The 288,358-nt window shown below is 38.9% G+C and overlaps 5 protein-coding genes and 1 long non-coding RNA gene across 11 annotated transcripts; 4 read left to right on the top strand and 2 right to left on the bottom strand.

Moving 5' to 3' along the window:
• The first annotated feature begins 39,590 nt into the window (after window positions 1–39,590).
• On the top strand, window positions 39,591–44,908 carry AQP10 (aquaporin 10). Its single transcript, XM_074220944.1, is given in 6 exon segments — window positions 39,591–39,695; window positions 40,187–40,313; window positions 41,567–41,704; window positions 42,050–42,168; window positions 42,453–42,670; window positions 44,749–44,908. Coding segments are annotated over 6 exon segments (867 nt in total).
• Window positions 44,909–45,147: 239 nt separating this feature from the next.
• Window positions 45,148–48,265, bottom strand: LOC141513509 (uncharacterized). The gene is made up of 3 exons (XR_012475814.1): window positions 48,204–48,265; window positions 47,896–47,961; window positions 45,148–47,583 (listed from the first exon to the last, which is right to left on the bottom strand). It is a non-coding gene; the product is annotated as an uncharacterized LOC141513509 (long non-coding RNA).
• Window positions 47,628–77,417, top strand: ATP8B2 (ATPase phospholipid transporting 8B2). Of its 4 annotated transcripts, XM_074223388.1 has the most exons (29): window positions 47,628–47,774; window positions 47,876–48,047; window positions 52,445–52,512; window positions 56,191–56,249; window positions 56,493–56,606; window positions 56,724–56,822; window positions 57,058–57,119; window positions 57,224–57,296; window positions 60,018–60,088; window positions 60,290–60,369; window positions 60,662–60,820; window positions 61,017–61,105; window positions 61,823–62,019; window positions 65,053–65,261; window positions 66,033–66,076; window positions 66,423–66,588; window positions 66,730–66,918; window positions 67,103–67,218; window positions 67,314–67,478; window positions 67,567–67,678; window positions 67,918–68,023; window positions 68,214–68,358; window positions 68,587–68,770; window positions 68,918–69,141; window positions 69,307–69,390; window positions 69,661–69,906; window positions 70,105–70,243; window positions 71,249–71,379; window positions 71,701–77,417. In XM_074223388.1, exons 3-29 carry the CDS (start codon window positions 52,482–52,484, stop codon window positions 71,977–71,979), a joined length of 3,573 nt encoding a protein of 1,190 aa, XP_074079489.1. In that variant the 5' UTR covers window positions 47,628–47,774; window positions 47,876–48,047; window positions 52,445–52,481; the 3' UTR covers window positions 71,980–77,417. The 4 variants fall into 4 exon arrangements, with proteins under 4 accessions (XP_074079489.1, XP_074079488.1, XP_074079490.1 ...); XM_074223387.1 differs by having other exon boundaries at window positions 47,628–48,047; XM_074223389.1 differs by lacking the exons at window positions 47,628–47,774; window positions 47,876–48,047 and adding an exon at window positions 48,449–48,528.
• Window positions 77,418–96,510: 19,093 nt separating this feature from the next.
• IL6R (interleukin 6 receptor) lies at window positions 96,511–202,264 on the top strand. Its single transcript, XM_074223390.1, has 11 exons — window positions 96,511–96,609; window positions 138,894–139,374; window positions 164,016–164,264; window positions 166,827–166,950; window positions 170,182–170,357; window positions 170,981–171,147; window positions 172,098–172,236; window positions 185,346–185,392; window positions 187,477–187,552; window positions 192,576–192,666; window positions 195,557–202,264. Exons 2-11 carry the CDS (start codon window positions 139,299–139,301, stop codon window positions 195,789–195,791), a joined length of 1,380 nt encoding a protein of 459 aa, XP_074079491.1. The 5' UTR covers window positions 96,511–96,609; window positions 138,894–139,298; the 3' UTR covers window positions 195,792–202,264.
• A 16,747-nt stretch (window positions 202,265–219,011) lies between these two features.
• SHE (Src homology 2 domain containing E) lies at window positions 219,012–243,733 on the bottom strand. The gene is made up of 6 exons (XM_074223385.1): window positions 242,834–243,733; window positions 240,318–240,444; window positions 232,794–233,123; window positions 229,151–229,307; window positions 228,088–228,207; window positions 219,012–226,051 (listed from the first exon to the last, which is right to left on the bottom strand). The coding sequence occupies exons 1-6, from the start codon at window positions 243,464–243,466 to the stop codon at window positions 225,865–225,867; spliced, it is 1,554 nt and encodes a 517-aa protein (XP_074079486.1). The 5' UTR covers window positions 243,467–243,733; the 3' UTR covers window positions 219,012–225,864.
• A 131-nt stretch (window positions 243,734–243,864) lies between these two features.
• Window positions 243,865–287,171, top strand: TDRD10 (tudor domain containing 10). 3 transcript variants are annotated; one of them, XM_074223384.1, is made up of 13 exons: window positions 243,865–244,228; window positions 248,406–248,442; window positions 258,065–258,144; window positions 263,777–263,835; window positions 271,866–271,936; window positions 274,540–274,696; window positions 278,722–278,794; window positions 279,152–279,242; window positions 280,047–280,194; window positions 281,319–281,467; window positions 282,200–282,354; window positions 284,078–284,148; window positions 284,419–287,171. In XM_074223384.1, coding segments are annotated over exons 2-13 (1,089 nt in total). In that variant the 5' UTR covers window positions 243,865–244,228; window positions 248,406–248,440; the 3' UTR covers window positions 284,452–287,171. The 3 variants fall into 3 exon arrangements, with proteins under 3 accessions (XP_074079485.1, XP_074079483.1, XP_074079484.1); XM_074223382.1 differs by lacking the exons at window positions 284,078–284,148; window positions 284,419–287,171 and adding an exon at window positions 283,320–284,065; XM_074223383.1 differs by lacking the exons at window positions 243,865–244,228; window positions 284,078–284,148; window positions 284,419–287,171 and adding exons at window positions 244,239–244,363; window positions 283,320–284,065.
• The last annotated feature ends 1,187 nt before the right edge of the window (window positions 287,172–288,358 follow it).

The following is a 288,358-nucleotide window of genomic DNA, read 5'->3' as shown; positions in this document are numbered from 1 at the left end:
TGTTTACTCTTGTTTATTTGTTTGTTTGTTTTATAGGTTTTTGCAAGGCAAATGGGGTTAAGTGGCTTGCCCAAGGCCACACAGCTAGGTAATTATTAAGTGTCTGAGACCAGATTTGAACTCAGGTACTCCTGACTCCAGGGCTGGTGCTTTACCCACTATGCCACCTAGCTGCCCCTATGTTTACTCTTAAACAAGAATATTTTAGTAATGTATAAAAAAAATTTGTACAAAATAAGAATAAATAAATAAATTTTTTAAAAAAGAAAGTAAACCTCTAGCTGACCTTGGAGGCCAGGAGAGAAATTGGTGTTCCTGGAGCTCAGGAACTCTCCTGGCAAATGGGGTTGAGTGGCTTGCCCAAGTCCACACAGCTAGGTAATTATTAAGTGTCTAAGGTCAGATTTGAACCCGGGTACTCCTGACTCCGGGACCTGTTCTCTATCCACTGCCACCTAACCACCCCCAAGGGTTTTCTTAATGATGATATTAATAGGACTTTCATAATGAATATTCAACCATGGACAACATCTTTATCATCATATAATTTACTAAAAGATGTAGGGAATACAAGATTTGGTTGTGTTTGTATGGAAGAGCAAAATGTTACCTTAAAGGGTCTTTTCCACAAAGGTATTTCTCATCCTTACATCAAAGTCATTCAATATTATTTGAATGATAAGATAATGATACTTGGGTTATTAACATCAAATAAGGCATAAAGCAAAATGTTTGCTACTCTCATGAACAGTAATAAAAGCTAGTATTCGTAGAGTGTTTTAAAATCTGCAAACTGATCTACAAATGTTATCTCTTTTGATCCTCCCTCACAACAACCCTGGGTGATAATAGATGCTATTATTTTCTCCATTTTACAGATGAGGAAACTGAAGCAGAAGGTTAACTATTTGCCTAGTCATACAACTGAGTGTTTTAGGCCAGATTTGAACTCTGATCTTTTGACTCCAGGATTAGTGCTAATGGAGGAAATCTAATACAGAGTCCAACTTAACCTTTTATGAATCGTTCACTTCTCCAAATGCTCTTATTCATGGATATTCATGGATGATGTGTAATTGCATAAAACTCTGAAACATTGCAGAACCTTCTGGAAGAGAATTGTATACAAAAGCATAGGAGAATATTGAAGGACCTGTAGGGCTTGGAGTGAGTAGGAAAAGATCAATCAAAAGACCTTTCACTATCAAGGGAAGACAAGTATCTGTGCTAACCAGTTGAGGTCCTGAACTGTAGCTGCAGGGGAGAAAGAGATGGCTCTAGTGTCTGATGGGTGTAGACGCAGAGAAATGGGGATCCTTCTGGGTACTTGCAGGAGAGCATGGTCCCTGGTTTAGCAGAGAGAAGAGTTGAAGTTTGCAGCCACTGGAGGGCCAACAAGGGAGCAAGAATGTTTGCAGGAAAGTATGGCTGGTCAACTGGGGTGGGGGATGGGAGAGGTGACGTCTTAGCCAAGGTCTAGGGGTGAAGAGAAATGCTCAAGGTTGGGCCCTGGACAGAATTCAGACAAAACAGTAAGAAGGACCTAAGACTTGAGGCACACCTCTGGATCAGAACCCAATTATAATAATAACTGCTAAAAACAAAATAAAAATAAAAATGAGTAAGCAAAGAAGAAAGAACCCAACCATAGATTGGTGTTTTGGTTCTTGCCCTGCATATCTAAGAAGACCAAAATGACATCACTATGTTTGAGACAAATTACAGTGTGTTCAATTGTGGCTGATCAGAACAATACAAGCTTGGAATGTTCTATCATGGGTTGAGCATAAATAGTCCATGTGAACACCTGGGGTACTTATTCTAAACTTATGTCTGTCATGTTTTCTTTGAGCTGCTTCAATTCTGTCTTCCTCTTAGAGTACAGCACCCTCACTGATGAGGTCACACTATACTGTGTGATCTTGTGCCTGTATTTTCTATGCTGTACTATCAATTCTAAAATTCTTTCTTTCTTTGAAAGATTTTATTTTGAGTTTTATAATTTTCCCCCAATCTTGCTTCCCTCCCCCATCCCCCACAGAAGGCAGTTTGCTAGTCTTTACATCATTCCCATAGTATACATTGATCTAAGTTGAATGTGATGAGAGAGAAATCATATCCTTAAGGAAGAAACATATAGTATGATAAATTCTAAAATTCTTAAGAGAGAACTTCAGGATGTCCTGACCTACTTGTGAGCACTTGCCCTGTGTGAGTTCTCCATAAAGTAGTCTTTTTGGCAAACATACTTCTGGCATTCTAACATCGTGCCCAGACCATCGTAGTTTCATTTTCTGTAGGAATGTTGGAATGCAGCAGTTTAGCTCAGGAAAGGACCTCAGTGTCTGTTATCTTCTCCTACCAAGTAATCTTCAGAGTCTTCCTAAGACAATTTAAGGTTTTTTTTGTTTTTGTTTTTTGCAAGGCAAATGGAGTTAAGTGGCTTGCCCAAGGCCACACAGCTAGGTAATTATTAAGTATCTGAGGCCAGATTTGAATTCAGGTACTCCTGACTCCAGGGCAGGTGCTCTATCCACTGCACCACCTAGCCACCCCCTTCCTAAGACAATTTAAATGGAAGCAATTCAGTTTCCTGACATGGCACTGATAGACTGTTCAGGTTTCAGAGGCATATAGCAATGAGGTCAGCACAGAGACTCTGTAAACATTCAGTTTGATAATTAGTCTAATACTTATCTCTCATAATTTCTTTCAAATACTGAGTTAGTTCCAGAAATGTGTGTGCTAATCTCATTATTAATGTGTACCTTCCTGGAAAAGACACTGCCAAGGTGAGTAAACTTGTCCACAGTACTCAAAACTTCTTCATTTGTTGTAATTGATAGTTCCACATATGAATAGTGTGGTGCTGGCTAATGTAGCACCTGTGTTTTCTTAGTATTAATTGTTAGACTAAAATTAGGACAAGCAGCAGAGAATCAATCCATACTTTGTTGCATCTCAGCTTCAGAGGCTGCATTGAATGCACAATCATCTGCAAATAGATCATGCACTGACACTCCCACCACTTGGTCTTGGCTTATAAGCTTTTCAAGTTGAAGAATTTGTCATCAGTATGACAGCTGACCTTGAAGGCCATGTTCATCCTCAGTGAAGGCTTTTGATAACATGACTGAAAACATCAAGCTAAAAAGCATTGGCATAAGGACACATCTTTATTTTACTCCATTGGTGACTGGGAAATCTCAAGAACTTTGTCTACTTTCCAGAACTCAGGCAAGTATGTAATCATGGAAATGACATACAATACTGATGAACTTTGCTGAGCAACTAAATTTTGACATAATTTTCCATAAACCCTCATATCTGACAGTATCAAAGACCTTGATTAGATCTACAAATGTTGTATTATGGACCTCTCTTCTGTTCCTAGCATTTTTCCTGAAGTTGTTGAACAGTAAACACCCTATTGACTGTTCCTTGACCCTTACTCTGACTTCAGGGAGGTGGCTGTCTTCCAGGTGAAGGATCAACCTACTGAGAAGGATTCTTTTTTTTTTTAGTTTTTTTTTTTTGCAAGGCAATGGGGTTAAGTGACTTGCTCAAGGTCACATAGCTAGGTAATTAGTAAGTGTCTGAGTCCAGATTTGAAGTCAGGTCCTCATGACTCCAGGGCCGGTGCTCTATTCACTGCACCACCTAGCTGGCCCTCTGGCAAGAATCTTACCAGGAATGACTATTTCCTTTAACTTTTTTAAATTAATTTTTATTAAAGATATTATTTGAGTTTTACAATTTTCCCCCCAATCTTACTCCCCCCCCCCCATGGAAAACAATCTGTCAGTCTTTACTTTGTTTCCATGTTGTACCTTGATCCAAATTGGGTGTGATGAGAGAGAAATCATATCCTTAAAGAAGAGACAAGAAGTCTAAGGGGTAACAAGATCAGACAATAAGATATCTGTTTTTTTTCCTAAATTAAAGGGAATAGTCCTTGAACTTTGTTCAAACTCCACAGCTCCTTATCTGGGTACAGCCCAAAATTGTTTCCGATTGTTGCACTGATGGAATGAGCAAGCCCTTCAAGGTTGATCATCACTCCCATGTTGCTGTTAGGGTATACAGTGTTTTTCTGGTTCTGCTCATCTTACTCAGCATCAGTTCATGCAAATCCCTCCAGGCTTCCCTGAAATCCCATCCCTCCTGGTTTCTAATAGAACAATATTGTTCCATGACATACATATACCACAGTTTGCTAAGCCATTCCCCAATTGAGGGACATTTACTTGATTTCCAATTCTTTGCCACGACAAACAGGGCTGCTATAAATATTTTTGTACAACTGATGTTTTTACCCTTTTTCATCATCTCTTCAGGGTATAGACCCAGTAGTGGTATTGCTGGGTCAAAGGGTATGCACATTTTTGTTGCCCTTTGGGAGTAGTTCCAAATAGCTCTCCAGAAAGGTTGGATGAGTTCACAGCTCCACCAACAGTGTAATAGTGTCCCAGATTACCCACAACCCTTCCAACAATGATCATTATCCTTTCTGGTCATATTGGCCAATCTGAGAGGTGTGAGGTGGTACCTCAGAGAAGCTTTAATTTGCATTTCTCTAATAATTAATGAAGAGCAATTTTTCATATGGCTATGGATTGCTTTGATCTCCTCATCTGTAAATTGCCTTTGCATATCCTTTGACCATTTGTCAATTGGGGAATGGCTTTTTGTTTTAAAAATATGACTCAGTTCTCTGTATATTTTAGAAATGAGTCCTTTGTCAGAATCATTAGTTGTAAAGATTGTTTCCCAATTTACTACATTTCTTTTGATCTTGGTTACAGTGGTTTTATCTGTGCAAAAGCTTTTTAATTTAATGTAATCAAAAACATCTAATTGGTTTTTGATGATGTTCTCCAACTCCTTAGTCATAAACTGCTCCCCTTTCCATAGATCTCACAGGCAGACTAGTCCTTGATCTTCTAATTTGCTTATAGTATTGTTTTTCATGTCTAAGTCCTGTAACCATTTGGATCTTATCTTGGTAAAGGGTGTTAGGTGTTGGTCTAATCTAAGTTTCTTTCATATTAACTTCCAATTATCCCAGCAGTTTTTATCAAAGAGGTAGTTTTTATCCCAATGGCTGGACTCTTTGGGTTTATCAAACAGCAGATTACTATAATCATCTCCTGCTTTTACACCTAGTCTATTCCACTGGTCCACTACTCTATTTCTTAGTCAATACCAAACAGTTTTGATGACTGATGCTTTATAATATAATTTTAGATCAGGTAGGGCTAAGCCACCTTCTTTTGCACTTTTTTTCATTAAGCTCCTGGCAATTCTTGACTTTTTATTTCTCCATATGAATTTACTTACAATTTTTTCTAACTCATTAAAGTAATTTTTTGGAATTTTGATTGGTAGGGCACTAAACAGATAGTTTAGTTTTAGTAAAATTGTCATTTTTATTATATTAGCTCTACTTATCCATAAGCAGTTGATATTTGCCCAGTTATTTAAATCTGATTTAATTTGTGTGAGAAGTGTTTTATAATTGTTTTCAAAAAGATTCTGAGTCTGTCTTGACAAATAGACTCCCAAGTATTTTATATTGTCTGAGGTTACTTTGAATGGGATTTCTTTTTCTAGCTCTTCCTGCTGTATCTTGCTAGACATATATAGAAAAGTTGAGGAATTATAAGGGTTTATTTTATAACCTGCAACTTTGCTGAAATTGCTAATTGTTTCCAGTAATTTTTGGATGATTTCTTGGGATTCTCTAGGTAGACCATCCTGTCGTCTGCAAAGAGTGAGAGTTTTGTCTCCTCCTTCCCAATTCTAATTCCTTCCATTTCTTTTTCTTCTCTAATTGCTGATGTTAACATTTCTAGTACAATATTGAATAGTAGTGGTGATAATGGGCACCCTTGTTTCACCCCTGATCTTATTGGGAATGCCTCTAACCTCTCCCCATTGAGTATGATGCTTGTTGATGGTTTCAGATAAATACTGCTAATTATTTTAAGGAGCCGTCCATTTATTCCTACACTCTCTAGTGTTTTTAACAGGAATGGATGCTGTATTTTGTCAAAAGCTTTTTCAGCATCTATTGATATGATCATATGATTTCTGATAGATTTGTTGTTGATATAATTGAGTATACTAACAGTTTTCCTAATATTGAACCAACCCTGCATTCCTGGAATAAATCCTACTTGATCATAATTTATTATCTTAGTGATAACTTGTAATCATTTTGCTAAGATTTTATTTAAGATTTTTTGCATCTATATTCATCAGGGAGATAGGTCTATAATTTTCTTTCTCTGTTTTAACTCTTCCTGGTTTAGGTAACAGCACCATATTGGTTACATAGAAAGAGTTAGGCAGAGCTCCATGTTTCCCTATTTTTCCAAAGAGTTTATATAGAATTGGAACCAATTGTTCCTTAAATGTTTGGTAGAATTCATTTGTGAATACATCAGGCCCTGGAGATTTTTTTTAGGGAGTTCAATGATGGCTTGTTGAATTTCTTTTTCTGAGATAGGGTTGTTTAGGTATTTAATCTCTTCTTCATTTAAACTGGGCAACTTATATTTTTGTAAATATTCATCCATTTCACTTAGATTATCAAATTTATTGGCATAGAGTTGGGCAAAATAATTTTGAATTATTACTTTAATTTCCTCCTCATTGGTGGTGAGTTCACCTTTTTCATTTATGATACTAGCAATTTGGTACTCTTCTTTCTTTTTTTAAATCAAACTGACCAGAGATTTATCAATTTTATTGTTTTTTTCATAATACCAACTTTTGGTTTTATTTATTAATTCAATAGTTTTTGCTTTCAATTTTATTAATTTCTGCTTTAATTTTTAGAATTTCTAATTTGGTATTTAACTGGGGATTTTTGATTTGTTCTTTCTCAAATTTTTTTAGTTGTATGTTTAGTTCATTGATTTCGTCTTTCTCCAACTTATTCATGTAAGCATTTAGAACTATAATATATCCTCTGAGAGTTGCTTTGAATGTATCCCATAGGTTTTGGTATGTTGTTTCATTATTATCATTATCTAGGATAAAATGGTTAATTCTTTCTATTATTTGTTTTTTTGTCCACTCATTTTTTAAATGAGGTTATTCAGTTTCCAATTTGTTCTGGGTCTATATCTCCTTGGCCCAGTATTGCATATGACTTTTATTGCATTGGGATCCGAGAAAGATGTATTCACTATTTCTGCCCTTCTGCAGTTGATCATTAGGTTTTTCTGTCCTAGTACATGGTCAATTTTTGTATAAGTTCCATGTACTGCAGAGAAAAAGGTATATTCCTTTCTATCCCCGTTCAGTTTCCTCCATAAGTCCACCATATCTAATTTTTCTAACAATCTATTTACCTCTTAACTTCTTTCTTGTTTATTTTATGATTTGATTTATCTAGATCTGAGAGTGGGAGGTTGAGGTCTCCCACTAATAGAGTTTTGCTGTCTATGTCTTCCTGTAGTTCTTTCAGCTCCTCCTCTGAGAATTTGGGTGCTGTCCCACTGGGTGCATACATATTCAGTATTGAAATGACTTTATTGTCTATGGTACCTTTTAGGAGGATAAAATTTCCTTCCTTATCTCTTTTAACACTATCTATTTTTGCTGCTGCTTTGTCTGAGATAAGGATTGCTACCCCTGCTTTTTTTACTTCAGCTGAAGCAAAATATATTTTGCTCCAACCTTTTACCTTTACTCTATATGTATCTCTCTACTTCAGATGAGTTTCTTGTAAGCAGCATATTGTAGGATTCTGGTTTTTAATGCACTCTGCTATTTGCTTACGTTTTAGGGGTTTTTGTTGTTGGTTTTTTTTTTTTGCAAGGCAATGGGGTTAACTGGCTTGCCCAAGGCCACACAGCTAGGTAATTATTAAGTGTCTGGGGCTGGATTTGAACTCAGGTTCTCCTGACTCCAGGGCTGGTGCTCTAACCACTGCGCCACCTAGCTGCCCTATTTGCTTATGTTTTAAGGGAGAGTTCATCCCATTCACATTCAAGGTTATGATTACTAATTCTTTATTGCCTTCCATGCTATCTTCCTGCTGTTTGTATTTTCCCCCCTTTCCTCACCATTTATCCATATTCCCCAGTATTTTGTTTCTGAATACCACACCCTTCAGTGTGTTTGCCCTCCTATATCACCCCCTCCCCTTTCTTTCCCCTTTCCCTTTTTCCCTTTTCCCTTCCCTTCCTTTTGTTATTTCCCCCCTTTCCCCCCTCCCCTTCCCTTTCTCCATCCCCCCTCCCATTTTCCCTTTTTAAATCTTGAAAGGTTAGATGTTTTATAAGTTAACTGAGTATGTGTACATTGACTTTAAGCCAAGTCTGATGAGAAGGTTCAGGTGTTTCTCATCTGCTCCCTTCTTCCCCTCTATTACCATAGGTTTTTTGTACCTCTTAGTGTAATGAGATTTACCCCATTCAATCCCCTCCCTCCTCTTGTCTCTTTCCTGTCCCCCTTTTTAAGGAGGTAGTGTTTTTTAGATCATTCTATCTAAGTCATAGAAAATTCTGAATGTCTATCCCTTCTATTTCAGTATATTCTATTTAATAAAGTCAAAATTCCTGAGAGTTATTAGAGTCTTTCTCCCAAGTGGGGTTAAAGCCAGTTGCATCCCATTAGATAGCAGTCTTATGGATACGTCATGAATATCCTTCATTTCTAGCTAGGTATATTCTCTCTGTTAGAGTTAAAATTTTCAAGATTTATGAGACTCTTTTTACCCCATGCTGGGATATAGCTAGTTTCAACTTACTGGATAGCATTTTTTTTCTTTTTACTGCCCCCCCTTTTTTTACCTTTTCATGTGTCTCTTGAACCTCCTGTTTTATGTCCAAATTTTCTGTTTAGCTTTCGTCTTTTCATCAGAAATTTTTGGAATTCTTCCATTTCGTTAAATGTCCATCTTTTTCCCTGCAAGAGAAGGCTCAGCTTTGCAGGATAGTGGATTCTTGGCTGTATTCCAAGCTCCCTTGCTCTTTGAAATATCTTGTTCCAGGTCCTTCGATCCCTTAATGTTGATGCAGCCAGGTCCTGCGTGATCCTTACTGTGGCTCCTTGATATTTAAATTGTTTCTTTATGGCTGCTTGCAGGATTTTATCTTTTATCTGATAGTTCTGGAGTTTGGCTACAACATTCTTTGGTGTTTTCATTTTAGGATTTTTTCTGGTGGGGATCAATGTACTCTTTTTTTTTTTTTTTTTTTAGGTTTTTGCAAGGCAAATGGGGTTAAGTGGCTTGCCCAAGGCCACACAACTAGGTAATTATTAAGTGTCTGAGACCAGATTTGAACCCAGGTACTCCTGACTCCAAGGCCAGTGCTTTATCCACTACACCACCTAGCTGCCCCTCCACTACACCTCCTAGTCGCCCCCAATGTACTCTTTCAATAACTACTTTGCCCTCCGATTCCATGACATCAGAGCAATTTTCCATCACTAGATCCTGTAATATTAAGTCCAGGCTTTTTTTCTCTTCAATGTTTTCAGGAAGTCCTATAATTTTCAGGTTGCCCCTCCTCGATCTATTCTCAAGGTCAGTGGTTATGTTGATGAGGTATTTTACATTTTCTTCTATTTTTTTCTATTTTTTGATTTTGTTTAACTGACTCTTGCTGTCTCATGGAGTCATTAGTTTCTGTAGACTCCATTCTTTTTGGGGGGGAGGAGTTTTCTTCATTAACCTTTTGCAACACCTTTTCCATTTGGTCAATTCTACTTTTGAAAAAGCTTTCCATTTGACCAATTGAGGTTTTGAGAGAATTATTTTCTTTTTGCATTTGCCCAATTGAGGATCTGAGAGAATTATTCTCAATTTTGTATTTGTCCAATTGAGGATCTGAGAGATTTATTCTCCTTTTGAATTTGTCCAATTGTACTTTCTAAGGTTTTGTTTTCTTGTAAGGTATTAATTCTCTCTCCCAAATTTTTAAGCTCCTTCCTTATTTCTTCAAGGAAGCCTTTCTGTGCTGAACACCAGATCATATTCTCCTCAGAGGTTCCAGGTCTTCCTGAGTTAGGGTCTTTCCCTTCCAAGAATTTTTCTATGGATCCACCTTTCTGCTGACCCTTCTTCATTTTGCTAAGACCTAAGTTGGGGAGGGGCTGGTTCACAGGGGCTTGGGATCACTAAAGGCTTTACTCACTGAGTGCAGTTTCTCTCACTGGCCAGTAGGAGGTGTTGGTTGCTTTCTCTGGAGTGTCTGTGACCTTGATTGAGGCCTTCTCCCTTTGCTTGAAGGGAGGAGTTGGAGCTTTTGAAATCTTCTGCCTTCAATCAATGGTGGGCTTTACCCTGGCCTGAGGTCATTCCTCAGCTGGGCTGGTTCTTCTGCTCAAACATCTGGGTCTGCCGGAATTCGACCAAAGCTGCTCCCAGAGACAAATCCTGAGGTAGATGTACTTTCTCCTGGCTTTTTCTTTCTGGGTTTTGTGGGTTGGTTTTCTTTTAAGAGGTTTGTTTCATGTGATAGATGGGGAAGAGACTAGGAGACTTTAAAACTGTGCATGTCTTCTCTCCACCATCTTGGGCAGAAGTCTTCCCTTTACATTTATAGAGATGGACAGCAGAGGTATCCTTGAATTTGGGGGGGATAACCTCTTCATGCTATATAACCTGGAAAATTTCAGTCAGCTTGAGATCAATGGACCCCACCTTGTAGATCTGAGCTGAAATATAATCAGCAATAAATCAACTAGAATTTTAGCTAGGGACTGATTTGACTTCAACTTGAAGTAAATGTTGAAAGGCTTCTGCATTGATTGATGATGGTCTATTAAGAACAGTATGGAAGTGTTAAGCCCATCTCTCTAGAATCATGCCCTTATCATTGATCAGTATGGATTCATCAGCACTGAACAGGGGCAGGTAGGTGCTGCTTTGGATAGAGCCCGGAGTCAGGAGTACCTTGGTTCAAATCCAGTCTCAGACACTTAATAATTACCTAGCTGTGTGGCCTTAGGCAAGTCATTTAACTCCATTTGCCTTGCAAAAATCCTAAAACAAAACAAAATAAAACATCAGCACTGAACAGTTGAGATATCCCATAGGTCTTTGACTCATAGCCTTCTGGGCATTATAAAAGCATTTGGTTTGTTACTATCTGCACAAAACTGAATTTCATCTGCCTTCTTACTGAATCAAGTGACCTGCATCTCTTTAAACTTCACTTATATTTTAATTTTGATGTAATTAAATGTTGTCTTCTTAGGAATGGCAGAACTATTATGCTGGTAAATCTTGTGCAGTTCTCACTTTTCATTTAACAGCTTCTGTATTTCCCCATCATTTTCATCTATCCAGTCTTTATGTTTGTGAGTGTTTTGACCCAGATGTGCAAATACAGTCTTGTACACCAGATCTCTGAAAGCTACCCACTTTTTTTCTTCTCCATTATTGCCAGCTGTGTGTTGGTTCAATTTTGCCTCCAAGTTAGCAACAAACTGTTCCAGCTCAGAGAGGAAACTCTAATCTTTGGCATCAGTTCTTCTAGTATTCATTTTGCCTTGGGGCTGCTGCTTTGGTTGAATGTGAATATTTAGCTTAGAGAGGATGAGTCTGTGATCAGTCCAGCACTCTGTACCACACATTGCCTTTGTCACTCTCACTTTCTGTCTCTCTCTTCTTCTTACAATTACATAGTCTATTAGATACCAATATTTGCTAAAAGGGAGTATCCAAGAAGTCTTATTTAGTTAAGATAAATAGAAGACAGTGTTTGTGACGAGAAGGTCATGAGATGTGCATTTCTTCAATAGAAGGTGACCAGCTGTTTGATTGACACAAACAGCTGTTGCTGTTTCCAATTCCATGCTTCCCAAGGACTCCCTGCCATGTCTGGTGATTTGAGCCTACTCTAACATTAAAGTCACACAGAAATATAAGCTTATCCTCTTTGGGTACATTGATGATAAGGATCTACAGGTCTTCATAAAATTTTTCTTTGACTTCATCAGGGTTCATCATGGTGGGAGTATAGGCATTAATAATGGTAACATGGTGTTTTCCTGGAAGTGGCAATCTTATTGCCAATAAACCTGTTGTTCACTCCTTTTGGTTGGTATTCAAGAATGTTGACTAGGGGCGGCTAGGTGGCATAGTGGATAAAGCACTGGCCTTGGAGTCAGGAGTACCTGAGTTCAAATCTGATCTCAGACACTTAATAATTACCTAGCTGTGGGGCCTTGGGCAAGCCACTTAACCCCATTTGCCTTGCAAAAAAAAAAACTAGAAAAAAAAAGAAAAAAAAAAGAATGTTGACTAGACTTCTGGCCAAGATGGCGGAGAAAAGACAGGCACAGTTCTAAAGTCTCCTGATCTTTCCCTATCTATCATATGAAGAAACCTTTTAACAGAAATCCGACCCACAAAACCGAGAAAGAAAAGCCAGGAGAAAGAACATCTACCTCAGGATTTGTCTCCAGAAGCAGCATTGGCCTAATTTGGGTGGGTGAGTCTGGGCTCAGAGGGTGGTTCAGCCCCTATCAGCCAGATTAGGAGCTGAAGTGGAGCTGGAACTCTGAGAGCCGGACCTGCTGGATTGTGGTGGGGTTAGATGGCAGGGGCTTGAGTCAACTAGGGAGCAGAGGCACTGGTGTTGGTGCTGTCCCTCTGGAACTTGCCAACAGAGCAGGGCGGGGAGGGGGTGAGAGTTCCAGTGCAGGAGATCTGTGGACACCATCCCTGGGCTCCTCTGGTCTGAGGAATTCTGAGTCCACGCCTCCATTACAGCTGAGGCCTCTTCCCAGAACAAACTTTTGCAGACAATTTCTGCCTCAGGCTCAGGTGTATGAGCAGAAGAATCAGCCCAGTTGACAATCTAGAGAGGAATGACCTCAGGCTAGAGTAAAGCCCAACATTGGTTGAAGGCAAAAGAATTCAATAGCTGCCACTCCTCCCTTCAAGAAAAGGGAGAAGGCCTCAATCAAGGTCACAGACACTCCAGAGAAAGCAACCAACACCTCCTACTGGCCAGTGAGAGAAACTGCACTCAGTGAGTAAAGCCTTTAGTGATCCCAAGCCCCTGTGAACCAGCCCCTCCCCATCTCAAGGTCTTAGCAATATGAAGAAGGGTCAGCAGAAAGGTGGATCCATAGAAAAAAATCTTGGAAGGGAAAGACCCTAACTCAGGAAGACCTAGAACCTCTGAGGAGAATACGATCTGGTCTTCAGCACAGAAAGACTTCCTTTAAGAAAGGAGCTTAAAAATCAACTGGAAAATTTGGGAGAGACAATTAATACCTTGCAACAAGAAAACAAATACTTAGAAAATACAATTGGACAAATACAAAAAGAGACTAAATCTCTCAGATCCTCAATTGGATAATTACAAATGAGAATAAATCTCTCACATCATCAATTGGACAAATACAAAATGAGAATAATTCTCTCAGATCTTCAATTGGGCAAATGCAAAAAGAAAATAATTCTCTCAAAACCACAATTGGTCAAATGGAAAGTTCTTTCAATAGTAGAATTGACCAATTGGAAAAGAAGTTGCAAAAGGTTAATGAAGGAAAATCCTCCCTAAAAAAAAGAATGGTGTCTGCAGAAACTAATGACTCCATGAGACAACAAGAGCCAGTTAAACAAAATCAAAAAATAGAAAAAATAGAAGAAAATGTAAAATACCTCATCAACAAAACCACTGACCTTGAGAATAGATCGAGGAGGGGCAACCTGAAAATTATAGGACTTCCTGAAAAAATTGAAGAGAAAAAAAGCCTGGACTTAATACTACAGGATCTAGTGATGGAAAATTGCTCTGATATCATTGAACCGGAGGGCAAAGTAGCTATTGAAAGAATACATTGATCGCCTCCAGAAAAAGCTCCTAAAATGAAAACACCAAGGAATGTTGTGGCCAGATTCCAGAACTATCAGATAAAAGAGAAAATCTTGTAAGCAGCCAGAAAGAAACAATTTAAATATCAAGGAACTACAGTAAGGATCACACAGGACCTGGCTGCATCAACATTAAGGGATCGAAGGGCCTGGAACAAGATATTTCAAAGAGCAAGGGAGCTTGGAATGCAGCCAAGAATCAACTATCCCGCAAAACTGAGCCTTCTCTTCCAGGAAAAAAGATGGACATTTAACGAAATGGAAGATTTCAAAAAATTCCTGATGAAAAGACCAGAGCTAAATAGAAAATTTAGACATCAAACAGGAGGTTCAAGAGACACATGAAAAGATAAAATAAAGGGGGGGTGGTAAAAGGAAAAAAAAACTTCTGTCCAGTAAATTGAAACTGGCTATATCCCAGCATGGGGGAAAAGATTCTCATAAATCTTGAGAATTATAACTCTAACAGAGAGAATATACCTAGCCAGAAGTGATGGACATTCATGATCTATCCATGAGACTGCTATCCAATGGGATGTAACTGGCTTTAACACTACTTGGGAGAAAGACTCTAATAACTCTCAAGAATTTTAACTTTATTAGATAGAATATACTTAACTAGAAGTGACAGATACTCAGAATGATCTATGACTCAGAATGATCAAAAAAATGCTACCTCCTTAAAAAGGGGGACAGGAAAGAGATGGGAAGAGATTGAATGAGGTAAAGCTCATTACACTAACAGGTACAGAATACCTATGGTAATAGAGGGGAAGAAGAGAGCAGATGAGAAACACCTGAATCTTCTTCTCATCAGACTTGGCTTAAAGTCAACCTATACATACTCAGTTAACTTACAAAACATCTAACCTTTCAAGTATTAAAAGGTGAAAAGGGGAGGGCGGATAGAGAAAGGGAAGGGGAGTGGGGGAAAAAAGGGAACCAATAAAAGAAGGGGAGGGAAAAGGGGAAAAGGGAAAGGGGAAAGAAAGGGGAGGGGGTGATATAGGAGGGAAAATACACTGAAGGGGTGGTATTCAGAAACAAAAAACTGGGGAATATGGATAAAGGGAGGGAAGGGGGAAAATACAAACAAAGGGAAGATAGCACAGAGGGCAATAAAGAATTAGTAATCATAACTCTGAATGTCAATGGGATGAACTCTCCCTTAAAATATAAGTGAATAGCAGAGTGGATTAAAAAACAGAATCCTACAATATGCTGCTTACAAGAAACTCATTTGAAGCAGAGAGATACATATGGAGTAAAGGTAAAAGTTTGGAGCAAAATATATTTTGCTTCAGCTGAAGTAAAAAAAGCAGTGGTAGCAATCCTTATCTCAGACAAGGCAGCAGCAAAAATAGATAGTGTTAAAAGAGATAAGGAAGGAAACTTTATCCTCCTAAAAGGTACCATAGACAATAAAGTCATTTCAATACTGAATATGTATACACCCAGTGGGACAGCACCCATATTCTCAGAGGAGAAGCTGAAAGAACTACGGGAAGACATAGACAGCAAAACTCTACTAGTGGGAGACCTCAACCTCCCACTCTCAGATCTAGATAAATCAAATCATAAAATAAACAAGAAAGAAGTTAAGAGGTAAATAGATTGTTAGAAAAATTAGATATGGTAGACTTATGGAGGAAACTGAATGGGGATAGAAAGGAATATACCTTTTTCTCTGCAGTACATGGAACTTATACAAAAATTGACCATGTACTAGGACAGAAAAACCTAATGATCAACTGCAGAAGGGCAGAAATAGTGAATACATCTTTCTCAGATCCCAATGCAATAAAAGTCATATGCAATACTGGGCCAAGGAGATATAGACCCAGAACAAATTGGAAATTGAATAACCTCATTTTAAAAAATGAGTGGACCAAAAAACAAATTATAGAAAAATTAACCATTTTATCCTAGATAATGATAATAATGAAACAACATACCAAAACCTATGGGATTCATTCAAAGTGACTCTCAGGGGATATATTATAGCTTTAAATGCTTACATGAATAAGCTTTAAATGCTTACATGAACTAAAAAAATTTGAGAAAGAACAAATCAAAAATCCCCAGTTAAATACCAAATTAGAAATTCTAAAAATTAAAGGAGAAATTAATAAAATTGAAAGCAAAAACTATTGAATTAATAATTTTGGGCTATATCCAGATAAGGAGATGTGGAATTTGAACAAAGTTCAAGGACTATTCCCTTTAATTTAGAAAAAAACCCAGATATCTTATTGTCTGATCTTGTTACCCCTTAGACTTCTTGTCTCTTCTTTAAGGATATGATTTCTCTCTCATCACACTCAATTTGGATCAAGGTACAACATGGAAACAAAGTAAAGACTGACAGATTGCTTTCCGTGGGGTGTTGGGGGAGGGAAGTAAGATTGGGGGAAAAATTGTAAAACTCAAATAATGTCTTTAATAAAAATAAATTTAAAAAAAGCATGTTGACTAGATTAGTTTTGATTGCAAAACCTACCCCAGCTTCACATCACTCCCCTTCACTGTGGCCCCTCCAGAAAAATGTATATTGAGCTCCAACTTCAGTCAGCTGGCCTTCATTTGCCAGCCTTGTTTCACTCAGGGCTGCTATTTGGATATGATACCTGCTGAGTTATCTTGCAACAAGAGCTGTTTGTCTTTCAGGTCTGTTGGTTCTTGTGTTGTCTATGAGTGTGCGCACATTCCAAATACCAATAGTGAATGGAATCTTCTTTGAAGAAGTTTTGGCATTTTTTTTGTGTCTCTACCACACTGTAGGATCTCTGCCTGCCAAAGTAATCAGGCCAGGGTTAGGTAAGCAGACAAATTTTAGGGCCCCTTTTCTAGGCCCTTCCTCACATTGGAGGTGATCAGAGCAATCCTTAAAAGGGCTGCTTAGTCGAAGCCAAATCTCACTGCTGCTATTAATGGGGAAATGACCCCATGGCCTGTGCTGCCTGTGTGCAGAGTTGTCACTACAGCTCCCAGTGTATCCACACCTGCTCACTTGTCTATTACCATAGGACTTTGAGAAATGGTAAAGTATGGGTGATGTCTTTTAATGCCTGCATAAATTGGATTTAAGTGAGGTAGAGTTGCACACAGTCATCTACCTCACCCTTTCTTCCAAAGTCATCATGATCCAGTATGGGACAACAGGGTCAAGACAACTGGCAATGGCACTAGATGCAATGAATAACCTTGGCATCTTCGATGTCTTTGTTTTTTGTTGGGCAGTGGGGTTAAGTGACTTGTCTAAGGTCACACAACTAGGTAATTATTAAGTGTCTGAGGTCACATTTGAACTCAGGTCCTCCTGACTCCAGGGCTGGTGCTCTATCCACTGCACCACCTAGCTGCCCCTGGCATGTCTAACCAAGCTCTAAGTGCTCCACAGCACATGTCTCAACTGTCTTCTTAGCTATCTTCTTGGTTCCTGGAACAAAGTGTTCTCATTCGCCCATGCCCCCAATGAAGACTTCACATGTTTGAGGTAGACATCCCCCACAACTCACTGATGAGTTTGAGACTCCCTCTGTTACCCTCAACCTGGTTTAGCCCTCCTGCTGAAACAGTTTACCAGGATATGGCTGCTGTGCATTCCTCACTTTTTAGGTGCCACAGGTGAGAGTTAAGTGGTTCAGGTGAACTTTAAAGGTGTAAAGCAGCCCTGAAAAGGACTCGGCAGCCCTCTCACCAGAGGTATTAGTCTTCTTTGAACATACCCTATACTCCCCAACCATAGATAGGTACTACAGAGACAGAGAAGATCTGGATTCATGGTCAGAGGAAGATAGCTAAAAAAGCCACTTCTTTTTCAATGAGAAACTTTAAAGTCAAAATTAATTCATGACCTAAATATAAAGGGAGATATTACAAGAAAATTAGAAGAATATGGAACATATTCCCTATCAGACTCATGGAGGAGAATAATATGTAAAGAAAAAAAAAGATAGAGAGCATTGTTGAAGTATAAAATGGATAATTTTTATTTTAAATTAAAAAGTTGTTATATAAATAAAACCAATGTTTGTTAAAATGAGTAATATCTTACATGTTTAGAAATTTTAATCTAATAACTAATGGTAATCATAAATCTATCCTTCAGTCTCATAATAGCCAATATTATCATGCTTTCACAGGTCATTTTCTGATCACTGAGTTTATTATATAACAATCAGTTTATACTTGAAGGTTCTAAGATCAGCAAGAATGAAAATGAGTTGGAACTCATTGGATTATTTAAATTTTTGCAATGAACCCTTAGTTATTTGGAATATTTTGAGAGAGGTTATAGGAATTTGGGAATATTTTCCAAGAAAGGCAATTGAATTGTATTCTGATAACTATAACTTGAACACAAGATGCTGTCTCCACACAAAACTTATTAACATGTTAAAAGGCTAATTTCTTTTCAGAATCCACATATTCAGTTTCATCCTCAATAAAACCCATTTTCACATTAAAAAAATAAATAAAACCAGTGTAGCCAAGATTAGAAGGTAAGCAGAAAATTAGGAAAAAACCTTCATAGATAATCTCTCAGACAGGGTTCTCATTTCTCAAATATATGGAGAACTTTGTCAAACATAAAAATACAAGTCATATTCCAATTGACAAGTGGTCTAACAGAATAGGTAGTTTCCTTTTTTTAAAGAAAGATTTTATTTATTTTGAATTTTACAAATTTTCCCCTAATCTTGTTTCCCTCCCCCCACCCCCCACAGAAGGCAGTCTTTTAGTCTTTACATTGTTTCCATGATATACATTGATCTAAATTGAATGTGATGAGAGAGAAATCATATCCTTAAGGAAGAAACAAAGTATAAGAGATAGCAAAATTACATAATAAGATAACTTTTTTTTTTTAATTAAAGGCAATAGTCTTTGGTCTTTGTTCAAACTCTACAATTCTCTCTCTGGATACAGATGGTATTCTCCATGGCAGATACCCCCAAATTGTGTCTGATTGTTGCATTGATGGAATGAGCAAATCCATCAAGGTTGATCATCACCCCCATGTTGCTGTTAGAGTGTACAATGTTCTTTCTGGTTCTGCTCGTCTTGCTCAGCAAATCCTTCCAGGCTTCCCTGAATTCCCATCCCTCCTTATTTCTAATAGAACAATAGTGTTCCATGACATACATACCACAGTTTGTTAAGCCATTCCCCAATTGAAGGACATTCACTTAATTTCCAATTCTCTGCCACCACAAAAAGGGCTGCTATGAATATTTTTGTACAAGTGATATTTTTACCCTTTGTCATAATCTCTTCATGATGTAGACCCAGTAGTGGTATTGCTGAATAAAAGGGTATGCACATTTTTGTTGCCTTTTGGGCATAATTCCGAATTGCTCTCCAGAAAGGTTGGATGAGTTCAAAGCTCTACCAACAATGTATTAGTGTCCAGATTTCCCACAACCCCTTTCTGATCATATTGGCCAGTCTGAGAGGTGTGAGCTGGTAACCTCAGAGAGGCTTTAGTTTTCATTTCTCTAATAATTAGTGATTTAGAGCAATTTTTCATATGACTATGAATCGCTTTGATTTCCTCATCTGTAAATTGACTTTGCATATTCTTTGATTGTTTGTCAACTGGGGAATGGCTTGTTGTTGGGAGCCAGGGTCTCTAAGCTGTTTGACACAGTCGCAGTAAGAAGACTCAAGGCAGTCACACTGTGGATGGAACAACATTTCCTTCTTCAATATATATAGGGATTCCATGCCTACCAATATTTATAGGTCTATTATTGGTTGCAATATTTACTCACCCTAATAGTGGAATGACTATAAAGGAAGAATTTCAGAAAAATTCCTTGAATAAAACAGATTGTAAACTCTGTCCAGATCTAACAGGACTGCCTCTCCCTGAGGCATACAAAAAGGCTTCAACATTATGAAATCTCTGGAAAATCCAACATTGGGAATTCCAAGGAGATGTCAGACTATATACAGGGAAAACAGATACAAGATGGGTCAGATAGAATTCCAGGGAAATTAATAGTTTTGCCCCCCCTTACTATACACAGGAATATATGAAAAAGATGGTGAGAAAATAGTTAGTACAGGTGACTGATATGTGAACTCTAGCAGCCTTAGTTTCATGGGAAAGAATAAAAAAGTCACAGAAACTGTGGTTTCTACCAACAAGGCCTGAAAGAAAAATTGGTTATTGTAAGAGTAATGGATGGGTGGACAAGCATAAAGACGCTCACTATAGATTGTTAAGGAAGTGTATCGAAAAACATTACTTACACAGAGAATATAAAAATTTCCATTAAAAGAATTGCTTAATTAAAAACTTTAAATGAATTAACAATTATATAATGTAGTAATAAATAAGTTAACAGATAGGTTGAGGTCATCATGGTCTGAGTAGGGATAAGAAATCAATTAACTATATGATTATTAATTAAACTTGTAATCACATGATTAAAATTTATAACCACATGAATTATATGATTGATGATGAAAATTGTACACTTTTGTAACCAAGGAAATGATCTTAGCTTGCTTGCTTGAAACATACATGATTCTGAGACTATAAAAATAAATCCAAGCAGCTGACAGTCGGTCAACCTGCTCCTGCCTATACCCGCTTTTTGACTCAACTCATTTCACTGACTCTATCCCTCCTGTCAGGTTCCAAGGACCTCGCAGAGGCTGGACCCCTGCAGCTTGTCTTTTTAAAAATTTGACTCAGTTCTCTGTATATTTTAGAAATGAGGCCTTTGTCAGAAATACTAGTTGTAAAAATTGTTTCCCAATTTATTACATTTCGTTTAATCTTGGTTACAGTGGTTTTGTCTGTGCAAGAGCTTTTTTAATTTAATGATGTTCTCCATCTCTTCCTTGGTCATGAACTACTTCTCTTTCCATAGATTTGACAGGTAAACTATTCCTTGATCTGCTAGTTTACTTATAATATTGTTGTTTGTGCCTAAATCCTATATCCATTTTGATTTTATCTTTGTATAGGGTGTGAGATGTTGGTCTAATCCAAGTTTCTTCCATACTAACTTCCAATTTTCTCAACAGATTTTATTGAAGAGAGAATTTTTATCCCAATAGCTGGACTCTTTGGGTTTATCAAACAGCAGATTATTATAACCATTTCCTGCTATTGCACCTAGTCTATTCCACTGGTCCATCACTCTATTTCTTAACCATTACCAGACAGTTTTGATGACTGATGCTTCACAATATAATTTTAGATCTGATAGGGCTAAGCCACTTTCTTTTGCACTTTTTTTTCCCATTAAATCCCTGGAGATTCTCAACTTTTTATTTCTCCATATGAATTTACTTACATTTTCTTCTAATTCATTAAAGTATTTTTATGGAATTTTGATTGGTAGGGCACTAAACAAGTAGTTTAATTTTGGTAGACTTGCCATTTTTTTATATTATCTTGGCCTATCCATGAACAGTTGATATTTGCCCAGTTATTTAAATCTGATTTTATTTGTGTGAGAAGTGTTCTGTAATTGTTTTCAAAAAGTTTCTGAGTCTGCCTTGGCAAATAGACTCCCAGGTATTTTATATTATCTGAAGTTACTTTGATTGGGATTTCTTTTTCTAGCTCTTTCTGCTGCACCTCGATAGTGAGATATAGAAGTGTTGAGGATTTATGAGAGTTTATTTTATATCCTGTAACTTTGCTAAAGTTGCTAATTATTTCTAGTAGTTTTTTTTAGTCTTTTTTTTTTGCAAGGCAGTGGGGGTTAAGTGCCCAGGGCTACACAGCTAGGTAATTATTAAGTGTCTGAGTCTGGATTTGAACTCAGGTATTCCTGACTCCAGGGCTGGTGCTCTATCCACTGTGCCACCTAACCACCCCATTTCTAGTAGTTTTTTAGATTTTTTTTGGAATTCTCTAGGTATACCATCATATCATCTGCAAAGAGTGAGATTTTTGTCTCTTCCTTTTGTCATTCCTTCCTTCTTCCTATTCTAATTCCTTCAATTTCTTTTTCTTCTCGTATTGTTGAAGCTAACATTTCTAATACAATATTGAATAGTAGCAGTAATAATGGGCATCCTTGTTTCACCCCTGATCTTATTGGGAATGCCTCTAGCCTGTCCCCATTGCATATGATGCTTGTTGATGGTTTCAGATAGATACTGCTTATTATTCTAAGGAACAATCAATTTATTCCTATATTCTCTAGTGTTTTTAGTAGGAATGGGTGCTGTATTTTGTCAAAAGCTTTTCCAGAGAAGTGGCTAGGTGTTGCAGTGGATAGATCACTGGCCCTGGAATCAGGAGGACCCAAGTTCAAATCCACTTCAGACACTTAGTAACTACCTAGTTGTGTGGTCTCGGGCAAGCCACTTAATCCCATTTGCCTTGCAAAAAAAACCCAAACCTATAAAAAAAGCTTTTTCAGCATCTGTTGTATAATCATATCTGATAGATTTGTTATTGATATAATTAATTATATTAACAGTTTTCCTACTACAGAACCAACCCTGCATTCCTACTTGGTCATAATGTATTATTTTAGTGATAACTTGTAATTGTTTTGTTAAGATTTTATTTAAGATTTTTGCATCTATATTCATCAGGGAGATGGGTCTATAATTTTGTTTCTCTGTTTTAGTTCTTCCTGGTTTAGTTATCAGCACCATATTGGTGTCATAGAAAGAGTTAGGCAGAGTTCCATCTTCATCTATTTTTCCAAAAAGTTTATATAGAATTGGAACCAGTTGTTCCTTAAATGTTTGATAGAATTCACTTGTGAATCCATCTGGCCCTGGAGATTTTTTCTTAGGGAGTTCAATAATGGCTTGTTGAATTTCTTTTTCTGAGATAGGGTTGTTTAGGTTTAATTTCCTTTTCATTTAACCTGGGCAACTTATATTTTTGTAAATATTCGTCCATTTCACTTAGATTATAAAATTTATTGGCATGCAGTTGGGCAAAACTATTACAGAACAGGTAGTTTCTTTTTTTTTTAAGATTTTTCAAGGCAATGGAGGTTAAGTGGCTTGCCCAAGGCCACACAGCTAGGTAATTATTAAGTGTCTGAGACCGGATTTGAACCCAGGTACTCCTGACTCCAGGGCCGGTGCTTTATCCACTACGCCACCTAGCTGCCTCAATTATTTTAAATAATTATAAGAGAAAACACTCCAAAGACTAACAGACTGCCTTCTGTAGGGGGTGGGGTGGGGGGTGGGAAGCAAGAATAGGGGGAAAAAAATTGTCTCCAAATCAATAAAATCTTTCTTAAATAAAGGAGAAAACACTCCAAATCATTATTGATAAGAGAAATGCAAATTAAAATAAAATGAAATCAGAAAGATGATGGTATGAGATGCAAGTGAGGGAGGACTATGCAAAGTCATTTCTGGAGCTATCATGGTCTAGTGGCAAGATATAGATAAGAACAACTGGAAATGGCTCTGATGTGATTTAAGAAATGATGAGCTAGTCGATTTAGAAAGACAAGGAAAAGGGGTGGCTAGGTGACGCAGTGGATAAAGCACCGGCCCTGGAGTCAGGAGTACCTGGGTTCAGGTCCGGTCTCAGACACTTGATAATTATCTAGCTGTGTGGCTTTGGGCAAGCCACTTAACCCGTTTGCCTTGCAAAAAAAAAACAAAACCTAAAAAAAAAAAAAGAAAGACAAGGAAAGACTTGGACCTATGAAGGAGTATACTATCCACTTCCAGATAAAGAACTGACTAATAGAAATATGTGTAATATAGTCTTACATATGTGGATATAAATACTTTTTTGTATTTATACATATTTGTATTGATTATAGCCTTCTCTAGGGTGGGGATGGAGGGAGGGAGGGAGCAAAAACAAAAAGTGCACAATAGAGAATTAAAAAAACTTAGAAGGAAGCACAGAAAGACTGGCCGCTTTGAAAACAATGTGTAGAATTTATTGCATAGATTTTTATGAAATGGCTACTTACTGTTTTGTATTGAATCCTCTCATTTTCCGCTATATACATGGAACTGTTGTTCTTTTTTCTTTCTTTTTTGTTTTGTATTTAAGTTTTAAATGAATAAAATTTTTATTAAAGGAAAAAAAGATGATTTGTGTGACTCAGTAAAAAGTTAGACTACTGCTGACATCTAGTCAAGAATTATTATACTGAGTCATATGATTGTCAGTCAGTTTTCCATTTCCACTGCTTCTTTACCAGATTTCCATATAGGAGACTAATCTTGGTTGATCCCCTAACTACTTGATTATGGCCCTTTTCTTTATTAAATATTTTTATTTTTTCAAATTACATATAAAAACAATTTTAACGTTCAGTTTTTAAAAAAGTTTTGAGTTCCAAATCCTATCTTTTCTATCTCCCCATTCCCCTTCTTCTCCTTTTATTTTTCTTTCCTTTCTAATAATTCATTTATCTATGGTTGTTCAAGGTAATAATCCAGACATGCAATTTAATTTGATTAGTACATTCTAAAATATGATTTTCTCATATAAGGATTTGTGCTTATGAAGATACAAACAGGAAAACTCTGTTTGAAGAAATATAGTTGTGAGACAATCTGAGGGGAAAAAGCAACCCCTCTAATAAAGAAATTTGAAGAAAGATACAGACTTCTGTGAGCACTGGATCGAAAACATAACTCTCATGGAGAAGACTGAACTGAGCAGCACCTAGAGGATTAATTTATACAATAACAGCAATTTTGTAAAGATAATCAGCTCTAAAGACTTAAAAAACTGATTAACACAATGATCAACTACCATTCCAAAGGACACCTGACGAGACATGCCAACTACAGAAAGAGAATCAATTGGCTCAAAGGGTTGATTGAAGCATGTTTTCCTCTTTTTTGTTGCAATATAGCTAATGTGAAAAAAATGTTTTGCATGAAATTAGCACATTTCTACTGGTTTTTATTTTTCCTGACTTTTCTTTTGTTTGTTTGTTTTTTTGCAAGGCAATGGGATTGACTTGCCCAAGTTCACACAGCTAGGTAAATTGTTAAATATGTGAGGCTGGATTTGAAATAGGGTCCTCCTGACTCCAGGGCCTGTGCTCTATCCACTGCACCACCTAGCTGCCCCTTTCCTGATTTCTCAATGGGTGGGAGAGGGGAAAAGATGAGGGAGAGAATTGAAAAATAAATAGAATTGAAGCTTAAAAATAATGAAAAAAATAAAAGAATAAAAATGAATGGAACACAGTAATTCAAATGTTTTCTGAGAGTGCAGAATATAGCAAACCTATCACCTCTCTAGTCCTGGACACCTAATGCAGCTTAAAGTCCTAGTAACTTTTTTTTTTGATTTGCCTTACCAAAATACTGGAGCATATTGTGCTCACAATCTACTGAAATCTCCAACACTAGTTTCTTTATTTTTTTCCCATACAACTGGTTTTCAGTCATGTCTTCTTCAGTTTGTCAGTTGGTTAAAAATTGTTTGCCTGGAGAAGTTATCAGTATTGTACATCAAATTCATGACAGTATGCTTATCCAGGTTCTGGAAAATGGATGATGCTCTCTCACTTTCCTAGTCACCAATGGAGTGAAACAAGGCTGTATGATTGTTCCTGTGTTTTTTAGCATGATGTTTAACCATGTGGTCAAATGCCTTCAACGAGTGCAAATGTGGCTTCAAGGTCAGCTACTACCTTGATGTTAAATTCTTTAACTTGAAAGGCTGCAAGCCAAGACTGAAGTGGGGGTAGTGTTGGTGCATGATTTTTGGTTTACAAATGATTGTGCACTCAGTGAACCCTCTGAAACTGAGATCCACTAAAGTATGGATCAGTTCTCTGCTGCTTATACTCATTTTGGTCTAACAATTAACACCAAGAAAATGCAGTTGCTCCATTGGTAAGCACTTCAATATCCATATGTGGAACCATCAGTTATAGTAATTGGAGAAGTTTTGATTACTGTAGATAAGTTCATTTACCTTGGCAATATATTTTTCAGAGATGTATATATTGATAATAAGTTTGACACATGCATTACCAGAGCTAACTCAGTGTTTGGGAGGCTCTGCAAGCATGAGAGAAGAGAGGTATTAGACTACCAGACGAAAGGTCTATAGCTCCATTGTCCTGATATCATTGTAATATATCTGTGAAACCTGGACATTTCAGAAACAGAATCACTTCCATTTGAATTGTCTTAGGAAGATTTTGAAGATCATTTGGCAGAATTTTCTCATTTTCTCATTTCACATTGTGTCAAGGTCTTTTCTTAATCTAAACTGCCAAGCCTTCAGACTACTATAGAGTACTCAATTCCAGTGGCCTGACCATATGCCAAATGTACCTTTGCCTAAAAGACTATTTTATGGAGAAGTCACTTTGGTGACTCTCCTTATATGGTGGTTAAAAAAAGCAATAGAAGGACACTTTCAAGGTCTCCCTTAACTTTGGAATTAGGGGCGGCTAGGTGGCATAGTGGATAAAGCACCGGCCCTGGAGTCAGGAGTACCTGGGTTCAAATCTGGTCTCAGACACTTAGTAATTGCCTAGCTGTGTGGCCTTGGGCAAGCCACTTAACCCTGTTTGCCTTGCAAAAAAAAAACCTAAAAAAAAAAAGAACTTTGGAATTGATTGTACAACATGGGCAAAACTGGCACAAGATCATCCAATATGGTGTGCCCTTGGAATACTGTGCTCTATGAGCAAAACAGAATTGTAGTAGCTTAAAAAAACATAAGATATAAAAATTTAGAGAATCTACCCCAAATGTTCACATATCAGTGGTATAGTATTTTTGATCAATCACAGTTGTACACATTGTAACTTGATTTTGGTCCTCATTTAGGTCCTTTTTGGGAACAAAGGACCTAATCAAGTAACCAACTTGTAAAGTTGTTATTTTGTCTTTTTATTTTGGAAGAGGACTATTACTATAAGGCTTTATCTCTATTAACTTTCTTCTTGTTAAATCTGGCCCAGTGTTCTAACCAATCAATTTGTTATTGTTTAGTTGTTTTTCAGTGTGCCTGACCGACTCTTTGTGACCCCATTTGGGATTTTCTTGGCAAAGATACTGGACTGGTTTACCATTTCTTTCTTTAGCTCATTTGACAGATGAGAAAACTGAGGCAAACAGGAATAAGTGAGTTGCCTAGGTTCATGCAATTAATAGGTGTCTGAGATCAAATTGGAACTCATGAAGGTGAGTCTTCCTGACTTCAGGCCACTGTTCCACCTAGCTGATCTACTTTATAACAGCTCTAAATTTGAGATAGCTAAAAAACAGTTGGTAACATAAGTCTGAAGCTCATGAGAGAGGTGAGGACTGGATTTATAAATCTGGGAATCATCTCCATAAAGGTTATAATAGATCCCAGGGGGGCTGATGAAATCATTGTACTAGACAATGTGGAAAAAAAAAGAAGAGATCCCAGAATGGTCTTGATTATGATAATAGCTACCATTATTTAGTACTTTTAAGATTTGCAAAATGCTTTACAACTATTATTTTATTTTTATCCTCACAACTCTGGGAGGTAGGTACTATTATTACCTTCATTTTACAGAAGGGGAAACTGAGGTAGATAGAGGTTGAGTGACTTGCTCAGAGTTATATACTTTACAAAAGTCTGGGGCTAGATTTGAACCAAGTTTTTCCTGACTTCAGGTCCAGGGCTCCATCTATTATTGTACTACCTAGTGACCTCATTAGAAGTTGTTCTGATTCTTCTCACTTCCCTATATCATTTCATATATGCCTTATCAGGTTTCTCTGAAATGGTCTTTTTTTAATTATTCCATATGGCACAATAATATTCCATTATATTCACCATAACTTGTTTAGTCATTCCCCAGTTAATGAACACCCTTTTTGGTTTCCTGTTTTTACTCCAACAAAAAACCTGATAAAATTATTTTTGTATATATATATATGTCCTTTTCTTTATTCTTTGATGTTTGGGGAAAGGAATATAATACTTTGTGATATCACTACTAGATCAAAGAATTTTTTACATAGTTCATTGATTTTTTTTTAGTATAGTTCCAAATTGCTTGCTAGAATGTTTGGGCCAATTCACAACTCCACCAACATTACATTAGTAAGCCTATTTTTCTATAACCTGTCTAACATTTGTCATTTTTTCCAAACTAACGAGCGTGGGAGGAACCTCATATATGCTTTAATTTGCAGTTTTTGGGACTGCTTCATGCTGAAGTAGAAAAAACACTGGGTCTGTAGTTAGGGAAACTCCTCTTCCTGAATTCTAATCTGGCCTCAGACATTTACTAGCTATTTGACTTTGGACAAGTTACTTAACTCTATTTGCCTCAGTTCTTCATTTATAAAATGAGCTACAGAAGGAAATGGCAAAACATTTTTTTCTGTCAGAAAAACTCCAAATGGGGTCATGAAGAGTTGGACTGAACAACAGCAAAAATTATTAGTGATTTGAAGCATTTTTATGTATGGTTGTTGATAGTTTAGATTTCTTCCTTTGAGATATGCATGTTCATGTATTCTTTGAACGTTTATTTATTGGGGAATAGTTCTTGTTCTTATATATTTGAACAAATTCCTTATATATTTCAATTATCAAAGAAATTTGTTTCTCCCCAGTTGTTTCCCTTCTAATTTTAACGGTATTGGTTTAGTTTGTTCAAAGACTTTTAAATCTTACATAATGGGAATTGTTTATGTTCTCTTATGCCAAAACATCTTATTAATCACTTGATATACATGTAAAAACAGTAGCTGATATTGGTGAGAAAGATACAGAGAGCTGCTAGTTGTCTAATGTGGGGAAACTCCTTTCCTCCTTCTTTAATAGAGATGTGACTTTCTTTTAATTCACTCCTTTCTCAGACACAGAGGTTTCTTATAAAATGTGTTCAATAATTTGAAAATGAAAGCAAAAGTTACCTGCATATTGCTCCTTAGCAATCCTAGGCTGCTCATTGAACAGCTCATGTCTCAAGAGGAATCTGGCCTCAAGGTACTAACTTCTCAAATTTGCAGCTTGACCTTTGATCCAGTCCACATTAATATATCTGAATTTGGTTTCTAAAATTCCAGTCTAGTGCTTTAAATTTGTTTTCTTCTGGTTGTTTTGACTCTATTCCTAATCTCCTAATCAGCAGTTATCACTGGATTGAATGACTGTATGTTTTTTAAAAATCTTATTTGTTTAAGGCAATGGGGTTAAGTGACTTGCCCAAGATCACACAGCTAGGCAATTAGTAAGTGTCTGAGGTGGGATTTGGACTCAGGTACTCCTGACTTCAGGGCTGGTGCAATGCCACCTAGCTACCCCCTACTATCTCTATTTTAATACATGATCACATTACTGAGAAACAGCTTAAAACAGTTATCATTTGCAAAGATAATCAGTCATAGTCTGACATTAGAAGGGGAATAAACAGGGTACATAATTTGGAGAGTAGATCTCAGACATCTCCTTCAATCTCCCTGAGAACAAATGAGAAAGTTTCAGGGCTTATTAAAAGCCCCATACCTATCTTGAATGGTTGCTGTCAGCTCTAGAATTTCATTCCCAATTTCTACAACTTGCCCCTGAAACAATTATTTTACTTGTCTTTCCCAAAAGATAATAAATGATTGTCATTTTATGTTTAAAAAACTTTTTTCAAACATTTATTTTTTTAAAATTTGAATTCCAAATTCTTTCCCTCCCTTGAATCCCTTCTCCACCCATTAAGAAGGCAACATTGTGAAGTTATACAAAACATTTCCTCATTAGGCACTTTGAAAAAACATAACCAGAAAAAATAAATTTCATTCTATACCTAGAGTTCATCAGTTCTCTCTCTGAATGTGGACAGCATTTTTTTTTTATTGTCAATCCCTTGGAATTGGCTAGAGTCACCAAGCCTTTTACAGATGATTGTCATTATCATGTTTGGTTATGATAATACATAACAGAAGTGCCTTGGCTCAGAGACCTGAGCATGCATAGAGGTTCTATATCTTTCCAATCTACTAACCATGTAGTTAAGAGAAACTTTTTTTCTGGTGGTCTGCATAATTTGGGTTTCAAAAGACCTTAGGTAGCCTTAACCATTGTTTTTTTCTGATTGATCTTGCTGGATCTCTTTGACTTTTACTGATGGAGTCCTTGGGGTCCCCACAATGAGGTCAATATATTGCCTGTGAACTATAGACCTCAGTTCTTTGCCTGCTTAGGTGTTTTTTCTTTCATTTTAGGTAAAGGGATTGGAAACTGTGAGTTTCAGAGTTTTTAGGTTCAAGAGAAAAGTCATATACCAACATTCCAGTGTGTGGGTTTTGCAGCCAGCTCAGTATTAATGAGGTGCCAGGACTGACAGTTGGCAGAGATGTTAACTGAGTGAAGGATTCATCTGGCAGAGATGCCACACTGAGATGTGAACTTGGTGGGATCAATGCTATGTAGGAAATATGTCAATAGAGAACCCACTCTTCCTGGATACTTCAAGGTGGAATAGACAAAATTTTGCATCTGAGATACTGAGAGAAATATTTATACATTTGTTCTTGCTCTATCTTTGAAGTAAATGTCCCTTTGTAAGAGCTAATTGATATTAAGTAGTTAAATGGAATTGAGATCTACCCAATTAATGGCATCTAATAGTGGAAGAATTGGTCAGGTTTGAGCGCAAGTATTAGAGAAAGAAAATCTGACCCTGTCCCCCAAGATCCCTCTAGAATCTTGAGGTATTGCTGACCTAGCTCTGTGATATTGAGCCAGAGACTACTTAACATAATAATTTGTGCTGGCAGTTGGGAGTCATTTGAAAAAAGTTTGCTGTGAAAGGCTTCTCCTATTAACTTAGAGAGTATGTATTTTATTTTTTAGTTATGAGGCCCTAGGAAGAATCTAAGAAAAATATAGGGAGAAAGAAGATAAAAAGAAATTTATCAGAACTGTCTTAATAGTTGTTATAAAGAAAAATTATAAACACATTTCTATGAAGCTCTGGTAAGTATAGTGTATTCTGGAAAGACTTTTCTTTGATGATTGAAGAGATGAGAAAGAAAAAGGACTAAACCATCTCAAACCTATCTCATTTCCTGAGATATAGAATTTAATTCTTATCTTAAGAAATATAAGAAAGATTTATAAGAGACTTTAATTAGTATCTGGAGTAAACTGAATGGTGAAATTTTGTTTCTGGAAGTGAAATCATGTCTTTTTATATGATATATAAAATTGAGACAATTCTGGCTATGATTTTTCTCATAGCCAAAGTATTGTAATTATCTTTGATTTTGTTTTATTATAATTTATATTTGTTAATGAATTATAAATAAATAACTACTATTAGAAAATGAATTTATTTAATAAATAGTACTTAATGAATTGACATGGAAGTTAAAGATAGCTGATTGACTAATTAGTGAGAAAGAGGTCATAATTATATTAATTAGAAAGTAGATATTCAACATACCAAACATACCCTAGAACATTCTAGATTATGGGATGATAAAATTAAATATGAGAAAACATCAAGTAGAAGGTTAATGTACAAATGAATGTAGATGACACTGTCTTCCTTGCTTGATCCTGGTAAATAGGGAACCTGATGGTGCATGTCTTAATCCACAATGGCAGAGTATAGCATATAAATTCCTGCTGAGACATCATTCTGGCACCTTGACTTTGCTCTTCCCTATTGTGTGCCAAGGTCAATGTGCTTATTTCTCCACATTTTGTTAGCTTGTTTTGATTTCTGTCTGTCTTATCCACTCATCCTATCAAAGGTCAAAGACACTCTGGGAAGTTTACCCTTAGGTCAGATCTGAAATGACCTCAGAGTTTAGAAAATGCTGAAAGGGGGATTGACATTCAACAAGGAGCCTTGCCCTTGTCTCTTCTTGCTTCATGTACGTCTTTTGGTGGAGCTTTAAAGAAATGGGTTGGGGGTGGCTAGGTGGCATAGTGGATAAGGCACCGGCCTTGGAGTCAGGAGTACCTGGGTTCAAATCTGGTCTCAGACACTTAATAATTACTTAGCCGTGTGGCCTTAAGAAATGGGTTACTAGGAGATAACATCAAGATATATAATTTTGCAGAAAAACATTAAATAGCTTTTCCATCTCATAGAATCTTTCTCCAGTAATAATGAATATTATTTGGACTTGGTAGTGAACAATTCTTAATATTAAGGAAAGAGGCTTTGAATATGAATCCAGAGGTTCATTTGAGCCTACTGGATGAATACTTTGGTTTTCTTCAGATGACATATTAAGTATTTAACTTCCAAGGGAAAAGCTGCGGATATATATGACAATGAAAACAATGAAATCAAAGCTCATTGGGAAGAACATGTTTAAAGTAATTGATGCTTATGCCATTCTATGAAAGTTAACATAGACTTGCAGAACTATAAAATGACAGAACAGATATGGAAAGCATCGTAACAAAAACCTATACATATTTGTACATATTAATGAAACACTTATCTACTGAAAGCAACTATGAAAAAATGAAAAAAAGACATTCTCCGAGTACATGATTAGATAGGTTAAAATTTATAGAAATAAGTTTGGAATAAACAGTTATCATTTTACCAAGTTATAGGAAAGACTGCCAGTAGACTTACTGAGAGTTGGAGCCTCTGAAATGACTAATCCAGCAAGTGATTAATCATTCAATCTTTTTTTTTTTAGATTTTGCAAGGCAATGGGGTTAAGTGGCTTGCCCAAGGCCACAGGGCTAGGTAATTACTAAATGTCTGAGGTTGGATTTGAACCCAGGTACTCCTGACTCCAAGGCCGGTGCTCTATCCACTGCACCACCTAGCCGCCCCCATTCAATCTTTTTTTAAAAATTTTTTTATATATTTAAGGCAATGGGGTTAAGTGACTTTCCCAAGGTCACATAACTAGGTAATTAGTAAGTGTCTGAGGCTGGATTTGAACTCAGGTCTTCCTCACTCTAGGGCCAGTACTCTATCCACTGGGCCACCTAGCTGCCCTTAATTGTTCAGTCTTCAAAGAGTCAAACAGTAGATGAAAAAATCCTTCATGGTTGACATCCATATTAACTGGACTAACCATATGTTGATAAAGAAATATTAAATACATGGTTTTTATGTGTATTTATTTATAGCAACAGAGGAATTTATGATGGCCATTCAGGATCAGGTCATTACCACCAGAAATAACGTATGACTTATCCTTAAACATCCTGGACTTATTGGTCATTGCAGTTAAAGTAAGGAAATTGAAGAAACTATGCAACACTACTGAAAGCTGTGAAAATTTAGCACCCACAAAATACCTTGCTGACGAGAATCACTCATCAGAAACTTTCTATCTTACATAATAGATAACAAATCCCCATACAAAAAAAATATAGATTTCAAAAGATCCTTGAGAATTCACCAAATAAATGGTAGTGGACCCAGGTTATTATCACAGAAAAAGATATTGTCCCCAATTGCCTGGATATAATATTGATTTAAAACTTATAATGACCAAACTCCAATGGAAAAGCTTCCAGAATGTAGAGACCCAGCAGAACATCCCAGCATCCTGTCAGTTACTGAAATTATCCCCAAAATATTTTCAGTGAGCTTATAGAAGATGAGCTTCTATTTTAATTATTTCATTCAATTATGGAGGAATAGATGTTATCCACTTATACAATGGCTTCAAACAATTATTAACTATATGATCCTGGGCAAATCACTTTACCCTGTTTGCCTCAGTTTCCTCATCTGTGGAATGAGATGGAGAAGAAAATGACAAACTACTTCAACAACTTTGCCCTAGAAAATACCAAATGGGATCATGAAGATGAAATGACTTTTATATAGTTCTTATCTCCATTTTACAACTGATGAAACTGATTTCAGAAAATTAATAGAAAGTAAATAGGGATGCTCTGTCTCAGACCTAGTTCTGTTATCACCAAGCGCTCGTTCCACTTATCTGATGCTGCTGCCCCATAGTAACCTTCCTCTATTTTCTGAAGGCTGAGGGTCTAAAGATCAGTCCAGGCATGTAGTCCTTGTAGGCACTACGAAAATTTTTCCTTAACCTGATCCACTATTGAGAGCAATGCCTGCACAGTGGCTAATTGATCTTAAAAGTCTATTATTTTTTGACTATTTGTGTAGCTTAGTAGTAATCCCAAAGATATTTTTAGTGAACTTAGAGAAGGTGAGCTTTTCTCTTTATTGTTTCATTTAATTACAGAAGAACAGATATTTTATCCACTTATGAAATAGTCTATAGAACACTAAAAGTAAGATATGACAGGATGGGGATGCTAGGTGATGTGATGCAGACCACAATGGGCCCAAAGTCAAGAAGATTCATCTTCATGAGTTCAAATCTGGCCACAGACATTAATTGTGTGACCTGTTTGTTTCAGTTTCCTCATCTGTAAAATGAGCTGGAGAAGGAAATGGCAAACCATTCCAGTATCTTTGCCAAGAAAATCCCAAATGGGTTAAGGAAATGTCTGGCTGAATTGAACAAATAGAATAGTTCCTTGCCTCAGGACTACTTATATCTGAGCTCCACTGAAAAAGATAAGAACAAGATAAATAACAATAATAATCGAATTTCACATATATGGCAATTGGGGTGGGTTTTAAACCATAGAATCTGAATGACTGCTATGATCACTTTTTAAAATTTTCTGTTATGTTTTTCCTTCCTATTTTATGGTTTTCTTTCTTTTCCTTTAATCCTAATTCTTCATAAAGAAAATGACTAATCTGTAAACATGTTAAACATGTTCACCATACTGTTCACCAATAAGGGGAGAGGGGGGTAGGAAGGGAGGATGGAAGGAAATTATGTAACTTATAAATATACATATGTGTGTGGATGAATGTTGAAAAACTTTCATAACTTGTAATTGGAAAAAATACATAAATATCAATTAGAAAAAATTGGGGTGGGTTTTGTGGGACTGCAATAGCAATAGCAGTCACAGTTGATTCATTTCCTTTCTTTACAGAGAAGGCTGTCACATTATTATTTAATTAAATGCTGAGCAAAGACATATAATATATAATTTGACCACAAATTGATACTACTTTCATTCATCAGCCAAGGGGCAGAATCAAAGGGCATTTAATTTGGGCCACTAGCTTTCCAATAGGCAGTGGTATTATAGAATTCTCCATTGCTAACTTAAGGGTGGGTCAAATAAGTGGTGAAGTGGAAAGAGTGCTGGGTTTGGAAGATGGAAGCAGGAAGACTCATCTTCTTAAATACAAATCTCACCGAGGCATATACTAATAACTATGTGAGTCTAGGCAAGTCACTTAACATCTGTATATTCTGGAGAAGAAAATGGCAAATCATTCCAGTATCTTTGCCAAGAAAACCCCAATGAGGTCATGAGGAATCAGATGTGGCTCAACAAAAACAAATTTAAAAGTACTCAACTTAAACTCTAACATTACTATCCTTTCCATTGCCCCAATTGGGCAAGGACTCATGAATGTGTTGATTAGATTCAGTTTAGTCTAAAGAAAAAAATAGAATATTACTCTGATATATATGAGACAAAAAAATCTCAATATAGGTAGATCTCTTTGTGGTTCCATCTCCACCCAGAATTTGGGAAATCTGCTCTCTATCCATCAACTTTATTCATAAAATCTACACAAAAATGACTTAGACATAGCAGCTCTTTTTGTAGTGGCAAAGAATTGGAAATTGAAGGGATGCCCATCATTTGGGGATTGGATGAACAAATGGTGATATATGAATGTGACAGAGTATTATTTTTCTGTAAGAAGCATGAGCAGGTAGACTTCAGAATAGCCTAGAAAGACTTTCGTGAACTGATGCTGAGTGAAGCAGGCAGAACAAGGAGACCATTGTACACATTAACAGCAACAATGTGTGAGGATTAACTATTGTTGGACTTAACTCTCCTCAATAATTCAATGATTAAGGACAGTTCTAAAAAAATGGAATGGAAAATACTATAGTCTGAATGCAGACCAAAGCATAAAACTTAATTTTTTGAATGGCTAGGTGGCACAGGGGATAGTACCGGCCCTGGAGTCAGGAGTACCTGAGTTCAAATCCCATCTCAGACACTTAATAATTACCTGGGCAAGCCACTTAACTCCATTGCTTTGCAAAAACCTGAAAAAAAACCAACTTAATTTTTTTTCTTTCTCATTTTTTTTCTCCTTTAGGTCTGATTCTTCTTTCACAACTTGACCGCTATGGAAATATGTTAAAAGTGAATGAATATGTATAATCCATATCAGATTACTTATTGCCATGGGGAGGAAAGAGGGAAGAGAGGATGGCAGAAAAAATGTGGAACTCAAAAGCTCACAAAAAGATGAATGTGGAAAATTAATTTTGCAAGTAATTGGAAAAATGAAATAAAATAACATTCAAAAAGATAAAAGGCAAATCTTTGCAAAAATCTTCCCCCCAAAAAACCAAAATGACTTAGATTGATGACTTTTTTTTAGTGTCATTCTGATTTATGGCTATATGTTAAAGTAATGATAAAAGAGTAACGATAAAGTACCTAATTGTTTCCTTCCCCAAACCTCTTCCAACAAATGGGTGGGAGAAAGAATAAGGAAGTAATGGCATATTGTTTGGAACTTGATGAAATTGACTCTGAAGACATTCCAGTCTCCCTGGTGGCTGAAGTTTCAGGGCATCTACTATGCTGATCTCTCCTGGACCCATGTCTACTTCACTACTATAATGTCCAATGTTGCCCTCTTGGCCCCATGTTGTCCCCAGTTCATTACAAAGCCTTGATCTGGATTTTGTTTCATGTCTACATGTTTCCCTGCTCAAACTTCAGGATCCCCAGCTCAGACTACAGTGGTTGTGGCTCCATTAGCCATGATCAGTAGAAAGTGGCTAGTAGTAGGAAGTTAGGAGACCTCCTACCCTGCAAATAATATGGAAAAGTGAGACCTGAAATGCAGACAATAATTTTTTCCAGGAATAATATTGGCTAGAATTTACATAGTGCTTTAAGATTGCCAAATATTAACTCATTTTAACTCATTTTACAAATATTAACTCATTTTACCTCCCAATGCTGGGAGAAAAGTGCTTAGATCATTCCCTTTTTACAGATGATGAAACTGAAGAATAGAAATTAAGTGACATATCTAGGGTCATACAGCTAGTCTCTAAGTCTGGATTTGAACTGAGGTCTTCTTGACTCTGGGTCCAGCAAAGAGAAGTAAAGTGATGATTTGGAGAAATATTCCTGTATATAATTTCTACCTACCCCATGTTTTTTCACTGATCCATTTTTCCTTTCTATCATTAGAAATGTCTGTTACTCTTAGATTTTTTTTAAATTTGAATCTTATAATAATGCTATAAGGTTGGTACTTCAGATATCATTACCCCCATTTTTTCACATATAAGGAAAACTGAGGCTCAATGAGTTTAAGTGACCAGTAGCTATTAAGTTTCAGAGGGTGAAATTTGAACCCATTTCTTCTGGGCTGAATGTCCAGGGTTCTATACACTAGGCTATTCTAACTTGAATGTCAAGCTAAAAAGTTTGAACTTTATTACTGGGCATTAGGAGGTTTTTTTAGAGATTTGGTTAGGCATTTGACATGATATGATCTGTACATTCGAAAAATTAGGGAAGCTAAGTGGCACACCAACCCTGGAGTCAAGAGGACCTGAGTTCAAATCCGACCTCAGACACTTGATAATTACCTAGCTGTGTGGCCTTGGGCAAGCCACTTAACCCCATTGCCTTGCAAAAAAATCTAAAAAGAAAAAAAAGAAAAAGAAAAATTAAGCTGCCAATGGAATGGATGGATAGAAGAATGGAGAGAAACCAGAAAAGACCTATTTATTACTTAGTTACTAAGTTGTTATGCTAAACTCTGCTATACACTGTGCTAGATGAGTGATACAAAGACAAAAATGAAATAATTCCTTTCCCCAGGGAGTTTACCTTCTATCAAGTAAGACAATGTGAACACAAGTAAGTGAATACAAAATATACATAAAGTAGATACAAAGTCATACTGTGAGGTAAGGAGGAAGGCTATGCTAACTGTAGGGGATGGTCTTTGAAAATTGAGACCAGAAGGCAGCCAGAGATTCTAAAATGCTCAGGTGAGGAGGGAATATATTTCAAGGAAGAGGAAATAGTGCATTTAAAGACATAGATGAGATCGTAAATACAACGTACCATTACATTAGAAGGGTCTGGCATGACAATAGACCAGAAAGAGGGGTCAAAAGCAAGAATGATATGGAGATATTTATAACACTATTTAACAACTAAATGTGAGAATGAAGAAGAGGGTGACTGGTGCTGGCAGTGACAGAATACTTACAGAAATAAGAACTCAGAAGGTAAGAATCAGGAATAAGGCTCAAAGAGAATGAATCTGGTTTCAGTTGAATTGAGTTTTTGAGGTATCATTTGAAACTGCCTTCAGAGAAGGAATATTGGTGGGCAGGAGATACTCACTTCCTATTATCAGATAAGAAACTAGATTAAAGATCTCAGTCAATGGTTAGTCCTGTGCCAGGTACTCTGATAAGCGGGGAGGGGGGGGTACAAAAAAGTCAAAAAGCAATCCCTGTTCATGAGGAGCTCACAATCTAATGGGGATGACAACATATAAATAAGGATAGACAAGCAAACTATAGTCAGGATAAATGGAAGTAATCAACTTAGAAAGAAGGCACTAGAATTAAGAGGGATCAGGAAATGCTTCTTGTGGAGTAGGAAGTAAGGGTTTTAACTGTGACTTGAAGAAAGTCAGGAAAGCCAGGTATAGGTAAGAAGGGAGGGTATTTCAAACATGGATTCTAAGAAAAATTCCCTGGATAACCTCAGAGCCAACAATGAATCTGAGAGTTATCCAGGAATTGGAGAGAGTCTGAGTCCCAAAATATTTGGGACCTGAGATAAGTTGCATGGTTTCTCAGGGCCTCCAACAAAGTGTGTGTGTGTGTGTGTGTGTGTGTGTGTGTGTGTGTGTGTGTGTTTGTATTATACATATACAGGTATGTAGAATCGAAGATTCAGCAGCTATCTCCATTCTTTCCATTTATATGGAAAAATAGTACAGTGAATAGTGCTGGGTCTGGAGTTTATATTAATTATTTATATTATATCACATATATATCATATCATATAAATATATTATATCACATATTATATCATATTATATATAATAATTATAATTATTTATATTATATCACATATTAACTCAAGCACATATTAATTGTATGACCCTGAGGAAATCACCTCACCCTCCTTGCTTCAGTTTCCTTATCTGTTGAATGAGATGAAGAAGGAAATGGTACACCACCTTAGCATTTCTGCCAAGAAAACACCAAATAGAGTCACAAAGAGTCAGACACAACTGAAATGACTGAATTACACTTTACTCACAACAAACCCATGAGATAAGTTGAACATTCTTATCTCCATTTTACAAATGAGGAACTGGCTACGAAAAGCTTAATAGAAAGTAAGTAGGGATGCTGAGACTTAAACCCAGATCTGTTGTCACTAAGTGTTCACTTCACTAAGAGATGTTGCTGCCTTATGTAGTAACTTTCCTCTAATCTGCAAGGGCTAAAGATGAGGAAACCTAGAGTATTCAAGAACAAGTTCATGTGGGTGACATGAAAATTTTTCCTTAACCTTGCTCAGTATGAAGAATGATGACTGCACAGCAGTTAATTGGTCTTAAAGTCTCTTTGTTATCTTTGTTGTCTAGAAGCCTAGAAGCCTGAACAAATATAGTTGGTTGATCAGTGGCCTTAGAGAGGTTGTCCCTTTCTGCTCCCACTAACATCTTTCATCATGGCTCAGTTCCTGTTCCTTACCCAGATCAGGGCCTGGATCTGAATCCGAAGCCTCCTAGTCTGACAGTGCTTGGCTGAATTTCTGGGTGTCTTTGTACTTATGGTAGGTGGCGTTGAATGGGGGTAATCAGGAGAAGGGAAAGTGGGAAAGAAAATGATTTTTTCTCTGACCTGAAACCCCATCTCCACATCTTTTCTGTTCCTTTTCTCTTCTTTATTTGTTCTGATCTCCTTTTATATACTGTTCATTGGTCATCTTCTATTCTATCTCTTCTTTCCTCTTCCCCTCTCTCACAAACCTCCTCTCCCTATCCTTTCTCTATTTTTCTTTGACTTTTTCTTTCATTTCTCTTCCTATCCCTGTCTCTTTCTCCCCCCCCATTTCTCTTGAGGTTTTCCTTGATTTCCCCTGTTTCTCCCCCAATCTTTTCTTTCTATTCTCTCTTCTCACTTCCTTTTCTTTTGCTGCCCTCTCTTCACCAATTCTACTTTTCTCCTTCCTTCTCTGTAATTCTCCTCTACCCTTATTCTCTCTTTTTTTCCTTTTTCCTCTTCTTTACTATCTCTCTTTCTCTCCTCACTTTTATCCATTAGCTCATCACAGAGTCGGCAGTGGCTCAGGCTGTTACTAGTGAGGAAACCAAAGGCAACTTCTTCACCATGTACCTGGCAGGCTCCCTGGCTGTGGTGGTGGCCATCTATGTGGGAGGCAATATCTCAGGTGAGTGAGGATGTCCCAGGTTGGAGGAGTGGCAGGAAGTGGACAGTATCCAGGTCATTGACTCATGGATATTATCTATTGGAAACTTTACATGACTCTGGCATGTCCTTGGGTCTCTCCAACCTTTCTCCCCAATTTTACTACTCTGCCTGCCTTCCCTACTTCACCTTATGAGGTCTTCCTTGTTTTGTCTCTAGGTCTAGCTTCCATATTTCTTTCCTCATTCTGAATTCTTGTTCCTCCTAGCAAAGAAGAGACCCTCAATGAGTTAAGGTATTTCAAGAGGATGTGGCTTACTCCCTGTCTCTATCACCTTCCCAACACATTCAGGACCTCTTTTTTTTAAATTTATTTTTATTAAAGATATTATCTGAGTTTTACAATCCCCCCCATCTTGCTTCCCTCCCCCCACCCCCCCACGGAAAGCACTCTGTCAGTCTTTACTTTGTTTCTATGTTGTACATTGATCCAAATTGGGTGTGATGAGAGAGAAATCATATCCTTAAAGAAGAGAAGTCTAAGAGGTAACAAGATCAGACAATAAGATATCTTTTTTCCCCCCTAAATTAAAGGGAATAGTCCTTGCACTTTGTTCAAACTCCACAGCTCCTTATCTGGATACAGATGGCACTCTCCTCTGCAGACCGCCCAAAATTGTTCCCAATTGTTGCACTGATGGAATGAGCAAGTCCTTCAAGGTTGAACATCACTCCCATGTTGCTGTTAGGGTGTACAGTGTTTTTCTGGTTCTGCTCATCTCACTCAGCATCAGTTCATGCAAATCCCTCCAGGCTTCCCTGAAATCCCATCCCTCCTGGTTTCTAATAGAACAATAGTGTTCCATGACATACATATACCACAGTTTGCTAAGCCATTCCCCAATTGAAGGACATTTACTTAGTTTCCAATTCTTTGCCACCACAAACAAGGCTGCTATGAATATTTTTGTACAAGTAATGTTTTTACCCTTTTTCTTCATCTCTTCAGGGTATAGACCCAGTAGTGGTATTGCTGGGTCAAAGGGCATGCACATTTTTGTTGCCCTTTGGGCATAGTTCCAAATAGCTCTCCAGAAGGGTTGGATGAGTTCACAGCTCCACCAACAGTGTAATAGTGTCCCAGATTTCCCACAACCCTTCCAACAATGATCATTATCCTTCCTGGTCATATTGGCCAGTCTGAGAGGTGTGAGGTGGTACCAGGACCTCTTTTTACTCCTCTATTTCTTCCTGACACAATCTCTGTTCCCTCAGGGGCCCACCTGAATCCTGCCTTCTCTTTGTCCATGTGCCTCATGGGTCGCCTACCTTGGGTCAAACTTCCCATCTATTCACTGGTACAGCTGTTTTCTGCCTTCTCTGCCTCAGGAGTAACCTATGTCCTCTACTATGGTATGCAATAGTCTTTTCAAAGATTCAGGGTTGGGGTGGCTAGGTGGCATAGTGGATAAAGCACTAGCCTTGGAGTCAGGAGTACCTGGGTTCAAATCCGGTCTCAAACACAATAATTACCTAGTTGTGTGGCCTTGGGCAAGCCACTTTAACCCTGTTTGCCTTGCAAAAACCTAAAAAAAAAAATTCAGGGTTCATAAAGAGAGAAACCTAGGCTATGGGGAAAGTAGCCTAGGGATGGAGATGGGGAAAATCAATTCACAGGTGGGAATGGAGAAACTCCTTCTATACATGGATAGAGAGGAAATCAAGCTGAATGCCCATTGCCTCTACTTCCTGAACCAGATGCTCTGCAGAACTATACTGGTGGAAATCTGACAGTGACTGGACCCAAGGAGACAGCCTCTGTCTTTGCCACCTATCCAGCCCCTTATTTGTCCCTAGAAAATGGCTTCCTAGACCAGGTAAGAGTAGAAGTGGAGGACCACACCAAATTATCCAAGGTTCTTCAACCCTCTCTCTTCCAGCATCCCCCTCAGTCTATCCTAACATAAAGTGGTTACATGAATTTCTATCTTGATATACCTCTCAGCAACCAAAGATGAAATCAAAGGATGTAGGAAGTGAGATTATGGGATGTATAAAGAAAGTTAGGGATGTGGAGTATGGGTGAAATCTGAAAGGTATGGATGCAAGGGGAGCCCAAGGGGAACCTTGGAGCATCTAACAGAGTGACCTTTTCCCCAAGGTTTTAGGCACTGCTATGCTGATTGTGGGCATCTTTGCCATCACAGACACCAAGAATAAAGGGGTGCCTGCAGGATTGGAACCAGTGGCAGTTGGGCTGCTGATTCTGGCCATTGGCCTTTCCATGGCTGCCAACTGTGGTTACCCACTCAATCCAGCTCAAGACCTCGGCCCTCGACTCTTCACCTATGTGGCAGGCTGGGGACCTGAAGTTTTTAGGTCAGTGTTCCTTGGCCCAGCATTTCCCTTTTTTAAATTATTTATTTAAATTTATATAGTACTTTATTCCTTACCAAGTGGGTTTTTTGTTCTATTTCAGTGTTTTCCTATAGGTGATTTAATATGATTCTCAAAACTTTGAAAATAGTATATAGAATACCTCCATTTTACAGTTGATGAAATCAAGTTTCAGAGAAGTTAAAGACAGTTAGCAAATGGGAGAAATCAGACTTAAACCTATGGCTATGTTAAGGCATGTTCTCTTCTGGTTCTCCTCTCATCTATCTAACTACTCCTCAGCCTCTTTTGCTAGATCTTATCCATATCCATTAATCATGACTATTCTCAAGGCTATCTTGATAAACTATCTTGTACACAACCTCTCTGGGTGAACACATCAGCTACCGTAGACTTAATTATCACCTCCCATCTCTCTTCTGAACTTGGATCTTTTATGTCCTGGAGGAATTTCAAACTCAACATATCCAAAATATAGAACTCACCATTCCCTCCAAACTCTTTTCTCTTACAAACTTCTTTCTTTTTCTTTCTTTCTTTCTTTCTTTCTTTCTTTCTTTCTTTCTTTCTTTCTTTCTTTCTTTCTTTCTTTCTTTCTTTCTTTTCTTCCTTCCTTTTTCTTTTCTTTTCTTTTTTTCTTTTCTTTTCTTTTCTTTTTTTGGCTTTTGCAAGGCAATAGGGTTAAGTGAATTGCCCAAGGTCACATAGCTAGGTAATTATTTAAACTCAGGTCCTCCTGATTCTAGGACTGGTACTGTATCCACTGTGCCAGCTAGCCACCCCTTCTTCCAAATTTCTTTATTATTGGTCAAGGTACCACTATCTTCTCAATTATTTCAACTCACAACATTGATACCATTCTTTACTCCTTCTTCTCATATACTCCACAAATCTTGCTATTTAATTTATGTTCCTTTCTTTGGTCCTCATGAGCAATTTCTTCCTCCTCCTTCTCCCCATCCTATGATACCTCTGATTTTTTAAAAGCATGTCTGACCATATCATCTTCCTACTCTACAAACTCTATCTATGGATATCTATTATCTCTAAGGTTAAATATGAAGGTTTCTGGTGTTTTAAGTTCTTCGTAACTTGGCTCTTTCCTACCTTTCCAGTCTTAAATAATAGTCCTGCAACCTATATAAACTCTGCAATACAGCTACATGGACTCACTTGCTGCTTCCTCACACATAACATTCCATCTCCTTTCTCTATGTTTTTGCAATGGCTGTTCCTTATAGTTGGAATACTTTCTGTCCTCTCCTTTGCATCCTGTCTTCCCTGAAGACTCAATTCATATCTGACCTGTAGACCTTTTCTGGTTCCCCTAGCTGCTAATGCCTCCCTTTCAATCTTAGAAAGGTAATCTCAATCTCTCTCTCTCTCTCTCTCTCTCTCTCTCTCTCTCTCTCTCTCTCTCTCTCTCTCTCCCTCCCTCCCCCCCAATCTCTGTCTCTGTCTCTGAAATTAGATAAATATATATGAAGACTTTGTAAATTTTAAAGAGTTGGAATAGTGTGAGTTATTAATAGCTCTCTGTAAAATAGTAAAATAATGCTTTTTTTGTCAAGGTAAAGGGTTGGGCTGTTCTCAGAATTTGGATTCTACAACTTAGACCATACCCCATACATTTGTGACCCAGACAAATAAGATCCAAATTATCTTTTCCCCACAACTTCTGTCTTTTCAGGGGCATAGTCATACACTTTCTTTCTCCTTTCTCTCCTCTTCCTCCTTCCCCTACTCATCCTTTGTTGTTGTGGTGGTCATTCAGTCATTTCCTATTCTTCATGATCCCAGATGGAATTTTCTTGGCAAAGACACTGGAGTGACTTGTCATTTCCTTCTCCAGTTCATTGTGAGGAAACCAAAGCAAATAGGTTTAAGTAACTTGCCCAGGGCACATAGCTAGTGTCTAAGATCAGATCTGAACTCATAAAGATATCTTTCTGACTTTAGGCCTGGCGTCACTTCAACACCTAACTTGCCCTCATTCCACCTATCTACAAAAAAGGGAATGGGGGAGCTGTTTCCTGACCTCCTTCTTTGTCCCTCTATAGTGCTGGCAGTGGTTGGTGGTGGGTGCCTGTGGTGGCTCCCATGGTAGGCGCTGTGTTGGTAACTGCCACATACCAGTTGCTGGTGGGTCTGCATCATCCTGAGGATCTGGAGTCTGCCCAGGAGAAACCCTCAGAATTGAGACCCATGTCTTACTTCTAATTCCCAAAGAAAGCAGTGATATCCTTTCTTCTTCCAACTTTACTGGAGACATTTAAAAATAACAACAGACAAAATTATATTTGATGATATTTGTCCTTTATTCTCTCTCTCTCTCTCTCTTTGGTTTTTGGTTTTTGCAAGGCATTGGGGTTAAGTGATTTGCCCAAAGTCATACAGGAAATTTTTTTATGTGTCTGAGGCTGGATTTAACTCAGACCCTCCTGACTCCAGGACCAGTGCTCTATCCACTGCACCACCTAGCTGCCCCTGTCCTTCATTCTCTAAGAAGACCATGACATCAGGGAGGTGATGCCATGACAAGCATGTGAATTGGATTTGAGTAAGGAGGGGCTGTGCTAAGTCACCAGCCTCACTTTCTCCTCCAGAATCATCTGGGTCCAGAGGCCAGATATGAGTCAGAATGACTGAGATGACCCTGGATGCGATGCACACTGGGTTAAATGACTTTCCCAAGGTCACACAGCTAGTAAGCATCAAGTGTTTGAGTCTGGATAGTATTTGAGAATATATTTGATAGTATTTACAGTAAATACTATATTTAAACAACTAGACAACAGCTAAAACTATTTAACTTGTTTATCTTTTCTGCTATTTATGATTTTACAAATTTGGTTTGGTTAAATTGAACTAGCTTACTTGCACTTATAATATTCCATTTCCCATCTCTTAAGTTTTGCATTGACTGTTTCCTATGCCTAAAATACATTCCATCCTCACCTCCATATCTTGGAATCCTTACTTTCATTCAAAATTCAGCTCAAGTACCATGAAGCCTTCTCTGAATTCCCCCACTATTTCTCTCCCCAAATTATCTTTTATGTATTTGAATTTTTTTAATATACTTATACATGTACATGTCTTCCCTGATAGAATGTAAACTCTTTGAGAGCAGGGATAGTACCCAGATGATGATGATGATGATGGTGATGCTTGTCCTTAATTTTCAAAGAAGACCATAACATCAGGGAGGTGATGCTGTGATATACACATGAATTGGATTTCACTGAGGGGATATCATCTAAGTCAACAGTCTCACTTTCTTCTCTGGAGTCATCTAGTCCAGTGACCAAATATGGATAAGGTTGACTGGAGATGGCCCCAGATTGGAGGCAACCAGGGTTAAAGTGACTTGCCCAAGGTCATCACAGCTAGTAAATGTCAATGTCTAAGGTCAAATTTGAACTCAGATCCTCCTGACTCCAGGGTTGGTGCTCTATCCACAGTACCAATTGCCCTTTGCATATAGAAAGTTTTTAATGAATGCTTGTTGACTGGACTGCATGCAAGAGGACATCCCTGCCAACTCTGAAATTCTGTGATTTTTTTTTTGGCAAGGCAGTGGGGTTAAGTGACTTGCCCAAGGTCACATAGCAAGATATTTATTAAGTGTCTGAGGTTGGATTTGAACTCAGTCTTCTTGACTCTAGAGTTGGTACTCTATCCACTGTGCCACCTAGCTGCCTGCCCTGTGATTTTTTTGTTGAAACATTACCAATAATTATCATTACTGCCTACTATGTGCCAGGATTTCATAAATACTAGGTATTTGGAGTATAAAGGTGAAAGCTACACAATCTCTACTAAGGAACCTCCAATAGGACAAAGGGCAGGATTCATGTACAAATAAGCATGATAGAATGTTATAGGAAACAAGGACAGAGACCCAACATGGTACTTTGTGAAAATTTAAGAAAGGAATGATGAATTTCAACTTGGAGGCTGGGGGAGAGGGTTTGGTGAAGGAAGGGGCACTTGAACAAGCTGGACCTTGAAGGAATATGATTTCAACAGGTAGAGTTAAGAAGGGGGTACATTTTAGGCATGGGGGATAGTCTCTGGGAATGTATGCAAGCAGGAGAGGCTAAAGTCAAAGTCTGGTATAATTAGAAGTTCGGATAAGCTGGAAGCTCATTAGTATGAAATAAGGCAAAGAAGGAAGATTTGGTGATGGACTGTGGAAAGCCTAAGATGTCAAGCTAAACAGATTGTATTTTATCCTACTGCTTAATAGGGAACCCTTGAAGATTAGTAAGCAGAGAACTGATAGGTTCAAATGTGTGCATTAGAGAAAATTATTTTGGCAACTATGTGACTAGGGTTGGGGAGAGTAGAGACTGAAGGGATGCCATTAGAAGACTCTTTAAAGGGGTGGCTAGGTGGTGTAGTGGATAAAGCACCAGCCTTGGAGTCAGGAGTACGTGGGTTCAAATCTGGTCTCAGACACTTAATAATTGCCTAGCTGTGTGGCCTTGGGCAAGCCACTTAACCCCATTTGCCTTGCAAAAATCTAAAAAAAAAAACCCAAAACCAAAAAAACAAGACTCTTTAAGAAATACAGGTGAGATGAAAGAATCTGAATAAGAAAAGTGCAATGGTGGTGAAGGAAGTTCCTATTGAACAGCTGAACTAGTACTAACTAGTACTCCTTTGGGGGCTGGTCAGGGTATATGTGAAATGGGAAAGACTACCTGGAAGCTGTGTGGTTTTAAGGCTTCTACTAATGTACTCATCACACTTCTCAAGAAAGGCTTGGAGGTGTGTATGTATGTGTGGGAGGGAGGGGGGCTTCCCTGGGAGGGTCAGTACTTCAAAGTGGCCGCCAGAGGACGATAAGCAGATAGCTGGATGCCAGGATACCAGGGAGCCAATCCATCCTGGAAAACAAACGTGGGACACTGTATCCTTGACGTTCCCAGGAAGTTTCGCTGGTCTTTGCCATTCCCTTTCCCCTCTCCTGATCCCCAGAAATATCCCCATTTCTTCCAACCGTGGCTAAATTCTAGCCACCCGGGTATCATTTCTTACCACCACTGGGTCCCTCCCCTTGACTCAGACACCTTCAAAGGTTAATTAGGGGTGGGGGGGGATCAGTTCCCGACAGGCGAAAAGGGAATGAGTGAGCCAGCTAAAGAGCGGTCTTAATGCCGCCTCTGCTGCTAATTATAGGGTTCCTCCCTTCCCAGTACCTGAGGCCCGGAGATGGGGGAAACTGAGGCACGGGAGGTCCAACATAGACTTCTTGGAGCTTCTCCCTGGAGAGGAAGGAATGCATTGAGATGAGAGTAAGGCGAGAAGAATGCAGGACACGGGGCAACTCTAAATGACATGGGCAGAAGGGGTAAGTTGGAGAAGCAGACTCTAGGGAGACCCTCATCCACCACTTCCTCAGCTTCGCCTCCTAAAAAACCCAAACCCAACCAACCCAGGATGGACTGGGAGTGGGAGGGGAAGGGAGGAGAGGGGTGACCAGGGATGGTGGAAGGGGTTGTATTACACAAAGCTCAGGGGCTGAAGGGTTAAGACCTTAGCCTTGCCCCGCACAAAGATGGCGGCGCCCACCTTTCCCGCCCCCCCATCTCCAACTCCCCGAATCCCCTCTCTCCCGCCCCCCGCCCTCCACAGATGTCTCCGTCACTTCCGCCCCGCCGTGGCCGAAACTGACACAAAGTAGCGGTCGGAGGCCCGGGGGGAGCCGGGGCTGTAGCTGGGGTGGGGGGGGCGGGAGCCCGCGGGGAGCCGAGTGCTCCCCGCCCCAGCCCCCGGCATGGGCAGGACAGGGCCGCCGGGGCCGGGCGCAGGGCGCTGAGAGCCGCGGAGAGGTGAGGGGGCAGTGAAGCCCCGGGGGTGTGTAAAGGGGGGCGCTGAAGAAGGGTAAATCGGGGGGACAGCGGGACAGGGCAGACCACGGACGGGTCGGGGATGAGCAGGAGAAGGGATAGAGGAGGGGAAGAGTGAGGGGGAAATGGGGAGTAGGGGTGAAGCTAGAAGAGAAGACTGGGGATCCCGGAGATCAGATGGAGAGAACAAACCAGGGAGGAAAGGGAATTGGGGGGGGGGGGCGGAGAATGAGAGAAAGTGAGGAAATCTGGAGCTGGGGTGGGGAACTGATGACTAGATTGAATCAGGATTGTTTAGGACACTTGGGGAATAAGAGTTATTCTGGAAGCTAGGGAGGGCTTGGAGGGGTGGCATTATTGGGAGCTAGGAAATTCGAATTTTGTAGTGACGAGAAGCTCAAGGAGGGGAGGGGCATGGGAAATCAGATTAACGTGAGGAGAGATTTGAGGCTGAGAGTATTAGGAAGTGATTTTGAAGAAAAAGACTTGGGAAAGAGCAGGAGACTTTGAGTGCTGGTTAAAAAAAAGGTGGGGAGAGAATTTTGGGGAAATCTGGGACTCTGGGTGATTTTTATCTTTGAGTGTGAGATGGTTAGAAAAACTGAAAATGGAGGGAAAATAGGATGCATATTGAGGGCCAATTCCTTTGTATGAGAGCCTTGCTCCCCTCTGGAAAACTGGGGAGAAGTAGATATTTATCAGTGGAAGGAAACCGGGTGCTATGGACTTCCAGGGTTCAGTTCTTGACTTTGAGGAGTGAATTGGTGGGCAAAGCAGTATGCTACTTGGATTCCATTTTCTGTTCTATTTATACTTACACACAATCCCTACGTGGCTGTTTAAAGATCCACTGTAAAGAACGGAAGAAACATTTGGGAGAAGGGCTCTGGAGAAGGGTAATTAATTTCTTGGCTTAGGGAGAGGAGTTATCACAACTAATCTCCCTCTCTTGGGGCTCTCTTGAGCCCCAAAGCAGCTCAGCTTCTTTCCCATTGGTAGCTATTTATACACGGTGGGTGTCTCTAGAAGGGACTGGGGGAGTGGGGGTGGAATCTGGTAGTCAAACCCTGAGCAATCTCAGAGTCTAGGCTTGGGAGGAAGGTAAGGTCTGGAATCTCCCTCCCATAAACTCTCCCACTCCTCTTTCAGGTATAGAGACCCTGAAATTGGATAGAATTGGGGTGAGAGGACTCTCAAGGGTTGAGAGTTTAATTTTCCAGTCTGAATCTCCCCAGAGTCTGAGAAATTGAGATAATTTACTGATCAGGGTTGGGAGGGATCCAAAGCTCCTGAGAGTTTGTCTCTTTCATTAACCACCTCCTTTAGGATTCAATCCCCAGTGTTAGATAGTGGTCTTCAAATTACTTTCAAAATTTGGGGTGGAGCTGGGATTAGCGATGGAGTCTCAGGAACCTCGTGATGTCCTGTCCTCACTTCCATTCTCTCTCCTCACCCCCTTCACCCCACCCACCCATGAGTCATTCCCCAGACTGGGTGGGGTTGGTATCTCCAAAATGTGGATAAGGCTCTATCTTACAATTTCTGAGCTAGACAACCCAGGTTCTGAGGTTAGGAAGTGGGGCAGGGCAAAACTTCTGGCCAGCTTGACCCCTGATTTGGTATTTGAGGTGGGACTTTTGAGCCAGTTTAAGGAGAACATGTTATGTGTGTGACTGGGCTCCATCCAGAGTCTGTAATTACATAGGTTCAGTAGACAGACAATTAGTATCTCTTGGGGCTGACAGGCTGTGGGGTGTGTCATAGACAGAAGGAAAGACTCCACCCCTGGTTTAAAGGAAAAAGGAGGTGGTAAAAGGGGAAGGTACCAGGTTGTCTACTTTCTTTGGACTAGGTTTATAAGGGAGGAGATAACTTCCAACAGCTCCTTGGTGGGCAAGACATTTTAAACTCTTTGGGATATATGAGGAGAGTAGAGAGGGAAAAGGAAAAAGTTAAGCATAACAGAAAGGTCCCAATATCTGCCCTGGTCCTATGTTCTCTAGGTAGGAAAAGAGTAATCTCATGGTCACAAACTAAGTGTTGTTGTAGCTCCCTGCAAGACTTTTGGAGACTTCTCCGTGAACCAGAGGAAAGAGAACTAGTTAGCCAGCCCCACTGTGAGAGGAAGAGATTTTAAGGCTATTTGTACAGGAAGTGAGGGCCACACCTCTGATGTGAGAGTTTTTAGAGGAGCTCTCTGAATGAGGGGGAAAGGAAGCAGGGACTTGAAGGGTGGGACCTACCCTCTTCCAGATACTCTGGCAGGTGCTTCCTGGCATACCCTACAAGCTCTCTTAACTTTTTTTCCTTGGGGGACTCCTTTTCTAGAAAATACTCCCCTCAGATTTCTCTGCCACAGTTACAGGCATTTGTCTCTCCTTGAGAACTTTAGAGGTTCCCTAAAGACAAAGCCCAATTCGCTTTCTATTCCCGGCTCTTCTTAGAAGTAAGGATACCTTGCTTTCAGCAGCAGTCATCAAAATGAACACAGAGAGGGGATGACATATCATTGTCGGAGATCTTTGAGCATTAATGGTAGGACTAATTGTTGAAAGGTTGGAGCTGGGGAATCCAGGATTTGGTGAACCTATTTGAATTGGTGCCAGGGATACCAATTTTGAAAATAAAAAAGGAGTCTCTGTTCTTAGAGAACAGATAGTTTAATGGGGAGAAGAATATACACAGTAACTACAAGGCAGAATATAATTAAAAGCTGTTTTTTATTAAGTGCAGAGAAGATGCTTAAGTTTTGTTCAACTAACTGAATTAAAGGTTCATAAAGAAGACAGTAGGAAAGATTTGAGAGAAAGAAGTAGCATTTGAGTTTTTTTCCTTATAGGACTAAAGAAAAACCATGACTTAGATTTTAAAATGGTTATTTTGGAGGGAAGTCTATAAGGTGTCAGACAGTCCATAAATGTTGAATTAAATCCCTACTATGAATCAGACATAAAGATCTTTTGAAACCAAAGAAAGGTCAGAGACAATCCTTATCCTCAAGAAGGTGAGGTAACTATTTATGCAAACAACTATGTACAAACTACATCCAAGATAAATAGAAAATAATTCACTGAGGGAAGGTCCTTTAATTTAGAGAGATTGGGAAAGGTTTCCTGGAGAAAGTAGAATTTTAGTTGGAATTTGAAGGAATCTGGGAGACAGAAATGAGGAGGGAGAACATTCCATGGATGGGGGACAGCCAGTGAAAATACCCAGAGTCAGGAAATGGAGTGTCTTCTTTGAGAACAACAAGGAGGCCAGTGTCAGTGGATTGAAGAGTATGTTTTATATTTCATCCTGGGTGTGATGAGAACCACTGGGGTTTGTCGAGGTAGAGGTGTATGTGTATTTGTGTGTGTGTGTGTTTGTGTATCTGTGGTTTAGACCTTTAGAAAAATCACTTGTAGTTGAGTAGAGCATATACTAACTAGAGCAGAGGAAAGACTTGTGGGAAGCAGATTAGCAGGTTGCCACAATAGACCAGAAATGAGATAAAGGTCTATGCAGAACCAGGGTGGTGGTAGTATCAGAAGAGAGAAGGGAGTGTATTGTAAAGATATTACAAAGGTAACAGATTGGACATCCAGAGTGATAGTGAGGAATCAAGGATGATACTTAGGTTTCAAGTCTAGGGGACTTGGAGAATCGTTGTACAGTAGTTGCTGTTTGTCTTTCATTCTCAAAGAGGACCATGACATCAGGAAGGTGACACCATGGTATGCAAATGAATTGGATTTAAGGGCTGTGCAAAGTCACTAAGAAGTTTGGAAGCAGAAGCTGGGGGTGGGGTGGGAAGTGTGAGTTCAGTTTTGATCATGGACCAACTAACTCTAGGACATTCAATTCTAGATGTCATTGTCTTGATGTAGCTCCCCCCCCCCACTTTTTCTCTTTGCAGGATCTCCCATGGGCTTGCCAGGACCTCTGTGGGTGAGATGGCATTGTGTGCAAAAAAGCGCCCCCCAGGTAAGGAAGATAGGGTGGGATGGCTTTTGCTAATCACTGTAGGAGTGTTGCCATTGCTTAATACTACTGGACTTGAACTCTTCTCACCCTAGGATAGAAAAATTGAAATAAAATGAATACCATTGCACATAGCAGATGCATAAGTTTTGATTGTATGAATTTTTGTCAAGATGCAATATCTTTAAGCCTCGATTGCATCAAAAGTAGAATGAGGGCAATGGATTATGATCTCTAAGATCCCTTTCCATTTGGAATCTTATGTTCCTTTGTTCTGAAGGGTCCTAAGTGTATTGAAGATGCTTAAGGGTCCTAATAGTATTGAAGATATTGAAGACAGGGATCCCGGAGCTCATTTTCTGTATCTTGGGGAGTACTTCCCGCTACCGGTAGTAGAGTAGGACCAGCTGTAGAGAGGAGGGATTGGAGGTAGGTAGAGTGGTGTGGCGGGAAGAACGCTGGATCTGGAATCAGAACTTTGGATTGGAATCCCAGGTCCAAGTCAGTATGGCATATCCTTCCCTCTTTGAACCCCAGCTTGATCATCTCTGAAATGAGGTGACTGTGCTAGATGAACCGTAAGATCTCTTTAAGCTCTATGACTAATAATGGATCGCTCATATACTGCTAAGTTAACTCTACATGTGCATTTGATGTTTCCGTCAACCGCGTAAAATAGGCGTTATTGTCTGAAGGGTCTCGCCAGGGTCACGGAGCAGCACTCTTTGAATAGGCTGTAGTCAGGCCAGTGCCAGGCCAGTGCCAGGCCAGTCACCCGTTTCTTTTCCTCTTATTCTTCCTCACTTTTTCCATTCTCTGGCGTAACGACGAGGTCTCCCTGGGTCCTCCTTTTCCCTTTCTCCGAACCCCATCCTTTACTTCTAGCACCCCCACCCCAGCTCCCTCTCCTCCTACATCCCTCCCCGCCCCCGCCCCGCCCCCCAGGAGGGAGCTTCCCCGCTGCGGGAGCTGGTTGGAAGCGGTTGCCCCGGGAGACGCCGGCGATCCCGGAGCCGGACTGGCTGATCCCCGCGAAGTGGGAGGCGGAGGGGCGGGGCTGGCGCCTCCTCTCGGGGCTACGCGGCGCTCGGGCTCGTGGGCTCTGCCTGCTCGTGGGAGGGGGCGGGACTCTGGCCGCGCACGCCTGCGCGCGCCGGCCCCTCCTCGCGCGCCGTTGGGGGCGGTTGGGGGCGGGGCTGGCCGGGGAGCCGAGGGGAGGGGGTGTGCTGGGGGCGGCGGCGGCTGAAGGCGCGGCGGCCGCGAGGATGGCCGGGGAGGCTGGGGCGGCGCGCTCCCGGCGGCCGGGGCTCCCCTCAGAGCGACCGCTGCTCCCTCTTCTCCCCGGGGGGCCGCCCGCCCGCCTCTTCCTTCTCCGTTGAGGAGACAAGAGAGGGACCCCGAGAACAGTCTGCGCCCCTCACAGCAGCCGGGATCATGACGGTCCCCAAGGAGATGCCCGAGAAGTGGTCCCGGGCAGGGGTGCCCCCCTCCTGGAGTCGAAAGAAGCCTGCCTGGGGGACAGGTAACGGGAGGGAGCTCTCCTCGTGCACCCACCCCATCTCTCTTCTGACTGCTCTGCCCCATGACCCCTCCTTCCTTCCTCTGTCCCCCACCCATCCTCATCCCATCTCTGCGACTTCCCTATCGCAACCCATTTGTGTGTCCCCATCCCTTGTCTCTGCCCCTCCATCCCATCTCTGGGGTTCTCCATCCCGTCTTTGTGCCCCTCCCCCCAGTCTTTCTCGGTGACCTCCCCATCCCATCTCGGTGACCTCCCCATCCCAATTCTGTGGCCTCCTCCACCTCGTCTCTGGCTCCCTCCATCTCATCTCTTTGATCTCCCCATCCCATCGCTATGGCCCCCTCCCGTATCTGTGACCATAGATCTCTTATCTGCAATCCCTTCTATCTCTGTCACCTTTCCATCTTCCAACTCTTTCTGTGATATCCTATTTTCTATGTCCCCCTTTATTTTTCTGATCCTCATCCCATTTCTGTGACTCTGCCACTACTTATATATTTCTTTATAATCCATTTGCTGCTCTCTATGACCCCTAACCTATCAGTTCTTTCCTTCTCCCCCTACCCCACAAACCTCCACATCTTTAATGCCAGTCCTCTTGATGTCTCCCCTCAGATTCTGCCTCCTCATGACCTTTCATTCCCTTCCATTCTCATGACCTTCCCAGTCACCTCATTCTCTATGGTCTCTTCCCCTTTCCACCCCCCCCTTTCTTCTTCCTTGTTATTTTGGGGAGTCTGGGGGGAGGGGCAGTGATGCAGAACCAGCAGAGTTTCAGGATGGGGATGTGTATGGTTCAAGGGAACTGAAAAAGGGGAAAGCCCTGTTGGGAAGTTGTTGAGAGAAAGTGATTGAGCAGGGAAAGAAACCCCTGGGATTGGGATTGAGAAGGTGAGATATTTAGTTGATGTTTAGCACTGCAGTGTGTTCTGCAGGTGGTGTCCCAGTACACCTCCCCCTTCTTTTCCTACCTTCTGCTTAGGTCTTTCTTGGGTTTAAAACAGTTCAGAACTGCTGACTAAGGCAAGCAGGAAAAATCCTTATAATCCCTCCCTTTCTTAGTCTGAGGGTCATGGTAACCCCTTGGTATAAAATGAAGTGAACATTCATGGCTTAATCCTACAATTCAATGGGACTGGGGTTTTGAGAACTGATCTGTCCCTTTTGACACATAAACTCTATTTAGGAATTGTAGAAGGGGGTTAGGATCATTAGATGTTGGACATATTCTTGGTAAACATCATTTAGGGTATATGGGGATGGGAAGAGAACATGGAGTATAGAGAATTATAGGTAGAGAACTGGCGTATAACTGCTCTGACAGCATTCCCTTCTTCCTTTCCCCCTCATCTTCACTGTCTCCCTCCCCTGAAGTCTATGTCTGAGTCTGCATGACCCATATCCCTGACCTCTCCCCCCCACCCCCTTGACTTGAAGATGAGCTTTGAAATAAGCTGATGTCATCGTGGGCCAGTAAGGAGCCAGCCTTGGTGACATGTGACAGTCAGTGGCTCCTGTTGGGGAGAGTGCACGTGGGGCTGGGACACTGCAGCAGCCACGTAGTTTCTTGGGGCACTGTGACTCTTCTGTTCATCTAGTGCCTCCCCCGTCCCTACTCTTTATCCCCTTCATTTCGTGAGGGTTAGTCCTTCCCACCTTAACTATAGTAGGAAAAGTAGATAAAGGGAAAGAGAACTGACTTTTTCTTCACCTTCCATTCCTTCTTGAATAAGGTAACTTAAAAATCAAAGAAACCAAGGGTTCTGGGGAATTCCCCAACAACATTCTTTTAAGCTGACTGAGCCCTGCAAAGGCAATAGGAGTTAAAGAAATTGAGTGCCAGCAGTCGAAATGCAATTTAAAGAAAAGAGAAAGCTGTGTTATCTATGGCATTTTGTCTAGTTTGGGTAATATCTGCATAGCTTTGTGTTGGTAATTTATTTATTGCTCTGATTCTTTATTGATTCATATTGATTTTTATTTTATTGAAATTTAATATGGCTCTTACCCCAAGGAATGGGAGCTATTTCTGAATTAACCCTCTTGTTATAACTATAATAAACAAAAGGAGCCAAGTTCTAAGAGGAAATGGAGTAGGGGTAATATTATAGGAGGTTGGGCTTCAAGTTGTCTCACTGACACTCATTTTTGTGTTGTAGAGGAAGAGAGGCGGGCACGGGCCAATGACAGAGAATACAATGAAAAGTTCCAGTATGCGGTGAGTGACCTTGTCCCAGTCTCTACCATGCATTTGTTCTACTGAAAGTAAAGATGTCATAATGACACTCAGGTGAAAGTACTTTACTTTCAGTAATTTCTATCTGTATTCTGGGACTGTATGGGGACAGTTTCCTAGGCCACTTCACATCTGTTGCTGCTTATGAATTTTTCATTTAGTTATATGTTGGTGGAGTAAGATGTAGGCACCTCATGCTCATCTATCATCCCCCCCTTGCCACAGAGTAACTGCATCAAGACCTCCAAGTACAACATTGTCACCTTCCTGCCTGTCAACCTCTTTGAACAGTTCCAGGAGGTTGCCAATACCTACTTCTTGTTCCTCCTCATTCTGCAGGTGAGTGACCCTATACTGTATGCTGCACTAGTCTCAGAAAAGCAGAGGAAAATAGAGAACAAAATGAGAGGAGTGAGGCAAGGCAACTGAAGAGAAATACTTTTTTTTCCTTTCTAGTTGATCCCACAGATCTCTTCCTTGTCATGGTTCACCACCATTGTGCCTTTGGTTCTTGTCCTTACCATCACAGCTGTAAAAGATGCCACTGATGATTATGTGAGTTGTTTTCCATCCTCAATGCTTTACACTCTCCTCCCAACAAAAGTTAATATCTTTGCATGTCTAACTTGACTCTTTTGGGAGTATATCTACCTGTTACCAAATGGTATTATCTTGGGAGGTCTTTGCTCTAGTCATCACCTAAAACCATCTTAATCCCATAACTGGCAGGCAAGAAATACCTGGGGGGTACAGTGTCTTTCACATTCTCATATCTTTCTTTTCTCTTCAGTTCCGCCACAAGAGTGATAACCAGGTGAATAATCGGCAGTCTCAGGTGCTGATTAGTGGGATGTAAGTACCTACGTAAGGAAAGAGGTTTTGGGCTTGGTTGGTGCCTCTTCCAGAACTAGACTAGTCTCTAATGCTGCTTTCCTTTGTCTCTTTGTCTTCTGTAGCCTGCAGCAAGAACAATGGATGAATGTCCGTGTTGGGGATATTATAAAATTAGAAAATAACCAGTTTGTGGCGGTAAGAAACAGGGTAATATTCTGGGTATGTCAGATTCTTTCTAACCTTTGGCAGAAGAGGAGGTTACTCTTTATTTAGCTATGTCTGCACTGCCTAGGGTACTCCCCTTCCTTCCCAGTAAGGTGGCCCAGTGAGAAGAGCATTGAAGGCAGTAGACTTGATTTCAAATTCAACCTCAGACACTTATTAGCTATGTAATTGTCACTGTCTTCTTTGTCTGCTTCATTTTCTTCTCTCTAAATTGGGGGCATCTACCTTCCAGGGCTATTATGACTATAAAATGAAATAGTTATAAAGTGCTTTGCAAACCTTAAAGTTCTATTTAAATGCTAGCTTTTATTATCTTGGTGAACCAAATCATCTTTACACTAACTTCTACTCTTGGATTTCTTTCCTCTGTTTTATTACTGACCATACCTTACCAAATCTCAATTCCGAACTACTCCCACCATCCATCTTCTTTGCTTCTATCCATGTGCTGCTGAACAGACCTGGAGGAAATCATGCAACTGGGTATATCATACAAATATATTATCTAATCTGAACTGAGTCTTTATTACAGCAAGGCAATCATTCTACTCTTCCCTGATTGATTACTATCCTTTCTTCACAGTGGTTATTCCAACCACTCTCTCATGCCACCCCCTCTTCAATTGAAGACCTTACCTTATACTTGACTGAAAAAATTAAGGCTGTCAAGTGTTTCTTCTTAATATCGTTCTTTACTGTGTTCTTGCATGAGAAATAACACTTCTTGCCAAGTCCTAAATGCACCCTTGGTCCCTTCTTCAGAAAATTGCCCCCCCCTTCATGCTCCCTCTTTTTAATTCAATTTCTCCTTATCAACTGGATTTTTCTGGCATTTTCATGCCTATGTCTTCTTCTATCCTTAAAAAAAAAACCCTTTTACTTGATCCTACTATATCTCCTATTTGTAATCCTGTATTATATCCTCTTCTTGGACAAGCTATTAACTACATGAGGAAGGTTTCTACTTGGTGATTCTTATTCCTCTCCTTTTACTTGCTTCTAAATCCTTTACAGTTTAGCTTCCTCCAACTGAAACTACCTTCATCAGAATTACTATTGATCTCTGAACTAATGAATCTAATGACTTTTTCTCAAATTTCATTGTCATCTCTACCTTTCTGTAGCATTTGATACATTTGATCACTTTTTGTTCATGGATAACCCAGTGTTTTGGAATCTGCTCTCTTGATTTTCATGTACTTTGCTGGTTCTTCATCCATGTCAAACCTTTTAACTATAGGTATCCCTCATGACTCTCTCCTGGATCCTTTTTCTTCTCCCTCTAGATCTTCTCACTTGGTGATCTTATCAACTTCCATGGATTCAATTATCATCTCTGTGAAAATGATTCTCAGATCTATATTTTAATCCCTAATCTCTATTTTATCCTCCATTCCTGTATTAACAACTACTTTCAAGACATCTTGAACTTGGTGTTCCATAGGCATCTGAGAACTCAACATTCCAAAACTGAATTCTACTCTCCTCCAGATACTCTCCTTTTCCATACTTTCCTGTGATGGGTACCACTGTCCTCTTAGTCATCCAGACTTACCACCTCAGGGTCATGATTTACTCTCATCCCTCGTATATCTAATTTGCTGTCAAATTTGATTATGTCTTCTTTCACATCATCAATAATTTGTCCTCTCACAGAGTTACCACTGTAGTTGAAGCCCTCATCAACCTGCCAACTGGACTTTTGCAGTAGCCTTCTAATTGGCTTTTCTGCTTTCAAGTCCCTCCCTTCTCCAATTCATTCTCCCCTAAACTGACAAGGTCATCCCCCTCCCTCAGTAGGTTAAAGTGCTAACTCCAGGATTAAATACAGAATCTTTTTGACTTCTTCCTACCTTTTAAATCTTAGTCTTCTACTCCCTTCCCCAACCCCTAAAGAGATCTAGCTGCATTAACTTATACTCTTTTCCCCCAGCTCTACCTTTATACTGCTTGACTTCCACATTTGAGATGCTAAGATCCTCACCTCCATCTTTTACTTTCCTTCCCAATTTTCCTTCCAGACTCACCTCATATCATATCTGAGGTACCACCTCACACTTATCAGATTGGCTAAAATGGCAAAAAAAAGGAAAAATGTTCAATGCTGGAGAGGATGTGGGAAAACTGGGACCTGCTGGTAGAGTTGTGAACTGATCCAACCATTCTGGAGGGTCATTTGGAAATTATGCCCAAAGGGCACTAAAACTGCAGACTCACCTCATGACCCCTTCTGTAGGAAGTTTTTCTTAGTACACCTAGCTATTAGTGGCTTCCTTTTTGAGATAACCTTCCATCTACTCTGGATGTATCTTGTACATACATCTAATTATCGGAATGTTTATCTCTCCCATTAAAATGTGATATCCTTTAAGATGGTGGTCTGTTTTTAAGTTGTTGGTTTTGTTTTGTTTTTACCTTTTTTTTGTGTCTCAGAGCTTAGCTCACAGCTTGGAACATATTAAATGATAATTGTTGACTAACTGACCACTTTCTTCCTTTAAAAAAAATAAGAAATTTTTGCTGAGTGGGACCTCTATTGTTTTTTTCCCATGAGATTTGGGCCACATTCTACTTCTCTATTCAAATATATAGGCAGAACCAGAACTTTTTGCAATAGGAGCTAATTGGGGGAAGAGAATAATACCATTGTAGTTGTAGAGTTACTATTAACTTCTGAAATTCTCTCTTTAGGCAGATCTTCTTCTCCTCTCTAGCAGTGAACCCCATGGATTATGCTACATAGAGACAGCAGAATTAGATGGGTAAGTAACAAATCTCCTTTCTTACATGATTAAAAAAAATGATTTGGTAAAATGTTCTTAGTTCTAGAGTCTATGCTTCCTTGTAAATTGAGGGATGAGAGGGGTTTTGGAAGCAGGGTTGAGCATTCAGAACCCTCTGTGGTGTCCATGGGTAGAATGTAGGGATAAGGAAATAAGAATCCTGAGAAACTATCATTCCAGGGAGACCAACATGAAAGTACGACAGGCGATTCCTGTGACCTCAGAACTGGGGGACATCAATAAGCTAGCCAAATTTGATGGTGAGTAGAACTAGGAGAGCTCATCTTTGGCCAGGATTGGGTGGTTTGGTGGGAATATGCTTCAGTCATTTATTTCTTTTTTTCCTTTTTAAAAGCTTTTGGCTATATCTGTCGAGATCTATAACTTGAAGGTTTTTTCTGAAAAACATCATGGGTTATAGATTCCTACTGTTGTTCTGGGCACTGGGAGAACCTTGAAGTTTTAAGACTAGGCTACTTCCTTCTTCCAATTTGGCTGCTTCTTGGAATGTCAGCCATGGCTTGACCAGTAACACTGTTGTCCTCCCTTCAGGTGAAGTTATTTGTGAACCCCCCAACAACAAGCTGGATAAATTCAGCGGCACCCTTTACTGGAAGGAGAACAAGTTCCCTCTGAGCAACCAGAATATGCTTCTTCGAGGCTGTGTGCTCCGCAACACTGAGTGGTGCTTTGGGCTGGTCATCTTTGCAGGTGAGACTCTTAAGCACCAAGAAATTGAATAAGAGGCAGCTTGAGATGTATGACTGAAAGAATGTGTAAGGGAAAGGATCCCAGCCTCAAAAGTGAGCAGTGTAACTTGAATTTTCCTGAATTTTTGGTGAGGTTCTATATATTAGAAACGAGAGCAGAATCCTTGAGGAGAGTTTCTCATTACCATTTCCTTCAGGTCCTGACACGAAGTTGATGCAAAACAGTGGGAGGACAAAGTTCAAAAGGACAAGCATTGACCGTCTGATGAATACGCTGGTGCTCTGGGTAAGGCTGGACCCTTTGGGGTATGCTTTTGTCTCTTTTCCATGTTCAGCATTCTAGATTTGAGTTTTACATGTCACTAGTGAGATATCCTGTCAAAGCCTGGGTTTATGTCAGGATCCTTTAGAGCCAGATTGTAACATCCACAAATCCACAACAGATACAGTTCTGGGGTCCAGACCCTCCCAGACACAGCTTTTCAATCAGTGCCGGGAGGGCCGTCCTCTTGGCCATTAAAGTGCCTGCCTTGGAATGGAGAAGGGATTAGAGAGAAAGCAGTTGTGACTTTAGAGGGGAATAATGGAGTTTTTTTCTTTTACCTCTTCTCAGAAGGAAAATTTCCAATTTAATTCTGGTGCTTTCTAAAATTCTCTATTGCTTTGTTAGGAGTTTGAGCACTACTCCCCCTTTCTGTGCCCCTCTGCCCACCTGACACACTCTAGGAAGCCTGACGCCGACTTCTGTGGGGAAGGAGCTTCCGCCTTGGTCCTGCAGTCTCTTGGCAGACTTGACCTGAGTTCTTACAGCAGAAGTTGGCGCTTAGTGGGTTTGGATCGCCCCCTGGTGGCCCTCGATCAGGCTAACATGTTGAGTTTTGTGAAGTGCTGCGTCTGAGGGGCCTCAGGACCCAAGCAGAGCCACCTCTCCCCCTGTGTCAGGGTAGTCAGATGCCTTTCCTCTGTTACAACAGAGCTGAGCCCTCCCACCTTTTCCCAACAGATCTTTGGCTTCTTAGTCTGTATGGGGGTGATCCTGGCTATTGGTAATGCCATCTGGGAGTATGAGGTCGGAGCACGCTTCCAGGTCTACCTGCCATGGGATGAGGCGGTGGACAGTGCCTTCTTCTCCGGCTTCCTCTCCTTCTGGTCCTATATCATCATCCTCAACACTGTGGTGCCCATTTCCCTCTATGTCAGGTATGTGTTTCCTCTGTCCCCAAAGTTGCAGGAGCTCCCTTAGCAATTCTCCCCATTTATGAGTCGGTCATAATTCCAAAGAAAGTACCTTGGAGCCTTTATAGGATAAAAAGGTGTTACCTTTTATCTTTATATCAGACCTCTCACTGCAGTCTCTAGATATTTTGTGATATATGAAAACCAAATTAGCTAAACATAATTGACATATACCGTCTACTATGGTCAAATCATAAACTGCCAAGTTTATGCGGTTTAAAGATCAGTGTCCCTGCCCTTCAGGAGCTTTATAACCTACCAAATATGTGCAAAAATAGCTTTGGTGTGTGGCATTAAGGAATGAAAGATGTGAAGGAAATGCTATGGAAATTCAAAGAAGGAAGAAATGGCTTTGGATGGGGTGAGTTTGTAGGAGAAGGTGCCATTGAAGGCTAAAGAGAATTGTGACAGAAATGAGGGTGGAAAGTCTTCTAAGGAAAGGGAGTCATGAATAGAATCAGGAAGGGGCAAGGTTTCTTCAAATACCTATTCTGATTTGGCTAGAAGAAGGGAGATATATATATATATATATATATATATATATATATAATTAGTTGAGACAGATGAGCTTGGATAGACAGGTGAGATCCAAGTTATAGAGATACTTGCTTATGAAGCTCTGAAGAATTTTTCTTTATTCAGTAGGTCTTGAGAAGATATTGAATGTTTATAAGCAGTGAAGTCATTTGTGATAGTGGTTTTTTTAAAGGAAAAATCAGTCATGTGAAAAGAGGTTGGAGTGAGAATCATTGGAGAAAGATAGAGATTTATGTGGTACGTTGGCAAGAACACTGGACTTGGAGCCTAGAAGCCTGGGTTCCCATATTGGCTCAACCATTGCCTCGCACTGTGACCTTGAACAGGTCTCTTCACTCATTTGAACCCCCTTCCTTTGAGGGGACTTGGACCAAATGATCTCCAAGATCCCTTCTAACCTTGAAAATTTTTGATTCTGTACCTTTCCTTGCTTTTTAAATGCCTTGGACTTGAGGATTTGTCTGGAAGCAATTTTGCAGATATTTCTTAAAAATTCTCAGACCTGCTGCCTCATTAAAACAATATTAAGTCTTCCCTTTTTTAGTGTTCTGGAAGTGGTCTAGTATATGATGAGTTGAAAAGGAAGAGTCTTTCCTTTGAGAAATGAACCTATAGGGCGGCTAGGTGGCATAGTGGATAAAGCACTGGCCTTGGAGTCAGGAGTACCTGGGTTCAAATCTGGTCTCAGACACTTAATAATTACCTAGCCATGTGGCCTTGAGCAAGCCACTTAACCCCATTTGCCTTGCAAAAACCTAAAAAAAAAAAAAAAAGAAATGAACCTATAGATGAGTGGAGCTCTGGATTCTAGTTCTCACTGTGCCACTCATTAGCCAAATGGTCACAGAAGAGTCATTTATACTATCCCAATGGATTATTTTTCTCACATGAAAGGTGAGATTGATAATAACTTTTCAGCTTACTTAACAGGAGTGCCAAAAAAAGGTAAAAGAGCCCATAGATTGAAAAGCACTTAAAAATCAGATTACAGTACAGATAGTAAGGAGAGACATGATTATCCTTATTACTCAAATGTTTGCTCAACCAGAGCCTGCATTCTTTCAGACTCATGCTTACTTCCATGGCTACTAACAAGTAATAACTCCTACATCTTCTTTCTAAGCTCTCTCTGTGACATTGGTGGCTGCCCAAGACAGGTTCCTTCTTGGTGAGATTAGGGAAACGGAATGAAGCTTCTTTGTGAGAGAGCTGATTTTTTAAAAAGTAACTCAAATCAGTAATGGTGTTTGTTAGTGTATATTGCAGAGCTTTAAACTTTTTTTTGTTGTTGTTGTTGAATATTACTTTCCCTTCTGAATGGGCTACCTAGAAGAAACCTTCCTTGTAACAAAGTACATTTAAGTAAAAAAAAAAAATGGAAAAATTGACCAAGTAGGACACTATATACCTCATTTTCAACCTGTAGACAACCACCTTTACTGAAAGGAAGGACATATATTTCATCATGAAGATCTCTGGATTTAAGATTAGTCATTGCATTGATCTCAGTCAAGAAATTTCCTCTTCTTAAGTCTCATCAGCTTGAAATGGGATGGAAGGGAATGTTTGGTAAATTGAGTAGAGTATTTGTTTTTAGGTGTTTCATCAATACCCATATTTTTCCTTTTTAAATTGAATTTTGATTTGGGAATAGGGTATCAGTATGATATGAACTCAATGTCAATTTAGCTTTCTATTTTCTGTTAGAAATAGGATTTTTTTTCCAAAATGCCTATAATTCCCCATGTAGTGGAGATAAAAGATAAAAACATTTTGAAAAGTTAAAGAAATCTGCCCCCCCAAAACAACCTATGTACAGTGGTATTGACCTCTAAGTTTCCCTGTTCCCTACCTCTTCATTTCAGAGTGCTTCAGAATAAGTGTGGGTTCAAAAACCAGTTTATAAATCTCATTCCTGCTTTGCATTTGAGAGGTCAAGAAATTCTGGCTAAAATCTTCTTTTTGGTTCTTTCCACAATGCAATTTGCCCTGGCATGCTCAACAACCTCACTATTTTTCTCTTTTTTTTTTCTTCCCTCTCATACTTTCTCTTGTTTTTTTCTCTGCATGGTTTCTGTCATTATTAGCCCTGAGGTAAGATCGAAGTTCCCTTCTAGTTAGCAGCCCTTCCTCTCCCTTTACCTGTGGTCCTCCTGCCTGCTCTGGTCTTTTCCACTTTTCTGTCTGGAGAGAGACTCGAGGGCAGGGGTTGGGGTGGTTCCTTTGCCATGTATAAGTGGCCAGCCTCATCCAATACTCTTCCCACCCCCCCTCCTCCCAGGTTCCCGCATCATTCTTGTTTTTCCCTGGCAGATGTCCTTGGTAGAAGTCTGAAGCTAATGATTGCCCTGTAGTTCATGTGGGTGGTGTTCCTTTTCCCCAGTGTTCTTAGAGATTGTGGTCTCCAGGGATGGCCCCGAGTCTTCTCTTCTCCTCCATCCCCTCCCCCTCCCCATGCAGTGTGGAAGTGATCCGCCTGGGCCATAGCTACTTCATCAACTGGGACAAGAAGATGTACTGTGTAAAGAAGCGGACGCCCGCAGAGGCACGTACCACTACTCTTAATGAGGAGCTGGGTCAAGTGGAGTACATCTTCTCTGACAAGACAGGCACCCTCACGCAGAACATCATGATCTTCAATAAGTGTTCCATCTATGGGCGAAGCTATGGTGAGGCCTGAGCTGGAGTTTGAATTCAGAGGGTGGGAGAGGATTAGGGGTCTAGATGGGAGGGTTTTTTTTCATTATTTGGGGAATTTGCTCCTCTGGATGTGAACTGCAATAAATACCTATGTGAGGGTCAATTTTAAGTATCATTTGGGGCAGGTGAGATGAGTATTTCTTCCCTTATCCTCTGTTTGTATTGTTGCCCTGGTCCTAGCTCCAGGGTGCAGGAGGCTTGAGAAACTGGCCACTGATTGGCACTTCTAGGCTGAACGTGCCAGCTGCATAGGGGTCTTGTGAGTCTCTGGGCATGGTCTTGGGTTTTCTTCTGTGCCCTATAGATTGGCTACCATGCTATAGCAGCCCTTAGAACTGTCCTGCTGGCACAGCATGGAAAGGAGCTGATGTCTTTGCTGTAGTACCTGCTTCTTGCACTAACCTTGATGTAATGACCATCATTTAGATTTGTTTGGTTTTTTTTTTTAAGTGTGGATCTGGTAGAGTGAGAGACATTTTGGGAAGCATGGATGAGTATTAGAATGAGAGTTGTCTATGGGGAGATTGCTGTGGGTTGGGTGGAGTATGGGATGACTCCTCCAAAGTCAGTAGGAGTTATAGCCCCAAGTTGGCATTAAAATTAGCTTTGTGATGTAATTCTTTTTGAAAATTTGGATTCTAGACTCCATGTGCCTGATGGAAAGCTTCCCTTTGTCCCCCACCCCCTTCTTCCTCTGAAATATCAACTCTTATGCTCTCTCTTTATCTGTCTCTTGGTAGGTGATGTCTTCGATGTCCTGGGACACAAGGCTGAATTAGGAGAGGTAGGGCCCAGTCTCATTTATTATTTTAATATACTCATTAAAAACAGATATCATTCAAATGTATGAACTGTTACAGCTGGGAGTAATCTAGGGGCAATTATTGTTGGGAAGAACTATAGGAATACTGACTTTTAACCTGATGACTAAAACTGCTCTGTACCTCATTATTGACCTGTCTTCAGGCCTGAAGGGGAAGCAACCAGCCCTGCTTGGAAGCATGTTAGGTCTCAGGGTATGCACTGACTAGGTATAGGATAGGGGTAATACTCTCATTGGAACTCAGCTGAGCAACCTCCTGATTGTGGTCCATGTGGCCACTCTCACACTCAGCTTATGTCTTTTCTAGAGACCTGAGCCCATTGACTTCTCTTTCAACCCTCTGGCTGACAAGAAATTCTTATTCTGGGACCCAAGCCTACTGGAAGCAGTGAAGGTGGGAGATCCCCACACTCATGAGTTCTTTCGACTCCTGTCACTGTGTCACACAGTCATGTCTGAAGAAAAAAATGAAGGTGAGGAGAGGAGTTGGATGTAGCCATTCATGTTGGCTCATTAGTTTTTGTTCTACTATTAGTTCAGGCTCAGGCTTCCTGGATATGGCAGGACCCTCAAGTGAGTGATTATTCAGAGTGAGTTTGCTTTGTCCTCACCAGGAGAACTGTACTACAAAGCTCAGTCTCCAGATGAGGGGGCACTGGTCACTGCAGCAAGGAACTTTGGCTTCGTGTTCCGTTCACGCACTCCAAAGACAATCACTGTTCATGAGATGGGCAAAGCCATTACTTACCAGCTCCTGGCCATTCTGGACTTCAACAATATTCGCAAACGCATGTCAGTCATAGGTGAGCAGGGCCTGGGGCAGTGTTGGGGGTTATTTCCATCCTGGAGTGGGTGAAGTCCTACATTCTGAGGAGGATCCCACCTCTGGGCCAAGGAGTACTAGAAATCTGGGATCAGAATATAGAAGAGGACATTATTGAAGTCTGCCTGCCTGAATATTTCTGGGAACTTCTCTTGCAATTACAGTACGAAATCCAGAGGGCAAGATCCGACTATACTGTAAAGGAGCTGACACTATCCTGTTGGAAAGACTCCACCCATCCAACCAAGAACTGCTCAATACCACCACTGATCATCTGAATGTGAGTGTGGAGAGAGTAAGGGGGGTTCTAACTCCCTGCCACCTCTGAGCACTATTCTGGGACCTAAGGTTTTTACTCCTGCTTTCATCTCCCAGGAATATGCAGGAGATGGGCTACGGACTTTGGTTCTGGCCTACAAGGATCTAGAAGAAGAATACTATGAGGAATGGGCTGAAAGACGACTCAGAGCCAGCTTGGCCCAGGACAGCAGGGAGGATAGACTGGCTAGTGTCTATGAAGAAGTGGAAAATGACATGATGGTATGAAGCATAAGGACCTGGGTTCTATGGGTTGTGGATGAAAAACATTGATGAGACCTCAACTCCCTTCAATTGTGGTCTTTTTCAGCTACTGGGTGCAACAGCCATTGAGGACAAGCTACAACAGGGAGTCCCAGAAACGATTGCTCTTCTGACCCTGGCCAATATTAAGATTTGGGTGCTCACTGGGGATAAACAAGGTGAGACCACCTGTGTGAAGCAGGCTTGAATATTTATTGAACTCAAGGTTTTTTGTTTATGTTTTTCTCCTCTCTGAATCCACTCTAGTGAAAAAGCCTTGAGTCTGTAGCTCTTAACAACTGGTCTATTGGGTCTGAATTTCCTGACTATCCCCTTCCCATTGCCCAGGACAGAGGAGAGTATTCTGCTCATCCCCAGGATTTTCTGTCTGTTAAATCTTGAGTTTCTCCCCCACTAGAGACTGCAGTAAATATTGGCTACTCCTGCAAGATGCTGACGGATGACATGACAGAAGTGTTTATTGTCACTGGACACACTGTTCTGGAGGTGCGGGAGGAACTCAGGTGAGAAGCTTGAAGTGGTGACAGGGATGGCCCTGTCTGCTCCACAGTGGTGAGGTAGTGGGTACAAGGCCAGCAGGGTCAAAGCTGGGAAATTTCCTTCCCTGTTTAAACTGAGTTTCAATTTTTTATTCCCTTGGGAAATGCCAGCATTCTGTCTGCTCAGCCTAACCTGTTCTTTTTCTCTGTCTAGGAAAGCCCGGGAGAAGATGATGGAGTCATCTCGCACAGTTGGCAATGGCTTCTCTTACCAGGAGAAGCTTTCTTCTTCCAAGCTCACCTCTGTCCTGGAGGCTATTGCTGGAGAGTATGCCCTGGTCATCAATGGTCATAGTCTGGTAAGGGAATACCATCCTGTCTCAGAGCTGAGGTCTTCCCTCTGTGGGGTTTGGATAGTTAGAAAGACAAGATATCCCTCTCCAGTTTCCTGAGATCTTTCCATATGGATTTCATCTATCAATCTGTTCTCATTCTGCTTGTCTTTGGAGGAAATTGGTGATGGTTGGGGGGGGGTGAGTTTCCAGGTGGGAACTAGGGGAGTCTCAGGCACTTCCTTTATCTCCCAGGCCCATGCCCTGGAGGCAGATATGGAGCTGGAGTTCCTGGAGACAGCCTGTGCTTGTAAAGCAGTCATTTGCTGCCGGGTGACCCCCTTGCAGAAGGCTCAGGTGGTGGAACTGGTGAAGAAGTATAAGAAGGCTGTGACTCTTGCCATTGGGGATGGAGCCAATGATGTCAGCATGATCAAGAGTGAGTCCTTGATGCTTGTGTTGGGGGGACAGCCTGGGATCTTTATGGCCCACCTGATTCTGGCTCTTGGGAACAAGGTTAAGAGAGTAAGGGAGCCTAGAACTGTGTTTGGGAATTGCTTGACTTTCCCACATTTTCTCTCTGCAGCTGCTCACATTGGAGTGGGGATCAGTGGACAAGAAGGGATACAGGCAGTGTTGGCATCAGATTACTCCTTTTCTCAGTTCAAGTTCCTGCAGCGCCTTCTGCTGGTGCATGGGCGTTGGTCCTACCTACGCATGTGCAAGTTCCTTTGTTATTTCTTCTATAAGAATTTTGCTTTCACCATGGTCCACTTCTGGTTTGGCTTCTTCTGCGGCTTCTCAGCTCAGGTATTGAGTGCTTCAAGTCCTTCGGAGTGGTTGGCTCTAAGAGAGGGAACTGAAAAAGTGCCTCTTCCTTACTTGAAATGGTATCTTCCCATCAGCTGTCCTCCTCTCAGCCCTCTGTGTCCCCGAGCAGTTACAATGCCTCTTTCTATCTCTCCCTTTCTCTAGACCGTCTATGATCAATATTTCATCACACTCTATAACATTGTATACACCTCGCTCCCAGTCCTGGCCATGGGGGTTTTTGATCAGGTATGGGATTGTTCTTGACTAAAAAGGGCTTTACTGAATAATTCTGACATTATATCAACAATTGCTTGCTTATGTGGGGGAGTAAGTTCACCATCAGTGGGGAGTGGTGTGCACCACTGTGACCTGCAGCTGAGACCACATCTCCTTGTCATTGGCTATATACTGCTGGTTTGAGATGAGAAAGGAGGCCAGTGAATGGACACCAGCTGAATTTAGAATGAACCCTCAACTATGATTACCCCGATGCCAGCCTGAGTTGCTTTCTTACAGGATGTCCCTGAACAGCGGAGCATGGAGTACCCCAAACTCTATGAACCAGGCCAGCTCAACCTGCTTTTTAACAAACGGGAGTTCTTTATCTGCATAGCCCAAGGCATCTACACTTCAGTTCTCATGTTCTTCATCCCTTATGGGGTGTTTGTGGAGGCCACTCGGGATGATGGCACCCAGTTGGCTGACTACCAGTCCTTTGCTGTCACTGTGGCTACCTCCTTGGTCATTGTAGTCAGTGTGCAGGTATGGAGCATCCTGAAGTGCTCTGCATCCCCTTCCCCACCCTGTCCCCTGGGTAAGGTTGACCTTGCTTGGTCCTTATCTGGGCTCTTTCATGATGGTGCTCCCTTGGCCTATGCTCCTCTGGGCATCATGTTTCATCCCCCTGGTTTATGGCTTCTGGTGGCCCTTTCTGCTTTTGATCCCTTTTCTCCTTCCCAGATTGGGCTGGATACAGGTTACTGGACAGCCATCAACCATTTCTTCATCTGGGGAAGCTTGGCTGTTTACTTTGCCATCCTCTTTGCCATGCACAGCAAGGGGCTTTTTGAGATGTTTCCCAACCAATTCCGATTTGTGGGTGAGTTCCTCAAACCCCATTTTAACTAAACACAGTCTACGGCCATGGGGGTTTTTGATCAGGTATGGGATTGTTCTTGACTAAAAGGGCTTTACTGAATAATTCTGACATTATATCAGCTATTGCTTGCTTATGTGGGGAGTAAGCTGAGGACCCCAGAGTGTCTCCATTCTATTACTTTGATAAATTCAGTCAAATATTTATCATGTGCTAGCATTGTGTTGCCAGCAGTATGTTAGGCACTCTGGAATACACACAGAGAATTAAGACATCATCTTTATCTTCAAGGATCAAACAGTATGACGGAAAGAAGATTCACACAAGTGTATTAGAGTAGAGCCTGTAAAAAGGTAGTAGCAGAATAAACAATATTCTAAGAATTCATAAGAGATAGAATATTTCTGGCTGGAGAAATCAAAAAAGTCTTCTTGGAGGAGTTGACATTTTAAGTGGCCTTTGAAGCTTACAAAAGATTATCAAAGATAAGTAGGGATTGTGGTTGAGTAGAGGTTCATAGGTAGGATCAAGCAAAGGATGGATAGGGAATGGTGAGCAGTCCAGGTAGTTTTATAAATGGGCTTATATGTAGGAGAATAGAGGGAAGGAAAATAGAAAAGGTAAGTTAGGGGCCAAAGTTATTGAATGCCAATCTAGAGAAATTGAATGTTATTCAGTACATAGAGGAAAGTCCTTAAAAGTTTTTGATTTGGAGACTGATAGGATCAGAGTACTACTTTATAAAGATGAATGCTACCAGATGGATTACAGGGGAAAGAACAAACAAATAGGAAAGGCTCTTGTAAATGGAGTGGTGACAGTGGGAATGGAAAGGAAAGGATGGATGCAAAAGTTTTCAAAGGAAAATGAACAAGACTTGGTGACTTATGGGGAGTAATGGAACTACACCAGGATTTTGAATCTAGATAATAGGAAGAGATCATCCCTTTTTCTTTACCTAACTTCCCTATTCCCTTGGGTTGATAGATTTTTTTTTTTCTTGCATAGGTAATGCTCAGAACACATTGGCCCAGCCCACAGTCTGGTTCACCATTGTGCTCACCACAGTGGTCTGCATCATGCCTGTGGTAGCCTTCCGTTTCCTAAAATTGGACCTGAAACCTGAGCTTTCGGACACGGTGAGAAGCCAGTCTTGTTTGTGTGGGAAAGGTCAGGGATAGCCAAGTTGTTTGTGTGGTGGTGGGCTTCAAAGGGAGGTGTGTTGGGGGCGTCCTCCTGACTCTCTAGTTTTTAGACTGCCCAGGATCTAGGATGGATTGATGGTGGTCAGTTGCCCCTTACTCCAGATACTTTGAATTGTTTGTCCTCCTTCGGGACAGTCAAGGACTTTGACAATAGATGTTGTACCATCTCTGCTCTTTTCCATCTTTTGTGTTACTCTTCACTTAATTACTTAATAGAGGATTCCTGACCCTCTCTCCTTTTTTTGTCATCCTTAGGTCCGCTACACGCAGCTGGTGAGAAAGAAGCAGAAGGCCCAGCATCGATGCATGCGTAGGGTGGGCCGCACAGGCTCTCGACGCTCAGGCTACGCCTTCTCCCACCAAGAGGGCTTTGGAGAGCTCATCATGTCTGGGAAAAATATGCGGCTCAGTTCTCTTGCACTCTCTAGCTTCACCACACGCTCCAGTTCCAGCTGGATTGAGACTCTACGCAGGAAGAAGAGTGACAGTGCCAGCAGCCCTAGTGCTGGGGCCGAGAAGCCCCTCAAAGGGTGATGGGCCGTGACCTGGGATACCCCTGTGGTGGTGACCAGGGATGTGCCAAGACTCTTCCCTTACTTGGGCGCTAGACCTAGCCCCCAGGTCCCGGCCTGGCCTAGAGGAACCAGAGGCCCTGAGAAGCTGTTTCTGGTTTCCCTTTTGCTAGGTGGTAATTCCCCCTTGGTCTCTCCACCACCATTTTTTTCCCTTCCTTTTTGATGTTCCCACCAAGAATGGCTGAGAATGTCCTCAGCTGAGGGGACTCAGAGGTAGACCAGTGGAGGGGGACAGAGGTTGAGAACAGAACTGGGGGTCAAAGAAGACCAATTTCAGTGGGGGAACTGATATGGAACCAAAAACAAAAAAACAAAAAAACAAAAAAAAAAAGAGAAGGATCTATTGCAGAAAGAGAGCCGTGCCCATTCTACCTGGGAGTCCACAGGTTGAGTGGATGAAAGGGGAAAGTGGGACTCACTAAATCTCCTTATTTTTTTACTCCTAATCCTTGGAGGGGACCACAAGGTTCCTTGTTCCTAATTACACAAGAATGTATTATTATGCTGGGAAGCCCGGAAGCTGTTGGGGCCTGGGGCCCTCACACCCTGTCATGTGTCATGTGTCTTGTGTAGGTTAATGTTTGTGTTTGGTTTGGTTACTTTCTTATTTGATAAGTCGAGGAGGCCTTTATAGTGATGTCTGTGTTCTGGTTGGTGTCCTGACTCAGATTGTGCCCTCTCAGAACCTCTGCCCCGTGTGGGTGTGGGTGAGGATGTTTGGTTTAGTCCATTTAGCAGTTGTGGAGGAATAGTTTACTTTCCAGTACCTTCCTGTTCTAGCCCCAGGTCTTGGGGCTCTTTGCCTACACCCCTGGACCATGTGAGTGTTGTCTGGGGTCCAGGTGATTGTAGGGAACAGAGTCAAGTCCTCATTCAGCTGCACACAAGAAGAATTTTGTCCCACAAGAAAAAGGTATGGGGGGAGTTCTCTTTATTTTAATTTTAGATCCAAAGCATTTTGTAGTTAAACTCCCTCCCACAGTTCCCTAAATCTGGCTCTTTCCCAGTCTATTTGTAGAGGGCCTTGGTCATAGAAGAAAGAGGAACTTGACCCTGCTACTACTCCTTTCTTCCCTTTTCTTCCCCTGAATATGAATTAGGTGATCCCAGATCCCTCAATAACCCTGAGAGGAGCATGGCTGGATCATGCCCTGGTACTGAATCATGCCCTGTCCCCTCCTAGCAACCTCCGAAGGAACTACTTTCTTGGGTCTAAGCAATAGGTTGTTTCTTGTCCCCATCCCTCATCATGGGCTTGATAAAAAGAGGTACAATGCCTAGAGCCTTCAGGAGAGGACTCCCAGGACCTGGCCCTGGCCCTGCGGCCACATGGACAGAACCCAGGTTTGGAAGGACAGTCTGGCTTTGTTCCTCATGCTGTGCCCTTATCACCCACAATGGTAGTCGTCCTCCATTCTAAGTCAATCTTGGGCAAGTCCCCTTCTCTTTTTTTGAGGGATGGGGTGGATTTCAATGGTCTGATTTGGGATCCTGTGAGCAGAAGTTTTTACTGAGACCACAGGAAATGGGAATGGATGGAGTCTGGAGAAGAATGGCCCTGTCAGTCATGCAGTCTACAAACTGTACATCATGTCTGTCTTTGTGTGTCTCTCAAGGCGAGAGTCTGATTTTTATACCAAAGAGGAAATGATTTCTTTTCATGTTTGGTTTGTCAAATATATATACATATATGTGTGTATATATATACATTTGTGTGTGTCTGTGTGTGTGTGTCTGTGTGTGTACACACATACAGTTATATATTATTTTTGGTTCTCTCTCTTGTTTTTTAGGGAGGGGGAAGTGCTAAGTTGCATTGAGCTGTAATTAAGGAACATTCCATATAATTTATGACACATTTCTATACTTGCAAAATTGTATCATTTTATGGGTATAAAGAGAAAGCCTTTTATAAAATTACTGTTTCTGAGAAGTGTGTCAAACGTCTTTTTTTTCTGATTTTTAACAAGATGAATCATGAAAGGATTATTTCATCATGGACAGAAAAGAACTTTTTAATGAGATAGATCTAAACAAGGTTTGAGGAGATTAAATTTAATAACAGTGGACAAGGTAATCTGTTTTCTTCCCTCTGTGGGGTCTGGACTCTTATTTGGTATTTTAAGTGTGAGTAATATTCATGGCAGGTTACAGACACTGTGTTAAGCTGATCTGAGAGACCCCAGTACCTTGACTTTCCCAAAATCTAGTTAACTCATCCCTCACCCTGGGGGTGGGGGGTTGTGACTTCCTTTTCCCCTGGCCCTGTTCTTTTGCTGATCTCTATACACCAGATTCATACTTCTGCCCTTCCTAGGAGTAAGCATCAAAAAAGTGCAATAGATCAAGGATTAATGTGATTGTAGGAACTTGGCAAATGTTAGTGAAGTCCCATGAGTTTCTGTTGTTAGAGGAATGGGTTCAGCAAGAATTGTACTTAAGACATGAGGAGAATGGGATGGAGATTTGTGGTGAGGCCACATAGAGAAGCTAGAGAATGAGAAGCAAACTATTCTGATGGCCAAGCATTTCAGTTCTCCCTCAAATCCCATCTCCAAATATTGTTTTCTCTTTTCCTTAATTTACCTATCTTTTCTGTTCTTCCTTTCACCCTCACATTCCAAATACCAAATTGGTTCTCTCATCTCATCTTTCTCCAAAAAGACACAAAAAATCTTGATGAATTGAGACTAAAAGAATGCATTATTTCAGTATTTAAAGGAGCCATAATTTGTTACTGATCCATTGAAACAGATTGAAACTTCTCTATAAGTCTTTAAGAATTGTGGTTGGAAAAATTTCAACATCCTGCTTCCAACTCATGGGACTTTAGTAAAAAGTACAACATTTACATAGTGTTTTTTAGAGTTGATAAAACATTCTGCTATATTCTCATTTGATCTTCACAACAGATCAGAGATAGAGGTGGTATTTTCTTCATTTTATAGTTCATGAGATTGAGCCTTAAAGAAATTAAGCAATTTGCCCATGTGCATGTGATAACTTGTATAAAAGGCAAGATTTGAATAAGGTCTCAGCTGCCAAGTCCACTACAAGCACATTGCATTAATTTTTAGCCCTAGAAATACCATATATTGGATCCATTGAGACCATTTAGTCTATGTTATGTCCCTGATAGGGTAGTAAGGGACTCTGGACTTTTCCACCATAATGTCTTTTTCAAAGGTTGAGGTTGTCCACTGAATTTTTCTAATTTCCCATTGTAGGTCTCTCATCTAGCCCTTCATTGAAATCTTTATTTACATGAAGCTTCTGTGAGCCTATTCTTTAGGCTGTATTCTTGTGATTAATAAAATGCCATCTGATTATATGAACTGTGCTGAGAACTGTATCCCTTAGCTATTTTCATTCTCTACTCAGGTGGGATGAGAGAATGACTACACTTTCCACTCTTCCAAATCTTACTGGGCCAGCAGCAAGAAAAGCTGGCCTAAAGCAGTGACCAGGGTCCAGAAGAAATGCCAGTCCTTGATTAAGCTATTAAGATTAATAGGTTTACCACAGAAACTCTTTGGCAAATAGGTAGAACATGTATTCCAAACCCTTTAGAGTTTCTCATAGTAATGTTACATAGCAAGCAATGTTAATCCCATGATTTTTTTTTTAAATTAAAAGTTCAGGGCATGTCTTCTTGACTAGGATTTAATCACTTGGACTAGATAGGGAACCTTTTTTATGCCAAGGGTCATTTGGATATTTATAATATCATTTGAGTGTTATTTTTGATCATACAATTAATTCACCCCTACAATACTAGATTTATTGAATTTTGAGTCCTGCCTGCAGTTGCCTTGGCAGCACCACAATGTTCTTTGCCCCGATATAGAATCATAGATTTAGAGCTGGAAAAATTATTAATAGATCATCTCATGGTTGTTGTCCTTTGTTCTTAAAGACCAGGTCAACTTGTTTAATCTCTTCATTTTTACAAATGTCCCAGAAGAGGTCAAGAGATTTGTTCAAGTTGATACAAATAGAAACTGGAAAAGTTAGGGTTGAACCCAGGTCTCTTCACTCTAAATCTACTACTCTTAAAATAGTGATGTAATTCTTTTCCATCTTGACATTTCCCTGAGGACACCTAGGTTGAAGGTATCTTCCTTTACCTGTAGGTTACTGTTTTGACCTTGAGCTCTTAAAATATATGCCTTGAATCTGGGTTCCAGTATCAAGTGAGAGATGTTTAACCTTCCCTAACCTGCAAAGCTTTCTAATTTCAGGTCAGCAGCTTCCTTCATAAGTATATTTAAAGTTTTTTCTATTTGCTTCATCCTTTCCCCTTAGAAATACTTTTGCCTGAGTAAGGACAGGAGTATTTGGCATTCAAAAGGGGTCACCTTCTAATCCTCTTCCTGGGCCTAGCCATTAAAAAAAACGAGTAAGAGGGAGTTCATAAAGATGGAATCCTTTTGCAAATGTCATCCTCTCTTGGAGAGGTATTTCTGCAAGCTGAGATCTGGCAGATCAGAGAAATAGTTTCTGATGATTTTCTCTTAGTGAAAAAGTATCCTCCCCAGTAAGCTCTGTGTGGAGAGTCATGCCATCAGATTTCCTTAATTTTTTAAAATTGTTTTTTAATTTATTTAAGGCAATGGAGTTATGTGATTTGCCCAAAGTCACAGCTGGATAATTATTAAGTGTCTGAGGCTAGATTTGAACTCGGGTCCTCCTGACTCCAGGGCCAGTGCTCTATCCACGGTGCCACCTAACTGCTCCTTAATTTTTAATTTTGATAGCTTGACCAGTCAGTAAAAAAGGTTCTTTTGACAAAGAAAGATATACACCAGGGATCTAAGATGTGAATGTTTAGGTTTAGCAGTTAAAGGTGTCTACAACCCAATTCCAGTTTATCTTTGGAGATTTATTTCATGTTTTTACCTTTCATGCTCTATTTCAGTCAAACTGACCTACTTATTGTTCCTTAATGCAGCACTCCATCTCTCACTTCGTCTTTTCATTTCCCATGCCTTTAAGGTAATCTCTATCACCTCTGCTTCTTAGAATTTTTGCTGTTATTCAGTTGTATCTGACTTTGTGACCCTGTTTGGGGTATTTTGTCAAAGATACTGGAGTGGTTTGCCATTTTCTTCTCCATTCCATTTGACTGAGGCAAATAGTTAAGTGACTTGCTCAGGATCACAAAACTAGCAAGAGTTTGAGACCAGATATGATCTCATGAAGTTGATCTTTCTGACTCTAAACCTGGTGCCCTATAAGTTGTACTACCTAGCCATCAGAGAATTTTTATATTTGTTCAAAACTCTGCTCATGTACTACCTCTTACAAGAAGCCTTTCCAGATTTCCCTTGTTAGTGTTCTCCCTCAAATTATTGTATCCATATTTGCCTGTTGTTGTTTTCTTCTCAATAGAATAAAAACTCCTCTTGTGAATGGATATGCTTTGTTTTTCTATTCCTGAATGGTAAAAAAAATTTCTTGTGTACATAAGCATAGCTTGGTAGCTCAGTAGATAGAGTTCTGGGCCTTGAGGTGAGAAGACCTGAGTTCAAATTCAGCCTCAGACACTAGCTGTTCTGTGATGGGCAAGTTACTTAACCATGATTTCTTCATCCATAAAATGTGGATACTAGCAGCATTTGCCTTCCAGGATTATTGCAAGGATTAAATGAAATAACATTTGTAAAGCACTTAGCACATAGTCGGTGCTTAATAAGTGATTTATCCCTTCTTTCCCTTGTCAGATTGGGTTGAGAGTTGTTGTTTGTACTATGTTCTGGAAGAGGACAATGACATCAGGAAGGTGATGCCATGACATGCAAGTGGATTGGATTTGAGTGAGGGAGAGCTGTGCAGTCTCTAATCTCTCTTGCTCTTCTGGATCCTTCCGAGTCTAGTGGCCAGACATAGATGAGGACGATTAGAAATGGCCCTGGATGTTAGAGTACCTTCTTCTTAATGCCTACCGACCATGAAAAGCCCTGGTCATAACCTGAATGTGGGGAAGCATTCAGGAAAATGTATTCTTTTTGTCCTTTCCTGGTAGAGCAAAGATTGAGCAAAGTGGGTTGACTCTTGCATGCTTTTAAATAGTCATCTTGGAGAATGAAGAGATCTGGTAGAGTGGGGCTTGAGCTAATTTCAGAATCTGACATCTGACACATTGGCTGTGTTAGCCTGAGCAAATCACTTAACCTCTCAGTGCTCAGAGGTGCAACACTCCAGATTGATAAAATGACAAACAAGTGCTGGTCATCTTAATTGGGAAGTTTTCTCTCCAGGGAGATCCATACATGGAAGAAATCATTAGTTCAGACCCCCCCCCCCCAAAAAAGGTGAGAAGATCAATGATGTAAATCTAGCATGTTTATGTATATGTTGCGAAAGGAAACATGAGTCAAAATTGGGTTAAATAATGCCTGACTATATTAAGAAAGAGACCAAGAAAGAGAAAAGATTGATTGTCTGCCTAAGCTTCACAGGGTGTCTGTACTTTACTGCATTTATCTTGGGTCTTGAGAATCTAGTCCTCAGGTTTACAGATTCATAAATATTACTCACACTACTCAAACTCTGGATTATTCATGTTAATCAAATTTTAAGATTAATAAACCTGGAAGTCAGTTTATTAATGTTCACTCAGAACTCTAGCCAAATGTACAAAACAGAACTCATTCTCTCCCACTAAATCCATTCTTCTTTCTAACTTCCCTATTTTTGTTGAGTTGTCACCATGTTTTTCATCATGCAACTCTGAAGTCAATTCAATTCTTTCCCCACCCCCTAACCCTCATAATCAATCAGTTGCTAAGTCTTCTTGATTTTAGAGGAAAAAAGGAAGAAAGAAGTAAGCATTTATTAAACACCTACTCTATATCAGGTACCATGCTGAGGGTTTTACAAATATTTCATCTGATCTTTATAATGACTCTGGGAAGGAGGTGCCATCATTTACACATGAGGAAACTGAGGCAGATAGAAATGAAATGACATACCCAGGATTCTTTAGCTATTAATAAGTATCTGAGGTCAAATTTGAACTTGGGTCTTCCTGACTCCAGGTTCATCACTCTTATCTGCTATAGCCACTCTGGTTAACATAGAAAAGGAGGGAGAGGCAAAAAGATGATCTATCAAACAGCCAGCATTCTAGCTCAACATCACATTTTGCTGGATTATTACAATAGCTTTTTTGTTGGTCAGTCTTCCTTCGAGTTTCTCCCAATTATGCTCCAAAACAGTTGCTGAAGTGATATTTCTAAATCTCAGTTCTGACCAAGATCCTTCCCTACTTAACATCCAGTGGCTCCCTATTACTTCTCAAAAAGGTTTCAACCTTCAAATATAATCTCTGCTTAAAGCCTGACTCCAACCTATCTTTCCAGGTTTATTCAACTCCAGATACACTTTGGTTTTCTTGCTCTTCTTCATACACAGCATTCTGTTTTGTTCCTTTATCTTGAGGTTCATTTTGTCTTCACATTTGCTTCCTAGAGTTCCATATGTGTGTAATGAGGCATATTTGCTTACATATTTTTGTGTTTACTTATGTTTGTATGTATTTACTCTCTAGATACAATGTAATCTGCTCAAAGGAAGAAGCTACTTTGTTTTGTCTTCCTACACTTGGTATATAGTAGGCACTTCATAGTAATACTTGTTGATTGCTTGATTAATTGAAGGGAGGCCAAAGTAGGACAAGGAAACAGGGAGAGTTCAAAAGGCTTGGGAGATCTTCATTCCTCTCCAGGCTATTCTCTTGTCTCTCCAATGGACTTTCTCTACCATGTCCTAGAAACCTCTTCACTCTGGAAGCTCACTCTCCACACCTGGATGACATCTTGAATTGGAAATATCCTCTCTGATCGGCTGATTTCTTTCAGAAGCTCCATTTCAAGGAGAAGTTCCATGCCTTCATTTTTCTTCTGGCTTCACTCCTGACACGCCACAGGACTTACACTGAACTGCTTTTTTTCAAAGTTACCAGTGATCTTTTAGTTACTAAATTCAATGGTCTAGTTTCTAATACCTCTCCTAAGCTCATTCTCCTTACCTTCTGCAGTCTTTGACACTTGATCATTATATCCATCTTGATAGTCTTTTGGGGGGGGAGAGTTGGGGATGGGATTCAAGGCAATGGAGTTAAGTGACCTGTCCAGGTTACACTAGTTAATGTCAAGTGTCTGAGTCACATTTGAACTTGGGTCTTCCTGATTCCACTGCTGATGCTCCATCCACTGTGCCACCTAGCAGTCCCTTGATACTCTTTTTTGTGCCCCCCTAGGTTTTCCAAACACCATCCTCTTCTGATCCATCTGATCATTGCTTCTATGTTTCCTTTGCTGAACTTTCTTCCAGATTATGTCAATTATTGGTTGGTGTACTTCAGGATTTGATCCTGGACCCTCTTTTCCCTTTTTTCTCCCTCTTCTCACTCACTTGGTGAGCTAATCAGTTTCTAAGCATTTACCCTCTCTTTGCTGCTGTTTCTCAAACCTACCTCTCCTGCCCCACCTTCCAATCTTGTATCTCTAACTGCCTTTTAGACATCTTGAAGTGGATGACCAGTGGATGATCTTAAAGTCTTACCTTCTCTATTACTACAGAGCGTGGAAACCCAGGTGTCATCTTGGTCTCCTGTCTACCCTCATCACACATCGAGCTCTTGTGGAGGCCTGGCCATTTCACTTTTGCAACATCTCTAGAAAACTTCCCCTTCTTTCCTTTGACCTATCTTCACTCTCTGCAAGCCTTCAGCATCTTACCCCCAGACTATTTCAGTAGTCTCCTGGTGGTCTGCCTACCTCAAGTATCTCCCTACTACAATAATTCCTCTGTTAATCCACTAAAATGATTTTCTTAAAATGTAGATTTGATCACATTACTCCTCCACTCAATCTTAACTCCAGTGGCTCCCTATTACCTTAAGGATCAAATGCAAAATGTTCTTTATGGTATTTGAAACCTGTCATAACCTATACCTTGCTACCATTCTATCTTTTTATATCTTATTTTTTTCCGTGTACTCCACAATATATCTACAATGATTTAGTTGTAGTTCCTCCACTACAACACTCCATTCTTAATTTTTTGGCCTTTCTTCTGGCTGTACCAATATCTGGAATGCTCTATCCCCTCACCTTTCCCTTTTAACTTGTTTGGTTTGTCTCATGATTTAGTTCAAATCCTTCCTTTGATAGGAGACCTTTTGCTGTTTCCTCAGATACCAGTGCCTTCCCCTTAATTAGATTACTTTCCATTTACTCTGTTTATATCAGGCATGTGTACTTGTTTACATTTTTTCCTCTTTAATTAAAACTGTGAGCTCCTTGAGGGCAAAGACTGTTTTTGCCTTTTTTTTTGTATCTTCAGTGTTTAGAAGAGTGTCTTCCACTTAGCAAGTACTTAATAATGCTCATTGACCAACTATTGGTCAGACTAAAAGAATAATTTAGTACTTCAACATCAACTTGAGAGGAAGTCTTTAGTGGAATGGCCTTGGAATCTATCCTTGAATCTGTGCTATTTAATAGTTTTCATTGAGTCGAATAAAGACATAAATACATTAGTATACAACCCAAAGTTGAGCAGAGTGACTAACTTGTTGGGTGACCAAGTTAGGATTCAAAAAGACCCTGACAAATTAGATCACTGGATCAAATCTGTATATCAAGGAGTAATTCCTGGAATTGAATGTGGTCTTTGATCTTTTGCTGAGGGATATGTGCTGTGTTTTGCAGAGTGTGCTGTTATATAGAGGAAGTCCTGAGTTTAAATCCAGCCTCAGTCACTTACTAGCTGTGTGGCAAGTCACTTTGCCACTGTCTGCCTCAGTTTCCCCATCTATAAAATAGGAATAACAATACCTTCTTTCTCCCAGGATCAAATAACATAATTGTAAAGTCCTTAGCACAATGACACATAGTAAATGCTGTATAAATGATATCTATTATCATTAAGTCCTTGACTGCCTTCTTTCTTTGTATGTCTTCTTTAAGCATAGACTGAAAACTGCAATCCTGAGAAATTAGTGTTTTCAATTTTGTTGATTAACTTCATGAGTTTGAGAGTTCCTGGGATCCTGAGTCCTCCAATGGTGTACCCTGAAAGGTGACTCTTTAGCAACTCTCTTCCTACCCTCAGAAGGATGCTGCCACTGGAAGGACTTAAAAAAACCCAAGTCATGGCTTTGTTGGCCAGGAGATCTGGACTTTCTGAGATGATCAGATAGTAGAAGCCTATCAGTTTAGAAGCCTGCAATTTTTTTGAAATGGTGAAATTAGAATTGAGATTAATAATATTTCCTTTCAGTTGGAATTTTTGAAATATTACCCATAAAATTGTCATTTTTGAATTTTCAACTGTTTTCTTCTTTTTATACTTGAATTATTTCCTTTCTTGGTTAGGATTTAATAAATACTTTCCTACTAGGATTTTGACTTTTTTCATTTCATTGCAAAATACTTTTAAATCTTATTTTGTAAAATTATCCTTTTTTTGATTTTCCTTTTTTTATCTTTTCTTGGCTGAAAGTATTTTATTTCTAAAGCAGTACGCTTTTTAAATTGAGGGTGCATAAGAGAACTATTGAAGTTCCCTGATCTTTTTAATCCAGAAAACTTGAGTCTGCTCAATTTGAATGTTAACTCACAATTATTTTCATTAGATGGGGTCCAGAAAATCCTCATTGGATATCCAGGTCTATAAATCCAATCTCAACCTCAATCCTGATCCCCAGTTCCACATCACAAAATGTCTATCTACTTGTCAGACATTTCAAATTAATTTTGAATTTAATTTCAAATCAATTAAATTTCAATGTAATTTCATAGAAATCTCAAACTTAACATGTCCAAAATGGAACTCTTCCCCCCCCCCCCACATCCTCTCCCCTTCTTCCAGATTTCTTTATTATTTTTGAGGGCACTACTAGTGGTTCTTCATTCTTCACCCTTCTTACCCCAACTATGCAGTCAATTGCCAAATCATGTTGTTTTGATATATGTGTGTCAGATATTTCCTCTTCTTTCCACTCAAATTATTTCTGGTCTTGATCACTTCTCTTTTGGTCTATTGCTATGGCCTCTTTTTTGCTCTCCCAGTCTCAACTCTGACTTCACCCAGATGCCAAATTGATTTTTCCTAAATTTTAGGCCTGGCCATGTCACTTGCCTATTTATTGAACTCCTGTGGCTCTAACTTACCTTTAGAATCTAATATAAAATTTTCTGTTTGGCATAGAAAACTCTTCACCTACCCTTTCCCTATCTTTCCAGTCATTTTACATATCACTAGCCTTTGTGATTTCTATAATTCAGCCACCTTGGTATATTTACTGTCCTTCCCCATACATACTACTCTGCTCCTATCCCTGGGCTTTTGCCCTGGCTATTTCCCCATGTAGAATGCCTTCCCTCCTCTATTCTGCCTCTTTTCCCAGGTTTCCTTCTAGACTCAGCTCAAGTGACACCTTCTTTGGGAGACCTTTCTTTATTCTTAAAGCTAATAGTGCCTTCCCCTCTAAAGTTACATTGCATTTGGTTTTATATAGATTATATATATATATGATATATATTTATATACCTATTTAAGGTATATGTTGTCACTTTCATTAGAATATAAGTTCCTTGAGGTTGGGACATCCCCAGCACTTAGCACAGTTTTTTTGTTGTTTTTTTCACCTATAGCCTTTAAATTTTTTTTTTATTTAAGGCAATGTGGTTAAATGTGACTTGCCTTGAATCACACTATCTTCTCAGAGAGATCTACAATTTGTATGTTTTAACTTGTTTTTTTTAATGAGGCAATCAGGGATAAGTGACTTGCCCAGAGTCACACAGCTAGTGTCAAGTATCTGAGGTATTTAAACTCAGATTTTCCTGACTCCAGGATGGGTACTCTACCATATCACTTAGATGCCCCTTTTACTTCACCACAGTGCTGAACAAGATAATGCCTAGAAATTTTAGCAATATCCATGTATGGAATTTCTGATACACACATATGGTGTTACCTGGGTACCACCACAGACTTTACTGCAAACTTGCTGAAGTCTAGTTGAGTCATGTTTGCTTGTTGGCTTGTGGAGTTTCAGAGGATGGAGAAGATAATAGAGACTCACAACTAGCCTGAAAGCTAGTCTTCCTTGTCTGACTCCCATCTTTGGAATAAATATGTTGTAGGTCAGGTACAGTTATTTTTTCTTATTGATTTTTTTCTCTTTAGTGTCTAAGGTCCCCATTTCCCTCTTTAGAGTTGGTAAGCAGTAAATAAGCCAAGAAATGTGCTAATCACTAAGGATTAAAAAAAAACCCAGAAATAAACCCAAGTTCTGCTTTCAAGAAGCTCACTGTCAAATATCTGTGACAGCATGGAAACAACTGTGTGTAAACAATATATATATATATATATATATATATATGCGCTATATTGGAGATATCAACAGTGGAAAACACTAGTAATTAAGGGGGACCAGGAAAGACTTCTTGTAGAGAATAGGGTTTTAGTTGGAACTTGAAGGCAGGCAGGAGATCAGGAGATAGAGATAACGAGGGAGAATTCCAGAACAAAGGGACTGCTTGTGAAAGGGTTAGATTTGGAAGATGGAGTGCCTTAGGGAACATATTAAAAAATAATTTTAGAACAATACTTTTAAGTTCTTGGAACCACTTGAATGAGAAAACCTTATCAGTCTTTAATTATCAGTTTCCAAAGCCCTACCCTGGAATCTTTTTTTTTTTTTTATGTAATACCTATCATGGCCAGACTGGCAATTGAAGGGTGGATCTAGTCAGTCTGGAAAAGACTTCTTCCAGATATGATTGTGATAATTATCCAATTCGGAGAAGGAAGAAATCTTTGATTAATTTAGTTAATGGAATTGAGTTCATTTTGACTGACCTAAAAGACAAATCCTTAGAATAGTTAAAGAGAAACTGGACAGTTTTAGGAAAATAATTCCCCAAGGTGGCAGAAAGTTAATTACTATTGTTTTGTGAACAATAGAGGTGAAAAATGGTCTTATGGGTGCAATCCTGCCACATTTTCAAAATGCTCTTCTCAGTATCAATCTACATGGAAGTTTGGTGAGTCAAATGAGTCTTTCTGGGAGTGTAGGATGGAAAAGTTGCTTTTATTTCCTCTCTTCAGAGCTTGTAAAGGTATTCTCTGATTATTTCCTGTAGGCTTACCACGAAATAATAAAAAGTGTGTTAATTGGCTGCTGAGCCAGAACTGAATATGCACACAAAAAGACACAGAGATAAAAAAAAAAACTTGTTCTCTTCCTTGTCCTCTTTTAAAGGAGGAGGACAAACTTCTTTAAGACTGAAGAAAGACTTGAAATCAGGAGTACCTGGGTTCAAATCTGGTCTCAGACACTTAATAATTACCTAGCTGTGTGGCCTTGGGCAAGCCACTTAACCCCATTTGCCTTGCAAAAACCTAAAAAAAAAAGACTGAAGAAAGAGAGAGAGAGGAGGGAGGGAGGGAGGGGAGAGAGGGAAGAAAGGAAAAGAGAGAGAGAAGGGGGCTGGGGAGGGAGAGAGAGAGAGAGAGAGAGAGAGAGAGAGAGAGAGAGAGAGAGGGAGAGAGAGAGAGAGAGAGAGAGAGAGAGAGAGAGAGAGAGAGAGAGAGAGAGAGAGAGATAGTATTATGCATATTACTTAATCTCTCTACCCAGACTGCCATATGGCTGTGAATGCACAACCCTATTGCATGATCTTTCCCTACTGTGTTCATTCCTTCCTGACCTTAGGTGAGTGAATATCACAAGAAAGACCAGAATAGACCATGACTTTATAAGCTTTGAAAGATCAGAAGAACCAGAAAAGGTCAAACCATGGCTGCAGCAGTCAAGGTAAATGAGGATCAATTTGCTTGATTCAATTTAGCAGTGAATTGATACAGCAGCCAAAACACCAGTCCTACCCAGAACTGAATTTGAGGAAATGCTTGTGATGTAAAAAGAAAACTTTGGACTCTGCATTTTTAGATACAGGACTGCCAGAAACATATTCTTAAAATGATTTTAATCTAAGCATTTCTGCTTAGAGAGAAAAATGTCTTATACATCTCCCCAATTACATGTGAAAATTCAATTCCCAGAAGAATATATTTAGGTGTGTGAAAGATGACCAAGGAAATCAATTATATTTAAATGCAGTTATCAAGATATTCCCAAAAAAAACCCACCCAAGTTCATGATCCTCAGGTTAAGAATTCCTGCTTTTAAGAGTTTCTTTTTCAGATGGTAAAAAGTAAGCTTCAGTGATGATTCTTGTAACTGAAGGAATCAAAGAGTTTTTTTTTCCTTCTGATAATTACCCCAATCTCTTAAATGCATAGGGAAAGAGGAAACTATTCTCTTAGGTGGATCAATCTAGGGTCTTTTTTCCTTGCAAAATTACTTCAATAAGAGATTATTGATCTGCAGGGAGATGAGCAAGACCCTATTTCAGAATTGATAGTTAAAGAGGAACTAAGAAGGGGTTCTCTTTCAAATTTGACTAATGTAAAAGGAAGTGTTGGGTTTGCTCCAAGAAATGTTGGGTTTGGCTTAGTGTATCTGAGGAAAAAAAATACTCTCATGCAGACTATCTCCTAGTTAAGTTAGACCTTTACTAGAACACTGAAAATAAGTGGAATAGTGCTGGGAGAGATACACTACTAAAAGATTTTTAACATGCTGCTTTTTTAGGTAGAGAGGGACAAAAATGTATTAGGTGATCTTCTGGATGCCAGAGGAACCTTAGGATCCAATGACACCAAGAAGGACAGCTAATTTATAATTAGTCATAAAACATGTATGTTACAGTGATGATGTTTCTCCTTTGTTCCTTTCTTTTCTCAAAGAAGACCATGACATTGGGAAGGTGATGTCAAGATAAGCACATGAATTGAATCTGAATGGGTGCTATACTATCACTAGCCTCACTTTCCCCTCCAGAACCATTTGGGTCCAGTGGCCAGATATGAATCAGGATGACTGGAGATGACCCTGGGTTCAAGACAATCAGGGTTAAGTGAATTGCCCAAGGTCACACAAATAGTGTCAGAGATTGGATTCAAACTCCCATCCTCTGGATTCCAAGTTCTGATCATTAAGGTAGACTTTGGATGTCAAAGTTGACCTCAGACAAGCCAGGTGCCTGCCTTAAGCAAACCAGGGACCTAAAGTAAAATGGTAAAAAAGGCAAGATTGGCTCAGTCAGGGTTGGTGTCACAAGCAGGCCAAAGGCAGAGGACACTAATAAGAGGTGATCAGAAAACGAGAGAAACTCAGATCAGTCAGGGACAGAGGGCATACTATAAGATGACAAGTGATCTAATAAGTGAAAGGACAAAAAGTGACTTGAGGCCAGCCAGAGAAGAGCTTGTAATTGTCATAAACTAGGGAAAGGGGACTCAGGGAAGATCAAAATTGTTGGGATCTTATCAGAGGAGTTCATATTAGTTTACCACTCTCAGGATGAATTTACTCTCCCGAGGGACTCAGGGGATCAAGGAGAGTGGGATCCCAGTTTTGGACATTTTTTTGTAGTTTGGATCCTGCTATATTTTTTAAAATTGATAACCTGTTTTTTTTTCTAAAAGCTAGTTAAGTTTGGTTAGCTGATTGAAATCACCTGATAGTGAAGTACCCTTACTCTAGAGTTAACTTAAATGGGGGTTAGGAGAATGACTCCACAGTTGCATTTTGTTTTTGTCAGAAATTTGATAAATTGTGAGTCAAAATAGCTTGTGTCAGACCAAGGTTTCCAAAGGAAGGATGGATTTCTCTTTTTGAGTTTTCTTTCTAAGCAGAAATACTTTGAATTAATACCAATTGTCTTTGACAGGCTTGTGCCTAAAATGCGAGTACAGTAGATTTCTTTGCTATGAGTGACTGCTGGCTCCTTCAGTCTAGCAGAGAGCTTTCTCTGTGTAAGTATGATGGGGAGTGATTGAGGCCCAGCCTTGTCCCAGACGGTAACATAGTACTGACTCATTTTAATCCAAGAAGCAGAAGAAAAATCTAGTTTAGCTGAGCCTTTTGGAAATAAATCCAAAAAAATCAATGAATTAAAAAAAAAAGACTCCTTTAGTTTTCTTCAGCCTGCTACCAGGACCTGGTACTTTGGGGGTACCGAAGTTTAAATGCTGGTCCTTTCTGTAAACCAATTGTTGAGTCATTTTTCAGTAATGACTGACTCTTTATGACCCCATTTGGGGTTTTCACAGCAAAGATACTGAAGTGATTTGCCTTTTCCTTCTCCAGTTCATTTTATAGATGAGGAACTGAGGCAAACAGGGTTAAGTGACTTACCCAAAGTCATACAACTAGTAAATGTCTGAGTTTGGATTCAAACTCAAGAAGACTTATCCTCTTGATTTCAGGCCACTATACCACCTAGCTGATCCAATATGTTTACCATTACCATTACAACACTATTTCTCCCTGATGCAATCCCCCCCACTCACAAAGACAAATATAAATACAAAATATGATACAATACAGATACAAAAATCAACAGATCATTTTTTTATCTAGCCTCCAAAATACATTCAAAGAACTTAAACAAAAATAAACTAATTTTATAGAACAGAATAAGCTTTGGAATCAGATGCTGCTCTATTCAGGCAGAGAAGGGGAAAGAAAGGTGAGACTATAGAGTAAACTAATATTTTCCATTCTGGCTGGTGAAAGAGGGTACTGCTAGAGTCATCTGGGTTTCAATCATAACCCCCAAAGTGCTGAGGTTTAGGCAGTAGCCTGTCAATTTGCTAGGCATTAGTGCTCAGTTTTCCATTGTGTAGACTATCCCTCCAACCTTTATTTCATCCCTTTGCTCTCTGTAATCCTGCTGCTGCTGTAGTCGTACTCAACCACCAGCCCTCAGTTCATAACTTCCAGTGAGAAGGATTATCTGTAGAAAAACCAAAAGAGAACAATATCATGGAACCCAACTTTTTCTTTCTTTCTTTCTTTCTTTCTTTCTTTCTTTCTTTCTTTCTTTCTTTCTTTCTCTTTCTTTCTCTCTCTCTCTTCCTTCCTTCCTTTCTCTCTTTTTCATTCATTCTTTCATTTCTTCCTTCCATTTTTCTTTTTCTTCCTTCCTTTTCTTCTTTCTTTTTCTTTCATCTCTTCTTTCTTTCTCTCTCATTTTCATTCATTCTTTTCTTCCTTCCATTTTTCTTTCTTTTTCTTCTTTCCTTTTCTTCTTTCTTTTTCTTTCATCTCTTCTTTCTCTCTCATTTTCATTCATTCTTTTCTTCCTTCCATTTTTTTCTTTCTTTTTCTTCCTTCCTTTTCTTCTTTCTTTTTCTTTCATCTCTTCTTTCTTTCTCATTTTCATTCATTCTTTTCTTCCTTCCATTTTTCTTCCTTCCTTCCTTTCTTTTTCTTTCATCTCTTCTTTCTCTTTCTCTCATTTTCATTCATTCTTTTCTTCCTTCCTTCTTTTCTTCTTTCTTTTTCTTTCATCTCTTCTCTCTCTCTCTCTTTCTTTCTTTCTTTCTTTCTTTCTTTCTTTCTTTCTTTCTCAATCAGGGTTAAGCAACTTGCCCAGGGTCACATAGCTAGTGTTGGAGATCAGATTTGAATTCAGGTCTTTCTGATTCTAGGGTTACGTTTCGCAGAAAAGAACTTGGTCAGGAGTACCATCTCCATTAAAGAGAGATCAACAAGCATGAGGACTTAAAAATAAAAATTTTAAAAAAGCTCTTTTGTTTTGACTAAAAGAGCAAGGATGTGCTGATAAATGTTTAACAATTGGTTTTCCACAGAGATGAGCTCTCCACACTCTTAGAAGTTTGATCTTCATTAATAGTAATTTTCTCCATTTCCTTAAGTCTAAACAATTATCAAAATAATAAATCCTTGATTTGTAGATTTCCAAAGTATAAATTTCTACATTAAAAATTTAACAATAAATAGACTCCCTAATTTAGATTGTCCCTTCTTTAAAGCAATTCTATTGACTGTTAAGGATTGAAGCCAGATGACAGATAACAAAGTTTGAGGTTGTTGAGAAGAAATGAAGGCAAAAACCTATTCTTAAACCAAGGAGGGTGATAGGGGAATATGCTCATAGAATCTTAATTTCAATCTCAACCCCCATTTCTGGTGTGACTAGCACAGAGTAAATGTTAAATTCTATGTCAAAGAATATGATTCTAGTAAAAAAAAATGTCAGCATGACAAAAATATGCCCAACTCTTAGACTATTTATTTTGAGCAATATTTGAGATAGTAAAATTCCTGGGTGGAGTAGCGGCAAGAACATTAGACTAGGAAGTGAGAGAATTGCTTCCTGTTCCTGGATCTATACTGTTGAGTTTGGGGATCATTTGAAAAAAAAACAAAAAACCCAAAACAAAACGTTTCCCTCCTTTTTCTTAGATGTAAAATGGGGACAGCAGTGATAGCAAATGAGATGATCTCCAAAGTTCTTTCTAACTGTGAAATACTGTGAAATACTGGTTCTGCCACTTATTGTCAGATAAATCACTTCTCTCTTCCTTTGGTTTCAGCTTCCTCATCTCTAAAATGAGGCAGTTGGCCTTGATGATCTTGAGGTTCCTTCTAGTTCTAAATTCCATGATCCTAACCTTTTTTTGATTTTCTAACATTGATGGAATAGGAATAAACACTCCTAGGAAACTTCAAAAGGGTTATGTGTTTGTGCTGGGGACAGGAAGGCAGGGCAGGGGAAGATTGTGAGATTGCATCCTGTTGCTCAGTGGTCCTGAAAGGTGATAAACCTTAGTGGGAGAATGGGCTGTGGCAGTTGGAAATGGTACAGCTGTTCCTCAGGTATGTGGAAAGAGTCAGGGGTGGAGGGGTGGGGCAGGCTAGGGTTGAGCTGGGTCTCTGTGGAAGGTACCATACACTAAGAATATCTACCTTCTTGTTTGCCCCTATTCCCAGGGGCTCCTTTCAGTTGCTTTACTTTCCTAAATGACTCAACCTCTCCAGTGTGAGAACCTGCAATTTATGGTAACTACCCACTATACTGTTTCTCCACAAGTTGACTTCATCTTTTTTCCCTTACTCAAAAGTTCTTTTTCTGTCTTCACCCTCTTTCAGCAACTAAAGTTCACATACTAAAAGGACAGTACTTTATTTACACTTACACATTGCCTTTGTATCTCCATTTCCTAGCACAACGTCTGGTACACTGTAAGTACTTGATAAATGTTTGTTGATTTAAAATTGTTGGTTCAGGTGGATTCCAACATCAGAGTTTCAAATTGTGTGAAAAAAGATAGTGGAGGTGAGAAGAGGATGAGTCAGGTAGGAACAATGAAAACTCCTCCTCCCCTGCAGTCACATTGACCATCACTTAATCAACATCATCCAGTCACTTCATCACCATCCTTGCTTAGATCAAGAAATGCCCAAGAGACTGTCTGCAATGGAGAATACCATCTGTATCCAGAGAAACAACTGTGGAGTTTGAACTAAGACCAAGGACTATTACTTTAAATTTAGAAAAAAAAAAACCCTATATCTTATTGTCTGATCTTGCTATCTCTTATACTTTATGTTTCTTCCTTAAGGATATAATTTCTCTCTCATCACACTCAATTTGGATCAATGTACAATATGGAAACAAAGTAAAGACTGACAGATTGCCTTCTGTGGGGGCTGGGGAGAGGGAGGTAGGATTGGGGGAAGAATTGTTAACTCAAAATAAAAGAATCTTTAATAAAGGAAAAAAAAAGAAGTGTCCAAGGATAACTATACATTTTACATTTGGCAATGCCTAGTCCTAATATCAATTGGGATAGAAAGAATAACCCAGACCTTAAAACAAGCTGAATCCTACTGATCAGTGCAAGCTGTATTCAGTTAATATTGATTTTAGTAAACTAAAGAACCAAGACCTATAATTCTAGATGAAAATTATATTTTTTTCAAGCTACATGAAATGAAGTTTTTTTTTTTTTTTTAAGGTTTTTACAAGGCAATGGGTTTCAGTGGCTTGCCCAAGGCCACACAGCTAGGTAACTATTAAGTGTCTGAGGTTGGATTTGAATTCAGGTACTCCTGACTCCAGGGCCAGTGCTCTATCCACTGCACCACTTAGCTATCCCTAAATGAAGATCTTTCAAAAGTCACCCTTAACAGATAAATATGTAAAACTTGGAAAAGAAGATAAGGAAATTTAAATTTCTCCAATTGTAAGACAAGGAGGGGGTAGTGGATATGTGTCTGGTAAGGTCCTTTTCAGCTCTAAATCATGATCCTATGAACTTCTCAGTTAAAAATAATTTGTTCCTATTTGAAGTTCTTGTGCTGCTTTATTTAATTTCATATTTCAAATTGTATTATAGCTATTTATAGACATTTGTCACCTCTACACTATAAGATCTTTGAGAGCTGGGACTATGTCATTTGTTTTTTGAAGATCCAGAATAATTTAATGAATGCTTGCTGAAGATCTAAGATGTCATTCCTGGACATCTGTGCTTAGATACAAACACTATGTCAGGAGGTATGACCTTGGAGAATTAAGGGGGGAAAAAGGGGGGGAGCTGCATACAGACAAGGCAGAAAAACAGGGAGTGAAAATTAAAAAGTCACAAGGAGTGATCAGAAACAGGAAACACAAACCACAGGTTTGGATAGAACAGGGAAATGAAAGAGGGGGAGCATGCATGGTATCCCCAAATCCAGAAACCCAAGTGGAAGCCTGATGATCCTAGCACTGGGTCAATAGACTTTAGCAAATCATAACTGGTTTTCAACAGAACTCCATGATGTAAATGGCACTGAACCTGAAGGCTTTTATCATTGGATTTTGAACTCTGAAGAGATTGTATTCCATTCTCAATATTCTAGGGAGGATCAGTGGGTATTAGAAAAGGAGGTAGTAGGGGTGGCTAGCTGGCACAGTGTATAGAGCATCAGCCCTGGAGTCAGGAGTACCTGAGTTCAAATCCGGCCTCAGACACTTAATAATTACCTAGCTGTGTGGCCTTGGGCAAGCCACTTAACCCCATTGCCTTGCAAAAACTTAAAAAAAAGTAGCCATGTGCATAGAAGAAAGCCTGAGACTATTCCCTGATCTCCCTCTCATTGCTTACATTGATTTTTGTTTTTATTAAATGCTTTTTCTATGTATTTGTAAATATATGTTTTATAAATATATGGTGTTGCTCTAGTGCGTCCAGGGCCATAATCTGAATAATTTATTACTCAAAAAGGTTCACACAATCCGGAAAAATAACAAGAGGCTTGAGTGATAGAATTCTTATTCTGTGGAGATTTAGTGTTACATATTCTAATACAGCACCAAATTACCCATTGTGTTGATTTTTTAAAAATTCCTTTTAGATCTAAATCCTATGGATTATGAATTATAAATTGAAAAAGAAACTGGGGAAATGAATAGAGTCATCAACTAGACTTAGGAAAGGTCTGAATATTCTTTGGTTTCAGGGTGAACCTATCATCTCAGTTCTACCAATGGGCGGAGAATTATAAGGAGTTAGAATTTGATGAGAGGACCTTGAAGGGTGGCAGGGAGGTTTTATTTTGTTCCTGGCAGACTCAGGGGAAATAAAGTCTAGCCATCTAAGCTAGGCTTAGATGATAATTATAACAATATGAGAAGTGATTACCTTATTTAAAGGACCAACCAACTTTTAAAAAGGGGATATTTTCAGTCCTACTCAGAAACTACTTTTTCCATGAGGTCTTTTTTTTGTAGCTTCTGACTGGAGGGGAAGACTTTGGACTCCAAGACCTCTATTTAAGGAAAGCACTGAGTCAATACAGTCTTCTCCCCTTTTTCCACCAGTTATACTGCTTTTGAACTTCTTTGGATGTCTTAAATCATGCCCCTTTACCAGATACCTCTTTTCAGCTTCCTTTTGTATGTAATCTTCTCCATTAGATTATAAGCTCCTTGAGGGAAGTACTGCCTTTGTTTTTATTTCTATTTGTATCCCCATCACTTAGTACAGTGCCTGGCACATTGTAGGCACTTAATATATGTTTATTGACCTACTAACTCTAATACCATCCCATACTCTTCAGCCAACCTTCTTCCCTTATATGGAACAATAGTGATATCCCTATTTCAAATTTCTCATGACACTGTCCTTGACTCTCCTTTATTTCTATCACATTCTACTTTGTATTGTATGTATTTGTGGAAATGCTGCATCCTGATATCCAACAATAATTGTTAGATTTTTTTTTGTTGAAATAAAATGGAATGAAATTTATCTGGATATATAAATAGTGGTGATCTTGGAATCACTGGAAGGATGACTTGATGTTGACTGAAATGACCTGAGCCCAGGAGAGGAATTTTTTGGACTTAGATCAGGAAAGAGCATCCTCAGTCAGGGTTTTCAGAGTTGAAAGATAGGGACAAAATGGAAGGGATGTCCATCAATTGGAGAATGGCTAAACAAACTGTGATACATGTATGTGATAGAATGCTATTCTAGTAGAAATCAGGAGGGATGGGATTTCAGAGAAGCTTGGAAAAACTTGCATGAATTGATGTTGAGTGAGATGAGCAGAACCAGAACACTGTTCATCCTAACATGAGGTGATGATCAACCTTGATGGACTTGCTCCCTCCAAAAGTGCAATAATCAGGGACAATTTTAGAGTATCTGTGATGGAGAATACCATCTATATCCAGAGAAAAAACTGTGGAGTTTAAACAAAGACCAAAGATTATTATCATCAATTTTTAAAAAAGTCATCTTATATACTACATAATTTTGCTATCTCTTATATTTTATTTCTTCCTCAAAGATATGTTTTTTTTTTCCTCTCAACATATTCAGTTTTGATTTCTGCATATCAAGGAACAACATAAAGATTATCCGATTGCCTTCTGTTGGGGGGAAGAAGGAGGGAAGGGAGGGAGGGAGAAAAATTGTAAAATTCAAAACCTTACCAAAAAATGATTGCTACAAAGATAGGAACAAGGGCTATATCAAGCCCAACCAAGCTAGACTAAAGGGAGGGATCTCAAGAAGAGACTTCTATATTTCTTTGTTCTGAATCCCAGGATCTCAAGAGCTGAAAGAGACCTCATTTAGTCCAACTATTACTGGGACAGTAATCTTCTCTACCATGTTCTCACACAGGATCGACAGCCTTTGGACACTTCTAATGGGAGAAACCTGTTACCTCCTCAGACAGCTTGTTTCACTTTGGGAGAGCTCTGATTTTTAGGAAGTTTTTTTTTTTTTAAATTCAAAGTAGAAAAGTGGTACAATGGATAGAGTATTGGGTCTAGTTAGGAAAATCTGAGTTTAAATCTGACCTCAGACACTAATAAGGTGTGTAATTCTGGGCAAAATTAATTAACTGTTGTCTGCCTTAGTTCACTCAACTATAAAGTGAGGTAGTTAATGGTACTTCTCTCCCATGGTTGTGAGGATCAAATGATATAATATTTGTAAAGTACTTAGCACAGTGACTTGCCTTATAGTTGATACTCTATACATATGTACATGTATTTTTTATTATTGTATTAGCAATATCTACCCATTGCTCTTAGTTCCAGAGTGTAGTTCCCAAGGAAAACAAGTCTAAACCCTCTTCAGTATGAATTCCTTCTTCTTCCATTCCTTTTATCTCAAAACTTCTTAGTATTATCCCCCATTTGAAGGAGATGTTTGTAAAGTGCTTAGCATGATGACTGACATACTTAATAAATATTTCTTCCCTTCTCATTCTCACCTCCATCCCTTATCTTTTGACTGAGGTAGCCTTTCTTCTTGTCAAATTGAGTTCATCTACCTGTGTGCTTGATCCTATTCCCCTATCCAGTCACTATTTTCAATTATATTTATTTTACTTTTGTACAAATGATGTTTTTTATACCTTACTAAAATATTCTTGTTTAAAAGTAAACATAATACTCCTCCCCCAAAACCCTCATGAGCAATAAAGAGGAAAAAATTAAAATTAAAAAAAAATAATAATAATAATAGGGGCAGCTAGGTGGCACAGTGGACAGAGTATCGGCCCTGGAGTCAGGAGTACCTGAGTTCAAATCTGGCTTCAGATTAATTAATTAATTAATAATTACCTAGCTGTGTGGCCTTGGGCAAACCACTTAACCCCACTGCCTTACCAAAAAAATAAAAATAAAAAAACTAAAAAAAATCTCATTTAGGTACAATTGTCTACAAACAGGATCCTCTCGAGTACCTTGCCATATGAAGGCGATATCCCTTTCATATAGACTCTGCTCTAGATATCCTTTTGGATAACAGAAAATACCTTTGGTGAGGATACATCTCCATGTTTTATGATTCACTTGATATTAATAATCAGAAGACCAAAGTTATCCAATATCTGGAATGCTCTATCCCCTCACCTTTCCCTTCTAACTTCTTTGGTTTGTCTCAAGATTTAGTTCAAATCCTTCCTTTGATAGGAGACCTTTTGCTGTTCCCTCAGATACCAGATACTGCTGCCGGAGCAACGGTCTCGAGGCCCCAACTGTAGGCTGAAAAGTGAGACTAGCTGCATTCGTTGCCAGCATCAAGGTCCCCGTCAGAGTCTGCATCAGAGTCCGTGTCAGCAAGGAAAGGTCTCTGCAGCCAGGTCCAGGCGCCCAGGTGGAGCCCAGAGCGCACAGCTCAGGTAGGCAGGCAGGCAGGCAGGCAGGCAGGCAGCCACAGGCAGGTTCTCCGCATCCCGTTCATGCGGCTGACAGACTGCTGCTTGAAAAAGAAGCTCCATCCCTTGGGGCACTGCCTTGGAGATTCTACTTCAGCACACTCCTCACTGTTAAATACTTGTTTTCTCACTTTTGCTTTCCTTAATGCTAACTTACTTTCTCTGGTTCCTTAAGGCTGAATATTTGTTTGTCTTCTCATTTTCTCTTTACACCTCTTTGTTCCAGTTTAAAATCAGCCCCTGGTAACATCAACGAGTCCTCTGCTTTGGGATGTCACCTGGTTCTCTTGCGTGTATCTGCTATGTCCTTGTACCGACTTTACTCAGATAACTCCACCTTTATTGTCCCTTTACAGGTGCCATTTTAGTCCCAGTTTGGACACCATATGTTGAATCCCAGTTAGGACATCAATACTTTGAGTTGCCTTCTGGACTCCCTCAATCTTCCCCAGGTGAAAGTCGGAGGGGCAGGAGACAAGGAAGACAAGTTTCTCCCTATACGCCAAGGTCTCCATTTATTGAACCAAATACCAGTGCTAAAATACTTTCCCAGTCCTTTAATCCACTCCCACTCCCAAGGCACTTAGTAAGATAAGACTCTGGTGCTTAAGGACACGAGGTGATGATAATTTACAGTGGTCCCATACACAACAGTACCTAACACATCACATTCATATACCGCAATTTGTTCAGTCACTCCCCAATTGATGAACATTCCTTCAATTTCCAATTATTTACCACTACAAAAAGACCTACTTTAAATATTTTTGTATCTGCTGGTCTTCTTTCCCTTTTGTAGGATCTCTTTGGGATACATACCTAATAGTGATATTATTGGATCAAAGGGTTTGCACAGTTTTAATATCCCTTTGGGCAAAAGTAATTTTCTTAAAATACAGATCACTTTTCTATTTGCTTAACTTCATCTCCCAATGCAGGCTAGCACCATATCTATAAATTTCAGTTTTAGAGAGTTGCATAGGGCATTGAAAAGTCAAGTAATTTGCCAAAAGTTACACACTATGTATGGTAGTCAGGACCTTACCCCAGGTCTCCTTGGATCAGTACAAATCTCTATCCACTGTGAAATGCTATTTCTTTTCTGTATACATTTGTTTAGGGTAGCTAGGTGACCTTGGAGTCAGAGGATGGGAGTTTGAATCCAGCCTCAGACTCTTGATACTTACTAGTTATGTGGCCTTGGGCAAATCACTTAACTCTGATTGCCTCACATCCAGGATTATCTTCAGTCACCCCTATCTATATTTGGCCCCTGGACCCAGATGGCTCTGGAGGAAAAAGTGAAGTGGATGACTTAGCACAGCATCCCCTCATTCAAATCCAATTCACTTGCTTGTCATAGCATCACTTCTCTGATGTCATGGTCTTCTTTGAGGATGAAAGACAAACATCATCAGACATTTATTTGCAATATCTCTGTGCCCTGATACATGGTCAATTTTTTTTTTTGCAAGGCAAATGGGGTCAATTGGCTTGCCCAAGGCTACACAGCTAGGTAATTATTAAGTGTCTGAGGCTGGATTTGAACTCAGGTACTCCTGACTCCAGGGCTGGTGCTCTATCCACTGTGCCACCTAGCCATCCCAACATGGTCAATTTTTAAAAAATGTTTTCTATGTTGCTAAGAAATTTGTATATCCTTTCATAGTCCCATTTAGAAGATGCCATATGTCTTTTGAGTTCTAGTTTTTCCATTAATTGGTTTAATTCTATAATTTCTCTTTGGTTTATCTCTGTTAGATTTATCCAAAACTGAGACATTAAAATCTTCTGCCACAATATTTTTAACTGTCTATGTCTCTTAGCAATTCAATTAATTCTACCATTGTGAATTTAGATGCTAAAGCATTTGGAGCACATAAGTTTAATATTGATGTTGATTTATTGTCTGTAGTTCCTTGTCCTGTATAAAGCTATCATTCTCTAATAACTGATATTTTCCCTTTTCTATGAATCCTTACCACAATCTCTTCTCTGCAAATTGAAAGGGATTCTAAAGATAATTAAACCATTCCCTTTATTTTACAGATATAGAAATTGACTAAAGGAACTAGAGGTGGGATTGGAACTCTGATCCTCTAAACTTCAAGTTAAATCTTTCCTTTTAATACCACATTTCATTTCTCCCTTTTACTCTCTTTGTCTTACCCACACATAAGCGCGCGCGCGCGCGCGCACACACACACACACACACACACACACACACACACACACCCCTTCTTTCTCCATATACCAAATGGATCTTTCCTGCTAACCTACTTTCTCCTACATTAGTAGTGATCCTTTTTCTTGGCACCTCAGACCTCCTACTGTTGCCTTACACCTGACTCTGTCTGTCATCATTGCCTATGCCCACCACCCCTCACTTATTCCTTCCTTGAAGCACCATGGCAAGAACCAAAAGAGGAAGTGGAAGCTCTGCTCCTTACTGCTTCTCCTTTCTCCTCATCAACACAGATTAGGCAATACTGCTCTCCCAGAAGCCCTGAGGCCAGAGACCTGGGGCCACTGCTGGGGCCCAGAAGTAGTTCAGATTCATTTAATTTTCTTTTCAGCACCAGGAACTAGGGAAGAAACTGCTCCCTGCTTGAGCAAATCAATTTGTTTTCTTCTTTCCTATCTCTGATATGCAAATGTTCCCCTCCCAGTTAAGACCAGGGCAGACACAGTGGTTAGAGCACCGGCCCTGGAGTCCGGAGGACCTGAATTCAAATGTGACCTCAAACACTTAATAATTACCTAGCTGTGTGGCCTTGGGCAAGTCACTTAACTCCTTTACCTAGTAACAACAACAACAACAACAACAACAACAAAAGATCACAACAATGCATTTTGTGGATGGAAGGCTCATTTTAGGCTGGATCTTTAGTCCAAACTCCTTTTTTTCTCTCTCCTTTTTTATTTAACAAATATTTATTTTCTTTCTCTCCACATTCTTCCCCTAACAATTTAAAAGAAAAACAAAGTCCTTATAACAAATATTCATAGTCAAGCAAAATAAATTTCAGCATTGACCATGTTCAATACTGTAGCTTGAAATCTTCACTAAGAAGTGAGTAGCTTGCTTCACATTCATTCTTTGGAATTGTGGTTGGTTATTGATAAGAGATCTTAAGTCTTTCAAAGTTGTTTTTCTTTATGATGTTTTTATTGTACAAATTATTTCTCTGACTCAACTTCATTTTACCTCACATCATACTTACTCCATACTACCTAGGTTTCTCTGAATCCATCCCCTTCATCATTTCTTATGGTTCCATTACATTCACAACTCCTTATTTGTTCAGCTATTCCCCAACTGATGGTCACTCACTTGTTTCTAACTCTTTACCAGTACAGGGCTATTATAAATATCTAGCCTTCTCCTCTCCCCCTCACACCATGCTGCTCTGTAAGCCTTTTAATTCTGGTGCCTTCCTTCTTTGATTATTTTCTATTTTCCCCTTAAGAAGTTTGTTTGTACTTTGTATTTTATCTCATCCATTAGATGGGGAGTGAACTCCTCTAGGACAGACACTCACCTTCAAAAGGTACTTAAAAAAGGCTTATTGACTGACTTCCAGATTATCCTTTAAAACTTAATTTAGGAAGCCATCTTCTATAGAAAGCTTCTCTGATTTCCTAAAATTCACCAAACATCCATTCTAGATCAGTACTGCTGTTCAAGTGTGACCCAAGATTCTCACATGCTGGCTGTTATGACTCAATTTTTATCTGTTACATTTTAGAAGGCAGCTGAGTTTCCATTCAACAAGAGGGGCTTTACCAATGTGAAAATTTGTTTTGTTTGACTGTATATGTTTTTAAAATATTTTTTCTTTCTTGGGTGGTGGAAAGGAAGAAGAAATTTGAACCTGAATTCAAAACAAAACAAAATTGCATTTTATAAAATGAAAATTTTCTTCTAGGGAGCAGGTTTAGTCAGTTTCCCACTCCCCACTCCCATTTAACATGGAATCATTAGATTTTTAAGTTAGATTTTGAGATTATAGAGGTGCTTTCCCTTCTTTGACCCTTTGGGCACTCCAGTAAATATCAGTTGATAACAATTCTGGTATAAGAGCTGTTTACAGTGAAAGAAGAACCCCCAGGGAACTTCCCCAGAAAGCTATGGCAATTGGTGTTACACACTAGAAGTTTGGATCAGCATAGATAGGAATCTGCAGTTTGAGAGGGATTGCTGCAGGCAATTACGTCACTTTTCCCAACCTATTCCACCCTTCCTGTGGTATCCACTGATACAAAGTAGATTCTTTAATGTACTTGTTTCTCAACTTGTTTACATTAAAATCGACAGAAGTGGAGTAGGGGTGCAGGAAAGGGAGGAGGGGGAGGGGGAGGAGCAGCTGCAGGGCTAGACTAGGTTAGGGGGAAGCTGGACTGGAAAGCCCCTGGGAGCTCCAGGTAATTTGCTAATCCAACTTCCCTGTCTGTCTGCGTAACTGACTGAGAAAGTAAGAAAGGTTTTTTTTTTGGTTTTGTATTAATTTTTTTCCCCTCAAAGTTAACACCAACTCAGTTCAGTTCTCTAGACATTGTTTTAGGGAATCAGTGGGGTTCACCTCCTGTTCTTCTTATCTATATCTTGTCACTGGACTGAGATGGCTCCAGAGGAGAGAGTCAGGCTGGTGACTTTGCCCTCCCTCACTTAAATCCACTTGATGCTCATGTCATGGCATCACCTCCCTGATGTCATTCATTGTCCTCTTTGAAAATGAAGGACAAACAATGATGGCATCAGTAATAGAATAACAAATAACAGTAGGCATTATATCATAGAAGCTACAAGGCCCTCAATGGCTCTCTAGGTCAATCCATATCAGAAAAGGAATCCAGCAACCTGATACTTGGTCAAAAAGACTCTGCTGTCTGATACATAATAAGAACTTATTAACATTAGAAACCTCGATGAGTAGGAGCTCACTACCTGCCCAAGGAGCCCATTCTTTTTTTAGACAACTCACTTTTTAAGAAGTATCTCCTGAAGTTAAGCCTGAATGGACCTCTTAACAACTTCTGTCTCTTACTCTTGGTTCTGCCTTCCATAGCCAAAGAGAAACATTCTAAAGCCTCCACATAGTGGTCCTTCTCATATTTCCTATTTTATCTTCTCTTTTTCAGATTCAACATTCCCGTCCTCATTTGCCCTTTATTCTACTGCTTGCCTTCTTCTACACTCTCTGAAATTCAAAATGTCAGTAAATTGTGGTACCTACAATTGTATACAACACTCCATCTTGAGAAAGTACAGTCATGCTTCTCTTAATGCAACCCAATTGGTCTGTTGGTTTGGGGCTATCACATAATACTGCTAATTACTATAGAGCTTGTAATTCATGAAAGGATCTTTTTCAAAGTGTAACCATCTTGAACCTTGATATTTGAAATGGATATTTGAACACAAGAGCAAGCCATTCTTATTCAACTTCTTACTAGATTTGATCCAATGCTCCGCTGTGTTAAACTCTAGTTTATTAGCTATCCCTTCTATCATTTCATTACCATTCCTTTATCTGAGTCTTTAATAAAAAATAATAACAACATAGGGCCAAGTTCTGTTCCCTGGGACACTCCAGTGGAGACTTTTTGCCAAGTTGCCCATTCAACCAGTTCCAAATTCACTTAAACATATTATTGTCTAGACCACATCTATCTTTCTCCCTAGAATAGTAGGATATGCTTTATAAAATGCTTTGCTAACATCTAAATAAACTATGTGATAGCTAAGTGGAGCTGTGGATAGAAGGCCTGGAGTCAGGAAGATACATTTTCTTGAGTTCAAATCTGGCCTATGACTCTAACACTGTGACTCTGGTCAAGTATCTTAACCTTGTTTGCCTCAGTTTCCTCATCTGCCAAATAAATTGGAGACGGAAGTGGCAAACCGCTCCTCTGTCTTTGCCAAGAAAATTCCAAATGTAGTCATAAAGAGTCTGACATGACTGAAAAACAACTGAACAACCACAAAGTAAACTATTTCTATGCAGCATTCTATTGCTCTAACAGTTTAGTAACCCTATCAAAAAGGTAAACGAACTTGGACTGTCTTTTTTTTTTTCTTGTTGAGTGTTTGCTCTAGCTTCCTCTCACAGAGCCAAGCTACACCTTCACCTGAGGGTTCTAGAGGTTAATTCAGGGGAGTTGTATTTCTCTACTGCTGTCAGTTTGAGCCTTTTAGGCTGTGTTTACTACTTCTGTCTGGGGCCAGGACTAACAGCTCAGTTCCATTTAACAACATTATATTCATTAGCTTTTACTAAAAATATGGTCAGAATAAATTTACAAACATTTACCACCCCCACCCCCTTCCACTCTCTCAATCCCCCGTACCTTTGAGTGTACTCAACCCTATATCACTTTGGTGTCTGCTGGGTAGGCTCAAAACTTAGCTCGGTTCCTCACAATATTAGTTCAGATGACTGCAGATATATCCTGCAGCTTTCCTGAGGTCCCAACTATCATTCCTGAAGATTGCTCCTTGCTCCTTAGAATATCAGTGCTGTGCTGGGTCTTGCAACCAGATGCCTGGGGCTCCCTCTCTTTAAAGATGGAGGCACCATTCCTTTCACCTAGATCAGAAAAGAATGAATAAAAAGAACCAAGTCTCATTTCTTGGGGCCATATGATCTCAGACTCTTAAGACCTCTAGGACTTTTCTCTTTACTTCATTATTTCTCACTGTATATCAAGAAGGGAAAAAAAATCATCAAACTCCCTATAAGTGAGTGAAAGAGGTAGCCAAAGCTGACTTGGGTCTTTTTGAAGATGCTGACATTTCCAACCAGGTAGCCAAGTGGAAAAAGATACTTCAAACTACAGTTAGCCAACTGGAATCAGTGACAGAATATCTATGTATGCTTCAGTCTCTCCATGATATTTCTCTTTTGGAAACATGGTTAAGTAATTTGTCCAGAGTCACACATCTAGTAAGTGTATGGGGATGGTTTTGAACTCAGGTCCTTCTAATTCCAGGGCTAGAATTCTAACCCCTTTGCCACTAAGCTTTTCCTGTAGTATACTTTTAAAATATAAATGTATATAATGGGAAATGGGAGAGAGGCTTGAGAGGAGGAAATAAAGACTGAAAATAAAAGTATTTTTAAAAATCATTATTGATACCTTTTGTTTTTATATCACCTATGTTTTGAGGACCTCCATGAGTCTGGCCTTAAAAATAATAATTAAATTAAATGGTAAACCTTCCATTTGTTCTAGTAAGCAACAAATGTTAACCTCTAGCGTTTGGCCTCAAGAAAGGGCAAAACAGATTTAGATTACCATATGTGTTTATTAATATTTCTCTAAGTTTGCTGATTATGAAAACAAGTATGGGAGCCCTGGCTAAAGAACCAGACTCCAAAAATGGAATCTTGGAATGGGGTTCTTATACATCCCCCTGTCAGAAGGTAGGATCCAAAAAGCTATTTTTCTGACTTTGTTTATCAAGGGAGTAGTCTTTAATTTAGGAGGGGTTTGGATAACAGATATACCTTCTAGGAGGTATGTCTAAGAGAACATGCCAAGAGGGATGACTCCTGCCAAACTCTGTTATGCTAAGTTGGAGAATGCCTGAACAAGTTATGATACATGAATATAAAGGAAGACTATTATGCCACAAAATTGATAGAAGGGATGGCTTTAGAGAAACTGATACAGATTGAAGAAGGGAAAATCCAAACAATTCATTTATTTATTTTATTTTTGGAGGCAATCAGTGTTAAATGACTTGCCCAAAGTCACACAACTAGTGTTTGAGGTCACATTTCAACTCGGGTCTTACTGACTCCAAGGCTGGTGCTCTATCCACTGTATCACCTGACTGCCCCTCTGATCAGTTTATGCAATAGCAATGACATTTTTTTTAAGGCTCTTTTTGCAAGGCAGACGGGGTTAAGTGGCTTGCCCAAGGCCACACAGCTAGGTGATTATTAAGCGTCTGAGACCAGATTTGAACCCAGGTACTCCTGACTCCAGGGCCGGTGCTCTATCCACTACGCCACCTAGCCGCCCCTGCAATGACATTTTTAAAACAAAGATTTAAGAATCCTGGTTATTGTGATGACAAGCCAGAGAAAGAATGACTATCTACTTCCTGAGAGAGGTAATGAACTCAAGTCATAAAATGAGAGCTACACTATCTAGTGTGGGGCTTAAGAAACTTTTTTGCTTGATTATGCATATTTGTTAGAAAGATGTTTTTCTTTTTCCCCAGTGTGGGGAGGGTAGTGGATGAAAGATATTAAGTACAGATAGAGTTGTCAGAAGAAAGAAAGAAAGATAAAAAGAAAACAAAATAGAAGCAAGGCAGGAAGAAATCACAGACAAGCAGTATAGCTTAAGACTATCACTGTATTTATTGCATTCTTCAGAATGCAAGTTGTGCATGTAAAAGATTTACAGTTTCACGTGCAACCCTTCCCCCCCCCGGCATTTTGTTATGTATATCAAAATGTTCATTTTATTTGGTGTTAAGTTTAGGGAAAGAAAACCTAAACCAAAAAAACCCTTCAAATGCTATTGGCTGGGTTCATTATTACCGAAGTTTTTTCAAGATCTGGGGCTATGGCTTCTTGAGTCCAGGTGATTTGAATTCATCAAGGCCAGTTAGGTGCTTCTTTACTACTACTTTACTTACCTGGTTTTCAGTTGCTAATAATAGAGCTCTGCTTCTATAGAACCCACAACCTAGTAGGAAGATGCTCTAATTTGTTGTTTTGTTGTTGTTTCATTTTTCATTTGTGTCTAACTCTTCATTGACTATTTGATTTTTTTCTTGGCAAAGTTACTGGAATGGTATACCCTTTCCTTCTCTGGTTCATTTTATAGTTGGGAAACAGGTTAAATGACTTACCCAGGGTAACACAGCTAGAAAGTGTCTGAAGCCAGATTTGAACTCAGTAAAATGATTCATCATGACTTTAGATCTATCATTCTATTCATTGTACTAAGTTAGGAAATTGAGGCCCAGATCCAAAGCTCAAAGGTAGAAGTCATTTAGTCCAATCTCCTCATTTTATAGAAAAGGAAATGGAAGGCAGCTAGGTGGCACAGTGGATAGAGCACCGGCCCTGGAGTCAGGAGGACCTGAGTTCAAATCTGGTCTCAGACGCTTAATAATCACCTAGCTGTGTGACCCTGGTCACCTTGAGTAACTTAATCCCATTGACTTAAATAGATAAAATAAAATAAGAAGAAAAGGAAATGGTCTGGGAGGTAAAGTAACTGGTGGAGGCAAGGGGCGCACATTCTGTCAGAGATCTGCAGAGGTACCAGCGACTTTCACATCTTTATTTCTAAGTCTGTATCTGTGTCTAAAACTCATTAACTATTTCTGATTGATCATTTTGTAATATACTCCCACAACGATATCATTTCTGATTGTAGGAGCACATATCTAGAATGAAAGGGACCCCAAGGACTGTCTAGTCCAATTTCCTCATTTTGGAAATGACGGTTATTGGGAGGAGACTTGGACCATTAAAGTTAGATAACTTGCCTAGAGTGTCACATGTAGTAACTTCTGACTCCAGAGTCAAGATTCTTCTCATCGCTCTTTTGGTCTCCCTCCTACCCCTTCTCTTTTTGTTTTTCTATAGAGGAGTATATCTTAGGATCTTAGATTTAGAGGGATCTAGTCCAATCCTTCTATTTTTACCATGAGGAAACTAAGGGAAAAAGGAGGAAAATATCACATGTCCAGGAAATAGAAGTAGTATTTGAACCCACATCCTCTTACTCTATAGGGTCAGTGCCTTTTCCACCAGATCATACTACCTCCTCATGGCAAAAGAAACAATCAAACAGACAGCCCCAAACCTTTCCAAATCTAGGACTTCTCTTTCCTTCATTTATGAACAGATATCTTAATGTACAGTAATACTTCACTTTTTTTGATCTTATATATGCCTTTCCAACAAGGTTTCAAAGTATATCCATTAGATTGTAAGCTCTTTGATGTGATGGAATACTACTGTGTTATAAGAAATGGTGAACTGGATAATCCTAGAAAAACATGGTTAAGCATGCATGAAATAATGAAAATGAAATGAACAGAACCAAGAGAATATTGTATATCATAACAATAATATTGTTTTACAAATAACTTAGAATAACTAAGTAATTTTGGCTATTATAAATACTTAAATCAACTATAAAAGATATATGAAGGAAGATGCTATCTGTATCCAATAGACATTCTCCATATATATATATTTTTAAATATGTATGCATTTATGTTTATAAATTATATAATATTTATATAATTATATGTATAAATATATATATATATATGTGTATGTATATTTTTGTCTAATGAGAACCTCTCTAAGGCAAGGGAGGGGAGGAAGGGGAAAAAAGAGAAAGTTACAAGAAAATTTTATTATATATTTAAAAGGGATAGCAAGTTGTACACAAAAAATGTAAAGTTTCATGTTCAGTAATTTTCTTTCTATTCTATTGTACTATGGAAATGATTTCTTAAGAATAAAAAAATAAATTTTTTACAAAATATTGTAAGATTCTTGAGGACAGGAGCTATCTTTTGCTTCTTTTTGTATCTCTAGTACTTAGCACTCAGCATCTTAACAAATGTTTATTGATTGTTCAGTCATGTCTGACTCATTGTGACTCCATTTGGGGTTCAGTCATGTCTGACTCTTAGTAACTCCATTTGAGGTTTCCTTGACAGACATACTAAAGTAGTTTGTCATTTCCTGATACAATTAATTTTATAAATGAGGAAACTGAGGCAAACAGGGTTAAATGACTTGACCAAGATCACACAGTTAGTTAATGTCGAGGTCAAATTTGAACTCAGGTTTTCCTGATTTCAGGTCAGACATTCCTGCCAATGTACCTTCTTGCCCCTTAAATACTAGGTATCCCAAGAAGCTTAGTGTCCTGCAAACATGATACTAATTTTCTTAGAACAACCAACAGTTGTGTCCTAGTTAGGAGTCACAGCTCACATAGCTTCAGTGTTATCTGATTGTAGTTCTGGGAAGGTTAATCATTAGCTTAAGTCCCTGTGCCTCTAGAACAGCTTTTGTTCTGGGAAAACATTGCACAGAGCTCCTCCTAGGAAATAGAAGAGCATGCAAAACAACCTGCACAAGCTTGTGAAATCCAGGTCCTGTTGCCCTTCCAGGCAAGCTGAAATGACAGGGCAATTGACCAAAGGGCATCAATTCAGACAAACCTGTGATTACAGGTTAACAGGCAGAAGCACTATATGAACAATGAACCTAATTAACTGAATATGATAATACACAATTATTTTTTAGGACAACTCATATAATGGAAGCCAATAGTTCTCAAAATGTGGTCCTCTGGCCAGTGGGGTCCTTAATGTTTGAGTCCATCACTCATATTCTCATATTCTATAGTATGCATTCTCAGAGTAGTCTGTGGACCCTTAGGAGGATTCCTGAGGCTCTTTCAGGGGATCACCAAAGTGAAAACTTTTGATAATATTATGAAGATGTTATTTGCCTATGAAAATTCTCCCCCACTTTCCCAATCATTTATCTCTCTAAGGCCAACTTTTTTCATCTACTTCAACCTAAATAACTTATCACAACAGATTGAATGCCGAAACATACAGGAGAATTCAGATGTCTTTTATTAAGCTAGAGATTAAAGAGATTTGACAAAAAATAATGCTACTCTTCTCACTAAATTATTTCTGATTTGGAAAAATTACTTTCAATTAAAATTCATTATTTATATTAACATGTAATGAGTTTATTAAAGTTATTTTGATGAATTGATCATTTATAGTCTTAATATGGCAAATATTGATACCTATAATTCACATAAGCAAAAGTTTTTTGAAGCTCTTAATAGTTTTTAAGAGTAGTAAAGGAATTCTGAAATCAACATTTTGTGAACCAGTGACCTAAACTAATCCCATCATTTTTCAGATGAGAAAATTGAATCCCAAAAGAATTTGACCAGGGATGGAACTAAGATGGCAGAGTAAAGACAGGAAATCCCAGAAGCCCTCCCCCAGATCACTCCAAATGCCTTTAAATTATGACTTCAACCAAATTCTAGAGTGGTGGAACCCACAGAAAGACAAAAATGAAACAATTTTCTGGTCCAAGACAACTTGAAAGATCTGCAAGAAAGTTCTGTTTCACTGGAATTGGAAAGGGCAGTTATACAGCCTGGGCCAATGGAGCAAACTGGCTCTAGTCATCCAGGAACAACTGGCAGAGTGCCTGGGTCCCTGCAGTCGCCTAGGTCTGTGGAAGCAGGGATGGTTTCCAGACCTCTCAGCCCAGGATTTGCTAAGGACAATTTGGGAGGTCAATGGGAAAACTGCTACTCCAGAGTGAGCACACTGCAAGCCTCCAATGCAGCCCCAGTCCTGGGAACCAGAAGCAGGCCTGCAGAACCCTCCAGTAGCTGCTTCCAGAGCACTCAGCCCATAGATGATAGAGGGGTTGGGGGAGACTGAAGATGTCTCACCATTATCCCTGGATCAGGACTCTGTTGCTTTGCTCATACATAGATCCAGGTCACAGGCCTGGGCCCCATACACAGTAGGGACCATCCTCACAGTTACTGGGAGGAGAGGAGTGATTGTGATCATGCATAGGCCAGAGCACAGGCCAGGAGAGCAGTCAGAGTCTGTCATAAGACCTTAAAGGAATTGAGGTCCCTTTGGGGGTCAGGGTTGTCCCTGAAAACAGCTACAAAAACCCTCCAAAGTTTGGAAAAGTGTATCTTCCACACTGGAAGCAGAGCCTTACCTTAACAAAAAGTTAAAAATCAAGTCATAGGCTGGAGAAATGATAAAAAAAAAACAGAAGAAAAAGAATCTGATCATAGAAAATTACTCTGGTCCTATGGAGGATCAAAATACACACTCAGAAAATTATAAAATCAAAGCTTCTGTATCCAAAACCTCCAAGAAAGATATGAATTAGTTTCAGGCTATGGAAGAGTTCAAAAAAGATTTTGAAAATCAAGTAAGGGAAGTAGAGGAAAAATTGGGAAGAGACATGAGAATGATGCAGGAAAACCAAGTCAACAGCTTGGTGAAGGAAATCCAAAAAAATACTGAAGAAGTAACATTTTAAAAACCAGTTTAAGTCAAATGGAAAAAGCAGTCCAAAAGGTCAATAAGGAAAATGCCTTAAAAAGCAAAATTGACCAGATGAAAAAGGGGATAAAAAACTATTTGAAGAAAATAACTCCTTCGAATGTAGAAGCTGATGACTTTGTGAGAAATCAAGAAAAAATAAAACAAAACCAAAAGAATGAAAAACCAGAAGCAAATGTGAAATACCTCACTGGAAAATCAACTGACCTGGAAAAAGAGATCCAGAAGAGATGATTTTAAAATTATTGGGCTACTTAAAAGTCATGACTAGGAAAAAAGCCTAGACTTCACTTTTCAAGAAATTCTCCAGCAAAATTGTTCTAATATCCTAGAAGCAGAGGGTAAAATAGAAAATGATGGAATCCAATGACCAACTCCTGAAAAGAGATTCCAAAAATAAAAACTCCCAGGAATATTATAGTCAAATTCCAGAATTCCTAAGTCAAGGAGAAAATATTACAAGCAGCCAGAGAGAAACAATTAAAATATCATGAAGTTACAGTCAGCATTACACAGGGTTTAGCCACTTCTACATTAAGGGCTCATGGGGCTTGGAATATAATATTCCAAAAAAGCTTGGATTACAACTGAGAATAAACTACCCAGAAAAACTAAACTTTCCTGTTGAAATTCCCAGAGATGAACAGAGAGTTTGATCTCCAAGTACAGGACTCAGGTGAAGCATAGAGAGGGTGGACAGGAAGGGCTAATTATGAGGGACTTAATGGTGTTGAATTGCTTGTGTTCCTGTGTGGGAAGATGATATTGATAATTCATATGAACATTCTCATTTATTAGGGCAGTTAGAAGTATAGGTCAACAAGGCACAAGAAGGAACTGGATATGAAGGTATAATATATTATAAAGATGGAGTTAATAGATGAGACAGGAATGTATTGGGAGAAAGGGAAAGGAGAGATAGAATGGGGCCAAGGTATTTTACTTAAAAGAGGCAAGAAAAAGCTTTTGCAATGGAGTGGAAGGGTGGCAAGTGAGAGGGATGAGTGAGCCTTCATTATTAGAAATGGCTCAGAGAGGAAATAACATATGCACTTAATAGGGTATAGAAATCAATCTTACCCTAGAGAAAAAAGGAGAGGAAAGGGATGAGAGAAAGGGAACCGGGGATAGGAGGGGGGGTTTAGGTGATAGAAGAGAAGGAAAATTGTTGGAGAGGGTAATCATATATAACACACTTTTTTTAGTTTTTGCAAAGTAATAGGGTTAAGTGACTTTCCCAAGGTCACACAGCTGGATAATTATTAAGTGTCTGAGGCGGGAATTGAACTCAGGTCCTCCTGATTCCAGGACCCATGCTCTATCCACTTCACCACTCAGCCTCCCCTACAACACACTTTTGAGGAGGAACAGGGTTAAAGGGGAGAGAGCATAGAATAAATGGCAGTGGGGAGGAATAGAATGAAGGAAAATACAGCTAGCAATCGCAACTGTGGGGAAAAAATATTGAAGCAACTTCTCTAATGGACTTTTTTTTATTTTTTATTTTTTTTAGGTTTTTGCAAGGCAAACGGGGTCAAGTGGCTTGCCCAAGGCCACACAGCTAGGCAATTATCAAGTGTCTGAGACCGGATTTGAACCCAGGTACTCCTGACTCCAAGGCCAGAGCTCTATCCACTACGCCACCTAGCCGCCCCTCTAATGGACTTATGATAAAGGAGAGCTATCCCAAAGACAGAATGGATGGTATCTGAATACAGACTGAAGCAAACTTTTTTTTTCCCCCCTCTCTTTATTTTTCTTGATATTTATTTCTGTGGGGGCAGGGGGATTATGATTACTTTTACAATAAGATTATTGTAGTAATGATAAAGTAAATAAATAAATTCTCCATTAAAAAAAATTTGGTGGGGTGGCTAGATGGCACAGTGGATAAAGCACCAACCCTGGAGTTAGGAGTACCTGGGTTCAAATCCGGTCTAGACACTTAATAATTACCTAGCTGTGTGGCCTTGGGCAAGCCACTTAATCCCATTTGCTTTGCAAAAAACCTAAAAAAAAATTGGCTAAAGTCATACATCTAGATAGTGACAAAGCCTTAAATCCAGTTTGTGTGTGTGTGTGTGTGTGTGTGTGTATGTGTGTACACATTTTTGAAAAGCAGTATGTATATCAAACTTCTATAATAAGAATTCTATTTTGTTTGCACTAGAAAAGATTGTCCTTCAGGGAATTATCCTTAATTCAGATATTTAGAGTGAGCCCTATTATGGGTCAAGGCACTGTATTAGGTACTAAGAAGGATATAAAGAAAACACACAGACCTCTTTTCTAAAGGATCTTATAGGTGAGAAGGGAAAATGAGATATGTACAGGAATTATTCCATGTACAAAAATTACTGAGCCAAGTGCAGGGATCCTACCCATCCTTCCCATCAAAGTCTTTTTTCTTATTCATGGCATTCCTCTACACAGAAATCTTGAGAGATATAGCATTGTCTACCATGTATGAGTCAAATTGTGTTGCTTCTAATTAAGACACTATCATGTCTCGCACTACTAGCCTTTCCAGTCATATCTCACATAACCTGCTTCTACAAATTCTATGCTACAATCAAACCAGATGGTTCTTTGGCTTCTGAATTGTACTTGTCTATATACATGTCTTGCTCAAGCTGTTTCCAAGAATATCCCACTATCCTATATCTCTACCTGTTGATTTCCTTTAAAGCCCTAATTTAATGCTACATGTCCCAAGGGAACCTTCTCTCAACACCTCTAGGGGGATCCCTGTTGCCTCCAGGAATAATTATAAAATCTTCTATTTGACTTTCCAGTCTTCTAACCTTACTCCCCTTGATCTAGTCTACCTTTCATTGACAGAGACAAATCTTTTTGCCATTCTTCTCACAAGATAGCTCATCTCCAGACTCTAGTATTTTCATAGGCTGTTCTGCCATTCAGGGAATGATCTCTCCTCATCTCTGCCTCCTGACTTCCTTCATATCTTAGCTAAAGTCTCACTTTCTGTCTTTTTCAGTTCTCCTTAATCTTAGTGACTTTCTTCCTTCATATCTCAGTTAAAGTCTCACTTTCTGTCTTTTTCAGTCCTCCTTAATCTTAGTGACTTCCCTCTCCAATTTATCCTGTTTAGAGCTTGTATGTATATCATTGTATGCATGTTGTCTTTTCTATTAGACTGTTAGCTCCCTGAGAGCACTTGCCTTTTTTTATATCCCTAGTAGTTGGTAAACAAAGGACAACTAGATGGCAAAGTGGATAGACTATAGGGTCTAGAGTCAGGAAAACTCATCTTTCTGAGTTGAAATCTGGCCTCAGATGCTAACTAGCTGTGTGATCCTAGTCAAGTCACTTAACCCTGCTTGCTTCAATTTCTTCATCAATAAAATTATCTGAATAAGAAAATGGCAAACCACTCTGTCAAGAAAACCCCAAATGTGATCATGAAGAGTCAGACATAACTGAGCAATACCAACTTGGTAAACAGTAGGGGTTTAATTAGTGTTAATCTCAGTCTTTCTGATAACAACCTTCCTCCTTTGACTTTATACAGCACTTTGTTCTGTTACTTTTCTGGGCTTGTGCTACTTTTAGGTTTTGAGTTTCTCTCAGTTCCTTGCATAGTGTTCCACATGCAGTAAGTGCTTAATAAATGTTAGTTGACTGGACACATAATTTAATTCCTCTTATGGACTTCAGACTTAACCAGCTAGATTCCTGATTGTTTCATCCTCTCTTGTGTTTCTTTTCTTTAGCACTGACCTTATGAGTCCTGAAAAGGTCCTTGAATCTTCTGGTTATGCCAAGAAGCAGTAGCAACCACCAGAGTGGTTGGTTGGGTCAGCAACAGTAGGAGGGGAACTGGTGGCAAATAAAAAATTACCACCAGAGAGAAAGTGAGTCAGGGGAAGAAAGATACAGGGGAAGAAAGAGTGAAATGTCAACAGCTCTTTCTCAGCCTTACAAAGAAAATGTGCCCACTAGGCTTGCCTCTTAGCCAACTTATATTGGGAGTGGTGAGTGATAGATTTGGTTCTGATCATTCTATGAGTCTCTATTGCTTAGAATCCCTGTTTCTGTGTGGAGATAAACAGCCTGCTCCAGACCTAATTCACTTTTTTTTTTCAGGGCACATTTTTACTTTTTCTTCTTGCAGGGGGGAAACCCTAGACTTAGAACTCCATAATAATTTCTATAATTAGCAATTATACAAGTAATAACTTTCCTAGAGAATCCAAGATGGGAGATAGAATGAAGTGCTAAGCAGATTGAAAAGATGGGCCACCCCAGAGCAATGAACCCTATGTAAAACACAATTTCCAGTAGAAGGATACAATTTGTACAAGTCTCCAGTCCCTGTGGCCTCAGTCAGCTGGTGCCTAGTTAGCACTGTGTTCTCTCTGTACTTTTGTCCCTTTCTCTCTGTCTCCCATCTCTTTCTCCCTTTCCCTCTCTGCTCTCTCTTTCTTATTCTTCTTTCCTCATTTCCTCTCTCATTCTTACACTTCATCTCTGTCTTCTCTCTTTTTCTCTCACCTTTTCTCTTTCTTTCTCATTTTCCCCTTATTCTCTCTTTCATATATATGTATACACACATACATAATATGCTACTAAAACTTGGACAATGTGTGCATATATGTACACCAATGTTGACTGCTTTATTGAGTGATATATTTCTGTAGACAGAGGGTTTTAAAAAACTTTAGTTGCTTAAAACTACATAAAGACTGATTAAGCTGATTGAATTAAAAAAAAAAGGATGAACAGAGCGTGGCAAGAATACTATAAGATTATTGAATATCAAAACCAGCCTAGTCCCTGCTTGTCACTAAAATGATATTTTTATTCAATAAAATTGATATATACAGGATGACCCAGAAGTCTCAATGCAATTTTAATCTATTTTTAATTCATGGAAAATCACTTTAGTTTCATGAAGTGGCAAGGCAATTTCTTAGTGTCCTTGCTATGCTATGCTTATCTTCTCTAATCTGATCAGCTTCATCAGATTATGCAGTTCTTCTTTTCTAAATGAAGCCACTTTATTACTTTGGGAATACACCACTGTGTTGTGGATCAGTGAAAAAACATTTTTGAATTTGATTCATGTAATGATCAGATTTTCCTTTTTTCACCTTGTATTCAACCTGGTTGCAGTTTGCTGGTGAACTGCTAGACCATGGTTGCCACTAGCTAGCTAGATGGGAGAATTTATTAGGGTCCCCTTTACCACTATGGACCTCAGCTTCCCCATCTGTAAAATGGGGGAAGTAGAGGGGTGGAGATTGGCAGACACATTGTAAAGACACTTCTTATTCTGGGATGGTTTGGAATAGTTGAAATTTGATGGTCTCCCCAGCTCAGAGGTTCTGTGATTTCTGAGAGGCCTAAGGAGCAGAGGAAAAAAAATTTCTTTCCGCTGAGGTGGAATGGGGGTGGATAATGACATCTACTTCATTCTTTTGATTAAGTTTTCTTTTAACCACATAGTAAGTGCCAATCAGTATGTTGAGTAATGGGTATACAAAGAACCAAAATTATCCCTGCCCTCAAGGAGCTTCCATTCTAATAGAGGAAACAACATAAATATACACATATCCTAGTGAAACTTACTTTATAGAAATACTTACTATAGGTCTAGAGCAGGATGGGGAATCTCTAGCCAATCACTGTATTGGTCTAGTGTTGCTAAGGCAACTGGAGGTGAGACTCAAAATTCAATAAATTTAGAGTTTTTATAGAATTAATTAAATGTCTGACTAAATATAACCTGTGAATAATGTTATGAATATCCAAATGGCTTTTGGTAGAAAAAAGACCACCCCTGGTCTAGAGTAAAGCCTTATCATTGGCTTTATTATTATACCCTTCAGATCACCAGGCATCACTATTTGATTTGCTGATCTACCCTAAAGACTTAGAACTTTTCTTTCTCTTATACAGTTGAACTCTTCTACGTATATTGTCTCTCTCAGTTATTATTTTTCACTAATTCACATTCAAGACATGCAAGGTAGCTTTGGCTAGAGTTGGCTCTGGGGGTGGGGAGGATGGGGAAGGACAGCAGTCAAGGGGACCAGGAGAAGTTTCATATAGGCAAAGATGACTGAACTAAACATTATGATGGAAATCAGAGAGACAGAAGTGAGAGAGGAAAAGATTCTAAGCATAAATTCACAGAGTTGTGAGAATCAAATGAAATAAAGTATGTAAAAATTTGCAAACTTAAAAGTATTTTATATAAATGTCAACAATTACTATTAGAAAAAAACAAGAAAAGTGATGACAGAATGCAAGGGAAGAAAGAATACATAAGGACATTAAATGTTAGGGAGAGATGAAGGTGGATGAGGATTAAGGAAAAAATGGTGTATTTGACAAGTAAAAGTTCAACTTTTTAGGCAACTAACAAATTATATTAGCAAAAATTATTTCCCAATAAATGTGGTCAAAGAATATGAACAAAGAGTTTTGATAATATTCAAAAGTCATTTGGAACATAAAAAAATCCCATAATTTATCAGTTTCATAAATCTGTATTGTCACATACCAAAAAATAAAGTTTTATTGCTATCCTTGTTTTTAATATCATTTACATTTTGCTGTTAGGGTATACAATGTTCTTCTGGTTCTGCTTATCTTGCTCAGCATCAGTTTATGCAAGTCTTTCCAGGCTTCTCAGAAATCCCATCCCTCTTGGTTTCTAATAGATCAATAGTGTTCCATAACATATATATATATATATATATATATATATATATATATATATATATGTATATATATACCACAATTTGTTCAGCCATTCCCCAGTTGATGGACATTCACTCAATTTCCAATTCTTTGCTACCACAAACAGGGCTGCTATGAATATTTTTGTACAAGCAAAGTTTTTACCCTTTTTCATGATCTCTTCAGGGTATAGATCCAGTAGTGGTATTGCTGGATCAAAGGGTATGCACATTTTTATTGCTCTTTGAGCATAATTCCAGATTGCTCTCCAGAAAGGTTGGATGAATTCACAGCTTCACCAACAATGTATTAGTGTCCCAGAGACTTCATTTCTGGATGATTTAATCATTTTGTTAATGAGGCCAGCATGTTTTTTAATAAAAAAGATGGTATTTGGCCATCTCTCTTAAACCAGGGACCACTCATGGTGGTTGGCTCATGTGTTTATATACTCTTCAAAGAGTAGATACTCCTGAGGAGTGGCAATCAACTCTAACTGGTTAACAATCGATGAGAAAATGAATATTCCAATGAGAAGGTGGGCTACATGACAAAGGGGGTCTTGGGATACATGACTTGGTTCACCTAAATCTTGATCAAAAAGACATCAATTTTCATATCACTTGTCTGATAAAAGGGAGAATCAACACTTCCCTTGTTTGAGCAAACCCAATGAGGAGAAATACACCCATTAGCCCAAACTTAGAATTTCTTCTGCTGTCTGATTAATCATGGCCAGGGTAAATCTTTTTTTTTTTTAGGTTTTTCTTTTTTTGCAAGGCAAAGGGGGTTAAGTGGCTTGCCCAAGGCCACATAGCTAGGTAATTATTAAGTGTCTGAGACCATACTTAAACCCAGGTACTCCTGACTCCAGGGTCGGTGCTTTATCCACTGCCACCTAGCCGCCCCCAGGGTAAATCTTTAAGAGAGATTTTCCATACTAGTTGGTTTCTGGATTAGGAAGTAGATATGGGAAAAAAAACATGGTCCTAATACAATAAATAGTTATTAAATACAAGAGAGAAATAATTCAGAGAAAATGCTCAGAAAGTCAAGAAATGGAATATCAAGATGGAATATCTAGTTCATGGAACAACCAGGAAACCAGTGTCACTGAACTGAAGAGTAGGGAATAAGGAGTAAGAAAATCAGAAAGATAGAGCTAGGTCCCTTCTAACACTCTCTCTTTGCTCCCATAATTAATGGGGTAGAGAAATGAGGGGCAGAATGGAAAGTTATCTGAAGTTGGAGTCGGGGCAACTTGGGGTCAGCATCCTGACTCATTCTTCCTAGTGGTATGTTCCTGATCAATTATCTTAATTAGAAAGTAAGACCAGAAGACCCTTTTGGGCTTAGCCCCTGATCATTACTTGGGAGAGGACTTCAGAAAGTTCTGGCTAAGACCAGAGAGGCTGAAATTAATTTCAGGGGACAGGGAACCTCTCTTTCACTCTTTGGGGACTTCAGCTGACATCTGAATACAGATTAAGGAGGTCACAAGCCAGGGACACTGAGTTCTATTGATTGTTAGCTCTGTTGGTTTAGGAACCATTGGCTGCCTTTTTTGCTCAAATAACAGTGACTCTTCTCCTAACATTAGGAGAGATCAGATGAAGGTTTTAGGAATCCTATGGTCCACTCCCTTTCATTACTGATTAACCACTATTTCTAGGACATTCAGAATTATAAATAATTCAGAATTGGGAAAGACTTAGGAAGAGAGAATTTGTATGCATTTATGTTATCTTACTCTTACGATGCTTTTTCCTAGACATTATGCCTCTTTCCAGATTACTCTCAGAACATTTTCATAGTCATACAAATAATAAAATGGCACCAGAATCAATCTTAAAGGCAAAGTAGTGAAGTAGAGAAAAGACAGAACTGAGTTTGTTTTTCAGTTCTGCATCTAACTCCCTTGAAGACATTGGGCAAATCACTTCCCTTTGGGGGTTCAGCTTCCTCATCTGTAAAATGAATGTTGGATTAGATGACCTCAGAGATTTAAAACTTGATGAGACTAATTCTTTCCCTATCCCAAGGCTAAATCTTTCTGACCTTCTAAAAGAACAAATATCCAACAGCCCAGATTTGAAGATCAAAGGTCAAAGGAAACCCTGACTGTGGGAACAACTTGTTTGACCAAAATTTGGGGACTAATGGAACACCCCCCCTTAGGGAATCTTGAGTAAAGTCACAAAAGATTGTATTTGGAAGATAATGTGGTTCCATTACTCAGTGAAGAAGATAACAGAAAGTAGCAGCAGAAGCTTTAGGGAGAAAAATGTGAGGTGGGGAAAAAAAACCAGTGGCTTTGGAGTCAGAACATCTGGGTTTGGATCTCAACTCTCAGAATCTGTAAAGTATCTCAGGGCATTTTCTCAGTTTCAGAATTACAAAATTCAGAGTTAGAAAGGGTCTCAGTGGCCATCTAGTCTATCCCATACCTGTTAAGAAATCTTTACTAAAAGATTCCTGACACATAGTCATCCCTCTTCTACTAGAAGGCATAGTAATAATAATCATAGCAATAAGTATTGATTATGCATTATGTAAACTTTAAGGTTTATAAAGCATTTTAGCCTACATTGTCTCATTTGGTCCTTACAATGACTATATATAGTATACACTAGTTTGTAGTTTATGGGATATTCAGGGAGAACTAGCACCTCTGATGTGAGGGCTTGCTGAACCCTTTTCAAAGCTGTTCATCCACCTTTGGTAGACACTAAACTCTCAACTGTAGCTCCAAGAAACTATAGCATGCTATACCCTGGTAAACCATTCAGGTAGATGGGCTAAATCAGGTTGAAGGTAACCAACAAACCACAAACCTGTTGGTAAGATGAGGGCTGTCTATGCCAAGCAGGTGAAGACTTTCCCTCAGTGGAACTGGCAGATAAGAACAATTTGTTCCAATGGACACAAAGGTGGCTGAAGCACACTGTGGAACACTTAGAGCTTGGTCAAACATGGAAGACAACAAGATCACCCACTGCATCACAGACTATCACTAGTCTTCAGGACTTTTGTTTTGCCACTGGACTTTGATTATTCAGGAAGAGAATGAGGCCAACAACATTGTGCAACTTTGCCTCCCTTAAATCCAAAAGTCAAGACATTTCCCCCATCCCCCATGTCATTGGTCCTCTTCAAAGACAAAGGATGAACTACAATCCAATAAGTGCCTTCCTTATTCTAATTTTAAAGATGAGAAGACTGAGGTAGAGAGGTTGAGTGACAGACTCTCCCAACTACGAAGTGTCTGAGGTATGGTTTGAACTTACATTTTCCTGACTCCAAGGTCATTATTGTATTTATCATAATTACCGAGCTGCCTCAAAAAAAATTTAATTGACGAAACCCACTATCTTCTGTAACATCCCATTCCCCTTTGGGGTAGCTCTAATTATTATCTCCTATTATAGGAACATGGGATCAAAAATTCAGATATCATTCACAGTCAATCCTATTATTTTATTAATGGGTAACCTGTGGCCTAAAGAGATCAAATATACTGTTTAAGGCCATGTATATAAAAAGGAACAGAGCAAGGATTTGAATCCAGAATCTTTGATTCCAGAGCCATTATTCTATATACTGAAGCCTGTTTCTTTTGACTGTACCTTTTTACTTACTACACAATCCTGTGAAGCTCCCCAGTTGACAAATGAGAAAACTGAGGCTCAAAGTGTTTATGTGTGCATGAAATTTTTCCCAAAATCCCACAACTAGTCAGTGGCTGAAAAGAAACTTGAACCCACGTGCATGATGATCCCAGAATTGGCATGCTTTCTATGACATGAGGTAAAATGAACACTGGATTTAGAGTTAAAGAATCTGAGCATGATCATGACCTTGGCCAACTCATTCCCACCTCCACTCCACACTCCATCTTCAGTTTCATTGAATCACACCTCCAAGACTTGGAGGGGCCTCACGAAGATCACATGGTAGTAAGCAACCCAGGGCCTCTGTATAATGTTCTTTCCAGGGTATCATATAAAATGAAAATGTTAAATTAGGTGAGCTCTAAGGTCTTTTCCAGTTCTTGATTTATGATAGAATTGAATTCAGCTTGGTTTAGTACAATTCAAGTCAATTCAAGAAATATTTTGTATTAACCTGAGACTATGAATGTCTTTGATCTCAAGGAGATTCCATCCTACTGTAATGAGAGAATCATTTTATCTGATCTATTTCCATCCCTGCTTTCAAATTGTATTTGTTGTGTTGTTTCAGTTGTGTCTGACTCTTCATAGCCCCATTTGGGGTTTTCTTGGCAAAGATACTGGAATAGCTTGCTATTTCTTTCTTCCTTCAATTTATTTTATAGAGGAAACTGGGGTAAACAGGGTTATGTGACTGATCCAAGGCACATAGATAGTAAGAATTGGATTCTAGAGAGATGGACTGAATACTTCCAAGGTCTTAATGGTCTTAACAGATCATCATCAATCAATGCAGAAGTCATTGACCATTTACCTTAAATTGAAGTCAGTTCATCCCTAGCTGAAGTTCCAATTAAAGAAGAGTTTTGTTCACCATTAGGTTCCTATCAAGTGGCAAAGCACCTGGTGCTGATTCTATTCCAGCTGAGATTTACAAGGTGGGGGATCCATTGTTCACCCAAAATTGACTGAAATTTTCCAGGTTATATGGCATGAAGAGGTTATCCCCAAGAATTCAAGGATGCCTCCATCATCCATCTCTATAAAGGTAAAGAGAATAGAGTGTCCTGTGACAATCACAGAGGTATCTCTCTCTTAGTCATTGCTGGTAAGATACCCAGAGTCTCCTCAATAGACTAATCCTTCACCTGGAGATGGTCACCTCCCTGAGAGCCAGTGTGGCTTCAGAAAGGGTTGAGGAACTGTCTATATGGTCTTTGCTGTCTGACAACTTCAGGAGAAATGGCAGGAGCAGAGAGAGGTCTGTCTACAATGTTTGTAGATCTGACCAAGGCTTTTGATACCTTCAGTCATGGGGCTTACGGAAAATTATGTCAAAATTTGGTTGCCTGGAGAAGTTCATCAGAAATTCATCACGGGACAGCTAGGTGGCACAGTGGATAGAGCACTGGCCTTGGAGTCAGGAGTACCTGAGCTCAAATCTGGCCTCAGATACTTAATAATTATCTATCTGTGTGGCCTTGGGCAAGTCACTTAACCCCATTGCCTTGCAAAAACTAAAAACAAACAAAAAAAAAAGGAAGTTCATCAGCTTGCCTGGGTTCTGGATAATGGACTATGCTCTTGAGATTTCCTGGTCAGCAATGGAATGAAACAAGACTGGGTCTTTGCTCCCAGTCTTTTTAACCTGATGTTTTCAGCCATGCCATCAGATGCCTTCACTGAGGATAGACATGGAATCAAGGTCAGCTACTGCACTGATGGCAAATTCTTCAACTTGAAAAAATTACAAGCTAAGACCAAAGTGGAAGGAATGTTGTAATATGATCTTCTGTATGTAGATGGTTGTGACTCAATGCAGTCTCTGAAACTGAGATGCAACAAAGTATGGATCGATTCTCTGCTGCTTATGCTCATTTTGACCTAATGATTAACACCAAGAAAACACAGATGGCTCCATCAGCCAGCGTCACATCATCCATATGAGCAGCCAAGTAATGGAAAAATTTTAAATGCTATGGATTACCTCTGAAACCTGGGCAGTCTACCAGCACCATGTCAGGAAACTGAATCGCTTCCATTTAGATTGTCTTAGGAGATCACCAGGCAGGAAAAGATACCAGATACTGAGGTCCTTTCTCAAGTTAAACTGGCCAAGCATTCAAATGTTACTACATAGAGCCCAACTATGAGGGACTGCTAAGTTGTTTGAATGCCAAATAACTATTTTATGGAGAACTCAATTAGGTCAAGTGCTCATAGTGGGATCAGAAAAAGCATTATAAGGACATTCTTGCTCCTTTGACACTCTTTGGAATTGATTGTGCAGCATGGGAGATACTGGCACAGGACCATCCAGCATGGTGTGCCCTCATTAGAGAGGGTATGGTGCTCTATGAGCAAGACAGAACGGAAGCAGCTCAAAGGAAATGTGAGACGAAAAAATTTAGAGTACCCAACCCAGGTGTTCACATGTACTATTTGTGCCCGACTTGTGGTAGAGTCATATTTATCTGATCAGTCACAGTTGGACGCACTGTAACTTATCTCTAGCATAGTGATGTTGTTTTGGTCTTCTTAGATAACAAGGGTTGAGAACCAACCATATGGGGCCAGATTTGAACTCAAGAAGATGAGTCTAACTGACTCCAGCCTAGTACTCTATTCACTTCAACATCTAACTGTCCTTTAATTGCTCTTTAATTATTACCAATTACGAGTCATCAAGCCACCCAGATGACCCTTCCCACTTCCAGATTAAACAAATTAAAATAAGATTTCAGAGGAGGGTGAGATAAGAAATCTGTCATTCCATGCCACCCTGGCAGGTGCAACTCTGAAAATAATCAGTAAAGGATCTTAGCAGCTGCAGGCTTGAAACTAGAAAGTTGCTAAGGAAGTCACATTTAGAGATCTGACACCATTTACAGGAAGAAGGAAATGAATTCCCCTTTAGCAGATCTCTTGGATCTTTCACTAGAACCCCAAACCAGCCTCTTACCAGTTGATGAGAGGAGATAGAGCCCATGTAGGTGCTGGCAGTCAACCACTTCTAACCCTAGGTTCTCCAGGCATGCCCTGAACTCTGCCTCCAAGTTATAATTTGGAAAACATGGATTTAATACTTTTAGTTTTGAGAAAAATGGATGAGGGAGAAAAACAGCTCACTCTGATTCTCCCTTCAGTGCAGGAGCCTCTTCTGAGACCATTAAAAAAGTCAGACAACCTGGGAGCAGTGGGAGACAATAGAAGGGCAAAATTAACTCAGGTTTATAAGAATACTTTGCTCATAATAGCTCTGTGGTGTAGGTCTCCACCCTTCCTCCCTAGAAATTATATTGTATTTATTTGGTTGGGATTTGGTCTTTATTTATCTGGGCTTTGCCAGTTACCACCTCTGTGAATTTGAGCATGTACTTTGCTTCTCTTTGCTTCTCTGGCACTAAGTTTCTTCATCTTTAAAATAAGAAGATTGAACAAGATGATCCCTAAAGTCCCTGCCAGGTCAAATCTAAAACCCTATGATTTTATGTGGTGCCACCTCCAGTATGATAGAAAAAGGGCTGGGCTGTTTTTGTCTTAGTAATGCCTTGTACACAGTGATAAATGATGATGATGAATGAATGGATAAATAGATTGTACAAGGATTTTCATCTTAAAAAATGAAGAAATTGGAGAGGTTGTTGTTTGCTAATGAAATGTCAGAGTCTTTTGACTCTTCAGTGCTATTATCATCAGCATGATTTAAAAAATTATTAAGCCTTTACTTTACTAAGACCTGGGGAAACAAAGAGAGGCAAAAATATGTTCCCTTCCCTTAAGGAACTTACATTGTAATGGGAGAGACAACTGACAAACAGCTATACAAACAAAATATTTACTGTGTAAATGGAAGATAATCTCAGAGGGAAAGCATTAACAAGACTATTTGAGTCTTATAAACCTAAGCAGAAAGAGAGAAAAGCTGGATTTTTGAGGGTTGGAGAACTGTGAAATAGTAGAGAAGGATGCATTCTACATTTCAGACAGTTTGGACGAGTTCTGTGATCTCCTCCAGTCCTCCCAGGTCATCATCTCCTGTGCCTGTAATATCTTCTCTCTACCTATGGAAATCTTTCCCTTTTAAGGGGGGCTTATCTCTGGTGCCATTCCTTTAATGAAACTTTGCACTATGTTTATCCCACTTCTCCCTAGCCAAAAGCAATCTCTCTCTCTTGAAATTTTCTTAAGAGTACACTAGCTTAGAGGGGCGGCTAGGTGGTGCAGTGGATAGAGCACCAGCCCTGGAGTCGGAAGTACCTGAGTTCAAATCTAGCCTCAGACACTTAGTAATTACCTAGATCTGTGGCCTTGGGCAAGCCACTTAACCCCATTTGCCTTGAAAAAAACCTAAAAAAAAAAGAGTACACTAGCTTAGGGCAGATAGGTGGTACAGTAGATGGAGTCAGGAAGACCTGAATTCAAATCCAGCCTTAGACACTTAATTCTTACTTAATTGTGTGATCTTGGGCAAGTCATATAACCCCATTGCTTTGCAAAAACCAAAAAAAAAAGTTCACTACTTGATTTTTCCTTTGCTCCTATCACATGGGAAATTCAATGTCTACTTTGTGTTTATGATGACCAGAAGGCCTAGCTTCAAAATAATGGTGGCCAAGTCACATAAGGTCTTTCTCAGACCCATCTGTAAGGTTCTAATAGTGGAACTATCATGGGTCCTTGACAAATCATTAATGCGACACCCATCCTATTAGATCCTTGAGGGTAGAAACTATCATTGTCATCTTGGTATGGCCAGAAACTAGTGCAGTGTAGTAGGTGTGTAATAAATTTTTGTTGCTCATTAGATTGAATGTGTCTGACCCATAAAAGGATGAAAGGAATAATTACCAAATAGATTCAAGGTGTATAGTGATCATATTTCAGAAGCATCACATATATGGGACAGGAATGAAGCTGGTGTGTCTTATATGATATTTATAGGTTAAAATTTTTTATTTTGTTTTTAAATTTTAAAAATATTTTTAAAATAACATTAAAATAAATTTTTATTATCTTTAATTTTCATCATATATATCCTAATATATCATTCTACTCTTCCTACTAAAATAGGCATTCCTCTAACAAAAGATTTTTTGTAAAAGGGGGAATGTCTCACAAAACCAGTAATATGCAGGAATCAGCTCATATGACTCTGCAATTGTTAAATTTCCAATGTGAACATTTACACTTCAGAAACTGGCAAAGGTACACATCAGAGCTTGATTTATTGTTTTATTGATTGTATAGACTTAAGAAAAGGGTTTGAGAAAATGGTGATGATACAGATTAAATATAAAAGCATGTCTAATATACTTTTTTTGAGAGCTACTTATTAAACTAGTACACCCCTAAGCAAAACTATTGAATATTAAAAATTCTGACATTTATGTCATGTACCCCTGCTCCCTCACTTCTGCAAAAGCAGCAAGGAGAGATGCCTTTTTATATCTCTTCTTTGGTACCAAACTTTCTTCTTTATAATTTTGAACCATTTTGTTTTATTCTGTTGTAACTGTTCTTTCCTTTTACACTATTATAGTTATTGCCAATATTGTTTTCCTTTTTTGGCTTACTTCACTCTGCATCAGTTCAAATGTCTTCCACGCTTCTCTGTATTCATCACAGTGATCATTTCTTACAGCACAATCATATTCAATGGCTTTCTTGCACCACAATTTATTTTTATTTTCTTTTTTGATAAATGCATTTAGTTTCTTCATATATATATATAAAGACAGTTTTCAACATTTATTTTTGTAAAGTTTCTCCCTCCTACCTTTCCTTCCCCCCAACCTAGGATAGAAAGTGTTTTGACATAGGTTATACATGTTATATACATTTCCATATTAGTCACACTGTGAAAGAAGAATCAAAACAAAAAAGAAAAACCACAAGAAGGAAAAAACAAATTTAAAAAAGTGAAAATAGTATGTTTTTGTCTGCATTCAGATTCCATAGTTCTTTCTCTGGATGTGGATGGCATTTTCCATTGCAGGTCTTTTAGAATTCCTTTGACTAGAGCAGCTACATGATATGGTGGCTAGAGCACCAGCCCTGGAGTCAGGAGAACCTGAATTCAAATCCGACCTCAGACACTTAATAATTGAGCAAGTCACTTAACTCTAATGCCATGCAAAAACAAAAACTTGTCTTTGATTGTTATATTGCTGAGAAGGGCTAAGTCTATCATAGTTGATCATCACACAAGATTTCAGTACAAACAATGTGTACAGTGATCTCCTAGTTCTGCTTACTTCAGTCAGCATCCATTCATGTAAGTCTTTCCAGGTTTTTCTGAAATCTGCCTGCTCTTCATTTCTTAAGGAAAATTAATATTCCATTACCTTCATATACCATAACTTGTTCAACCATTTCCCAATTGATGGGCATCCCCTCAATTTCCAATTCTTTGCCATCACAAAAAGAAATGCTCTGAATATTCTTGAATATGTAGGTCTTTTCTTCTTTTCTGTGATCTCTTTGGGATACAGAACTAGTATTGTTATTTTTTTAAATTTATTTTTATTAAAGATATCATTTGAGTTTTACAATTCCCCCCATCTTACTCCCCCCCCCCCCAGAAAGCAATCTGTCAGTCTTTACTTTGTTTCCATGCTGTACCTTGATCCAAATTGGGTGTGATGAGAGAGAAATCATATCCTTAAAGAAGAGAAGAGAAGTCTAAGAGGAAACAAGATCAGACAATAAGATAATCTGTTTTTTTCTAAATTAAAGGGAATAGTCCTTGAACTTTGTTCAAACTCCACAGCTCCTTATCTGGATACAGATGGCACTCTCCTTTGCAGACAGCCCAAAATTGCTCCTGATTGTTGCACTGATGGAATGAGCAAGTCCTTCAAGGTTGAACATGACTCCCATGTTGCTGTTAGGGAATACAGTGTTTTTCTGGTTCTGCTCATCTCACTCAGCATCAGCAGAACTAGTATTGTTATTGCTGGATCAAAAGTATGCACAGTTTTGTTCTACTTTGGGCATAGTCTTTATGCTTCAGAATAATTAGATCAATTCCCAACTCCAGCAACAGTGCATTAGAGTCCCAGTTTTTCCACATTCTCCTCTGTTGTTGATTGCTTTCCTTTTCTGTCATATTAGCAATACTGATAGGTGTGAAGTGGTTGTACCACAACTCATTTAGTTATTCCTCACTCAGTAGCATCCATTTTATTTCTTATTCTTTGCACCTACAAAAAAAATGAAGTTAAAAATACATAGAGCTTTTCTTTTTTTTGTCATTGATAGAAAGTTCAAATATTAAAGAGAATTAAGAGAAAGCCTGAGGTTGCTCAAAGTTCTAAATCTTATTATCTGATCATTTTAAGGTTGAGAAATCTTCTACATGTGTTGTCTCTCCCATTAGAATTAGAGCTTCTTGACCATCTTATTCTTCTATTTATATCCCTAGTTTTTATAACATAGTAAATACTTTATTCATTCATTCATTCATTCATTCACTCAGATTAGAAAAGGAGGATGAAGTCAAATATTAAAGAGAAGTTTCTAGAAAGGAAGGTGCCTAAGTATACAATTCCCTTTGAGAGACAGTATGGCATAGTGGAAAACTGGTCAACCAAAAGTCAGGAGGGTCTAGTTTTGACCCTGGCATTCTCTAGCTTGATGATAGACTGCTTTAAGAGATTGTACTAGATGACTTCTTAAATTCCTTCATGATTTAAGGGACCTTGGGAAGAACCATAATTAGTGATCATAGTGCTGAACCCAAAGAGTGAGATGGAGACCATAATTTGTTAAGTTTGGAGATCTTTATTTCCCAGGGACTGTCTGGGGATGAAGAGTAACCAAATCAGTCAGTACCTGAGTGTTCAAGAGTTAGGGTCTTCTTTATAGTGTTTTTTTTTGTGTGGGGGGGATTACTGAGAGCCAGCAGGATACAGAAGCAAAGACAGTAGTTAGATATATTGTCTTGTCACAAACATATATAAACATAGGGTTCTATATAGATAGGGGTGGGAAAGGGTTAGGGTTTTTGTGTAATGTTTGAATTTTCTGAGATAGAGGGAGTCACATATTCACGGGCTTTCCACAGGTTTGAGGGAGTGGAATTTACTATCTTATGGTTCCAGCTGCATCTGGGGAAGGGGGAGGCAATCCTGGAATTTAACAGATATAGCAAGATAATTAGGCTAACAAGGGTGCTTTGTAAATCTTTAGATAATTTCATGGTATGTTCATGACCCCCAGGATCAAGCACTTGGGTCCTATCAGACTATTTTTCAGACCCAAAGGCGCCTAGCCAAAGTTATATTTCTAAGGAATTTCTCAGGGCCCAGAAGGATGTCAGGGACCCCTTTCTATATGGGAATTTCACAAACATTGATATTGTACTTCATTCCCCACTTTTTTTTTTTTTTTTGCAAAATAACTCAAACCCTTAGGTTATCATGTTCATAACCTGGATAAGTATGAACTACAAGCATCTTTACAAAGGATCCAGGTATCATCATTATATCTCAATCCACCCATCTCTTTAAGTTGTATAAGCCAGTTAAATCAAAGATAAGACTCTCCTTAGATAGGTAGATAGGATATAAACATACCACTCTCCCTCCTTTTTTTTAGTTTTTTCAAGACAATGGGGTTAAGTGGCTTTCCCAAGGCCACACAGCTAGGTCTGAGACTGGATTTGAACCCAAGTACTCCTGACTCCAGGGCCAGTGCTCTATCCACTGCACCACCTAGCCACCCCTCCTTTTCTTTCAATGGAGAACATCTGTACCCTGCCTCTCCTCCTTTTCAAAAGGAGAAGGACATAAGTAGGGGTATAAAGGGGAGGTTACAAAAACAGATCCCTTGACTATACAATGTATACATAGATGAGAAATGGTAGAGATGAACTGGTCCAGTGTCTCTCCTCTCTTCTCTTCTCTCCTGGAGACCTCCAACGTCCTTCTGCATCTTCTGAATCTATTCTAAAAAGTCCTTTCCAGCTCAGGTGACTAGTTGAGACTTTATCTTCTGGTAAAGAAACTGCTTAACATTTTTACTCAGATCAAAACATGTTTTCATCACAAGACAATGAGATTTTAGAGCTTATTGCAATTTACATTTTGCCTTATTGCCATATTAATGCACATACTTAACTTTAACACAATAAACTTTCATGTGTGTTTATGAGCAAACTCCTAATGAGAATTTTCACACTGTCTTAAGCTTGTAACATACACTCAACAATCATCCTAGTTCAGAGTACCCAGCATATGGTTTAAAATAAAACAATCTTAGCCTTTGCTCTCATTATAATAATGGCTCAAACATCCTTAACCAAAATGAAATTTTTCAAAATATTCTCAAATATACCATTGATTTTCCTTTTCTTGATATACTTATCTGACTCACATTCCTTTCCTTAAGCTAGGCCTTAAAACTATAATTATCCTAAGAATTTCCCATTCTTCTTCTTACTTAAATATCCCTTCTAAAAATTAAAGAAACTTAATTCCTATCTTAACATGCAGCTGTTAGCAGGTGTCAGAGCCACACATCTAACACACCTAACCTATCTCTGGCTATTAGATCCAATTCACCTAAAATTTCTTTTTCTGTTTTGCTTAGTAGCCATAAAGATCCAGGACATCAAAGGGAAATTACCTTATAGGTATTGAATATCAGTGTCCAGGCAGAGGTCACGTGGGTAGTCAAATGTTTTAGGCCAGATTTATTCTTCCAGGTGAGACATTATCCAAATGTCATTCTGGGGAAATCAAGTCAAAAGGGTCCAACCTCAGGTCATACTGAGAAGCCGCCCCTTTGGCTGCACATCCCAGTCATCTGACATCTTGACTTCCTTGGCTGCAAGAACATGACATTTACCCAGTAGTATTTCCTTTTGTTGACCATCCTGGTATCCGATATAAAAAGAAAATTGATTAAAAGTCCCGTGATCTAAAATAGTTGTTTTTCCTAATTAGATCTCCAAGTGAATCCACTTCACAATTTAGATGGGGGGGTCACAATCAATCAGCTCCCTTCCTTATACATATATCACATATATCTACTCTGTCCTCAGAATACATTAAATAGGGTTACTTTCTAAACGTTCAAAAAGCAATCAAGTTCTCCCAGGATCTGGAGTATTCCTTGAGAGATTTTAGCTGGAAAGGCAGGGTCATTGTCTGACCTGATTCTTAGCAGGAGGTCAAATCAGCAAGGGGCTCATTCAGAATTTTTAGACTACTTCCAAGGTTGTTTCATTAGTTTCTTCTCATTCTGAAAATCTGTCAACAAAAACCAAGAGATACTCAAAACCTGCTGCAGGTGTTTTTATTGTCTCTCTTTCTATTGTTTTAAAGCTAATATTTCTGCCAGTTTCCCACTATCCTCCTGCTACCTTCTTCTCCCCTTTTTATTCAGTGATATAATCTTCTGAGGGGGGAGTAGGCTGGTTCAGGGGGAAGGGGACACAGGTCTAGGAATGTTCATTACCTTTCCTGCTCTTGTATTCCCTCCTTTTGATCTAGTGAAGGAATCTTCCAAGGGGGAAAAGATGGGACCTGGTGACAGGGGTGGGGGAATAAGGTTTGGAAATTCAGGGGCTGAGATCTCTAAATTTAACAAAACAGTAATAAGTGTAACACATTAAGAACTAGATTTCACAAAATAATCTTTGCATTATTACATTTATACCTGGACCTACAGATCTAGTGCAAGGTCCAATCATTTAAAAGTTCAGGGAACCCACAGGGTCATGCTTTGATAATTTCCCTCATTAACAATCATTAATTCCAGCTTTGACATCATTATAGTGAAATAGTTTATTTTTCAAAAGAAGATCACAAGTTTGAAAAAACCCTTTAATCTTACTTATTGATAAGTCATCTAATTAGGGTTACATAATTTTTAATTTCCTAATCTTTTTCCAAAGCCCCTCACATTTATTCAGTATCATTGGAAATGGTATCTTGCAGTTAAGAAATAATGTAAACATTAAATTCTTAACCTACATGAAACATAACATGCTGACATCTCATTCTCTTAAAGCAACACAAAACAATATGTTCTCTTAAGTTAACCTTATAATTAAGTATCTTTTACACACAAACCTCTTCTGAATTTTTGCTTTATAACTTATTTTATCTCTTCTTCCAAATACACTTCTATTTTCAAAGAAAATAAGATCCTCTATTAATGTTAGTTTTATACAATAATTCAAAAGCCCAATGTACACTTATTACCCATGACAGTGTTACAGTTATATGTATAATTTCCTCTTTTTAACAGATAATAAGCTACACTGAGATCACATATCAATATTCCCTTTCATAAACATGAGGCGAAAAACAAAGCCTTTCACAAATTTTCTGGGCCAAAAAGACCTTGAGAACTATAACCCATTGACAAGGTATTCTCTAGTTTTTTTTCTCATAACAAAATCTTTACAAATGTGACAGATGAAACTTCAATTCATTCATAATTTGTTATTACAAAACAATTTTAAAATCTCAAAAAGTATAGTTTAAATTGTTCTTATACAAAGTATACTAATTGTATACAGCATATTTCAATTACATGTATGTTTACTCACTAAAACTTTACAATACAAAGAATTCTTAAGACCAATTGTTGCTAAAAAATCCCTTCTTATGACTACAAGTCATATTCAAATTAGCCTTGAATAATTTTCTTTTAAAAGTCTAAAACGTTTGCAAATTCTTTTTATCTTTATCAGTACAATTCTAACTTCTCAATGCTCTCACTTATAAGAGCTTTCTATCCTCGCTGACCAACATTTCTTAATTATATGTTCTGGGAATTGGAGATTCCCCACAATTTGAGGTATAAAAGTAATATGTACTAATTTTTTACCTTCACTGTTTATCATTACTCATTCACTCCAGATTTTTCCCAAATACATAAACTACATTCTAATCTGTAAAATATTATCTTCTCCTTGTTTAGTTATTCTAAAGCTAACTCACAAGTCTGTTCTGACTCCCATGATTCTGGAGGGGCTATAAAACATCAGAATCCAAACTCAAACATATTTTTTACAAACCCCCTTAATTCAATTTACATTAGCACATTATTGGATCAATAATAACATAAAAAATTAATATTTACCTAGCGATTGCTTTCATATCAAACTTTTCACTTTATGGGGTTTATTACTTTTCCAATCAATTCATTGCCAAACATTGCAAAAAGTATCAATTTAATGCAATTTTTAAATCACCCCAACCTCATCTAAACACATATCTCCCTATAGACTTATAGTTCTATACTTTCTTCTTTTCTTATAATGATTTGTAAACCATTTTTCTAAAGTTCCCCAAATCCATCTTTGGTGTACAAAGTCAACCCTGCTCAAACCTTCTGTCTCCATGCATTTTACCACTTTCCATACTTAACAAATGATTCAAAAACTCCAGTTGTCTCCATGTCTGGATTTTCTTTCCAGTTCTTTCCAAATCTCTGACCCAGACTATATAGCTTAATATACTGTTCTACCATTCCTTTTCATTAGCTCTTCTTGACTTTAATTCATACTATTCTGAACTAGAATCACATAGCTTATACAGCTATATAAACCACAGATATGATTACACTTTTCACAATACATGTTCCATTCTAAGGTTTTAATATTTAACATTTCTTGATTATAACTGCTAAAATCCTGGAGAAGGCAAACAGTCATTCAAAAATCCCTTAGCCTAATTAGAATATTCCTTTCCCCCCCTTCTTTAAATAGAGTAAACTGAATAACTTTTCTAGAGAGACCATAGATTCTTTCTGGGGGCATTGATCTTCTATTCTTCAATCCTTACATGTCCCATAATTTTCTGTAATAACTAACAATATCTGAATCTATATTGATAAACTCCTGAAGCTCTAATGATGCCAAATCATTCTGGAAAAATATTAACTATTTAGTTTCCTCTATACAGGCATATCTTGGTAACTACATTATACACTTTAGGATTAACCTAAGTCCCTTGTCTTCCTGAAATTTATTTTCCCTATTTTCAAATTAAAATAGCATTCCTTTCTGTGATTTCTTTGTTTAACATATTTGGTAATATTTGCTGTTTCTTTAACTTCAAAATAAAGTCCCTTTTAACACTTACTTTACTAATTCTTCCTGAAGTAACTCTCTCCCCTGAAAGGGGGAGGGAAGGGGAAACACTCTGGCAGCACAGAATCAAGGAGAATGGGGAAGAGAAGGGAACATAAACAAGGAATGGGGGTTCCTTCTCATAATAGTAAAATAACAGGGTGAGTGGTTTGGCCTCAGTCAATTTAACACCAAAATCCATTCCTTTTTTAAATAAAAATAAAAAATCCCTCTTGGAAGTGCTCAAGAGACAATGCAGGGGTGAGGAGGGAAGGATCATATTACCCATTGTAACAAAGGCAGAAAGCAGGCTCAAAGGGAGAGCTAGGGAGGGCATTAGATGAATATTGCCTAGAAATAAAGAGCAGCAATTTAAATGAGGCAACCCAAGGAAATTTTTAGGGGAACTCGCTGACTCCCCCTTTTCCCCCCCTTTTAGCAAATCAATAGAAGAACCAAACACACAAGTAAATAGACAATCTAAGCACATAAAGACAGATGAGGCACAAGCACAGATCACACAACGCAACAGAAGTTTCCAAACTGACAATCTCAACACATATCAAAAAACACAGGCCAATGGCATATTCCTGATGTCTCAGGAATGCTGTGAGGGGAGATTTCAGTGTCACATCTGACCATCTCTCCCTCCCAAAGGCTGACCAGATGTGTTCCTTGCTATTGCAAGGAGCATCCAAAAGAGGGGACCCAGACGTCATGTCTGATTCCCCTGCAACCAAATGTCTAAACCCATACCCAGAACAAGCTTACCTCCAGAGTTGTAACAGTATCTCCACTTAGGCCAAATGGGGGATTGAGGAGAGGTCCATACTAAAACTATGTCTACCTAGTTTTGGGGCCCTGGAACATGATCAGGGGCCAGCTCCCCTAGGAAAAGCAGAGGCAGTCTGTTCGAACCTAAACTTGAGGCTCCCATGGTCTCCTTTGGTGACACAAAACACCAAGATCTTGCTGGAGCCCCCAAATGCTGAACCCAAAAAGCTAGACAGAGACCATAATTTGATAAGTTTGGAGATCTTTATTTCCCAGGAACTGCCTGATGATGAAGAGTACCCAAATCAGATAGTACCTGAGTGTTCAAGGGTTAAGGTCTTTATAGTGTTTTTTGTGGGGGGTGGGGGTGGTACTGAGAGCCAGCAGGATACAGAAGCAAAGACAGCAGTTAGATATATTGTCTTGTTATAAACATATGTAAACATAGGGTTCCATATAGATAGGAGTGGGAAAGGGTCAGGGTCTTTGTGTAATGTTCGAACATATTTTCTGAGATGGAGGGAGTCACGTATTCACAGGCTTCCCACAGGTTTGAGGGAGTGGAATTTACTATCTTATGGTTCCAGCCACATCTTGGGAAGGTAGGAGGCAGTCCTGGAATTTAGCAGATACAGCAAGATAATTAGGCTAACAAGGGTGCTTTGTAAATCTTTAGACAATTTTATGGTATGTCCATGACCCCCAGGGTCAAGCACTTGGATCCTATCAGACTATTTTCAGAGCCAAAGGCACCTAGCCAAAGTTATATTTCTAAGGAATTTCTCAGAGCCCAGAAGGATGCCAGGGACCCCTTTCTATACAGGAATTCTACAAACATTGATATTGTACTTCATTAGTATCTGGGGCAAAATCAGTTGCATGGGGGATTTGGGATAGATAGGGGTTAGCTCCAGGTAGATAAAGTTGCTCTGGGTCTAGACACCAGCCAAGAGAATGCAAAGGTAAGGGAAGTTGGTATGAGTTTGGCAAGCTGAGCACCATCTGCCTGGGAAGTGGTGTAATCAAACCAGACAACTTTCAGAATGAGGTGGAGAGAGAATAAAAGGGAAAAAGTAGTAGATAGGGGATAAGGGTTGGTGATAGAGGGAAGACGAGTGAGATCCTCATGGTTGGTTCCATGCCCTTGGAACTAGCAGAAGGCTCTAATGAAGCAATAATATGACTTCACCTAAAACCATGCTGGTGCCTTGGGACAAAGTCCAGATCATTCTGCCCTAGTTATGGCTTCTTTTGGGTCCTGATTTCCTCCTCTATAAAGAGACATGACATCTCAACTCTGACATTCTACATTGGGGTGTCCAACCTATATACCTTGTCTTTGACTTTGTGATTCTAGTGTAAACCTTATAAGGGATTTTAGTTAGAAAATATGGGAGGGATCAATTATTAGGATCATTAATAGCAGAACTGAATAGAGCTCTTCTTACATGACTGGCTCAGTTTCTTTCTAGTCATACATGTCCTCAATGATATTTTGGATGCCACTTTTTGAACAGAAGTCATCATTGTTAACATACTAATAAAATAATCTTGTTATTGCCTTTGGACAATGTAAATTGTAATGCATTTTGATAAATATTTAACAACCATTTTTCTGAAAACACAGTACACTTTAAATTTACTCTGCATTATTAACATTTTCTCCATCATTTTCTTTAGACATTCAACAAAACAATAAATCAAGCCCTGATTTATAATATTTCTCAGTTTCCAAAGTATCAATGCTCTAATTGAAAATTTAATCAGCCACTACAAGTTAATTTGAGCTACCTCCAGAAACCTGCTATCTTTGGGTCAATATGGCAAAACATCTTCAATGTTATGTTCCATCATTTTACAATCTATGAACTTTTGATCATTTGTCCTAGAAAATATTGTTGTAAATTTAAGTTATAACTTGCTATTGATGTCTCCCAGAATTGAGATTTATACCAACTTCTCAATTGTAGGTGTGACCTCCAGGTAATTATAGAGGACCAGACAGCTAAATCTATAGTCCTACATTTCTACTTAATCCTGTTTACTTTTTCTAATAGCTAATATTTATTTTTGTTTTCCTTTTTAAAAAATTTAAAAACTTTTTGAATTTTGTAGTGTTTAAATATTTTTCCACTGTTACATATCATGAAAATTTTTGCATTCATTTTTATAAGATTTAAGTTCCAAATTTTTTTCCTCCCTTCTCCCCTCTTATGAAAATGGTAGGCAGTCTGATATAGTTCATACATATGTTTATAAATTTCCATATTAATCTCAGTCATGGAAGCAGAAACAGATCAAAAGGAAAAAATAACCATGAGAAAGAATAAGATAATTGAAAAAGATATGCTTCAATCTACATTTGGGGTGCATTAGTGCTTTATCTGATATGGATAGCATTTTCCTTTGTGGGTTCATTGTATTTGCCTTGGATCACTGTGTTGCTGAGAAGAACTGGGTCATTCACAGATGATCATCATACAATGACACTGATACTGTGTTTTATTGTTTTCCTGGTTTTGCTTACCTCACTTTGTATCTATGCATACAAGTCTTTCCAGGTTTTTCTGCAATCTGCTTGATCATTATTTTTTATTGCACTACAGTATTCCATTACATTCATTTACCACAACTTGTTCAACTTTTCCCAAGTGATGAGTATCCCCTAAATTTCAATATTTTGAATATTTGAATTGAATATATGAAAAAGAATTAGTAGATAACATTTTTATATAGTACTTACTATGTATCAGGCACTGTGCAAAACATTTTACAATTATTATCCCATTTATTTCTTACAACAACCCTACAAGGTACCTAGGTATCTTCCTAGTCCTAGCATCATCTTAGAGTCCATGTAGACACTAGGTTCCTTCCAGGGGGGGAAAGGAAGCAGGGCTGAAATAATGAGATATTTTGGTCCATTGTTACAACTTAAAAGGATCTACACAGAACTAAATGAATAAGTCCTTGCTAGACCCTAAGCAAAACATTATTTTATAATAGTATTCATATTATTTTATAACATTCTTTTGTAACAATAAGTAATAAGCTTATTATCTCTATTTTACAGTTGAGGAATTTGAGGCAGAATGACTTTGCCTAGGGCCACAGAGTTAATAAGTATCTGAGGCTGCATTTGAACTTCAGATCTTTCTGACTCCAGGCTTGGTGCCTTATTTTTCCATTCTCAAGCAGACACACAGTTCTTGAATTGATTTAGGATGTGCAATTATACATTTTATATTGTGGAGGTTAAGAGTATAGCACCCCCTTGACCTGGAAAATGTAAAATTTTTTGGCCCTCCCATCATATTAGAGAAGTCTGAATTATTCTGGTTTTAAAAGATAAAGTGTTATTATAATGTGATATGGTTTATATATTACTGAAGAATTTATATATTATATAACATTGTGTTAAACATAAAATATTAATATATAATGTATAAATAATATAAATAATATTATATAATAAATATTATGCAATATTATACACATATTTTGTGCATTTCTAAACTTTTTTCTGTCATTGCTAGTGTAGTCTGTGACTTCCACAAAACTCCCCCCAAATTCCCATTTAATTTCTTATTCCAACCAATGATATATCAAAACCTTGATGGAGAAAGTTGTGATGTGAAAGGGATAAACTGTATATTCATTGATTCATATCCTGGTGTTACAGTTTAGAAGTACCTCAGTTCCAGGCAGTGCAGAACAGTGCTAAGAACTCTGTATCTTTGTATCTGGAGTCAGAGGACTTTTACATCCTGATTCTGCTACTCACAGGTTGTGTGACTTTGGGCAAATAACTTAATTCTTTGGACCTCAGATTTCTCAGATGGTCAAATAAGGTTATTGTGTGACTAGATATTCTCTGACCAGGTCCCTTTCACCTCTATGTTCTTTAGTTTCTCTTAGAGACACGGGGGTGATGATCAATCTTGATGAATTTATTCATTCCATCAGTGCAACAATCAGGGACAATTTGGGGCTATCTGAGATGGAGAATGCTATCTGTATCCAGAGAAAGAATTGTGGAGCTTAAACAAAGACCAAAGACTATTAACTTTAACTTAGAGAAAAAAACTGTTATCTTTTTATGTAATTTTGCTGTCTCTTATACTTTATTTTTCTTCCTTAAGGATATGATTTCTCTCTCATCACATTCAACTTAGATCAATATACCAATATACCATATACTTATATCAATATATCATGGAAACAATGTAAAGACTAACAGACTGCATTCTATGGGGGTGGGGGTGGGGGAGGGAAGTGAGATTAGGGGAAAAATTGTAAAACTCAAAGTAAATAAAATCTTTCTTGAATGACAAAAAAAAAAAGAAAAAGAAAAAAAGAAAAAACATTGGATACTAAGAGGTCGTAACATGGGAAGAATACTGGACCTGGTGTCAGGAAGATTGGAATTCAAATTATCCCATTTTACGGATGAGAAGACAGGCAATTTAAGTGACTTGCCTCAGTTTTCTCATCCGTAAAATGGGATAAGTTTCTCAGAGCTATTAGGAGTATAAAACGAGATAATACTCGCAAAGCTCTTTACACATACTCTATTTCCCAAACGTCAGCTTAAAACCACCTGAACTTGATAAACATCCTAGTTATTATTATTAATGAGGAAGAATGTTTTTCAAGTCCCAGCTGTCCCACTTACTCTAGAGTCCCTAGCAAATCAGCTGATCTCTCCGAACCTCAATTTCCTCGTTGGTAAACCAAGCAGAATAATACCAATCCCCTTCCCCTTCAGCTGAGCTGCGAAGCTCGGGGCGCTCTCTCAACAGCAGGTGGAGTGTGCCCTCCTGGCTCAGGTGCGGAATGTCTGCTGGAAGCCCGCCCCGTCTCCCCTCTTGCCCAGGCTGTTGTTGCTCCATCGGCGCCCGATTTCACAATCGCACACGGGGGACAGTCGACAAGCCGCTGCAGAGCTGAGTTCCTCAAATGTTTTCCTGTGTTTGCCAGGGCTCTCCACTGCTCTGAGTCATGGGTAAGTGGGAAGTGGAGCTCTGGAGACCAGGCAGTGAATAGGAGGGAGTGCGAGAGGGAGGCGGGGAGAGGAGCGCGGCACCGGCCCAGCAGAGCCAGCGGAGCCGCGTCCGCCCGAGGAGCCGGAGGAGCCGCGTCCGGGGAGCACGGCGCTCCCCACCATGGGGACTGGCAGGGGACCTCATCCGACTCGTGGACTCCGGGAGCAGTGAGACCCCCCCAGAGGCAACCCGGGGCCGCTCCCGCTGGAGAATGCTATATTAGAAGAAGAGGAAGCATGCTGTCGGTCACCCTGGCCGTTCTGTTTCTGGCCCTTGGGAACGGGCTGGTCCCAGAAGAATGCCCCAAATTGGGTAAGCTGTTTTCTCTCTTGGGAAGTCTAGGGTTCATGAGGCGGGGATGGAGAGTGTTGCCCCTAGGGCCACAGACAGAAAGTGGACGGGCTAGAGGGCTCCTTGTTCTAGTCGAATCCTCCAAGTTCCATCTAGTTTTCTAGAATACTCGGGTCTCTGGACTTCTTATCAGATACTGGTCTCATTAGTTTTTTTTTAATCTGTAAAATGAAAATAAAAGTGTTGGGCTTCAAGGTTCATTCCCAACTCTGACGTTTGCTAGTTGTGTGGACCTAGGACGGGACACCTGCCTCTGCCACATACCAGGCAGGACACTTCTCTCAGTAATTCAAGTCACTCTCTAAGACTGTCCATCTGCACAAGAGGAGAGAGAGAGTCTACCTTGGAAGTTTTCTATAGCAATCAAATCACAGATCTGGATAGTCAGCCCCCCCTTCACCCCCAACCCCTCCCATAGAATTCTTTAACATAAAAACATTCTGATGTGTTCTGCTCCACCAGAGACTGTTCTCTTGTGACAGATCTCTCTGCACCTGCTCCATGTGACTTGACTTGTTCTTTCTGACACCCAGAACCACTTGGGACTAACTCTCAGTACTGTTATTCCTCATGATACTTTCAACACCTGGAGTCTTGTCCACTACCCCTTATCACCTCATGGGGAAAGGTCTGGGTTAGCTTTCAGGTGTCCCAAGGGCAAAGAAAAGTTTTTTTTTTTGTGGGTAGGGCTGTTTCCTCAAGCCTGCTCCAACTCCTCTCCCTCCCCAAGGGTTGTTCCTGAGCTACATCCCCCCCACCCCAGCCCTCTGGAACTATGAAGATGACTCCTTCCTGAGTGTGAGGTTGACATCATCAATGCTGAGTCACTGACCCACTCCATCCACATCTTCTCCAGCACTCCCCTCCACCCAGTCCCAACAAGTCTAGAGTCTATCTTTGGGAAACTTGATGCCAAGACATCGAGATCACCAAGTGGGGATTATCCAGGCAAACCCTAGCACCATCCCCACTTCCTGTTAAGGGTCAAAGGGAGATATTGTGCCTGACAGGACTCACTTGCTGGTTTGTGGTGATATTTCCACTAATTCCAAGACCTTGGCTGAATGCCCAGGGCTGGCTGGCTGGCATATATAGCATGTCTCAGTTTCTCTTTGACCTGGGGTTGCAGCACCTCCCAGGGTTTATTTTTGGGTTTGTCTGTGAGGATATTTAGAGGTCAACAGGTTTGTTTCTTGCAAGGATCAATCAACCACTTGGTTCCTTTTTTTTTTCTTTTTATGGATGATTGTTCCCAAGGCACCCTATAATTTCCAAATACTTTCTCCAATCAAGTCTCTAACCTCTAAGAAGAGGGCAGAGTGATCTAGGTGCGCACCCTTCTCTCTTTTTTCTGGTTTCATTCCTAAGGAGAGGGTGGTCTTCTATGATTGGAAGAAGAAAGTAGAAGTGGCGATCTTGATGGTCTGACAGGCTCTCTTCCAGATTTTGAATATAGACTAACAAGATAGCAAGATCCTATAATGTGAAAGAAGACAAAAAAAGAGATGGAAGATAGTGGAACAGAGCTGAAAGTCACTCATGATCAGTTGAGTACTTAGAAAGATGGAGGAATGGAGAAAGAGTGGGTGATCCCAGGTTTGATGCCTTGGGTATCAGCCAGGACAATGGGAGAGAGGAGAAGGAAAATAACAAGGGAGGATCCAGAATGAATCCCCAGGAATTACAGCTGAAACAGGTGGAAATTTACAATACACAAATTTCCTAAATGCATGTTAGTTGAAGGGAGTCAGTGAGGAAGACCCATGATTGGTTTGAGGTATATTAGGCAGTCTTTTTTCTCTCTGCAGCAATTCTGGGCAAACAGAACCTGGAGGAAGTGTCAGTTTGCTTAGCATCATAGGAAAATGCAGAGAAGCAGAAAACATCCAGAGCCCAAGCTACATACACACACACACACACACACACACACACACACACCCTCCCACAAGCGTGAGAGCAAAAATAGAAAAATAAGAAAAACAGGGTAAGATAAATGAATCAAGAGAATCAGGAGGTAGGGGCAAAGAAATTAGAGAGGCCCCATTGGGGAAATACCACAGAAGCTTGTGATCTGATAGAATGAAAATATAGGCCTGGGAGTCAGAAGACCCAAATTAAAGGTCTGGTTCTGGACCTACTACTGATCTTAGATCAGTGAAATCTTATCTTTCTGGGCTTCAATATCTTCATGTGTAAAATAAACTGAGATTATTCTGGCAGAAAGAGTGAGAGACTTAGAGTCAAGAGATCTGGGTTAAATACTGACTCTGTTACTTATTAGCTATGTTAGCCTGGGCAAATCATTTATTTCTTTGAGTCTGTTTCATCACCTATAAAATGGAGATAATGAATATTTCATCATCTGCTTCACAGGATCATTGTGAGGAAAGCACTTTCTTTTCTTAAATCTCCAAGTAAATGCCAAGTTTCTTATGATTACAAGTAATTTTGACTTTCCTTATATTTGTAACAATCTCCTTCTTCCCCTTTCTTCTCAGTCTTATCCCTGCTCCTTAGATGCTCAAGCTCAAGACTAATATGACCCACAGATAGACTTAGTGGTTATATATGGGGCATGATTTCAGGGACAAATAAGATTATTTTACCTTTCCAAAGTATCTCTCTCAGTTTGGTTTTCTGATTCCTGACATTCAAAGTTAGACATTCAGTTCTTTAGCTTGAATAGTTGTTGCTCTGTATAATCTATATCAGATTGCTTGTCTCTTGGGGAGGTGGAGAAGGAAAGAAGGGAGGAAGGGAGAATATTTTACAAAAATGAATGTTGAAACTATCTTTATATTAATTGGAAAAAATTTTTAAAAAAATAAACTACATAAAAAGAAAGTTAATGCTCTATCTAGCACATTGTAAAGACCCTTAAAGGAGACTTTTATTTACCTCTCTATCCATTTATCTTTTTGTCTTTTTTCTCTTTCTCTCTATCATCCTCTTTCCTTTTCCTTTTCCTTTTCCTTTTTCTTTCTTCTTTCCTTCCTTTCTTTCTTTGTCTTTCAAATCAGACCTGTAATCTCATTGGTAAAGAGGCAATGGAAACAATGGGGAAAAGGAAGCTAGGTGGTGGTGGTGATGGTTCAGTTAATACTCTGGACCTGGTGGCAGGACAATCTGAGTGCCATCCAACCTCAGACCTGGTAACCAGGTCCTTTCCTCTCCTCATGTAGCTTGGATTAGTTGACTAAAGCAGAGAGATAAAGACTTTTTTCTTTTGTTTTTGCAAGGCAATGGGGTTAAGTGGGTTGCCCAAAGTCACACAGCAAGTTGATTAAGTGTCTGAGGTCGAGTTTGAACTCAGGTCCTCCTGACTCCAGAACCAGTGCTCTATCCACTGCACACCTTAGTTGCTCCAAGGTAAAGACTTTGCCAAAGATCACATAACCAGTATATGGACTTTAATCCTTGTTGTAAAAAGAGGGAAAATAATAGTGATACTAATACCTACTTCCCAGGGTTGCTGTGTGATAAAATAAGATATTGGTAAAGTGATTTGCAAACCTTAAAGTGCTCTAGAAATGCTAGTAGCTTTTGTTATTATGTGACAGAGCCGAAATTGGGTGGGTCTTTGGACTCTGCATAATCCTCTAGTTATTGTGTCATGCTGTCTCTGTTCTAGACCTTCTCAAAATCACTGACATCTGTGGCAAAGCAAGAGACTTATTGATCTGTTCATTCTTTAACTTGAAAGCTTTGGGTTTTTTGTAAGGTAAATGATCAAGGTATCCACTGTTTATGTAACCTGTGCATTGAGGCAAGGGGCATCTTGACCTTTCTACACCATGATATGACAGAAAGAGGCTGGTTTTAAGAGTCAAGAGACCAAGATTCAAATCTTGGCTCAAGAATGGTAATAATAAATCATAATAATAGGTAGAATTTATATTATTATACAGATTGCAAATATTTCAGTTGATAATAATAACAGCTAACATTTATACAGTGCCTACTAATGTACCAGGCACTGGGTGAAGTACTTTATAAATATTATCTCATGATTTTCACAATAATCCTGAAAAGGAGGTACTATTATTTCCATCATTTCCATTTTGCAGTTGAGGAAACTGAGGATGAATAACTTACCCAAGGTCACACAGCTACTGAGTGTCTGAGGTTGGACTGGCACTCAGATTGTTCTGACACCAGGTTCAGAGTATCATCACCACCACCTAGCTGCCTTTTCCCCATTGTTTCCATTGCCTCTTTTCTTAGTTGAGTGACCACAGACAAATTACATAACCCCTCCAGACCGCTTTACTTTCTTCTTCTGTAAAATGGGGAAGGTTGAGTGTAGGGAAGTCAATAACAACCCTTCTAATTCTTCATTTTATAAAATCTATGATGACATAAGTCAATTTCCATTCCTTTTTCTCAATAAAACAGCCACTTGGATGACATTTTGTCTTTAGGGTTTTTCCCATTTGAATATAAAAACCTATAGAGGCAAGCTAGAGATTGTAACCCTTCCTGCTCTAGTCTGCCCTCCTTAAACTCCATCTGGTGCATGTTGTTAAACTCTGGAAGCCATATCATAGGAAGCATACTGATAAGCCAGAGAAAGGAGGATAATCAGGATGGTGAAGGGTTTGGAGTTCGTGTCATCTGAGAAAAGGTTAAAAGAACTAAAGATACATAACTTGGAGAAGAATGCTAGCAGAAACATATTAACTGCCTTCATATGTCTAAAGGGCTATCACATGGAATGGGGCTCAACTTGTTCCAGATGGCCCCAGAGGACAGAATTCTAAGAAATGCATGGAATTTGCAAAGAGACAAATTTGGACTTTATTTATGGAAATTCTTCCTAACTTAGAGCAATACAAAATTGGAATAGGTTTCCTCAGGCCATAATGGGTTCCCTATCACTGGATGATCAGTTGAGAGATGGGATTTTTTTTTTTAAGTAATGTGGTAGACGTAATAAAGGGAATGTAGGTTGTACAGTAAATAGAGCAATGGGTTTAGGAAAATTTATCTTCCTGAGTTCAGATACAGTCTCAGACACTTACTTGCTGTATGACTCTTGGCAAATCACTTAATCTTCAATTTCCCCATCTGCAAAATGATCTTGAGAAGAAAATAGTAAACAACTCCAATATCTATGCGAAGAAAACCCCAAAATGGGGTCATGGAGAATTGGCCACAAGTGAAATGACAACAACAGAACTAAAGATGATCTATAAAATTCATTTTAATTCAGAAATTCTGTGATCCCAATGAGACAAAGGGGGAAGATTTAGTCATCAAAGTCAGAACTTCTGGGTCCCAGTCTTTTCCCAGGTGTTTTTCTTTGGTGGTTTACCCATTTTTCACCCATCCCCTTCAATCAGAAGCACACAGGTAGGTATTTCAAAGATGCAGAGTTGTAAGGGACCCTAGAGTCACCCAAAGTCCTACAATGGATAGATAGCATGTGGGATCTGGAGTTAGAAAAAACTTCATTCAAATCCTGCCCCATGTTCTTCCCAACTGTTTGATTCTGAGCAAGTCTCTTAATCTGTCTTCTCATCTGTAAAATGGGAATGATAATAATAGCACCTACTTCACAGAGTTTTTGAGAGGATAAAATTACACAAAATTTTATTGATGAGGGGATAAAGATTCTAAGCAGTAAAGTAGAACAGCTGGGATTTGAACCCAATATATCAGACTCCAAAGTCAGGTCTCATTCTTTGTGCCATTCTTCCTCACCTTAAACTTTGTGTCCACCTGAGGGAACTTCCAGGCATGAATTAGGGAGAACTGAGGTGGATCACAGGGAGTATTTACTTCACAAAAGCTTAAAACACTGATCACTGAATTTGGGCTTCCTGTTGCCATTTTCTCTTGATCTATCAACCAACCAACCAACCAACCCCCCCCACACATATGCATGCATGCATACACATATCAATCTGTACATATATATATGTGTATAGATATACATACATACTCATATGTATACAATATATTTAGGTGCAATAGAAGCAACACAAAGTCTCCTGACTTAAATGAGCTTGTAATCTAATTAAAGAGATGAGAGTGACATATTTCTGGATCAATTCAAATTATTGCTGCAAAACACTTTTAATAAATTTTCTCATTTGATCATCAAACATTATTATTGAAGTATTGTCCTCATTCTACATATGGGACCTTTGACTAAAGTCTTCCTCTGATGCCTTCTTGGGATTTGAAATTGGACTCCACCCCACTAGGGGTTTTTTGAAAGCTTGGGGGCAATCCTACCAAGTTGGAAAAACTTCAGATTCAAGCCCAGGGCTGTCAGTTATCCTCAAATCAGCCTAGCAAAGTGCAAAGCAGCTCAGTACCATATGGTTGGCTGCTGATGTCTTAAAGACTCTTAGTCCACAGACTTTTCTCCTAGATCCTGGCTCTTGGAGGATACAAGTGTGAGTGAGTGAAAAGGGCAACATAAGAGGCAGGATATGGGGCAAGAGTACTGATTTTGTAGGTTGAGGACTTGGTATGGTTTACTTGTTGTGTGTTCTGAGGCAAGACATTTAGCCTTCCTGGCCCTCAGCTTCCTCAGTCAACAATTAAGGAATTGGGAGAACTCCAAAGCCCTACCTATAAATCTAAATCCTTTCATTTATAGGAATGAGAAGATGTGAATTTGAGTCCTTTCTTTGTTGTGTGGGCCTGGATAACTCCCTTCACTTGGTCTTAGTTTCTTCAACTTTAAAATAGGATAACACTGGTAATGCACACTTAGGGTACTGGGAGGAAAATGTTTTTCAGACCCTAAATTGCCAGGGACACCTATCACAGGCACTTAATTTGGAAGAGACTTTAGAAATCATCCCATCTATCCTCCCCTTTACAGTTGAGGAAGTGGAGACCTGAGAAATTTAATGATTTGCCCAAAGTCACACAGCTAGTAAGCAACAGAGCTGAGATTTGAACCCATAGTTTCTAATTCTAACTGCAGAGATCTTTCCATTACACAATAATTCCCATTTTATTATGGGTGAATTCTTATAGACTACCTGCTCTGGGTCCCCTTCAGGACCATGGGGAGCTACTAGCTATATAATATTTCTCCCCCTTGGAGGTCTGAGGAACTAAGCATTTTTGTCCCAGGTTCATTCCTTTTCATTACTGGTCCAAATGGTACTGATCATTTACCTTATCAATAGAGTTGATTTCCTCAGACAAACTGCCCATTCTCTCCATGAATCCATCCTGGCTATTCTGTTCAGTTTCCTTAGTTGTTCCCTTTCCCTTCTCTCTTTCTTTTATCCAAAAAATGCTTTCTCTTTCTTTACAACTCCCTCTCTATCCTTCCTCATTCCCTTCCTGGTACTCCTTTCCTTTCCAAACAGGGTTATACAGGACAAGTTTTAAATATAGTGTTACATTTTAACAGTATGAGCAGATAGGTGATGAAGTGGATAGAACACTGGGCTTAAAGTCAAATGGTAAGCCACTCCAGTATCTTTGCCAAGAAAACCCTCACTGAGGTCATGAAGAGTTAGACAAAACTGAAAATCTCATGTTAACAATGTAGTTTTAGATTTAATAATGTAATTTTTAAACTTTAATAGCTTAAAACTTTACAAGCTTAAAGCTGCATTAAGACTTAGATGTGCACTAAGATATGATATGGTTCATATCATAATATGTGATATAATATGACATAGCATAATGCTGCATATTTAATATAATGTGACATTATACAATATAATATAATTAATATAATATAATATAATTTAATATAACATATTGATATGATAGACTACAATAAGACATGATATAATACAAAACATTATTATATTATATGTATTATATAATTGAACACAATATTACATTATATAATATAAAATACTATAATACAATGTAATATAATATGATATATGATATGATGATACAATATGATATAATACAATACAATATCATTTCAAAATATGACATTATACACTATAACACTGTATACTATAATACAATATGATATAATATAATATGCTGACATATCAATTTATGTTTAAAGTAATCCCTGTACCCCTCAGGCAAGTACCCATTGTTTTCCCTAAGCCATATATAGAAACCTTCATTTACATTTTTTAAAAAGAAAACTTCTACTGAAATGCATTAACATCATCCCCTACTATCCCACTCTCCCAACTTTTTCCTGTTGCTTTTTAGAGCTTGCTAAGTAATTTAAATACATTATCTCATTTGAGCCTCAAAATGTGAGGGAGGAGCTATTATTATCCTTTGAACATTTGAGAAACTGTTATACAGGGATTCAAACCCAGGATTGGCCCTCTATCTTCTACATCATGTTACCTCTTTCAATTTACCATCCCTTCTAGGAGCATGAAAACAAAATTGAGGATTAGAAAATCGACAACCTAATCCCAGGCCCTTCATAAATTTACCAAGTCAGTCAGTTCATGTTGGCCTCAGTTTTCATAATTGTGAAATGGGGGTAGTGATTTTGGATTGTACTGTCCCTTACAACTCTAATGGTATGTCCTTGTGGGTTATTTTGGAAAACCCCTAAATATAAATAAATGTATCAGTTCCTTTATGAAGAGGTAGTTTTGATTGGGAATGAGGAAGTGCAATACAAAAAATTCATTCAAGGAGATGGGAAATGAGTGTTAGAAGAGAGTAGGGCTCTGAAGACAACCTTCTCTTCAGTTTTGCTGAGACCTAGTCCTGTCCTTTCTACTTCCCTTTGTCACATATTATTCTGATGGTTCCCAGGTCCTACATTTGGAGAAGCCCAGGACTAGAGTCTTTCTCAATGTTTGTATGGCAGAAATTATAGTTTATCAGGATGAGGGAAGAGGAAGCGAAGAAGGAGGAAGAGAATAGGGAACAGGGTTCTAGGTCTTTTAGAGGCTTAATTTTGCTTCTCCCCCTGCAAAATTAGTCCTGGTGTAGGAAGATGTGAATTCTAGTTTTAGCTCTGTCATTTCTTAGCTGCGTGTCTGTGATCAAATAGTTTATCTCTTGGAAATTTAATTTTCCCATCTATAAAATAGGTATCATAATGACTCTATTTCCTACCTTACAGAGTTGTGAGAAAAACACTCTGTAGATTGTAAAGTATGAGTTCTATGCTACAGTGTCCATCCATTACCTTCTCAAAACCTCAAGTAGTGAGTGAATGGAAAGAGCAGTTAGGATTAGGTAGTGTTGGTGTTACCAGTGGAGAGAATGAGATTTGTCAGAACGTTCAGCTATGGGAGAATGGGTTTATTTTATTTCCTCCTTAAATTCTAACATCTGTTTTAGGGGATATAGTGAAGATGTAAGTCTTCATGGAGATTTGATGCCTGGTTCCAGATTTGCCACTAACTAATTACAGCACTTTCCTGCAGTGTGACTGAGGAAAGAACAATATGACTTTGGAATTGGAGCCCCTGGATTCAAATCCTGGCCCAGCTTCTGTATGACATTGGGTGGGTGACTTCACCTCTCTAGTCCTCAGATTCCTCAGACTAAAAATGATGGGTTTGGATGAGGTGACCTCTGAACTCCCTTCCATTTGTAAGTTTATGAGCCCATGACCCTATTACCTTCCTGGGACTCAGTTTTTTTATCTGTAAAATAAAATGATTGACCTGTGTGAGATCTAAGGTCCCTTCCAGCTTTGACATTCTGTGTTTTCTGTTCCAACTTTAATCTCTGGTTTGGGTGATTTTTTTTTTAAAGATGTTCTCTGCTCTCTTGACCCCTCCTTTTTCAGCTACTTGCCTGACTCCACCTAAATAGCCCTGTATTTCCCATTTTATCTCAAAGCTCTACCACCCTCTGCTTTGGCCCTCTTTCCTATAAAACCTCACATTTACAAAACAAATAGAAATTTACAAAGGACTTTGCTCATAACCCAGTGAGGTGGGTGGTACAGCTATTAAAATTATTTTTCCTATCCTATAAGAATAGTATTAGGAATACAAATGCTCAGAATAAGCAGAGTTTGGCAATGAAAGCTGAGGACAAATATGTGTACACATATATATTTACACACATGTGTGTATAAATAGATATGTATATAATTTCAGCTATATTGGGGATTAGAGGAGGATCAGAGAAGGAATAGTTCTACTGTGAATAGAATAATGGAAGATGTGATGAAGCTGCCCAGTCCTTTATTTTCCTTCCATTTTTCTCTGCTATAGAAGTTCAAAAGAAATGTGAGATGCACACAAATATAGATATCTTCACTCCAAATGTTCATATAGCCTATTTATGACTATAAATTTATTTATACCTGATTGTGGTGGAACCTTCTGAGCTTATATTAGTCTGATCAGCCAGAGTGGAACACACTGTATCTTCACCCCAACACAGTGAGGTCATTTTGATCCTCTTTGAGAACAAAGGACAACAACCAACCAATATTCTCTGCTAAGGAGAAATAATCTTTGCATTGGGAAGGACAAAACAAAAAAATGGCTGATAGAGAGCTAAGAAAAGAAGGGGGATAAAATGAGGAGACCTGAATGTTCCTGATGAGTTCAAGTTATCAGACCCAGATTAACCATCTCTTTAGGTACTAAGGCAGTTATATGGTGGGAGGAGTAGAGTGCTGGGCTTGAGACAGAAAGACCTGAGTTCCAAACCTTGCTCAGGTACTTATTAACTGTGTGATCCTAAGCAAGTCATTAATCTTTCTCTGTTTCAGTTTCCTCATTTGTGAAATGGAAATAATAATAGCACCTACCTTATAGGATTGTAATGCAGATCATATAAAAGAACTCATGTAAAATATTTTGCAATGTTACAGTTAATTAAAATAATTAATAACCTTATTATTACTGATAGAGGTGTCAAATGTGTTTTAATGTCTCAGAAATAGATAAGGGCATTATCTTTGTTTTCAAAAAAGGGAAGTCTGTAAATTACATAGGCCAGGGAGCTTAACTTGGATTTATGGAGAAATTGTAATAAAGGGATGGTTAGTGACCTTCTAGAAAATGAAGATAATTAGCCACCAAGATGGAATCAAGATAAGGTCATACCATATAAATACAGTGGAATATTGTTGTGCAGTAAGAAATACACAATAACAATTGAAATTAAGAAAAACATAGGAAGATTTGTCTGAACTGATTCAGAATGAAGTAAGTGTATTTGTAAAGAACAATATGCACAATGAGGTACAAAATATAAATGAAAAGATCATGAAAGAAAACTAGATCTTGAGTCAAACTCTGAAAAATCATTAGTAATCTTAGAGAACAGGAATGGCTAGGTGGTATAATGGATAGAGCATGGGCCCTGGAGTCAGGAGGACCTGAGTTCAAATTCAGCCTCAGACACTTAATAATTACCTAGCTGTGTCGCCTGGGGCAAGCCACTTAACCCTGTTGCCTTGCAAAAACTAAAAAAAAAAAAAAATCATAGAGAACAGATGATGAAATTTTTTCTTTTCCCAAATGAGAAGTGGGGGGACAATAAGGTCACAATGTTGCATATAGTGTCATATAAACTCACTGTATCAGGTGATTTGTTTAGAAGCAAAACTCCTGTTACAAATACATACAGTCAAGTAAAAACAAATTCCTTCATTGACAAACCTCCCTCAGAATATGCCTCAATCTGTACTGAATCTATCTCTCTGTAAGGAGGAAGGTGGCAGATTTTGACATGCCTCCTGAAATTTAGATTGGTTGTTGGGCTGATCAATGCTCTAAAGTCTTTCTAAATTTTTTTGGTTTTATTATATTATTATATAAACTGTTCTGGATTTGCTTACTTTACTGTGCATCAGTTCAAACAAAACCCAGTTTTCCCTGAAACCATCCCCTTTATCATTTCTTTTTTTTGGGGGGTGTTGCAAGGCAAATGGGGTTAAGTGGCTTGCCCAAGGCCACACAGCTAGGTAATTATTAAGTGTCTGAAGCCGGATTTGAACTCAGGTACTTCTGACTCCAGGGCCAGTGCTCTATCTACTGTGCCACCTAGCCACCCCTGCCCTTTATCATTTCTTTTTTTTTGTAAGTGGCTTGCCCAAGGCCACACAGCTAGGTAATTATTAAGTGTCTGAGACCGGATTTGAACCCAGGTACTCCTAACTCCAGGGCCAGTGCTTTATCCACTGCACCACCTAGCCGCCCCTCTTTATCATTTCCTAAAGCGTCATGGAATTCTATGATAGTCACATATCAACTATCAGCCTTTCTCCAAATGATGGCATCCCTTCAGTTTCTAATTCTTCGCCACCACAAAAAGAGATGCTGTAAATATTCTTTCTACATTTATTTTCCTTTTTCTTTGACCTCTTTGAAGGACAGATTCAATAGTGGTATCACTGATTCAAAAGCTATGTATAGTTTAATAGTTTTTGAATGTAATAGCTTTTAATAGCTTTTTTAAAAATTGTTTTTAAAAATAAAAAAGAAGAGGTGATCCCTGGCAATATAAGGATCATTTCACAGTGCCTAGCATATTGTAGATGCTTGCTTGCCTGTGTAACTTTATTTCTTATTTTGTCAGAATTACCAGATTAATAGATCAAGAGAATGCTGTGGATAGATATCATCTACCTTTAATTATTCAGTTGTTTCATTCATGTCTGACTCTGTGATCCCATCTGGGGTTTTCTTGGCAAAGATATTGAAGTGGTTTGCCATTTCCTCTTCAGCTCATTTTAGAGATGAGAAAGCTGAGACAAACAGAGTTAAGTGACTTGCCTAGGGTCATCTGGTTAGTAAGTGAATCCAGATTTGAACTTGGGTCTTCCTGGCCCTAGACACACTCTATCTACTGTGCCACCTAGTCGTCTATTATCTATCTAGATTTTAGCAAAGTTTTTGACAATATCTCTTTTACTATTCTATGGAAAACATGGAGATGTGGGTTAGATGAGGTAGATTTGGAATTGGTCGAATGATGCAGTCCAAAGAGATTAATGGTCTAATGTCAGCTTGGAAGGAGGTTCCAGGGAATTCATGCTTGATCCTATGCAATTTGCCATTTTTTAACCAATGATTTGGATAGAGGAGCAGACAGCATGCTTAGCAAACTTGAAGATTTGACAGATAACTAACATGTGATATGAGTCCAGGTTAAAAAAGATCTTGACAAGACAAAACTTTAGGTCAAATCTAACAGAATATAGTGTAATACGAATAAATACAAAGTGTTACATGTGGATTTTAAAACTCATCTTTGTAAATGGAAGTTGAGAAAGAACTGGATGTACAGCAGTTTGCCTGTAGGGAAAAAACCCACCAACTTGTGAGATTTAGTGGATCAAAAACTCAATATAGGTAGGTGGTGTGGTAGATAGAGCATCAGTCCTGGAGTCAGGAGGACCTGAGTTCAAATCCAACCTCAGACACTTAATAATTGCCTAGCTGTGTGGCCTTGGGCAAGCCACTTAACACCATTTGCCTTGCAAAAAAAAAATCTATCTTCTCTCTCTTTCCCCTACCTCTTCTTCCTAAACCCCATACTGAGAAAGCAAGGAAAAAATCCATGTTACAAATGTATTATAGTCAAGCAAAAACAAATTCATGCACTAACCATGATTAAAAAAAATACAGGCATGTACATATATAGACATATACACGCACGCACACACACACACACACACACACACACACACACACACACACATATATATATATATTATTAGTTATTAGTTATTGGTCTTTTCATTCATGTCCAATGCTTTGTGATCCCATTTGGAATTGGAGATCCTGGAGTGACCTGTCATTTTCTTTTCCATTTTATTTGACAGATGAGGAAACCAAGGCAAAAAGGGTTAAGCGACTTGTCCAGGTTCACACAGATAATTATTGTAAGAGGCCAGATTTGAACTCAGAAAACCAAGTCCTGACTCCAGCCAGAACCAGCACTCTATCCAGTGTGCCACCTTAAGCATCACTTCCAGATCCCTGCTAAAGAAAGTTCCACTTTCCACAGAACTCTTTCTTGATAATATTTAATATTAATGCCTTCCCTATGTTAGTTACCTCTAATTTTTCCTGCCTAGAACATGTTCATCCATAAGTTGCCATCTGTAGACAGACTATATACCCTGTCCCTCACACTGAGAAAAGGAGTTTCTCAAGCAAGGGAGTGATGAGTTTGATCTGTGTTTTAGAATTATCAGTTTGGCAACGGTGTGGAAGATGAATTAAAGAGGGGACAGGTCTCTTTTAGCTCTGAGCTTCTATGAGTCAAAGTATTTGTCTTTTTTGTTGAGTCAAATTTCAAGCCTCTTCTCCAAGGGCCCCCCTTCCTTGGCTGCTGCCTGGGCCACTGGGGTCTCTCTCCTCCTTCTTTCCCCTAATTTACAAAACTCACTCTGTTCCTGTATCTGGTACCAATGTGCCTGATATTTGATCTCTAACATTTGAGGGGGGGGTTGGGGTGGGTGGGTGTTAAATTGGGAATTTTTAAAATTTGAGGAACCAGAAACAAATTGGAGTTATCTGATTCTCTCACCATCTTTAGATTGACTTTGATAGAACTTAAAGAAGCTGTCTTAAAGAATCTCTGTCTTCAAGCAGTTTGTAATTTATTGGACAGAGGTAACAAGCAACATGGAGCCAAGACAAATATTTATATGTACAAGCTGGAGGATGTTCCAGAGATACAGACAAGTGATTAGTGGAGAAGTAGGCAATGTGCCTTGGAGCAAGGATCTGATTATCTGAGTAGGGTTTAGGAAAGAGTTAGGTAAATGGGAAGCTGGGTCTTAGAAGGTGTTATGGGCCAGTTTCAGAACTAGGTTTTTGGTTCTTATCCATGGAAGAATTCTTGCTGTCTGCTCATAGGATTTAAAGATGGAAGGAACCTTAGAGATTAATCTAGTCCAACCCTATCATCAACTGTTGGAGGAACTGAGGCACAGAGAGGAACAACCACTAAGGGTCTAATGCTAATATATAGCAGCAGCACTGGGATAAATATATCAGTTTTGGACTCCAAATCTAAAGCTTTTTTCATTACAGAATGTTTTCTTACTACGGCACATATCCCTTTGACAAATACTTATTAAACACTTATTGTGAGCAAAAGAACACTCAATAAACCTGTTAGGGACATTGTTGTTATTCAGTTGTACCCAACTCTGTGACTCCATGGACCATAGCACACTAATACTGTGTATGGGGTTTTCTTGGCAAAGATATTGGAGTGGTTTGCCATTTCCTCCTCTGGTAGATTAAGACTGATAGGATTAAGTGACTTGCCCAGGGTCACAAAGCTAGTAAGTATCTGAGGCTGGATTTGAATTCAGCTTCCTGACTCCAGACCTAGTGCTCTATCCACTGAGCCAACCAGCTATCTCTAAGAATTAGGAACTTAAGATATCATTTAATCCAACTTCTTTATTTTACAAAGGGGATATTGAATCCCAGAAGGTCACATGTCTATTTGGTAGCCGAGCTTGAACTTGAATGTTTATTTCTTTTTTTGTTTTAAAATTTTTGAATATTTATTTCTTGATCAGAATAATGTTATTTCCACCATTCTGGACATCTGACTTCATCACTAACTGGAAGTAGAAATGAGGAAAAGTGAAGAAAAGCAGAAATCTAGAAACTGATGTTTATGATACCTCCAGGAAGGAAAAATCAAATTTATCAATCAATCAATCAACAAGCATTTCTTAAGAGCCTGTCCTACATGCCAGATACTGTTTTAGAAATTTTTTTCATCTCTTTTTCCAAGGAGTTTAACATTCAATATGAAAAAACAAGGAGCAAGAGATAATCAAAGTCAATACAAGAAAATTTCAAGGGTGTGGGAGATGTTAGCACTGGAGATAGGGGGAGAAGGGGAAGTTTCCTGTAAGAGATGGCACTGAAGGTGAACTTTGAAGAAAACTAGAGATTGTTCTTCATTCTGATGGAAGGTGCTCAGTCATTTCAGTCATATTTGACTTATGACCCCATTTAGGGATTTTTAGGCAGAGATACTGGAATGGTTTGCTATTTCCTTTTCCAACTCATTTCATAGATGTGGAAACTAAGTCAAATAGAGTGAAATGACTTGCCCAGGGTCATTCAGCTAGTCAGACTTGAACTCAGGAGGATCAGTCTTGCTGACTCCAGGTCCCAGCACTCTTCTCTATGCTAACTAGCTAGAACACTGAACCTGGATTCAGGAAGGCTCATCCTCCCAAGTTCAAAGCTAGCCTCTGATACTCACCATGTGATTCTGGGCAAGTCCCTTAACCCTGTTTGCCTCAGTTTCCTCATCTGTAAAATGAGCTGGAGAAGGAAATGGTCAACCTCAAACTGGGTCACAAAGAGTTGAACACAACTGAATGATTGATCGACAACAACAACAACAACAACAAGATTATAAGGGGGTGGAAGTGAGAAAGGATTGCTTTCTAGGCATGAGAACAGATTATACAAGACTTGAAAGCAGGACATGGATTGTAGTGTATGAGGAATAGCAAGAAGTGGATTTAATGAAGAGGATATAGATATATACAATATATAGATATATAGATATATTCCAACTCGTGTGTATATATATATATATATATATATATATATATATATATATATATATACGAGTTGGAAATAGAAGTCGGAGCTATGTGATAAAGACTTTTAAATGCCAAAGAGAGGAATTTGTGGTTTTTCATACAGATAGTAGGGAACCAATAGAGCTTATTGACAAGTCAGTTTGAGCCTCAGGAAAGAGAAAGAGAAAAGTTAGGAGACTCATTCCTCCATAAGTCTCAGAGATCTCTGTGGTGGGGCTGTGATGGCTTGGGAAGACCTTGTTGTTGTTCGTCCTTCATTCTCCAAGATGATCAATGGCATCACAAGGGTGACAACTTGGCTTGAATGTATGTGAGGTATGAACTGTTATCTGTCTCACCTCTCCTATCACACCTCAGGGTTCCACAGGAACTTCCTGCAACTTTTAGAGGAGTAATTAGAGGGATGTGATAAGAAGAAGGAGGAGAGGAAATGTGAAGACAAGTTTTGTATCCCACCCTAAGGAGGAAGAGGACCGGAAAGAACTGGAGGTGGGGGTAGGCAGGTGAGGAGGAAGGAAAAGGGGAAGCAGGAATTAATGACTGTGCTCCTTCAGGGCAAGAGGAATGGAGAGAATCACCCTGAGTGTTTTCATTGGTTAACATGGTCTTGTGAGATGAAATTCAAACTCTTTCTTTCTCAGACTCACAGATAGCTAGGCATAGAGGCATTGTATTTGGCATCTTAGTCCTGGTTTCTACTCTTTTGACCTTGGGCAAATCCCTAGGGACCCTGTTTGTTCTTAATTTCTTTGTGAATTGAGGAGCTAGACTAGTTTCTATCAAAGTTCCCTTCTAGCTTTTCCATTTTATGGTTCTTTGATTCTGCTCAGGATACTGGGTAAAAAGACCTGAATTTAATTTTTTTCTTTTTGCAAGGCAATGGGGTTAAGTGATTTGCCCAAGATCACATAGCTAGGTAATTATTAAGTGTCTGAGATTGGATTTGAACTCAGGTTCTCCCGACTTCAAGATCAGTGCTCTATACTCTGCGCCACCTAGCTGCCCTCTGAATTTAATTCTATAAATTTAACATTCATTGATTAAGAACCTATAATATATCCCAAGGGTTACAAAGTTTAGATACAACATCATTCCTGCCCTAGCAGTTCCTTCTTGAAGGGACTCCTAGATTCTTTAGCTTTAAGGTGTGTGACACTTTTTACATATATACACAGTATTCCCAAATTCTTAGTTTAGATTTTAGATTCTTTAGCTTAAAACATGGGCAACTGGGTGTGGTGGTGCAGTGGATAGCCATACTTGGAGACTCATTTTCATGAGTTCAAATCTGGCCTCAGACATTGCATAGTTGTGTGACCTTGGGCAAGTCACTTAACCTTGTTTGTCTCAGTTTCCTCCTCTGTAAAATGAGCTGGAGGAGAAAAATGGCAGACCATTCAGATATCTCTGCAAAGAAAACCCCAAATAGTGTCAAGTGGAGTTAGACATAACTGAAAAAAATGACTCAACAAAAACAAAGCTTAAAATAACATTAAACCTTTGAGAACACTCTGTAATAGGCATTTTATCTATATGACAACCCCGGCAATATAACTGTTATTCTCAGATGAGGAAACTGAGATGAGAAGAGATTAAGTGACTTTCCAAGGGTCAGACAACTGGTAAAAGTCAGAGGTAATATTTGAACTCAGATCCTTCTGACTCCTATGTTCTAACCACTATACCACCTAGTACATTAAAAAAAAATGACACAAGATAAGTGCATAAGAGAGGGGCAAACAAAGTGTTGTGGTGAGGTCTGAGGTCCAAGATCTGAAGCTTCCTTTTCTACCTCTTCAGCTGCCTGGAGGCTTCTCCTCTTGGCAACCTTCTCCTTTCTGATCAAAGTTTTTCTTCCTGAAACAAGACTCTTCCTTGCTTCCTCTTTGACCACCTCCCAAATCCTCTTTTGTACAACCTGAGAGAATGGGAGGGTGAGGTTGCAGGAAGCTCTGAGGCCATAGGGGTGGTCCAGCCCATGACCTTTAAGCTCCTGCTCTGAACCAAGGGGCTGCTTGGGATTAGCAGCCACGAGCTAATTCTCTTGTTTTGGCCCAGTTAGCTTCTTACATAAACGGGACTGGGAGTCAGAGGTTTGTTTTTGCTGGCACAGAGCACAAGCTATCTCTGAGAGAGTTGGGAAATATGTGTTTGTGTGTTCATGTTTTTCCTCTGATTTTGACATTTACAAGTTTACTTGAAGAGAGAGGGGGGGAAAACAACTGGAGGAAGATTGCCTCCACACACACCGTCTCCCCCCAACCCCACCATGCCCTTCACACTCCCAGCCATTCCTCAAACCTGTAACCAGAAGCTAGGAGTGGGAAAGGTCAGGATTGACTCCAATTTCTTGGCCATCATCATAAAATCTAAAGAATGCAGCACATTTATATCTTGGCTCTGGTAAATCCTGCCCTGATAGGGAGCCAGTATTCTAGCAGCTGCAGATACAAAATCCAGTGGATATTGTTGCCTTGATTTCCAGGGACTCTGATCTAAGTTGCTCAGTCATGGGTGAAGCACTGGTTTCTTTTTGACGTGAGGGAAAATCCAGAGAAGTGGTGTAAGTGTCCTTCCCTAGTGAGCTTGAGGAATCCAGTAATTGTTATATGTCAGAGCTGGATCACAGCCAAAGTTTCTTAGAGTAGGAAATCACGAGATGGCCTTGCCATTACCCCCATGGCTTCAGAAGGCATTGATTAAGCACCTGTCTTTGATGTGATGGATGATGTGCAGTTTGAGTTTAAACAAGGATGCTTTCTCCCCCTCTGAGAGCCCATAGTCTATGAGAGGCAATGCAGACCTGGGCAGAGAGAGATGCCAATGTCTAATAAAAAGTGAAGAATCTATATTTTTCTATCAGTCCAGTCTCTTCCAGTGAGAGTTTATTGAGTATTTGCTTCATGAACATAATTATGCTAGGTTCTCAGAACATGAAAAGAAAACCAGTCTTTGCCCTGAAGGAGTTTACATTCTCTTGGAGGGACAAAGCTTGTCATCATATAAAGAATAAGCATTGCAATTTGAGGAACCTGATTCTACTCAGTTGGTAAGCAGGCTGATAAGGGAAGGAGAAAAGATTTAATTGGGTAAAAGGAAGACTTTTGTCACTATACAGAGAAATTACCATCTCTTGATTGTCAATCTCAGTCCTCCTCCCCCAACACACATGCGTCTCTGTCACACATGCACTACACAAACATATATACACACTTAAAGTTATTCTCTTTGACTTGGGAAGCTCTCCTCAGAATCCTAAGGTGGAAAGGTTCCCTCTCCTCATTTCCTAATTCAATGCTGGGACGTATGCTGGAAGGCACGGGGGAGAGAGAGACAGAGTTGGGGAGGGAGGAGGATGTGACATTGCCCTTCCCTTTCCTCTAAGCCACTGTAGTTGAAGGTAATGACAGGGATTCAATTAGACGATTCTTATAGTCCTTTCCGATTTTGAAATACAACAAATTCAAAATTGAACCAATATTAATTGGGGGCCAAGTGCATAAAAAACTGTTTTAGGAGCTGGGGGAGAGGAAATGTTTAGTTAAGACAGTCTTCACCCTCCTGTAGTTTAAGGTCTAAGAGAGGCATGAGAGAAGGTGGCACCTGGTAGAACTTTCCCATTAAGAACTGGAAGGAATGAATCTTCAGTTACTAAATCCACACCCCTCATCTTAGAGAAAACAGGGGCAAAGGGACATAAAGTGACTTGCCCAGGGAATAGGTGACCATGTCGGGATTTGGACCCAGATAGAGGAAAATAAAAAGCTGCATCAGTACTTGTCCTGGAGTTTGACAGATGGGAAGAGGTGCTCGGAGCATAAACAAGCTGTCTGGAAGACAGTCAGAACATTTTGCTCTGAAGAAGAAGGCGGGTCACTCCATTCAGCTCCAAATTGGTGGAGTTATTGACTCAACAGCTCCAGTCACTAATTTGTTCATAGTCAGAATGAAGAGAATTATTCACCCTCCTCCTAGTCCTGTCTCCTCCCCTCCGCACATCCAAGTACCAGGATAAGTTTAGAAAGACAAATGTCCCTCCATATCTCCAGGCTCTCCCTCCCCTAGCACAGGCTGGAGGTGGTGGTGGTGAGGACAGAAAACAGAAGTCACTGGGCATCGCAGAGCCAGGCCTGTGGTGCTGAGTTCACTGGAAAGAGAAATGAGGGAGACTTGCTGGAGTGTTCTCCTGGCCTTTTAAGCAAATACTGACACATATTTCCCTTCCCTTTCTGTGGTGGCCAGACTTTGGGAGGGCCGGGACAAAAGGCAAAAGGGTGGAGAAAATATGGACAGATGGAAATATCAATAGTCTGAGTTCCAATCCACTGACAACTAGGCTTGAGAAATTCTATTATTGAAAAATCTTCTTATTATCTACAAGACCAGTTCTGAAGAAGAAATAAGAGGCCCCCAAGTAACTTGATCGAGTTGTAATTTAGAGAGAATGCTTAATGCAAAGCGTCAAATCTGATCTGGCAAAAAATCACAAGTATTATGTGTACTAGAGAATTTTGATTACCTATGTTTCCTGGTCTTTCACCTCATGAACTTTCACAGATAAGGGCAGCTGGTGGTTTAATGGATGGGACAGTGGGCCTGGAGTCAGGGAAGACCTGAATTTAAATGTGACCTCTCAAAAGTTTACTAGCTGTGAGATCCTAGGCAAGTCTTAACCTTTGTCTGTCCCAGTTTCCTCAACTGCAAAGGGAACATAATAATAACTCCTAACTCATTATTTTTTAGGATCAAATGAGATTATATTTGTAAAAATCAAATGTCACACATATAAATGCTTATTCCCTTCCCAAGGAAGGTTACAGAACTTGATCAATGTTTAAAAGAAAAATTATATAAGTGTATACTACTTGTAAAACACTTTAATTAAGTACTGGGGTTATAAATAGTTCTGGGTTTAGCCTTAGGGGTTCAGCAACAGGACAGATAATAAGGGCTAGAGGAGTCTGTAGGGAAACTGCAGTAGGGCAAGATAGATCTTCCAAGGTTTTTCCAGGCATGATCCTCATGTTTATCATCAAGAAACCCTAAGAGGAAAGGATAGTGGTATCACAGACTAGACACCTAATCCTACCTTATTTTATACATAAGGAAATGAGAAGAGAGTGACTTACTCAAGTCAAACAGGGAGTAGGTGATGGAGAAATAAACCTCCCTACAGAGAGGGAGATGAAGGCACAGAAACATTTAAAAGATTTGAATGGATCCATTCAGCAAATGGGTGATCAGAATCCTTCTCAATGGAAGGTTTTTTCAACTATTAGAAAGAGTAGCATAGTGGAAAGAGCTCTAGATTTGGAGGCAAGAGATCTGAGAATAATACTTATCAATACCGTGACCATAGAAGGTCACTCCACCTTTTTGTGCCTCAGAGTTCTTCTCTGTAAAATAGAAAGGAATAGTAGTAGTAAGGATTATTTCTTTATTTGTGAGGATAGCCCTTTGAAAGATCGTAGTGTATTTTTTTCACTCTGTTTTCTTTTTTTTTTCTTTTTTTTTAGTTTTTGCAAGGCAATGGGGTTAAGTGGCTTGCCCAAGGCCACACGGCTAGGTAATTATTAAGCATCTGAGGTCGGATTTGAACTCAGGTACTCCTGACTCCAAGGCCAGTGCTCTATCCACTACGCCACCTAGCCGCCCCTCTGTGTTTTCTTTTGCAACATGGCTAATATGGAAATATATTTTGCATGTCTGTACATGTTTAATATATCTAATTGCTTGCCTTTTCAAGGAGGGGTGGGGGAAGGTAGGGAAGGAAAGAGGGAAAAATTTGGAATTCAAAATTTTAAAAGAAGAGATGTAAAAAAAATTTGTAATGGAGAAAAAAATTTTTAAAAGAAAAAATCTTAGCGCACTCTTGAAATGTCAGTTATTACTGTTAAGAGTAAATTTGGTAGTGGAGTGAAGGGGAAAAGAGATGCAAAAAAGCTGTACAACTAACTTCCAGTAACTTCAAGAAAGACTCAAGGTCTCCCTCCCTTTGCACCTCTGACACTTCCAGTTCTGTCTCTCAATGAATGCAGAACTTTCCTCTAGAACTGCTGCTTCCCCACCCTGGATCTAGTCAGAGAGCATGTTCCCTATTCTCAGACAACCTGTGGCTTCTTGGTGCCAAAGCTGTTTGACATCCCAGTTCTAAAGGCAAGGAAGGACCTCTGGAAAGAGTTGGAGAACAGTTACTGCTAAAGTACTGGACTTTGGGAAGAGACAGGTCTGTGTCTAGAGTAAACACAGATTCTTTTACATGACTGGAGGCCAAGGAAAAGGTTGAGGTTCAAGGATGTGAAAAGTCAGCAGCTTTTGGTCAATGGCAGTGAGAGGAAGCCTCAGTGCTATAGAATAATAATATTTGCTGACTCAAAGATAGAATAAGGTGACATACAAAGACAGAGAGTTAAAGAAAAAGAAGGAAGAAATGAAGTAAGGGAGGAAAGAAGGGAAGGAGGAAGGAAGGCTATGATCATGTCATCCCTTCTGCTCAAAAACTTTCTGTGTCTCCCCATTTGCTCCAGCATAAAATCTACTCTCTTTCCTTTAGTATACAAGGACCTCCACAATCTGGTCCCAGCCTACCCTTATAAGTCTGAGCTCATAATATTCCCCTTCCCATCCTCTACCCTATAATGAAATGAGACTATGCACTTTCCTCCACCCTGTGTCTTTGTTTATCCTGACCCCATATTTATGGGGTTTTGCCAGTTCTACTACTTCCAGTCAAACTCCAAGAAGTTCATCTTTTTCCTTTAAATCTAATTCACATACTGGCGATAGATAGAAAGATATATATATATATATATATATATATATATACACACACACATACATACATATATATGTATATGTATATACATACATACATGCATATTAATATACCTATATCTACATATATACACACATACATATCTTCATATATTTATATCTCTTTATATAGCTATCCATACACTTTTATACACATATCTTCATATATCTATATCTACAGATATAGTCACACACATACATATCTTCATATATTCATATTTACACCTATAACCAAACTCATACATGCATGCATATTTCTTCAAATACATATTTCTAAACATATATGTAGCACATATACACATATCTCATGTATCTATAGCTACATGGCTACCCATATACATATCCATATATCTTTATATACCTATATCTCTAAATATAGCCACATACATATAGATGTCTATCTTCATAAATTCATATCTATATATGTCCACACCCATATACATATCTTCATATATCTATATATACATATATATGTAATATATACATAATCTTCATATATCTACATCTATCTATATGTAAATACATATATCTACTCATATATAGCTATACACACACATATATATCTATACACATATCCAATATAGAATATAATGCTTAGCACACAACAGTTTGTTGAATGACTTAATGATTCACACTCAGTTCTTCCCAACACCAAATCTAGTTTTCAATTCAAATATACTGTGAAGGAGGTAACAACTGTAGCAATGCAAAGTCCCAGTCCCAAGGAAAGCAATCATCTCTCTGTGAACTCACTGGTGATATCTCTAACCAATATGCCCAAATAAGGGCAGTAACAAAACCATCTAATTTTATCCTGGGAGATTAGGTGGTTCAATGCAAACAATCTTTAGATTTGAACTCAAAGAACCCAGTTTGACCCCTTCCTCTGCTAGGTACTAAGCTGTTCAATCTTTGACTAATCATATTCCTTTTGTGGAACTGTTTCCTGGCTCAGTTTTCTCACTTTCTTTTCAGAATATTTAGCTTCCTTCAAGAATCAACTCAAGCACATCTACCAGTCCTCATCTCTGATTACTAGTGTGCCTTCCCCCAAAATTACTTCATATTCATTTTGTGGTTATTTTGAATTTACTTATCTTTGTACATGTTGCCCCTTTCCCTTCCTTTACATTGTAAGTTCCTTAAGGGTAGGGATGGTACATTTTGTTTTTGGATCCCTAGCACTTAGCACTCATAGGAAGGGTTTAATAAATGTTTGCTGAATAAATGACGGGATTGAACTCCAGATGTCAAAGATCCCTCCAAGTTCTAGAATCTATAGTTCTATGTCTTCTCTCTTCCACAGATGTGCCAGGTGATATGCTGAGCCAGGTGCTTGGTGCCCCCATTACTCTGACCTGCCTGAATGGGGAATTGGAGAATAATGCCACCATTCACTGGAAATTGGAGGATAAGCCTATAGGCTCACTGCTTGGCCAAAGGGAAATGGTGGGGGGGAAGCTATTCCTGAAGTCAGTGCAATATAAGGACTCGGGAAACTACACCTGCTACCTGGACAGCCACCCAGTGAGAACCCTGCCTCTGCTAGTGGTCGGTAAGTAACACCCCCACCCAGAGCATTATTCTGTTGGCATTCTTTTGGAAGGTCCTTCCAATGCAAACTCCACTGCCTCATAGAATAATGGCCTCCATTCCAATCCAATCTTCACACTATGGTTAGATCTTTAGAGATCTGGTTAGATCATATTCCTTTGCTCAGAAATCTTTGGAAGTACCTTACTAATCTCTGGGTCAAATTCAGATTCTTTTCCTTGGCATTTAAGACCTTCCAACATCTACTCTCCCCTCCCCCACCCCACCCCCAGCTTTTCTGATTTGTTCTACAATTTCTAATTCCTAATCAAAATAGACAGCTTTTCCCTCCTACATCTTAACATAAATCAACCTCATTTCCTTTGTTTACACCCATTTGATTACTGCTTCTTATGCCTTGATATCCTTTTTGCTCCCCCTTTACCCCTTGAATTTTACCTAATCTTTAAAGCCTAACTGAAATGTCTTCAGAAAGTCTTCTTTGAACTTTCCCTTTGTGTTGACACCTTTCTCCTTAGACTTTATATAGAACATTTTACTTGGTATCTATCTAAATGCACTTGCGTAAAATTGTATTTCAGACTTTTCTGTGCTTCAGTTATTGTTTTCTCTTGCTTGACCATATGCTCCATGAAGGCAAGGACCTTTAATTAGTTAAATCTGTCATGTTCCTCAGTGTCTAGCACTGTATACAGTAAATGTGTGTGTTGAATAAACTCAGATATGTGCCATGCCTGAAAAAAAATTCCTTTTATATCCGGTTATTTACATGATCCAAGAAGTTACAGGAAAAGCTTATTATATTTGCCAGCAAGTGACAGGATACTAGAGAATATTCTGGCTCAAGACTGGGTTAGGTATCTCCCAGCTCAGGACTAGAGAGTTCAGAGCTCTGCTCAGTGAGTTAGGTAGTTGGGGCTACACTGATGTTTGAAATATTCTGCCTCCTCTCATGGTTTATCTCAGGGATCTGGAAAATATTTTAAACAGTAAAAGGAAAGGGAGACTGTCTTCTGAAAATATGCTTTCTTAGCTGTGTGGTCTGAGTTAGGTGCTCCTCCTAGAGAACTAGAACTGTGTCTTTTAGCACAGTAAGTATTCAGTATAGTTATGAACTATGACAAAGCAGAATGGTGGATAGCACAGTACTTTGAACATTATGATGTTTGTCCTCCATTCATGAAGAAGATCATGCCATCAGGGAGTTGATGCCATGACATCATATGATTGGTATTTGAGTGAAGGGTTCTGTGCTGAGTCAGCAGCCTCACTTTCTCCTCTAGAGCCATCTGGGTTCAGTGGCCAGATATGAATCAGGATGACTGGAGATGGCCCTGGATGCAAGGCAATCAGGGTTAAGTGACTTGGCCAAGATCTCACAGCTAGTGTCAAGTGTCTGAGGTCAAATTTGAACTCAGGTCCTCCTGACTCCAAAAACAGTGTTCTATACACTATACCACTTATCTCTGTTTGCCTCAGTTTTTTCATCTGTTAAATGAGCTGGAGAAAGAAAGGGCAAACCACTCCAATATCTCTGTCAAGAAAAACAAAGCTACAAAAAAATGGAGTCATTGAAAAGTCAGACAAAACTAAAGTGAGTGAACAACAACAGCAACATGTTAGACATTGGGTTGAATGCTGAACATAAAAATACCTACCAGTGAGTTTGTCCCTGCTCTCAAAGAGAGTTAAAAAAAAAAGGGTAAGACAATACATAAGCAGAAGCTAGAAAAAGAAGAGTCTTGGCATGGCTAGAAAATGGTCTAAAGGTCAGTGGCAGCCTAGACTGTAGCAAGGGAAGACAAAAATTGGTCTAGGACTGATTGATTATTGGGAGGTAGTATAGAATGGTTAAAGGACAATGCAAAGGACAGTGGAATTGGTGTGGGTCTAGAGCTGGTTGTGAACCACAAATTTATTATCTACTAATTTATGGGACACTCCCCCTCTTTGGCAGAATGAAAAGGCTTAAGCTGTCCAATATTCCTTTCTTGGACATTTGAGGTCGGAGATGTTCAGGAAGCTTGAATATCCTCTAGGCTTAGAGTTTGATGAAATATAACTTATTATCCATAATTATTATCACTCCCCTTTTCCTGAGAAGTAACAAGAAACAGTAGAATGTGTACTCAATGGGGAATGAGTAGGCATAGGATTGAATCTCATTTCTGTCCCTCACTACGTGCATGAGTCCCCTTCAACCTCTCTGTGACTCATTTTCTTTCTCTGTAAAAGGAGAGGGTTGGACTAAATGGACTTCGAGTTCTATTTCCAGCTCTAAATCTATAATCTTCTGATTCTACTTTCCAGGAGGGAAATGAGACCTTTGGCACTTCGGATTTTTACAAAGCCCTGGTTAGTTATAATGTAGTCCTCAACTTGTCTGCCCTCTAAGGAATATGGGAATCCCTGTGGGGTATAAAGGGGGAGCACTAAGTTCTGTGTTTTTCAGTCTTGTTCTCATTAAACTGGCTGGTTCTCTCATCCCCTAGAAGAAAGCTTTTATTGTCTGCTACTGTGACAACACTCCCTATTTTTATGTCTGATATGCTTTCCTTTTCAGATCCTCCTGAGGAACCCTCACTCTCATGCCGTAGGAAGAGTTTCACCAGTAGTGTTCAATGCGAATGGAGCCCCCAGAGAAAACCGTCCCCGCAGACTAAAGCCATCCTGTTAGTGAGAAAGATGTAAGTGTCTTGGGAGAGGGTTTCATTTTAAAATCAAACCATCCTGGGAAGAGAAAGAGGGTCTTTAGAAGTTATGACATATGAGGCACTGGGTACTGAAAAAAAAAAGGAATTATTTGCTGCATTGAGCCCCAGGCAAGTACAAGGCTTGGCTTGATCTGAGGCGCTCCAGGAAGGCCCCTAAAAATATCTTCCCACATTGGCACATGATGACAAATGTCAGAAGGCAGAAGTAGGAGTGAGTGATTTAGCTCAGTCTAAGGATGAACTTCCTGCCAGTTAGAGCTAAATGAGAAATAGAATAGGCTGCCTCAGGAGGAGAGTTCCCTATAAGTAAAAGCATCCAAGGCAGGTTAGATGACCATTTGTGGTAGATGTTGTAAAAAGTACAGATGAGATGATCTCTGAGATACCTTATAAAAACTGAGATTCTGATTCTATGCCTGAAATTCCACCATCAATGATCATTTCTTGGTCTTATTTGTTATTATTTATATAGCATTTTTATATAAGCTTTGGCAATATGCTTTGTATATGTTATCTCATTTGGTCCTCACAATAACTCTGGGAGATAGCCTATTAAAATGCAAATTAGCCAAGTAAGAATAATATATTAAATCATACCTAATACATAGTCTATAGTGTGCTTAGTATTTGTTGACTTGACTGAATGAGATGTGAGAGAGAGAGAAAACAAAAGAGAGAGGGAAAAGGAGAGAGAAAGAAAGAAGCCAAGAGTAAGGGGGGGAGGGGGAGAAGGAGAGAGGGAGGGAGGGAGGGGGAGAGAGAGAGAGAGAGAGAGAGAGAGAGAGAGAGAGAGAGAGAGAGAGAGAGAGAGAGAGAGAGAGTAGGAGGGGGAGAGAGAGAAAGAGAGGACGAGAGAGATAATAAGGAAGAAAGAGAGAGGACAAAAGCAAGAGGAAGAAGGAGAGAGAGAGAGAGTGAGAATGAGGGAGAAAGAGAGGATAAGAGCAAGGGGGAGTAGGAGAGAGAGAGGAAAAAGAAAAGAGAAGAAATATGAGAAAAGAGAGAGAGGGAGAGGGGAGAGAGAGAGAGAGAGAGAGAGAGAGAGAGAGAGAGAGAGAGAGAGAGAGAGAGAGAGAAGAGTAGGGTCTACTTGATTACTTTTGTAGGACACTGTAGCCTGGTAGGGCATCATGAAGGTATCGGGTACATGGGAATGGAGGCAATAAGGGTGAGAAAGGAGGGACACCAAAAGAGGAAGTAGAAGGTGCCAAAGATATCCTGGGTCTGTTTCATAATCTTGTCTAACAACCGCCAGCTCTGCACTTGAGGTTTCTGCAATGTTTTCCAAACTAATCTAAACAAGATAAACACACATATCAAACAGTGCCAAACCTTGCCCTGAGTGCTTCTCCAAAGTAGTTACTCCAAAAACATAGTTTGGAGACCACCAGTAGTTTCCCTTTTGACAATCCATAGGCTCAAAATAGAAGGGTTTATATTAAAATTTTCATACCAAAAATCTGTAAATGAAGGGATGGGTCTTATCCTATTGGGAAAACCACTAAAAACTATTCAAAGTTATTATTACTTTGAGAATCAGTCTCCAAGAAAGGGACAGACATCTCCTGGCTTATCTGATTTACTAGCACTGTATTTCAAGTCTTTATTTGTAAATGGGCTATTTAGAACTTGCAGTTCAACTTGAAACTAGGTAGATTAGTGGGTAGAGTGCAGAGCCTGGAATCAGGAAGACTCATCTTCCTGAGTTCAAACTTGGCGTTTATCATCTGTAAAATTAGTTGGAGAAGAAGAAAAAAATTAGCTGAAGAAGGAAATAGCAAATCATTCCAGCATCTTTCCCAAGAAAACCCCAAAATGGGGCCATGGAGAGTCAGTTTTGCCTGAACAACAAAAAAGCCAAGAATAATCACATTACCAGGTTAAAAAGTATGTGAAAAGCCCGTTTAATTTGTGATGTGGCTGAAATCTTGCAGTGGAAAATAGAAGGAAACAATATGATGGAACATGCACAGTATATTATTTCCACTAGAATACTCTGCTTCTAGCTGCAACATTTCCTGGTAAGGTAGTGTTTACAAGGCTGTCTTGGGATTTCAGATTGATTCACACCAAAGTGTAAATGGATGATAACAGGAGGGAGCTGATAGCAGCAAGAGGGAGAGTGAAATGAGCCCTAGGCCTGCCTTGAGTCCCACCTTACTCTCCGGGGGATACCTATGAATGAGATATGGAAATACATTTTCTGCTCATACAGTGATAATATCATAGATGGAAGGTTCTCCAGAAGTTCTCTAGTCCAGCAGAGAATATAGGTAAGATCTCACATATTGAAAGCCCAGAAGTGGAAGTTGAGATCAGGTCTTTTGAACTGAAACTGAGACTTTATCCTAGGGCACTGATTTTAAAGAATGCTTAGAGCACTTGTAGTCTTTTACATCAAAAACATTAGTAAAACAAAACATTAGTGCTTAGATCCTAGTGAGATTAAATAGTTAAAATGGTAAGTTACCAGACAGTGCAGGTCTGGAGTTAAAAAGACCTAAAATCTGGTCTCAGAGATTTACTAGTTGTGTGATCCTGGGAAAGTCACTTAACCTTATTTGCCTCAGTTTCTTTTTCTGCCAAAATGAGTTGGAGAAGGAAATGGCAAAGCCATTCCAGTATCTTTGCCAAAAACACACCACACACACACACACACACACACACACCTCAAAATGGTATTACAAAGAGTCGGATACAACTGCAACAACTGAAAAACAACTTCTGAATCTACTACCAGGAAATAATCTGAGTTTCTACTTCCTCATCTGTAAAATGGAAATAATGTTTTCAATAAGCAACTCACAAGGCAATTGTGAGATTAAAATGAGATAAGGTAGGTGAAATGCATTTAAATCCCAAGAATTAGAGGCTGCATTTATGATTTCATTGGTGAAAGAATTTCTCAGATGAGAAAATTCCCTGTTCCAGTGTCTCCTACTTTGCACCTTATAATTGGAGAGAGCTGACTAGGCCATTGAGAAGTTAGGTGACTTGCCTATCCGGAGCTTCCAGATCAGTTCTTTATAAACCATACCATTCTGTCTCTCATGTAAACTTTAGAGCACAATAGAAATATCAGTTATTGATTGTCAAATCAGTTCTGTAGTACATTTTTCTATTTGCTTCTGAGTGTGTACAGTTAAAGGAAAAGGAGAAGTTACAAATGAAACTTTTTTTTGGGGGGGGTCTTGGTCTTGGCAGACAGAAAAAGGAGACTTTCCAGAGGCCATGTCACTACTTGCAGGGATCCCAGAAGTTCTCTTGCCACATGAATCTTAGGGAAGAGGATGACTCCCACTACCTGGTTGTCTTTTGTATTACCTATGGGATTGTGAGGAAGTCCAGCAAAGTCTACCAATATTGGGGTGATGAATTCCGTAAGTATACCTCTGCCTTTCTCAGAATGCCTCCTCCTTCTGCTTAGTAGACTAGGTCTTGGAACCCAGGGACAGAGGGTATGTGAGGATGGGACTGCTAGTCAAAACTTTGTGATGGGCTAGCCATTTTGCAAGGTTAACTACATGCTCGCTAGGAAAAACAATACTCAAGTTCATTTTTAACATACTCTTAAGTTCATTTCAACAGAAGTTCAATCTTAAATTCAATCTTCTTCCCCCCCCCAGCACTTTCTTAAGTCTAAATGATCCATAAAACCAAAAATTAAGCCCCAATTTGTAGCATTTTGCTGATTCCTGAGACAAATGTTCATACTATAATTTAACAGATGGCTGTAGCCCAAAAGCCTTCCCATGCATACTACTGAGTTGGGGATTAGGAATAAGGCTTGTTAATAGGAGGTCTAAGTATCAACATTCAGCAGTCTAGACTACCTTATTTGGATAACTATCAGTAGAGGCTGCTATATAAATGTTTATTGAATAAAAGAAGATATGAATGAATGGGGAAGGTCTGTACTAAGCACCAAGCTTGCCCCTTATAGCAGGCACCCTTCTCATTTCTCTCTTCCTCTCCTTTCTCCTCATCACCCTGCAATCCCTAGTTCAACCAGATCCTCCAACCAGTATCACAGTCACCGCCATGGACAAAAGCCCCCATCGGCTAAATGTTACCTGGAAAGATCCGTCTTCCTGGAACTCCACTTATTACCGACTTCAATTTGAGCTCTGTTACTGGGCTGAAAAGTCCAAACATTACACAACCATTCAGGTAAGTTCAATTTTATGTTTCCGGGGGCAGGTGGCAAGCATCTCAAAGAAATAGTTGAGCTACTATATGGAGATTTGTGCAGGAACCATGATGGTGGTAGATGGGTGGAGGACAAGTGCTCAGTGGCTGGAATTTCCTCCAGTGATGGAGATTATCACCTGCCTGTGTTTTAGTAGCTAAGTCCTAGGAAGGTGCCCAAGTGACTTTGCCAGGCTCACACAGTTATGGAGTGTCAGTAGAGCCAAGATTCATTTTTGCTGAAGTAGTACAGTGTTGAGTAACTATCTCAAATCAACTTCTTTTAGGGGGCCATGGGAGCAGGACTGGATCATATTGGGAAGGACTACTACAGATAACCATTTTGGTGGTTGTTGTTGTTCTTCAGTTGTTTCAGTGAGTGATCCATTTGGGATTTACTTGGCAAAACTACTTGAGATGGTTTGCCATTTCCTTCTCCAGCTCATTTTATAGGTGAGGAAACTGAGGCAAACAGGGTTAAGCTACTGGTCCAGGGTCACATAACTAGTAAGTATCTGAGATCAGATTTGAATAGATCTTTCTGACTCCAAGCCCAACACTGTGCCACCTACCTGCCCCTGGCAAAGTTAGAGGAAAGAAATGTTTTAAAGGCTTAAAGGACCATTGAAATGTGTTATTACTACATTAATATTGCATTATTAATTACCAGCAGAAGCTAGTAGAGAGTAGAAGTTAATTGATGGGTAAAAGTTATAAAGGCAGAGTGGAATCACGTGTACATGTACATTAGAATATTATATGTATATGGTCAAAGACATTTTATGCTTTGTATTTGTGTGTATATATGATTGTGAATAAATGTATGTGTTTTAGAGATGCATTGGGTACACACATGGTGTATGTGACTGTGTCTCTGTTTATATGTGTGTGCCTAAGTAAAACTCCCATATCTTTGTGACTTTCTCTTTCAGAGGAAGGGCAAACACTCATTAATTATCAGTGATGCCTTGATGGGCATGAAGCATTTTGTGAAGATTCGGGCCCGGGAGGAGTTTGATCATGGCAGATGGAGTGAATGGAGCAAGGAGGTCACAGGCACCCCATGGACAGGTAGATTTGGGGAGGGAGTAGATCCAGTGCCTTTGTTCTTGACTTTTTGGAATTTCAGTGATGATAATGACTGAAAACTGTAGCATTAAATTCAAAATGGTAATGAGGCCACTTCACCAAGCATAGTCTCACCAGGTACATAATGCCTTGTTGTTCAGTTGTGTCTGACTCTTCATATCCCCATTTGGAGTTTTCTTGGCAAAGATACTTGGAGCGGTTTGCCATTTACTTCTCCAGCTCATTTGCTAGATGCTAAACAGGGTTAAAGTGACTTGACCAGGGTCACACAAATAATAAATGTCTGAGGCTTGATTTGAGTTCATGAAGATGAGTCTTCCTGACTCCAAGCCCTCTGCTGTCCTCATTAAATTATTAGTTGGACTTAGTGCTCTGAACTGTAAAGATTTTTGAATCCTGACTGACATTCAATTTAGTGTCTCTTGCAAATTTGATAAGCATGTTATTAGTGCCTTTTCCAAGTCTTTGATAAAAATGTCCAACAGAATGAGACCAAGGACTGATTTTGGGGGTTTGTTTATACAAAGGACCCTCTTCCAAATTATCTTTCATTTCAGCCTCTCTAGGAGCTGCACTGGTAAAACAAACTGTTTTCCATCTGAGAACTAGCCAAACTAAGTATGAAGAGGATCATCCTAGGTTGTTTATAATCAGATGAGTTTTTTATGTATGCATGCCTCCTCTTAAAGACCATTTATCTCCCAAATTGTAAAACAGTTGTGATCCATATCTGGAAAAGGAGCAACCACACAAATGAAAAACTTTATGTAATCAGTGTAGAATTTGAAGCTTTTCCAGCTTGGTAGAAACAGCCAAAACTTGCATTTGCTATGATGGCCTTCCAAAACCCAGGGTCATGTGCACAGAACCATTAACAAGTTCCCTTTCAGTCCAATAATTTATTCTGAATCTGTAGAATTGTCATCTCCTAGGCAACCTTTCCTCACTTGCCCACAAGAATAGTATGAGAGATTATCTGCCTAACAAAAATTCATATAAACTTTTGTCTCCAGTAGTCTCCTGATCTACAAGTTTAGTAACCTAGTCCAAAAAAAAAGAAAAAAAGGGATTTTTTTTTCAGCTTTCAATCATATTTCAATATGAACATTGTGAAGAAGTTACACTAGCTCTTCGTGATCACTGCTTTCTTTTCTAGTTGTTCACTTAACGATCCATTTCATGCTATGTTGCAGAATTCTGTCAGGAATTGAAGTCAAGCAATCTCTCAGGCTGATAATTTGCAAACTCTTCTATTTCTCTGTGTATATGTGTGCATGTGTACCTTGCACATAAGATTGGTGCAAACTATTTGTCCTTCTTCATTTTTTATAGTACCCCTCTTATTTTTTAGAGTCTTTCCAAAATTACCGTCAGTAATTCAGCCATCATATTTGCCAGATCTTTCAGAAGCTTGGGCTATATAGGTCATCTAGATTGAAAGTAACTAGACTTCTTCAAAGGCAGCTTTGTATACTCCTACCATCTTCCTACTTGTCTTGGGGTTCAAATATATATTAACCATTTTTATTCAGGTCCCAAATTAATTTATTGGCATAAAAAAACAGAAGCAAAGTTAGAACAAGTCAATGCTCTCCTCCTTGTCAGTATTATCATCATTTCATCTACTAGAAGAGATAACTTTTTCCAGTTAATAATACTAGCTGATATAAATAACAATTATATAGTACTTTTAATTTTGAAAAGAAAGACCTATACATATTTTATGCATATGTAAGTTCTATTATTAATCCCCATTTTGCAGATGAAGAAATTGGGACAGAGGGGTTGAATAGTAGGATTATGCAACTAGTAACTGCCTGATAGGATGCAATCTTGATTTTCCTTACTCCAAACTCACTATATCCCTTTTTGATCATCTTATTTTCCCCAATATAGTTAATAAAAGATCCTTTATTGTTATCCTTAGCTTTTCTCTCAGACTCACCTTTTTTTTAAGCTTTAATCCTCCTAATGCTACTTTTAGATGATGTCTGGATGAATTGAATTTGGAGTTTACCATTATTGGTATCATGTGAATGCTGTCAGTTTACAAACTGTCCTCTTAGAATTTTTTCCTCTGATTTTTTCCTTTATGGTTACTTGGAATAGAGTAATCAGATATTTTTTCCTCAGTTTTTGGAAAGCCCCACAATTATAGTTTTTCCTTTGTGCCCTACCCTAGCATCTATCACTTTTGCCTGCATAAATTCCACATTTTTTCCAGTTGTGTCATTTCCTGGGCTTGTTGTTTCGGCTTTAGTTGTTGTGTGTATCATTTTTCTCTCCAGCAAAATAATCCTGTTATTTGTTGAAACTGTTGTTTTATTTTCTTCTCTTGGATATCTCTAAAAAGAGGAATTTTATCATCATCTTGTCCTAGAATTTCTTAAGACTAGTTCACTTAAGTCCTGTGTTTCTTTATTTCATTGTATTTTTCTAATTCCATTTCCTCCTTAGTTCCTTCAGTGTGTTCATTCTCCATTTTATTGTGATTTCTGAAATTTCTAATTTCATTCCTTGTGCTTCTGTGGCTGGTTTTTGGATATTTTGCCTTCAATTTCTGCTTCTTCTCTTGATCTGTATTTCTTTCTTTGTTATTTTTAGTTTGTTTTGGGTTTTTTTGGAAATTGGGATTTAAGGACATGCCCAGGATCACATATCTGAGGCTGGTACTGAACTCAGATCCTTCTGCCTCCAAGGGGGGTGCTTCATACAAGGTGGGTGCACCATTGCCTCTCCTTTTCTCTTTCTTAAAAACAATGTTTAGAGAATCTCTAACAGATTTTTAAAATTTTTGAGTTATATAATTGAACTTTTGTGACTTATCATTCTTCCATTGTCCTGAAAGTCTCCAGTTTTATAAGTTTTAAAGTTTTACATACATTCATTCATTTGGCTAACATTTGTTAAACATCTACTATATCACAGTCACTATTCTAGGTGCTAGAGATATAAATACAAGAACTAAATAGTCCCTGTTCTCAAGGAGCTTACATTCTATCGATTCTATAAATGTGAGCCATTTTTATCTTAAAGTGTAGCTCTATTAGCAGCTGTGTTACACAGTTAGTTCATATTAAGAGTATGATCAGTAAAAGCCTCCCAGATTTTTTTTACATGAACTACTCATAGGTCAGGCAATGAGGTGATGAGGACTTGGACCAGGGTTTCAATTGTGTGGACAGAACAAGACATATACAAGGGAAGTTGTGAAAGCAGAAATAACCAAACTTAGAAACAGATTGGATATTGGATATGTGGAATGAATGTGAATGAGTTGAAGATGATCCTGATGTTGTGAGATTGGTGAAGTGGTAACTGAGAGGACAGTGGTGCCCTCAATAGGGAAGGTCAGAAAAAATGAAGATTTTGAAGGCAAGATGATAAGCTCCCCTTTGAACCTGTTGCATTTTAGATGTCTATAAGACATCTGAAGTTTGAGAAGTCCATTTCAATTTTAGATGTCAAGTCTGAACTCACGAAAGAGACTAGCATTGCCTATATAGATCTGAGAATCATCTGCATAGAAATAATAATTCAACTCATGGGAGCTGATGACATCACCAACTGAGAGCACAGAGAGGGAGGAAAAAAAGAGGAAGGGTCAAGCTAAAGTCAGGCATGACCTAGGCGAAGAGACATAGAGGAACTTGTAAGGTAGTTAAAAGATGTAAGAGAAGAACCAGGAGAAAGCAGTGTCATGGAAATCTAGAGAGGAGAGAGCATGCAGGGAAAGATGATTATCATAGGGAGGTCACTGGTGACACTGGAAAGAGAATGCTTAAATTTGGAGAAAGTGATGAGATAGGAAACCAGACTGCAAAGGATGTAAGAGGAGGAAAAAGGAGATTTAGATTGTAGATAGTTTTGCCAGTGATTTTAGCCACAAAGGAGAGGAGAAATATAGGAGGATAGTTAGTAGGAATGATCAGATAAAGTCAGAGATGGGGGTGGCTAGGTAGTGTAGTGGATAAAGCACCAGCCCTGGAGTCAGGAGTACCTGAGTTCAAATCCAGTCTCACACACTTAATAATTACCTAGCTGTGTGGCCTTGGGCAAGCCACTTAACCCCATTTGCCTTGCAAAAAAACACCAACCTAAAAAAAATGGAGAAGATGTGTGTGTGTGTGTATTTGTAGGCAGCAGAGAAGTTGCCAACTGACAGAAAGCTTGAAGATTATAGTGGGGATGAAAGAAGGGGGCAATATGTTGGCAAAGAAATGGAGGAAGGATCTGCCTTGGCAAAGAGGACTACTTTTTCATGGATGGAGGAGAGAGTGAGGGAAGACATCTGATTGATGTGAGCCAAGGAGAAGGAATTCTTGACAAATGGCCTCTTTGGGTTTAAGCATGAGTTAAGGTTCTCAGCCTAGTCATAGGGAAAACCTACATTGTTTCATCTCCTCTTCAGATAGTATAGAACTGAACTTTGGGCACTGCTGCCTAGATTAGATCCCTGCCTGTAGTTATAATGGATCAGTGACTGTCACCTGTGGAGTTCTGCCAAGAGTGCTAGTTGTTGGGGTGGCTAGGTGGCGCAGTGGATAAAGCACCAGCCTTGGAGTCAGGAGTACCTGGGTTCAAATCCGGTTTCAGACACTTAATAATTACCTAGCTGTGTGGCCTTGGGCAAGCCACTTAACCCCATTTGCCTTGCAAAAACCTAAAAAAAAAAAAGAGTGCTAGTTGTGGAAGGTCATGTTTCTAAGGATCTTCAATACTTCAGGTATCAGTGGCTGTTCATCCATGCTTTAATAGGCATGTTTCAGGGAGATAAGTGGCAAAATAAGAACTCAAACTCAGATCTCTTGATTCGTTCTACCTAACCCTTAGAGATGAGGCTTGAAAAGAGGCAAATTTAGGGTGCTTCTAAGAACTTTAATCTTGACATTTTTGATTGCCTCTTCCCCCCTCCCCAATTTTCTTTCCTTTTTTGACCCCTCTGTCATTTGTCTCTTGGACTTCTTCTTACCTATCTATCCTTCTTAGTCCACTTTGCTGGATTATTATCTCTGTTATACCCACTATGAGTGTCCCCAAATGCTTTGGCAGGAGTTTTCTTCTGTTCTATACTTTTTCTCTCAGTTACTTCTTCAGTTTCCATGGAATCACAGATCTATACATGTAGACCTAGCTTCTCTCCTGTCCTCCATTTTGTTGCCAACTACCTATTATTATTCAAACTGGATGTCCCATATATATATATACATATATATGTATATATATATATACATATCATATATATCTTAATTCCCCAAGATCCTCCCCTTTTCTGACCCATTTTCTGTAGATGGCATTACCAAACTTTTAGTCATCCAGAGTTATCCTTGACTCCACAATCTTCTTCATACCATATATCCTATCATTTGACAAGTCCTATTCATTCTGTCTCAATAATAATAATAATAATAATAATAATAATAAATAGCTAATGTTTATTTACAGCTTTAAGCAAAGTGCTTTTTAAATAATCTCATTTTGTCCTCATAACAACCTTGAGAGGGAGATGCTAAATCTCTCAAAGGTATTCTCTTCTCTTTACTCACATAGCTATCTAACTCAAGCCCTTATTACCCATCCCCTAGGCTATTGCGGTATTCTCCTGATTGGTTTTCCTGTCCCAGGTACCTCCCTTTTCTGATTCATCCTCCACAAACTGCTTAATTGATTTTCCTAAAGCAGGGATCTGTCCATGTTGCTCCTCTGCTTCAGGGGTTACCCATTACTTCTGGGATCAAATAAGAACTCCTTTGTTTAGCATTTCAAGATCTTCACATTCTAGGGTCAAATGATCTTTCATGACTTAGATAACAAGGGAATCCTATAAAGCATGCTAGGAGTTCTCTCTCCTGGTCCTGACCAATATTGTGGGAGCATTGGGACTGGCTTCCAGCCACATATGACTTATCACTAAGGCACTGTGAGATGACGAAGATGCCCTTAATTGGGTACTGAGCTAGACTGACAGGTGACTCAGTGTACATACAAAAAAAAATGCTTCCACCTGATGAAATAAGTACTCATATGCCAAAGACAAGGACAGAATAAACACAAATGGGATACACCTACCCCAGGCACTGGTTTGCCTAGGCAAGATGTACTTTTATGACCATGTGCTCACAGTTTTAGAAGGCTGTTTTGGGAAATGGACCCCTCCTTCATCCAAGCAGGTTGAAAACAGTGTTTCCTGCACATATCCACACAGAAAAGCAGAGAATAGCAAAAAAGGCAGGTGAGTCCCTTTTGTGAATCCACTGAATCAACAGCTCTTCCAATTCAACAGTCAATCACCAAATTCTTTGTCATCTCACTGCATAAGCCTCTCATCCATGAGTCATATACATGCCTGGAAGCATATCTCAAGAGGTCAGCAGGAACCACTAAAAGCTACACTGGGAATACTCTGTGGGATGTTCTTGTATTACTAAGTATTATAACTCTTCCCCACTGTAGTTCAGTCAAACTGGTTCCTTGCTATTCTTCACACTACTCTTTGTCCCACCCTCCCACCCTCCACCCCCATGCCTGAAATGTACCACCTCCAATTCTTTTAAACTTTTAGTTTTCTTCAGTATTCAATTTGAGACTCACCTTCTTCATGAACGTCTCCCCAGGTTCTAGTGGCTTTTCCCCCAACCAAATTATTTTGTATTTATTGCAGATCTCCACATACATGTTGTTTCCACATAGAATGGAAGCTCCCTGAGGTCAGGGACTCTTTCATTATTTGCATGTCCAACATCTAGTATAGTGTTTGGCCCACAAGAAGGTGTTCAATAATTATTTATTGATTAGTAATTTGTAAATAAAGTAATAATTAACATAGGGCAATCACAATTATGTTTAATCATTGTAGCAAAATTATAATGAAGACAATTAGATATTAGTTAGCAATTATAACAAATAATTAATTGATTGATGTTGAAAAAGTTGCTAGCAATTTTGTGGAATAGGCTGCCTCTAGAGTGCTGGGATCTTCCTCTTTGGAGATTTTTAAGTGAAACCTGGAAGACGGCTTTGGGGGAGCTTTCATAAGATCTTTTTCCAGATATGAATTTGGATTTCCAGCTCTGAAGTTTTGTGGTTCTGTGTCACCTATTCCAGGCTTAGTCTTGAGCTCTAAGCCACTGAGCTGATGGCCAGAGCAGAGGGTGTCTTAGCACCCGCTCCAGTGATTGTGACTTCAATTGCTGATGTCAGCGAGGAAAGAACAGCACTTTGATGCTAATAACACATGAATGGAGATGACCCATAGTTGCATAGCAACCATTTTCACAAAGGAGATATTTTATTGGATTTTGCCCAAATGCTCATTTTCTGTGGGAGGTTTTTTTTTTTTTTTTTTTTTTTTTTTTACTTTAGAGCTGATAAAAGCAGCCAAGTCTGGATGGCCTAATAAGATCTAGGACATTTTAAAGAAAATATTGGGAATATAATGAACATAGTAGGGAAGAAATTGGGCAATCCCTACTAGTCTGGAAAAAGAACCTTACCAATCAATCCCTCAGAAATCCTTTTTAAATATCCCTTCCTGAACCCTCCTCGTAAAAAACAAAACAAAACAAACAAACCATAGTTACAACCTTCAGGCTACCCAAGCACCTCCTCAAATGTATTGGAGCAAATTTAGAGGCTTATGTTTATGTCTGATTTATGAGAGCATCTAGACAAGGGAGGGGGCAATCTATAGCCCTCAAAGAGCTTGTCTAGACTGGAAAAAGAATGTTCTACATTGCATCTCAGGGTCAGAAGATAATTCTTCCCTCAAATATTCCTAAAATTATAGTGGTTATCTTTTTTAGCTCTAAAAAGAAAAGAGCAAATGAAGATGTGTGAATAACATTAATCAGCTCATTAGCATTTAAAGGGCTTTTTGTATTGTTCTCTCTTCCTTCTTTTCCTTTGCCCACACATTGTGTCTCACAGTTTTTCCCTACTCCTCCAATCCAGTTTCTCTCTTTCCTCTTGTTTTGCTCTTTGCTTCCTTTCCTTACTCCCTGTTTCTCCTTCAGGTTCCTTTTCACCATCTTCATCAACTTAACAGTAAGGAGGCATTTTTATTGTTGTGATTCACTTGTATCTGACTCTTCCTGACCCCATTTTGAGATTTTCTTGGCAGAGATACTAAAGTGCTATTTCCTTCTCCACCTCATTTGACAGATGAAGAAACTGAGGCAAACAGATTAAGTGACTTGCCTAGGTTCACACAGCTATTAAGTGTCTGAGGTTGGATTTGAACTCAGGAACACACATCCTCCTGACTCCAGACCTGGCACTCTATCCACTTCCCTACATGACTTAATGTTTACCTATTTGTCATATTTATTGAATAGAACATTGTATCCTCTGGTCTTAATTTTAAAACTGGGGACCTTGAGCATTTAAAACTTCTCATTCTCCAACTCAAATCCAACTCTCCAAATTACTTAATTAAATTAAATTATTTTTTATTTGAGTATTGTCCTTGATTTTTTTTTCAGTTTCAGTAGTTCAGCAGTCCTGGATTGAAATAAAACAAAAATCTTTTCCATTTTGATATAGATTATTTTCAGTTCAAAACTAAAGTGAGGGAGGCAGCTAGGTGGCACAGTGGATAGAACACTGGCCCTGGAGTCAAGAGGACCTGAGTTCAAATTTGACCTCAGACACAATAATAATTGCTTAGCTCTGTGACCTTAACCAATGCCTTAAACAAATACAATTTTTTTTAGGTTTCTTGCAAGGCAAATGGGGTTAAGTGGCTTGCCCAAGGCCACACAGCTAGGTAATTATTAAATGTCTGAGACTGGATTTGAACCCAAGTACCCCTGACTCCAGGGCTGGTGCTTTATCCACTGCGCCACCTAGCTGCCCCATAAATACAATTTTTAAAAAAAAGAAAAGTAAAGTGAGGACTGAAGAACTGAATACAATCAAGTAAAATGATTGTTATTTAAATTATAAACTTTATATGTATATGAATATTTACACAGTTTACATATTTACATAATAGATCAATATGTTTACAATTGTAAAAGAACTGGATTTAGACTCGGGTTCCCAGTTCAAATCTCACTATTATCTCTCTGTGTGATATTGGGAAAGTCACAGGCCTCAGTTTTCTCACCTGCAAAATGAGAAAGGGGACTCAAAGACCTTTAATCCCCTTCTAGTTCTAAATCTTGGATCTTATTGTGATCCCTATAATAACAATGCAAAATCCGCAAAACCTGCCTTTTCTTACAGACTATCAAAGTCTATAACGACCTTTAGTTGCTATAATGGGATATGGTCAGCCACATTTGAGATTTAACATTTTGACCTTGAGCCATTCATTTAACCCTGTTAGGCTTCAGTTTGCTCATCTGTAGAATGAGAAGGTTGGACTAGATGACCTCTAAGGTGCCTTATTGCTCTAAGGCTATATTTCTGTGGCTGATTCTATAATTGAAAATTCTAGATAGAATTGCAACTATTCAAGTTGTTTTGTCTTCTTGATACCAACTTCATGGCTTGATTTGATTTCCATGAAATTAATTTAGTCCACTAATTCTTTGGGGTTCTTCTTACCTAGTTTTAGGTTGAATCTTTTCATAAGATGAGGGCAACTTGTATCGCAGTGGAAAGAGCACTGCAGTCAGGAAGATTCAGCTTCCTGAAATCAAATCTGACATTAGACACATACTAGTTGTGACCCTGGGCAAGTCACTTAACCCTGTTCAATTCCTCTTCTATAAAGTGAGCTGGAGAAGTAAATGGCAAACTACTCCATTATCATTGCCAAGAAAACCCCAAATGGGATCACAAAGAATTGGACATGACTGAATAATGACAACAATTCATAAGGCAGAAGGATCAGTCAATAGGCAGTTATTAAGTCTCAACTTTTCCTGAGCCTTAAGCATCAAATTAAAAAAAAAATTCCCTGCCCTCGAGAGCTTGTATTCTATCTGGAAAAAATCATATACTCATACCATAGGGGTAGGGAGAAAAGCTAACAATTGGGCTTGAGTTAAGTTTTGAAAGACACTAGAGGTTCTGTGAGGCATTGACGAGGGAAGAAGGCATTCCAGATATGAGGAACAACCTATGCAAAGACATGCAGGTGAGCAATAGAATGTTGTGTATGAGAAAAAAGGACATAGACCAATTTGGAAATATAATGCACGAAGGGGTGAAAGAAACCTGGAAAAGTAAGGTGAAGCCAGATTCCGAAGTTTTAAATGTCAAATAGAGGAATTTGCATTTTATTCTAAAGCCAATAGGAAACCACTGGAGCTTTTTTGTGTAGGGGAATGACAGGCAGTCCTTTGCTTTAGGACCCCTCCATCTGTCAGGATGTGTTGAAATGAGATGAGACCAGAGGCAGGAAGCTAAGAGGGATAAGGGCTTGAACTAAGGTGGTATCTCTGTGAGTAGAGAAAAGACATAGTTACGATAGGAATTGTAGAGATAGAATCTAAAAGACTTGGCAACTAATTGGTACAGAAGCTAGGGGGAAGAGAAGAAATGAGCATGATCCTGATAATAAGAGTGGCTGGAAGGATAGTGGGATCTTCAACAGAAACAGGGAAGGTAGGAATAGGGTGGGTTTGATGATGGTATGGAGGTAATGAATTCTGCTTTGGGTATATCAGGTTTGAGTTTGAGATGCCTATGGAACATCCAGTCTAAAATATTTAATAGGGAAATGGTGATGTGAACCTAGAACTTGGGGAAAAGACTAGGTTAGGATGTCAGATCTGGAAACCATCTGTAGAAGTAATAATTAAATTGATGGGAGCTGAAGAGGTCACAGTATCAAAAAGTATAGAAAAAGAAGAAAAGATAACCCAAGATAGAATTTTATGATTCATATACAGTTGGGGAATGTCATAATTGATAGTCTAGCAAAAGAGAGAGAGGATCAAGAAAGAACAGGACCCCAAAATGCCAGAGAAGAGAGTACATCCAGAAGGAGAAGGTGCCCAACAATGTCAAATGCTTTAGGGAAAGTCAACAAAGATTAAGTCAGCAAAAGTTATTGGATTTGGAAATTAAAGTATACTTGATAACTTTATAGAGATCAGTTTCAATTGAATGATATGGCTGTCAGATTGCAAGAAACTGAGAGGAGATAAAGTAGAGGCAGTGAGCATAGAAAACTTTTTCTAGGAATCTATTGTAAAAGAAAAAAGAAATAGAGAATGATGGCTTGAGAGATGAAAAAGTTACTCCACTTTAAATTTCAGTTGGCCATCCTCCACTCAAAGTTATAACAAGAGCAGGGTCACTAAGGTTTTATTCCAGGGTTTCAACATTCAACAGTGATATATATTTCCTTCCAAAGACAGTTACCCACACTATTATTTTCTCACTTCACTGTCCTCTATGGGACTTATTTATTCTTATTTATTGAGTGCTACTACTGAGAGTCCCAGTCTTATTCTGGGGCTTATCTCATCACCATGTCCCCTACCTTTCATTTCAATTACACTGAGAGAAGAAACTGAGTCTAAGATGGACTCTTCTCTCTGTCCATTTATTCTCCCCAAATTAAATTGCTTCAGTTTCCTGAAAGCCTGGTTTTGACTAGATTATAAGCAACTTGAGGGCAGGAACATTCTCTCCCTCTCTTCATCCCCACCACTCTTCCCCCAATGCCTACCACAACATCTTGTCCACAGCAGATATTCAATAATTCTCGATAAACTTCATCTGAACCACATTGCAAAGTCCATTCATTCTTCTTATGATAAACCGCATTGGACTACCCTTCATCTATGGCTGCCATCTTCTCCATCCACTTCTTTTTTGACTCTCCCATGGAGTATTCATATAGTCTTCATATTGACATTCCTTCATAAACCCTCACAATGTTATTTTTAACTTCATGTTGAATTGGTGAACAAACAAAAAATAATAAATATTTCAAAACCCAGAAGACATTCCACTCTATCCTAGTCATATTCCAGCATCCCATTGTCAGCCCTTTGTCCCCTTGCTGCCTTGGAAGAGTTAGTTCCCACGGAGAATCTGAGAATGTTTAGAAGTCATTTGAACCATCCTGACTTTTAACAAGTTTCCTAAGTCAATGCCATAATCATCAGAACTTGTTCCATTTTTTAAAGCCCAGAAGTATCTTAGGGAATAACCCTAAGGCAGAGAGTGTTAGATTTGGACTGTACAGGCCCTGGCTCTGACATTTATTAACCAAGCAGCTCTAGGCAAAGCATTACATTTTTCTAAGCTTCTGTTTCTGTAATCTATAAAAGGGGAGGATGATTATCTACCTCATAGGCTTCAAGAGGAAATAATGTCTCTAAAGTATTTCATCACTGTAAATGGCCAGATAAATGATCTGGGTATAAGGAGCTCCTGTTTGGAAAGCCAATGTAGATTGTAGTTCATATACAAGTTAGTTTTCGAGAATTGCCTTGGGGCATTAAGAAATTAAGTGTCCACATCCAGATGAAAAAACAAAAAACAACCAAAAAAAACCCCCATAGAAGCCAATTGAACACTAAGTTCATTTTTTAAAAATTTCTCTTATGTTTTTCCTGCCTCACCCACAGTTTTCTCTTTTCCCTTAGTCCTAATTCTTCATACACAAAATGAATAATATATAAACATGTTAAACATAATTATACATGTACAATGTTCACTAGACTGTTCATTGTTGAGGGAAGGTGGGGGAGAAATGAAGATGGAAGAACAATGTGTAACTTATAAATGTACAAGTGAATAAATGTTGAAAATCTTTCATAGCATGTAATTGGAAAAGTAAAATAAAATATCAATCAAAAAAGAAATTAAGTGACTTGATCAAAGTCATACTGCTGATATGTATTAGAGTCAGGTCTTGAACTCAGGTCTTTCTCACTCCAAGGCCAGTGCTACCCATTATGTCATAAAACATTAGAAAAGGAGCAGCTGGATGGTGCAGTGGATTGAGCATCAGCTCTGGAATCAGGAGAACTTGAGTTCAAGTCTAGCCTCAGATACTTCCTGGCTGTGTGACCCTGGGCAAGTCATTTAACCCAGAATGCCTCAAAAACACATACTCCAAATCATTAGAAAAATGTGAATCATTATCCTAATTGTGAATAATAATCCTTTTCTTAAATCTGCAGAAGCCAAACACCCTGCAACTGAGACAGAATCATTCATCTTTTCACAGGTAAGCTATGAAGTTGTCACTAGTTCTGGCTATTCTTTATTAGTTCCTGAAATTTGATTGAGAATATAGAACTGAACTGTCCTTGCCCCAATAGGTTTGTGGTATCATAATTTGACTGAGAGATTAAAGACAAAGCTTCTTAGCTCTCCTCATCTTAAGTAATTTAATTTCTTTCCCTTCCTACTAAGTCTTTTTAACTAGGGACATAATTCCCTAGTCACTAAACCTTGTGGCCAGCTACTTATAGGAAAATGAACCCTTTGGGGCAGACAGAAAGAGGGAGGAAAAAAGAGAAAGAGAAAGGGAGAGATGGAGGGAGGGGAAGAAAGGGAGAGAAGGGACAAAAGAAAGGAGAAACAGAGAGGGAGAGAGGAGAGAGGGAGAGAGAGAGAGAGAGAGAGAGAGAGAGAGAGAGAGAGAGAGAGAGAGAGAGAGAGAGGTGGTGGTTCAGGCATTGGGCTAAACTAGGGAAGAGAGGAAAGGCAGGAGCTGAGAGGGAGTAAGAGAACAGTGTTTGACCCTGGAAAGCTCATCAGTAAATATCTATTTGCCTGTAGGGTCCTGGGTTAAAGTAGAGGTTAGGGAAAATAATATGAGCTCAGCCTCAAGAAGTTTTCAGTCTAGTTGGGGAAACTGAACATATATCTAAAAAAGGTAAATAATAATAATATGTTAAGCCAAAACATGGGAAGAAAGAAAATAATAAATGCTCTTTGTTTGGGAGAGGCCTCACAGAGTTGGGATCCTGAGAGATTGTTTTAGGGGGAAAGATGGATTTGGTTTGGATCTTAAAGGAAAGTTCTGGAAGTTATTTGTAGGTATCCGACTGGAGAGGGGAGGTATTCTAGGAAGGTAAAAATATAGAGGCTAGAATTCACATGGACCACTGGAAGAAACTGACGTCCAGAGAAATGAAATTACTTGCCCAAGAGTCTGAGGTAGAATTTGGAAAGCCCCTGAAAGCAAGTGTGCTACTAAATATTTAACAACTGGCTCCCCCCCCCAAGTGAAAATGATACATTTATTTTATTTATGTAAATAATACCTTAATTTTTCAATTACACATAAAGATAGTTTTCAACAATCATTTTTAATTAGATTTTCAGTTCTAAATTTTTTTCCTTCCTTCTCATTTCCCCTCCCCAAGATGGCAAGCAATCTAATATAGGTTATATGTATGTAATCATTTTAAATGTATTTCCACATTAGAAATGATACAGTTAAGTTTGCATTATTAACATTTTCCCCATCACTTTTATTTTTTTTTGAACCATAGGGTTAAGTGATTTGCCAGGATCACTGAGACTAGATTTGAATTCAAATTTTTATGTCATCTAACTGCTCCTCTCCATTACTTTCTTAAGTTTAGAAAATCAACAGAACAATAAATCAAGCCCTGATTTGTAGCATTTGCCATTTTCCAAAGTGTAAATGCTTATACTGAACATTTAACAATCAGTTCTTTCCAGCGTTTTTTTTTTTTTTAGATTTTTTTTCAAGGTAAATGGGCTTAAGTGGCTTGCCCAAGGCCACACAGCTAGGTAATTATTAAGTGTCTGAGGCTGGACTTGAACTCAGGTACTCCTGATTCCAGGACTAGTGCTCTAACCATTGTACCACCTAGCCACCCCCTTTCCAGTGGTTTAAGCTGTCTTTAGCACATTGAGGAAGAGTACATGTTAAGGAGGCAGATAGAAATATGACACTAAAGCTCACAGAAGAGATTTGGGAGGCATTGAACCCCCAAAATAGATAGGGTCTCAGAGAGAGAGGATAACTGTATCTAGAACAAAAAGAGACTAGTACAATTTTTCTGCTATTGAATCCTCCAGGAGTAAAATTTGGCAAATAATAAACTACAAGTTCTTATTTTTCTTAAATCTGATTAAGACTATGGATCCCTTCTTAGGATAATGTTTTTAAATGCATGAAACACATAGGGTTACAAAGGAAACCTAGTATATTGAAATATAATTATTTGAAAATGTACACAAGTTTTATGTTCCCTAGGCTATGAACCTTTGATAAGTATGTGGTTAATAAATACTCACTGAATGAATGATCTTGTGGGATATTGTTTTCAGGAGCCTACTACCTCAGATAACTACAATAAGAGCCTTTCCCCAGAAAATCCTGAAGGCTCCTCTAACACTTCACCAGGTATGAGTGATTTTTTTTTTCAGTGCTCAATTTCTAGGAGCTCTGGGTAAACAATGGATGGAAAGGATGTATGGAAAAACCTTAGTAATTTTGAATAATGGGTTGAAAACCAATCTGAAGAGTTTGAATTGGAGAAGACTGTGAAGAAATGCCCTAGAAATCATTTCCCAGCTGGCACTCATTACTTGAAGCTGAGAGAGACCTGAGATAAGATTAGAAACTTATACAAAATGTTCATTCCTGAGAAGCTCACATGCATGTAGATATACATATATGTTATATACAATCTAGGTATAAAGATTGTTGTTCAGTCATTTTTCCATCATGTCTGACATTTGTGCCCCCATTTGGGGTTTTCTTGGCAAAGACATTGGATTGGTTTGCCATTTCCTTTTGCAGCTCATTTAACAGATGGGGAAACTGAGGCAAACAGAGTTAAGTGACTTGTCCAGGGTCACACAGCTCAGAAGTGTCTAAGGCTGGATTTGTCAGGAACATGGGTCTTTCTGACTCCAGGTCTGCCACTATAACCTTTGTGCCACCTAGCTGCTCTATGTAGCAAGATATTTCAGAGTTAATTTTAAGACTTAGAAACTGAAAATATTCTTGCAAAGGTCCTAAGGTTTTGAGCCTTTGATTTGTAAACAAAGGAAATAAGCACTTAGGAAGAACCTGCTATGTTCCAAATATTTCATAAATATTATCTCATTTGATTCTCACAAATCTGGGAAGGAAGTACTGTAGTATCATCTTCATTTTATAGTAGAGGAAATTGAGGCAAACAGAGGTTAAGCTACTTACCCAACCTAGTAGTTTAAGCTCTGTGGGTTACATACCAGTAAATATCTGAGGCTGGATTTGAACTCAGGTCTTCCTGGTTCCAGACCCAGTACCCTATTTACTGTGCCACTAAGCTAGCCACTATACTACCTTATCCCCAAGGTACCAATGCACACCTCCCTCACCTTAATTTTTTGGATTCCCAGACTCCCTTCAAGACTTAGCTCAAGCACCAAAGCTTCTTAACTTTCTTTAGCAGTCTGGTAAAGTCAGTTATTGCATAAACTAAAATAACTAGGATTATTAAAGAAATGTAATTATCAAAATAATTTTGGGGGAAAAACTTTGTAGTCTTCACCCAGGTTAAGAATTGCTTGGTTGTCTCAGTTGCTAGTGCCCTCCTTCCAATTACCTTGCATTTATGTGGTTTATTTTTTGCATACACTTGTATAGCTACACATAGTTTCCCTTATATAGTAAAAACTTCTTGTAGAGAGAAAATTTGTATTTGACTTCTCTGCCCTTCCCCAGCACCTGATAGGCGTTGATTGCAAGGACTTGTGAGGAAATACTTTGGAGAATTTAAAGCTTCTCTGAGAAATTATCACCAAGTGTTTGGTTTTGGCAGTAGCAATTTAAGAGATAATTTACAAAAACATAGAGTTTGGGATTTTAATTCATATCCTATCAGTGAAATCCTGGTCTTTTAAAGTATTTCAATGAAACTGAAGACACATTTTCCCCTATAAGGAGGGAGATGCTAAATGCTCATTCAGTCAGTAGGGCCCAGTTGGACTTTTTTTGAACTTGGAGTCAGGATGCCATTGAACACATTCATTAGCTAGCATCATGGGAAAATCATTTAACTGATCTAGCTCCCAGGGCCATCAAAAGGATTAAATTAGATGATATAAATGAAGTGCAAACTTTAAAGGGTTGTTAGTGATTTTTATCAACTACAGGGCCATGCATTTATTGAGCTTCTCAAAACTGAGTCCATAATGTATACTCCACATTTAGAGATTCATTTTTTTTGGTATCATAAACACACACAAAAAGTTTGGTTTTAACATCTGTGAACCTCCTTCTCAGAATAACTTTTTAAGTTCATTAAACAAAATCCAGTGGATTACAAAAGAAATAAGTATATTGAAATACATTTATCAGATTTTTTTTTTTTTTGGTGTGAAGCAGTTGGGGTTAAACAACTTGCCCAGGGTCACACAGCTTGTGTTATCTGAGGTCCTTCTGACTCCAAGACTGGTGTTCTACGCATTTGACTGTATCAAAATATTTTAAAACAAATTGACACACTCCAGGTTAAGAATTTGTGCTCTACATAGTCATTTGGAAGTCAAAACACAGGAAAAGAACATATTTGACAGATGTATCTAAGATATCCCAAGAAGATAGAAAGCAGCAGAGTAGGTCAGAATAGATCTCTATCCAATGCAAAAGCCTTCCTCAGACACAAGACAGGGTGGGCTTGACTACCCCTCGTGACATCAACCTTTAAAAGGTAAGGTTGTTGTTTAGTCAATTAGTCATGTCCAATTCTTTGTAACTCCTTTTAGGGTTTTCTTGGCAAAGACACTGGAGTAGTTTGTCATTTCCTTCTCCAGTTCATTTTACAGATGAAGAAACTGAGGCAAACATGATTAGGTGACTTGACCAGGGTCACACAGCTAGTATCTGAGACTGCATTTGAACTCAGGTCTTCCTGCCTCCAAGACCAGCACACTTTCAACTTCATCCAGTCTATCCACCCAATTGTACAACATAAGGATGTATTACCAAGTACCCCTAACTTCCCTTAACAGAGAACTCAGTTAGTTTTGTAAGTTTGGAAGGAGCTATATCACACATAAAGACAATCACATCTATTACAATAATACTTAAATACAGGAAGCATACAGTACCCATTTTGGGAAACTGTGCCTTAATTTTCTTATCTATAAAGAGAAGATTAGGATTCTTACTCTATCCTCTCAGAGTTCCTGTGAAAAGTGCTTTGTAAATTATAAAGTGTCATACAAATGTAAAGTGTTGTTTACATAGAATTGATCTTCTCAAAGCCACATCTGGGTTTAGGAAGAAGACTTGGTGTATGTTAAAAACAGTTGCTTTACTACTAGCTTGAGTAAGACTGGGATTAGACTTTAAAAACCCTAAGACCATCTGGCTTTGCATATGACTGGTGGGGAGGATGGGTATGCAAATACTGGAAGAAGGCAGTGGTGGTACTACTGCAGGGGTCTACACAGGCCTAGACATTGTTGTGCTGAGTAGGTGGGTTTTTAAATTTTTTTTTATTTTCAGAAGCAATATGGTATATGGGGTTAGGGATGACACAACTAAGTGGCAGTGATAGAACACCAGACCTGGAGTTAGGAAGACTCGTCTTCCTGAATTCAAATCTGGTCCCATAGCTTTATAACTATGTGATCCTGAACAAGTCACTTGACCCAATTTGCCTCAGTTTCTTCATCTGTAAAATGAGCTGGAGAAAGAAAGAGCAAACCATTTTTATATCTTTGCTAAGAAAACTCCAAATGGGATCACAAAACTTTTCTGAAAAAAAACCAAATAACTAACAAAAAAGATTAATGAACTTGAATTAATGAACAGGCTCTTGCCTGTGTCATTACTTTGAAGTTGTGTGATACTGGGAAAGTCATTAACCTCTCTGAGTCTTAACTTCTGTAAAATTCTGTAAAATCAAGATGATGTTATTTTTTTCACTATTAATCTCTAAGGTGTGATGGGCTATTGGGAAGATGGAATAAAAGAAGGTAGAGGAAAAAGTTTCAAAAGCCTCCAAGTACTAATAAAATGTGAATAATAATCATAGGATTGATTGTTTGGAGATGAAAGGGTCTTTAAAAGGCATCTCATTCAATACCTACAATTCATAAAATCATAGACATAAAAGCCTATGACCCTAATTTTACTGATGAGAAAATTGTGGAATAATGAGGGTAAATGACTTGTTCAAGGTCTCACAGCTTGAACATTTCTGAGGCAGGATTTGAACTTTAGGTTTTCTAGACTCCAAGCCCAGCATTTTATCTATTATGACCTGAGGCTCAGATTACTTCTTGCCCATGCCCTCTGATTCCAGATTCAACACTCTCCTCATTACACCATACTGCCTCTCAAATACAGACAGTGTCATGATTGACAGAGTGTAAGACTGGGGGTTAGGAAAGCATTCCCACTGAAGTCACTTACTACTCCTTACATCCCTACTAGAATATAAGCATCTTGTAGGCAAGGATATCATCCTTACATAGTGCCTGGCACATTGTAGATACTTAATAAATGCTTATTGACTGATTACTACTTTTATGACTCTAGACAAGTTCCCTAACTCCCAGAGCCTCATAATCCTATAATTTGTAGATTAATTGTGATCAGTATTGGTTAAAGGAGCTTCCACACTGGGAGTTCCCTATGCTGATGAGCACTGTATCCTTCCTATATTTAAGTATTATTATAAGTGTGATTTTCTTGACATATGATATAGTTCCTTCAAAACTTACAATACAATCTATATACAGGCATCCCTTGGAGATATTACATGTTTGGGTCCAGACTATGCAAGAAAGCAAGTAACACAAATACTTTGGTTTTCCAGTGCATATAAAAATATGTTTACATTATACTATGGTCATTTAAAATATGCAATAGTATTATGTCTTAAAAAACTCATAACCTTAATTAAAAATACTTTTTTGCTAAAAAATGCTTACCATCATCTGGGTGTTTATCGAATCATATAATCTTTTTGCTGTGAAGAGTCTTGCCTCAATACTAATGAATCCTGAAGTGGCTGTAGCAATTTTCTAAAATAAGACAACAGTAAAGTTTGCAGTATCATTCTCCTTTTACATGAATATGTAAGAAGCCATTGTAGGGTTATTAATTAAGCTAATACACAACATTTATAGAATAACTTTGCTGTTTTTTAGGGTGCAATTCATGGGGCCTCAAAACAATTTTAATAGTAACTTCAAAGATCACTGATCATAGATCACCAGAGCAGATATAATAAGGAAAACGTTTGAAATATTGTGAAAATTACCAAAATGTGACACAGAGGCACAATATGAGCATATGCTGTTGGAAAAATGACACATGCAGGGTTGCCATAAGCCTTCAATTTGTTTTTAAAAAAAAATGCAATGAAGTGAAGTACAGTAACTGAGGTACACCTGTAATATTTTCCTCTCCCCTTCTACAGGGCTTGGCTCTACTCATTCACCTTATACATTCCTACTCGCTGGTGGAAGCCTGGTCCTGGGAATGGTTCTATTCATTGGCATTATTGTGAGGTAAGATGACCCCCAACTGGAAGGGTTCTGTACCAACTGCATTCTTGAAGTCCATATGATTGGGCTATCTTAAAATAATACAGTTATCAGGTTCTGGGTCGTGACTATGGAATAATAAAGCTTACACTAAAGACACAAATCCTTTTCACATTTTGTAATTCTGTGTCTTTAAGAGGAGATGGTGCAGATGTTGGCATGGGGAGCAGGACTTCTTTTTCAATCATCTCTTCCCAGTTTCTACGTTGTATTTTCTTTTAGTGCTCACTTTGAATCTCTATAAAACTCACTTTGGCATAGTTTCCTGACTCATTTAACAAATAAATGACCATTGAAGAAAAATTACAGTTCTCTTGGTTTAACTTTTGAAATGTGCAAATTGGTGTGTGCTTGAGGCCAAAAAGAAATTAGTACAGGATGATTTGAGAGCACTTTTTGTTTATAATTTGAGAAATGAAGTTGACTTATAAGTGGAAAAGAAATGTAATAAATTTGCCTTCCTTTTTTTCTTAGCTTTGGGTGTGATTCTCATGGGATCTTATGTATGGGGGCCAGAGTCATAATTAATTTTTTTTAACCCTGGGGTAAAAACAGATGAGTTGAGAGAAGAGTTAATATTGCTGAGGATAGTCAGATGGGGAAGGATGGGAGGCATAGAAGAAAATCTTATGAGTACATTCAAAGCTCATTCTCCCCCAAACCTTTTACCTTTAAGGAACTGTTCCCTTCCCTCTCCCTCCCTGTTCCCTGAAGTGAAGTCCCATTATCTCTATGCTGATTATAATTCTGTTCAAAGAAGTTAGACATAATCTGATCAGGGTTGTGTTATAGCATTCAGTCTTGGGCAAAATCAAATCTACAAATCAAAGTATCTCTAATATACTGCATACTCCATTAAATTTTTCTCTTTGAATCCCAGATTAAGGACCAAAGGTTGTTTAAGAGTCAAGTGGCAATATGGATAAAAATAGCATGGAGAAATGAAACTCAAGAAAAATCTCCATTGTTTGTTTTGAGTACTGATCTCATTCTCCTCCAACCAAAGCAACTAACCTATAACAATGGATAAATTGGAATTAGAGGTCTCGGCTTGGAACACTGGAAAGAGGACTTAGATTTGTGATCAGTAGAATGGTGCCACTTACTAGCTGTATGATCTTGGGCCTTAATTTTCTCTTCTGTAAAAAAGAGGGGGTTGAATTAGATGGTCTCTAGGGTCTCTTCTAATTTTAAATCTGATCCTCTGATCTTCTTTGCCCTGCCCACCTTTAGAGGAATAATGAATCAAAGGGTTAGTCAAAGTATGAGTAGTAGTAGTAGGACCTTAAGGACTCAGAACTGAAAGGAGCCTTAGAGATAATTTTTTTCTCGATGTTATCAATGAGGAAACTGAGGTTGGATCCAGTTCAACAAGCATTTATTAAAAGTCTACTGTATACAACATACGGGGTACTGAGAGATGCAGAAATTTTTCAAGGTCATGAGATCAAGTAGCAGAATTGAGGCTTGAATTCAGATTCTCTTGTTCCAAATTCAGAAAGAAAAGAAGCCAAGGGCCCTGGACTGACCAAAGCACAGGTCACCTGTCCCAAAATTATTGAGAAATGATTGGACCTTGGGTTACTGATAATGAACCTCTCTTTGGGTTACCAAGCTTCTCTTCTCTTCTCAGTTAATTAGTTTTGGCAAAAGGCCCCAAAGGCTGAGCACTCCATCAGAAACTGTGATCACAGAGATGTCTATCTCTTTCCTGTTTAACACCATCTTTCCTGTTCAGTGAGTCACTTTTGCCCAAATGGTGCCCACAGAAGGGCTCTGTTGGATCTGCTGAAGCTTGGTATACCTCCTAAAAGCTGGGGAAGCTGGAGGTGAAATCTCCCATGGGTTGTGTTGAAAGATGTGGTTGTTGATGGGGAAGCAGAAACATCAGTGGAGGAAGATGCGGGAGGGTCATAGAGGGAGGGGTGGCACAGTGCTTCCTGGCTGTTTACTCACTGATGAAAATACCCTTGCCTGCTGTTTGTCAGGGGCAGAATTTATTTGTCTAATGTCTCATTTTGTTTTCTTCTCTAGTAAAAAAAAAAAAAGTACTCATTTTCAAATTTAAAAGTTTCAGTTATGAGTATAGGAATTGAAATCTCAAGGATTGCCCTCTAGGGTTTATCTGTTTCCTTATCTGTAAAATTGGAATGCTAATACTATCCATTACGTAGGGGGCATTTTTGAAAGTCAGCAACATTTTTAAAAAATTAGATAAATTATATATATATATATATATATATATATATATATATATATGAATATGTGTGTGTGTGTGTGTTCCCAATTATCAAGCATTTTAACGATAACTGTTCTTTTATTTTTGGTTTTTGCAAGGCAATGGGGTTAAGTGACTTAAGTGACTTGCCCTAGGTTGGATTTGAACTCAGGTCCTCCTGACTCCAGGGGTAGTGCTCTATCCACTGTGCCACCTAGCTGCCCCAACAGTAACTCTGAGGTCTTTGACTTAGAACCTTCAGGAAACATCACTATAAAAAACTTAATTAGTATCCCTTCAATAAATAACTGGGTATAGCAGAGTGGATGTTGGACTGGAAGTTAGGAAGATATGAGTTCAAATCTATTTTTAGTTGCATGACCTTAAGCAAATCACTTAAGCTCTTTGTTTTTCCTCATCTAATATATAAGGGAGTTGGCCTCAGTAGTCTCCATGGTTCCAACACTAAATCATTTGATCTGACGTGGGAGTCTGGCCTCACCAAAATGGTCTATATAGAAATGGTTTGCATGATGAGAGGAGTAACTTCTCTGAAAAATTCTTTGTCAATATGTATAAATAACCATCTGGGTTTCTTGTTTTATTTCTTCCTGTGTATGTGTATGTATTATCAAGGTACAGAAAAAAGTCGAAGCTGACACCTTTGAAAGAAGGCAAGCCAAAAGTCTTCCCTTCATATTCTTTGGATCAGGTGATTCCTGAGAAACCCCAATCAACCTCGGTGATGGTTCCCTTTATCTCTCCATCAGTGTCGGGCAGTAGATCTGAGCCTACCAACACCCCAGGGAACATTGTGGACCTCAAGAGTCCTTATGACATTACCAACAGAGGTTACTTTTTTCCGAGATAGACCCCAAAAATGCATGGAGCATTTGGTCTTCAAGGAGGCTAAACTCTGGGGTATGAAGGATAACTGAGTGAACTACCATGAAAGATGTCATTTCAGTTCACCAGCTAATGGACTGATGCTTTGGGCTCCCTTAGAGAACCAGATGCTTTTTAGGTCCAAGGAATGCTTCCTGCAGTGAGGAGACTATAAGCTGGGAGCAAATGGACTGACCCCTGCCAAACAGGAGGAAAAGAGGTAGTAAGGTTTCAAAACCACCATATCTCTTGATGCTCTGAATAAATGGGTTGGTAAATCACCCCAGAGAAAGAGATACAAACAGACACATACAGAGGGCCATGAGCCCAACAGATTATGATCTCCCCAAGAGGATGTCTAGGAGAATGGGAATTAGGGACATCTTGTTCTGAAGAACAACAGTACTGAATGGAGAGACACTGCTGGTGGTTTGGACTCTATCATCAACATTCTCTCATCCTCAAGGCATTTCCCTCTCCTCATTTGGACATGATCATTTAAAGCACATTTGTCACCTTGTTATTTCCTATGGGAATATTTTCTTGCCTAATACACACTTTTCACCGTTCTTTCAAGTCTTGGACACCTAGAATAGTTGTTGAAGAAATTCAGCTCTTCTAGGTCTGTGACCCTCTTTCAGTCTCTTCCTTGCTGTTTTTTTGTTTTTGTTTTTCTCAAGATGCCACTTTTTCCCATCCCAGAATACTGCTAAGAATGAGTAAATGATGCTACCTCTCAGGACCAGATTTTAAAATAATGCCCTTCTCCACCTCAACACACACACACACACACACACACACACACACACACACACACACACATACACCATCACTCAATCAATTAGTGTTTGATCAAAACATTTTATTGTGTACCAATTGCTTCATCCCTACTTTTACCATATGTATATATAGATACAAACATGCACCATATATAAAACACATCTACTAAGTATCTGAAAGCCTCTCCTTGTCCTAGCTCTAGTCTAACACCCTCATTTTAAAGATGATAAATCTGAGGTCCAGAGTCTTACCCACAAAGAGTCCTACAACTCTTTGGTTCCTAGTGTTTCACCCCTACCACCCCCATACAAGGAACAGATGCTATCTTTTTTCCTCTTGAAGGCAGCTAGGATGTGGTAGTGTCTTTTCCTTCTAGTCCAATTAAGGTCAGCCAGCAGATGGTTCCTTTTTATACGAACTGTGAAGTCTCATTTTTACTATAGATTTATAGTTTTTGTTTTGTTTTGTAAGTAAGCAGGGAAGAGAATGTTTATGTGAATAGGGATGTGAAAAGAAAAGAACAAGCAAGAATATACTTTTTATCTAGCTATTTTAAAAAACATGATAACTCTTTTTTTTGAGAGGAAGAACATCCAATATTAGAATAGGGTCCATGTATAAATAGCTCAGACGAAAAGCTCAATAAGTTTGTATAGCTGAGCCAAGTAAAAAAAGAGGAAGGAGGAAGAAAACATTTTTTTCCTCTTTCCCTTACACTTCCCTTCTCCCAAGAGGAAGGATTCTGGTTTTTTTTTTATGAATTTGCTTAAAAAACACATAGAAATACCTCCTCTTCTTTACCCCAGAATTACCCATTAAAATTAGATCATAGAATCCTCAACTTGAGGGACCTTAGAGTTCATCTAGTTCAACCTATGTCATTTAACAGATGAAGAAACTGAGGCCAAGAGATCTACCTAAAATTTGCTAGTTGTGGAACAGAAATTCAGACCTAGCTTGTGGATTTCTAATTCCATCATCTTTTCACTATTCTATGCTGCACCTTCTTGGAAGGATAAAAGAAATGATAGTGGATCTCTGGTAAAAAAATAATGTTATGAAATTAACATAGACATAGACACACAGACACATGCAGACACACCCACATTTTTTTAAAGTTTCTTTAATTTTTCCCCTCAGTCAAGTGTTCCATATTCACCAACTCACCCTCTTTCCATTCCAGTTTGCCAGGTTACACCCTTCTCTAAGAAAAAGTAGATGAGAAAAATAAAAGCAAAAATCACATATCATTTTCTTATTTGCCTGTAATACTCTGTTGCTATTGGCATTGGGTAAGTGGGCAAGTTGGCAAGAAAGTTAGCCTGTAGGACTAGAAGAACTGGATTTTGTCCTGGCCCTGTGGCTAATTTACTAGAGGGTATTAGCCAAATCACTTTCACTCTTTGGGTTTCAGTTGTCATATCTGCAAAATGGGTCTGATAATGGGAGAAGACTGATAAGGTAGTATTGCTTCCCAAATCCCTTCCAGTTCTAAGTTCAGTGATGCCCAAAACTTATTTGCAAAACTGGCTTAAACTGTAAATTTTTGAAAGCCTCTTGCTGACTAGGAAGTGAATCTCAATTCACAAAAACAAGCAGGTTTTTAAGGGTGGTTGGTTGTGGGTTGTTTTTCTTTTATTTTTTTTTTAATGTTATCTGAAGTTTCATAAAGGTTTCTGGAACCTGAGCACAGCAGAAATAGTGTTCAGAGGCAACTTCAAAATAAGCATCTGCCTTACAAAGGATTGCTCTGTGCCTTGCAGTTCTTAAAGTATTTGAAAGGTTTTTTTTTCTTTTTGCCCACATACAAGCTTAACAAACTCAAGCTGAGCCAAGTTAGACTGAGATGTGAAATTCAGATAACTCATTATCTCTGAGCGCCAGCAAGCTTTGATCTTAAAATGATGATTGCTTTCAGGATTACTGTAACCCTGAAGGTTTGTTTTTTTATTTTTTATTTTTACTAACCAAAGAGCACTCCCCAACCCCCTGCTTCTCTCTTTGTCTCCTTGTCTCTTTGTTGGTCTCTCCACAATCTAGGATAAATGAAGCTTAAGTCAATCTGAGCCTTCTTTTTTGAGTCCTATCCATTTCCTGAGAAAATGCTACCCAAATTGTTTTGAGAAGTGGCATATTCTTACAGCAGGAACTCAAACAGTGATTGGATGACCACTTGGTGGGGATTGCACAAGAGGATTCTTGTTTTGAATTGGGACTTGGCTAGATAAACTTTGAGGTCTCTTTAACTCTACAAGTGTCTGATTTGAAGTCATAAACTAGCAGTAAGATTTTCCTTCATTTTGATGGATTATTGACTTTAATCCACGGGAGGCCACTTTAACTTGAACTCATCCATGATGATGGTGCTAGTGATTCAAAATAAGCAGCCACCTACCTTCAGAGTTGTTAGAGATAAACATTAATAGTGAGAGATAACATGCCAAGAATATCCATACATTTTTCTTCTGACAGTGAAGAATTGGAAACACCTGTCTGTACAATGTTTGTATTTAAATTTTTGTGTAGCTTTGAAGCTTATTGGAATGGGAAACACCAAAGGATGTGTTTTGATCAATGCTGGGTCCACCTAGTCACTGATAACCCTCACAGAACTTCATCTAAAGTAATGAATTTGTGGGTTCATTTGCCTGAGACTACTTGTCTGATGCTTCCTGAAGGAAGGGGGAAAATTGTCTCTGATGAGGATAAGCTCTAGCAGGGTAGGAAGGAGTGAACTGCTTCTGGAGGAAAGTCATGGCCCCAAACTGGATCCAAGCAAGCATAAACCAAATGTTCAGGCCAGGTAAATACCAGGCTTTCTTCCATGAACTCAAATCCAGTGATTTGAAATGGAAGTAGGAAATCCAATGGAGAAACTAAGATTCAGACTTGGTAGTAAGAGATAGGGAGTACTGGGGAAAACTGAATCAATCTGTCTCTCCCAAGCTTTGGCTTTTTCTGGTGCCTGTGACCATTGGGTCCCCACCCCAACTTTGTAATGACATTGTAGACTTAAAAAGGCTTCAGGGTATCAATACTCATTCTGTAATTCAGCCACTTCTGCACCCAGGAAGTAGACAGCAGTCTATAACATAAGCCCAAAATTTCATTGATATATTGGAGAATATGGACCATCCCAGCTAGAGCATGGATTGAGGGTAGGCCCAATTGCCAGGTAATGTCCCACTAAAATCTATGGCTGATGGTATTTCCCATTCCATGATGAGAAGGATCATGGTTTCTGAATTCCTCAGTGAACATTCTGGAACCTCATCCTCTTCCTCTTTCACACTAAGTCATCGCCTGTATCTGTGTTTTCTGACCTAAAACCATGCTTTGGGTGTACACAGTGTTTTGGAGACTAGAGATAATCTGAAGATATGTTACCTTGGAAAAATGATGAAAACTAATTATGGTGATTTTAAGCACAAGCTTCTACTGGGGTCTATGACTAAAATGTAGGGATTTTGGAAAGTTGTAGCAGTTTCTGGAGTAGGTGGGGAAGGAGGTTTGGGGGCTGGGGAGAGCCCTGGGCATAGCACTCAAAGCAGATGTCTCTTCTAATTAGCTAATGTCAATCTTTGCGTCACATCCTTGGGGTGGCTGGGAGCCAGTCATCCAAGGTTTCTATGGTAACATTAACATTAATTAAGGGGCATTCTCAGCTTCATGAATGTTGACTCAAGCTAAGATGCCACTAGAAAAATGAATCTGCTCCACATTGGAGAATTCTAGAAAGTGGCAAAGCAACTAATGCTACAGAATTTACCTGGATGTAAATCACTGGCTTGTTTTTGCAAAATACCTCAACTCTTTTGTGATTTTTGTCATAGAAGTAATATTTTTCAACTGTCTACCCAATTTCCTGAAAGTATTTACCAAAGGTTAATAACTGTATCAATAGGATAACTTTTCAATATATTTTCCTATCTGCTGTTTTTATTTTCATTTAAAGAAAATATTTTTAATGTTTGAAATAAAAACATTTTAAAAACATATGTCTGAGATGAATTTGAATTTGGGATTCCCAAAAGGACAAATGAAAGGTGGTATGGCATAAAGAATAAGAATCCTGGGTTCAAATCCTACCTCCAACACATATAAGCTGTGTGACCATGGGCAAATTAAACTTCCAGAGCTCTAGATAACACTACAAGTTACAGAAAAAATCACTTATGTGCACTGGGAAGGGGAATTTCCAAACTAGAGGTTCCACACCACTGACACTACCAGGTCTGGAGACCAATGAAAAAACAAGTCCATGTCCTGAATTGTTACTTTTTGTAACTTAGTTTCTTCATTTGTAAGAAATTTGGAATCTGAACAAGAAATAATAAGAGCATTTATACAGAACCTTTAGATTTATAAAGCATTTTAATAATAAAAGCTAGTATTAATTTGACATTAATTAAAATCAATAAATCACAGCAACTAATTCTATATAAGCTCTTTAAGATTTGCAAAGAGTTTTACACATATTGTCTCATTTGTTCTCTCCCTAGTACCAGTCAAGAAACTGAGGCTGAGCTATTAAGTGACTTTCCTAGGATTATACAGCTAGTAAGTATCTGAGGCAGGATTTGAATCCAAGTCTTCCTCTTCTTGATTCCAAATTCTACATTCTACCTGCATCAGAGGTGTCACATAGGCAGCCACATGGAGCCACATGGGCCACATGGAGCCCACATTATTCCCAATGTAGCCTGAACCAGATTAAAATATAATTGAGAAATATTGAAAAAAAATTTGAACAAAACTATAATTGGAGAAGGAAATGGAAAACCACTCAACTATCTCTGCCAAAAAATTCCAAATAGGGTCAGGAAGACTGATATAACTGAACATTAACAACATGACCTAGACCTTGAAGAGAAGGATTTCATGGAGGAGCTTTATGATCTAAGGCTTTAAAGAGTAAGATTTCATATGAAGAGGACTCCTCCATGGAGAACCCATGACTTAGACCTTGAAGACAAGGACTTTGTGGAGGAACCCATGATCTAGACTTTGAAGGAGGTCTTCACAGAGGAGTCCAATGATGTAGGTCTCTAAGAGAAGAATTTCCTGGAGGAGCTTTGAAGAGGAGGACTTCATGGAGGAGCTCATGAGCTAGGCTTTAAAGGAGAGAACTTCAAAAGGAGGGAGTACATCCTAGGCAACTGCACAGAGAGGGGAAAGGGCTGGATGAATATGAAAACAGCTAGTAATCCAGTGGGGCAGCAACATAAAGAAAGAGCAGTTCATATGTTTAGAAAACCTAATTTGGTAGCTGTGAGAAAAATAGACTTTGAAGAATGTTTAGAGCTGCAAATGCCATCAGTGAAGGGAGCTCCTCCAGGGAGAGCTACAGGAGAGCAGGATTAATGCTCTCTTCCAGGAGGACATGTGTGACCAGGTCCACATGTGATAGAGACTTGAAGAAAAAAAGGAAAAGGAAGATGGGGAAAAAAGAGGAACAGTGTCACCAAAGGAAAGGAAGATCCAGTAGGTTTTGACCTCATTTTACAAGGGGAAATGGCACTGAAAGATTGAAATAGTAAAGATTTTTCTTTTTTTCTTTATTTTTTTATTTACACATTACTAAAATATTCTTGTTTAAGAGTAAACATATTACCCCCCCCCACAAAAATATAAAACCTCATGTGAAATAAAGTAAAAGAAAGAGGAAAAAAAATGTGTTTTAGTCTGTGTTCTGAAACCATCCACTCTGTCTTGGGTGAATCACATTCTTTATCATAAGTCCATCACAGAAATTACTTCCATATTTTTCCACAGTTGCTGTTGTTGATTGTAATTCCCTCCATCCATTCCTCCCTACTACCATCTATTATATTTTCTCTCTCCTTTCACTCTGTCCCTCTTCTAAAATGTGCTGTAGGGTAGTTGAGTGGCATGGCGGACAGAGCACTGGCCCCGGGCCAAAAGGCCCCAAACCCACATACCACCCCAGAGACCCAGGAACCACCATAGAGCCCTATGGTCCTGGACAGGTCACCCAATCTCAGCACCTTGCAAAAATTAAAAAATAAAATGTGTCATATCTGACTATTCTCTCCTATGATCTACCCTCTCCTCAATCACCCACATCCCCCCTTTCCCCTGTCCCCCTTCTCTCCTTTTTTCTCTAGATGTCTATACCCTATTGAATGTGTATGCTGTTTCCTCTCTGAGCCATTTCTGATGAGAGTGAAGGTTCCCTCATTCCCCCTTGCCTTCCCCTCTTCCATATCACTGCAAAACCTCATTGCAAAAAAATACCTTTTACATGAAATATCTTAGCCTATTCCACCTCTCCTTTCTCTTACTTCCAGTACATTTCCCTTTTAGCCATTAACTCCATTTTTACAATATATTATATCTTCAAATTCAGCTCTCTCCTGTGCTTCATCTATAAGAGCTCCTTCTACTTGCTCTATTAAATGAGAAGGTTCATATGAGTATTATCAGTATCATTTTTCCATGCAGGAATACATGCAGTTTATCATCATTAAGTCCCTCACAATTTATCCTTCTCCACTCTCTATGCTTCAACTGAGTCCTGTATTTGAAGATCAAACTTTCTGTTCAGCTCTGGTCATTTCAACAGGAACATTTGAAATTCCCCTGTTTCATTGAAAGTCCATCTTTTCCCCTGGAAGAGGATATTCAGTTTTGCGGGGTAGTTGATTCTCAGTTGCATTCTAAGTTCTTTTGCCTTCTGGAATATTATATTCCAAGCCCTATAAGCCCTTAGTGTAGTTGCTGCTAAGTTCTGTGTGATCCTGACTGCAGCTCCATGATATTTTAATTGTATCCTTCTGGCTGCTTGTAATATTTTCGCTTTGACTTGGGAGTTCTGGAACTTGGCTATAATATTCCTTGGGTTTTTTTTAATCTTTTTTTCTGGGGGGAGATTGGTGGATTCTCTCAATTTCTGTTTTACCCTCTACTTCTAAGATATCAGGGCAATTTTCCTGTAGAAATTCTTTAAAAATGATGTGAAGGTTCTTTTCTTGATCATGACTTTCAGGTATCCCAATAATTTTTAAATTATCTTTCCTGAATCTGTTTTCCAGATCAGTTATTTTTTAATGAGATATTTCACAAAATTAGAAGAAAATGTGAAATATCTCATTGAAAAAACAACTGTCTTTTTAAATTTATTTTTAATTTTAATTTTTTTATTTTTAGCTTTTTTTTGCAAGGCAAATGGGGTTAAGTAGCTTGCCCAAGGCCACACAGCTAGGTAATTATTAAGTGTCTGAGACCGGATTTGAACCCAGGTACTCCTGACTCCAAGACCGGTGCTTTATCCACTATGCCACCTAGCTGCCCCCACAACTGTCTTTTTTTAAAGAAAGATTTTATTTATTTTGAGTTTTAAACTTCCCCTCCTATTCTTGCTTCCCTCCCCCCACCCCCCAAAAGATTTGTCTTTGAGAAACTAGTGGGTCAATCCAGTCTCAGACACTTAATAATGATCTAGCTGTGTGACCTTGGGCAAGTCACTTAACCCCACTGCCTTGCAAAAAAAGCAAGAAACTAGTGGGTCAAGAGAGGTCAGTCATTAAGCACTTATTAAACACCTACTGTATGCTAGACCCTATGCAAAGTGGTGGAGATACAAAGAAAAGAAAAGACAGTCTCTGTTCTTAAGGAGTTCACAGTCTAATGGGGGGGGCAGAAGGCAACGTGCAAACAACTATGTATAAACAATCTATACACAGGACACAGTGGGGATAATCTTCAGAGGGAAGGCACAAGTATTCAAAAGGAAAGAAAGGTTTTTCCCCAGAGGAATGGAGAAGGGAAGAAAGGGGGGGGGTAGGAGGAAAGAGAGAGGGACAGAGAGAGACAGAGACAGAGACACAGAGATAGAAACACAAAGACACATAAACAGAGACAGAGACAGAGAAAGACAGACACAGAGAAAGACAGACACAGAGACAGAAAAAATGATATAGAAACAGACACAGAGAGATGAATAGAGAGACAGAAAGAGAGAGAGAGAAAAAGGAAAGGGCCCTGGGGGTTTCATCTCTCTTTGGGTCTCTGTTTTGCTTCCCCTCTTCTAAGAAGGTTTGATGAGATTCTTCACAGTGGCTTCAATCAGCTGGAAGGTCAGGGCTTGCCGAAGTCCATCATACATTGACTGACCCAGTTTTCCTCTTCAGGAGCTACAGACTTCCTGGCCAAGAGAGTAGGGAAAAAGCGAACTAAAAATGATTGCTAACCAACTATCAAGGGCAGCATCCACACATTGAGGCAGATCACTGAAACATTTGGGACATAGGGCAAAGCAATGAAATCAAAGAAACCCATCTCCTCAGATTGTGTTCTAACTACTTAGAGTTCTTAGAGACCCCCAAACTGTCACAGACTCTGGGAGATTAGAGACACCGATGGACTCATTAGAATACTGTTTTTAGGGGCAGCTAGGTGGCGTAGTGGATAAAGCACTAGCCAGGAGTACCTGGGTTCAAATCCAGTCTCATACACTTAATAATTACCTAGCTGTGTGGCCTTGGGCAAGCCACTTAACCCCATTTGCCTTGTGAAAAAAACCTAAAAAAATTACTGTTTTTAAATAAGGAAATTTTAAATTTCAGATAGAAAGTGGTGAAATAAAGATGCCACTTTAATCTATCCAAGTTCATTGACCTCAAATTCTATCCAGGAACCCCATGGAGGTCTATGCACTTCAGTTTAAAAGCCCTTTTTCAAGATGCTGGAATGAATAGCTAAATGTTATTTTAGTTACATGACTTGCATATTAAATCTATAAAATATATGCAAAAAGGAAACATTTGTTTTACCTGACTAGGACTTTAGTGAGTTTTACAAAGCCAGTATCAGCTCATTGAAAAGCTCCTCTGTATCTGGAGGTTGTTGAAATTAGTGTTCTATATTCCTCACCTTGAAAATAAATTATAATTATATGTTTATTTGTTTAAAAAAAAAAGAGGGAAGGGGTGGCTAGGTGGTGAAGTGGATAAAGCACCAGCCCTGGAGTCAGGAGTACCTGGGTTCAAATCCGGTCTCAGACACTTAATAATTATCTAGCTGTGTGGCCTTGGGCAAGCCACTTAACCCCATTTGCCTTGCAAAAACCTAAAAAAAAAGGGGGGGGGAAATCCAGTCTTTACTACCACTTCCCCCTGCCCCCTCCCCTAAGTGTTGTTTTAGGTCCTTCATATCATGAGAATTTCTAACACAAAAAGAATGGGGGAAAAATAGAGAATAGTTATTTGCAAGAGGTGACATTCTGGGGTAAAAGGTAGTCTTGGAACCCCTGACTTCTATTGATGTTGGGAAATTGAAATGCAGCGGTTACTCAATAGCCTAGGAAGGGCAATGTGGAAAGCCCACTATTGTACAAGATAAAAACCTAGGTGGAGAAAATTTAGGAACTAGAACTGTGGAATTAACTCTTTTCAAAAACTGAGCTGAAATATCAATATGAAGAAGATACAGGCAATGGGAGGTAAAGTAGAAATAGTACAGGGTTGAAGGGGAAAAAAGCAACAACCTAACAAAAACCTGCAGGGATGCCTGAAAGTTCCCCAAGGCAGATTGAAAAACATGTGAAAGCCATCTGCTGCCCGCTCCCCTGCCCAGGCAATCAGAGGAAAACCACAGGACAAGAATGACAGTATCCACCGTTTCCTTCAGGATGCCTACTTCTGTTTCTGAGGTTGCTTCCCGGGTTTGCTCAAGGCTACAGAGGAAGCAGATGGCCCCAGGGTGACAATCCCGCATGGATAGTGGAGCCATGGGGCCAGAAGAAAGGCTGGGGGCCAGAAGAAACAAGAGATAGTCCCTTCCCTTTTTTTCTTGCAGTATAACTGTTAGCAGAGCAGGACTGTGGTATTCATATCAAAAGAACCTGGGTGGGCAGATGGTGTTTCAAACCCAGGATGCTCTGTTCTATGAAGAGTTTCTAAGAAAGCTAGGTCGATGACAATGCATCAAGACCCAGTTATCCCAAGCCTGGTTTTCCATTACATGCCAACCTTTTGAGACACCCCCCCTCCTCAGGTCTCAGGGTCCTCATCCACAATAAGCAGTTATTAAGCTCCTTTGTCCCAAAGTCCCTGAGTCTGAGACCAAGAGATAGGGGTACTGAGTCAAGAAATCGGGGTGGGGGGGTCTACTCTTACTTTTGTTGACCTTCTCTGGACAAATGAGGGGCTAGACTCCAGTACTCTAACCATTGTATGGTTGACCATGCTGAAAAAATCAGAAGCACTGAAGAGGTTGTTTTTTTTTTGGCAAGGCAACAGAGTTAAGTGACTTGTCCAAGGTCACATAGCTAGGCAATTACTAAGTGTCTGAGGTCGAGTTTGAGCTCAGGTCCTCCTGACTCCAGGGCCAACATTCTATCCACTGTGCCACCTAGCTGCCCCATTGAAGAGGTGTTTAATGATAATGCACTTTTAAAAGAGCTGACCCTCCACTATGCAGTCTAACAGGGGAAAAAGGAAGGGAAAAGTCTCAGGAACTTACACTTCCTCTTGGGTGGGCTTGACTAGTTTCCCTATGTTCAAACATCTTCCCCATGTACAAAGAGAGCCTCCCACACTTTCAAATATTTCAATGCTTCTCCTCTTGTTTTCTTTTTGAAAGCCCCTCCTCCTCTCTCTTCAAATTAACTTTTTGACTCAACTACTTCCTAACTGAGACCAAAATAGCTTTAGGTGGTGACCAAAAAGGTGATTGAAATCAAGTCTCATCAGTAAAACCAAATGTCACAGTAGAAACGTGAGGGTTATTCATCTCTGCTGGAATAAAGATGTTCTAAGTGTTAAAAATAAAATAGCTTACCCAGCAGGTGCTCTAGGAACAGATTTTTATTTTTTGGTTCATATATATACATATATTGCAATTAGGTCCCAGTTGTCAAATGAGATATTTGTAAAATACTTAGCTCTGTGCTGGAACATAGTTGATGCCTCCCCTTCTCCCAGAGGTGAATGTATGTTTTCTGACACATTCGCTATGGGACCCTGGTCCAGGTATAACTAGAGGCAAAAAACTTTGGAGGGAGGATCAAGCAAAGGATAGTCTGAGCTGGTCACTGCCCCATAGAGGACTGTGGGCAGAGGGTGGACTCTATTTCTCCTGACCTTCATGGCCCTCCTGTTTTCCTTTTTCTATCACACTCTCCTCTACCTGTCTTTCTCTACCTGACTTCTCTGGGATAGGTCATAAGAGAAGCACAAAATTAATGACACCCTGGAGGGGCCTTCAAGAGGAAGGAGTTTGGTTCTCTTCTCTCTTCCCTCTCATGTTGACTCCTGAGAAAACTTCTGGGTCCCAGGGTAATCCATGACCTTCTGGGTATTGCCGATAACTTCTTCCTGGGATTTATCTACTATTAACTTAGGGTTGTTTTTTTTTTTTTTTTTTGCAAGGCAATGGGGTTAAGTGACTTGCCTAAGGTCACACAGCTAGGAAACTATTAAGTGTCTAAGTTAGGGGTTCTTAACTTTTTCTGGTGTCATGGACCCCTCTGGCATGCTGGGGAACCTTATGGATTTCCTCAAAATACTTTTTTATATGCATAACAAGAAATCTGTAGGATGACAAAGAAATAATTTATTGAAATTGTTATTAAGGTTTAAAAACTACATTAAAACTTCAGCTCATGGATCTCGTGCTAAGTCATAGATGAGTTGGTTGTTTTTCTGGAAGAAGCTACAAAGACAAAAATCACAGACCTTTCTATATTTGTAGTAAGTGGGTCATTGGAAGACCTCTACATAAAGTAATTTTTATGTGATTCAAATTTGCCTGTTGAAATGGGGAAGGGAAGGAAGGAAGGAGACGGGAAAGGGGGCTGTTTCTTTGGAGGGAGGGGGCCAGCACACAATTCAATATGGGAGCCAGGGACCTTAAGGCTAGAGCAGAAGGTGGAGGGCAGACATATGGGAGCCAACTAGGAGAAGATGGGTACTTCTGTTTTTATTTGGAGGGTTTTTTGTTTTGTTTTTGTTTTTGCAAGGCAATGGAGTTAAGTGACTTGCCCAAGGTCACACAATTAAGTGTTTGAGGCCACTTTTGAACTTAAGTTGGAGGGTTTTTAAAAAGTTTTTGGGGGGCTGGGGGCTGGGAATTCTGAGTCAAGGGGCAGGGAGGAGCAGAAAAGGGAGGGAAGGAGAGAGAAGGAGAGAGAAAGAGAGAGAGAAAGAGAGAGAGAGAGAGAGAGAGAGAGAGAGAGGAAGAAGGAGGAGGAGGAGGAGAAGAAGAAGAAGAAGAAGAAGAAGAAGAAGAAGAAGAAGAAGAAGAAGAAGAAGAAGAGGAGAAGAGAGTTGTTTAGTCATTCATTTTTATCCTACTCCTCTATGGGATCTCCCTGGACTTTGTTCGTGGGGTTTCTTGGCAAAGATATTATAACCCCTATAAATAAATATAAAAAGATATTATTAACCCCTATAAATAGGGAGTCACATGCCTACAAATCTGAGTATACATTTGAACTCAGATGTTCCTTACTCTGGTCCCAGTGCTTTATCCATTTTCATCCAATAAAATTCACATAGGTGGGATTTTGGGAGGGGAATTTGGATTTCTTTCAGAATTCATTAAGAAAAGTCAAATTTGCATAAACAAATTTACATAAAGAAAGAACTGTCTATATTATGACTATTCCATTGATTGACAAGATATGACTTTATACTATTGACCTAACTTTTATAATATTAATACAATTTTAATTGAGGTGCTATATTCATGAGTTGTCATGGCCAAAGAATTTATTACCAAGCAACAGTGATATGATTTGGAACAGCAATCAGTGATGTGGTGAGGAACAATCTCTAAACTTAGCTGGGGTGTTCCTTGAAAAGCAGTCTGTTCTTGAAACCCTTTGAGAATCCAGAAGCATTTCCAAAGGACAATGAGGCATTGCAATAAGACCACAAGCACATAGATTTAGAGCTGTAAGTAAGGGTAACTTACTATACCAATTTGGAAAAAGATTTTTTAAAAAAATTAACCTTCCCTTCTTACTTCCTTTTTCTCCAGTTATTAAGATTTAAAAAACAAACACCACAAATCCTTCAATATATATTCATATAGCCTGACAAAACAAATTCCTACATTAACTTTGTCCAAAATTGTATGGTTTTTTTTTCTGTATCTATAGTTTTCCACAGCTCACTCCAAGGTACAAGAGAGTTTTTCTATAGTCTCAACAAAAATTTGTCTTTTTCTCTTTTTATCATCTTTGACAAAAGTATGAGGTAATATATCAAAATTGTTTTAACTTATATTTCCCTAATTTTTAGCAAATTAGAGGATTTCACTTGGATTTATTCCTTAAAAAACTGCTTGTTCATATCATTTGACCATTTATCTATTGGGGAATTGAGTCTTTCCCCCCCCCCCCAAGGCAATGGGGATAAGTGACTTGCCCAAGGTCACACCCCTAGGTACGTATTAAGTGTCTGAGGTCACATTTGAACTCAGGTCCTCCTGATTTAAGGGCCAGTGCTCTATCCATTGTGCCATCTAGCTGCCCCCCCCCCCCCCCAGGAATTGAGTCTTATAAATCAGAATCAATGTCTTATAGAGCTTGGAAATGAGAATTCTATCAGGGACACTTGCTGCAAATTTATCTTTTTTTTTAAACTAAGATATTTGCTATGATAGATTTGTTTGTGAAGTCCCTTTTAAATTTCATATAATCAAATTGTCCATTTTATCTTATGTAACCCTCTCTTAGAGATCACTTGTTTAGTCATGAACTATTCCCCATCTATATATTTGAATGATAATTTTCTTCCTCCCTCCCTCCTTCCTTCCTTCCTTCCTTTTCTTTCTATAGTTCTTTTCTTCCTTTTCTTTCTACAGTTCCTTCCTATCTTCCTTCCTTCTTCCTTCCTTTCTTCTTTTTCTTTCTACAGTTCCTTCCTTCCTTCCTTCCTACCTTGCCTCCTTCCTTCCTTCCTTCCTTCCTTCCTTCCTTCCTTCCTTCCTTCCTTCCTTCCTTCCTTCCTTCCTTCCTTTTTTGGAGGCACTGGGATTAAGTGACTTGCCCAGAGTCATACCTAGTAAATGTTTTAGGACAGAATTGAACTCAGGTCCTCTAGACTTCATGGTGGGTGTTCTATCTATTGTCATCTAGCTATCCCAATACTTTTTTCTCTAATTTGTTTATGTTGTGACATTTTCTATTTAGATCCTATTTCCTAGATCCTTATCTTGGTATTTGGAGTTAGGAGTTAGTTCACTGTTGCAATTTGAATGTGGTTCTTTCTGTGCCATTTTAAGGAGTTTTAAAATGAGAGACATGATCAGCTTTTCTTCCTCCATTTCAATTCCTCCATTTGGCAACAAAGGCTTCTCTTTGACTATGTGATTAGAGAGTAATTTAAGGGAAAATGAAAAAGCCTACCAAAAGGATTTATGTCTAGGAGTGTTAGAGATAAAATAGAGACATGCTATGATCCTCCAAATTTAGACCCAGATTGGAATGGCAGTTTTTAAGATGATTCCTGTTTTCTCCTTTTGCAGAGAATTTTTGTCTCTGATGTGTGGTAGGTACTGGTTCCTTCAGGTGGGAGGCCAATGATTGATGGGGAGCAGGGTGTTATTTGTTACCTCTATTTTTGGAATTCTACATAGCCCAGGACCCTACTACATTGGGTCCTGAGAGGGCTGGTTATAATTTCCCCAGAGTTCTAGGGGTTTCCCTAAGGGACAATAGGTTTTCTCTTCTAATATTATCAGTTCAAGGTCCTACTCTGGTATACTCTCCCCATTATCAATCACGAATTATTATTTCCTCAATATTACTGATATAGCACTCCAGTATCATTTAACCAAATAGCATCTATTAGCTTTTACAAAGGGATATTTAGTGAAAAGATCAGAACAGAAAATACAAAAACACTCCGCTTCACAACTCCAGGGAGTTTCTCACTTTGGTCTCTGAGGAGAGTGGGTAAAAGATCGAAAATGTAGAGTGGTAATAATCAACCATTTCATCCAAGAGGATGAGAGCTCATGCCAAAACTTGTAGGATGTAGTCAAAATAGTTTTAAGGAGAAATTTTATATCTCCAAATGCTTATATGAAAAACATAGAGAAAGAGATCAATGAACTGGGCATGCAACTAAAAAAGTTGGAAAAAGAACAAATTAAAAATCTCCAATTAAATACCAAATTAGAAATTGGAAAAATATAGAGTGGAGAAAGTAATTGATCTATTGTATAACTTAGAGCTTATTTTAGTTTATTTTACTAAGCCCTTTCAGCACTCAGCACATTGACTCAGTACATAGGCAGATGTTTAATAAACATTTGTTGACAAGGAAAAAGAGTTATGCTGGTTTCTAGTAGAAGTGTATTAAAGCTGGAAAATATCTTGGAGACTGGCAAAGTGCAGTGCCCTCATCTTGAAGAATCAGAGGAAGAATTAGAATTCTGATATTTGTCAACACACCAGGTGGTTTGTCTTCTTGATTATAATAGCCTGAAAAGTGTTTTTTTTTAAATTGAATTGAATGAATGAATGAGTAAAAAGCATGTAAGCTGAGTGATGAAAATATAAAAGTTGAGGGGGCAGCTAGGTAGTGCAGTGGATAGAGCGCTGGCCCTGGAGTCAGGGAGTATCTGAGTTCAAATGTGACCTCAGACATTTAATAATTACCTAGCTGTGTGGCCTTGGGCAAGCCACTTAACCCTATTGCCTGGCAAAAACTAAAAAAAAAGAAAAAAGAAAATATAAAAGTTGAGATAATCCCTGTCCTCAAGGGAATTTGCATTCTACAGGGGGAAAAGATGATATCCAGGGAGGGGACTTCAGATGGGGAAGTCACAAAGATAGTCAATAAAACAATAAGGAAGTCTATGGACTGCCTTTTCCTTGACAAGGGTGGAGTTGCTTTGATTCCAGTTCTCAGAATAAGAGGTGGCCATGGACAGAGAGATTGTTTCTCCAGAGGCTGTGCCTCCTGGACACTGATCTCTGAAAGTCAGTTTAGTGGGTGGTTCTGAATATACACAATCACACAATAATTTTCCCACATTAAGATTCCCTTATGGAGGCAGCTAGGTGGCACAGTGAATAAAGCACTGACCCTGGAGTCAGGAGGAGTTCAAATTCTACCTCAGACACATAATAATTACCTGGCTGTGTGACCTTGGGCAAGTCACTTAACCCCATTGCCTTGCAAAACCCAAAAAAATTCCCTTAAGGGTCACCTTAACTTTTCATCCTTGTGTTGGTTTGGAATATTTTTGAAGCAATCGGTCTTTTAACAAGCATTTCTCAAGCCTTAGCTTGAGACATCAGGACTGTTGCTAAGAGTTGGGTATATAAAGATAGACAAAATCAGGTTCTGTGTCCTTGGGGAGCTCTAGTGGGGGGGGGGGGATCACATCCCAGAGCTCCACAATACAAGTGAGAATGTAAAACAATTTTGGAAGGAAGGAGGGTGGGGAAGGGGACAAGGAAAGAGCTTCTGCAAAAGGGGATTTCAACTTAAACTTGAAGGAAGCCAGGAGATGGAGTGAAGAGGGCATTCAAGGCAGGGGGAAATTGTCTGCCCAAAGACACTGGCAAAGGACATGGACTGTGCACATAAAGAATAATAAGAACACTAGCTAGCAGAACTGGGTTGGAGAGGTTGGGAAGGGAGAGGAAGAAGACTGGAAAGGTAAGAAGGGATCACATTGTAAAGGCTTTAAATACTAAAGGAGAGTTTATATTGATCTTGAAACTAATAGGGAGCAATTAGAGTTTCTTGAGGAGAGATGGGTGCTTAGGAAAATCACTTTGGCACAGAGAGGAGGATGGTTTGGAGAAGGGAGAAACTTGGGGCAGGTAAAGCAGTTAGGAGACTACTGCAATAGCTCTGGGAGAGATGAGGAGGGCCTGTACTGATATGGTAGTTGTGAGGGAAAGCAAAGGGACATATAAGAAATTGTGAAGTTAGAAACGACAATTATTTGTCTTCTCTTTTGACAGTGCTATTTAGTGTATGATACAGAAATTGCAAATAAGGTAACTGAGGCTCACAGAAGTAGTAATACTTCATAATTTCCTAAGCTTTGGAGTAAGAACCAATTTAGAGATCATTTAGATTCATTATTTTCAATGTTTTTGGCTTCAGAACCCATTTGTGCTTTAAAAAATGACTGAGGATCCCCATGAGCTTTTGTTTATGTGTTATATTTGACTCTTTACAGCAATACAAACTAAAATGGATATTTTTAAAAATATTTATTCATTAAAAATAACAATAATGAACTCAGTACATGGTAACATAAATAACATATTTTAATGAAAAAAAATATTCCAAAACAAAAAAATGAGAAGAGTAGCATTGTTTTACATATTTATGCAAATCCCTTTAGTGTCCAACTTAATAGAAGACAGCTGGATTTTCATATCTGTTTCTTCCTTTTATCTGTTGCAATGTTGTTTTGGTTTAAGCAGATGAAAAAATTCTAGCCTCACAGAAATGTAGTTGGAAAAGGAAAATGTATTTTAACAGGCAAATAACATTTTAATATTTTTTTTTTTAGGTTTTTGCAAGGCAATAGGGTTAAGTGGCTTGCCCAAGGCCACACAGCTAGGTAATTATTAAGGGTCTGAGACCGGATTTGAACCCAGCTACTCCTGACTCCAGGGCCGGTGCTTTATCCACTACACCACCTAGCCACCCCACATTTTAATATTAACATGAAAATAGTTTTCATTCTAGGAACACCCATGGAAAGGTATCAGTGACTCCCAGGGGTCCATAAACCATACTATGAGAGCCCCTGATCTAATCTAATTCCTAATTAGAGGAGGAAAGGGATTTGCAGAGCATTTAAAGGACTTGCCTCAGATCAGAGATATCAAGTGGCTGAGCCAGGATTCAAACCCAGGATTCCAGTTTCAAACTTGGGTGCTTTCTCCTAGCACTCTATAGTTGTCTGTGGACCCCAATTATTAAGTAGCAGAATTGGAAATATGTGCACACATAAATATAACATATTAAATCTATAAAATATATATTTTTTACTTCTGTAAATAATCCTTCTTTTGAGGGACCTCCAGAAGCTGCCTTATTCTTGTTTATTCTATAGTGAGGCTCCACTTTAATATTTTAGAAAATGAATCCCATGATCTGCAAAGAGGTACATGCCTTTATTATGTGGCATTCAAATCTTGGAGGCTTCTTAATAATCCTACTCCATGGTTCATGGCCCCAACCAGGATAACCTTAGGACCATCTTAATCCACCTTGTTTCTAGGTCTTGCTTAGATATCCCCAGAGCTCTTGCAATCACCAAACTAACAAGGCATGAAAAATACTACCAAGTCATTATACACAAACAAAAAGGATTCTTATGGGAGTCTCTAGAGAGTTTTTTTTTTTTTAAAAAACAGCTTTTCTCTGGGAGGTCCACATTCCTTAGGGCTGCTCTCAATTTACAATGCTATCCAGAGGTTGATGATTCCTTCATGGGAAAATAGTTTGGACTTTCTAGGGAGTTAAACAACCCACTCATGTGGAGAGTCCTGTCTTTCTCAGAGGCCTATGTTGTCACAACAGACTAGAGTTGTGGTTTCCCCAAGTCAGGAATAAGTCAATAATGCTAAAGAGATGATACAACCATCTCCTGACCCGTACTATGAGTCCACCAATAAAAGACACAATTTAGCTGGCTACTGTATTGTATGGTTCTGTTGCTTCAAGTTCCTTGGTTCCAGTTCTTGACTTGAACCAGATTGTTTTATTGCTGCTACCTACCCTCTGGGTGCAGGTGGCATTGCTTTCATTTTCTTTTGGCCACAGAGTTCAATGTCCAGTTTCTTGTTCCTATCAAGGCTTCATTGTTCCCACGCAATGACATTTTTTTCTGCCGCTGTCATCTACTTTCTCTTCCTAGCTCTTAGTGTGGAGATAATAAAGGCCAGAATCCATTCAGGCTTCCTAATTAACCCACATCTAACTTTTGTTGTTCTTCAGGCCCATGGGGCTACTCTGCTCACAGAGGAGGGCTCCATGCTGGGCTTGGCAGACCATTGTTCACCCAACACTACCAGAAGGTCTGCAGCCTGCACTCAACAGCCCTAGATCCCAGTTCCTCATCCATAAAATGAAAGGGTTGGGCTAGAGGGTCTCTAAACTCCTTTCTGGCTCTCTGAACCCATAATCCAAAGTGAGTTCAAGAATCTGAATTCTATTCATCTTTTCAATTTATAGGCAATGTGCAGCCCATAGACAGATCCTATTAGATTTAGAAGTTGTTTTATAGATGAAGAAAAGAAGACTCAGAGTGGTTATAATACTTTGCCTAAGGTTATCTGGCTAATAAATATGAGAAGTGGGATTTGAACTCAGGTCTTCCTGACCCTGAGTCCAATACTATTTATTATACTATGAGGAAGAACACCCAATTTCCAATTTACTACATCTTCCCCTAATCTCAATCCTAGGGCAAGACCATGCAAATTATCATAAGACTCAAAGAAGGCTCAAAAAAGCATTAGAAATATCATAAAGGGAAGAGGCAGCTAGCACAGTGAATGGACTGCTGGACCTGGAGTCAGAAAAATAAATCTGGGTTCAGATTTCACCTCTGGAACTAATTAGCTGGGTGACCACGAGTGAGTTATTTGACCTAATTTAGAAAATGGAGGTAATTCCTAATGGGAGCTACCTCACACAGGGCTGTTGTAAGGCTCAGATTCAGATAGATATCTGAGAACCAAAGCTCCATGGTCCTGTGGCATCATAAGTTTCAAGGATTGCAAAAAGCCTAGGGTGGGGGTAGACCATATAAATCTGAGCATCTTTTTTACTAAGGAAGAAACTGAGGCTCATAGCCAAACAGCTAGTGTCTAAGGTGAGATTTGAACTTGGGGATCTGACTCCAAGTCCGGCACTCTTTTCACTATACTTGTTCCATCAAAGCTGACACCCATAATTGTATCATAGGATATAAATGAACCTTAGACTTAGTCCTTAGATTCTTCACCTGGGGGCCAGTGAACTTTTTTAAAAAATATTTTAAAATTATATTTCACTATAATCATCTTCCTTTGTAATCCCATTATTTCATTCATTTAAAAGCATCATTCTGTGGAGAAGGCTAATAGGCTTCACTATACTGCCAAAGGGTTCCATGATACAAAAGAACCCTGGCCTGATTCAACCCTCCCTTTTTCTCCCTTTTTTATAGGTGAGGAAACTGAAACCCAGACAAGGAAAGACTGGGCTAAGATCATACAGTGCAGTTCAATTCAACAAATATTAATATTGTGCATTGTTGTTGTTCAGTTGTTTTTCTGTCTGACTCTTCACAACCTTGAGTGGAATATTCCCAATAAAACCTCCTTAGGGTTAATAATATTCCTAGTGAAGTCCTCTCAGGATTAAGAAATATTAAGAAAAACAAACCATTATTCTTAGAAGACCTTGCATTCCAAATGAAACCTGTAATGCTACCTATTTTCTTGATAAGGATATTCTTGCTAACTGGGAGAATATTAGACTGTTCCTAGAAAGACCTTGCATTCCAAGACAAGTTCACAACTATATGATAAACCTATTTTTGCTAGACTTAGACATTACTTCAAAAAGATAGTTATACTCCTGAAGGTTATTCTCACCATCTGGATGGTGTGGTAATATTTTATGAAAACCTTTTCTTCGTTGCTGGGTTAGATTTTTGCGAGTAGAATGTAACTCTGAAGACTAACAAATGACTAGACAGAGAGGGACAATGGGGAGGAGGAGGGGATGGAGTTAGATCATGTAATCTTGCTTGACTGTCAATTTGGGGCAGCTCCTTGATCTTCACTACCTTTGTGAGACTTGGAGTGCACCATTCTCTTGATAAAAGTAAATAAACTTTTTTTTCTTTTTGCTCAGTATTTTAAGTGGATTTTTATTCACACAATCCCATTTGGGGGTTTTCTTGGCAAAGATACTGGAGTGGTTTGCCATTTCTTTCTCCAGCTCATTTTTATAGATGAGAAAGCTGAAGCAGAAAGGGTTGTGACTTGCTCAGGGTCACACAGTTATTAAGTGTCCCAGGTCAATTTGAACTCATCTTACTGACTCCAGGCTGGCACTCTATGCACTCTGGTGCCATCTAGCTGTATATGGCCCACAACTGTAAAATAAGGATAATAGCATCTACTTCCCAGGGCTGGTATAAGGATCAAAAGGGATAATAAAATCATTTACCATCCAAGAGTCTCATGAAGACTATATGTTTCAAAGGACTAGACAAAAGTGTAAATATATTACATTTTCCCCAATTAGTACAAATGAGCAATTCTACTTCATATACAGAGTTTGGGTAGTATTATTTGATTTTAAGGGTTTTTTTGTTTGTATTATTGTTGCCTTTGGTTTTATATCAATTCATTTCTTAAATCTGTCTCCGTATTTCCAAACCCAAAATAAGCTTTTTATTGCAACAAAGCTTTAAAAAAGAAAAAAAAACAGCTTTGAAAAACCAAACAACTTGCCTCAGACACCTAGCGGTGTGATCTTGGGCAAGTCACTTAACCCCACTGACTTAAATTTAAAAAAAAAGCAACAAACAGGGGTGGCTAGGTGGCACAGTGGATAAAGCACCTGCCCTGGAGTCAGGAGTATCTGGGTTCAAATCCGGTCTCAGACACTTAATAATTACCTAGCTGTGTGGCCTTGGGCAAGCCACTTTAACCCCATTTGCCTTGCAAAAAACCTAAAACCCCCCCCAACAAAACAACTTACTGACAGCATATGCAGCACTCTATATCATCCTACCTCTGGAATGGAGATTTTCTCAAATCTTCACTGGTGCTGAGCTTAGGTTAAGTTTCAAATTTATGTATTTTTTGATACCCTAGGTTTCCCTTGTGACAACCAAGTTGTATTCTGTCTTCCTGACTCCGCATCAGTTCATGTCTTGCTGGGTTTCTCTGAATTCTTTGTATTTTTGGTTTGTTTCTTATGGCACAGGAATATTCCATTATATTCGTGTAAATGCGTAGGCATCTCCCATCACCAAATCACAAGAAATCTGAGAGATGGAAGGGACCCCAGAGGCCATTCCCAGACTCTTCAGTACAGCATGCTGACTAAGGTTTACCTAGTCTCCACTTGAAGAATTTCAGTGAGGGGGGAGGGGGGTCTGCTATCACTGAGGAAATTAGTGCTTTTATTTCAAGTTCCAGGTAAAGGAGGGGTATTTCTAGGGAAATGAGTATGGTCATTTTTTTTCCCCTTTAACTATGATTGCAGGTGTGGCTAGGTGGTGCACTGGCCCTGGATTCAGGAGGTCCTGAATTCAAATCCGACCCCAAACACAAATTACCTAGCTATGTGACCTTGGGCAATTCACTTAACCCCATTTGCCTTTCAAAAAAACAAAAGTATGATTGCAAATTGCTTTTCAGGATGTCTGGATCAACATAATTTGCTTTTAAAAAGTTAAAATCTATCCCTATACCATTTTTTAATTATTAGTTTTTTATGCCTTAATATATAATACATGGTCAATTTTTGTGTAGGTGCCATATACCACTGAGAAAAGGTATATTCCTTTCTAGCCCCATTCAATTTTCTCCAGAGTTTTATCATATCTAACTTTTCTAAGATTCTGTTCACTTCCATAATTTCTTTTTTATTTTGTGACTAGACCTAATTCTGGAGATTGAAGTCCTCTCTACTAGTATAGTTTTGCTGTTTCTTCCTGTGACTCAATTAACTTTTCTTCTAAGAATTTGAATGCTATACTACTGGATACATATATATTTAATACTGATATTACTTCATTGTATATGGAGACTTTAAGTAAGATGTAGTTTCTTTCCTAATCTCTTTTAATGAGATCTATTTTGATTTTGCTTTGTATGATCAGGATTGCTAACCCCCTACTTTAACTTCAGCTGAAACAATGTATTTTTGCTCCAGCCTTTACCTTACTATATTTTTACTGCCACGTAGCATGTTTTTAAAATTTGATGTAGGCAGAGAGAAATTATCGATAACAGGTAGAAAAGGCCTGGAATTAGTCACGTGCTATTTTTCAATGATACAGAAATGGGAGTGAAGGGTAAAAACTTAATTCCAAGACTGCTACCAAGTGTGAACTTTGAAAAATTATGGCTCTCCTGCATATTTCAATTCTACAAACTGAGATAAAAAAAAATGTTATGACTTTATCTGTGTCAATACAACAAAACTGATTGAGAAAGGTTTTTATGTTTGATTTTTAAAAATCAGGTGCCTACTATATACCATGTGCCTAAGTGAAGCATAATTTGATTTTCTTCTTATCCAGTTGACTAAATTAGCTATTAGCATCCATTGAAGACTAGTACATGCCAGATGCCAAAGGGAACAGGATAGGCAGCTTTTTTATGGAGCTGTGAACCTATCTAGCATTCAGCAGATGTTAGAAATACTCCAGATCCCTTTGTCTGCTTGAAAACAATTTGAAGCCTAAAAAATTCTGCCCTGGAATATTTTCTTAAAGTCTTACTCTTTTGCCAAATAATAAGAAAAATAAAACTGCACTCTCATACCCCCTTGTGGCCAAAGTTATTCATATTAAGTAGAACCTTATTTGGACTGAATTTATTGAAAAGAATGGCTAAAAGCCAAACTTATTTCTACTCCACAAAAAAAATTATTCCTTAATATATGCAAATTAGAGTGAACTTTAAAGTACTTGAATTATTATGCCATGTAAATCTAGCTCCATTTTTCTGAAGAGATATAGTAAAAGGAAGGAGGTTTAAGAAATTAAAGAAGTTTGAAAGAATAAAAGAGACCAAGTTGCCCAGGTCACATGTTTGACAACTTTACATATACTTTTCACAGGAAATGTGAACACAGAATTATTTCTCTGGAGTTTTAAAGGACATCAGAGGCAATTTAATTCAGCCTAATTTTATAAGGGAAGAAATTGAGTCCAGGGAAGACTGGCCCAATATCAGAAAAGTAGCATAAGAGGTGAGATTTGAACCCAGAGTTGTCGGATACCAGAGACAATTTGTTTCACTGTAACATAATTTTTGGCTTTCCCTGATGCAGCTGTCCTCTTTGCCTTTTAAGTTTTGGACTATTTCAAATCACATAGAGATACTAACCTATTAAATTTAAATAAATGAAATAAGCCATAGCTATTACACTGACCAATAATTAAGTGGGCAAAGGATAGGAATAGTTTTCAAAAGAAGAATTGCAAAGCATTAATAACCACATGAAAGAATGCTCCAAATAACAAATAGTATGAGAAATACACATCAGAACCACCCTGTGCTTTTATATCACACACTGCAATTGTTAAAGATGACCCTAAAAAATGGCAATAGCTAATATTGGAAGGGTTGTAGGAAGATAAGTACACTGATTCATTGTTGGTAGAGCTGTGAATCAGTACAACTATTTTGGAAAGCAATTTAGAAATATGAAAATAAAGTACCTTTTAATTCAATACTGGGCTTTTTTGACAAGAAAATCCCCATATACAGCAAAATATTTATGACAGCACTTTTTTGTGAAGCAAAGAATGGGGGGGGGGGGTTTGAGAGAGATAAGATTCCCTTATTAGGGGAATGGCTAAACAAATAATGGGTCAAGAATATAATGGAATATTATTGTGGAATCAAAAATGAATGTATTTAATAGAGTAGTAGGGAAAAATCTACACAAACGAAAGCATTTGTCCCAAAATTTTCCATTTCATTTTTTTTCCTTTTTTCTTAGAAAGAAGGGGAAGGACACTGGAGAAAATCATAACTAAAAAACAAAAAGGTCAATAAAAACTAATTTTTTAAAATTAATTGAATGAAATAAGGCAAAGATTATGGTTTTCTTGACATGACATTTATTTAAGTTATATTTCAGGGTAAACAGCATTCAGGGGAATGTGTAGCCATGTTGGCTAGCACAATACATTCAGAAATTGTACAAAATATTTCTGTATTATAAATACTTAATAAGATAGGCAGTTGGTTAAAATACATTCTTCAAAAAATGTAAGCTAAACATACATACATACATACATATATATATATATATACACATATATATATATATATGTGAACTGAGATTTTAAAATGTCAAAATTCCCCTTTCAAAAACAGCTGAACAATTAAGAATTCTGGCAAAATTAGACATTTGCCCCAATTATCTGATAATCACCAGCACTTTCATTTAAAATAGAACTACAAAAAACAAGCTATACAATCCTAAACAATGATGAGCACTATAGTATCCCTGGAATCCTCATCAAAATGGAAAGAGGTTTATTAGAATGCAAATCTCCTTTTAGAGGGAAGGGTATTTCAAGGTGGCTACAGTAATCAGCACCATGTCAAGTCTTTCTCCCATTGAGAGGGTTTCAGTAATTCATTAGGAAACAATGAAAGGGATTAATATTATCTCTTCTGAATAGCACTTTGTTCAGACAGTCTACCATAAGAATTAGGCCAACACACAGTTTTCCCACTGCAGTTTAGGTTCATTTCCATGAGATGGTAGTATTAGCTCAACTCTTTCCTTTTATAATGTTAGAGGTTCCAAAGAAAATTGCAGGCCAGATTTTTAAAATTAGCCAATGGATTCAGTGATTTCATGTATTGGTGAGGGCCTGACAACTGAACCTCTAACAACTAGGATAATGTTTTGTAATAATCTAGGAATATGGTCCCTGAGATATCGTGATATTAAAACACTGATGATCACATTTTCCCAACCAATAATTGAGACAGGATCTGACAAAGGATATGACTTTTGCAAAGTCTCTTTAAAAGTATACTCCCCCCCCCCCCCCTTAAAATTGGAACAGTTTCAGGAAATCTGGAGCATATGATCACTGTAGCTACAGGAAATCATAAGGTAAATTAAACAACAAGATGTGGAACAGGGGAATAACAGTGTCTGAAATTTAGTCAAAGGCCAAAAGTACCTTGTGGATGGTGGGAAGAAGTAGAAACTAAAAAACATTCTTAATTAGAATGAGGGGCAGGAGGGGAGAAAGAAGAAAAGCACTTAAAGGAACCTGTATTTAAAGGGTAGCTAATGAATGCATTAAAAAATATCATCCGAAACAAATGGAAAAAGATCTAACTTTACAACCTTTTCATTAATCTTCAGAAACTCTAAAACTTAACAAAACTCTCAATTTTCAAATGAGACACACTCTCTCTCTTAAATAAAACCAGAAATTTAACTCCCTGTTAAAAATCATTTGGAGACACTTGAAAGACTGTATGCCTTTCTCTCCTATCCTCACCCAGAGACAGTTAAATAAACTGCTGCTTGCAAAAGCAGAATTTGAGCAGTTAGGAAAAAATATTCTTTTTCAGAAAGCTTAAGAAATAATTTTTTTTAGAATTATTAGGGAAAAGGGGGTAAGAGAGGATAAGGGCAGATACTCTTGGAGAGAAGACACAACCATATCTTGTTTTTATTGTTCACTCATTAAAATTCTCCATGATTCCCTATTAGTTAACTATTTTAGGTTTCTTAGAAATTCATCCTTTTAAAATGATCAACCCAAGTATTCCAATATAACTTTTTCAACTGGAATGAGGGAAGCAATGGGAAAGATGGGGAAAGAACTAGTTAGGTGACCTTCAAAACTCATTAGCCTGGGAAATACACAAAAAGAAATAAGTGAGGAAGAAGAGACATAAAACACAATTAGTGGATATTGTAGTCAAATCCTAGAGAAACTAGGGTGCAAGGAAATGCAGAGATGTCAGCTAAATCCAGTTTTTGTTCCAATTCTGGGATTTTAGTTGTAATTGTTCTACCAACTACAGGTATGATCTTTGACAAGTCACTGTCTCTGAGTTTCAGATCCTTCAGAAAGTGAGTCTGGGTTTTCCCTAAAATACTATGAATGTTGGTTGTTCTAAATGACTATACTCTCTCTTCATTACACCCCAAATTGTTTCCTCTACTGGAAATAATTTAATTCACATGAATAAAACTAGAAGATGCTTGTACTTGAGACAAACTGATCTAACCCACCAACATTCCCAGATCACAATAAATACCTAGCTTTTTTACAGTTTTAGATCAGCTAGCCCAGGCAGCTTAACAAGGAAGCCATTAGGTGACACCCTACTGTGCCTAATTGTTTTTAGAACATATGGTACTTTGTGTCACCACCCCAGCTGTGAATTCTCAGGCTTTTGTCACAATCTAAAGAACAGCTTAACTCCTATCTCCCAATTTACTCTACTTTCTGGTTTGTCACCATCTTCCATAGATTTCTCTCTCATCAGTCACTGGAGATTTAAAAAAAAAGTCACTTTTTAGAAGAACTTAAATCATTTTTCCTTTTTTTTTTTTTGTAAACAAATATAGTGAATTACATAGGCATCATGATGAACTGGCAACAACTTAGTATCTTTGTCAAGAAAAGACCAAATGGAATCCTAGAGGTGGACATGACTGAAACGACTGAATGACAACACAATGAATAAAAGTCCAGGAAAAGTACAGTGTTGGGAAATAAGGGTTTTTAGTTAAATACCTGATTTATTTATAATTTACACCTTAAAATGTTATTTCAGTATTCATCATAACAGCTGGTAGTGCCAACTTTTTAAGTCATTTAGTGCACAAGGTTAACTTTTGTAAATGTTTTACATTGGTTAAAATTATGACATTTCATTAGGTCCCATTTATGGTATAGCTATAGATAAAATGAAACAAAATGTAATTGTGACCTGGGTAGAGCTTAAAAATGAACTCAGTTTTAAAGGTTCTAAACTATGCTTAAAGAAAAAAAGTTAAAAGATTACCAACATAAACAAGTATTATCAAAAAATTCCTTCAGAATTTTAAAAACCAAGAGTATACATATACAGAAGCCCCTTTGACCAAAATTTATATATGAAGTGAAATGTAACAATAGAAAAATGATCATTTGTGGCTGCAGAGATCTTCTTCCCTCAGAATGTATACAAATTAATATTTTTCTGGCCTTTAAAACAGACAAAAAAATCCCCACACTATAAAAATTAAATTTTCATTGGATCTTTTTTGCAGGCACATAGGCCATTTTTAGGAATAAACTGTAAACCCCAGAATACAGAAACAGCTGCTCAGCTTTAATTATAGAGTCTCTTACCATAATATTATTCTTCTCACAGTAAGTGTGTTATCCCATGTTTTTCTCACAGTAAATAAATTGGCAATATAAGTTTATGGCTTATTATAAAGATAACACAAAAGCCTTATTTAAGAGAATGAGAAATAAAATTTATAGAAAACCTGTTATGAGGTTAAAAACACACATACATCCAAGATTATAATTGAGTCTGATAGACACAGAGTGGCAAACTCTTTAAAAGAAAAAAACCCCAAAGCAATTTAGCTTATACCATTTAAATCCCAAAGCACTACTTTTATAAAACAAATCTAGTCAAGTTGTCCCAAGTCACAAAGATCCCATAGCAACAGGTTTTTCCCCAATGAAGCAAAGACTCACAAGTTATCCATTTTTAAAATAGTATTTGATTAGTTATATTTTTTTGGATTTTTTTCTTCAATAACAAGCCCTTTGGTGATTATTTTTATTCAACTGTTTCAGAATAATGTCAACAATGTTTAATTATAATATCAATTAAGACCTGTAGTGATCCCCACCTCTATTCTCAGTTATACACATATGTGATAGATGCCAGATTTGAAAATACATTCTCTAGCAAATACTCCATTAGTAAAGGTAGAGGGGGATGGGATCCTAATCACCAAAGAAACTGATAGTCAAAACTTCAAGTTTGGAGCTCTTCTTGAACTACAGCCTATCAGAAAACTTCCTGAGGTCTCCTCTTCCAGGATTCCTGGCCAATCCCCATTTTTCATGGTTTCTCCATCTCAAAGTTCTATCCCAGGTGATGTGTGCCTGCCTTTCTGTCTGGTTCCTCCCCAAAGGCAGAAAAGCTACAGCACAGTGATGTTTTAGACAGACTGGGTTGGTGAGGAGTGCCTTTCTTCATCTGTGATCAAAACTGGGCAGATGTCGCTTTTTTGCTTTGTGCTGGAGTCTTTGCTTATACTTTCTGGGCAAGTGTTACTTAGTATAGACACTTTGGCAATGGCAGAGAAATTACTGTCATTTCTCCATTCTCCTCTTCAGTGAAGAAGAAAGCAAGTGCTGAGAACTGAATTTGGGTCAAATAATTTATTATTTTAAAAAATGAAGACTTTCACTCCCTTGAAAATTCCAGAAAGTAGACACCAATAATTAAAACGTCCAGCCCAGCTCAGGGCCAAGTTTGTGTTGCTGTCTTTGGGGACCCAAGGTGCTCCAGGCATTCACTGGTGGAGTCAGTGTAGCCTGCTGTGTACAGGGTAGAGGAGGGTCATGTGTTCTGCTCCCTTGAAAGGTAACTTTTCATTGGAATAGTAATGCACCACCTCTGGGATGCTGTCAAACACAGCACTTGTTTGATCTAGGGTATACTTGTTATCTTTTGTCTGGGCCACGATAATGTGAACACATCCTTGACTGGTCCTGTAACAAGACACAAGTCGGAGGAGGAGACATGAATGAGTGAGACTGAGAGAAATCTTACCGGGAAGAGACCACACTGGCCAGGGACTTGGCAGTCTAACAGGCTCTCCTGGTCTTCCCTCCATTGTTCTATCATAAACAGAAATGCTCTCGACATTCAACACTCAAGCAAAGTTCCCAACCCCCTCCTAAATTTGTTTCATCATTAAGAGCTGTATCCTCAGAATAAAAAATATTATAGGTGCTAACCTGATTAAAGCCTTTAAAAAAGCTAACAATCCCATCCCATCATTTATCTTACCAGACTGTTTAAAGCACCAGGTTAAAGCACTAAGCTCAGGATAAAAAAAAAAAGTCTACCCCATTTCCTTCAACAATAACAAAAATATAAAGTATGAATCCAAATTTTTTTCCATGTCTGGAAAGGCCATTCCTTGTTTTAAGTAAGTTTGTTTTGTTCAGATACAGCTTGTTGGCTCAGACAATGCAAGTTGGCAAAGAAAGCTCAAACTAATCCAGAAAGCACCCGTTTCAGGAGCAGAGCAGGGCTATTCCTGGCATTGTATATTTGTTGGCCATTTCAGTTTTATGAGCAATATTGCTTAGACAACCGGCCCCTTTTCCCCCCTGTAGCCTGATTGTTTCAGCTACAGGGGCTCCGCTTCCTCAGGAAGGAAATGCAGTTAGTACTCCCGACAATGATCCTCCAATATAGCGCCATTGAACTAGCCTTGGAGAAACGACTGCCGGGGAACACCCAGACTCCATGGGGCTGAGGCATAAACACGTCTTTGTGTACAGTTAGGGGCAGTGGCAGCAAGTGAGAGGCTGGCCATCTTCTCCTCTCCTCTCCATTGTAAGGCACTCGCAGCACAGCTCCTGTCAGTCCTGTGCCAACCAGGGCAGCATTCTCAAAGCTCAGAGTAAAAAATGCAGGGAGGCAAAGTCCTCCAGAGTGCAAGAGGACACAATGGATCTTTATTACAAATGAGAGTGCATTTTTATTCAGTCATCATCCCCAACAGAGAGAGAGGCAGGCTGGTCTGAAAAACCCTAACTAATCAATGGATTAGTCTTGAGCCATTAGTTATGAAGATGGAATTTAGAGAAATGATGGGAAAATGTGTATGAATAAAGTAAGCAAACCACACAAGAACTACAACACAAGATGTGAACATTCAAAGACTGGCCTCCTAAGGAACTATTAAGAATGGTCCCAGAAACATCCCTCCCTTCTCGCAACTCAGCAAAGAGACACAAGAAGCTACAGAGACAGAGGGCTGCATATTTGTCCCATATGCTCACTATATTTTTGTCTTGTTTATTTTTAGTAACAAGGAATGGATCAATTTAGGGGGCTGGAGAAAAAAAAAGACATTATATCCAGAAAAGACAGACATAAAAATGAGAGGTAATAATAACATTTAAAAAATTATTTCAAAAATAATATTACACAGATGGAAATGGGGACACAATTATCAAAAATACATTCATAAACCATTCTTAACTGATCAAGAGAAAGTAAACAAGCTAATTCTCTCCTCAGAGAAACCAATAGCCTATCTAACATTGTCTCATGGACAGTAACTTGACATTGCAAGGCAATCTTTAACCATTCTATATCAAACCACTCTATGACTTTAAATAGTATATTGTGACCATTTTAATGGACCTGTACTCTTATTTTTTTTCTGGTTAAGTCCCACTTTCTCCTTTATCCAGTATATGGTCCTAAGAGTTTGTTAAATCAGTCATGATTTAGTCCCAATGTGTCAGGGGGGAAAAATTTATTCAGGATTTGAAGAGTTAAAAGACCCAGGTTAAAACCCTGCCTCTGACATCAACTCCCTCAGTGTCTCTGGGCAAGTACCTTAACCTCAGAGTTCCTTCATTGTGAAGGTGAAAGCTCCAAGTTAGGATTCTACGACCTCTTTCCAAAAGAAATGCTTCTCTTGAACCTTATTCCATCTGGGACCTTCTTTGGCCTTGTTCTCATTCTCTTTAGCAGTCTGATGAGGGGGCACTGAGGTACTTACTTTAGTGCAATAGAGTATCGACTGTTCCCAGACTCACTGTTGCGCACCAGGTAACTGGCTTCTTTACAGGGTTGGAGCCGATTCTCTGCCTCTGCCCGGGCAATGGCTCCATGATACCAACTAAAGTAAGGATGGAGAAAGAGTTGTGTTAAAACTCAAAAGTCTGGAGACTGCAAAATTCACTTCTGTTGAAGTAATGTATTAGGGGCCTATAGTGATTTATACTAGATCCTATTTCTTATTTTAAGTTACATCAAAAAGCAATTAGGATAATTCTGCATCACAAAATCTATAAGAACAGAACTTTTTTTTTTTTTGTTAGGTTTTTGCAAGGCAAATAGGGTTAAGTGGCTTGCCCAAGGCCACACAGCTAGGTAATTATTAAGTGTTTGAGACTGGATTTGAACCCAGGTACTCCTGACTCCAGGGCCAGTGCTTTATCTACTGCGCCACCTAGCCACCCCAGAACAGAACTTTTGAAAAATACAGTTTTCAATCTGTGTAGTCTGTTCAAGGTTCAAGTTAAATGAACAAAATCTGTGTACCCCTACCTTAATACAGAAAATTCATGGTAGTCATGGTCAATCTCTACATGTTACCAGTGATATCAGGAGGTTGATGTCTTGACTTGCAAGTGAACTGGATTTAAGTGAGGGAGAGCTATGCAAAGTCATCAGCCTGGGTCAGGACAACTAGAGATACATTGCAGAGTATGAGCTGACCTTGGTAAAAAGAAGTTCCCCATATCAATGAAATCAAAAGTCCAGCATCTATCTTGATAATGGAATCATCAATTGTCTCCAAGATTTTTATTTCTGGAGGAGAGGGCCTGATAGAGTAGAAGGAATGCTGGCCTTGGTCTTGGCAGACCCAGGTCCACAGTCCAGCCCTTGAAGCCTGTGTGCCCATGGGTAAGGCTTAAGCTCTATGGGCCTCAGTTTCCTCATCTATAAAATGAAAGTATTGGATAAGATGGTTCCAGAGGTCCTTCCAGTTCTATATCTATGATCCTATAAATATTCTGCATCAGTCCTGGAGGCAATCAAAGAAAGGGTAGACTTACGGCTGCTTTTCCAGACTAATAGCTGGGTCCACTCTCTCCCCTTCACCATGATCAGAGAGGGCTGGTTTCAGGATCTTCTGTGTCCAGCTCTTCTGCCTGTGGTGATGTCGCACTGTTTCTTCCTTGATGGAAGGTCTCTCCGATCCCTCAAACTGGACTGGAAGGAAGGCTCCATTTAATATCAGACTTGTCAGTGCAGTGGTCTAGGTAAGGCTTCAAAGAAAAAAATGCTTATCCTGACTCAGGTCAGGAAAGAAGTATTTTTTTTTCCTTTGACAAAAAGTGCAGAGAGCAGGAAAATATGTTCGTGTATCTGAGTGCCCTGAAACTTCTGACATTTCATTATATTTCTAGCATTTTCCCACACAATGCCACTTTCCAGCAAGCCATCTACCACTAGAAGGAAGTTTTAGAATATTAATTGTGACCAAACTCTTCTATCTTTTACCACATCTATTCAGAAAGTCCTACTTTTACACTTTTCAGATTCAAAAGGATTATTCTAGCAAAGCATACATCCACTAAAAATAATGCTTTCTGAAGTTTTGGTTATTTTTTTTATTAAAAATTCCTAGCAATGGAAGATAACAGGAATAAATGAAGATAGCATACATATTTTTAAAATATTGAATGCAGCAATTTTTTTCTTTGATGTCGTATATGCTTTGGTATTATGTCTGGATAAATTTGAAGCATATTTAAAGATATACCAGACACCTAATTTTGTTATCGTTTAGTCATTTCAGCTGTCTGACTCTTTGGGATCTCTTTGAGGGTTTTCTTGGCAAAGATACTGAAATGATTTGCCATTTCTTTTTCCAACTCATTTTACAAATAAGGAAACTGAGGCAAATGAGGTTAAGTGGCTTGCTCAAGGTCACACTAGTAAGTGTCTGAGGTGGGATTTGAACTTAGATCTTCCTGACTCTGGGTCCAGTCCTCTATCCATTGAGTTACCAAGCTACTCGGGCCCCTCAAAGGTGTTTAATAATCCTAGACTGACCAATTTTAAGCTTCTGTGCAGGTATAATACACAAACATCTGGCTCAAGAGTTAAAGGGCCTGGACTCAAGTCCCATTTCTGACACCTAGGTCTTGGGCAGGTCACTTAGATTCTTTAAGTCTCAGCCTCTTTGGCCAAAAAAAAAAAAAAAAAATGAAGGAATGGGTCTAGATAATCATGAAGCTACCAGATCTATGATCTTATAATACCAAGTAGCTATCCATCAGAAAGATGAAATGGATTAAATACATCATCTAGACTTTAATAAATCTAGACTGTACCTTAATCATAATGAAGGCATTCAAATGGATCTAGCAAAAAATAAAAGGAAACCACGATTAGGCACTAGAAGGTTTTTATTTCTGACACTAATATGATACTCTTATCAATTTACACAAAGATATGTATTTGCAGTCATCCCTCAACATTTGCAGGCTTCCCATTCACAGTTTTGATAATTTGTGGGTTTGCATATTAAATGGGAATTTTTTGAGATTTGTGCTGTCCTTGGGGAAAATAGCAGACAATGCCCATGTGTAAAGAAAACTAAAAAAAATTACCAAGTGACAAAGTCATAAAAACTATGTTAATAACCTATTTTTTAATTTACTACCATAAGTATGCATATATGAATTTGTAATAAAAGTTAAATTTTGTTAAAACTTTCAGTGTGCTAAGAATTACAGGCTATGTACTCTCTTGGGGAATCCCTCCTGTTTGTCTTCCTCTACCAGCAAGACTCAGTCACGTGATTTTCACCCTCAATGATCACTGCATCTTGCTCACTACAAGGGTAGCTGTAAAGACTGCATAGTTTATGAAATAGTACTCTCTCCTATTTAGAAACTGCAATTTTTTATGAGTGTTTTTTTAAAATGTGTTTTACTTGGCTTTACTTGGATCAAATAATTATGATCATAGTTATTAAAAATAAAGGTTCTGGATGGGGTCCCAGGTTATTCAGGTTTTTTTCACATTTGTGTGAGGATCCTGTGCCCTCTAACCCTTAGAATATTGAGGGATGGCTGTATGTACACAAATATATAAAGTCAGTTTAATATCAATTCCTTTAAAATATTAAAGCAATACAATGATCACTTAGTCCTTAAATGACTATTTTGTGTGTATTCCATTTTATTCAATATTGCAAAGAATACTATTTTATAAAACAGTTATTAACAGATTCATGGATTTGAAAAAAACACATACAAAAATCCCAAACAAGCACCATTTTCCTCATCTATAAAATAAAAAAGTTGATTAAATTGCTTCCAAGATCCATTCCAACTTTAGAGCTATGATTCTATATCATCCAAGCAATCTTCTACATAAATTATAGGTTTAACATCAAAGGCAGACTCAAGACAATATTTTAATAGTTCTTTTGAATGATTCTAAACATCTAATAAGATATCACTTAAAGAATAAGAATATGCAAACCCAAACAAATCTATAAGAGCACAACTTGAGAACATTTCCCTAAACAACTAAGGAAAAACCACCAAAATCTTACTTCTTCATTCTATAATTCAAGAAGAGTCATTACAATGAAGTAACAAACTGACTGAAGAGCAACTTTTCCCCTTGACCACACAAGCTGTGTTAGGTCCTTTTCTCTTCACATTCTGAGGAATCTCATCTGCTGCCAAGAGTTCAACTACCATCTCTAAAAAGCTGACTCCCCACATCTGGATCTTCATCCTGAGTCTCTCCAGTTAGACCTTATTAACCCAATGTCCATTATCTCAAATAATGTATCCAAAATAGAAATAATGTTTTTCCCAAATCCATTTTAACTTTCTTATTTTTACTGAGGGCCATACTATTCTTCCAGTAAACCAGGTTTACTACCCCAGAGTTATTCTTTGTTCTTTATTCTTCCCATCTGATCAGTTGTAAAGAATTGTTGATTCTATCTCCACAACAGATCTGACATCCATCCCTTCTTTCCTCTTATATGGCCACCACCCCACTTCAGCCCATCCTCTTAACTGCCTCTGGACTTCCTGCCTCTAGTCTCTTCCCTCTCAAAATCATCCTCTGCACTGCCACCAAACTGATATTCCTAAAACAGAGTGGACCACATCACTCCTCTACTTAAGAAGCTTTAGTGACTTCTCACCTCTATAATAAATTAAAAACTCCTTTGTCTTTTAAAGTTCTTCACAATCTGTCTCAGTCTACTGCTATAGATTCTCCTTCACCCATTCAATATTCCCAACTAACTTGTTGTTCCCTACATTCAACAGTCCATCTCCTGTCTCCATGTAATCTCTCCTCACCTTTATCTTATAGAATCCTCATCTCCCTTCAAAGCTTGGTTCATGGTCCAACTTCTACAGAAAACCTGTTCCCACCTCCCCCCTTTGCTTCTGTTGTTCCTTCCCCTAAATTCCCTTTTATTTCTTTGGATTTATGTTGCATTACATATTCCTTGCACACATGCTATTTTCTCAGCAGGAAGCTCCTTGAGGATAGGGCTGCTCTTTACTTCACTGGTGTCTAACACTGGCTGGCAAGTAGTAGGTATTTCATAAAAGTTTGTTGACTAAAGTATTTAATTAAAAAACAAGACCAAACGTTTTTGCAATGTGTATTTTGGGTGAAATGGTAGCAGCTGTTTCAGTGATTTCCTCTTACCTGACAATGCTTTCACTATCTGTTCTTTTTTCCATTCCCATGGCTGTTCATACTCTGCTGCTGGTCGCTCATCATTTTCAGGAAGCCTGCTGTCTGGGGAACGCATCTTTCTTTCTTGTACATTGCCCATCTGTACATCTGGTTTGGGTCCTCCTTCTCCAGGTTCATAAGGAGTATCATACAGTTGTGGGGGCTTTCCCAGAAGGTCTTTGGAACTCCGTCTTTTAGCCAAAGTCTCTGATTTAATGCCATTTTCCCCCAACTCGCAGGGGTTGTCTAGCAGTTGAATAGCCTTCACCAAGGGGTCTTTAGAACCTCTTCGCCTTATCTCTGAAAGGTGTACACATATATATGAGTAGAGAGATTAATGAAAATATGTATGTAGGACCACAGTTCCCTAGAAGGGGGCATGCTATTATAATATCCGTGAAACTTAAGTATCTACCCACTTTTCTGTCTTATCCACCCAGTGAAGGCTGGCATGCAAGTTTGGAGTTATGTTTCAAAAATTCTGATTCTCCGCCAGTAGCACTAAATAGTGATAGCTACCATGGAAGCAAGACAGGGAAAGTGTCTATTCCTTCCTTCCTCTATTTGCCATATAAATCCTATGACATATAAACATTAGGCATTAAATCTAGAAAAGATCACAGAAATCTACAGATCCCAAAGGAAGGCCCAGTGTGAAGCAATGTAGCCAAATGAAGCAGCAGCTCCAGGGCACACTGCCACATACCTACTCTAACCATGCAGTCTGATCCGGCTCCAGTTTAGCCTTAAACTGTCTGCTCCATGTTAGAGAACAAAATGAGACAAGCCAGATGTAAAAGAGCCAGTGTGTAGAAAACTGCAAACAGCAGGAGGAATTCGTTCCCGTGGGCTAGAACCAATGTCTTCTAATCATGGAGAATAACCAGAGGGAGCAAAGTCTTTTGTAAAGTATTTTGTAAAAAATGATGATGATAGGATGATCTGGGAAGAAGACTGATTATTTAAATTTTAGAGCCACTAACACTGCTGCAGTCTGGGAAAGAACTGAAGAACAATAAAACCAGATTAAAGGAGGGGGGGAAATGACTCGAACTTGGGGGGAACAGAAAATTAAAGCTAGAATCTGTTTACAATGATTATGGGACCAATGTCTCTTTTGGGGCTCACACACTCTCTGCCCTGGCTATTCTTGGACTCCAGAGCTGGCACCTTCTTAATCTGTTCTGTTCAGGGTTTAGGAAAAAAACAAAAACACTTCTTTTAAAAACAAAATAGTAATTTTTTTCTAAAGGAACTACAAATAAGAAATGAAAACAATAATGAACACAAGAAAAAAGGGCATGATAGGTTAATAGAGTACATATTTAATTCATTCTCAATGTCCAGATACATTATATTCTCTACTCTTGTTTTATTTCAACACTGTCTCTACTGAACTAAGAGGAAAAAAGATTTGTCTATATTTATGGTCAGGAGAAATAAATTTAGGGAGATAAGAATAAGCAGAAATTGCTTTACATGGAAAAATTTTATCACAATATTCAACCTTTCCTACTTATAAAACACTGCAGAATTGATGATGGTCTTTTAAGTGCCCCTGGACGATATAGCCTAAGTATCTCTGTTGGATGCCTTTCTACTTTTTTAGAATGTCTACAGAGTCCTGGGAGAGAGGAGTGGAAATAAATGAGCTGTGGGCTTTGTCTGATGTTTGAATCATAGAAGTTGAAAGCTGGAAGGAACCTCAGTGGCCCTCTTGTCCAACTCATACACAAAAGGAAGGGAAAGAAAAGCACTCCTTCCTTTGAAAGTCCTTGGATTGGGTAAAAGATATGCAAAGTATTATTAGGTCTCTAAACAATGTTTAATTAGGAAAAAAGCAAGATTTATACATGAGGTCCCTCCACCCCCTCAAGCTCAATGACTTCAGAGTTCATTCCAGCACCTGGCTGTCCTGAACCTGAGGCGCCATAGTAACAGAAACAATCACATGGTTGCAAACGGATCCTTCCTGTAGGGAGAATAGTCCCTGACGTGCAGAGCTGGCTTGGAGAGGAAACAAGACTGAGAAGGAGGAAATGGAGAAAGGAAGCTACACCCAGGCTGTCCGATACAAGCCATTTACCACAGTAGACAACAGAAAGCAGTTAACTAACTGCAGATAAACAGTCATTTGTAGCAAAGGGCTGAAACCAAGAGCTGACCTTGTAACAATTAAAATGTGCTGCTGGATGGAGCAAGATATGAAATGTGTTAAAAAAATTTTCCTTTTCAATAACTAATTCTAGACCTGTGGACTGTATGCCATACATATTTGCAGTTTTGACAACTGGAAGAACACGGAGAACTACTCCCCCCCCCAACTTAAATAATTTAATTTTAGTCTATAACTTCTCTAATACAAAGATCTTTAATAATTAAAGATTCTTTGATAAATTGGGCCCTTTTTAACATGAATTTAAAAGTTTAATTCAAATTCTCTCTATATAAAAACTGAAGTTGAAGAATTTCAGAACATGATACTTTAAGCCATCTTCCACCAGTTAAAAAAATCAAGCTTTCAAGTGTAATATGGTATTGTACAGTGAGGGTAGGGAGAAGTCAAAAGGCTCCATTATCTCCATGAGCTAATTATTTTGTATACCAGTTCTATTCAAAAACATAGGGGCACACTTTCAGATTTGGAACAAAATTTTACAAGTATTCAAACCACATAAGAATTTTCTTTCCAGACAGAAAGGTCTAAGTTTATCCTTATATGTAGAACAAAAATCAGAATACTGAGTTGTAAACCCCAAATTTAAAGTTTACAAGGAGGGGCAGCTAGGTGGACACTTAATAATAACCTAGCTGTGTGACCTTGGGAAAGCCACTTAACCCCACTGCCTTGCCAAAAAAAAATGTTTACAAGGGAAATAGTGAAAAATCTAAAAAACCATGACTGTCTCCCTCCCCCTCCCATATTTGTAATTTTCTCCCTATTTGTGACCATGGTTAAATATCCAAATTTTTTAAGGACGAGAACATTTAAAAAATCTGAATGTGTTTATTATTTTATTTTTTCCAATTGCATGCAAAGATAGTATTCATCCATTTGCAAGTTTAGAAGTTTCACAATTTTTCTACCACCCCTCCTTCCCCCCCCCCACAACGGTGGCAAGCAATCTGGTTAAAAGTTGTACATATATAATTGGTCTGAATGTGTTTAAACTAAAAGATAAAACCAAAGAATAACTTTGGATGCTCTGAGAAATCGTCATATTGGAAGGGACCTTTAAGGTTTCTTTTAAGGATCTCTGATACTAATCTGACAGCTGTAGACTAACAACAAACCAATGCTAAATTCTCACAATTTTTACCTCATATGTTCTGCTAAGGAAAATGGTTTATGTTACTACTCCCCTATTTATAACCTCTTTTAAAGAAGTACTTATTGGGGGGGTGGTTTATGTTACTACTCCCCTATTTATAACCTCTTTTAAAGAAGTACTTATTGGGGTGGGGGGACAGCTAGATGGCAAAGAGGTTGGAATGCCAGGTCTGGAGTCAGGAAAACCAAAGTTCAAAACCTTAGATAGTTACCAGCTGTGTGATCCTGTGAAACTCACTTAACCCTGTTTGCCTCAGTTTCCTCATCTGTAAAATAAGCTGGAAAAAGAAATGGCAAACTGTTTCAGGAACCTTTGCCAAGAAAACTCCAAAAAAGGTTACAATGTGTTGAAAACAACTGGAATAATTGAACAGAAAAAAAATATTAAAAATTCCAGGAGGATCTGGGTTTTTAGTCTCAATTTTGTTATTAAGTAACTACTTGGCCCTGGTCAAGAAATATCTCCTCCTGCCTTTCATTCCTATGCCTCAATTTCTTTCTTACCATATGAGGTTGTTACAGGGAAAAAGAAAGACTAAAGGATCACAGTTCTAGTCCAATCTCCTCATGTTGTAAATATAAAAGGAAAGATCTTTCATAGTTCTTTCAAAAGGCAAGTTTATACTCAACTTTATAGATCAAGAAGAAACTGAAAGCAACTCAGAAAAAACTCAATAGGATAGTATTCCCCATCATGAACTGTGCTGCTTTATAAAGAAATGGTGGCTTTTTAACATATTTAAATAACTTTATAGTACTTTAAACCATAACTAAGCAGAACAATAACAAAAAGGAAAAAAAACCAGAAACAAATCATTTATTTCCAGCTTCTGTTCACTTCACTCACTTCCTGTTATTCTGTCCAGCTGGGGAGCCCTATGGCTAGGCTAAGTCAAGACCTTTACACTATGCTGACAGGGAAGGGGATATATTAGCTATCGAGGGAGGCAACTAAAACTCAATTACTAGGGACCAATGTGTTTAAAAGTAAAGTATATAGACTGTTGTTTTATTATAGATTGCTGAAAATGAGGTAATCGAAGTTTTAAATTTTAAGTAAAATTCAGACTACTTAGAAGAAATTAGAAATAAAAATTCTACCCTACCCTGCTGCTCCCAAACATCCCTAGCTTTAAGCTTACATACTAACAGGGAAAATAAGATGTGCACATAAATATTATAAGAAAGAATATGATAAATTTAAAGGAAGGGTTCATTCCAAGTGCATGGAAGAAATGTGAGGAGAAAGATTGCTTTCATCTGGGGAGGAGAAAGTGAAGGAGGTATACAAGGAAGGCTTCTTTCTGGTAGGAGAGGACATCTGAATTGGGTCTTGAAGAAGAGGGACTTTTAATTTAAGGAAGAAAGGTGTGGACATAGTCCATTCTAAACACGGAGGCAGGAAATGAACCATAGTCCAATTTCCCTGAAAATGAGGTAGGTGAAGAATAGAATTATAAAACATGAATTAGAAGGGTGGATGGAAGTCAGTTATGGAAGGCCCTGAGCCAGGTAAACCAGTTTACATTTTACCCTACAGGAAAGGAGGAAAACTACTGATTGTTTTATTTAAACAACAAATTTCACAGATACATTTTTCTTTTGGCAGGATCAATTGATCTGTAACTTCCTTTGTAAGCCCACAACATTAAGAATACAACATTCATAAGAAAAATACAAATCAACTACATGGTTGTATTTTTCGCAACCACTTAAAAGAAACCCTAGAGACAAAATGATTTATTTCATCTAAAGAGGAAGAGAGCAAAAATATGAAAACAAAAGGAGAACGGAAGCTCCGAACAGGAATTCAGCATAGAATCTTGGGGGAAACTCCTTTTTTGAAATTTTACATCCCTTTTAATTGTTTTAATTTATCCTTTTTATTCCTCTCCTTCAACCACCTATTTTTTTTAAACTTTTTACTGTGACTCAGTTCATTTTTCACTTCCTTTCATTCAAGGGTTTCACCAGGGGTCACAGTCCAGTGACCCTTAGGGTCAAAGCCTGGCCAGGCTACACCCTCCCTGAATCCAGTTCCTTATCTCCCTCCCGCAGAGCAGCAGGAAACAGAAGCACTGCTTTCCTGTTCTAGTTCATTTTCATTTCTGAAGCCTGCCCTGCCTGTATCAGAGTGCTGAAGTTATCCTTGTGTTTCACTATTCTGAGACTCTGCTTATGTTCCTGTAGTTTGACAGCTTTTCAATTTGTTTTAAAAACAGTAGAAACAAAGACTTTAATGTGTGACCAATTATTCCTTTCTCAGGCATGAAACTCATGACACTCAAGGGGGGAAAAAAAACCAACCAAAAACTCCCTTGAGTCATCACTCATATATGAGATATCTATATCTTAAGTCACAAAGTTTAAATAAAAGTTAGTGGATAAAATTAACTGAAGGGAGAAATTTGTTTTTTCATTTGCTGTATGAAAGCACTAAACTAAGGACACATGAATAACTTCAAATCATAAAGAGATAAAATAAATGTAATTAAAATAGGAAACCTTGGTATTAAATGATAGCATGATTCCGCTGACTTCATAACTCTTTAGGAATAAATCATCTTTAAATTAAGATTATGAAAAAATGAATTTAAGTGATATCCATTACATTTATTTAAGATACAATCATTTCAAACTCTGTCAAATTAGACAGTTTGAGGAAGTGTATTTTTCAGCATAATAACAGATCATATTGTGTCAACATGGTTTCAGGTTATTCTTTAAAACAATGTATTATTTCCTTAATGAACACTTGTGACTCTCATTGATATCCAACAACTTAGCTTAGGGAAATAAAGAATTCAGGAAATACATATAGTAACCTTATCGGGGAGGATTCCCTTCTGTACTTGTTTTCATAAAAGTAATAATCTTGCCTAGAGGTCAGAAGGGACTGAGTTGAAATAGATTGAATGACATCAGAAAATACATTGAACTCTGGGAATTACGTGATCCTACAGAAACTTGAAACAAGTAAAAGAAGCAATGTGCAGGACTAGGGAGGTCACGAGTGCCCTATAATTTGTCTTCCCTCTGTGATGATCATTTCCACCAATCCTGGACAGATCTGGTTTGTATACAATTGTTTGCATGCTGTTTTTCCCATTAGACTGTGAGCTCCTTGAAGGCAGGATCTATCTTTTGCCTTTTTGTGCATCCGCATTGCTCAGCAGTACAGGCACACAGCAACTTAATAAATACTTTTTGTTGACTTGACTCTGTCCTGGTTGACCACGGCTGATGTAAACTATTTAAAAAATAGCATCTAAATTTAAAGGTGATTTATATCTGGAACACTGAAGTCAGCTGGATCATGCTATCTTTTCATCCCAAAATTTCCTATTCTTTTATTTAGCTATTTTAAATGTTTTAGGAGCATAAAAAAGTATTCACCACGTCCTTGCTTTCATGGGTCAATCTGAAAACAGTATTTGGAGTTTGGGGGTCAGTTCTGTGTGCCATGTTGTTAAGGAGAACTCTAAAAAGTTGGAGAGCATCCAGGGAAGGATAAGCTGGGATGGTGAAATCATTTCACATGAGGATCTATTTAAAGAACTGGGGATGTTTTAGCCTTGAGAAGACTTGAAAGTGGTGGGGAGTGAAACATGATCGCAATCTTTAAGTATGGTAAAGGCTGTCATGTGAAAGAGGGCCCTCTCTCTACTGAATCCCAGAGGGAAGAACTATGGATTATGGACAGAGCTATAAAAGAGGAAAATTCAGACTTGATGCTAGGAAAAACTAACCATCTAGAACTATATCAAAGTGGAGGTCTTCCCAAAAAAGCCCCGGTCCTCTTTCTATCTATTATGGATTTGGTAAAATCACTTCATTTCTTCCCCAATACCTCCTCTAAAAGAACTTGAAAAAGGCATATTTGTAAAAATGTACTTTTTTTTTTTTTTTGTGGTTCATGATGACACTGGCACCTCCTTCTGAGGAGCCTCCCTGGAGTAGTGCAGATTGGGCAGCCATCCTAACAACCTAGTATCAGAGCTGCTACTGCTCCTAGGGAGCTTAACTTGCTCAGTATCACCCAGCCTCAAGATTCTTGACTCTGAGTCAGGCTCTCTATCCAAACACCAACTGGCTTTTTACTTGAGTGAAATGGATAAAGTAGCAGGCTTATATCCATATTTAACCAGCAATTTTTCACAAACCTGTTATCATCTGCTGTGCATCATATGGTTCCATGTAGCCATCATTCTCCCCGACTCTTTCTGCATCCCTTTGACCCTTTGTACGTTTGGCATCATAGGGATCAGCATAGTCTTCTAAAATGATCACCTGTAACAAGAAGAGTTAAGGATTCTAAAACCCCTAAGTAATGCTTGTCACAGGACTTTGGAATCCCCATCAACAGACAAATGATTACAGGTGTAGTGGGTATGCTTGGCTATGTGTGAAGACTTCCAGACAGTCTCACCATCACCCAAAGTACAAGTGAACATATAATAAATGCCAGTTGACTGATGGTGGATTGCGTGACTCTATCCACTCTTGCATGCAGTCTCCAACCCCAAGAAAGCATTTGCTACACAAAGTGCATGGTCTTGGAATAGAAATAACACACCAAAAAAACCCCCAAAGCAAAAACCAAACAACAAAAACCTTGACAGTGCATCCGCATGATTATTAACCCCAATACTCCTTAATTAACTGAGCTTCCAACCACAGTCTATCAAAAACTAATACTTACTGAATGTCTCCTAGGATCCTGCCCTGGTAGGGAGTTGCAAGGAAACATATAAGACATGACCTCTGCTGTCAAGGCACTTAAAAATATAGTCAAAGGGGCAGAACTTAGTATTAGATGGCATTGTGTGGCTCTACTGGAAGGATGAGTTCAGAGAAGGGAGACCAGATTGGAAGAAAGATGGATTTTAGGTGTATATGTCACAATGCACAGTGTAGGACTTTGAGGAGCAGAGGGAGAGGACAGAGAGCATTGAAGATGAGCTCTTACCCCCTCTGGATGAAAAGAGGGAAGACAAGAAGGGGAACTGAGCAAGGCCTCTAAAAGGATTCAGAGGAGGCTGTTTAAGAAGTCAGAGACATAAGTGAATGAGCAGATACCCAGCAGCTATATGTGAAGATTGAAACTGTCAGTCATCTTACTTCCTTCATTCAACAAATCTTTATCAACAGCCAATTAAATTACACATGTAGATGTGCTAGGTAGTCCCAGTCCTCAAAGATCTTACATTTTAGTTAGAAGCACAAACCATATTCATGTGAAACTCTAAACAATATAAGGATTAAATAAGACAAGAATAAACAAGCTGTGTGTATACACACACACACACACACACCCCCCTCATGTTATAGGTTCTGACCATCATCCAAAGAGCTGTTAACTGGGGGTGTTAAAAATTTACTCCCATCCAACCCAGGAATTTCTTCCCCTTATAAAGTCAATGTACCCAATAAAAGGAAAATGCAACATTGTTTGTTAACACAATATTCTAAATATTTTATCGCTCACTTTCACTGTTCTTTAATCCTGGACAGAATCCAGAGCCTGGGATGAAATAACAAGGACCATCAAATATCTTAGCTCTTCCCAATCTTAACTTCCTTAAGAAATGTTCTGAAAACTGAGAGGACCTAAAAGCAGTCTGGTGTAGTGGACAGCAGTGCTGGAAGACCATGGTTTGAATCCTGTCTCAGGCTCTTCTTAGGGAGGTGAACTACTCTGAACCTCAGTTTCCTCATCTGTAAAATGAAGAGGATAGATTTGGACTTAATAACTTCCTTTTGGCTCTAAATCCATGATTGATGCCCCTTTTCAAACATTAGCTACAGAGAAGAGAGGGGATTCCTTTACTAGCAAAGAGAGCTGGGTAGGTTGTAAATTAATTTTATCAATAATCAACAAAATCACAAAAATGAATGCAGTACCCTTCAACAGGCAAAACAATAACCTGGCAAAATGACAAACTCAGTTACACAGAGCTTTGAAAATGATAATACTACATGGCAAAGTGAAGCACCAGAACTCTAAGAATAAGATAGTGTCACCCATGATCCAAACTTCTCTTAAAAGCATCCAACTTTTACTTTTCCATGACTACAATGAAGGCTTGATTTTTTTTTCAAGTAAAGAGTTCAACCACCTAAAAGAGGAAGATGTATGAGGTTGTGGGGGAACAAGAAGACAGAAGGAATGGCTTCTACCATCATCCAAATCAGGATTGAATGGGGATTGGGTGGTGAGATTGTTGAATTGGTGGGGAAGGGAGAAGAGAAGGTTGATTTGATGGGCGGGGGGTGGGGGGAAGATTGCTTAATGGAAGGAAGGGTTGGCTTGATGAGGGGAAAAAATAGATTTGATGGAGAGGTGAAGGTTGGTTTGACTGGATAAGGATGACTGAATGGGGGAAAGGTTGGTTAGATGAGAGGAAGGGTTGCTTTGATGGAAGGAAAGGTTGGTTTATTGGGGGGGAAAGGATGGCTTGATGGGGTGAACAGGTTGGTCTGCCGGGGAGAAGGAGAGCAGATAGATTTGACGGTAGGAAGGGTTGGGGCAAGCTCGGGAGAAGGACTGGCTCGATGCAGAAAAGCGTGATGGAAAGGTCTCGGTGAAGCGCAGGAAGGGCTGGCCAGGGGGGAGTGGGGCGCCGGGAAAGGGCGCGGAAAGGGGGCTCCTCCCCACCGGCATTTCCCGGCTCCGTACCGTGCCCCCCTTGCCCTTGTCCAGGTCGGGTCCCAGGGAGGAGGGGGAGGAGGAGGCGCTGGAGCAGGAGCTGGAGCTGGCGCTGGAGCCGGGGTAGCTTTTGCCGTTCTTCTCCTGGGCGTCCACCTTGATGAGGCGGCTGATGTAGGTGCTGCAGCCGCTGCTCCGGGCCGAGCCGCGGGGCGGCGGCTCCTCCTCGGCGGCGGCGGCGGCGGCGGCGCGGGAGTTCTTGCGGCTCTTGGCCGCGGCCGCCTGGAGCATCCCTTGGATGCCGTCGCGGGCCGGCCGGCCGTCCTTGGCGGGGCCGGCGGCCCTGCAGCCCAGCTCGGCGGCCGAGTTCTTGCGGCTCTTGCCGGACGGCGGGGGCGCCCCGGGGCCGCCGGCCTCCGAGTTCTTGCGGAGTTTGCCGGCCAGGCCGCCCCCGCCCCCCGCGCCGCCGCCGCCGCCGCCGCCCCCGGGCTTCGCCCGCTCCGACACCGTCTTCAGCGTCAGCGGTAACTCCTTGAACCACTTGGCCGCCATGAAGGGCGCCCGGCCCGGGAGCGTCGTCGTGGCTCCTCCGGAGCCCGAGCCGGCGAGCGCGGAGGCGAAGCCCGGACACCGAGAGACGCCCGGCGCCGGCGACACGCACATTCCCCGGGGCGAGGCGGGTCCCGGGGCGGGGGCAGCTCGGGGGCTCCGGAGGGCGGGGGTCCCCGCGGCGGGGCCGGGCGGGCTGCTCCTGCCGCGGTCCCGGGCGTCCTCGCCGCCGCGCGCCTGCCGGCCTGGGAGTCCCGGGGAGGCGCGGGGCCGCTGCGGGCTCTCGGTGCCCTCGGGAGCCGCCCACGGTGCGGGCGCGGCGGGTCGCCTTCTCGGAGGGCTCGCACGGACGGACCCGCGGACAGCCGGGAAAGCTCCGCGCCGCGCGGCCCCGCCCCCGCCCCGCCCCCTCGCCGGCCGGCGGGAAAGGGGCGGCCTGGGGGCGGGGCCTCGCGCCCGCGCCTTCCCGCGTGGCCCTGCGGCGCGGCGCGAAGCTCGAGGCTCGAGGCCGGCGCGCCCACGGGCAGGGGCGGGGCCCGGCGCACCTCGCCTGGGTGAGGCTCAGAGGCGGGCGTGCCGGGGAGACCGGGCCTCGCGGACCACCAACCGCGCGGCCAGCTCCGTGAAGTCAATAATTCCCGCATTAAGGTCCATGCCTCGCCGGGTCAGAGGCCCAGGGAGAGATGTGGCACAGCGCGGGGCGCGAAAACACGGATAACACAGACACGTCGGCCTCCTTGCCCCCGCCCCTCCCCCAACCCAATTTGTAGGGTCGGGCCAGCCTCCGCAGCCGCCTTCACTGCGCCTGCGCAGTACCCAGCACCCCCCGGACCGCCTCTCCTCGCCCGCGCATTCCGCCCCGCGCAGCCGCACGAGGTAGCGGGAGCAGGAGGGTGGCAGCCGGGCGGCGCTTCCCCCTCCCCAACCCTGTGGCATTGCGCTGCCCCCGCTTTGCACGTCCTGGGAAGGCCCGTGAAAAGAAAGTGGGTGTAAGGGGGGCCCAGAAGTCTGGTGAGTCAGGCTCTGCCGGCTGAACAACCCTCCTCCCCTCCCCCACCCAGCCACCTCCAGCCCTCGCCCTGGGCTGAGGCGCCTCCAGTCAGTCAACTTGTTCTGTGTGGAAGCGCCCACTGTGTGCCCAGCGTGATGCTGACCAAGCCCCGGGGGCACGAGGAAGGGCCAATTACGCCTCAGCCCGACGGGGGCCGCGAAAGGCTTCCCGCAGAGGGGGGGGTGACGCTGCTGGGCAGGGGGTCACCACCCCTTCCCACTTTGGGTCTTCCAATTGCTTCTCTCAAATGTCCGGGGCCTTGTGACCAAGCCCAGCACTTGAATGCAAACAAAGTTTAGTTAATTGTGTTTAAATTCAATTGAATTTGAGAATAACCTCCCCCACCCCCACAACATGGAGTCCATGGAAGAAATGGAAAAGTGACTTGTCTGGTCGACGCTTACTAGAAAGCTGAATATGCTGGAGAAGTTAGGGGTACTGGTTGGGGAAGGGAGTTTTGTTTTGTGGCCTGGGCCTGTTATTTCATCGGAATTGGAGAGTTTATGGTGAAAAACCTAATAGACATCGATAATTATAGTCTTAGAGAGTTTCCTGGGCCAAGAGAGCTTGATAAATTTGTCCAAGTTCAAGCACAATTAGTATGTGTTAAATTAGGAGAGTTTTCCTAAATCTGAGATCTGCTCTCTGTATACTGGATCATGCTTTTGTTGTAGAAGATAACACAAGGTATCACAAAGCTAAAGTAATGGCAGAAGATGATGGATTCTGTGCTTGGCTCAATGAAACTCTCAGGAACTCATCTGTAAAAGGAGGGTGGTTGTTGTAAGGGTGAAGTGTGATAATTCTTGTGAAATCAGATTGTAAGATCTGACCATAAAGTTGGTACCTGTGATCTGTTCCAGATCATCCTAGTAATTAATTACCCTCTTTTGCACAGTGGTCAAAAAACAACAAAGTATTAAGTGTAACAATACAATACTATACCCCATACATCATAATCCCTCCCTTTTTATAATTACACCTTGTACTCTGTTTAGAATGCTGAGCATAGAATCAGGAAGAACCATTTATCTTCCTTTATGCTAGCTCTGTAACTATGACTTAACTTCTCTAAAGCTCAACTTTATCAGTAAAATAGGGATAATCATACCACAGTGTCTACCTCACTCACTGTTGTCCTCAAGTTTAAATGAGTTAAGATGTAAAAAAAAAATTTTGCAAATTCAAGCCTTATATTAATGCTGTTATTGTTAATACTATTTTAATGACCTTTGAATTTATATAGAACTTTTTTTCTATAAATTTATTTCTTGCTACGATAATCTCCTAATTTGTCTTTCTAACAGCCTTGGAAAGTCTGAGAAAACTATTTCCATGTTTCAGATGGAGACACTTGGCCACAATAATTTAAAGTTACAGAGTCAAAGTCAAAGTTGGGATGAATCCACTCCTGTTCTATGGTTCTGATTATTAGATTTATCTTGACTTATTTTATATAAGCATGTTTAGTTCTTTATTCTCTATTTTATTTATTTTTAAAATTTTTGTAAGACAATGGGGTAAAGTGGCTTGCCCAAGACCGCACAACTAGGTAGTTATTAAGTATCTGAGGCCAGATTTGAACACAGGTACTCCTAACTCCAGGGTCAGTGCTCTATCCACTGTACCACCTAGCCGCCCCTTTTCTCTACTTTAAATCATCTCTCCCATAGAGACTGTGGAAATTATTACTATATCTTTTAAAGGTAATAAAATCTTGAAAGAATGAATTTATATATATATATATTAAAATGAATAGTTAATGATAGATATTTAAGCCTATGAAACTAGAGAACTTGAAAGAGAAAAAGCTGATTGGGAAAGAAGATTCTCTGGTTTAATGAGGGAGGGGTTCAGAGGTACATGAGAGAGATTGTACATTTTAATTAGTTTAGGAGGAACTGTCAGAACCCCTTGATTGCATTACAACCAAAGATGACAAGTAATGTGGTAATGAATCAAGTATTAGTATAGGAGGGAAGTGAAGGTTCATGGTGACTATCAACTAATGCATGCATGTGAAACTCACACAGGGGAACAGTTGTCCCAAATCTTGCTCCATAGTAATGACTTCCTTTCATTGTTGTCAGAAAAATATCACTTAGTAAATTAAAAATTTTTTCTTTATATAAGCTCATTAGAGTCTCACAATAATCCAGTAAGGCAGAACAGATGGTATTGATCTCATCTTACAGATAAGGAAATAGAGAGGCTTAGAAGTGATTCATCCAAGTTCATTCAACCAAACTAATTAATAAATGATTGAGTCAGTACAAGAACTAGATCTTCTGATTATACAGTACAGTATCATGCTGGTTTTCATGACATAGATTAACAATCCCTTGATTATTATTTTGTCTTTTTTCTCAATTACATGCAAACATTAATTTAACATTAATTTAAAATTTTTTTGAAATGTTCTCCCCTCTCATTGAATAGGCAATAGATTATGTAAGTGTGGTCTTTTTTATTTGTTTTTTTTTTACAAGGCAATAGGGTTAAGTGACTTGTCCAAGGTCACCCAGCTAGGTAATTATTAAGTGTCTAAGGTTAGATTCCAACTCAGGTCCTCCTGACTCCAGGGCCAGTGCTCTGCCACCTAGCTGCCCCTTACAAGTGTAGTCTTGCAAAACATTTCCATAATAACCATGTTTCAAAACCAAACCCCACCAAAAATTATGTAAAAAAGGTCTGCTTCAATCTGCATTCAGACTCCATCAGATCTTTCACTGGAGGTAAAAAGCATTTTTCATAATAAATCCTTCAAAATTGTCTTGGAACATCATAATGCTGAGATTATTCTAAGTCATTTATAGTACAGTATAGTATTGCTTTTACTATGTACAGTGTTTTGCTTCTGCTCATTTCACTTTGGATCAGTTCATATAAGTCTTCTCAAGTTTTTCTGAAAGTGTTCTGCTTGTCATTTCTTAGAGCTCAGTAGTATTCTATCATAATCACATACCAATAAGTTGACAAGATGTCCCATCTCTTATTGTAATGAATAACCAATATATCACTGACTTCTCAAAATTTATGCTACCTGCCTCCTTTCCAAGGTGCGATGGATACCCAATGAATAATGAAATGTTTGTATTATTTTATGAAATGGAAAAATAAAAGCAATCAAATATTACAATTTGTTTAACCATTCCCCAATTGATGGGTATCCCTTCAATTTTCAGTTCTCACCACAATTAGAGCTAATTTAAATATTGTATATATAGGTTCTTTTCCTTTTCCTATGATCTCCTGAGATACATACCTAGTAGTGATATTGTATAATTTTAAAACCCTTTGGGCATAGTTCCAAATTGCCTTCCAGTATGGTTGGATCAGTTCACAACTTCACCAACTGTAAAATAGCTTTCCAGTTTTTCCATATCTCCTTCAACATTTGTCATTTCCCTTTTCTTTCTTAATAACTAATCTAATATGTTTGAGGTTTTAATTTACATTTCTTTAATCAGTAGTGATTTAGAGCATTTTTTCATGTGACTTTAGATATTGATTTCTTTTCGTGAAAACTGCCTGTTCGTATCCTTTCACATCTATCAATTGGAGAATTACTCAGTTCTCTATATGAGTCTTTTATCAGAGAAACTTGGTATAAAATCACCTCCCTCCTGCCCCAGTTTCTTGCTTTCCTTCTAATCTTGGCTACTGTGGCTTTGTCCAAAAAAACCTTTAAATTTAATATCACTAAAATTATCCATTTTACATACTGAAATGCTCTCTATCTCTTGTTCGGTCATAAATTCATTGTCTCTAGATCTGACAGGTAAAAATTTTCCATGCTCCCATAATTTTCCTTTTTTTTTTTTTTTGAACTCTTAGAAAATTTGTTTCTGAGCTCTTCATATTTGCCCTTTTTATTAAAGCCTTTTAAATTGTCTTTAGCTATTTTCTCACAAATTCTTAATCTTAATAATCTTCCAGTGTATGATGATGATAAGTTATGCATGTATTCATATCTAATATTGACTGATTTTTGTTTTGCAGGTGATTCCTTCAAAAAGAATTAAAGAACTGCAAACATGTAAGTTTTTTCCTCACAGCCACCATCCATCAAACTAGGTGCTGAAAGTGAAAAGGAATAAAAATGTTTAAAATATGGTTGGGATATTTTAGAATGAATATTGACAAACTGGAGTGCAACCAAAAAGGGAAATGGCTTAGAAATCATGATATAGTGTATAGTACAAAGTTGAAGGAATTAGAGGTGTTCAGTAATTGAAAGATTTGGGAAGTATATGATAACGCCTTCACATATTTGAAATATGTTATTTATATGGAAAGGGGAAGTTGATTTTATTCTGTGTTGTTCTGAAGAATGGAACTGGGGATCCATGACTTGAACAATTAGAATTGCTTCAAGATGATTGAACTGCTTTGTGAGAGACTGAGTTTCTTATCATTGGAAAGGATGGATTGTAAGTGAAGAGGAGAGATAATTGATCAGAATACCACTTATCAGTTGATTTTTTTCCAATCCAAGTGATGTTACCACAGAAAATAAAAGGCAGTTAGTAAACAGTGAGGTGGTAGGGTTTTTTTTTTTGCTTTTTTTTAGGTTTTTGTAAGGCAAATGTGGTTAAGTGACTTGCCCAAGGCCACACAGCTGGGTAATTATTAAGTGTCTGAGACCTGATTTGAACCCAAGTACTCCTGACTCCAGGGCCTATGCTTTATCCACTGTGCCACCTAGCCACCCCTAGGTGGTAGGTTTTAAATGAAAGGTCTACACTTTGTTACCTGTAAACGAAGTGTAAAGAAGTCTAAATTTAAAGAAGAGCCCTTTGAAGAAGAACTGTTGCTTCTTTACCCCTTATAAGGTACAAAGATGTTCTTTAACCCAGTTTGATGGAGTATGAAATTATATGGTGGTGAGCTATCAACTGGCCAGGGGATCATCCACAGTCCTGCTGACTCTTTGAAAAGCAAGATATACACTCCAGAGCAAGAATCCAGATAACAAAAATCTGGCTATTTTTGTAGGGCCCTATCTAAAAAATGACTTTTATGTTTTAAAATACAATAAAACTTTATTTAAAAATGTAAAAACAATTTTTAGCTCATGGGCTGTTTAAAAAAAAAACCCTAAAAAAATAAGCAGCCCTCTAGTGTTTGACTACCCATTTCTCTAGAGAATTACAATCAAAGCAGGAGAAGGCCCTGAAAAGTGTTACAACTGGCTCTAGAAATTAGAGCCATAGTTCTTTGAGTGAGTAAGGGATTTCTCTTTCCTTTTCCCTCCTAAATAGGTTTGGCATTATACAGTAAAGTTACTTGTCCAGTAGACATTAAACCTAGTAAGGAGAAGGCCCAGAAAGAGTGGAGGCTCAAAGTGCTCTAAAAATGTGTGACCTCTGGTAGCATGGAAGAATGCCAATTTTAGATATCAGGATAGGAACTGCTGCAGATAGGAATTGACCTGGGGGCCGGGACGGTGGGGGGGGGGGGACGGGGACGGGGGACCTGGCTGAGCAACAGTTTGGGGATGCAGCATTAGAATACCACAAGAAGGGGAAGGACAACAGGATCAAGGGTGTCAAGAAATGTGAGTTGCCTAAACCACATATTGTGCTCTTTCTTCCTATGGACACTATGTAATGGGAGAATGTAGTTTAACTTTGAAAAAGAGGCATAGAATGTGAGAGGATGCTTTATTATTATTTGTATGATACTATTTCAGTAAATGCCTTTGCTTCAAACTAATTGTACCTACTACTTCACTAATAGAGATATTAACACTGGTGGAGGTCTTATAAGCTATATCTTACAGTTTTGGCAGTTTTGACCCACATAGTACCTTGAAAGTGACAGTAGTTACCCTTCTTAGGGACCTCATTTTAAATGTGAGTTGGAAGAGATACGCAAAGTGATATTGCATAAGTGGTGTTGATCTGTTAGATTTATATCCTGAAGATATCAAGAAAAAGGGGTGGGGAGGGAGAAGAGCCTAATTTTTTAATCTTACTTAATATTTTCTTTTTCCCAATCACATATAAATTCAACTCTAACATTTTTCCCTCAAAAGTTTGAATTCCGGGGCGGCTAGATGGCGCAGTGAATAGAGCACCAGCCCTGGAATCAGGAGTACCTGGGTTCAAATCTGGCCTCAGACACTTAATAATTACCTAGCTGTGTGGCCTTGGGCAAGCCACTTAACCCCATTGCCTTGCAGAAACCTAAAAAAAAAAAAAAAAAAAAAAGTGAGACTTCAAATCTGCTAGGCTTTTTTGTAAGAAGGGTGGCTCTTCAAAGGACAAACAAAGTAGACATATATTCTGGGCAAAGGGAAGCCATACAAGCTTATCCACCAGAAATGAGTTGTGGTGGCCAAAACACCTAACATTTACTTGTTTACTCACAATTTCCTGCATCCAGGGAGATTGATTGGAGAGAGAATGAACTTTTAATGGCTCAAGAGATGGCAGTGACTGGGGTAATAATGGAGTCCTTGTAGAAGTACATAGCAGAAACACTTAGGTACTCGACTATGTGCCCTAGGGGGAGATCATGGACTTCTTACTTCAATCTACCATATATGTGTGTGTGTGTGTATGTGTGTGTGGTGGGGTGTTTGGAGGAAATGGGTGATATATTTATTTTCTAAGCAACAGTATTCTAAGAATTTAAACTTCTAGCCAGAGAAGGGAGACTTTCTGGGCAGCATCAGCCTTGGGGATTGCCCCAGGAGTTAACTCTAAGTTTACAAGTAAAAGGATCAGACCTTTTAGGAAAAAGAAGGATATTTCCTAAAGTACCCTTCAGGTAGAAAGATCACCTTAGCAACTTGGTTCCTGAATTTAGAGGAATAATAAGGTTTAAAACAATTACTTGGGAATCAAGAGATTGGAACTTTGCCATCCCCTGCTGTTATAACATTCTATTTGGGCTGTCCCTTACTTTGGGGATACTGCTTTTGCATATCTAGCCAACTTGAAGTATGTTTGCCTCCCAGGTGTTTCTAACTTACAGGGGCCATTCATTATGAATCAAGATTGTGTAAGATCTTAAGTGTTTGTGCTGGGAATTTCACTGGAATGGTTTTTCTTTTTTTTTAAATTTATTTTTATTAAAGATATTTGAGTTTTACAATTTCCCCCCATCTTGCTTCCCTCTCCCACCCCCCACCCCCCATGGAAAGCACTCTGTCAGTCTTTACTTTGTTTCCATGTTGTACCTTGATCCAAATTGGGTGTGATGAGAGAGAAACCATATCCTTAAAGAAGAGAAGTCTAAGAGGTAGCAAGATCAGACAATAAGATATCTGTTTTTTTTTTTTTTCTAAATTAAAGGGAATAGTCCTTGTACTTTGTTCAAACTCCACAGCTCCTTATCTGGATACAGATGGTACTCTCCTTTGCAGACAGCCCAATATTGTTCCTGATTGTTGCACTGATGGAATGAGCAAGTCCTTCAAGGTTGAACATCACTCCCATGTTGCTGTTAGGGTGTACAGTGTTTTTCTGGTTCTGCTCATCTCACTCAGCATCAGTTCATGCAAATCCCTCCAGGCTTCCCTGAAATCCCGTCCCTCCTGGTTTCTAATAGAACAATAGTGTTCCATGACATACATATACCACAGTTTGCTAAGCCTGGAATGGTATTTCTGATGGCATGTGAGTACTTTATTTTGTTCTCTGTATCTGTTTATGGGCTCCTGAGACTACTTTGTATCATCTGCATTTTCTGTGGGTGAAAAATAAAGGTTATCCTCTATGTATGTGCATTGAGTATTTGTAAGAGAACTCTGGACCTTGTAACCTAGTTGTGGGAATTTAGAGCTGATGCATATTTGGAAATTGTCTGAAAACTTGCAGGATGAAGTCTGAGTTGTCCTCTGAGAATCTGGAAAATAATAACACTTGATATACCAAGAAAGCAACACCAGAACCAAACCAAGGCCACACAGCTAGGTAATTATTAAGTGTCTGAGTCCGGATTTGAACCCAGGTACTCCTGACTCCAGGGCCGATGCTTTATCCACTGTGCCACCTAGCCACCCTGGTACATATATATTTTGATAAACATGTTTACAGATTAGTAATTTTTGGTATGAGGAATTAAGATTAAGGGAAAGAGATACATAAGAGATAATTTTTATAAAGTGATGATCAAATTCTTAAGAGTTGGGCTTTTGTACCTGTGTTTTGTTTTTGTTTTTCTTCCTCTGGATGGGGATAACATAGTCCATAGTCAGTCTAATTCAGTTGTCCTAGCTCTCTGGACTGCTGAGAGGAGCTGCTTCCATCAAGGTTATTCATCTCACAATGTTGTTGTTAATGTGTGCATTGTTCTCTTGGTTCTATTCCCTTCACTTAGCATCAGATCCCATAAATCATTCCATGTTTCTCTAGAGTTCTACCATTTATGGTTTCTTATAGAACAATAGTATTCCATAGAATTCATGTATTATTGTTCTATAAGCCATTCCTCAATTGATGGACATCCCCTCAATTTCCAGTTCTTTGCCACTTCAGAAAGAGCTGCCATGAATATTTTAGAACATGTAGGACTTTTTCCTTTTTCTATAATTTCTTCTGGATATAGACCTAGAATTGGAATTACTGTGCCAAAGGGTATGAACAGTTTTATTGCTCTTTGGGCATAGTTCCATATTGCTCTCCAGAAAGGTTAGATCCATTACAATTCCATCAGCAATCCTCCCACAACCTCTCCAACATTGATCATTTTCCCTTTTTCTCATCTTGGCCAATCTGATAGGTGTGAGATGATACCTCATTGTTGTTTTAATTTGCATTTCTCTAATCAATAATGATTTGGAGCATTTTTTATATGACTATAGCTTTAATTTCTTCATTTGAAAACTGACATCTATCATTTGGGGAATGACTGGTGACCTTATAAATTTGATGCAGTTCTCTATATATTTTAGAAATGAAGATTGTTTCCCAGCTTTCTGATTTTCCTTTTAATTTTGGCAACATTGGTTTTATTAGTGCAAAAACTTTTTAATTTAATGTAGTCAAAATCATTCATTTTGCAGTTTATAATGTGCTTTATTCTTGTTTGGTCATAAATTTTCCCCTTCCATAGATCTGACTATCTGTCAAATATTCTATCTGAATATTTCTTGGTCTATTAATTTATCTATGGTATGACTCTTTATGTCTAAATTCTGTGGCTTAAGATAAACAGAGATTAAGTGACTTGCCCAGGGTCACAAAGCTAGAAAATGCCTGAAGCCACATTTGAACTCAAGTCTTCCTGATAACAGGCCCAATCCTCTGTCCACTGAGTCACCTAGCTGCCTCCTAAGCATATGCAGTTGAGTACAAAGATATAAATGTAAGGGGAGAAGTGGAAATGAGAGAGAAAATAAGTGAGAGATTAATTCTAAGTAAAGCAAACTCAAAAGATGTACAAAAATATTTATAGCGTTTTTTTTGAGATAGCAAAGAAGATTATACTTGCAAATTGGGGAATGGATGAACAGCTATCATACATAAATATGATGGAATACTATTGTGCTCTAAGAAGGGATGAAAGGGATAGTTTCAGAAAAAGTTGGGAAGACAAACAGAGTGAAGTTATCAGAATCAGGATAATTTGTATAAAGATAATAAATTGTATAAAAACAATTTTTCAGAAAATTGGGAATTTTGATAAATGTAATAACTAAACATGATTCCAGAGAACTAATGATAAAATATGCTGTCCACTTCCTAACTGAAAGATAAAGAACTTGTGAGTAAAGAATGAGGCATATAAAAATTTGAGATTATAGCCAATGAGGAAATTAATTTTGTTTTACCATATAAGTTTATAATGGGGTTTTTGTTTTTCTTTCCCAATTTGGGGGTTAGGATAGGAGGGAGAGAGTGGGTTCTTGTGGATTAAAAATATTTAATTTTAGGGATGGATAGGTGGTGCAGTGGATACAAAGCACTGGAATCAAAATTCAAATCTGGCGTCAGACACTTAATAATTGTCTAGCTGGGTGACTGAACCCCATTGCCTTGAAAAAAACAAAAAAAATATAAATTTTCTAAAAAACATTACAGTATTCCAGCTGAGAGGTGATTAGGGGTGTTTGTGATTTAACTGGAGAGAATGGGCCAGAATAGTACCTAAATTAACTTTTGCATGCAATTTAATACTGGAAAGGATAGCTATTGTGTTGAATAACAATATTAGATTTCAAAAAAAAATTTTACATGCTATAACTATGAACAAAATCTAAAATGAGGAAATTTATTAAAGAAAGATAGAAACTCTGTGCTTAATCTTAAAAGAAATCAGCTATCAAGGATAAGATGGGAGATATGTGACTAAAAATCATTCATGTGAAAAAGATCCAAGGTCTACAAGGGCAATCTGAGTCAACTTTGTAAGATGCCAGCTAAGAAAATGAATGAATGGAGTTTAATAGACTGTCCAAAGCAGAACATTTGAATCTGAGCTTGAACCCAGATCAGATTCTGACTGATATTTATTAACTGAGCAAATTACTTAACTTATTTGAGCCACGAGTTTTTTCCCTTGTTGTGAGTGACAGGTTTTTGTTTATGTTTTTTGTTTTTTTTGGGGGGGGGTTGCAAGGCAATGGGCTTAAATGATTTGCTGAAGGTCACACAGCTAGGCAAATTTTAAATGTCTGAGGCTGGTTTTGAACTCAGGTACTCTTGACTCCAGGACTGGTGTTCTATCCACTGTGCCACCTAGCTGCCTCAAGTGACAGCCTTTGTAAGTGATGGTTTATTATGTGGAATTTCACACTGTACTTGAGAACAAGTGGTATCATTAGGGAAATTGAAAATGCTATTCTATCAAGCCTGATCAGATTATGTTTAGAATTGTGTGTACAGTTCTGTGGGCCATATTTAGGAAACAGCTGGAGTATATCCATAGGAGAGGGAGCCAAGAGCTTCATTTAAGGGACAACTTGGAGGACTGGATTGTTTACAATAAAGAAAAGATTTGAGGGATAATATGACAGTTGCCTTAAAATATTAGAAGAGCTTTGGCTAGATTTGAATATTATCAAAATCATAAAAGCTTCAGCTTTGAAAGGATTCCCCCTGAATTTCCCTCAACATTACTAACAAGTTATTTAGCAGCCAGTCTTGTGTGGATTCACTCACACTAACTTTGCTTCTGTAGTGTGGTTGACAAGTCAACCATTATTTATTTGTCCAGTGCTACCATTCTGCCTGAGAAACTGAAACATACCCTAAGTTGATTTGGTTTGGAGGGACATAAAAATATTTATCAAGAGCATTTCTTCTAAGTCAGAGGATCTGGGTTCATAATTTTGCCCCTGAGACTTATTACCTAGGACAGATATCTTTCCCCATGCCTCAGTTTCCTTATCTGTAAAATAGGGACCTAGACTAAATGATCTCTGAGGTATCTTTAATTTATAGATCTATAATCCTATATAAAATACAGATTCTAAGTGTGTGTGTGTGTGTGTGTGTAGATCTAGATACACATACATATACATACAGAGATATGTTTCTAATTTATTGTATGACCAACTTTTATACAAAGAAAATCATAGGAGGAAAAATACTGTTCCAGAATTGATGTCTTTGTTATGGTTGTGGAAGGTCTGTGAGGGGCCTATTTCTCATTTACAGTTAAGATGCAGAGGCAGCTAGGTGGCACAATGGATAGAGCTCTGGGCTCAGGAGGACCTGAGCTCAAATCTGGCTTCAGCATTGCCTTTCAAAAACAAAAGAAAAGGTTAAAAAAAAATAAAGTTAAGATGCAAAGTCTGTATATGTTAATTGAATCATCCATTCATCACATTCCAACAATAAAAAAAACTTCAATTTAATAAGCCATTGGATGAAGTGGAAATGAAGTTGCACATGAAATGTTTGGATTTGTAAGAACATGTGGTAACATACTGTGGGACCTGTAGAAAACCAAGGAGAAGATATTCCAGCTTAAACCCTTACAAGGAATTGAGTGATGGAAGTGAAGTGGATTGGATAGCAGAGTTTCAGCCTTGCTCTTGGTCTTTTTTCCTTCTCCATACCTTTGACTAGAGGAAGCCCTTGAAAATTTCAGAGATATGGAGGATTTGTATTATTTGTTGGCCATCCAACTACAACCTCCTGAGTTTTGGAGGCCAGGACTTTTTCTCATATCAACTTTTTTTTTTTTTTTTTTTGCAAGGCAGTGGGGTTAAGTGGCTTGCCCAAGACCACACAGCTAGGTAATTATTAAGTGTCTGAGGCTAGATTTGAACTCAGGTACTCCTGATGCCAGGGCCAGTGCTCTATCCACTGTGCCACCTAGCTGCCTCTCATATTACCTTCTTAATCAGATGACACCAGGGAGCCCAAAGCATATTGGATGCAGAGTCTGAGCCCAACAGAAGAACTTCACCAGAACAAAGAGAAGGAGAAAAATGGATCTTCTCCTTTGCCACAAATGTCTCCAAATTATGGCCTATTTTACCCTGAGCTCTATATACTGGTGGGGAAATATGTATATTGTTAATTTTTTTGTGGAATGTTTTCTACCAACTATTCTTACTATACCATCTCAGTAAATACTTTCTGAAGTAATAGTTGTACTTTGGTATCGAAGAAGATCAAGATATTAGGGAAATGATGTCATGACTTGCACATAACATTGATTAAAGTGAAGGGGCCTTGTGCAAAGATACCATGCTCATTATCTTATGTGAGCCTAATGACCTGACATAGATCAGGATGGTTGGTTACCAGTAGGAGACCTTGATCTCTTAGAGTCAGGTCTTTTCCGTATCACTAAGACTCATTGGCAGTATGGTATTGTTTTTCGATGGTCTAATACACCTTACGGTGATAAACTTTGGACAGTATGGTAAAGTTAAACTGTCTCTCAATGGTCTAATTTCAAGTTAATTGGTTAATTGATAATGAACTGATATTTATGTTAGGAAGCACATTGCTAGGGAATCATGAGGTATAGCATTAGGAAATCACCTTCCAACTCCTTAGACCCAACCCTAGAACCCTGAGGGTACACAATAGCTGACCTCTGGGCCAGACTGACCTGACCTGTCAATGAGAGAGGGTTAAGAAAGTTTACCTAGAATATATATATGTGTATGTTCTCTCTTTCTTTTTCTGATCCCTTCCCTATCTCTCCCTCCTTTCTTCCCCCCCACTCTAATCCCTTTCCTTTCTCCCCCCCCATTTATTTCCTCCTTTCTTCCTCTCTCTGCCTCTTCTCTCTCCCTCCCCCCAGCTTTAAAAGATATATAGCTTTAGAGGAATATGTCAACTTTGGGTACCATCATAAGATTAATTTGTCATAAAATTGTAGCTTTGTGTATGTCTGTAGAGAGGTTGCCACATGGTAGTGTCTTATTTAAATTTTATTCCAAAATATGACATAATAAGGTGTCTCAAGACCTGAGTTTGGGTCTGTCCTCTGCTACTTAACTGTCTGTGTAATCTCTCAGGGCCTTCAGTATCCTTGTCTGTAAAACAAGGAGGTTAGACTGAATGTCTTCTGAGACTCCTTCCAACTCTAGCTCTCTGATCCAGTGAGCACAGTAGTGATGGCATTTGAAGCAGAGAGCTTCTCTTGAAGTTTCTAATTTATTGTATGACTAACTTTTATACAAAGAAAATGATAGGAGGAAAAATACTGTTCAAGAATTGATGTCTTTGTTGTGGTTGTGTCAGGTCTGTGAGCAGCAGTGAACACCGACCTTTTACCAAGTACCCCAAGAAGAATGGGAAATCAGAGCAGCATAAAACCTTAGGTGAGTAGAGTCTAATAGGGTTCACAAGAATAATCATTTAGATGCTACTTAGGGGGCTTGCTGGCTAACACAATAACCAATTCATATATATATATATATATATATATATATATATCTGTTTATGGAAATATGGTGAAGAAAGTTGTAAGTGTATTTTGGTGAGATTTTCGCTTGCTTTTGCCTCAAAGGATTAGCACTAGTAGTTCCATAGGTCAATTTATGCTTATTTTTATATGTTTATTTTATGAACACTCTTATTTCCTATTTAAGGATATTATATCATTTTTTAAAAAAATAAAATTTTATTGAAATATTTTGCTTTCATATCATTTAAATTTCTCACAGTACTTCTCTCCCTGCCTTGTCCCCAAGAAACATCCCATATAATAAAGAAATAAATCAGAAAAATTAATAAATAAAAAGATATGCCATCTTCCACACTTATGATTAGGGGTACCACTTCAGTGTGCTTTCTTTGCATTTGTGGTATATCAGTTAGCAATCATTGATTGCTTGTTTCTTCTTTCCTAAGACTCAATCTCACTGAAGTGATCACTTTATAAAAATCAAAACTTTTCACACAGATAAGAATTAGTGAATACTAGATTTTTCTTTATGCTTGTATGTATGTATGTATGTACACATATATAGCTAACTAAATAAATATGGATACATAGATACGCAAATTATATATATACACACAGACATATAGACACAATATTCTAAAAACAATTAAAGCTTAAAAGTGATATGTACATATGTGTAATTGATATACACACACATCAGAGAGTGAAACAATAGAAAGGACAATGAGCACGGATGAAGGGGGAAGTGTTCGTTTGGATAGGAGGCAAATAGTATCTCATACTGCTTGCCAAGAGTCAGAATCAGCTTCTCCAGTATTTCAGCCTTCTTTTAAAAGGGAAAGGAAATTATCCACCAACTTAAATTAATGGACATTAAAGCACTGAACCAGTTAAGTGAAGGGAGATGTGGCTTCCTTTGACCACTACAGTCTCACTAATGTATGTATGCCCATTGGTTGTAAAGGGGGAAAAATAACCTTTGTTTCTTAGCACTTGATCAAAGCTCAGAGGAGGGGAGGGGACCTGGCACCCAGAGATTGGGTATCCTGCTTTATTCTTTGGCTTTTCTTCCCACCTGATAGGAGCAGGAAGAATGCCTGCTCATCCCAATTTCTAGCCTTTGCCTCCCAAAATGGAGAGGTTTCTCCAAAATTGGAGTACAAAATTATTATCTAGTGATAAACTTTGAGATAGTGGCTGTGTGAGTTTCCCCTCTTACAGGGTAAAAGGGCTACTATCATGTATGTGTATATGTGTTTTTATGTATATATATGTATATATATGTATGTATGTATATATTCGTAGACACAAACATTTAGATACTCTCCTTTTGTCATTATATCAAACAATTTTGAGGGACTATATCCCCAACTGTATCAGGTGATGAGTATAACATTCTTTCCTGCCTTTTTGTTATATGGAAGGTCATTTTTCATCACATATTGTTGAGGGCTAGCATTTTTCTAATTGCTAAGATTTTAACAGTAATATATATTACAAAATTTTTCCTTCTCTATGGGTTCTCTTCTAATTCAGTCTTTTTTTAAAATTGAAATATTATTTTTCTAATTATATGCTATGGTAGTTTTTCAGCATTCATCCATTTGCAAATTTATGAATTCCAAATTTTTCTACTTCCCTTCCTTCCTTTCCCCCCTCCCCATAGCTGTGAACAGTCTGGTAAAAGCTGTGTTTAGTATATTTACAAATTAGTCATTTTGTGTAAAAGGAATTAGAACTAAAGGGGAAAAAAAAACCCCATGAAATAAGAAGGAAAGAAAGGTCACTATAGTATGCATTCAAATTCCATGGTTTTGTTGTTGTTGTTGTTGTTGTTCTGGATGTGGATGGCATTATCTACAGAAGATCTCCTGGAGTTGTTCTTGATCTCTGAACTGCTGAGAGGAGCTGCATCCTTCATAGTTGACCATCTCACAATGTTGTTGTTAATGTGTACAATGTTCTCTTGGTTCTGCTCCCTTCACCGAATATCAGTTGATATAATTCTTTCCATGCTTCTCTAAAGCCCAATCTCTCATGATTGCTTATAAAACAATAGTAGCTCCATAACATTCATATACTATAACTTATTTAGCCATTCTCCATTTGATGAGCATCCCTTCAGTGTCCAATTCTTTGCCACCACACAAAGCTGCTTTAAATATTTTCAAACATTTTTTATGATATCTTTTGGATATAGGCCTAGTATTGCTATTGCTGGGTATGAGCAGTTTCATTGCTTTTTGAGCAATGTGTTTTGAGCATAGTTCCAGATTGTGCACCAGAATGGCTGGATCAGTTCACAATTCCATCAACAATGCATCTAATTCATCTTGATTGATTTTTGTTCCTGCAAAAGCTTTTTTTTTACATAATAATACAATTTTATATACTAGAAATTAACATTTTTTCTTTTTTTTGTTCTTCTTTCCTCTTTCTTTAACATTCTCCCTTGTAGGCAGCTAGGTGGTGCAGTGGATAGAGCATTGATCTTGAAATCAGGAGGACCTGAGTTCAAATGTGACCTCAGACACTTAATAATTGCCTAGCTGTGTGACCTGGGGCAAGTCACTTAATCCCATTGCCTTAAGTAAATAAAAATTTTAAAAAATATATTCTCCCACTAGTCATAGTTGTGAACAAGATAAGATGATTTTCTTCCACTTTTTTAATGATGGCCCTTCATGTTCAGATTGCATTTCCATTTTAAACATAGTATATGGTTTAAGTTTTTTGGTCTGAATCTAATTTATTTTTTTTTCCCCTAGCCATTATTATCACAAAAGAAATCCTTCCCTCATTGGCTTATCTTGAATTTATCAAATACTGAGTTGCTAATTTTGATTGCTTCTGCTTTTTGCTTACCATTCCTTTACACCTGATATTCTTTTCTGTTTTTTAATCAGTACATAGTTTTGATGATTATTGTTTTTGTTTTGTTTTGATTTTTGGTTTTTGTAAGGCAATGAGGTTAGGTGACTTGCTGAAGGTCACACAGCTAGGTGATCATCAAGTGTGTGAGTTCAAATTTGAACTCAGGTCCTCCTGACTCCAGGGCTGGTGCTCTACTGCGCCACCTAGCTGCCTGATTATTGTTTTTGTAAAAGTACTTGTAGGATGGTGAGAAGTGTATATTCTTCCATTCACAGTTTTCTATAGATCATCCACATCTTTTATTTCAACAATTTGTTGAGCTCTGTTTTTAAAAGAATATTTATCAGTTCATACCAAATTTTTTCTTCTTGTTTTAATATCTTTCTCTGAGTTGAATAAATCTAATAGAAACATAAATCTGCCTGCTGTTTTTGTATTACTATCAATATCTTTGTTTTTAATTCTACTACTTTTTCCTTTTAAGAACATAATATGCTATTTGATTGTAAATATTTTTAAATGCTACTTTTAATTGTTACATTTAAACATCTTGCATTTTCCTTATTTGCTTCTTGATATGATCAGTTTTTGTTTTCCTTATCTGAAATAACTGCAATATTTCCTTTTCTAGAGTTGCCTGAAACATAATAGATTTTGTTCCATCTTTTATTTATTTCTGTATTTGTGTATATGATTTAAGTCTTTTTTTGTATTTGCGAAGTTATATTTTTGTATTAATAAATACAAACATTTTTAATTTCAAAATTGTTGGATATTTTTAAACAATTTATTCCTCTGTTTTCTTTATGTTGGAGAATTTAATCCATTTACTTTTAGGGTTATAATTAAATTTGTAACTTTAAATCCTTTCATCTAGTTTTCTTCTAATGTTAAGTTTACATTTAGTCTCTGAAGTTTGTGATCTTTATACAAATTTGATCCCATTCTACTGGCTTCTATTCCCTTCTATTACCCAGTCTTTCTCAAGTTCACTGAATTTACTTATTTTGATTTGTCACTATCTCTCTCATATTTTATTCTAACCTCCTTGCTTTATCACTACTACTCCTCAAAAACATCCTCTTAATTTCAATGACTTTAATTTGTAATGTCTCTTTTCAAGAAATGTTCTCATTCTATATACTGTGTTTCTCTTTTCCGTTTTTAAGATAATTTAGAATCTATTCCCAGGAATGTTTATCCTCAGTGAAGCAGCAGGATGAAATTGGAAGCTTTATGGGTTGAAGAGAGCAAGCCTGGCCTTTTTTTTTTTAATCCATTGTCCATTTTGATGTGATGACTTCTTTTCCTTTAATAGGCCTTTTCAATCTACTTTGCTCTGTTCCTCTCCAACAAGAAAGAGATGGTATTTAGAACAGGACCTTTGCATAGAGAAAATGTTTTCCTAAAGTGCACCACACCTTCCAACAAAGTTCATTATGAAACTATTTTTACCCCTCTTGCCTCTGTGTGTTTGCTTCATGATGTTAGCAGATCATTCCTTTTTTTTGTTGGCAGGTACCATAATGTTTGCATGGTTTTTTTTTTTTTTTTTTTTTTTTGCTAGGCAATGGGGTTAAGTGGCTTGCCCAAGGCCACACAGCTAGGTAATTATAAAGTGTCTAAGGCCTGACTTGAACTCAGGTACTACTGACCCCAGGGCCGTTGCTCTATATACTGCGCCACCTAGCTGCCCCTCTTTGCATGTTTTTTTTTATTAAATTTGCCTTTAGAAAAATCCCATCAGTACTTTCTATGTGAAAACCTAGGACTTTTGTGTACTTCCTCCAGATCTGGTCTTTTTTCTCAAAGATCTATGACCCTGAAGGAAATTCAAGTGATGCATTAGGCCTATCACAGGAGAATGTTTGGAGTCTGCTATGTTGGACCAGTTCACCATTTTTTGCCATTCCCATTGCTCTCAGTTCCACTTTTTTCCTTTTTTTTTTTTATTGTAATTGTTATTGTATAGGGACCAATTCTCAATTTCTGGAAATTCTGGAAATTGACTCATTTACTGGGCTTTCTAATGTTCATAGATTGAGCAAATTGTAGACCCTGAAAAATTGAGAGGAATAACTTTTAGAAAAATGTTTAAAGTTATATCTCTTTCCCACTTTTCAATCTTTCTGCTGCGTTCTTGTTTTCTCCTTTATAGAATTAGCATTAAATAATTGTAACCAGCTTTTCATTTTTGTCCCCTTCTCCACAACATGTTCCATCTAACTCTAGAGTTACCCATTTTTTTCTTTTCTCATTTTGAGGGTAGTCTGATTCACAAACTCCCTGTATCTCCCTCCCTCCTTCAGTTCAAAAATTAGGGTTGCAGTAGTGTTTGGAGTGCCACAAACAATAAAAGTGGGTGTCAGCATTTTGTCATATTTTTTATTTTTCTATAACTATCTTGTGTAAGTTTTTCTTGTCATTGCTGGTTTTTTCTCCACATGTATGCATTTTGTAGTTTATTTGGAATGATGTATGGAGAACTGTTTCCTAGGATTATCTCTCTCTCTCTGCCATCTTCTTAGAATTTCCCCTTTCCATATGTTTTCAACAGAGAAGTTCATTCATCAGAGACTGGTAAGTCTTCCCTAATCCTTTTGGGTGCACAGCAAGGGTACATTAAAATAGAGCTATAATCTTGTTCTTAATGTATTTTTTTCTCTCTGCAGGGCATAGGAAGAAAGAATCAGAGGTGTACGTTGGAAATCTTCCTTTGGACACTAAGGAGGTATTACTCCCCCTTTTTGAAAATGGTTTTCCTTTCTTGAGTAAAATTATTTCTTAATTTTTTTTAGAAGGTTCCATGTTCAAGCCAAAAATTTTTTATCCCACAGATTTGGAAGAATAAGTTTAAGAGGATTTGAGTGTTAGAAATATCCCTACCTTATTCAGTTGTCATTCTCTAGACATTTGAAGAGGGTCTGTGTCACAGATAATCTAAAATCAATTAAAGCATTTTTTTTGGAATGTATTCAACACTCTGAAGGGAACTTAATGAAGTTTAACTTTTAAAAGTGTCTGTGATGTGCAAAGCACTAATAAATAATAGTTCTTGCCTGCCTAGGTGAGGTGAAGTGGGAATTAGACATGCATATAAGGCCATGACTGTTATGGGACTTTAATTGACCCTGGGAAAATATTCATTTTCTGGAGGGCAAAGATTGTTTCTCTTCTTCTTTTTCTTTATATATACAGGGCCTAGTCCAGTTCTTGGCACAAAGCATTAATAAATGCTTATTGATTTGAGTAGTAGAGGCCATAAGAATAGCAAATGTGAAGAGAGACAGCTAATAGTATAAGAAGATATGATTACATACAAAATTATGTGATGCTATACATTCAGAGAAAAGGAATCCTTTTTTGTCTTTATGGTAGATGAGAGAATAGTCAGATGAAGATTTCATAAAGAAGGCAGAACAAAGCATGGGTAGTATTTGAATCATTATAGCAAAGGGCCTTGGATGAATAGGAAATATTCATGGACTAGCAAGTGCACTAATTAACCCTAGTAGAAGGTATGTATTAGGGCAAATTCAAATAAGTAAAGTTATACACATGTGCCAAATTAAGGTGGATTTTTGACTAAGCACAGTTTTGGTAGGAGTAGGACACCAATGAATTTTTTGAGCAAGAAAGTAAACAGTAATTACTTTTAAGTAATTCTTTAAGGACTATTAATATGAAGATTATTATAAAGGAAATATTCTCATGATGAGAAATGAGAATCAAAAAAGCCTTGGTTTCGAGGTCCAAATAAAGTATTGACAAGAATAGTTGGTGGGAAAGAATGGAAACAAACATAATCAAAAGAAAAATCCACAGAAATTAGTGGTTATAGGATATGAAAGATTGAGATGGACTAGGTATCATGGATGATTCTTAGTGTTTCAACAGTAAATGATTAACAATGTTGGCACTATTGATAGGGGATGAGGGGTAAGAAACTGGTTTCTTGGGGAGGAAAATGTTGAATTTGAGTAAGAAGAATAGATTAGAGATACAGATTTGCAAGAAATGTTAAAGCTGTGAGAAGGGATGAGCTCTTCATTAGACAAAATAGAGTTAAAAGTAAGCTGATGTTCTAAGACTGACCTGTGGAATACTTTACATTTTTTTCATTCACATTTGTTGAGCATTTGCAATATCAAGTCACTATGGCTAGATTGAATGAAAAAAAAATAAGATTCAGACACTCCCAACTATTTTCATGGAAAAAAAATAGATGGCAAATAGATAAATGGGACAACATAAGAAATACTGAGTGAAATAGGCAACAAGTGCTACAGGAATTGAAGAAATAGATATCATTCTTTGTCTTATTGGGGTATTTGAGGTTTTTAGGGGTTTTTTTTGTTTTTTATTTCAAGACAAATGGGGTTAAATGACTTGCCCAAGGCCACACAGCTGGGTAATTATTAAGTGTCTGAGACCTGATTTGAACCCAGGTACTCCTGACTCCAGCGCCACCTAGCCACCCTGGGAGTTTTTTGCTTTTTAAGGTTCCCACCAAAGTTTAAAATTATAGTCCTCATTTTTGAGTTTATCCTTGAAGAAGCTAAGATTTTATGCTAAGATGGTTCAGTGATCTTAACAAGTAAGAATATTCCCTGTAATAACACCAGCCTTAGCTTTTAATCCTTGCTGCTATTATTCATGATTTTCAATAAATCTTCCACAAGGAGTCCCCCCAATGTGAGATATTCCTGCATGGTTCCCAGTGGAATATATAGACTCTCTTCCTGTTACTCATCCTTGCTATATACTTGGCCTGACTCTTCCAGTTCTGTCTTTATGATGATATTCTGTTTCTTTTTCTGCATAATTCTTTTTTGTTTGTTTTATTTAAGGCAATGGGGTTAAGTTACTTGCCCAAGGCCTCACAGCTAGGCAATTATTATGTGTCTGAACTCAGATCCTCCTGACTCCAGGGCCAGTGCTTTATCCACTGTACCACCTAGCTGCCCCCTAGGCTGCTGCTTTTGAGATATTCTGTTTCAGGTGTGGAAAAGGTTTTGTAACATCTGAGTTGCCTTCCAACTCTGAGATTCTGTGACTAGATCTATTAACTAGGAGGTTCATCCAACAGTCTAAACATGAACTAGGCTGGGGGCCATGGAAATGAAAAGAAAAGGAGAAGTCTGAGGGAAAATTACGGATTTGGTGGCTTTCATACTTTGAGTTGAGTCAAATCCTCTAACTTGATTCTGTTTAGGATATGACAGATCTTTGAAAATCTCAAGCAATTTTTTTAGTCAACTAGGAATTATGTCAACATTTGTTTTCTCCCCCCTCTCTTTCCTCTCTTCTTACCTCACCTCCCCAAGACAACAAGCAATCTGACATAAGGGAAACATCAAGTTCTTTGTAATATTAGTGTGAGGGTTGATCACGGGAGTTCCATCATCAATTTTAACTTATCTGGAGCTGCCTTTGTACAGGATATTGTATGTATATAGGATATAGGTGTAAGATATTGATCTCAGATTGTCCCTAATCAACTTGGTGAGTCTACTGGTAGAATGAACCTTCTAGGGATCTTTGAAAGTATCTCTTATAGAGAGCATCAATACATCCATTGGCACTTTGTTGAGAGGAATAAAGATATGTATTATTAGGTTTCAGTGACTGCACCCTAAGATGAATCAGTTAGCTTGAAGCCACTTCTTGGAGTTTCCTAGAAGGGAAGGTTCACCAACAGAGGTTTTGCTCAAGATGAATGGGATTGCTTAAGAAGAGATGTAGCCAACAAGACTACTTTTGTTTGTTTTTTTCACCTTTGTCCTCTTTGCTTTCTTCCAAGAAGAATGTAAAACTATGAGAGAGAGAGAGAGAGAGAGAGAGAGAGAGAGAGAGAGAGAGAACGAGAGAGTGAGCTGCCTTAGAGTTGAAGGACATGTGCTTGTCCATATAGCCAGAGAAGAGGATTCTTGGATCTAAAGTTTCTGGAAAGCTTTGACTTTTTTTTTTTTTCCCTTGTCTGACCATAAGTCAGAGAACAGACACTTGAGTAGAATTTTCTGTCCAAAGAGATGGCAACTACTAGGTTAAATTAAAGCATTAAAAAAGTTCTCTAGAGAAAGGCAAGAAGGGGAAGTTCCTAGATAATTTCATAATCCCAGATTCCTAGTTGACAAAAAGGAGAATTTCTTAGATAGCAAGAATCTACTCTTTTATTCTTGGAAGGCAGGATTCTTGAGTGGCACCTCAAGGATTTCCTTACAAATAATGAGTCATTTGAATCAACAATTTAACCAGGTGCCTCCATATTTTCTACAAGAACACTACAAGATATTTTATTAAATGCTTTTCTGAAATCTAAGTACACTGAATTTACAGCATTCCCCTGAACCTACTAGTTTAATAACTCTCACAAAAGGAAATGAGATTAGTCTATCATGACTTAGCATAGTTGAAGCTGTGCTGGCTCTTTGTAAATCACTTCTTTTGTTCAATCTCCACTAACCATCTCTTTAATCATTCATCCTAGAATTTTCCCAAGAAGAGAAGACAAGATCATTGACCTGTAGTTTTCATCTTCTTTTTTCTTAAGTTTTTTTTTTTTTTAGGTTTTTGCAAGGCAAATGGGGTTAAGTGGCTTGCCCAAGGCCACACAGCTAGGCAATTACTAAGTGTCTGAGATTGGATTTGAACCCAGGTACTCCTGACTCCAGAGCCGGTGCTTTATCCACTGTGCCACCTAGCTGCCCCTTTTAAGTTTTTTAGAAAAATCTGAATATTTTCTCATCTCCTGTCCTGTAGTATCTCTTAGATTTCCAAAATATTTAAAATACCATTGACAGTTGTTTAATCACACCTACTAATAGGTAACAGATCCCTGTTAACCATTTGTTGTGTTATTTCCAGTACAAAAGTCATTCTCTTTGGCAGGAAACAAAACAGAAGCAAGATGAGAATTGATTACTTTCTCCACCCCACTTTCCATGCAGCATTCTTCTCCTTTCCTTTGATCCCTTTCCTTCTCTTGCAGTAATCTTTTTTGTTGTTCTTAGCTTTGCTTGTCAGCTTCAGCTCATTCTGAACTTTTAGCACTCCCAACACTCTTTTTACAGGACCATGCCATGCTCTTCTATTCGTCCTTTATCACCTATTCTTGCATCCATCTTCTGTACATGTCTTTCAAAAGAAAAGTTAGTTGGTGAGTCAGTGTGCATACACATTGATCTCTTCAGTTAACTTTTTCTTTCTCATTAGAATAGTTTCCCTTTATATCTTAAGAATTTTATTCCTATGTTTCCTGGGATGACTTTGCCTGTAGAATTTTAGTTCCTGGGATCTTGTGTTACTTTTTTCTCTAAAACTTTTGACCTTTTCTAAAGATTTAGGGTGCCATATCTGACTTTGTCAAGCTTTCATTTTATCCATACTAGTTCAAAACGAAATGGTCTCTTCACTGCAGGGTATTTATAAATACATTTCCATTCTGGCAGGTTTTTCATGAATCAGCTCTTATATAAAATTTCCCCTTGCTGGTTCTTCCACCCAGCTATCTATTTCCTTTTTCTGTCTAGGTGTTCCAAGGTAGGTTGTAAAAGCCAAATTATTTCTTTTTTCTCTCCATTGATCCTCACTCAGATACTCTCCATCATGTTTCCTGTCTCTGGTTTCTGGATTTTTTTCACATGCATATTAACTTCTTAATGCTATTCCTCTCCCCCTTTATCCATATACTAGTCTTGAATTGTATTCTGCTAAATCTCTGTAATAGGTCATATTTGCCTAATTCTTCTTGCTTGTTGTCTAAATGTTGTCATTTGTGTATGGATATTTTGAAGCCATGAGTTTTTACTTCTTAATTTCTAGGTGACAACTGCTGTTCTTCTTTCTTTTTAAGTTATTCTCAGTGGTGTATGGTTTTATGATTAATAGGAGATATTTTTATCCCTCCTTCTGACCCATCCTTTTTATTAGATTAGATATTAAATTTATTGAATTATGAAATGTCCTTTATTAGATCCCTATCTAGGTGTCTCTTATCCAAATACTAACTATGGTTCAGAAATTCTGATCTCATTCTCAGACACTATTTTCTTATCCACCTTTACCAAACCCTTTTTGCTTCTACATTCTTTGCCTTTGGTAGCTTACAGTGAGGGAAACAGAACCAGCAGGTGTTCTGGAGTTTCTTTATCCAAACTTCATAATCCTTGACAATCTATCTTAAGTTCCTTCTGGCAGTATCATTTGTGCCCATGTGAATCACCAGAAGTGAGGAGTGGTCATCTTTCTTAAGAGGTTCTCTTGGGTTGTGTTTGCATATTCCTAGAAGACCACAAATGGCTGCCACAGTATGCCTGAGTTAAGGTGTTGCCAGCTCTTTTTCTTTTAAAATTTATTTGATAACTTTAGTGATTCAACTCTTATCATTCCTTGGAGGACAAATGGCTCTTACCTCCTTAGTACATCCAACTCCCTCCTTTTCATATGTGCTTCAAATCTGAGGTATTACCTACTATAGTATTCCATGTGTGTTGTAAACTGCAGGGGAGCACTGTGAGTAAGGAGGGAGGTGTGTGGAGCCTAAGTGACCTTGTGGAAAGAGACATTCACTACTAGAAAGTTAACTGGTGTGTAGGGGAGATTATTTTGTTGTCAGACAAGTTCAGTGCCATTTAAGGGGAATCCATCCTTCTGAGTAGGGAAGATTTTAGTACCTTGTGAAAAAGTAGCCTGTACAAGAGCTGGAGGATAATAGCAATCATAAATTTTCTGAGAAGTGAAATAAAGACTATCCTATATTCAATATTTACCTTGTTTACAGTAAATACTTCTATGGAATCTGGGGGACACTGTACCCCATATCTGTGGAGCCCTTGACAAGAACTAGAGAACCAACAAGAATAAACTCTGAGTGAGGATATAATAGTGGTATTTTGAAGTCACATTCCCAACCCCAGGATTAAATCTAGTCTCCATAAATTCATGGTCGGGGACCTGGTTTACACTGGTATATAAAACTCAAAATCTTGAGAATGGTCCAATAGTGATTTATGCTATTTGGTATCAGTAGACAGAAAAATGTTTCCTTAATTACTAAGGTGTGTTTAAATGGCATGGACTTGATTTTTTTCTAGTGTCCAAAACATTTGGTTTTGAAATTATGAGTTTTTCCTGACATTTAAATAGCAATGATAGTGATTTAATTAATATTAATATTAACTAATATTAATAATGATTTAATAAATGAAAGTTTAATAATAGTGATTTTTCATAATCATTGCTTATACTATAAGTTAATATTTATAAAAAGAAATTACAGTGGACTAGGAAAAATGCCTATGAGGTAGGAAAAGAGATAAGATGACATACTATAAAGCAATGTGAAAACTTTGAAATTTTTTGAAGATTTTGGGTGGAATATCTATGAATTCAAAATGTTTCTAGTCTACTCAGGGCTTATTTTCCTCAAATAATTTCTTACAACTGTTGTAAGCAATCCAATTTTAAAAACATTTACCAAGTGCAAGATACTTACCTGACTTTGAAGATCTAAGATGGAAAAATAAAAACTCTCCATGTCCTCAAGGAGTTTGCAAATCATATGGGGATTGTAAACATAATAATATATGGCATTTGTACATGGTATCCCAAGAGTTTAAGACTTCACACTTTGTGTATTGTTTGAAGGTCTGTAAAGTCTCTCCTTTGTGTTCTCTTCTCCAGCACCACCAACTCCCTGCCAGGCAGCATTACTTAATGTCTGGACTGCTGACATGCCTTCCTTCAGTCTCTCTCTACTGCTGTCCATCCCCAATTTAGCTACAAAAAGGGATTTCCTTTGATTGCATCCCGCCCCCGCCCCGTCCCAAGTTGACTTTACTGGCACCTCTAGGATCAGAAATAAAATCTTCTTTTTGACTTTTAAAGCACTTGACAACCAGCCCCTTCTTACACTGATATTGTCTTGTGTACTTCTTGATCTAGGAATACTGGCCTTCTCAGGGATTCCTAACTAAGGATGCTGTATCTCCTGAGCACAAACATAGAGCTCTGACTGTTTTCTGTACCAGTACCTCCCTTACCCTCTCCTGACTCTCAAGTCTCAGCTAACATCTCGCCTTCCTCAGCTAACACCTCGACTTTTCCTCTAGTCTTACTTTCTCTTTACATAGTTGCACAATTTACCTAGTTATTACTATGGAAGTGAACCTCTCTGAGACTAGGGTATTTTCCCCCTTTCTTTGCCCCTCCAGCTCTTAGTACAGTGCTAAACATATAGTAGATGCTTGCTGACTTGGTTTTTGTACTTAAGATTTTGTATTCTATCAGCAAAAGCAACATGGATCTCTAAGCTAATACAAAATACATATGATGCATATGTTCATGAGGTCCTTTCTGTGGGGTGTAGCCTCCAGCAGACAACTTTCTCTTTTTCTCGTTAAACATGTCATGTCCTTGAGTCTTCTTGTCTAGCCAGCATATCTAACTTCTTTAACTTATACTTAACATGCCATAGATTCGAGACCCTTCACAGTCATAAATTGCTTCTTAAAGAAGAAAAGTCAGTTCCTTTTAGTAATAGATTATTTTATGAGATTGGGTTAGATTTGAAATTAATCTGTTCTCTGTACCTATTGCCTAATGACAGGATATTCATGGTCCAGGTGCCTGGTATATTGAAGTTTAAGATGAAAAAAATGTAATAACTAGTCTAATGTTATTTCCTTCCCCCTCTCCTCTCTCCTTCCCACTCTTACTCCTCTTCTTTCTCATTTATTCTTTTTTCATAATTCTCCTTAGGAGGAAATTCTATCCCTTCTGAAGGACTTTGGCCCACTCCGTGTCCAGAAGGTTCAGAATGGCTGCAAATGGTAGCGTATCTTTTCCTTTTATACTTTTGGGGAAAATACTCTTACTCATCTTTGTCCAATTTGCTGATAGACTGGGCAAAGAAACAATATTGAAAAGCTCCAAAGTGCAGTATTCTTCCTTATCCTCATCTTTGGCAGTGCATTCAATTTTAGGAACACCTTCCATCAATAACCCTTTGTTTATTAAACATTTAAATACCTACTTTGTGCAGCACATTTAGAAGCAGGGTGCTTGCCAAGCTAAGAGTTTTTTTTCTCAAAGAATTTACAGTTTGGAAGTGGTGATAAGATAGACATATGGATACAATTAAAATTATGAAAATGAAAAACAAGATTAAAAACACCAATGGATCCAATGAGAAGAACATTATTTCCCAATGCAGGAATCAAAAGGATTTCAGAGAGAAGGAACACTTGAATTAGACCTTGAAAGATGAGCCTGGGTCATCCTACTGAAAAGGGGAAGGGAAGGTAGCTCTCCAGTTTTGAGGAAAAGTGAAGAAAGCCCAGAAGAATGGGAGGAATACGGTGTGCTTAGGAAAGGCCAGTAGTTCATTCATACTGTAGGGTCTTATTGAGTAACAGGCTCAAAAGTTAGGACTTTTTCTCTGTAGGTAACAGAGAATCATTGAAAGTTTTTGAGCAGTGTGGATAGTTTTGTTGTTGTTTTTAATTATATTCAGACCAAAGACTAATCTGGCAACATCATAGAGATACTGTATAGAGAGCAGAGAAGGTCTAGAATGAGGGAGATAATTCTTTACAAAAGATCTTTAAGGAAGAAGTCAGAACAAATGAGATGGGTAGATAACATTGGGTTAGCCCAGAGAAGACTTAGAGGAGAATAGCATAGCTGGCTTCAGAGTTTTCCTATAGACAAATGATAAAACTTTTTCTTCAAAGGCAGAACTAGCAATGATGGGTGGAAATTGCCTTGGAAAGTAGTGAGGGAGAGGATTCCTCAAACAGAGAGGAATCTTTTTTCCTAGGGGTCTTTTCATGCACAGTTTGTGTTTACATGGTGCTGAGAAATCGAGAGAGAATTGTTAATTTAGAATTATAAGGGATCTTCCAAATGAACTAATCTAATCCACTCATTTTATTTCATGAATTAGAAAAGTGAAGATTAAATAAAGGTCACAGAAAAAAGGAATTAGCCCCCATCAGAAGGAAAACCAGATTCTTCAGAGGTGGGGAGTGGGGGGGAAGGAAGGAAGGCAATAATAGAAGATACAGAAGTTTTAAAAGTAAGGAGGAGACCTGAGGGAGCTCATATTTCATTCAGTGCTTTTATATTTTCAGAAAGTAGGGGGAAAGGTATGCTAATTTTTCTGACCAGGCCCCTAGATGACCTATCAGAAACCACAACTTAGTGATTTGGTTATCTCTAGAATGAGGAAACTGCACACTCCCTACTTTCTTGGTATGCTAAAATGATAAAATATAGTGATGAAAGAGCTTTGACTTTTTTTTTTAGCATATTAGTGCTGTAGTAATGTTACTCCCTCTTGATTATTCATGATTTTCCTGGGTTTTCTTCCCATGAGACTTGGACTCGACATAATTAAACTGAACTAGGAAAGAATTAGAATAGAACACAAGACTGAAGGTTGTTGGGTTTTTAATACATCCATTCATTTCTGAAATGGACTCCTCCAGCCCATCTTTGTCTATTGAAGTCCGTCTTTTGAAGGTTCAAGACTTCCCTGACCTGCTGCCTACTCCCGGATGAAAGTTCTCTCTCAAAGTTTTTTGCCTACATCTTTCTATTATCATGTGTAGGAAATTTCAGTAATCCCTGTTATTTGCCTCCATTAGATTATAAGCTCCTGGGACAGCTAGGTGGCGTAGTAGATAAAGCACCAGCCTTGGAGTCAGGAGTACCTGGGTTCAAATCTGGTCTCAGACACTTAATAATTACCTAGCTGTGTGGCCTTGGGCAAGCCACTTAACCCCATTTGCCTTGCAAAAACCTAAAAAAAAAAAAGATTATAAGCTCCTTCTTTGTATATTTATTTGTTGAAGATGAGGATAATACAAACTTTAAACTATAAACCTTTTGTGACACTGTGAAGATCCAGCAAATCTGTAAAATGGGAGGTTGGACTAGATAGTCTTGAAAGGCCTTCTGGTTCTAATTCTTTCTCCAGTGAAGTGGTGGAGAAGTTTGAGCCTCATAATGAGTGCAATGGAAAATGCACTAGATTTGGAGGCTTAACATCTAAAGTTCAAATTTTGGATCTAACATTTACTACTTATAAGGAAGCCTTGAGCAGGCCTCTTTAATTTTTCTGGGCCTCAGTTTCCTCATCTGTAAAGTGAGGGAGCTAGACTTGACTGCTGGGCTCTCGTCCAGCTTTGTGGATCATAAGAGCATGAGTTTCTTTTTTTTTGTAGGAATGTTTCTCCAAAAACTTCCTGAAGTTGAGGAGAAACCTTTGTGTTATGTATTGGTTTAGCTCTCATTCCTTCCCTTGGACAGTGTGGCTGCCTGCCCTCAGTGTTCTCTGCCCTTTCAGAGCAGTAGCAACTCATGCCCTGGACAGTGAGTTGATCTGAAGTGCTGACCTGTGACAAGGTGGGGCTTTCTCTTTCCCTCTTAGCTTTGCATTTGTTGACCTGGCCTCTGCAGAGAATGTACACCTTGCAGTCAAGCAGCTGAATGGACAGATGTTTCATAACCGGAAATTGTACCTGAACTCAAACAACTGGATCCCTAAGCAGAGCTTGGATTCTGTGAAGAGCAACCCAGAGTTACCGGTAAATTCTCTTCTTCTTCTTCTTCTGCTTCTTCTTCTTCTTCTTCTTCTTCTTCTTTTCTTCTTCTTCTTCTGCTTCTGCTTCTGCTTCTTCTGCTTCTGCTTCTGCTTCTGCTTCTTCTTCTTCTGCTTCTTCTGCTTCTTCTCCTCCTCCTCCTCCTCCTTCTCCTTCTTCTTCCTCTCCTTCCTCTTCTTCTTCCTCCTCCTCCTCTGTCAATTGAGTGACCTTTGATAGCAAGTCAGTCTTTTGATTTTTGAGCAGTGAACCCTTTTAAAGAAAGATAAGAAAAAAGGTAATGAGGTAGCATAGATAAGACTTGGTGACTACATAGGAAGTGCAAGGAAGAATGGCAGATGAACCCAGAGGTGGCTTAGACTTAACTTCTATACAAATATAGACAAAAAAATAGCCAGTAGCTATTAGGTTGGGGGCACAAGAGCACTGTATTTGAAGGTACAACCTGGGCTCAGATTCTGGCTCTGAAATTCACTATTGTATGACCCTAGATCACTTAATATTTCCCAGGCTGTTTTCTCATCTATAAAATGAGTATTTTAATACCTATGTCATCACATTGATACTGTGAGCTTCAAAAGAGAGAATTTATGTGTTAGCAAGATTTATACTACCTGTAGTAATCCCATAAAGTGTATAGTACAGTGAAGCCAAGGTTACTTTTGTAAACATTTTATACATCTTAAAAGAGCTATATAAATACTAGTGTAGCTAACTATCCTGATTCCTGCTACCTGAAGGGCAGGTGACATAACATTTCACCTCTCCCTCAACGTTTTTTAGTACTGTTAAGAAGGATGAGGGGGAGGGGGTTTCATTTGCTCTGCCATTGGTGCCAGCCTTCATCGATTGAATTCCCCCAATTTTAAGGGTCTTCTGCACCCCGAGTTCCATTTAATCACTTATTAGTCAGATTAGCTTTTACAAAAGGGTATTTACTTTAAAGATATAATAAAATCAAATATATAAATATCTCTAGAGAAGGAGGGGAGATCAGGTTTCATAGCTTAACTCAGTTGTTATATATCTTAATCACACCAAAACTCAGGCCTGGGCCTCTTGTGGCTTCTGTTCTATGCTGTCTATGGCTTGAGTTCAGGTTCAGAGACTTACTGAGACCATGGCCACAGGCCCTGAAAGAAAGGAAGGAAAGTTCATCTTTGCCTTCACTCAGATTAGTTCATGGTGCCCATACAGGGAATGAACAGGACCTTCACCCTCTGCAGGTTACCACAGAGAGACTTGGTCCAGTCTGGTTATTTTAAAGATTCAGCCTGTCTGGCTGCATAGCCAGCAGAAAAGTTGGTGGAATGACTTCTCCCAGAAGCAGTCCTTGGTTGTCTTGGGGTCTCCTACCTTAAGGACCAGAGTGTGTGGCACAACCATTACATTATTTTATCTGGACCCATGATTTCATAGGGAGCACCTGGAGAGAAAACTTCATTTACCACTGTAGATTAATAGTTTATCCGCCACTCAGTTGCCTGGGGGGCAGCAAGAGGTTAATTGAACAGTTTAGGATCCTGTGTGTTACAGGGGGAACTTGAATCCAGGACATCTTGACTTAGAAAGCCAATCTTATCTCCACAATGCCAAGCTGTCCCTTGAGGCTTGTGGTTGGCAGTTGTTTGATGTTTGATGCTGAAACATATGTGTTCTTGAGTGAAGTGGAAAATTTGGATATGCCCTAACATTAGCAATATATGAACCTTTTAATGACTGGCAGCACAACAGAGAACAGAGCACTCGATCCAGAGTGGGGGCCCTGGTCTGACCCAACCAAGGAGTGTATAATTTGCCAGAGGCTAAGAAAACAGTTCACATCTCTTCCCCTTGTACATTGTGAGGTTGATAGCCAATAAAGCCACAGCTCCCAACCCTCCTGGCCCCTGATGCAGGTGCCACTCTCTTAAGACATGATTAGCTGCACCTAAGGGTGCCATTGGTATGATTGCCTTCACCTTTCAAAGAATAAGTTCTGGAGTAAGGGGTCAGAGTCTCACCTCCTGCCTTTCATTTGGGTGAAACCAATTGAGTCATGTAGGATAAACAGGCATAGATGGATTAAAAATCTCATTGTGTTTTCATTCTCCCCAAACTAAGCTGTCTTCCACATTTTCTCCTTACTGTTGAGAGCACCACATCCTTCCAGTCCTCCTAGGTTTACTGCTGCAGGTTATCTTCAACTACATTCTCTCTTGTTCCCCAAATCTAATCATTTGCAAAACTTTAAAGTTTCTACCTCTACAGTATCTCTTGTATCTGCTCCCTTTTCTCCACTCACACAGGTACTGTCCTTATTGGGGCCATCTTCACATCTTCCCTGGACTGGACTATTGCAGTAGCTTCCTAATTGATCTCTTTGTCTCATCTTCTCCTTCTCTAGTCCTTCCATATGCTGCCAAACTGATTTTCCTAGGCCATATTCTACCTCTACTCAGTGAATTTCAGTGACTCCTTTATTCTAAAATCAGATATTATCTTATAGCCTTTGTCTCCTTTTTAAATTTCTATTTTGTATAAATTTTATAATGTGCATAATTATTAATATAATGCTACATACATAATTTATAAATAGGTAAATAAATACTTTGTAGGTTAGTACTCAAAAATTGTTTAATGATAGAATCACAAAATTTTAGAGCCCACTGGCAGTAGTGGATAGTGACCTGACCTAGGGAACATTTGGGTTCACATCCCTGTCTCTTGACATACTTCTGATTTTGGGACCTTGGACAAATCACTTTCCCTATATGTGAAGAGGCAGTGGGGAGGGATGGGTATGTTAATTGGGAGTTTTCCACACCAATGAAATCTAGAAAAGAGTTCTTTCTTTAGATATAGTTTATTTGTATCCTGTGTGTTTATTCAAAATGATTTTTATTCCTTAGTCTTCTCTGAGTTCTTGGCCTTGGAAATACAAAAACAATTTTGTGGAGGAGAAGGACTCAGAGAGTCCTTCTGTGAAATTAATCTGCTTAAAGTGTTGGAGTTAATTCTTCCTCACTATCTTGCTTCTGTCTAGCCTGGTTTCTTAACTAGACCATATCACTAAGGAGAATGCCACTGCTCATTAGAACACCTTGCCTGAGTCAGACATGTAGGGATATTAGTAGTGATAATGATGACAATAGCAATATTAAGCAGTCATTTTAGGGAACCTTTGAAGATCTTAAGGGAGCCTTTTTATTGAGTTAATGATTAGATTGCTGACTCAATATTGTCACTCTGCTGGACTTCACTGCTTTTACTGCTAGTTTTCAGAAGGACCAGCCACAAAACCAATTTGCTTAACATGGACTCATGCTACCCTTCCACCTTTTCTTATTTGTATGCCTGGTACCTTACAGTATTAAGTAACTGATGTCTCTTCATCCAGAAATGAGAGGCGCTAGCAAGAAATAGACTGTTTCTCTGTTGGTCTGTATTGCCAGTCAGTCTCACAAACACCTTCAGACAAGGCTTTGCATCCCCTATAAAACAACTAGACTTAACTGGATAATGCTTGACCTTTCATCCAGACTTTGCCTGCTGGTAACTCAGAGGGAGAGAATTCTTGGGAGTAAATTCCTCATTTATTCTGCATTATCAGTCAAGAAAGTATTCATCACCCACCATGTTCCAGGCTTTCTAGGGGCTAAGTGAGGTAGATTCTGTCTGAAAGAGTTTACATTCTTTTTTCAACTGAGATCAATGTATAACATGGAACCAATGTAAAGACTAACAGAATGCCTTCTGTGTGTGGGGGGGAGCAAGACTGGGGGGAAAATTGTAAAACTTAAATAAAATCTTTCTTAAAAAAAAGAGTTTATATCCTTTTGGAAGCAATCACTTATATAGATTTCCTGTGTGTTGGAGAGGAGAGACAATTTGACAGACACAGTGAACTGAAAATTCTTCTGTCAGAACAAACAGTAATAGCTCCTCCTCTTCTTCAGTCCCTTCTCTTACAGTTAAACAGATAATATGTCCACAAATGGCTAAGGTGATTCTCTTAACTCTTCCTTTAGGCTTTGGAGAATGTCCCTTTTGAAGACAAGGCTGTTGTGATTCCTGGTGAATTAGAGGAAGTCACATCTCCTAGTAAGTACCTGGACTGGTGTCCCACCCCCAAAGAGCCACTAGGGGGCTCTTCTCAGACTAACTTGTTCTTTCCCACATCTTATCCAGTGGAACATTTAAGCTTCTTTAAGAAATCTCCCTTGATTTGAGGAAATTTGATCAGCAAGAACTCCCCATTCACTCATTCTTTGCTTCTGGATGACTTTTTGCAAGAGAGGGATAGCAATGATGTTTTGGGGTGGGGGGGTTCCCTTTCTTTTCCCATCTTCTTTGTTCTTCAGCTCTCTAAGAGAAGGGTTTGGATCTCCCTTAGATGTTGGATTTCACAGATTCTAATCTAGAACTTCCCTGGGACCGAATCTTCTGTTTGTATTCTAGTGCCTGCTACCCAGACCCCTCGAGCACCTGTTTCCCCTAATGTAACTGAAAGACCAAGGACAGCCTCCTACGCTGTTCCCATGGAAATGAGGTCAGTAGAAGGGCAGGGAAAGACTGATTAGGTATCTGGCAGGGAGCTGAGCCCTCTCACAGAGGTCTAGGGACAGTGTTAGAATGTTTGGTGATGGCAGCAGTAAATTTTTCAGGAGCCCTGAGCTCTGTTGTTCTGTGACCTTGTGGACGTCATTCAACCTTGGGGGCCTCTGTTTCCCCATATATACAATAAGGATGTTATCTCTAGCTCAGATGGTTGAAGAGAATGAATTTCAAAGCTCCTTCATATCTTTAGAACAATTTGACTTTCTGTGCTATGGGAAGAAATTAATGGTTCAAATCATTAAAAAGTCATTTGTATGTGATTTTGGAATACTACCTTTTAAAATGCATATTTTAAAAACCAGTAGATTATTTTTGATTTTATTCTGCATAGAGCAATGATGAAAAGAATTCAAAGTCACAGGAGAAAATCATGGATATATTGAGAGGCAGTTTGGTATCGTAGGAAATCTGGGTTTGAATTCTATCTGCTAGCTATGTGATTATGAGAAAATCCTTTAACCTCTCAGTTTTGGTTTCATCTCTGAAAAATGGGGAATAATAATACTTGGACCACTTCCCTCACAGGATTGTTGAAAGGAATATGCTTTGCAAATCTTAAAGTACTAGACCATGTGTATGATTAGGTGTCAGAAGTTGGGCAATTCACATTGAGATTTTGCTGAGTTTACCATTTGAATCACTTTAACATGTTGGGAAGCTTCAAAAGAATAGAATAGCCGATTGACTTGTAGCAAGGAGGTCTATTTTCATTTCCTGACTTTCCCCTTTCCTATAGAGGATCCTTCTTGGTGTTCCTTCTAAGGGATTGCTTCCAAGACCTGAGCTGGCTGGCTATCATTCGCAGTATCCGTGGGGACGTTGGGTTACTGGTGACAGACACTATCCCTCAAACACCATTCTTCTGGGCCATACACCTTACTGAGGTAGGGCTGTTGGGTATACTGCCAGGGTTGTTGGTCCTGTGCTGCTGTCTCTACTGATTTTAACTTGGGGTGGGGGTTGGCAATAGTAATTTCTTTAAATTTAGAGAGGCAGTTTAGTGTAGCAGATGGAATTTAATTTGGAATTAGAACAATTTGGTTTCTGGTTCTGGTTCTTCTGCTTCCTACCTACTTATGTGACCTTGAACAAGTCACTCTCCTTTTGTGGACCTCAGTTTCTTATCTGTAAAATGAAGGGGTTGACCCTTATGTGTCTCTAAGGTTCCTTCCAGTTATATGAAATTACCACAGAGCAGCCTATGACTCTTCAAGCAGACTGAGAAGGTCAGAACATCAGAGTTCCTGGGAGCTTTATCTCCCTGACATGGAGGGGTGCTAACATTTAGAGCTGAAAGGGAAGTGACCTCATCTAATCTAGCTTCCCACTACTAACATTTTATATATGAGGAATCACCAGGCAATGTTACCAAGCACAATATGTGTCATCTTCCTCAGCCATGGTCCTTTTCAGTTTTTGGCCATTCTGTGGGAAGATGGGCTTCTATGGTGACTGAAAATAAGCCTAAATTTACTTGTTTTCTCAGAACTGAGTCGTTATTTCTTATCTCTTGCCCGAGGAGTGGCTATTTAATGCCTATAGTGGCTATTTTAGTGCCTATACACAGCATGATATAATCAAATAGACTAACTCTGAAGTCAGAGGACCTGAGTACCTCTAATATCATGGACAAATCACTTAATCTCCAGGACCTCAGTATGCTCATTTGTGAAATAAAGGAAATGTACTTCATGGCCTCTGAGGATTCTTCTAGCTGTAGCTATGAGGCTATGAACATAGTTGACTCAGAGATACTGGAGGATCTAATAGGATTGACAGGAGACAGCAGCACAGAGTCCTGGTTATCTGTGTCTTTCTGGTCCAAGTGTCACTTGAATAACTTCCATGCTTCCCAGAGAAGGCAGGAGCTTCAGATAACCCATAGTATACTCACAATGCCATGACTGTTCTCTTCCCCCCCCCAAAAAATGAATATGTGAATGAACATATAGGCAAAATATGACTTGCAGGATAGAGGATGTGATCAGGATGTGACTACCATTGACAGGAGGCTCATTTAAATATGGAGAAGCTGTTCTATGCCTTGGCAGAAGTGGAGGAGCAGCAGCCTTACCTGGCAGAGGCAGAGGTTCAGCGTGGGATCCGCTGCTTGGGGGAATGTCACCTGGGGGATGATGATGGTGGAGCCTGGAACAGGTATATAGCCAGAATGGGCTTATGGGAACTTATGCCGCTTCAGGGCAAATGGGAACATTGATTTCTTTTTATTAATCAGCAGTATCAGTCTGTGATATCAGGGACCCATTTGAAGGCAGAGCCCTGTATTGAAGATGTAGGAAAAAAATAGAAGACAATAAATCCTAAAGGAAAGAAATAGTGGCGAGGAGCAAGACACATGGACTCAAGTACACAGTGAATGTGTCAAATGAATGGCTATTGGTTGGCTGGTTGGAGGTAGTGGACCTTTAGATCTCAAGCTAAACCCCTGAAAGAAATGAATTTTGAGTAGGGTTCTGCAGTAGAGAAGTCATGGAAGCAGGCAGTGGGTGGTAGGAAGGAACCACTTAATCCCTGCCTGTCTACCCCACTTTTTCTTCTGCCATCCACTCATCCCAACATGTTCAGTCCCAGCAGGACCCCTGGGATTGGCTCATCTGGAGCAGATTAAAAAGGAAGAAAATCTTACTTTTTTCCCCTAGCCCCTTTCCCCTCCCTCAGGGTGCAGGATCCTGGATAGCCAGGAGCTGCTTTTTTCTACCACAGCATCTTCACTCTGGTCTCCTGGGCAAGTTATTTAACTTGTCTTCCCAGTCTTCTACTCTGTAAGATGAGAGTCCTTGAGTCTATAGATCTGTGGTCCTCCATCGGATACCTTCCTTTTGTGTGGCATTTTGTGAAACATTTCTCTCCTCTTCTTTCTCCTGGCAGGTGCTGGGTGTTAGACCGGATAGGTGACTGGGCTGTGGTGCTCTTCATTGATTTTGGCTGTTCGGCCACTCTCCCTGTGCAATCCCTGCGCAGCCTGGACAGTGATGATTTCTGGGCCATCCCGCCTCTGACTCAGCCCTTCATGCTAGAAAAAGGTAATCCATGGTAAAAAAAACAAAAAAACAAAAAAACAAAAAAAAACCCTTTGTCTGTTTTCCACCCTGCCCCCGACCTCCCTCTGGAGAAGAGAGAAGGGAAGGTGCTGATGAGGTCAAGGAGAAGATGGTGAGGAAAGGCTGCCTGGCAGCTAGAGGCCAAGGGTCAAATCACTGCTCTGGGCAGAGAGCGTGGTTTCCTAAATTCTGTTGTGCAGACGCTCAGGGCTCTGTGAGCCAAGTTGTATGCCAGGGAGCTGCATTCCTCCCAGCACAGCCACTGTGAGGTTTGGCTGACCTGAACAAGGCTGTGCTAGGTAGAGCCTTTTTCCCTCCCCCCCAGCCCTTTCCTCTTCAGACAGGGCTGGTGTGGGTGTCAGAGCTGTGTCTACAAGGGAAGGTACAGGCCTGGACCAGAGGTCCTTCCCTCCTGGCTATGTATTTCTGTTAGCTTCCCCTCCACAGGCAGGCAAGCATGTACACATAACACACAGAGACACACATACGCATAAAAGAGACAGAAATAGCTCTGGCTCTTGCTTTATGGTTCCTTTCCTAAAATACCCACCCCTGGACTGGTCCTGGTTGATCTCTCCATTCCCTACCAAGCAGTAAGGACCCTGTGGGCTTTGACCAGGGACCTCTTCATTTATGGGTTTCACTAACATTTGCAAATCCCAGAATATCTTGGATAGTAATTTCAGAAGCACTTCACTAGAGCTTATCTTAGAGGCTTTAAGAGTAACTGCCCTTGTTAAGTGTGGAGTAGTTTGTCAGACAAACAGGGCATGTCCTCCCCATGTAGAACACCATCAGGAGTATTGGGGGGAAGAAGCAAAAGAAGTACTCCCTGTCTGTGAGGGATGACTCTTTGTGATGGAGAAGACAGGACAAGTATGTTCACCCAGGAGAATGTGAGCTGCCGGAGCCCTGGCCCGAGCTCCACCTTCTATCTGTATTTCCAGCACCAGTGTGGCACCTTGGATGGAGTAAGCATCTTGTTTGTATTAAGTTAAAGCAGGAGGGAATGAACCTTGGAGTAGGAAGCAGACACAACCTGAATCCCAAGTCCTGCAGGGATGTGGTGATGCTAAGAGTTAACATGGAGACTGCGCTTCAGGGGTGTGGAACACTTCACCTTCACCTTCACCTTCTCATAGGAGCCCCTCAACAGCTGGTGACATGATGCCCCTGGGAAAGAGCTGCTCTGCTTGCCCCCTCCTTAAGTCCATCTCTGGGTGGGAGGAGCCAGGAGGGCTCACAAAATTGGAGAGAATTCTCCTTCCCCGTTAGCACCCGGATTGTCTCTGTGAGAAGGCCACCTTGTTTTGAAGCCTCCTATTGCTCCTGCTCTCACAGCAGTCCACTCTCGATTTGGGCCCCACATAGGGTAGCAGAGGGTGTGGAACCCCCATCCCCCACACTGGCCACAGGCCATCCTCCTTTGTAGTGTCCTAGAATTACAGTGAACAGCATCAGAACATGTCATTGCACAAGCTGGTGTGTGTGTGTGTGTGTGTTTATGTCTGTGTGTGTTTCCACACTGATGACATCAAACCCTCTGAGGGTGTCTCTGGAGTAGAGACTCATCCTTTAGGAGAGTACAGCCTTTGCTCTCCACCTCCTATTTGCTCCCTGACACTCCTCCCAGGTCTCTGTCTCCTTCCTTAACACTAGCCAAACTAAACATGTGTTTGAAGGTCTCATTTTGATTTTTAAATAGATATTCTCAGTTCTAAGCAAGTTGTTCGTCAAGTCATGAAAGGAAAAATTACTGGCTGCTTGAGCATGGAGGTAAATCAGCCTTCTGAGAAACCATTTTGCCTCTCCCCCCCCCCCCCCCCGCCATCACCTCCCCTACCATCCATGAAGTTTGTTGCTCCTGTCATAGCCCCCCATCTGTCTGCCTGCTGCTTGTTCTCTACATGCAGGTGCCAGCTGTGCCAAGATGCTGCATGACTTTCATGACCCAGGGCTCCCTTTCCAGAGGAGGGTTGGGGGGTTGGGTCCAGGGTGGGTGGCTCCCTCTTCTACTCATGGATTCTTCTTTCTCCTTCCTTCTAGTCTCACATTCTGAAGTTTGAAGAACTGAAATGATAAATTTGCTCACTCCTTTTTGGTTTCCCATTCTGCTCTCAACCCAATTCCCTCGATGATATCAAACTCCCCCCATTTTGTTTGTAGCCATGCTTTTTCACCTCTACCTATTGGATCACTTTTATGCCTGTATCCTCAGGATAAGCTTGTGATTAGAGTTGATTAAATTCCAATTCACAGGGCTCTGGACCCTGGCACAAAACCTAGAAATTCCAGGACAAGTAATTAGAAAACTTTACATTTGCCCTGGTGCTCTTATTGATTTGTGGCAGGAGCCTGAGTTGGTCCAAATCTTTTTTTTTTCTTTTTGTACCCTTTCTACCATGCTCCAGGAACAGGGAATAAACTGCCTTTGCAAATTTGTTGAATTGGAGGATACTACTACATTAATATCATGTCTGATATTATATATGAAATCATTTTAGGTGGAAAATATTAACCCAAGGGTTGTCTTCCTAGCTGGGGGGACTTACTGAGAGCCAGATGATTGCAAGTAAAACTAGTTGAATATGCCAGTCTGATGTAGTGTTTTCTTAACTGTCCTGTCTTATCTTCCCCTCCCTTCCCCAAAATCTTTTTCTTTAAGCTCAGAGATTCAGAAACTGCTCAGCATTCATAGAATCACAGAATTTTAAAACTGGAAGAGCCCTTAGCAGCTGTTTGAGCCTATTCAGAGGTGAAAAAGTATTGCCACTGTACCAGCAAGTGGCCACAAGCCTCAGCTTGAAGACCTCCAGCAAGGGAATGCATTACTTCCTAGTAGGGAGCAAAGGTTTTACCTGATATCATCAATCCTAAACTTTCCCTTTTGTAACTTCCACCCATTATTTCAAGTTCTGCCACCTGTTGCCAAACAAACACGGTCTAATCCCTCTTCTACATGACAGTCCTTGAAATACTCAGAGAGCTATCATGCTCCAAATGAATCTTTTCTCAGGGCCACTTGTCTCCAATTCCTTCAACTAATCCTCAAATGGCTCAAAGCCCTTCACTGTCCTCACTCCAACTTGGGGTCTTTTGTAAACTCTGGTGTCCAAAACCAAATGTAGTGGTACTTCAGATCTGGTCTGACCATGTTAGAATGTGTTGGAATATCCTCTGTTTCTATAAGACTAAGATTGCATTCAAGTGGTGTTGGCTGCCATGTCACAGTGTCTGTCTACGTTCATCTTGGCCCTCTACTGCCTACAAATATTTTCTCATTTTTTGTATTGCTGCCTTTTGATTTCATGTCACCTTCTGAATTTATTCCTTCTTCCTCCCCCAGTAAGCCCTCCTGTGAAACCAGGAATACAAAAACGGGGAGGGCAGGTTAGGGAGGAGACATGTTTAGCATAACCAAACAAGCCTGACTTTATGGGCAATATTCCACAATCCCCTACCTCTGCAAAGAGAAACTCTTTTTCAGGAACTCTTCTCTGGGACTAAGCTTGGTCATTAATACAATTTCAATCACTATTCTAGGTTTTGTTCTATGTTGCAGTCTTATCTATTGTTGTTCACTCTGTATTGTTTCATATAAGTTTTCCCCATGCTTCTCTGAAGTACCATTTATTCTGAACTAGTGTTCCATTATATTCAAGTAACACAAATTTTATTCCCCAGTTGATGAACATCTACCTCAGACTTTTCCCAAACTCAGACATACTATACCTTATTTTCCATATGAATATCATATGGTATCCAGCTCCCTACTTTTCAATTGCCTTTCTCAGTGTGGGTAGGAATAGAAAGGATTTCTTTATTTCTTGCCCTTATGTGACATGATGAGATTTCATGAGCTCCTGGCTCCTCCCACTGCCTAAGATCTTGAAAAGAAAGGCAATTGGTTTTTTCAACTGTTTAACCTCTTTCTTATTACAAGCCCTAAAGGTTTCATGAACAAATCTAAAGGCAGAGTTAGAAGTGATCAAGGAAAGTTCTAAAAAAATTAAACAGTCTCTGACAAAGCAGCCTAAGGAGTCTTATCCCTGCAGTAGTCTCTCAGAGATGATAGATCAAGGACTCTCCAGGCCAGGGAGCATCCCAGAAATTGCTGAGTAAAGATCTGATGAAGCTAGTTTCCAAACAGCACTAAGTGATCGATATAGTGCCCTACCTGTTAATGGCCACACATCAAAATGATTCAGCATGTTTTCATGTACATTTGCAGAAATAGTTTCTAAACTGAAAACAAAACTAACTTATCAACTGTTTGATGTTCTGTGGTTGTTTGTAGCATTCTCCCATAGGAATGAAGAGAGATACAATCTCATTTGGTCATAAGTAGACAGCATTTAGTTTTAATTTTCTATTTACATTATTGATCATTGTGTATGTTTTTCTGTTTCTGCTGACTTTATTTTGTGTGGTTCATGTCTTTCCATACTTACGTTCATTTTTTTTATTGTTCAGTTGTTTCAATCAGATCCCCCCTCTTCTTGACCCCTTTTGGGGTTTTCTTGGCAAAGATACTGGAGAGGTTTGCCATTTCCTTCTCCAGATCATTTCACAAATAAACAAGCAAACCCCAAGTTGACTTGCCCAGGGTCATGTGGCTAGTGTCTGGTCTCTTCCTGACTCCAAAATTGGCACTCTATTTACTGTTCAACCTAGGTGCTCATTTGTTTCTTAAAAGACAGTTTCATTATAGTCATATAGAACAAATGGTTTTAGCTATTCCTCAATTTTTGCTACTCAAAAAAGTGTGGGTAAAAAATGGGAAAGTCATTTTAGTAAAAATAAATACCTCATCACCACTACTATTCAATATCGTATTAGAAATGTTAGCTTAAGGAATTAGAAGTGGGAAGGAAGAGAAAAAACTCTCACTCTTTGCAGATGACATGATGGTCTACCTAGAGAATCCCAAGAAATCATCCAAAAAACTACTAGAAACAATTAGCAATTTTAGCAAAATTGCAGGATATAAAATAAACCCTCTTAAATCCTCAACTTTTCTATATATGTCTAGCAAGATACAGCAGGAAGAGCTAGAAAGAGAAATCCCATTCAAAGTAACTTCAGACAGTATAAAATACCTGGGAGTCTATTTGCCAAGACAGACTCAGAAACTTTTTGAAAACAATTACAAAACACTTCTCACACAAATCAAATCAGATTTAAATAACTGGGCAAATATCAACTGCTCATGGATAGGGAGAGTTAATATAATAAAAATGACAATTCTACTAAAACTAAACTACCTGTTTAGTGCCCTATCAATGAAATTCTAAAAAATTACTGTAATGAGTTAGAGAAAGTTATAAGTAAATTCATATGGAGAAATAAAAAGTCAAGAATTTCCAGGAATTTAATGAAAAAAAGTGCAAAACAAGGGGGCATAGCCCTACCTGATCTAAAATTATAAAGCATCAGTCATCAAAACTGGTATTGGCTAAGAAATAGAGTGGTGGGTCAGTGGAATAGACTAGATGCAATAGCAGGAAATGATTATAAGTAATCTGCTTTTTGATAAACTCAAAGAGCCCAGCTATTGGGATAAAAACTCTCTCTTCAATAAAAACTGCTGGGAAAATTGGTAGTTAGTATGGAGGAAACTTAGACCAACACCTCACACCCTTTACCAAGATAAGCTCCAAATGGATACAGGATTTAGCCAAAAAACAATACTATAAGCAAATTAGAAGATCAAGGACTAGTTTACCTGTCAGATCTATGGAAAGGGGAGCAGTTTATGGCTAAGGAAGAGATGGAGAACATCACTGAAAACAAACTAGATGATTTCGATTACATTAAATTAAAAAGCTTTTGCACAGATAAAACCACTGTAACCAAGACCAAAAGAAATGTAGTAAATTAGGAAAATCTTTACAACTAATGATTCTAACAAAGGACTCATTTCTAAAATATACAAAGAATTGTCATTTTTTAAAAGTCATTCCCCAGTTGACAAATAGTCAAAGGA

Source organism: Macrotis lagotis, chromosome 2 (genome assembly GCF_037893015.1).
Source record: "Macrotis lagotis isolate mMagLag1 chromosome 2, bilby.v1.9.chrom.fasta, whole genome shotgun sequence".
In the NCBI taxonomy this organism is placed as follows: domain Eukaryota; kingdom Metazoa; phylum Chordata; class Mammalia; order Peramelemorphia; family Peramelidae; genus Macrotis; species Macrotis lagotis.
This window is presented reverse-complemented; position numbering and strand designations above follow the sequence as displayed.

Excerpts from the sequence above, each read along its gene's own strand:
- ATP8B2 (XM_074223386.1), top strand. The coding sequence starts at position 53,944 with ATGACGGTCCCCAAGGAGATGCCCGAGAAGTGGTCCCGGGCAGGGGTG. Across the intron at positions 68,359-68,586 it reads TCATCAATGGTCATAGTCTG|GCCCATGCCCTGGAGGCAGA; the intron begins GTAAGGGAATAC and ends TTTATCTCCCAG. Across the intron at positions 69,142-69,306 it reads TCTGCGGCTTCTCAGCTCAG|ACCGTCTATGATCAATATTT; the intron begins GTATTGAGTGCT and ends CCCTTTCTCTAG.
- IL6R (XM_074223390.1), top strand. The coding sequence starts at position 139,299 with ATGCTGTCGGTCACCCTGGCCGTTCTGTTTCTGGCCCTTGGGAACGGG. Across the intron at positions 166,951-170,181 it reads ATCCTGTTAGTGAGAAAGAT|ACAGAAAAAGGAGACTTTCC; the intron begins GTAAGTGTCTTG and ends TGGTCTTGGCAG. Across the intron at positions 172,237-185,345 it reads CACAGGCACCCCATGGACAG|AAGCCAAACACCCTGCAACT; the intron begins GTAGATTTGGGG and ends TTAAATCTGCAG.
- SHE (XM_074223385.1), bottom strand. The coding sequence starts at position 243,466 with ATGTGCGTGTCGCCGGCGCCGGGCGTCTCTCGGTGTCCGGGCTTCGCC. Across the intron at positions 229,308-232,793 it reads GATAGTGAAAGCATTGTCAG|TCCAGTTTGAGGGATCGGAG; the intron begins GTAAGAGGAAAT and ends CCTTCCTTCCAG. Across the intron at positions 228,208-229,150 it reads ATTAGTCTGGAAAAGCAGCC|TTGGTATCATGGAGCCATTG; the intron begins GTAAGTCTACCC and ends TCCTTACTTTAG.
- TDRD10 (XM_074223382.1), top strand. Across the intron at positions 258,145-263,776 it reads AGAGCAGCATAAAACCTTAG|GGCATAGGAAGAAAGAATCA; the intron begins GTGAGTAGAGTC and ends TTCTCTCTGCAG. Across the intron at positions 280,195-281,318 it reads GGGCCATACACCTTACTGAG|GAGGCTCATTTAAATATGGA; the intron begins GTAGGGCTGTTG and ends TACCATTGACAG.